At 45.5% G+C, this 266,162-nt stretch overlaps 1 protein-coding gene across 2 annotated transcripts; it reads right to left on the reverse strand.

Annotated features, from left to right (window-relative positions):
* Window positions 1-75,564: 75,564 nt before the first annotated feature.
* Window positions 75,565-243,448, reverse strand: PPP1R12A (protein phosphatase 1 regulatory subunit 12A). Of its 2 annotated transcripts, none has more exons than XM_073541516.1 (25): window positions 242,945-243,448; window positions 200,962-201,092; window positions 198,990-199,108; window positions 191,286-191,445; window positions 191,007-191,151; window positions 175,799-175,873; window positions 175,081-175,160; window positions 170,487-170,644; window positions 169,943-170,052; window positions 159,369-159,584; window positions 153,838-153,932; window positions 148,095-148,211; window positions 145,208-145,366; window positions 142,086-142,244; window positions 141,529-141,619; window positions 134,459-134,635; window positions 133,868-134,042; window positions 132,345-132,463; window positions 130,670-130,735; window positions 121,605-121,621; window positions 119,689-119,821; window positions 119,422-119,526; window positions 108,207-108,254; window positions 90,448-90,498; window positions 75,565-77,765 (listed from the first exon to the last, which is right to left on the reverse strand). In XM_073541516.1, the coding sequence occupies exons 1-25, from the start codon at window positions 243,179-243,181 to the stop codon at window positions 77,679-77,681; spliced, it is 3,030 nt and encodes a 1,009-aa protein (XP_073397617.1). In that variant the 5' UTR covers window positions 243,182-243,448; the 3' UTR covers window positions 75,565-77,678. The 2 variants fall into 2 exon arrangements, with proteins under 2 accessions (XP_073397617.1, XP_073397616.1); XM_073541515.1 differs by having other exon boundaries at window positions 145,208-145,369; window positions 242,945-243,447.
* Window positions 243,449-266,162: the final 22,714 nt, after the last annotated feature.

Raw genomic sequence — 266,162 nt, forward strand, 5'->3', positions numbered from 1 at the left:
CTTTTTTATGTTTGGTGTGGAATTATATCCAGTTTGGCTTTAGGACAATTCTTTTTGTGTTTTTTCATTTAAGACAAATTAAATGAAGATAATAATACCAAAGAATTTGTGTTTGCAATCATTTTCAGGAAGAAACTGAGTATTATCTGACAGAATTGCAGGGGTGTCAATACTTTTGGCCATGACTGTATACAACATTCATACATACTACATATATACTACATTCATACTACATATATACTACATTCATACTACATTCATACTACATATATACTACATTCATACTACATACATACTGTAGGGATGTGACTCACTTAGGTGCAGCGGGAGACAAATATGATACAGGTTCTTCCAAAGTTCATGTGGTTTATTCACGTCATAAACACACAAGGCAGCATAACACCAAAAAGGAACCTTTAGCTCAGGCAAAAAAGCACAAATGTCCGTGGTTGTAGACTCAGACCAGGAGTCTCAGCACCCATGGGAGGCTTAGTCCTCCCCACACATAACTCCTTGGTTCAGGAGCAGGCCACATTATAAGGCTGTAGCCACACCCGCAAACCCAGCAGCTGACTGGTCACATGACTGTGACCTCACCACAGGTCCTTCAAACAACAATATCTGGTATGCTTTACTTATGCCTTACATTATAGAGACAAGCCATTTATGAGACACATATCTCCCATCGATTACACGACCCTTAGCCCTGCCACATACCTCCCCCCTCTGCCTAAAGCCGTGGGGCTTGGCACTTTCACCTACCAGGCAAGGGATTCTGGAGAGGGCATCGGCATTCCCATGTAGCTTCCCGGCCCTATGCTCTACATGGAAGCTGAAGTCTTGTAGGGCTAAGAACCAGCGGGTGACCCTAGCATTCTTGCCCTTTGTTTCCCTCATCCACCTGAGTGGGGCATGGTCGGATATTAACCTAAACTTCCGTCCCACTAGGTAGTACCGTAATGTGCCCACTGGCCATTTTATGGCCAAACACTCCTTCTCTACAACTGAGTAATTTCTCTCACAAGAAGTCAACTTCCTACTCAAGTAGAGAACAGGATGCTCCTCCCCACGTATATCTTGGGAGAGGACTGCTCCTACCCCAACATCTGAGGCATCTGTCTGGAGGACAAATTCACGTTTAAAGTCTGGGGCCACCAAAATGGGTTGCTTACAAAGAGCTCGCTTCATTTCTTGGAAGGCTGACTCTGCTTCTTCGGACCAGCTGACCATCACTGACTTTGTCCCCTTAAGCAGATCAGTTAGAGGTGCAGCCATTGTGGCGAAGTTTGGGATGAACCTCCTGTAATATCCCACAATCCCCAGGAAGGCTTTAACTTGCTTCTTTGACAGAGGTCTCGGACATGTTTGAATTGCCTCCACTTTATTGATTTGGGGTTTGATCTAGCCACGCCCCACTACATATCTGAGGTACTTGGCTTCTTCTCTCCCTAAGGCACACTTCTTCATGTTTATTGTAAACCCCGCCTCTCTTAGAGTGTCAAACACTGCTTGGACCTTTTCCAGGTGAGTCTCCCAGTCCGGGGTAAAGATGACGATATCATCCAGGTATGCGGCAGCATATAGCTTATGAGGCTCAAGGATTCTATCCATCGCTCTCTGGAAGGTTGCCGGAGCTCCCTGTAGGCCAAACGGCATCCAGACATACTGGAAGCACCCGTCTGGTGTGGAGAATGCTGTCTTTTCCTTGGCTTCCTGTGCCATGGGGATCTGCCAATATCCCTTTGTCAGATCCAAAGTGGTTATGTACCTGGCCGGCCGAAGTCTCTCGATGAGCTCATCAACGCGTGGCATGGGATAAGCGTTGAACTTGGAGACCTCATTCAGCTTCCGGTAATCGTTGCAGAACCTCCATTCACCATCAGGTTTTGGGACCAGGACAATCGGGCTCGACAAGCCGCTCTTGGATTCCTCTATGACCCCGAGCTGCATCATACGCTGCACCTCCTTGGAGATTACCTCTCGCCGGGCCTCAGGAATACGATACGGTTTCACGTTCACCCGCACATGTGGCTCGGTCAGAACTTCGTGCTCCACCACCTTCGTGCACCCCGGCACCTCTGAGAACAGGTCCTTGTTTTCCTGGAGTAACTCCCGGCACTGCTGTTTCTGGGCCTTCGATAGCGTCTCCGCTATGGTAACCGCTCCAACCTCCCCTTCTAGGTTGCCCAGCAAGCACGGAGTTACCGCTGGCTCTCTATCTTGCCACGGCTTGATGAGGTTGACATGGTAAACCTGGTATGGCTTCCGTCTTCCGGGTTGGTGGATCTTGTAGTTTACGTCTCCCAGCTTCTCCACCACCTCATATGGCCCTTGCCACTTGGCCAAGAACTTACTCTCCACCGTCGGGATTAGCACAAGAACTCGGTCTCCCGGATTGAACTGCCTCACTCTGGCTGACCGGTTGTAGACCCTGGCCTGAGCCTCTTGTGCCTGGCGGAGATGTTCTTTAACAATGGGCATCACCTTCGCAACCCTCTGCTGCATCAGTGCCACATGCTCAATGACGCTTCTGTGGGGCGTGACTTCGGCTTCCCAGGTTTCCTTGGCTATATCTAGGAGACCTCGCGGATGCAGGCCGTACAGAAGCTCGAAGGGCGAGAACCCCATGGAGGCCTGGGGAACTTCACGGATAGAAAACAGTAAATACGGTAAGAGACTATCCCAGTCTCTACCATCTTCCTCTATGACTTTTCTCAGCATGCTCTTCAGTGTCTTGTTAAACCTCTCAACAAGGCCATCTGACTGCGGATGGTACACTGAAGTCCTTAACTAGGAAATTTGCAAGACTCTGCACAATTTTCTCATCACCCTGCTCATAAAAGGTGTCCCCTGGTCGGTCAGGATCTCCTTCGGCAAACCCGTCCAGGAAAACACATGGACCAGCTCGCGGGCTATACTCTTCGCGGAGGAGTTTCTCAGGGGAATGGCCTCAGGATAGCATGTGGCATAGTCCAGGATGACTAATATAAACTGATGGCCCCAAGCTGATTTAACTAAGGGACCGACCAAGTTCATGGCAATTCTCTCAAATGGCACCTCAGTAATGGGCAGTGGCACAAGAGGGTTCCGAAAATGAGAAGTGGGGGCAGTTAACTGACATGTCGGGCAGGACCTGCAATAGTTTGCTATTTCCCGGTGACACCCAGGCCAATAGAACCTCTGTACAATCTGTTCCTGCGTTTTTTCCACCCCCAGGTGTCCCCCCCAAGACGTGTGAATGGGCCATGTCCAACACTTTCCGTCTATAGGGGCCTGGTACTATTAACTGTTCTACCCCCTCCTCCCTTATTTTCGTGACCCGGTACAACAATTCCCCACTCAACATAAAATAGGGAAACCTTGTGTCTGCTCCCGGCTCTTGTGCAACCCCATTAATGACAGTGACATTGTTAAAGGCTTCCCTTAGCGTGGGGTCCCTATGTTGGGCAGTCCCAAAATTCTCCCCAGCCACCCCTAACTCCGGGATGTCAGGTACAGGGGACCCTTCCTCTTCATTCCCAACAAGGACACATAAAGGAAACCCGTCTGCCTCAGGTGGTGGCGATACCTCAGTGGAGTGGATTGGTTCCCTGCTCTTGCTAGCACACTCAGAACCCATCCCCCACAGATCCCAAAACAGACAGAAATCCCGGCCAATAATTATAGGGTGCAACAAGTCTCGAACAACGCCAACTTCATGCGACTCAGTGCCATGCGCCGTTTCAATATTCACCCTAGCCATAGGGTAGTCCTTTGCATCGCCATGTATGCACCGAACACCAATCTTTTTACCCGGGAGTATGTTGAGAGGAAAACTGGCCCTCACAAGGGTCACCAAGCTCCCGGAGTCCAGAAGCGCCATTACTGCTCGACCGTTCACCTTCACGGGACACGCTTGTGGCCCCTTGTTAGGTAGCGAGTTCACACTGCAAGCTGGATATGCGTAGTATGAATTATGGCGTCCCATGCTGCAGTCCATCTGCTCGGTGGTCTGGGGACAACGGGCAGCTATATGTCCTCGCCTGTGACACTTCCAGCAAATAACATCACCCGAGGGGACCTTGGGCACCGCCTCCCCCGCCCCTTTTGACCTTGGATGCACCACCCCTTTTTGAGACTCCTCCCCCTGCTGGGACCCCCAATATGGAATGGGCTGCTTCCCCAAGGAACCTTCCATCCCCTGGTATCTCTCGACCAGCCCAACCAGATCATCAGCATTTTGGGGATCACCCTGGGCAACCCAAGTCTGTAGTGGTCTCGGCAGAGAATGCACAAACGGATCGATCACAACTCGCTCTACCATCTGTGCAGGGGAAGCCGACTCTGGCTGCAGCCATTTCTGGACCAGGTGCAACAGGTCAAACATTTGGGAGCGCGGGGGTTTGTCCCGGTGATAGGCCCAGCGATGAACTCGCTGTGCCCTGGTAGTCATTGTTACCCCCAAGCGTGCGAGAATTTCCACGTTTAATTTGGGATACTCTCTAGCATCTTGTACGGTCAGGTCAAAGTATGCCTTCTGGGGCTCCCCCGTTAGGTATGGGGCCAGTACCTCCGCCCACCGCTCTGGCTGAAGTTTTTCCCTCTCAGCCACCCTCTCAAACACCGTCAGGAAAGCCTCCACATTATCCTCAGGGGTCATTTTTTGTAATGCGCATCTTACCGCCTTCTCGACGTCGGCATCAGCCCGACCTGGGGTTGGGGTGCTCGTCCTGCCCTCCTGGATGGCGGTTGCCAGAAGCTGCATCTGCTGCCATTGTTCCTGCTGGCTCTGCTGGAACTGCTGCCGCTGCTTCTGCTGGCTTTGCTGGATCTGCTGTAACAACAGCTTGTTGGTTTCCTGTTGCAGTGCCTGGGACTGGAACAGGTGTTTCAACAGGTCCTCCATTATTCCAGGCAGTGCATGTTGCCCCGCTGCAAACTTCACCCAGGACATGCAGCAACTGTCTCAAGTCTCTGCTGGGACTGCTGCCCGCACGTGTACCACCAATTGTAGGTATATGACTCGCTTAGGTGCAGCGGGAGACAAATATGATACAGGTTCTTCCAAAGTTCATGTGGTTTATTCACGTCATAAACACACAAGGCAGCGTAATACCAAAAAGGAACCTTTAGCTCAGGCAAAAAAGCACAAATGTCCGTGGTTGTAGACTCAGACCAGGAGTCTCAGCACCCATGGGAGGCTTAGTCCTCCCCACACACAACTCCTTGGTTCAGGAGCAGGCCACATTATAAGGCTGTAGCCACACCCACGAACCCAGCAGCTGAGTGGTCACATGACTGTGACCTCACCACAGGTCCTTCAAACAACAACAATATCTGGTATGCTTTACTTATGCCTTACATTATAGAGACAAGCCATTTATGAGACACATATCTCCCATCGATTACACGACCCTTAGCCCTGCCACAATACATACATACTACATATATACTACATTCATACAACATACATACTACATACAACATACATACTACATACATACTACATTCATACAACATACATACATACTACATATATACTACATTCATACAACATACATACTACATTCATACTACATACATACTACATTCATACTACATACATGCTACATACATACAACATACATACTACATGCAATACATTCATACAATACATACATATAGACATACAGTACATATAACAGAGTACATTCTCACCATCACTTGTCACTTTGTTCCCCGAAGCCAGTGTGATCTGTAAAAAAATGTTAAAATAACAAACAAGCAATATACTCCCTGATCCGCAGAAATCCACAAGTGTGCCATGACGATCTCTCGTGGAGAACAGCAGCATCAGCTGATGCCACCGCTCTCTACGGGCCCCAGGAATACAATGACGGGAGGTAGGTATCCTTCCGCACTGTATTCCTCCGCCACTGTAAAAAAAAAAACGTCCCTAGTCTCACTTTTGGCATTGCTGTGTGAGAATTCCCACGCAGCTTTTGCCATAAAGTGAGACTAGGGCTACATAATTAAGGTTTGTACTACCGCGTGTGTACGAGGTGTACGGAGCGGAGCCGCGTGTGTACGAGGTGTACGGAGCGGAGCCGCGTGTGTACGAGGTGTGCGGAGCGGAGCCGCGTGTGTACGAGGTGTACAGAGCGGAGCCGCTTGTGTACGAGTTGTATGGAGCGGAGCCTCATGTGTACAAGGTGTACGGAGCGGAGCCACGTGTTTACGAAGTGTATGGAGCGGAGCCGCATGTGTACGAAGTGTACGGAGCGGAGCCGCGTGTGTACGAGGTGTGCGGAGCAGAGCCGCATGTGAACGAGGTGTATGGAGCGGAGCCACAGGTGTACAGAGCGGAGCCACGTGTTTACAAGGTGTGCGGTTCGGAGCCGCGTGTGTACGAGGTGTACAGAGCGGAACTCTGTGTGTACGAGGTGTATGGAGCAAAGCCACATGTGTACAAGGTTTACGGAGTGGAGCCATGTGTACAAGGTGTACAGAGCATGGCTGCGTGTGTACAAGGTGTACGGAGCAGAGCCGCATGTGTATGAGGTCTAAGGAGTGAAGCCATGTGTTTGCAAGGTGTACGGAGCGGAGCCGTGTGTGTACGAGGCATAGAAAGTGGAACCGTGTGTATATGAGGTGTGCGGAGCTATGCATATACAAGGTGTATGGTGGGGAGCATTCATACCTCCCAACGTCTCGATTTTGAGAGAGCGTCCGCCCCGGTCAGGAGCTTACTTTTCCCGCGGACACAGGAGTACACGGCAGAGCCCCGAGGAGCACTTTACAATTCGCATGTGACGTTCCACCGGAAGTGACGTTCTGGAAGCTGACCGGAAAAGAGGTAATTTCGGGAGGAGATTGTGACGAAACCATTGTCTCCTCCGACAGCGCGGACAGCGGGATCGCCTTGGACTCGGGGATGTTGGCCATGTGAGCGGATCATGATATGTCCTGCTCCGGTAGGCTCAGGTGGACACTACAATGGGAGCCGGGCTGGTATAGTATCTTTATAGAATCTTTCTCTCTCTCTCTCTGTTCTTTCTTTATCTCTCTGTTCTTTCTTCCTCTCTCTAATCTTTTTTTCTCTCTCTGTCTGTTCTTTCTTTCTCTCTTCTTTCTTTCTCTCTGTTCTTTCTTTCTTTCCCCTCTTCCTTTCTCTCTCTCTGTTCTTTCTTTCTTTCCCCTCTTTCTTTCTCTCTAATATTTCTTTCTCTCTCTGTTCTTTCTTTCTCTCTCCCTCTCTCTGTTCTTTCTTTCCTCTCTTTCTTTCTTTCCTCTCTTTCTGTTCTTTCTCTCTGTTTTTTTCTCTCTCTGTTCTTTCTTTCTATTAGAATTTTTCTTAACTTTTTTTTCCCTGTAAACACCAATTTCTCGTCAATTGTTAATGTTTTTTTTGTCAGTCCTTAAAGTGGAGTAAAAGTGTGACACCATTGTTCTAAGCAGCAATCTGGGAGTAAGAGATGCTTCGAGGGGGTCATCCCCATGCTATTCTCCTTCCACTCAGCATAGAGGCGTAGCTAGGGTTTTGGTTCAGGGTGAGAGGCTTTAGTCCTGGGGCAAATCCTGCTCTTACAGACATACTTATCCACATCTTTTCGAGAACTCTGCCACCAAAAAGACCTGGAAACAGCTCTTCAGGTGGAAGAGGAACCAGGATGTTCAGACAACATCGAGCCATGTACCTCATTAAGAGGATCAGTGCTAAACAAGGCAGGCACGAAAAACTTGCCAGGTGGCAAGCCCTCTTGTACCCCATCCTGAGCCTCCATAATGAGTTGTCTGAGATCGATAACCAAAGCATCCACCACTAGGAATTTAACTGGATTTTTGTCCCTCAACTCCAGGACAAAACTTGTTGTGAACTCATTTTCTGGTTTACCTCTGGCTTCTGGTGAGGGTGCTGGAGCTGGCTGTATTGACAAAGGAGTCATGAGTTCTTCATCCGGGCTCCCTCTAGCTGTGACAGTAGGTAATGAAGCTGATCTAAATTGCAGAGACCTGCCACCTGAGTAGGAGGACTGTGAGTGGACATCAGGAGTCTCTGACTGGATTTAAGACAGTCGACTCCCTAATTTTGTGCTGGTGATTTTTTCCTGCCCTGAGGTTCTGGTTTCCCGTTCTGCTCCTGCCTTCTCAAGCTAAGTGTGCTCTGCTATTTTTTCACATGAGATTTGGTCTAGTTTACTCAGTTTTTTGTGGTCAGCCAGCCCCTGCTAGGGCTGTGCTGAATTTCCATTCTTATGTCTCTGTTTATGCCAGTTTGCTTTTTGTCCCTGATCAGATTGGTCTCTTTTTACTCTGTCTTCAGAATATACCAGAGTGCTGATATAGGGAATTGAAGTCTAGCGACTTCAGGGTTTTTGTTATCAGAAAGTGTTGGACATTTTTTTGGCAGGGTTTGGTGCGTGATTGCAGGCAACGTCTTTCCTTTCCTGTCCTTTCTAGTTAGTGTGGGCCCCATCGTTTGCTCAGCCTATTTTTCTATCTGTGTTTGTGTTTTCATCTTGTCTCACCGTCAATACATGTTTGGGGGCTGTCTATTGCTTTGGGGTCTGCTCCGGGGCAGTTTAGATTTCCCCTTTTCTTGCTTTAGGCTTATTTAGTTCTCCGGCTGTGTCGTGGCGTCTAGGATCATCGTAGGTATGCTCCGCATCTACTGCTAGTTGTGTGAATAGGATCAGGGGTCTGCAATCCGCTTAGTTACCAACCTCTCTGGTTTTCTGTGGCTTAGCTTGTTTTTGTTTTTCCTCCTCGGTGACTCATTCATAACAGAAACTACTTCATAAGGCATCTGCCTTAACATTCATAGTACCAGAAAGATATGTCACAGAAAAATCAAGATCTGTTTAGTATTCAACCACTTAGCAGCATCAACATACAGTACATTTTTGTAATCAGGAAAGACTGTTACTCTATGCCAACCCACTCTAACCAATGTCTCCATTCCTCTTCAGTAAAAGAATAACACCCATCCCTACAGAAGAGACGTCTACCTGTGACGCGAGTCACGACAGTAAATATTTATACTACTTACTGTAAGTAAAGGGAGGTCAAACAAACCAGGAAGTGGCGCAGTACGACACAGGGAAGTCAGAGACAAAGTCCAATACATCAGCTGATGTCAGGAAAGCCAGAGAGACAAAACAGTTTACAGGGAGCAGGCACAAGCAAGTCAGGTCACAAGCAAAAGGTCTGAGTCCAGGAAGAGAATCAAGTCAAGCTGGGTCTGGCACAGAGTGCAGAGGGATCAATGTTACACAGGCAACAGCAAGTGTACGATTGACACTGAGAGGAGGAACTAGCATGCTTAAGTAGAAGCCTGATTAAGGAAAATGAACACAGGTGATTGCAGCACAGACCAAGCACAGACTGACAGCCCCAACACAAAGTAACGAAAAGACAGAAGCGGAGTGGAAATCATGACAGTACCCCTTCTTCAAGGGGAGGCCACTGGACCCCCAGGTTTCCCAGGAAACCTCCGATGAAAGGCCTGTACCAACCGATCAGCCCTTACAGAATGACCTGGAACCCAGGATTGTTCCTCAGGTCCATACCCCTTCCAATATACCAGGTATTGAAGGAAATTCCGGACCATTCGGAAATCAATGACCCTTTGTACCTTAAATTCCAAGCCTCCCTCAATAGACATCGGAGGAGGCGGGGGCGAAGAAGACAGAACAGGGGGAATAAATTCCTTCAACAATGACTTGTTGAGCACATTAGGAATACGGAAAGACCGAGGGAGCTTTAACCGGAATGCAACTGGATTGACCACCTCCAGAGTTTCATATGGACCAATGAATCTAGGACCCAACTTTAGCGAGGGCAACTTCAACTTAATATTCTTAGAAGAGAGCCATACTTTATTTCCCACTTTGAAGGCGACTCCTGACAAGCGCCCCTTATCGGCCTTCCGCTTCTGCTGATGCTGAGCCACCCCAATGTTTTTTTTAACCTTTCTCAGAACTTCCCCTAGCTCTTGAATGGTGACATCCACCTCAAGACACCCAGAACTTGTCCCGGAAAACTCCCCAAAATGAGGATGAAACCCAGAATTACTTAAAAACGGCGAAGTCCCCGTGGACTGATTAACCCAACTGTTAAAATTCAAACGCAGCCAGCGGAAGAAATGATGACCAATTCTCCTGCTGATTGGTGCCAAAACATCTTAAAATTTGTCCAAAGACTGATTTGTCCTCAATGTCTGACCGTTAGTCTCAGGGTGATAAGCAGAGGACAAGGACAAATCAATCCCCAGTTTTCTACAGAAAGCCCTCCAAAATCTAGAGAATTGTACACCCCTATCAGATATAATATTTAGAGGAATCCCATGCAATTGTACCACATGAATAATAAACTCTTTGGAGAGAGTTTCAGCATTGGGTAACCCAGATAATGCGACAAAGTGAGCTTGTTTGCTGAAGCAATCAACTACCACCCAAATAGCAGTCATCCCCCCCAGACCGTGGTAAATCTGAAATGAAATCCATTGCCAAATGAGTCCATGGTCTTTCCGGAATTGGCAAAGGAGCCAATTCCCCGGCCGGCTGGCAATGCTGTTCTATGGTGTGTGAAAAAGTTTCACAAGCAGACACAAAATCTCTAATATCCTTATGCATAGCGGACCACCAAAAGAGTCTAGTAAGTGCCTTCTGGGTAGCACCCAACACAAACTCATGGAATTCCTGCTAGAGGCTTAATCTGAGATACACAGAGACAAACAGCTTGCATTCATGGGTATTGGAAGGAGCCAAGAACGGAGCATTATGGATCTCAGCTTCCAGCTCAGAGGAAACTATGGCCACAACAACACCCTAAGGAAGAATGGAGGAAGGAGGTTCTGGAGAAGACACAGAATCAAGACTACAAGACAGGGCATCTGCCTTCACGTTCTTAGACCCTGGTCTGAACGTAATAGAAAAATTGAATTGTGAAAAAAATAAAGACCATCGGGCCTGTCTAGGTGTCAACCGCTTGGCAGATTCAATATAAGCAAGATTTTTGTGATCAGTCACCACGGTGACTGGATGAACAGCTCCCTCCAAAAAATGCCTCCACTCTTCAAAGGCCACCTTGACTGCAAGCAACTCCCGATTACCCACATCATATTTTCTCTCAGCAGGAGAAAATGTTTTAGAGAAGAAGGCACATGGTCGCAGGATAATTAAAGTCTTAGGACCTTTAGACAATACATCCCCCACCCTGACCTCAGAGGCCTCTACATCCGCAATAAATGGCCTCCGGAGGTCTGGTTGCACAAGTTGAATCCAGCAGCTACCGGCGATGAGGAAGAGCGAATATGACCTTTTCAGAAACTCTCGCTAATATTCACTTTCATGGCTGACCGCTCAGGGCCTGACAAGTTATACAAGGGTGCCTTGGCTAATTTTGCATTAGGAATGAGATTAATTGCACAGTCATAGGGGCGGTGAGGAGGGTAATATCTCAGACACTTTTTCCAAAAAGAAATCTCCAGTCTTTCAGGTATTCTGGAAGACCCTCCAGACTAACAGAACAAACATGCACAGGTTTAAGACATTTTTCAATACAATAAGGACCCCATTTGACAATATCTCTCCGATTCCAGTCAATAATCGGATTATGCATACACAACCAAGGAATACCCAACACAATTCCAGCAGGTAAATTGTCCAAAACATAACAGGAGATAAATTCCATATGAAGAGACCCCACCTTGAGTGTGATCTCCACCGTAACTAACCGAACCAGATTTTTGAGGAATGGTGTTCTGTTAATGGCCACGATTTGAATATGGCTTTCTAGCTTAACTGTCCCTAATCCTTACTTCAGAACCAGTCCCGCATCTATGAAATTAGCAGCAGATCTGCAATCAATAAAGGCAAATGTGAACAGACACTGATCTTGAAAAAGAAGTTCAGCATTCAACAACACCTTATCAGAGGAGTAAAAGGGTAACTGTAAGTCTGAGTGACCTCCTTGACAATCACCCAGACTTGAGCATTTCCCGGAGGCTTGTTCGCTGCAGGTCGTGCCAAGCAATCCTTTAAGAAATGACCAGCTTGGCCACAATAGAGACAAAATCCAAGTTCCCGACGGTGTCTCCTCTACTTAATCCTTGAGCTGGCAGCACCAACCTCCATAGGATCCACCTCAGGTGCACAAACCGGGCCAGTTTGACAATATGGAGTCTCTTTTTGCACCTTGCGTCTCTCCCACATCCTCCGATCCATGCAGATAGCCTGAGTCATGGCCTCCACCAAACAACCAGGTGGAGTATGTAGAGCCAGAGCGTCCTTAGGCGACTCCGAAAGACCCCTGAGAAATTGGCATCTGAAAGCTGTTTAAGTTTTTAATGATCTTAAAATAATAATTAACGAAACCCAAGAACCTCTGCAAAGCTTTAAGATTAGCAGATTGCACCTAATCAAGGATGGCCTTTACCTTAATGGAATCCATTTGAAAACCTTCAGCAAAAACCAAGTGACCCAAATCTTAATCTGCTGCATCTCCTTAAACTAACACTTCTCTAGATTAGTAAACAAATGATTGTCATGAAGACCCTCAAGCACCTGACACCAAATTCTCAAAGTGACCTTAGGGAGTATTGAAGGCAGTCTTCCACTCATCACCTTGGTGAACATATATAAACTTATATGCCCCCTCTCAGATCCAGTTTAGAAAATTACTTGGCCCTTGCTAGTTGATTAAACAGATCAGGAATAGGAGGTAACGGGTATGGGTTACGTATAGTTATTTTATTAATCTCTCTAAAATCCAAACAAGGACGCCAACCTCCATCTTTTTCTTCAAAATCCCACTGCGACTGGTGAGGTGAGGTGGACAGCCTTATGTGACCCTTGGAGAGACTCTTTTGAATGCACTCTTTCAAGGCATGTCTTTCCAGAAGAGAGAGATTAAACAGATGGGATTTAGTCAATTTAACCCCTGGTAAATTCAATGGCATAATCATATGACCTATGAAGGAGAATAACTTCATATTCAGTCTCAAAAAAGCATCCTCTAAATCCTGAATCAAATCTGGAGGAAGAGATCTCATTGATGAAAGTGATTTAGACAAACAATATGGAAAAAAAATCACCGAAGTCTTAACCTGGCGATTACCAATTGATGGAAGTATTTATTAACTGGGAAACAGAGTCCTGCAAAAACCATAAAGGCAACAGGTTTCTGCTAGTAACCAAGACAATTATATTTCACAATTGGTGCAGAATCCAACCAGAGGAGCAGCACTTTTAGACCTAATACTATCTAATAGACCTGACAGAATAACAAATCTGCAGGTCGACGGGCAACTAGGAAATAGGGACCACAATAATATGCAGTTTCACTTGTCTTTCGCAAGGGGGACTTGTCAGGGAGTCACAATAACACTGAACTTTCGGAAGGCAAAGTGTCATGATCCATGCTATTGTTGCCATGTGTCGGCCTGCATATCTCAGCGGGTGCATTTTCTTCCTGGAAGACAGATAAAGGAGGGATACATAGTGTATCAACTCTGCTGTCTCAGGAGAATATTCACCAACTTTACATCCACACAGATTGGCCGTGGGTGATTGTGCTATAATATTTTCTGTTGGACCAGAGCAATTGTGTTTTGCTCTTTAGTTATCTTAGTTAAGTGAACTATTGGTATTGATCCATATTTGTTTCCATTGTGTAAAAACACATTTTAAGCTCTGTTATGAACACTCTATGAAGAGCTACCATTTGCGTGGTTGATATTATGATATGCCCATTTTCATCATCAAGCCTTGAACATTGTTTGTTTTCTCCCCAGAAGACTGACAGTAAATCCTTTTCTTTGTTGCAATAGTATGTGACTTTGATTTTGATGTAATAGATTCCTCTCTGTTAGTCTAGACACCAACAATTCTGCTGATTTCTTTTGGAGATTTAGCTCTCTAATGAGGTCTTTGAGCTCCGGCTGATTAAAAACTTGTGGCACTGATGAGGTTCCTTCAAAATCAATGTCATCATGATTACTGTTAGTTAAAGAACAGGATTCATCTTCAGGGACCTCTTCTAGCTTATTGAATGATGGGACTGGTATTTCACCTGTCCTTTTCACCTGTCCTTTATTACCGTTTATGTTAACCACACAGAAGTAACAATCAGCACTGTGATTCCTCTGTTCTCTCCAGACTATAGGTATGCTGCATTTCAGATATTTCCTCGTACTATTGGTCTACTGCAGAAGGTGCTCAATAAAAGTTTTACAGACTATGTATTGAGCCCATGTCTTATATTGGTCCCCTAGTTTTACTATGAAATAGCTTTCACAAAATAAGAAATGGATTTTCTTTGTTCCCTCAATATATACTCTCCAAAAACCTAGCAAAGGCAGTTGGGATGATTTAAACAATGTCTTTGTGAGGAGGCCATGTTATCACCTACAAGATTAGACAAAATCATAAATAAACTTAAGAATGGTCTTCTGCTGAATCAGTAAGCAGCGCACCTTTCAATTCTTAAGTATTCAATGAAGGAACATACATCTGTAAATTACCAACCTTTCACTTTGAGAGCCATGAGCACATTGACTCAGCTTGAAGTGAAAAGACATCACGTAAGTTGACAAATACTCTACTGCATCTCTGTGATTGCAATTACACGTTTTGTTATACAAAAAAAAGGCAAGTTGGGCATAATTTCACATAAAATCCCCAAAATTAGCCAGACAAAATTATTGGCACCTTTCCAAAATTGTTGATAAACAACTTTCTTTCAAGCAGATGATGCTTGTTCAAACTCACATGTGGCAAGTAACAGATGTCAGCAATATGAAAATCACACCTGAAACTAGACAAAAAGGTAGCAGTTAACTCAGTCTTTGCATTGTGTGTCTGTGTGTGCGCCACACTGAGCACGGGGAACAGAAAGAGGAGAAGAGAACTGTCTGAGAACCAAATTGTTGAGCAAAATCAACTATCTTAAGGTTACAACTCCATCTCCAAAGATCGCACTTTATTCCACTTATTGTTCAACAGTATGATGATAAAGCATCTTTTTTTCCCCTCATTTTATTTGGTGTTCACTGCAGGGATTAATTGGTGGGACAATTTTATAGGTTGGGTCGATCCAGATGCAGTGGTACCAAATATGTGTACTTTTTTTGTTTGTATTTCTTATAAAAATAGTTATGAGGACAATATATATATTTTTTTTAATTAAGAAAGGACGTGGGACTTTTGACAGGATGGAGGGACATTATCATAAATTTGGGAACATTATTTCATGATCGGGGCCATTACGTGGGACATTACAGGATGGAGTTAAGATTATTACAGGATAGGGGACATTATTACAGATCAGAGGATATTATTACAGGATTGGAGGATTATTACAGAACAGGGACATTACAAGATGAGAGCCAGAATAGCAAACATTACAGGATGAGGGCTAGGACAAGGGATATTATTACAGGATAGGGGCAAGGAAGGGGTACATTATTAAAAGCTAAGGGCAAGGATAGGGGAAATTATTACAGGATATGGACCAAAATGAAGCACATTATTACAGGAGCCCAGACATCACACCAACATGCTGGTGGGGGTCCAGGTGCAAATTTTGAGACTTTCCATGAATCAAATTTCTTATCTAGCTGACAGTTGCAACAATTGTTCTAATTCAAAGAGACTCAATATTATATTTTGCTGCTGTTAATACATGGAATAGCAAACTGGCAGGATGCTTATGCATAGTATGAGGGAGCACATTAATTAAATATGCGAGGACATACAGAGAACATGGAGAATTTAAATGGAACCTGTCTTCTGAAAAAAAAAAAACACTATTAACCAGCAGATATGGGGTTAATCTGCAGGTTAATACCCCTATTAACCTTCCCGGCGCCTGCAAATAGCCAAACGCTGCAGGGAGAAAATTAACATAATTCCCCGGGAGCGTTCTGGTTTCAGTCACAGGGGCGGCACCAGCACAGGTTCTGGGCGGCTGTAACCGCACCCTTGGCCCTGACTGACAATCATTCTGCATTAGGTCCAGCAGTCGGTCGGAGGCGCATGGTGTCTCAGTGATTAGTGCTTCAGCTTTGCAGCACTGGGGTCCTGGGTTCAAATCCTACCAACATTTGCAAGGAGTTTGTATGTTCTCTTCCTGTTTGCGTGGGTTTCCTCTGGGTTCTCCAGTTCCCTCCCACATTCCAAAGACATACTGATAGGGATTCTAGATTGTGAGCCCCATTGGGGACAAGGATGATAATGTATGTAAAGCACTGTAGAATTAATGGCACTATATAAGTAAATAAAGCTTATATTACCAATGCCTAGACATTTCCAATAGATATGTGAGAGCATTCCCACATATCTAGAGCACCACTAACATTGACCTGACATGTAGGGAAAATGTTTATGTAAATGATCTGCTATTTGGTTCTCGTACATCAGTACTTTGAACTGGTTTTCTTTATAAGGTAAGCAGAGTTAGGATTTGACTGTTCAAAAGCAGATAATTTGCCAGAGTCAAGAGGTCACATCTAAAAACCTAAACATAAAAATAAAACATGGGTATAACACAGCCTAGGAATTACATTTCAGCAAATCTTTTATGTGCAGCTTCAGTGTGTTTCCTACATTTATCTTTCTGAAATTCTAAGTAAAGTAAAATTAGCATTGTGTGGTTTGCATAATGATGATAAAAAGTATTTACGAAAGATTCAGAAAACTAAAGTGTGAGTTGCAGTCCTGGCAATGCCAGAGGAAATAAAATCCTCCTTTTAATCCTAACACCAGAGGGGCATTTTTTAGACCGCTGCCTTACAGTGCAATAAGCACACTAGGGGTACAGAAGGAATCTTCTTCCATCAATCATGATACCAAATAAGAGTTATTTTTGGTTTTTTCCTTCATACCACTTAATATGTTTCTTTTAGATATCAAGTTAATGGAAAAAACAAGTGATTAAAAAACTTAACCATGATTGAACTTGGGTGAACTTACATGGACCACTTTACTCTACTTGCCAAATGCCAATGCTGATGAAGGGCAGATTTCATTGAGGGTTCCAATTTTTAGGATAATTTTGCAGATTTTCATGCAGAAAATCCTCAGTGTAATTTGGTTCCAGTTAAGGAAATATAAGATTGACAAATTCTCCTCTACCTGTCATGAAAACTTAACGCATTTGAATTGACCTGTGCGCATTTCAATTTTTTGTGTGAAATTAATTGCAAATTTTACGCTCTGCAAAGTATAGGGTCAAATTCCTTCATAATTCTAATTTCAACTGTGGATACTGTTGCGAAAATTGTTTAGGCAAGTCATGCATCAACCAGGCATTGCAAATCATAAAGTATGCACTGACATCTGCAGGATAAACTGACTTGATGCAGATTTTACATCCATAGCACTGGTCAATTATCTGACAGATCTTTTTTCCAGTTTGTGCACAGGATTACTTAAAGACGACCTTTCACCAGTTTGAGCATGTTAAACTGCCCACATTTTGGAATAGTAACTGCAGCACTGAGTAAAATGTGTTTTTTATATATTTTATTTCTATTTTTCATTGCAAAATATTAGCTTGTAAAGTTTAGGCTATAATTTATGATAAGGCAAAGGAAGCGTTACTTGAAATTTTTCTTTGGGTTCTTGTACTTTTTTTTGTATAGAAAAAAGAAAAAGTAACCAGCTCACCGGTCTGCCACGGGTGCACGGAGCTCCACCAGGACAAAAGTGAATCACATGAAGAAAGGACAAAAGCGCTCCAGCTCCCATAAAATCGTAGATTTTTATTCTTCCATTAAAAACATTGGAAAAATGGCATGCTCATGTGAAGCAGCTCCGGGAACAAGTGACACGATTCGATTAATAAGATCTTTATCACAGCCTGTCTGCAGATGGCAACAATGAACTATTCAAGCTATTGAATAGCCAATAGGTGAATTCATTTACATCACATGACAATTTCAAAGGTCCTATTTAGAGTTGAGCGACTTTGGTCGGATCTAGTTTCATGAAACAAAATTTGTTTCAGATGAAATTGGTCCGACTAGGGCAAAAAAAAGTCGGAGTTTTGTCCGAACCCCGACCCCAATGCAAGTCAATGGAAAATAAAAGTCGGCATTGAGCAGATGACATTCATCCACTCAATGCCGACTTTTAATCCCCATTGACTTGCATTGGGGTCGGGTTTCCGACGAAACTCCGACTTTTTTTGCCCTAGTCGGACCAGTTTCATCTGAAACAAATTTTGTTTCATGAAACCCGATCCGACCAAAGTCACTCAACTCTAGTCCTATTCAGCAAAAATAGATACAATAATAAAAAGCAACGAAACAAAAAGAATAAACTGTGTTTCATAATGGAGCATCAATTCGTTTCTTTTGTTTAATCCATGGGGAAACCTAGAATTTAAATTAAAAATCCAAAAAGCCTCCCGCGTTAGAAGGTGCTGTCTAGAGTCACCCCCACACAAGAATGCAGTAATCTTTTCTATTCCAGAAACACAGAAGTTGTGTGCTGCGGTTATGATGAAAAATGAAATGTTTTGCCGCAGCTGACACATTGCGATTAGAAGCTACACTGTTTATGTCCTGTAAATGCTCAGAGATTCTAATTTTTAGCTTTCTTGTGGTACAGCCAATGTAAAATAAGTTGCATGCAGTACATGCAATTTTGTAGACAACAAAAGTAGAATTGCAACTGTTTAATTGTATGAGTCATAGTACCATTATAATTGTCAAAAGTTTTAGGAACAGACACATTATTGCAAGGTCTGCATTTGTTGTGACTAGAGTTGAGCGATACCGTCCGATACTTCAAAGTATCGTATCGGATGGTATCGGCCGATCTTTAAAAAAAGTATCGGTATCGCCGATTCCGATACCGGAAGTCCCATTCAAGTCTATGGGACTTCCGGTATCGGAATAAGAAAAACCCTTTCCTGCCCTTGTACAGCCTCTCTGGGGTCTGTACGGGCCTTTCGGGGGGCTGTGCCGGCCTGCCAGGGGGTCTGTGCAGGCTCCGGTGGTCTGTGCCGGCCTGCCGGTGGTCTGTGCAGGCTCCGGGGGGCTGTGCCGGCCTGCCGGGGGGCTGTGCCGGCCTGCCGGGGGGCTGTGCCGGCCTGCCGGGGGGCTGTGCCGGCCTGCCGGTGGTCTGTGCAGGCTCCGGGGGTCTGTGCAGGCATCGTCCGATGGGACTACAAGTCCCATCGGGCGATGCCTGCTACCATGACAGTGATTGACACATTAGCCAATGATGGGACAGTAGTAGTCCCATCATCCGGCTAATGTGTAAAAAAAAAAAAAAAAAAATTACATGCTACATACATACAACATGCATACTACATACATGCTACATTCATACTACATACATGCTACATTCATACTACATAAATACTACATGCAACATACATACTACATATATACTACATGCATGCTACATACATACTGCATGCTACATACATACCACATATATACTACATACATACATGCATGCTACATGCATGCTACATGCTACATACATAACACATATATACTACATGCATGCTACATACATACTACATGCTACATACTACATATATACTACATGCATGCTACATACTACATGCTACATACATACTACATATATACTACATGCATGCTACATACATACTGCATGCTACATGCATGCTACATACATACTACATACATGCTACATACATACTACATATATACTACATACATACTACATACATACTACATGCATGCTACATGCATGCTACATACATACCACATATATACTACATGCATGCTACATACATACTACATGCTACATACATACTACATGCTACATACATACTACATGCTACATACATACTACATACATACTACATGCTACATACATACTACATGCTACATACATACTACATATATACTACATGCATGCTACATACATACTACATGCTACATACATACTACATATATACTACATGCATGCTACATACATACTACATGCATGCTACATACATACTACATGCTACATACATACCACATATATACTACATACATACAATACATTCATACAATACATACATAGACATACAGTACATATAACATAGAGTAACATACTTACCAATACTTGTCACATTGTTCCCCGAAGCCATTGTCTTTTCCGGGATAAATATTAACATAACAAACCACAAAAATACTCACCCACGATCCGAAGCAGTCCACGAGTGTGTCCCACGACGATCTTGGGTAGAGAACTGCAGCATCAGATGATGCTGCCGTTCTCTACGGGCTGCAGGAATCCAATGACGGAAGGTAGGTATCCTTCCGCACTGTATTCCTCCGCCACTTAAAAAAAAAAAAGTCCCTAGTCTCACTTTATGCCATTGCTGTGTGGGAAATTCCCACACAGCAATGGCATAAATTGAGACTAGGGACTTTTTTTTTTTAAAGTGGCGGAGGAATACAGTGCGGAAGGATACCTACCTTCCGTCATTGGATTCCTGCAGCCCGTAGAGAACGGCAGCATCATCTGATGCTGCAGTTCTCTACCCAAGATCGTCATGGGACACACTCGTGGACTGCTTCGGATCGTGGGTGAGTATTTTTGTGGTTTGTTATGTTAATATTTATCCCGGAAAAGACAATGGCTTCGGGGAACAATGTGACAAGTATTGGTAAGTATGTTACTCTATGTTATATGTACTGTATGTCTATGTATGTATTGTATGAATGTATTGTATGTAGCATATATGTGGTATGTATGTAGCATGTATGTAGTATGTATGTAGCATGCAGTATGTATGTAGCATGTATGTAGTATGTATGTAGTATATATGTGGTATGTATGTAGCATGTAGTATGTATGTAGCATGCATGTAGTATATATGTAGTATGTATGTAGCATGCATGTAGTATGTATGTAGTATGTATGTAGTATGTATGTAGCATGCAGTATGTATGTAGCATGTATGTAGTATATATGTAGTATGTATGTAGTATGTATGTAGCATGCAGTATGTATGTAGCATGCATGTAGTATATATGTAGTATGTATGTAGCATGCATGTAGTATGTATGTAGTATGTATGTAGTATGTATGTAGCATGCAGTATGTATGTAGCATGTATGTAGTATGTATGTAGTATATATGTAGTATGTATGTAGCATGTAGTATGTATGTAGCATGCATGTAGTATATATGTAGTATGTATGTAGCATGCATGTAGTATGTATGTAGTATGTATGTAGCATGCAGTATGTATGTAGCATGTATGTGGTATGTATGTAGTATATATGTAGTATGTATGTAGCATGCATGTAGTATGTATGTAGTATGTATGTAGTATATATGTAGTATGTATGTAGCATGCATGTAGTATGTATGTAGTATGTATGTAGCATGCAGTATGTATGTAGCATGTATGTAGTATGTATGTAGTATATATGTAGTATGTATGTAGCATGCATGTAGTATGTATGTAGTATGTATGTAGTATGTATGTAGTATATATGTAGTATGTATGTAGCATGCATGTAGTATGTATGTAGTATTTTTTTTTTTTTTTTAACATTTAACACATTAGCCGGATGATGGGACTACTACTGTCCCATCATTGGCTAATGTGTCAATCACTGTCATGGTAGCAGGCATCGCCCGATGGGACTTGTAGTCCCATCGGACGATGCTTGCACAGACCCCCGGACATCAGCACAGCCCCCCGGCAGGCCGGCACAGCCCCCCGGCAGGCCGGTACAGACCCCCACAGGGTGCACAGACCACCGGCAGGCCGGCACAGCCCCCCGGCAGGCCGGTACAGACCCCGGGCAGTCCACACAGCCCCCCGGCAGGCCGGCACAGCCCCCCGGCAGGCCGGCAGAGACCCCCGGAAGGCCCGAAATGACGGCGCATCATGATGCGCACACACCGCGCATCATGATGACGTCAGGCCGTCAATCAACTGAACTTCCGATTCCGATGCCGAATTCCGATATTGAAAAAATATCGGAAGTCGGTATCGGAATTCCGATACAGCAAGTATCGGCCGATACCCGATACTTGCGGTATCGGAATGCTCAACACTAGTTGTGACCGCATTTAAAGAAGACCCTATGATTTAACCAGGATTTTTTATTATTATTGTTCTGAGAAATATAAAAGATGCTTGGAGAAACCTTATTACCAATAGATGGTGCTTTTCTTGAGATTTTTATTATTGTATGTATTTTTGCTGAATAGGACCTTTGAGATTGTCATGTGATGTAAATGAATTCACCATTGTTGCCATCTGCAGACAGGCTGTGATAAAGATCTTATTGATCGAAACGCGTCGCTTGTTCCCTGAGCTGCCTCACATGAGCATGCCATTTGTCCAATGTTTTTAATGGAAGAATAAAAATCTACGATTTTATGGGAGCTGAAGCGCTTTTGTCCTTTCCTCTTGTACTTTTTTCCTTGCATGAGGATCACCAGCTATAGATAAGCAGAAACATCTAGGGTGGTGGTGTTCTGCCCTCTTAATAGGGCAAAGAATGCTTCATTATGTGCTGGGTTGATTATAGCACCATCTAGTGGTGGCTGAATTTATAGCAGTGTCTTCAATAGCATTATAAAGCCTGTGACTTTAACAGAAGCAATGCACTATTGGATTAAAGCAGTGCTCTATGGGAAGGAAGTAATGTATTCTGGGATGAAGAAGGGCCATTTACTTTTTGTGGATCTCATAGGATGCACATGTTATTTTGCCCTCCTGTGTAATCTTTGTTTTTCCTGCAACTTCTCCACTTGAGTCACTAGTCGGCTAAAGCAAATCTGGTGAGAGTCAGTGTTTTCTTGCAATGCAGTGATTTAGAGAGGTGTTATTTACTGTCTAGCAGCCAAGAGATGTCATTAACCCTTTAGTTGCCAGTTCTCAGTAAATGTAATCATAAACTAATGTATTCCTATGTAATGTTGTAATGTTTGCATCTCAATGTACACTTCTGTGATTGTGTTAGCTGTGATCATCTGCCTAATACTTATGCATGTTATTTGTATTCCTTGTAGTTTTACCGCGCATGTTCTATACTCTTCACAAATAAACAAGTTAGACTACAGAGAACAGTCTGCTTATTTTGGAAGACAGAGCTGTGGTTTATACTGTATGCTGGATTGCACATTGTGTCAGTGTGCCTAAAGGCAGAATAGCAAAACAGATGCCAGATGCCTGCAATAGTGAATTTAGGCTGTAAGGGACCGCTATCACTCAGACTGTTCCGCATACGGGTACTACAGCAGCAGCCATACAGCTGCAGAATGCTACCGCAGCCCGCCAAGAAGTGCTACATCTTCCCCGCCATGCGGAAGCTGCCTTACATAGACTGGTTCCCAATATACTAAGCAGTACTCAGCTAAATGCACAATGTCTCGGAAAAGTACATCCTCACTCAAAACAAGGTCACAAGCAAGCTCCAGCAGGTCGTCTTTAGCAGAGTTAGCTGCTGTCGCTCGCACCGAGGCAGAGGCAGCCAAAGCGAGATCCTCCTTCGTCGAACGAGAGATGCATCTAAAGCTGAGACAGGCAGATCAAGATGCAGAAACCGCCCGTTTGCAGGCAGTGAGAGAGACGGAAGCCGCACGTCTGCGAGCCGAAACTGCGTGTTTGCAGGCAGAGAGAGAAGCAGAAACTGCACGTTTGCAAGCAGAGCTAGAAAGACTTGCGGCAGACAAAGAGACAGCAGCTGCAATAGCTAAAACAGAGTATTTGGAAGCTATGAAAGATCCGGATTATGAAAGACGCAGAACATTCTCAAACCAGATCTAGAGCAGCAAGATCCAGCGCAACACATCGCAGAGTACGTCCGTCAACATTCCAGCGTAGACGACAGCCCTGGCGCATCATAACGTTCAGCCCATGCCGATTACCAGCGATCCAAACCTGAGCTTCACTAGCATAGGCGAGGAGATGTCCAGCACAGAGAGGTCGACTACAGCTACTGTTCCACTGAAAAGAAGGTACAGCTCCCATCCTGCCTTAAAGAGACACCTTCTTCACCAACAAGGTACTGCACAGACTATCCGAAGTCACAAGCGTCTTTTAGGTATGGTGATGTACCACACACTAGACATGACTATTACACACCGGCTTGTGCCAGCACTGACGGAGTCATCAAGGACCTTGCAAAGTTCCTTGCCCGCCAAGAACTGGTTACAAAGGGACTTGTAAAGTTCACTGACATACCCGAGAACTATCGGTCATGGCGAGCCTCGTTCCAGAACGCCATTCATGGTCTAGACCTTTCTTGTGGTGAGGAGTTAGATCTCCTGGTAAAGTGGCTTGGAAGTGAGTCAGTCGAGCATGCCAAAAGACTGAGAGACATTAATGTGAAGCATCCTCGCAGAGCCCTACATAAGGTGTGGAAAAGACTCGAATGCTATGGGGCAGTAGAAGTCATAGAGAATGCTTTATATAAAAGAATTGAGTATTTTCCTAAGATAGGACCTAAAGGTTATCTAAAGCTTAGAGACCCGAGAGATTTGTTGAATGAGTTGCAGGTTGCTCAGCAGGAAGACTTGCACGGATTGGCATTCTTAAGGGGGTTTTACACATAGCGATATCGCTAGCAATATCGCTATAACGTCACCGATTTTGTGACGTTATAGCGATCGGGCGAGATCGGCCGGCTCCATTTCTCGTCGGGCGCTTCCTTTGGCGCCGACGAGCGCCGTGTGGACGTCTTCATCGCCGCGTCTGAAAGGTAAGCAACGTCCGCTGTATCGCTGCTGCATCGCTGTGAGATCTGCCTGTGTGGCAGTTCACTAGCGATCATTTAGCGATGCACCAGCGATCCTAACCGGGTCGTATCGTGGTCGGGATCGCTGGTGCATCGCTAAATGTAAAAGGGCCTTTAGATACCACTAGGGGTGTCAATCTGATAGTACAGAAACTTCCTTACAGCCTACAAGAAAAGAGGATTACATGTGGTTCAGAGTCTAAACACAATCATAATGTATCATTTCTTCCTTTCACTGTATTTGTTGATTTTGTCACCAAACAATCTAGGATAAGAAATGACCCTAGTTTTGATTTTACTCTGTCGTGTTACACTGCCACTGGTGTCAAACCGGTAAGACACCCGTGGCAGTCCACAAAACTAACATTGATTCCACAGGCCCTCCTCACAAGGTGAATAAAACCCCTCCAGACGAGAGCAAACCTCGGGATGTCAGTAAATATTGTCCCCTACACAAGAAACCACATTCTCTACTAAAATGCAGAGCCTTTAGGGAGAAGTCTTTAGAGGATCACAAAGGTTTCCTCAAGGAGAACAACATTTGCTTCAAATGTTGTGCCGCAACCTCTCACTTCGCCAGGAACTGTGAAGCTGGCGTGAAATGTGCAGAATGCAGCAGCACGGATCACAATACAGCCTTGCACCCTGGATCACCTCCACGAGTGTTGTCGAAAGCAGAGGAGCATGATGGAAAGCAGAAGGACACTGACAAAGACACCCCGGATGTCAGCTCTAAATGTACTGAGATCTGTAGAGGACTCACAGGAGGAAGGTCCTGTTCAAAAATCTGCCTTGTCCGAGTTTATCCCACAGGCCGCAAGGACAAAGCCTTCAAGATTTATGCAATCCTGGATGATCAAAGTAACAGATCTCTAGCCAGGCCCATCTTCTTTGTCAACTTCAGCATCGTAGGCCCTGGTTCTCCCTACACCCTGAGGTATTGTTCAGGTAACGTTGAGATGGCGGGGAGAAAAGCAATCGGATACAAAGTGGAGTCCATAGATGGCCAGACCTGCCTATCATTACAGACCATCTTGGAGTGCAACCAGATTCCTGACAACAGGTCAGAAATACCTTCACCGGAGGTAGCGACATATCACCCCCATCTAAAGCGTATAGCCCACCTGATACCTGAACTAGTTCCAGGAACCCCAATAGCTCTACTTCTGGGGAGAGATATTCTACAAGTCCACAACTCTAGAGAATGTATAAATGGCTCCAGGAACGCTCCGTACGCACAGAGGCAAGACCTTGGATGGGTCATTATAGGAGACGTCTGCCCAGGAGGAGCCCACAAGCTGGCCTTAGTTGACAGCATGCTTACCAATACTCTTGAAAATGGACGTCCGTCTCTCTTCCAGCCGTGAAAGAGTAGCTTCCTGGTTAGAGTTGCCACACAATGCTCCTCTACCTTGTCCATTAGTTGATCCTTCCTGTGAAGACCACTCATATGACGGTGACCAAGATCACATAGGGTGCACAGTTTTCCACAGAACAAGAGAGGACAACAAGGTAGCAATGTCCATAGAAGACAGATTGTTTTTGGACATCATGGATCGAGAGATGGTAAGAGATGAGTCAAAAAGTTGGACGGCCCCTCTACCATTTAAACCCCAGAGGCAACGCATACCCACCAGTCAGAAGTCTTGTAAGGGTTGGCACCAGTGCAAACACGCATTTACCGCTCCGAGCCTGGAAAATGCCCAAAACACGATAATTCGTACCATACAACGCGAGTGTTACGCCAAAGAAATAGACAACCTCAGCAAATGTCAACCCATTTCTAGAGACAGCTTCTTGAAAAAGCTTGATCCAATAATTGACCAAAACGAGCTGATACGAATTGGAGGTTGTCTTCAGGAAGCCAAGGTGGAATTCGTGGAAAAACACCCTGTAATAATTCCTGGCCATCATCATGTGACTCTGCTCGTACAGCACCATCATGTTTTGGTGAAACATCAGGGCCGATTGTTTACCGAAGGGAAACTACGAACTGCTGGACTATGGATAGTCGGAGCAAAGAGATGTGTGAGTAAACTCATCTTCAACTGTGTGACTTGTCGCAAACTCTGCGGCCCAACTCAAAGCCCAAAGATGGCCAATCTCCCATCAGACAGACTTAGTATGGATCCTTCCTTTACCAACGTTGGACTGGATGTATTTGGGCCGTGGTCTGTGGTTGCATGGCATACTAGAAGAGTCCAAGCCAATGCAAAACGCTGGGCAGTTATGTTTACCTGCATGTCCATCACAGCTGTCCACATCGAAGTGATTGAATCCATGGACACATCAAGTTTCATAAATACACTCCAACGTTTCATTGCCATCAGAGGCACCGTGAAACACATTCGTTCTGACAGAGGCACAAATTTCGTAAGAGCAGTGAAAGAACTCCAAATTCCTTCCAACCTAGACATTACCAGTGTAGAAAGATACCTGAGTGAACAGGGATGTACCTGGACCTTCAATTTACCACACTCTTCTCACGAGAGGTGCTTGGGAGAGGATGATAGGAATAGCACACAGAGTCTTAGACTCTATCTACTTGTAAGAAGGATTAAAAACACATGTGACATGCACAAATGTGAACAAGTCGGTCGGACAGTGTTCACACCACCCACTGACTGAAACACAAAAAGAAAGCACAGAATAACAAAATGTGCAAAAATGCCCTGCAGTAAAAAATATGACAGTAATCAGCAAGTGCTGGTAAAAAGATGACAACAAATACAGGGTATTTAGTCGATACTTTTTTTGCAAAAAAGTGTATACCAAGCCACTCCACCTCGTCAAGGTAACCCTTAATGGAGCAGTCCCTATCTAATGTATTTAAAACCTGAACAAATGAACAGTGTCTAAATGAACAGGATTAAGAGAGGCGCTTCCTAGTATGGGCACATGGTGTAAGGCCGGTTTCACATTAGCGCTTTTTAAGCGCACGCACGGCCGGGGGTAGCTCCGCCCCCGAGCCGGCTCTCTGTCCGGCGTGCCCTCCCCTTGCTTATAGCGCCGCCTCCTAGCGGACAGCGGCGCCTGCGATCGGCGCACCCTATCTTTAGCATAGGGTGCGCAGATCGTGCGCAGGCCGTGCGCTAGTTGCGCTTTGACCTGCGCTGCGCACTTCTGACGGTGCGCCGTGCGCGCCAAAATCCGAAAAGTTCGATTTTGGCGCGCACGGCGCACCGTCAAAAGTGCGCAGCGCAGGTCAAAGCGCAACTAGCGCACGGCCTGCGCACGATCTGCGCACCCTATGCTAAAGATAGGGTGCGCCGATCGCAGGCGCCGCTGTGCGATAGGAGGCGGCGCTACAAGCAAGGGGCGGGCACGCCGGGCAGAGAGCCGGCTCGGGGGCGGAGCTACCCCCGGCCGTGCGTGCGCTTAAAAAGCGCTAATGTGAAACCAGCCTTAGATGGCTCTTTATGTGCATGTCACACAAGAGAGGGGTGGGGTCTCTCAAACCATACAAAAGCAAGGAAAAAATGGATTAAAAACACATGTGACATGCACAAATGTGAACAAGTCGGTCGGACAGTGTTCACACCACCCACTGACTGAAACACAAAAAGAAAGCACAGAATAACAAAATGTGCAAAAATGCCCTGCAGTAAGAAGGTAGCACAAGACTCACACACGAAGGTTTGACTACATTCTTGGCAGAAGTTTCGGCCATCATAAATGCCAGACCATTGACTGCACTCTCCAGTGATGCTGAAGATCCAACCATTCTCACTCCCGCCATGTTACTCAGAAAACCGACATTCGTAGCGCTCCACTGGGAGAATTCAGCAACAAGGACCTCTACAGACGTCAATGGAGACAAGTTCAAAATCTCTCCAATACTTTCTGGGACAGATGGAGAAAGCAATACCTCTCCAACTTACAGCCTAGGAAGAAGTGGTAGATCGACAAGCCGAACATCAAACCCAGTGATATTATGCTCATGAAGGACAGTCAGTCACATCGAAATGAGTGGCCTCTGGGCCTCATCACCAAGGTGTTCCCAAGCAAAGATGAGAAGGTGCGCAAGGTCGAGGTCAAAGTGTGGAAGGCTGGGGAGAGTAAACTATTCCTCAGACCAGTTGCGGAGCTAATTCTATTGCTTTCGCCTAAAGAGCCTGCAAGTGGCATTAGTTAATGCCAAACGAGGAGTTTTCTGCCCTCTTAATAAGGTAAAGAATGTTTCATTATGTGCTGGGTTGATTATAGCACCATCTAGTGGTGGCTGAATTTATAGCAGTGTCTTCAATAACATTGTAAAGCCTGTGACTTTAACAGAAGCAATGCACTATGGGATTAAAGCAGTGCTCTATGGGAAGGAAGCAATGTATTCTGGGATGAAGAAGGGCCATTTTCCTTTTGTGGATCTCATAGGATGCACATGTTATTTTGTCCTCCTGTGTAACCTTTGTTTTTCCTGCAACTTCTCCACTTGAATCACTACCCGGCTAAAGCATATCTGGTGAGAGTCAGTGTTTTCTTGCAATACAGTGATTCAGAGAGGTGTTATTTACTGTCTAGCAGCCAAGAGATGTCATTAACCCTTTAGTTGCCAGTTCTCAGTAAATGTAATCATAAACTAATGTATTCCTATGTAATGTTTGCATCTCAATGTACACTTCTGTGATTGTGTTAGCTGTGATCATCTGCCCAATACTTATACATGTTATTTGTATTCCTTTTATTTTTACCGCGCATGTTCTATACTCTTCACAAATAAACAAGTTAGACTACAGAGAACAGTCTGCTTATTTTGGAAGACAGAGCTGTGGTTTATACTGTATGCTGGATTGCACATCGTGTCAGCGTGCCTGAAGGCAGAATAGGTGGGGAGAAGAACATGACCCACAATAACATTTTTTCCTGTATGAAACATTTAATGAGAGACAGCCTAATCTCCTCACTGATCTTACTGCAGAGCTGTGGATAATTACAAAGTGTTGGTAGTAGAGCAGAGATGAGTGTGGTTACAAACACAATTCAGCTTTCATGTCATGAAAGTAAGTGTGGAGGGAGATACAGTACAGCAGAGCTAACAGCACTGTGAGAGGAGAGTTACAGTTGTGGGGGCGTGTTCTTTTTTTCTTGGTATGTTGCTTCCAGCTTATGATTGGTCAGCCTCATGCAGGGAAAAATTTCACACCAACAGTAAAAACGATCTCTGGAAATTCCCTCTTGGACTTATCATAAATTATAATCAAAATTGTACAAACAAATATCTGTGCAATTTAGTGAAAAATATTACAAAACTAGCTGAATAGCCGGCGTTGCACGGGCATAGTAACTAAATGTGGTGTATTTGTTATAACAAATTCTAATAATTATATTGCACATAAATTGTTGCCCGGGCATAGTAACTAACTGTGGTTAGTTCTAACAAATTATAATGATTATCCTCTATCCCATAATCCAGTGCCCATATACCCATCATATATATTCGACATCCCATAGTCCAGTGCCCATAAACCCATCATACATATCCTCTATCCCATAGTCCGTGCCCATATTCCCATCATACATATCCTCCATCCCATAGTCCAACAAATTATAATGATTATCCTCCATCCCATAGTCCAGTGCTCATATACCCATCATACATATCCTTCATCCCATAGTCCTGTGCCCATATTCCATCATACATGGCAACCTTTATGACATCATCGTCGCTATGGCAACCTATTATGACATCATAGTCACCATGGCAACCATTATGACATCATCATCAACATGGCAATCTATTATGACATCATTGCAGCCATGGCAACCCATTATGACATCATCTTCGCCATGGCAACCATTCTGACATAATTATCGCCATGGCAACCTATTATGACATCATCACCACCATGGCAACCATTATGATACCATAATGCGGGGCTTGATACACACATACACACACACACACACACATACACTCGTTTTTATAGATATAGATATATTCAGCTCCACAACCACTATTCCATGATGTGGTCATTTTATCAAGCTAAAACTGGTGAAAGGTTTTCTTTAACCCATTCCTGCACTGTATCATGGCAGGGGTCTGCAAGTGGGAAGGGGACATGGGAGCTGAGTTCCTACCACATGTGACAGACACCTATGTCTAACAGCCTTCATCCATTTACATGCCATTGTCAATCTCTGATCCCAATGGCTGCCAGTTTGGTACTTCGGTAGAGCTCAGATGCTGCGCTCCAGAGGAAATCATGATTTTTTCCTACATACTGCAAAACTATTGTAATCAATACAACCAATAGAATAATCACATGCTCAAGTCCCCTTAAGGAAATTAAAAAGATTAAAATGTTTTTTGTTTTTTTGTAAATATACAAATTAAATTACTCCTTATTTTCCTTTATTAAAAATAAAAATAAAACAAAAATAAACATTTTACAGAGTACTTAAAATCTGACCTACCAAAATATGAAATAAATTAACCACTATGGTAAAGACAATCAAGAAAAAATTCAGAAGACCAGAATTGTGTTTTGTATTTTTTGGTCACCTCACCTCACAAAAAAAATGTATCGTAATAAAAAGCGATTAAAATGTCATACCCCAAATTGATAAAAAAAAAAAAAGTATCAGATCAGCAAACAAAACTCAAAGTCTCACTCATCTCCTTCAAAAGAAAAAGAAAAACGTTACTTGTCTCACAAAAGGCCAAGCAAAAATTTTTTACTTGTATAATCAATGGTTCCAGGTCATTTTTCCCACAAATTGAACACTGGAAAAAAAAAACAGAACCCCAAAAACAATTACCGTATGTAATTGTATTATTTTTTTTTCATTATATTCAACTTGAAATTTTATCTCTTTTCAGTTCATTATTTAACAAATTGAATAGTATACTTCAAAACTTCAGTTTTTCCCACAAAAAACAAGCCATCATACATATATGTTGGAAAATTAAAAAAGTTATGGCTCTTGGGAGAGAAGAAAAATCCCTTGACATTAGTGGGTTAAAGTAATAATACAATGATTTGTTCATTAATCCTATCACTAGTCCCATAGTGCATATAATTCTGCTTGTATTACTTCTCTTCACTTACATCATATGATCTCATGGTGGCATCCTTGAAACGTCATGGCTGTATATTGTCTGAAGGCGGACACCACCTCTGTCAACAGTATTGCCTGTATCATAAAATTGCATGGATTGTACTGCTGAAGTTCTTCACATGTGGCAGTGGGGCCGGATACTCCCTTTACAGTTATTAATTATTAGACAGCTTGTGCAACACAGGTATAATGTATTCTTAAAAAGAAACTAAATTTTCATTTGTTCTCATTTTTTTCCAGCAGGGAAAGTAGTGAAACTTTGCAAACCCCTTTTAGGGGATTTACCTTCATTCTTGTTAAAAAAAAAAAAAAATGCATGTAAGTGATTTGTGAGGATGGTGATGGATGTGAGTGACAGGACAATGAGGGGGTGGGGAGAGGACAATGAGAGCTTGGGAAAAGGACAATGAGGGGGTGGGGAAAGGACAATGAGGGATATGGGGGATAACAATGAGGGGGTGGGGAAAGGACAATGAGGGGGTGGGGAAAGGACAATAAGGGGGTGGGGAAAGAACAATGAGGGATATGGGGGATGAACAATGAGGGGGTGGGGAAAGGACAGTGAGGGGGTGGGGGAAGAACAATGAAGAATATGGGGGATAACAATGAGGGGATGGGGGAAGAACAATGAGGGATGTGGGTGAACAATGAGTGATGTGGAGAGAGGACAATGAGGAGAGTTGAGATTGGAATGGGAGTAAGGTGGACTAGCAATAGACTTATGAATAGGGGGAGGGGAGGAGAACATTAGATATGGATGTAAAATTAATTGGACGGTGGAGGATGTCCATAATAGCGCCCTCCCCCTTTTCACAATTCATTATAACACTATCTGGGGCTTAAAATTTATTGAGGGTGGGAGAGGGAGGGGTAAAGAGCATAGGATACTTTGTAATTAATTGAAAGGTGAGTGAAGATGCTAACAGGGACTTGTAGTGAATTGAGAGGTGGAGAAGGATGTTAAGTTCCTGATGCCTTCTCCCATGTTCAAATACAATATGATTCTATAAAGGACTTAAAATAAATGGGGCGGACACAGGAGAGTGACTAAGACTATGTGCATGCGTTCACAATTTGCAGTACAAAATTCTACTGCATATCCTAATATGTTCACAGAAAGAAAGCTGCGTAAAATACATTTTTTGTCACGTTTTTGCCATACTTTTGTTGGGTATTTTCCCTCACACATTAGTATGGGTGAAATACGCTGCAAGAAATGATATTATGCAGATTTCAATGTGCTGAAAATCTGCCAGGAAAAAAATAAGCAATTTATGCATTAAACTTCAGGGATCTCATTCACTTTACTTGTACTGTAAAATGTTGTATATTTTCCACCAGAAAAACGTAACACATGCACATAGTCTTAACCCCTTAGTGACGGAGCCAATTTGCAGCTTAATGACCAGGCCAATTTTTACAATTCTGACCACTGTCACCTTATGAGGTTATAACTCTGGAACGCTTTAACAGATCCCGTTGATTGAGATTTTTTTTTTGTGACATATTCCCAGTGCCTTCTGGGATAAGTGAAGAGTCTCCGCGAGCTCAACGATCACTGGATTTTGGCCATTGCAGCTGAAAAGAGGAAATCGGTAAACCAGGGGAAGAGTCATGAGGAGGTAATTTGCATATTCCCAGTGCCTTTTGGGATAAGTGAAGAGTCTCCGCGAGCTCAACGATCACTGGATTTTGGCCGTTGCAGCTGAAAAGAGGAAATCCGTAAACCGCGCACCGAATTTTGGCTCATTTTTCATTGCTTTGAAATCTCTTTAATAATAACAATATGGAAGTGGCCAGGAGCCATTTGGTGAGCTGCACTTCTTGCTACATGTTCACAGACTTACCAGTGGAAAAGCCAAACTTCACATGCCACAAATGCAAGCTTGTGTCCCTGATGGAGGAAAAGTTGCAAAATCTCGAAGAGAGGTTAGCTACATTGAAAATCATTAAGGAAGGTGAAGAGTTCTTAGACAGAGCAGAATTATCTCTTCATGTTACAGAAAGAGAAGAAATTCGAAGTGCACCTGAAGAAACAGAGGAATGGAAACATGTGACCCAGAGAAGCAGGAGGATTGGGAGGCGGTCAGCACCCAGGAACCAGTACCAGGCTCTTACAAAGGAGAACGATGAAGAAATACATCAGGATAAGACTTTGCCCACAAACAGCAACCTTGTACGCCCTCAGAGTCATCCTGGATGGAGAAAGAAAAATGTTGTGAAGAAGAAACTGAGGTGGTGGTCATGGGGGATTCCCTGTTGAGAGGAACAGAGGCTGCTATCTGCCGACCCGATATAACCTCAAGAGAAATGTGCTGTCTTCCAGGTGCAAAAATTAAAGATGTGTCTGACAGGATATGAGGACTCTTCAGACCTACTGATGACTACCCATTCCTGCTAATACATGTGGGGACAAATGACACAGCAAGAAACGACCTGGAAACCATCTGCAGAGACTTTGAAGACTTAGGCAAGAAAGTGAAAGGACTGGGAGCGCAGGTGGTCTTCTCTTCCATCCTTCCAGTGGATGGCCATGGAACAAGGAGGTGGAATAAGATTCTGCAGGTGAACAACTGGCTACGTCGATGGTGCCGTCAGCAAGGATTTGGATTTCTGGATCACGGAGTGAATTACCTATACGATGGACTACTTGCTAGAGATGGGTGCACCTTACGAAGACTGGAAAACATGTATTTGGAAGTCGCCTTGCTATACTTATAAGGAGAGCTTTAAACTAGAACAATGTGGGAAGGGAAGCAAAAGGCCAGAAAAAGCCATACATCTGACAAATGCTATTGAGAACTCTGCTATTAGAAATGGGAGGAAAGAACAAAGATAAAAAATCTAAATAATAAAAATATTGGAGAAAGAAAAACCAATCACAAACTAAAATGTTTCTATACTAATGCACAAAGCATGGGCAACAAACAAGGAAAATTGGAACTACTAACGCAGGAAAAGAAATATGATGAAATTGGAATCACTGAAACTTGGTGGGACAATACACATGATTGGAATACAAGGCTAGAAGGATACAACTTATTTGCAAGAAACAGACTTGATAAACGAGGAGGAGGTGTCGCATTGTATGTTAGAAACACGTATATCTGCACAGAGATTGAAGCTTCAGAGACTGGGAGTTCTGTGGAAACTATTTGGGTAAGAATACAAGGACAGAACAATGGAAAGGACACCATTGTAGGCATTTACTACAGGCCGCCTGTGCAAGCTGACGATATGGATGAACTCTTTATCCATCAAATGGCCGTGTTCTCCAAAAAATATGACATAATTGTCATGGGAGATTTCAACTATCCAGACATTTGTTGGGAATCTCTCTCAGGCAAAACTAACAGGTCAAGGAAATTCTTATCCTCTCTTGCTGACAACTTTATCTTCCAAAAGGTAGGGGAGAAAACATGGGGAGCTGCTACCTTGGATCTAATCCTTATAAACAGGGAGGAAATGGCTGAGGAGTTAAAAGTGGCTGGGACCCTAGGAGTTAGCGACCATGCTATTTTAGAATTTTGGATAACTAGAGGAGGAAGACCTGTGAAGACTCAGACGTCAACTTTAGATTTCAGAAAGGTTGATTTTAAGGGATTCAGAAAGAGAATTGGAGGGATCCAATGGCTGGATATCCTTAAGGACAAAAATGTCCAGGAAGGATGGGAAATCTTGAAAAATGAAATTCTCAAAGCACAATCGTTAACAATTCCGAAAAGAGGGAAGAATAAAGGAAGCATTTGAGGAAACCAGGATGGATGAACACAGAACTTAAGCACATGCTAAAAAGGAAGAAATAAATGTTTATAAAATGGAAAGAGGGAGGCATATCTAAAGAAGAATATAATGCTGTCTGCAGGGCACGAATCAGATTACTAAAGCTGACAATGAATTGAGGCTGCAAGAGACGTCAAAAGCAATAATGAAGGATTTTGGGGATATGTCAAAAGTAAAAGAAAAGTCAAAGATGCTATAGGATTTTTACAGGATGAAAATGATGAAATGGTAAGACAAGATGTTGAGAAGGTCGAACTTTAAATTGCTATTTTGCATCTGTTTTCTCTCAGAAAGGAAATGTAACATCAACTATTCTTCACTATCCTATTAAAGGAATAGAAGAATCCAGGATATCTATTAACAGAAATATAGTGAGGAAACACTTAGCTAACCTAAATGAATTCAAGTCTCCAGGTCCAGATGAATTACACACCAGAGTATTGAAGGAGATAGCAGAAGAAATTTTTGAACCGCTCTCCATAATCTTTGAAAATTCATGGAGAACAGGAGAAGTCCCAGAAGACTGGAGAAGAGCAAATGTTGTTCCTATCTTCAAAAAGGGGAAGGTGGACCCAGGCAACTATAGGCCGGTGAGTCTGACTTCTATACCAGGAAAGATCTTTGAACAAATTATTAAACAACATGTATGTCAGTACCTGGATAAGAATGAAGTGATTAAACAGAGTCACCATGGGTTTGTAACTAATAAGTCATGTCAGACTAACTTAATTTCTTTCTATGACAGAATCACTGATTGGGTGGATCAGGGAAATGCTGTAGATATAGTATACCTTGACTTCAGCAAAGCATTTGACAAAGTATCTCATACAATCCTTATTGAAAAAATGACTAAGTATGGAATGGACAAGGCAACTGTTAGGTGGATTCATAACTGGCTTAGTGATCGGACCCAAAGAGTGGTCGTAAATGGCTGCACATCCAGTTGGAAGAATGTCTCAAGTGGGGTACCACAGGGCTCTGTCCTGGGCCCTGTATTGTTCAACATCTTTATCGACGATTTAGATGAAGGAATTGAGGGTAAACCGATTACATTTGCTGATGACACAAAGCTAGGAGGGATAGCTAATACTAGAGAAGAGAGAGAGAGGATTCAAAAATATATAAATAAACTGGAGAAGTGGGCAGCAACTATCAGAATGGTTTTTAACAGGGAAAAATGCAAAGTACTACATCTGGGCAATAAAAATGAAAAAAGCATATACAGAATGGGAGGAATAGGGCTAAGCAACAGCACATGTGAAAAAGACTTGGGTATACTAATAGATCACAGACTGAATATGAGTCAACAGTGTGATGCAGCAGCAAAAAAGGCAGAAGCATACAGTCTAGATCACGTGAAGTCATTATTGCCCTCTACTCCTCTTTGGTCAGACCTCATCTGGAATATTGTGTCCAGTTTTGGGCACCACATTTTAAAAAAGACATCAACAAACTGGAGCAAGTTCAGAAAAGAGCGACCAGAATGGTGACCGGTCTGCAAACCCTGTCTTATGAGGAAAGGTTGCAGGATTTGGGAATGTTTAGCTTGTAAAAGAGAAGACTGAGCGGAGACTTAATAACTGTCTACAAATATCTCAAGGGCTGTCACATTGCAGAAGGATCATCTTTATTCTCATTTGCACAAGGAAAGACTAGAAGCAATGGCATGACACTGAATGGGAGGAGACACAGATTAGATATTAGAAAAAACTTTTTAACAGAGTGATCAATGAGTGCAACAGGCTGCCACGAGAGGTGGCGAGTTCTCTTTCAATGGAAGTCTTCAAGCAGAGGCTGGACAGATATCTGTCTGGGATGATTTAGCGAATCCTGCTTTGAGCAGGAGGTTGGACCAGATGGCCCAGGAGGTCCCTTCCAACTCTACGAGTCTATGATTCATATTGTACTTCATGTTAGTGGTAAAATTTCTTTGATATGACTTGCGTTTATGAAAAAAAAAATTTAAAATTTTGACATTTTCAAACTTTTAATTTTTATGCCCTTAAATCAGAGATATGTCACACAAAATACTTAATAAATAACATTTCACACATGTCTACTTTAAATCAGCACAATTTTGGAAACAAATTTTTTTTTTGTTAGGAACTTATAAGGGTTAAAAGTTGACCAGCGATTTCTCATTTTTACAACACCGCTGCCACCAATGAGGTAAAAGGGGGATAACTCCACTGACACCTTCCCTGTGAGATGACCCCTCCCTTCGTCATCGGGATAACTCCCCCCCACCATATGCAGATTGGTCTGCACCCGGCATATAAGACGACACCCGTAGTATAAGGTATAAGGGTATGTGCACACGTTGCAGAATCTGCTGGGGATTCGCAGTGGATTTGGCCCTGCGGATCCGCAGCAGTTTCTGCTGTGTTGTACAGTACCTTTATTTTCTATGGAAATTGAAAACCGCAGTGCACATGCTGCGGATTTTTCCACGCGGATTTGCTGCAGTTTTAAATCCACAGCATGTCACTTCTTTATGCAGAATCCGGAGCAGTTTTACACCTGCTCCATTGTACAGGTGTCAAACCACAGGGAAAAAACGCAGGCTAATCCGCAGTTAAAACACAGGTCTTTTGACCTGCGGATTTTGCGAAATCTGCGCGGAAAAATCAGTAGCAGAATCCGCAACGTGTGCACATACCCTAAGACGACCCCCGACTTTTATGAAGATTTTCAGTGGGTAAAAGGTCGTCTTATACGCTGGAAAATACAGTAACTTCAGAACCATTTTTTTTTTGTTTTTACAAGTGTAAAAAGAGAGAATGAACTACAAAATTTGTTGTGCAATTTCTACTGAATACGACAATACCCCATAAGTGGGGAGAAACCACTGTTTTGGCGTACGGCAGGGCTTGGAATGGAAGGAGCGCCTTTTGACTTTTTCAATGCAGAATTGACTGGAATTGAGATTGGACGCTATGTCACGTTTGGAGAGCCCCTGATGTGCCTAAACAGTGAAAACCCCCAACAAGTGATACCATTTTGGGAACTAGACCCCTTAAGGAACTTATCTAGATGTGTGGTGAGCACTTTGAAACTCCAAGTGCTTCACAGAAGTTTATAACGTAGAGCCGTGAAAATAAAAAAATCATATGTTTTCCACAAAAATGATCTTTTCATCCGCAAATTTTTATTTTCACAAGGGTAACAAGAGAAATTAGACTGCCAAAGTTGTTGTGCAGTTTTTCCTGAGTACGCTGATACCCAGGGGTGGATTAAGGGTAGCCAGGGCCCGGGGCAGTTCAGACTCTGTGGGCCCCCCTCGTCACGTGACGGGGGTCACGAATCGTAGAGCCACACTCTACATAGAGAATAATGGGGCCTCCAGCACCGACCTCCACCCGCAGAGACGCACTCCACATAGAGAATAATGGGGCCTCCAGCACCGACCTCCACCCGCAGAGCCGCACTCCACATAGAGAATAATGGAGCCTCCAGCACCGACCTCCACCCGCAGAGCCGCACTCCACATAGAGAATAATGGGGCCTCCAGCACCGACCTCCACCCGCAGAGCCGCACTCCACATAGAGAATAATGGAGCCTCCAGATCCGACCTCCACCCGCAGAGCCGCACTCCACATAGAGAATAATGGGGCTTCCAGCACCGACCTCCACCTGCAGAGCCGCACTCCACACAGAGAATAATGGAGCCTCCAGCACCGACCTCCACCCGCAGAGCCGCACTCCACATAGAGAATAATGGGGCCTCCAGCACCGACCTCCACCCGCAGAGCCGCACTCCACATAGAGAATAATGGGGCCTCCAGCACTGACCTCCACCCGCAGAGCCGCACTCCACATAGAGAATAATGGAGCCTCCAGCACCGACCTCCACCCGCAGAGCCGCACTCCACATAGAGAATAATGGGGCCTCCAGCACCGACCTCCACCCGCAGAGCCGCACTCCACATAGAGAATAATGGAGCCTCCAGCACTGACCTCCACCCACAGAGCCACACTCCACATAGAGAATAATGGGGCCTCCAGCACCGACCTCCACCCGCAGAGCCGCACTCCACATAGAGAATAATGGAGCCTCCAGCACCGACCTCCACCCGCAGAGCCACACTCCACATAGAGAATAATGGGGCCTCCAGCACCGACCTCCACCCGCAGAGCTGCACTCCACATAGAGAATAATGGAGCCTCCGGCACCGACCTCCACCCGCAGAGCCGCACTCCACATAGAGAATAATGGAGCCTCCGGCACCGACCTCCACCCGCAGAGCCGCACTCTACATAGAGAATAATGGAGCCTCCAACACCGTCCTCCACCCGCAGAGCCGCATTCCACATAGAGAATAATGGGGCCTCCGGCACCCACCTCCATCCGCAGAGCCGCACTCCACATAGAGAATAATGGAGCCTCCAGCACTGACCTCCACCCGCAGAGCCGCACTCCACATAGAGAATAATGGAGCCCCCAGCACCGACCTCCACCCGCAGAGCCGCACTCCACATAGAGAATAATGGAGCCTCCAGCACCGACCTCCACCCGCAGAGCCGCACTCCACATAGAGAATAATGGAGCCTCCAGCACCTACCTCCACCCGCAGAGCCGCACTCCACATACATGGCTGCTCTCAGTGCTGTGCGCACAGGACCTGTGATGAGGTCACAGGAGGGGAGGAGACAGGGGTCACATGATCGGGGGCCCTGACACCTTACCTCCTGTGATCTCATCACAAGCCTTTGCACGCTACCAGCAGCATCAGCGTTCAGGCTAGTTGTAGATGCTGCTGGTAGCAGAGCACATAATGCCGACCCCACGGTCACTCACTTTTAGGTGGGGAGAAGATGGAGTGCCATTGCAGCAGCCAGCAGGAATGTGGTGGGGGCCCCCTTAGAAGCTCTTGTGGTGGGGGCCCCGGGGCTGAAGCCCCGCCTGCCCTGCCTATAATCCGGCCCTGCGCGGTGGCAGATTATAATGGGGCAATTTACTGGCCTGGGCTGTGGGCCCCTTAACCCCACTGGGCCCGGGGCAACTGCCCAAATTGACCTCATTATAATCCGCCACTGCTGATACCCCATATGTGGGGGGAAACCACTGTTTGGGCACACGGCAGAGCTCAGAAGGAAAGAAGTGCTGTTTCACTTTTTAAAAGCAGAATTAGCTGGAATTGAGATTAGACACCATGTCGCATTTGGAGAGGCCCTGATGTGCCAAAACAGTGAAAAAACCCACAAGTGACACCATTTTGGAAACTAGACCCCTTAAGGAACTTATCTAGATGTGTGGTGAGCACTTTTAACCCCCAAGTGCTTCACAAAAGTTTATAATGCAGAGCTGTGAAAATAAAAAAATCTTTTTTTTCCTCAAAAATGATTTTTTAGCCTGCTTTTTATTTTCACAAGGGTGTCAGGAGAAATTGGATCCAAAAAGTTGTTGTGCAGTTTGTCCTGAGTACGCTGATGCCCCATATGTGGGGGGACCACTGGTTAGGCGCATGGCAGAGCTCGGAAGTGAAGGAGCACCATTTTGGAATGCAGACTTTGACAGAATGGTCTGCGGGCATCATGTTGCGCTTGCAGAGCCCCTGATGTGCCTAAACAGTAGAAACCTCCCACAAGTGACCCTATTTTGGAAACTAGACCCCCCCAAGGAGTTAATCTAGATGTGTAGTGAGCACTTTGAGCCCCCAAGCACTTCACAGAAGTTATTTAACGCAGAGCCATGAAAATAAAAAATCATTTTTTTCCACAAAAATGATTTTGATTTTTTAGCCCCCAACTTTTTATTTTCCCAAGGGTAACAGGAGAAAGTAGACCCCCAAAGTTGGTGTGCAATTTGTCCTGAGTACCCCATAAGTTGGGGTAAACCATTGGGCACACGTCGGGGCTCAGAAGGGAGGGAGCACCGTTTGACGTTTTGAACGCAAAATTAGCTGGAATCAATGGTGGCGCCTTGTCATGTTTGGAGACCCCCGGATGAGCCTAAATAGGGGAAATCCCTCTATTCTATCTCAACCCTAACTCCAACACACCCATAACCCTAATCCCATCCCTAACCAATAATTAATTTTAAAATAATCTAGTTATTTATATAATTTCTATTGTGAAAACTTCTGATAGATTAAGTTGAAATGAACAGTCTTAGGCCGGGGTCACACTAGCGATTAAATCGGACGAATGCAATGCGATAAAAAAAAAAATCGCATTGCAGCATGACAGGTGACAATCACAGCATGCTGCGATTGTCACCAATTTTCGGATCGGATTCGACAATGCAAGTCTATGGGGGCGAGAAAAAATTGGATTTCAAACGGACCCGATGTGTGAGTTGCGGTAAAATCGCACCAAAAGCCCAATTTTTTAATCAAATACAGTAATATCACAGTGACCGTTAAGTAAAGACACGAATTAATAGATCTAGACACATATATATATATATATATATACACACACACACACACACACACATATATATATATATATATATATATATATATATATATATATATATATATATATATATATATTTTTTATACATGTCATGGAGACACATTTATATATATATTTCTAATTCATACAGTTCTTCATTGCAGAATAGCTGCTGAAACATTTGCCGGCTTTTGTATAATCATTCTTCTGCCCGACATGAAATGACACATGGTTTACATATAGTTAACCATTTCATTTCATGTTTTTTTTTTTTATGTCTATCACTATTAATTATATGAGAGTTTGTGGGTAAAATTTTGGAGTTGTAGGGGTTCATTTAAGGGGTTAATTCGTTGTATTAAATTTCTGGGACTGCCGCTGACGTCACTGAGGCTGCAGGGAGTCCCAGCAATTTAATACAACGAATTAACCCCTTAAATGAACCCCTACAACTCCAAAATTTTACACACAAGCCCTCATATAATTAAGTGATAGACATAAAAAAAAAAACATGAAATGAAATGGTTAACTATATGTAAACCATGTGTCATTTCATGTCGGGCAGAAGAATGATTATACAAAAGCCGGCAAATGTTTCAGCGGCTATTCTGCTATGAAGAACTGTATGAATTAGAAATATATATATAAATGTGTCTCTATGACATGTATAAAATATATATATATATATATATATGAACAACGACAAAGCAAAGTCCAGCAATAACGTGAGCAATCCAGGATGCTGTTAAAAATTTTTTTCTTTTTATTCATAAATCCATTAAAATGCAATGGTCCAAGCAGTTCAAAACAGCAATAACGCAGGAAAGTCGTGCAGATAGGACTACGCGTTTCAGCGGTAGAACCCGCCTTCTTCACGGTCCAGAATCTGGACTTTGCTTTGTCGTTGTTCACATTTGTATGGATGGACTCCTACATCCAGATCCGGGCACAACGGAGTTAACCAGGTCAGCTGAGGTTCCAGGTGGTTCACAGGAGTGAGCTGGTCTACATTGTTGGATTTATATATATATTTAATGTGTCTAGATCTATTAATTCATTTGTGTGCGGAAACCTGTCATTGGGCTCCATTATATGTCCATTTAGCTATCCTGCGAGAAAATCTCACCAGACGGATGTCAAGCGGATCCTTACATGCGATTAAAATCACATCAATGAAGAAAAATCGCATCAAAAACGGATGACTGGTTAAGATACTTTTGTGCGATTTCGGACCGTTAAAATGGGACCGATTTTTTATTCGTTGTGTGTGACTCCAGCCTTACACCTATTTCTGAGTAAGCCTGCCTCTCTATCACCAGCTTGAAAATACCACCATAACTGATCTTTGATGGCAGAGGACAACCTTTACTATGTACATATGCCTTAGTAATGTGTAGCTCATGACACAAACTACAAAAGGTTGGAAATGTATGAATTTAGTAGATGGCTGCACATGTGAATTTTGTGACTTGGAACTATTAATACTATGTGCAGTACTCAGAGACTTTGAAATTCAACACAAATGAATGAAAGAATGTTTTTTAAACCAAAGTACAGTGGAGATGTTAAGAAGACAGTTAAACAGAGCTACTGGATCACATGTCTGACCACAAATTGTAGATAAACTAGCGTTTCCATGGACAATCAGAAGAAAATTAGAAACAGATGTACTTCTAAGAGGAACATAGCTGGTTTAGTTAATAAGTCATGAGATACTCATGAACAAACTGAAAATATATAAATTGCAAGATATAGGGCAAGACGAATCTTAAGTTGCATCTTTTTTATTAATAGGACTAAAATTCATTTTTAGTGCCTTAGACAACTAAAACTTTAGTACTTGTGTTAAAATGACTATGCATCAGATTTCAATTCACTATTGGCAACAAAGATTCAGTAACTATTAATGAAAAATTCTGTAGCACCATCTACTGGATAGAAAGTTAGAAATATCCATTTGAAATGTTCAAAAATAGCTTTACTATTTGTGATGCAATACGGCTATTAAAATACGGTATATTTTCCTTAAAAGGTACAAAGTTCAAAAATATGATGTATGGTTTTATTAATACATTTGCGTAGTATCTGCTGCCATAGAATTGCTAGGTGTAACAAAGTGAAATTAAAAAGCCTACACACCTCCGATAAAATGCCAAGTTTTTGTCATGTAAGAAAAAAAAAAATCATACCAAGAAGAATAATATCAGAACTTTTCCTGCTGTAATGTCCCACATAATTCAATTGTTGGAAAAAATAAATAAATAAGCTACAAAAAGAAGAATAAAGAACCAAAATAACATGGTTGCATAAATATGCTCACCCTTTAACTAATACTTTGTGAAAGTACCCTTTCAATTTTTGATGGCATTCAGACTTTTTGGGTATGAGTCTTTCAGCATGGCACATCTAGAATGGGCAATCTCTGCCCATTCTTCCTTGCCGTAGCACCCCAAATCTTTTAGACTGCAAGGGCATCTCCTGTGTACAGTCCTCTTCATGTTAACCCACTTATTTTCAATTGTATTAAGGTCTGGGCTCTGCCAGGGCCATTCCAAACTTTGAATTTCTCATAGCAAAATCATTCTTTTGTAGATTTAGAAGTATGCTTAGGCTATTGTTGTGCTGAAAGGTAAAATTCCTCTTCATCTTCAGATTTTTGACAGAGGTCTGAAGGTTTTGATGCAAAATTCACTGATACTTGGAAATGTTTCCTCCACTTTGACTAAAGCTCCAGTTCCAGCTTCTAAAGCCAGCCCAAAAGCATAATTCTGCCTTCACCATGCTTCACTGTGGGTGATCAATCTCAGTCTCCTCAAACCATAACACATGTTCCCACATTCTTTCTGCAGACTTGATGTAGGTTTTGGCAAAACACCAAAACATAGCTGGGTTAGATGTTTTTCTTTATAAGAAAAGGCTTCAGTTTTTTCTTCCTCCTCCAAAGGCCAGACATATGAAAATAATGGGAGACTGTCACATGCAATACACAAAAAATAGCTTCTAGAAATTCTTGACAGCTCATTTAAAAAAGCACTCCCATCAAATATTTTATTCTCCTGATATATTGCAACCATCACATTATAAAAAAAAAAACTTTGTACTTACAATTGCTCATTTTGCTTTTCTATCTAATTACTTCCTCTTCTCTGCTCTATGTACAAAAAGGAAGTCTCTTTTCTCTACATGAGCCATCCCCCTATTCTACTAATAACCCAACTACTCTGCCTGACCCAACTGATCTGCTTCTTCCACCTGCAAGGGACTTTTGCAGTGATGACTTAAGCAGGGAAAAGAGACTTCCTGTTTCCACATAGACCTTAGAAGGTTTCAGGCAGTCTGTTTTTAATCATGTGATATCATAGACCAAATGGAAACCCGAAGAATTAATAGGACAGGAAGCAAAATGAGCAATTGTATGTACTGTACACAGTGCTATGTATTATATTTGCATTATATAAGAGGATACAAATTTTGATGGGAGTGCCTCTTTAATGTTTCTGAAGGCCTCTTGGAAGTATCCCAAGATTCTAGGTAATGTCACTGCTGTGCCAAATGAAGGCTTTTTTTTTTTTTTTGCAGCGCTGGAGTGGTGCTACTATTGTAAGGTCTCTGCACCTAATATTATACTCAACAATTGCAGTCTTCAGCTGTTCCCTGCGCAATCTTGTGACCACAACTTGTTGGATCGGAAGTCAGAGGTAACAGTCACCAGCTCTCAATGTAAGTCTATGAGAGCCAGAACGAGGCTCTCATAGACTTACATTGAAAAGTGACCTCTGGCTCTCTCCAGCAAACACTGGAGCAATCTAGCATGTCACAAATTGCTTGATACCTACCAAAGTGGATCAAACATGAAGACTGCGGCTGGTAAGTATAAGACTAGGGGCAGGGACATCATATTATTATCATAGAATCATAGAATGTTAGAGTTGGAAAGGACCTCCAGGGTCATCATGTCCAACCCCCTGTTCAATGCAGGAGTCACTTAAACCATCTCCGACAGATGTCTGTCAAGCCTGTTTGAAGACTTCCATTGAAGGAGAACTCACCACCTCTCATGACAGCCTGTACCAATCATTGACCACCCTCACTGTCAAAAAGTTTTTTCTAATATCTAATCTGTATCTTCTACGTTTCAGTTTTATTCCATTGCTTCTCGTGTTTCCATGTGCAAATGAGAATAAGGATGATCCCTCTACACTGACATCCCTCCAGATATCTGTAGAGAGCGATTAAGTCTCCTCTTAACCTTCTTTTTTTGCAACCTAAACATTCTAAGAAACTTTAACTGTTCCTTGTAGGACATACTTTGCAGTCCGATTACCATTCTGGTTGCTCTTCTCTGAACTTGCTCCAGTTTTTCAATGTCTTTTTTTAAAATGTTGTGCTCAGAACTGGACACAGTATTCCAGATGAGGCCTGACCAAGGAGGAGTAGCGGGGATAATTGCTTCACATGATCTAGACTGCATGCTTCTCTTAATACATCCTAGAACTGTGTTTGCCTTTTTTCCTGTTGCATCACACCGTTGACTCATGTGCAGTCTATGATCTATTACTATCCCCAAGTCTTTTTCATATTGTTTCTTAGTTCAATTCCTCCGACTCTATAGATGTAATTTTGTTTTTCTTGACCAGATGTCTTGCATTTCTTCCTGTTAAATACCATTCTTTAGTCACTTCCCATTACTCAAACTTATCTATATTTTTCTTAATCCTTTTTATGTCTTCTCTAGTGTTATCTATCCCTCCTAGCTTTGCATTGTCTGCAAATTTTATTAGTTTACCCTCAAGAAGCTGTAATGTTACCTCCGGTAATATATAAAAATAGGAAAATTGGAGTGCTTGATTTTTTGGTACAATTATACATAACATATTTAACAAAGATGTAGAGGTAAATAAAGGTGGAATCCACAATAAGTGCCCCGGGAGTAAGAGGTTAGGGTAAGAGACAATTCCTCATTGTACATAAATGTATGATATTAGAAAACAATGTGAACATATGCTCTCACCGTGCAAGTATTAAAGTTGTCACTTTAGTAGGCAAAACCACGTCTATATTAAACATAAAGTGCTTGTGCTGAGAGATATTGCTATTGTTGTATGCCTTGTGTGTGGAAAAGAGGCATAAGATAGGCAAGCATACCTTTGCCTTGGATATTGTGGTTACGTACACTTACCCATAATGTAAGATGCCGGAGCACTGACCAAGAGATTCCCAGGGGATAACCCCAGACGCACGTTTCGCGTAAGCTTTTGCAGTGGGGAATTAAGATTCCTTATACGTTATTATATGAAGTCAGCACTCCAATCTTCCTTTTTTATATCCTTCAGGCGTTTCTTCTATACTTTATCCTCACTTGATTAAGATTTTATTGTGGATTATGTTGGTCACGTTGCTTTTGATTTGTCTTATAATCAGTGTCCCTGTGAATTATTTAATACTCCGGTAATATATGTTGTCCCATATAGCATTGTTAAATACACAACAAAGAAGAAAAAGAATGCCAGGACTAGTATTATAACATTATATGGTGGGTGAGTGTATGTGGTGTATTCATTAAAAATGAAGTTAAGATTTAATTTATTCCAGTAACGAGTATATCATATCTACTCACATAGTAAGTTGCTCTCAATCAGGGTTAAAAGATGTGAGTAGATTAATATGTGCATGAAATTACACAGTAATCCTTAGATATGTTGATAAAGGTGCCAGAAAGTTAAATAGTCCTACTACTAAGCTATACGGAGTTTAGACTAAATATCATTTGTACTTATGGCAGGTTGTAGTCAAAGAAGGTACAAACTGTCATCTTACATGTACATAAAAATAACCCCCAATGTATGAGATAAGTTTCAGTGATGCCTATCTATAATAATAAATGCCCTAACCAGCTTCCGGTTGTAACAACTTCCGTCCAGTTGTAACCGGTGACGTCACCACACACACACGCACATGTTAACCCTCAACACACCACACCGCCTCAACACACACTCCTCTCACCTTTCACCTCCACTCATGTCCACTCACTCTTTCACTCCACATACGTTCCTTTCTCTCACTCCGTTTCTCATACTCTCACCGTCATCGTCGCTGCCCCGACATCTTCCTCCGCCGCCGCGATCCAGGATCCAGACGTTCTCCAGGCCGCCGACATGTTCTTGCGGGACGCCATCTTGGATGTCGTGAAGTCCCGCGAGATTCAAGATGGCGTCGCCGCAACAATATGTCGCCGGCGTGGACGACATCGGGATCCAAAAAGATGGCGTTGGCGAAATCTCGCGAGATTACGCCGACGCCATTTTGGATCCCGATGTCGCCCATGCCAGCGACATGTTGTTGCGGCGACGCCATCTTGAATATCGCGGGACTTCACGACATCCAAGATGGCGTCCCGCAAGAATATGTCGCTGTCGTGGGCGACATCGGGATCCAAAATGGCGTCGGCGTAATCTCGCGAGATTTCGCCGACGCCATCTTTTTGGATCCCGATGTCGTCCACGCCAGCGACATGTTGTTGCGGCGATGCTATCTTGAATATCGCGGGATTTCACGAAATCCAAGATGGCGTCCCGCAAGAACATGTCGGCGGCCTGGAGAACGTCTGGATCCTGGATCGCGGCGGCGGAGGAAGATGTCGGGGCAGCGACGATGACGGTGTGAGTATGAGAAACGGAGTGAGAGAAAGGAACGTATGTGGAGTGAAAGAGTGAGTGGACATGAGTGGAGGTGAAAGGTGAGAGGAGTGTGTGTTGAGGTGGTGTGGTGTGTTGAGGGTTAACATGGCAAGAGGTGTGAGGCTGTGTGCACATGTTGCGGATTTTGCTGCGGTTCCGCAGCGGTTTTGGCCGCTGCGGACCCGCAGCAGTTTTTGCTGCGGTGTACAGTACCATGATTCCCTATGGGAATCAAAAACCGCAGTGCAGACGGTGCGGAATTTTCCGCGCGGATTATCTGCGGTTTTCAATCCGCAGAAAGAATTGACATGTCAATTCTTTCTACGGATTCTCCTGCGGTTTGCCATCTCCTCTATTGAGGAGATGAAAAACCGCAGGGCAAAACCGCAGAGCAATCCGCAGGTAAAACCGCAGGTAAAACCGCAGGTCTTTTGACCTGCGGTTTCACCTGCGGATTTTACAAAATCCGCGCGGATGAATCCGCACCTAATCCGCAGCGTGTGCACACAGCCTTAACGACGTCGGTGAAATCTCGCGAGATTTCGCCGACGCCATCTTGCATTCGTGAAATTGCGTCATTTACCTCACGCCGACTTGCTGTGCGGATGCTTGGCATTGCCTGTACCACCATAACTACTGCTGCCTTGGTCCTATGCCTGTTTACTGCCGGTGTCTAATTACAGGGCCAATTTGCCTCTACTGCCATAACTACTGCTACCTTGCTCCTCTGCCGGTGTCTAATTACAGGGCTAATTTGCCTCTACTGCCATAACTACTGCTGCCTTGCTCCTCTGCCGGTGTCTAATTACAGGGCTAATTTGCCTCTACCGCCATAACTACTGCTGCCTTGCTCCTCTGCCGGTGTCTAATTACAGGGCTAATTTGCCTCTACCGCCATAACTACTGCTGCCTTGCTCCTCTGCCGGTGTCTAATTACAGGGCTAATTTGCCTCTACCGCCATAACTACTGCTGCCTTGCTCCTCTGCCGGTGTCTAATTACAGGGCTAATTTGCCTCTACCGCCATAACTACTGCTGCCTTGCTCCTCTGCCGGTGTCTAATTACAGGGCTAATTTGCCTCTACCGCCATAACTACTGCTGCCTTGCTCCTCTGCCGGTGTCCAATTACAGGGCTAATTTGCCTCTACCGCCATAACTACTGCTGCTTTGCTCCTCTGCCGGTGTCTAATTACAGGGCCAATTTGCATCTACCGCCATAACTACTGCTGCCTTGCTCCTCTGCCGGTGTCTAATTACAGGGCTAATTTGCCTCTACCGCCATAACTACTGCTGCCTTGCTCCTCTGCTGGTGTCTAATTACAGGGCCAATTTGCCAATACCGCCATAACTACTGCTGCCTTGCTCCTCTGCCGGTGTCCAATTACAGGGCTAATTTGCCTCTACCGCCATAACTACTGCTGCATTGCTCCTCTGCCGGTGTCTAATTACAGGGCCAATTTGCCTATACCGCCATAACTACTGCTGCCTTGCTTCTCTGCCGGTGTCTAATTACAGGGCTAATTTGCCTCTACCGCCATAACTACTGCTGCATTGCTCCTCTGCCGGTGTCTAATTACAGGATCAATTTGCCTCTACCGCCATAACTACTGCTGCCTTGCTCCTCTGCTGGTGTCTAATTACAGGGCTAGTTTGCCTCTACCGCCATAACTACTGCTGCCTTGCTCCTCTGCCGGTGTCTAATTACAGGGCCAATTTGCCAATACCGCCATAACTACTGCTGCCTTGCTCCTCTGCTGGTGTCTAATTACAGGGCTAGTTTGCCTCTACCGCCATAACTACTGCTGCCTTGCTCCTCTGCCGGTGTCTAATTACAGGGCTAATTTGCCTATACCGCCATAACTACTGCTGCATTGCTCCTCTGCCGGTGTCTAATTACAGGATCAATTTGCCTCTACCGCCATAACTACTGCTGCATTGCTCCTCTGCTGGTGTCTAATTACAGGGCCAATTTGCCAATACCGCCATAACTACTGCTGCCTTGCTCCTCTGCTGGTGTCTAATTACAGGATCAATTTGCCTCTACCGCCATAACTACTGCTGCCTTGCTCCTCTGCCGGTGTCTAATTACAGGATCAATTTGCCTCTACCGCCATAACTACTGCTGCATTGCTCCTCTGCTGGTGTCTAATTACAGGGCCAATTTGCCTATACCGCCATAACTACTGCTGCATTGCTCCTCTGCCGGTGTCTAATTACAGGGCCAATTTGCCTATACCGCCATAACTACTGCTGCCTTGCTCCTCTGCCAGTGTCTAACTACAGGGCCAATTTGCCACTACCACTTCATAACTACTGCTGGGCAATTACAGGGTCAATTAGTATCTGTTTACTCTACAATACTCCAGGACGCCTTCTTCACTGCCAGATAACTGCCAAATAGACTCCTTTACCTGTGCCAACATGAGTCATAACAAAAAGTATGCCAATGCCAGTGAAAGGAAAGCAGCTTTAGCACTATGACAAAAACAACGCCGTGCTAATGTGACTCCTGAGGAAAAACACCATCGCCTTGAGAAGATTAAGGCTTATAAACGCCGTCGCCTCACACACGAATCCCCTAACTCTAAATCCATAAGATTGGCTGAAGAAGCCTCTGCACGCCGTCACCGCCGACAACAGACGGCCTCTTCCTCATCATTATTATTAGACTCACAACAGGATGCTTCCACATCAGCATGTGGAACAATTTACTGCTACACTTCATCCCATATGCCGTTCACTGACATAACTAATCAGCAATCTGTTTCTGCCCTATCAATACCACCATTCAATACTGATGCACAGTATGCCAATGCCAGTGAAAGGAAAGCAGCTTTAGCACTACGACAAAAACAACGCCGTGCTAATGAGACTCCTGAGGAAAAACAGCATCGACTTGACAAGATTAAGGCTTATAAACGCCGTCGTCTCACACACGAATCCCCTAACTCTAAATCTATTACATTGGCTGAAGAAGCCTCTACACGCCATCACCGCCAACAACAGACGGCTTCTTCCTCATCATCTATAATAATAAATGCCCTAAGCAGCTTCCGGTTGTAACAACTTCCGTCCAGTTGTAACCGGTGACGTCACCACACACACGCACATGTTAACCCTCAGCACACCACACCGCCTCAACACACACTCCTCTCACCTTTCACCTCCACTCACGTCCACTCACTCTTTCACTCCACATACGTTCCTTTCTCTCACTCCGTTTCTCATACTCACACCGTCATCGTCGCTGCCCCGACATCTTCCTCCGCCGCCGCGATCCTGGTTCCAGACGTTCTCCAGGTCGCCGACATGTTCTTGCGGCGACGCCATCTTGGATTTCGTGAAATCCCGCGAGATTCAAGATGGCGTCGCCGCAAGAACATGTCGCTGGCGTGGACGACTCGGGATCCAAAAAGATGGCGTCGGCGAAATCTCGCGAGATTACGCCGACGCCATTTTGGATCCCGATGTTGTCCACGCCGGCGACATGTTCTTGCGGCGACGCCATTTTGGATCGGCGAAATCCCACGATAGTCAAGATGGCGTCGCCGCAAGAACATGTCGCCGGCGTGGACAACGTCTGGATCCAGGATGGCGCCGGCGGAAGATGTCGGGGATCGTGGAGCAGCGGCGATGACGGCGTGAGTATGAGAGACGGAGTGAGAGAAGGGGTCGTATATGGAGTGAAAGAGTGAGTGGAGATGGTGAAAGGTGAGAGGAGTGTGTGTTGAGGAGTGTGTGTGTTGAGGGTTAACATGGCAAGAGGTGTGATGCTATCGCATCCACCCGATGCGATAGCATCGGGCCATAATCTAGTGACATCATATCTCTCTTCCTGTGTTAGCAGCTCCAATTCTCCTTGTTTGTTTCCCGTGCTTTGTGCATTTGTATAGACACATTTTAGTTTGTAGTTGGTTTCTCTTACTCCTCAATTTTCATTTAGAATTTGTTGTTTTTATTTCCACTTCTAATAGCAGGGCTCGCAAGCGGTGTGATAAAACCCCCCACTGGAATGGTGCTGTAAATGATGCCAACTATGTACCAACCACTATTTAACATGAATTTAAATGTGGTTGTCTAATTTTGAACACAATCACATGCCCAAATATAAGATTGCGTTTTCACTTGTGCAACCACATTATTTTTGTTTTATTTTTATTCCCCCCCCCCCTCAAAATGATTTATCTTGGTTTCTCAATGGATTAGTGCAGAATATGTTTGGCTTTAAAGGTGGAAAAAGTTCCAAAATTATTTTTTTTACTTGACAAAAACCTGGCTTTTTAATAGGAGTGTGTAGACTTGTTATTTTTCAGTGAATGTTTAACTTGGAACGTGAACTAAGTTTTCAAATAACACCATAATAAAATAGTAACATACTAAAACAAAATCCAATTTAAATAATTCTATTAGGTCATCAATAAAAAATAGTACATAAAATTAAAATAAACATGTATAAATGAGTGTTCTGCACAAGTAGGGTTATTGAAAATGTAAAGGGCTCATTAAGACGTTTGCTTTTTTTTGTACATGAAAAAAGGTGTGCTGGATCAGATTTTTATTGTTTGGTCAGCGTTTTTTTGCCATCAAGGATTTTGTCGCGTCGCCCCAAAAAATAATAATAAATTGCAAGGTTTCTCCTAACTGTTACAATGTTAAAAACCAATAGCATAGATTGCGTCCGTGCACTGTCTGCGATTTTACAGACCCACAGACTGGTGTGTACGATTTTGATTCTTGATCCAGATAAAAAAAAATGACATGTCTCTGATATGTATCTACAATCATGGGCGTATGAATATTTCTAAAGACTATAATGCGTATGTATTCTTCTCGGGAAAAACACTTGTAGAATAATACATGAAAAGTGCACATTTGAATGAGGCTTAATACAGTAATAAATCTCAAAGAAATAAAAAAGAAAAGCTGACTAAAAAATGTTTTTCAGGTTCAGCATGTTCCCTGGTGTGTATGCGGTATTTCCTGATGTTCATAAGATTGATTAAACTGAAAGGGGGAAAATACAGATTGACAGTGAGGGTTATCGATGAATGGAACATGCTGTCATAAGATGTGGTGACTTTTCCTTGAATGGAAGTCTTTACACAGAGGGGAGACAAACATGTATGAGATGGTTTAATGAATCCTGCATTGAGCAGGATGTTAGACACAATGACCCTGGAGGTTCCTTCCAACTCTAAAGGCCCCGTCACACATATAGATGCACCAGCGATCCCGACAACGATACGACCTTGTCAGGATCGCTGGTGCATCGCTACATGATCACTGGTGAGCTGCCAAACAGGCAGCTTCACCAGCGATCAGCACCAGCGAGGACGCTGGTATCTAAGGTAAATATCGGGTTACTAAGCAGCGCGCGTCACTTAGTTACCCAATGTGTACCTTAGAAACCTGCGTGCTCACGATGGGAGCTGCCAGCACGCAGGTTTCTAAGGTACACATTGGGTAACTAAGTGACGGGCGCCGCTTAGTAACCCGATATTTACCTTAGATACCAGCTCCCAGCGCCTTAGAGCGCTGGGAGCCTCGCTGATCGTTGGCTCCCGCTGCCACATGCATCGATGCGCGCTGGCCAGCGGGAGAGCAACGATGAAAAAATGTCCCAGGACAATGTTGCACGATCAGCGATACCCGGCGGGGGGGCCGGCCACTGATCCCTGTCACACACAGCGATCTCACTGGCGAGATCGCTTTGTGTGACGGGGCCTTAACATTCTACAATTCTGTGATTGATTTTTATTACTATTGGGGCGCCTCTATTAGCTATTGTATTTATATATTTCTCATTTTCTGCATATTTACTTTGGATTTATTGCTTCCTAAGTATTTTTATAACATTATTTGTAGAAGACACATTATTTGTTCAATTTTTATGGGGCAGTGCACATGTCCAAGGAAATAAAAACACAGCATGCACAATTTGGCGCCAAGAATTGGATGGCACGCGCCCATTCAAGTCATTCGATCTCTGAAAAAAAATTGATCTGGACTCAGATGACATCAGATTTAAATTGGATGACATAATACAGAAGGTGAAGAAACTTTTTTTTCTCTCCACCTCTGAGAAAATCGGATCCCACTCTGATCAAACTCTGATGGTCATACCACATGTCTAACTTACATCAGCATATATTTGGATACTTTTGTTGGTAGAAGAGTTAAAGGAGTTGTCTGGTCCAAATTGATAAGCCTGCAGTCACTCTGTGTAACAGCAGCCTTATGAATCCCCACACACTGTGTGTTGTGGGTATTCACCGGTTTCTGAGCCGGATCCGGAGAGAATGTATGTGTTATACATTCTTCCAGCCAGGGACCATTTAGATATAGATACACAGATACACCCTATGTGGTTGGAAATTACTGCTTGGGGTATATCACAGGTCTCGGAGGAGTAGCAGCAGCCCTATTTGATTTTTGGAGCATATATTTGCCTGGAATAGTAGATTATGAAAGTCGTGTCACATTTGCAAAGCCCCGAGTTGCCAAAGCAAACTCCTCACAAGTCACTTCATTTTGGAAACTCCACCCCTCAGGGAATTCATATATGGATGTTTTGACCACTAGTGATGGGCTAACCCGTACAGTAGAGTTCCTAATACTCGCATTCTCGTTTTGAGTATAATGGGAACCAATAAAAAAGCAAAGCCTTTCCGGCAGACCCTACAAAGAGGTCTGGGGGGCAGTGAAAATATGCAAATGAATGGGAAAAGTGCTAAATGGAAGAACAACATGGGGAAGACCACTGGAAGCATCTCTAAGGCTGGAGTCAGACACAACGTACAAAAATACGGTCTGTATTTTACGGTCGTAATACGCAGAAATGTTCCCTGAACAGTGATCCGTATGTCATCTGTTGGCAAGGTGTGGCTGCTTTTTTTGCGCATGTAAGCTTCCGTATGCCAAGATCTTCTCGCCGGCTTCCAAAATGGACATATAATGGATCCCAATGACAAGTTAAAACACAAACGAAAGAATAGATATAGACACATGGAATACATACTATATTATATATATATATATATATATATATATATATATATATATATATATACACACACACACACACATACATATACACTGTAGGGATTTTACTCGCTTAGGTGCGACGGAAAACAACCAGGAGGCACGTTCCTTTTAAAAGTAAACAGGGTTTATTGCTTCATAACCCATAAAGCAGCACATAACACAAGGAATAGCCTTTAGCTCAGGCGAAAGCAAACATATGTGTCTATAAACAGAAAGATAGTGAGGAAACACTTAGCTAACCTAAATGAATTCAAGTCTCCAGGTCCAGATGAATTGCACCCCAGAGTACTGAAGGAGATAGCAGAAGAACTTTTTGAACCCCTCTCCATAATCTTTGAAAATTCTTGGAGAACAGAAGTCCCAGAAGACTGGAGAAGAGCAAATGTTTTTCCTATCTTCAAAAAGGGGAAGAAGGTGGACCCAGGCAACTATAGGCTGGTGAGTCTGACTTCTATACCAGGAAAGATCTTTGAACAAATTATTAAACAACATGTATGTCAGTACCTGCATAAGAATTAAGTGATTAAACAGAGTCAGCATGGGTTTGTAACCAATAAGTCATGTCAGACTAACTTAATTTCCTTCTATGACGGAATCACTGATTGGGTGGATCAAGGAAATGCTGTAGATATAGTATACCTTGACTTCAGCAAAGCATTTGACAAAGTATCTCATACAATCCTTATTGAAAAAATGACTAAGTATGGAATGGACAAGGCAACTGTTAGGTGGATTCATAACTGGCTTAGTGATCGGACCCAAAGAGTGGTCGTAAATGGCTGCACATCCAGTTGGAAGAATGTCTCAAGTGGGGTACCACAGGGCTCTGTCCTGGGCCCTGTATTGTTCAACATCTTTATCGACGATTTAGATGAAGGAATTGAGGGTAAACCGATTACATTTGCTGATGACACAAAGCTAGGAGGGATAGCTAATACTAGAGAAGAGAGAGAGAGGATTCAAAAAGATATAAATAAACTGGAGAAGTGGGCAGCAACTATCAGAATGGTTTTTAACAGGGAAAGATGCAAAGTATTACATCTGGGCAATAAAAATGAAAAAAGCATATACAGAATGGGAGGAATAGGGCTAAGCAACAGCACATGTCAAAGACTTGGGTATACTAATAGATCACAGACTGAATATGAGTCAACAGTGTGATGCAGCAGCAAAAAAGGCAAATGCAATTCTAGGATGTATTAACAGAAGCATACAGTCTAGATCACGTGAAGTCATTATTTCCCTCTACTCCTCTTTGGTCAGACCTCATCTGGAATATTGTGTCCAGTTTTGGGCACCACATTTTAAAAAAGACATCAACAAACTGGAGCAAGTTCAGAAAAAAGCGACCAGAATGGTGACCTGTCTGCAAAACCTGTCTTATAAGGAAAGGTTGCAGGATTTGGGAATGTTTAGTTTGCAAAAGAGAAGACTGAGAGGAGACTTAATAGCTGTCTACAAATATCTAAAGGGCTGTCACATTGTAGAAGGATCAACTTTATTCTCATTTGCACAAGGAAAGACTAGAAGCAATGGGATGAAACTGAATGGGAGAAGACACAGATTAGATATTAGAAAAAACTTTTTGACAGAGTGATCAATGAGTGGAACAAGCTGCCACGAGAAGTGGTGAGTTCTCCTTCAATGGAAGTCTTCAAACAGAGGCTGGACAGACATCTGACTTGGATGATTTAGCGAATCCTGCTTTGAGCAGGGGGTTGGACCAGATGGCCCAGGAGGTCCCTTCCAACTCTGCGATTCTATGATAAGTGTCCATGATTTCAGGCTCAGTCCTGGAACCTCAGCAAAACACAGGAGGCTTATCTGTCCTCACATACAGCCAATATCCACAGGCTTCCCCGGGTCAGCAGCCTCAGCACGTGGTCTTCAGGAAGGTAGCACACCTTCCTCCACATAGGCCTGCCAGGACCTTCCACATGGCCCAATCAGATCCATGCGCTCTCTCCCATGTGACCTACTCTGGTTACCTTATATGGTCTGTAGCCACGCCCCCCGGGTCACATGGCTATGACCTCATCACAGGTCCTTCAAGCATTCATACACATATACTTTATTATGACACTCAAACACACCCCTGGGTGGATTTGTAGATAACTCTCGCTGACACAGTGTAACAACAGCTCAGCAGTGCCTCTGCTGATCAGCACCTAAGCAAGCCTTCATCTCAAGGCCACCTACCTTGAGATACATAACGATCCTTCAGCCTCCTATACCCATTACCACAATGGATATGACTGTAGGCCCGTCCTGGGACACCCACACAGCGCCCCCTAGCGGACATAGTGGTCACTGCACCACATACCTCCCCCCTCTGTTCAAACTTGTGGGGTTGAACACATGACATCACCCAGGGATCTCAAGACCGGGCACCCATGTCACCTTGCCCTACAAGTCGAGAGGACCATCTCTGTCTGTTTCGGTAGTCATACTGCATCATATTTACATTATTCCTCCCCCGCCCCCAGCGGTCAGTATCTCGGCCTTGGGCATTGGCCTTCCCGTCAAAGTCTGTCAGCGTGACCAGACACTCTTTAGTCTCGACCTGTCTGCAGTGCGCTCCGTCACCCGACCTATCTCTCAATGGCTGGCTTTCCCAGTTCGTACGGTCCTGAGTCCCACGTGCAGTTGGGCTAACTGGCTGGTCTGAGTCTGACCCTCTGTCGCTACGTCCGCCACCGGGTCTCGTGCCTATGCTACTAAGATTATAACTGCCACTTGCGGACTCTCGACGTTCTTGTCTTTGACTACTTGTCCTTTCATTATTTGGAGGATCCCTTCGGGTCCTTACACCTTGGGTTGGAGGTGGATGCCACCTGACGTTTCGTGCGGAGACATTTTAGGTGCATCTCCTTCAGGACAGCCACCCTCTTCTCTGTGTCTTTCGTTTCTGCCAGTATCACCAACTGGTCTGTCTCTGGTGCCCAGTTCACACTATAGGCCTTTACTGCCTTTTTAAAGGTATCATGCACACCCTCGCTGGCACATTCTTCTCGCATGTCTTCAGGTACCTCCATCATGCACTTGAAGGTTGTGGACTTGCTCTCATCCTGGACAGACGGCTTTGGGTTTACCACGGACATTTTCCTCAAGACATCTGCCACGACTGGGTGACTGTCTTATGCAGCTCTTGGCTCTCCATCTTCCATAGATTTACAGTCTTCAGGACCCTTTTCCAAGATGGGCTTTGGCAGTTCTGCCTTGTTATCACTTGGGTACGGCCGCTGTACATCTTTGTCCCAGCTCTTCTCCCGCAGAAGACCTTTTACTACTCCTCTGAGTTCTTGGAGAACTTTAACCCGCTCCTCTGCCAGGTAGCGACGCTCATCCTCTCTGGAGAATCTCCTGTTGATGCTTCTCTTGGGCCCCTCTGAGCACCTCCATATCCTCCACTATAGCTTTGTTCATAGTTTGACACGCTGACAGGTGACCTCTGAGCTCAGAGACTTCCTTCTCCAGCTCATCCACTCTGTGCTCAGCTGCTTGCCTTAGGACCCTTTCCCGTTCGAGATGTCCTTCCACTGTCTCCGTTATCAGCTGTATCTCACGATCCTGTTCTCTTTCGGCAAGCACGTGTCTCACAACTACCTCTTTAATTATATCGTTAAAGGGTACCACTGGGTCAGTCCCGTCAGTCTCACCTCCCAGCCCACCATCCGTCATGTCACGAGACGTCAGGTCCGTAAGTTGGGCAGATGTACTTCTTCCGGTCAGTTCTACCTCTGACCTGTCCATGTCAGGAGGCATCACCGTCTCAGTGTCCGCTGGCCCCACAGTCAAAACGTCTTCATCGTCCGACCATACGTCATCAAACATGACAAAATCTCGACCCCTCTTAAAGGTATGCACTAAGTTTGGTGGCATACTACCACCTTGACACTTCCCCTTTGTCATCTCAAATCATAACTCTGTCCACCGTATAATTCACAATGACCCCATGGTCGCAGCGAACCCTGACGTTTTTCTCGGTCAGAGATAAAGCGAGAGGAGTTCCAGTCAGAGTCACCTCTTTGAGTCCAGCATCACGGTACACACCTGTGGCCCATCGTTATCAGGAAAATACATGCCGCACTCCTCAAAACTCATACACACACACACACACACACACTGCGGTTCCCCAGACATACCCACAGAGGCAACCAGTGCTGCCATTTCTTGAACCACCCCAATTTGGGTCGCCGCCCCTCCTGGGACTCCACCCCTTTTTGGGTTACCACCCCAATTTGGGTCACCGTCCCCTTTTGGGACTCCACCCCCTTTTGGGTTACCACTCCAATTTGGGTCACCGCCCCCTTTTGGGTTACCACTCCAATTTGGGTCACCATCTCCTTTTGGGATTTCCCTATGACCATTCTGCAGAACTTCTTATGCCACAGTTCACACAGTACAGTTTATGTCTTTTTGGGCTGATACTGGCCCTTTAAGCACGACACCACACCAGTTCCTTCTGGTGCTGCCACAGCTCCTGCTGTCACAAATCACCGGCACCACCGGTTGCTGTTCACACACAGTTGCTGGTGCCCTCTTCGTATCCCCGCCGAGTTACAGGAATCCGCTTGTCCCCTTCGTAACCCTGCCGAGTTACCGGAAGCCGCTTGTCCCCTTCGTAATCCCGCCGAGTTACAGCAAGCCGCTTGTCACCTTCTTGACTCCCACTGAGCCACCGCAGGCTGAGTTGAGAAAAGAAGAAAAAAAAAACCACAAAAACTCATGTGTCCTGTCTGTGTGCTATCCAGGACGTACCGTCTCCGCCTGAGACCTTCCAACACACAGGGTGCACCGGGTGCTATTCAGGGAGCCGACCCTCCTCCCAGGGTTTCCCAACACACCGGCCTCACCAGGTCCAGGGGCTTAGCGGGTGCTCTCCAGGACATCCGTCTCCGCCTGAGACTGCCCAACACTCACGCCTCACCAGGTCCAAGGTCATACCACATGCTCCAGGGATCCGATTCTTCTCCCAGAACCTCCCAACACTGACCCTCCAGGACCTTTCTCACTGAACCCTCTAGGTACAGTCTCTCATTGACCCGGGTCAGTGCAATACGGATTCCTGTCCGTTACCTGCTGGTGTCAGCCACACAGGTTCCTGGACACCTCTTCTCAGAGGTATCCCACAAATATCAATACAGTCACTATCTCTGACCTCGGTCAGTATTACTCATGATTTTCCAGACCGTCTACTCTCCTGGCTCAGAGCCGCCAGTACGGCAACATGTACTTCTTGGAACAGGTGCCCGCAGTCTGCCACCAATTGTAGGGATTCTACTCGCTTACCTTGCTCAGACTTGTACTGTTCGCTTGGTTACTCCTGGCATTCCAGCCAAGTCTATGTTAACCAGCGATAGGCAGCAGCAAAACAGATCCTCTGGGGTCTACGTCCAGAAATCACCCTACTGAGCATGCTCGTGATGTGGCAACGTCTCATTGGTCATCAGTTGTCAGCTGCTCTGATGATGGACCGGTCAACAAGCAAGGTCCAGTCCAACTGGACATGACCTGAACATATAAAAGGTCCTCTGAGGTGCACGCCAGTGCGCTAGTGTCATTTGTGTGAATGGATATACTACCACTATGTGCACGTGTGCCGTTTCTAGCATGACGATTGAGTGTCTAGGCAGGTAGTGTAGGGTGGGAACTCCCGCTTGGCTTAGCATCTGACTCCGGTCGTGTGTGCGGTTAGCACAGCTGAGTGTCAGAGCAAGCCCTACCACCAGCCTAGACATCCCTGAGGGGTTGCGATAGGGACCCCAACTAGCATCATTGTTGCTCTACTCCTGTGTCATCTAACAGGGTATAGCTCTAAGAGCCCTCTTGTACAGTAACGCTCTGTGGAGTAACAGAGCTAGGTACTTTGTGCTCTGTTCACATTGAGTGACGTTTAACTCCGTGTGTTTAAAGTGCATGCTCGCAGCCTCGCTCCGCCATTGCTCACAAGCTGCGGTTAACCATCTCTGCTCGGTGGACCCCATGTTGCGATCACATTTAATCAATTTATATTTAGTGCAATCCACCAACCCTAACATAGGCCTCACACACCCTGGAAAAATTATGAGCAATGGTCGTATTATGACCTTCTAAAAATTACAAGCGAGGGCTGCCTGTTTACCCTCTAAAAATTATGAGGACCGCATGATGACCCTGTAAAAATTTGTAGCGAGAGCCATAGGATGATCCTGTAAAAATTTGCAGAGAGGGCCACTTGATGACTCTGTAAAAATTTGGAGTGAGCCACAGGATGACCCTTTAAAAATTTGGAGAGAGGGCTGCATAATGACCCTGTTGATTTGGTGGAGGACAAGAAAAAGAAGGAACCATACACCTTTTTTTGCGTGGGAAGGGGTGCACGAGACTACACAAGGGAAATAAAAGGAACATTAGAATTGGTTTATGTTCCGTTGCTGTCATCAGAAGCATTTGTGAAGTCTGGGCCAATCCAGGCCTTATTCATTTTGATAAGTCATCCTGTCAGCATTTTGAGTTGATAGGCAGCTGCACCTATCAGTTATTATGATCTCAGCTGCACTAAAAACCCGATCTGACAAAGTGCAAACAGGGCAGACCAGTCCTCCAAGGCACAGAGGGACAGTTCATGCCACGTGCCTAGCTTGGTTACACAATACTTGTACGGCACAGAGGAATCACGGAGGACACTGGTATAGTCAGCTAGGTACTCCTTCGCTATTTTACAAAACTTTTCCCTCCTTGTCAGACTACCCTGCACATCAGAGTCTGTGTTCTGCGAGGGACTAATGAAACTATCCCAAACTTTTGATAGTGTTCCCCTGCCTCTGATGGACCTGGTGTGTGTCTCCCTGGTCTCTCCTCCTTGGTTGCCCAAAGATCTATGGCCTCTGCTGCCAGCATTGTCAGATGGGAATTTTTGTGCTAATTTTTCCACTAAGGCCTTCTGGCATTGCACCATTTTACTAGCCCTCTCTGCCAAATGAAGGGGAGATGGAAAGTTTTCCTTGTAGCTTTGGTGGAGAAAAGTGAAGAACCAGCAATCAGGGTTGGCCAAAATGAGTATAATGCGAGGGTCACGAGAAAGGTAGACGTACATAAAGTTAGCCATGTGTTCCAGACTCCCAACAGGCAAGACTTCTTTGTCCCCCAGTACTAGGACAACTCTATATCTCCTCCTACTTCTCAGCCCTTCCACACTGATCAAACAAGTTGAAGCTGGTAAGAGTAGTACCTTCTGTAGCACAGGTAACTATCTCCTGGTCCTCCTCCTCAATATCACCAAAGCCACGCTGAGATGAAATGAGGCTGTGTAGTATCACCCTGTATACTTTCTTCCTCTGTCTCCACCTGGTCCACAGGCCAAGCTTCCTCGAGCATTTGAGTAGACAAAGAAGCAGGATGGCTACACTAAGTATGCCGTGATCACCTTTCACCAACTTAGTTGATTCCTCAAAGTTTTATAGAATCTCACAGAAGTCAGACATCCATGCCCACTCATAGGTTATGTGCAGCAGCTGACCGGAACATGAATGGATATATTGTAGCTGGTATTTAGCCACTGCCCTCTGCTGCTCACAAAGCCTTGCAAACACATGTAATGTGGCATCCCAGCACGTAGTCACATCATACACCAGTCGGTGAGCTGGCACTTGCAATCGCTGCAGCAGCACTGCCAAACCAGTGGCAGCTGTAGCGGACTGGCAAATATGGGTGCACACGTGGTGTACCTTCACAAGTAGCTCAGACAAATCTGGATAGATTTTCAGAAACCACTGAGTTGAGCATTTAGGCCAGGCATGATATGCATGTGACCTTGCCAAGCTTCAAAGCCACCACCAGGTTACAACCATTATCACACAGGACCATGCCTAATTGTAGGTTCAGTGGCGAGAGCCACAGTTCTGTCTGGTCTGCTATACCTTACCACAATTCTGCAGCAGTGTGCTGTTTTTCACCTAAATAAGTTAGTTTCAGCATATCCTGTTGCCGCTTCACTAAGGTAGTGCTTACAGCTTGTGACTGATATGGACGACATGTTCAGATATGACAATTCAGAGATGGAGGATGAGGAGGGTGTGCAGGATCTGGAAACCCTGATGGAACTAGGGCCTGCAATCCTCCATGTAGATTGCACATGTGTCGTCCCAGTGTCCGACTGTCCCGGCCTCCACGATCTTCAACAAGTGTGCAGTAAGGAAAATGTAGTCCCTGGTCACAAGCACTTGTTCATGTGTCAGTTAAGTGGTCTTTCCCAGGAACCATTTTGGTCAGGGTACAAGTGAGGTTATGGGACAGATGCTGGCATAAGGCAGAGATGGAACACCAGGAAAAATAGTGGCGGCTTAGGACAAAGGGGACAGCCGCCATGCATTTACGGAAAGCCTCAGTGTTCACAAGTAAGCAAGTCTGGAAATGTCTGGAAAAGTCTGGAAAAGTCTGGAAAAGTCTGGAAACAGCTCAAGTCGTCGTGCTAGAAAGATCCAGATGAGCGGAGAAGTGCAGCTCCGCCTCCACCCACCATAGCCGCATGGTCTGCCTAAGGAACAATATGGAACTGTGAGTGTAATCTCTTTGTTTTCTCCACTTTTATTTTATACCTGTACTGTACATATTTTATGTCTCAATTTTATAGCAACTTTTATCTGTAATCACTGTCCTCTTTCGGAAAATAAATGAAATAATTATTTAGATCTGTCTCTATGCTCTAAGACTCGAACTATACGCCTTTGATAGATAATCGCTACTAATTCAAAGGGTTTGCCACGGACCCTCTTAATTTAACACTGTGAATTAAGTAACCGTGACTGGTGGCAGCGCGTTGTGTACGGCTATTACGGCTTGCTGGCAGTACAGAAGGGTCTTATATTGCTGAATAAGGGTCTGCGGCCACAGCATTGATAATTCCCTTACTGCAGAAGCCTAATTGCCGGTTCACAACAGGCAGCCCGTCCGGCGACCAATTATCCTAGGTGCAGTTCCCTGACTGACCTGAGGGTAAGGGGGGCGCCGGAGAGCTGCGAGTTCCAAGGTGGAACTGAGAAAGTGGGATATACACAAATCCCCGCAGTACTTGGAAGATTGATAGCAGTGGTGGGGCATCCAAATTAAACTCCCCCTGCGGCAAATTGTAGAGCGAGATTAGCTTGCTGGATATTTTTGTCACATGGTGCCAGTGGTGGGATAACTAAGATAAGCCCCACTGCGCCTGTGATAGCCGTGTGCCGGCATTGTGTCACGTCCCTCCGTCCGCTGATACACCGGTGTCAGTGGTGGGATCGTGACATAGTGGTGACACAGGGTCCGCTGTCCGTCGCGTTTTGGTGGCAGCGGGACCCCCGTTAGTCGTCGCCCGTAAGTGGACGAACGGCCGTGGGCTGTTCGTCACATATTCGTCACATCCCACTTCATCCCAAACCTCACCACAGTCTTCATCCCAACCCTAACCCATCTCTTCAACCTATCACTAACAACTGGTGTTTTCCCCTCAAGCTTTAAACATGCCTCCATCACACCTATCCTCAAAAAGCCCTCTCTTGACCCATCCTCTGTATCTAGCTATCGCCCTATATCACTTCTCCCATACGCCTCCAAGCTACTGGAACAACACGTCTACCTTGAACTGTCCTCCCATCTCTCTTCTTGCTCCCTCTTCGACCGCTTACAATCTGGCTTCCGGTCACACCACTCCACTGAAACTGCCCTTACTAAGGTCACCAATGACCTCTTAACTGCCAAGAGCAAGCGACACTACTCTGTCCTCCTCCTCCTGGACCTGTCGGCTGCCTTTGACACAGTGGACCATTCCCTATTATTACAGACCCTCTCATCCCTCGGCATCACAGACTTGGCCCTCTCCTGGATCTCATCATACCTAACAGACCGGACATTCAGCGTCTCCCACTCACACACCACCTCCTCACCTCGCCCCCTATCTGTCGGAGTCCCACAAGGTTCAGTCCTAGGGCCCCTGCTGTTCTCTATTTACACCTTTGGCCTGGGACAGCTCATAGAATCTCATGGCTTTCAGTATCATCTTTATGCTGATGACACACAGATCTACATCTCTGGACCAGATATCACCTCCCTACTAACCAGAATCCCTCAATGTCTGTCCACTATTTCATCCTTCTTCTCCACTAGATATCTGAAACTCAACATGGACAAAACAGAATTCATCATCTTTCCCCCATCTCACGTGACCCCCCCTACGAACCTATCAATTACAGTAAATGACTGCCCACTCTCCCCAGTCCCACATGCTCGCTGCCTCGGAGTAATCCTTGATGCTGATCTCTCCTTCAAACCACATATCCAAACCCTTTCCACTTCCTGCCGACTTCAACTCAAAAATATTTCACGCATCCGTTCATTCCTCACCCAAGAATCTGCAAAAACCCTAGTCCATGCCCTCATCATCTCTCGCCTTGACTACTGCAACCTCATGCTCTGCGGCCTCCCCTCAAACACTCTCGCACCCCTCCAATCTATTCTAAACTCTGCTGCCCGACTAATCCACCTGTCCCCCCGCTATTCCCCAGCTTCTCCCCTCTGTCAATCCCTTCACTGGCTCCCAATTGCCCAGAGACTCCATTACAAAACCCTAACCATGACATACAAAGCCATCCACAACTTGTCTCCTCCATACATCTGTGACCTCGTCTCCCGGTACTTTCCTGCACGCAACCTCCGATCCTCACAAGATCTCCTTCTCTACTCCCCTTTTATCTCCTCTTCCCACAATCGCATACAAGATTTCTCTCGCGCATCACCCCTACTCTGGAACTCTCTACCACAACATATCAGACTCTCACCTACCATCGAAACCTTCAAAAAGAGCCTGAAGACCCACCTCTTCCGACAAGCCTATAACCTGCAGTAACCACCGATCGACCAAACCGCTGCACGACCAGCTCTACCCCCGCCTACTGTATTATCACCCATCCCTTGAAGATTGTGAGCCCTCGCGGGCAGGGTCCTCTCTCCTCCTGTACCAGTTATGACTTGTATTGTTTAAGATTATTGTACTTGTTTTTATGTATACCCCCCTCACATGTAAAGCGCCATGGAATAAATGGCGCTATAACAATAAATAATAATAAATAATAATAATAATAATAAATGTGGTCGTTTAGTGTTTGGGTGGGTATTGCGGTTTGCATTTTAAGGCCTGGTGCAGAGACAGCTGGAAGCTGTGTTTGGATAAAGAATTGGACATGGCTGCGGATGGTGGTTGTGCAACAATTGGTGCAGGGTGGAAGGCATCCATGCCTGCATCCTGGACAGAGGATTGGCAAGTGTGTAGTTCAGGGGAAAAGGCAGTGATTGTGGATTTAGGTGTCCAGCCCACCTAGGCAGGTGCTTCAATGACATATACCTGAGCATGCCGATGCATGGTCAGGCAGCTGCAGATATTGGTTCAGCACAGGTTGCAAATGGCCATTCTTTGATAGTCTGCACCTTCTTTAAAAAATAAAAAAAAGTGGGGAAAACAAAACCCTTGGCCTTGGAACTTGCAGCGTTTCTCAGTGTTTCAGGCAATCAGATTATCTAAAACACTTATGTGTAGCCTACGATAGGAGCTTTAAGCCTAGCAACTAGGGGCAGGTCTGACTGGTGCAATCAATGACATCGATCGCACCAAAGTGCAGAGACGCGCTCTGAACTCTGTGACTGCTCTGCACTTTCTCATTCTGGTTTCCGGACTTGAGGAGAGTGGACACTGAGACTTGTCGTGCTGTGCCTTGTGGCGTAACTGACTTTTTAAAACCTGTGCCATAACTTTTTCTGCTGCTGAAGAAAAGATTTTCCTGATGCCCCCCCTGATCTTTCCTAATACCCCTTCCCCACTCCCTTGTGCCCCTGATCTGCTGACCAGTAATTGAAGTGCCCATTTTTTCTTTTTCACACATCGTACAGCCACCAAGTCTTCATCAGTGATGCAAATCAGTTATCCCTACTCACTTTTTTCCAGGACTTTTTTGTCCCCATTCCCCACCCCCTTCCCTGACCCTTTGCATCCCCTCTGTACGTGGGTCCTACAGCCACCGATGAGATGCACACCACTGATTGGCACCCATGCACCCTGTTAGCAAAACTATTTTTGGCTGGTGTTTAACCCCTTTATACACACTACAGCCGTCGAGTGCCGATGCCCATCACTGATTAGCCTGTTTTTTTTTTAAATTGATTAAAAAATTTAGCTTGATAGGATTACGTTAGGGACAGTAAAAATATACCGCAGTATTCTGTGCCTACTAAATTTTTTTTTTACTGAAATGAGCCAGCGTCAGAGCGCAGAAAAAAAGAATCAGATACGTTCGTGCGGCATACAGCCATTGAGCGCTGATCATTGATACACAGCAGTGATCAACCTCCGGTTGGGGTTTTTGGTATAAAAAAATATTTTATATTAGGGACAGTAAAAATAGACAAAAATTTTTTTACACCAAACAGACCTGAATACACATTCACACAATTGTCCCGCTCATCCCAATCACTATGTAGCAGAGGAGGCATACACCTTCATTGCCTCAGAAACTGACAGAGGGAGAGGATCCCACCTTCCTTTTTCTTCCTCAAGTGATATTGAACCGCCATGCAGAAGCCGCAGGACAGAAAATTAACTATCGCACATTGCTCACACCATATGGACCTTCACCACCCCAACCCCCCAAAGATTACAAGCCACTGATTCCTGATTTTGTGGTGCAATCAGGAATCAAATTTGACACCGCCAGCCTCACAGAAACACTTTTTCAAACTCTTTCTGTGAGGATTTTATTAACCTCATGGTGGCCCTAACAAATTTGTGAGCCCAGCAATTTTTGGCACAAAACCTCACTTCATAATTTTCTAACTGGACCCCTTTAGATGCAGCAGAAATGAATGTTTTGGGGCCTGGTCATTCACATGGGGTTAGTGAAAAAGCCAGAACTTGGACAATATTGGAGTGTTGATGTTTTATACAACACTCCACTATTCCGTATGGCTGTGGCCCAAACTATTTGAGGCAATTCATAAAATGTTTGCATTACTATGATAATGCACAATGTCTTCCCCGAGATGACCCCAACTTTGACAAACTTTCAAAGTTCGGCTGGTCATTGATCACTTCAGCAACAAGTTTGCTGAGGTGTACATACCCCAAAGAGACATCTGTGTGGATGAGTCCTTACTCAATTTCAAGGGAATGCTCAAATTCCAGTAAAAGAGCTAAGTACAGAATTAAGCTCTACCAACTGAGTACCTCAAGGTACACCCACAGGTTTAGCGTTTATGAAGGAAAGGACACCCCAATTCAACCCCCTGATTGTCCCCAGTCTTATGAGTGAGTGGGAAAATTGCATGGGTATTTGGCGCACCCACTGTTGGATCAAGTTTATTACCTTAAAGTACACTACCGTTCAAAAGTTTAGGGTCACTTAGAAATTTCCTTATTTTTGAAAGAGGAGCAGTTTTTTCCAATGAAGCTAACATTAAATGATTCAGAAATACACTCTATAAATTGTTAATGAGGTAAATGACTATTCTAGCTGCAAAGGTCTGGTTTGTAATGCAATATCTTCATAGGTGTATACAGGCCCATTTCCAACAACCATCACTCCAGTGTTCTTATGGTACTTTGTGTTTGCCATCTGTGTAAGAAGGCTAATGGATGGTTAGAATACCTTTGAAAACCCTTGTGCAAGTATGTTAGCACAGCTGAAAACAGTTTGGCTGATTAGAGAAGCTATAAACCTGATCTTCCTTTGAGCAAGTTGAGTATCTGGAGCATTACATTTGATAGTTCCATTAAACTCTCAAATTGACCAGAAAAAAAAAGAACTTTCATGTGAAACTCAACAGTCTATTCTTGTTCTTAGAAATGAAGGCTATTCCATGCGAGAAATTGCCACGAAACTGAAGATTTCCTACAATGGTGTGCACTACTCCCTTCAGAGGAGAACAAACAGGCTCTAACCAGAGTAAAAAGAGAGAAGTGGGAGGCCCCGCTGCACAACTGAGCAGCAAGACAAGTACATTAGAGTCTGTAGTTTGAGAAATTGACGCCTCACAGGTCCTCAACTGGCAGCTTCATTAAACTTTAAACAGTAGACGCAAAACACCAGTGTCAACGTCTACAGTGAAGAGGAGATGCCGGAATGCTGGCTTTCAGGGCAGAGTGGCAAAGAAAAAGCCATATCTTAGACTGGCTAATAAAAGGAAAGATTAATATGGGCAAAAGAACACAGACATTGAACAGAGGAAGATTGGAAAAAAGTGTTATGGACAGATGAATCCAAGTTTGAGGTGTTTGGATCACACAGAAGAACATTTGTGAGACGCAGAACTGTAAAGATGCTGGAAGAGTGCCTGACACCATCTGTCAAGCATGGCGGAGGTAATGTGATGGTCTGGGGTTGTTTTGGTGCTGGTAAAGTGGGAGATTTGTACAAGGTAAAAGGGATTTTGAATAAGGAAGGCTATCACTCCATTTTGCAACGCCATGCCGTACCCTCTGGACAGCGCTTGATTGGAGCCAATTTCATCCTACAACAGGACAATGACCCAAAGCACACCTCCAAATTATGCAAAAACTATTTAGGGAAGAAGCAGGCAGCTGGTATTCTAATCTGTAATGGATTGGCAAGCGCAGCCACCAGATCTCAACACCATTGAGCTGTTGTGGGAGCAGCTTGACCGTATGATACGCAAAAAGTGCCCATCAAGCCAAACCAACTTGTGGGAGGGGCTTCTGGAAGCATGGGGTGAAATTTCTCCAGATTACCTCAGCAAATTAACTGCTAGAATGCCAAAGGTCTGCAATGCTGTAATTGCTGCAAAGGGAGCACTCTTTGATGAAAGCAAAGTTTGAAGGAGAAAATTATTATTTCAAATAAAAATCCTATTTTCGAACCTTGACAATGTCTGGACTAGATTTTAAATTCATTTGGCAACTCATTTGATTAATAAAAGTATGAGTTTTCATGGAAAACACAAAATAGTCTGGATGACACCAAACTTTTGAACAGTAGTGTAGATAACCTTTATACCAACATCCCACTCTCAAAGTCCCTCTCTGCCCGAGCTACAGCAGCCTGAGGTACTGTCCACAAACTCCGAGAGGCCTCCCTAAGATGCTAGTTGGGCAACTGCTCAGAAAGGGTGAAGCAGAGCCCAATGTAGACAAAATGCTAGTGGTCAAGTACAAGATGTACTTTTCTTGACCACCATACATGGCGATGGCAGAGCCTCCACTGCTGTACTAGGTACCTCTGCACAGGTCACCAAATCAGACTGTGTACTGGGGTACAAGAACATGGGGGGATCTGATCTCTCTGATCAAGCCCTCCAGCTGTACAGTGCCATAAGAAAAACCAAAGGTGGAATAAGAAGCTGGCCATGCATATCATACAGATAGATGGCATTGTATAACTTTTTTTGTGCTATCACTATGGGAAGGTCAGACCAGTAGGTATCTTGAGGTCCAGGAGGTAGCAATTAATGCACTAATATTTGGCAGTCAGGAAGCAGCGGACCCCAGTACTTCCAGAACTGAAGGCGCTCGTATCGTACCAGTCCAACATTTCCCAGGGGATGGTCCCTCAAAAGCACAAAGGAAGGTCCCCAAAAAAAAAAAAAAAAAATGCGACACCTGCCCTGTCAAACCTGGCCTGTGCTTCTAAGTGTACTACACATCCATGGACAAAATTCATTACTTACACACCTCACGTATGCCAACCTGATGTACGCAACGCAACTCACGTATGCCACCGCATTGTAAAATTCAAATACCACTTCCAAAATAGGGTAACTTGTCAGGAATTTCCACTGGTTAAGCACACTCAACGCCTAGAGAAGATTCCATCAAAGCCTGCATTTCAAAACGTCACTTCCCTTTCTAGCTCTGCCGTGCGCCCACAAAGTAGTTTTCCTCCACATTTGGGGTATCAGCATACTCAGGAGAAATTGCACAACATTTGGGGTCTATTTTTTTGTGTTAACCATGTGAAAATAAAAAAAAATGGGTCAAAAATAAAATTTGTGAAAAAGTTAAATGTTCATTTTTTTCCTTCCACATTGCTTCAGTTCCTGTGAAGCACCTGAAGGGTTAATAATCTTGACTGATTTTTAGCACCTTGAAGGCTGCAGTTTTTAGAATGGTGTAACTTTCGGATATTTTCTGTAATATATACAGTATAGACCCCTCAGAGTCTCTTCAAATGTAATGTGGTCCCTAAAAAAAGGTTTTGTAAATTTTTTGTTGGAAAAATGAAAAATTTTAAAAATTGTGCTGATGTAAAGTAAACTTGTGGAACATGTTCTTTATTACTAGTGATGGGTGAACCCCTGGCTGTTTGACTGAACCCGCCAGCCCTGTTAAAAAAAAAAAAGTTCAGGTACCAGTACATCATGTCACAGTGATACTTAGCAGCCAGTTGACTGTTCAGTCATGCATAACATGATCTATAGTAATAACTTAATTTGATTTCATAGAAACTATTAATACACTTTTTGATGTCTTCGCCAATCGCTTCTTCCAGTTGCACAGATTCCTTCAAAAATGAACGTTCCTTTGAATTCAAAAGGATTAATTGCTCTTTATAGACTTGCATGGGTGGATAATTTCCCATGTCGCTCAATGAAATATTACAGTATGTCCTGTGATCCATTTCCTGTTATAAAATGAAACCCCTTTTAATGACTTTTAGCCACTATTGTATTGCTAGGGCAGCCATTCATTGGTATGGCCTCCATGTAATATCAGATTTCTGCAGCAGAAATGCCTGCTCGGCCACAACTACTTAATGTATGAAGATATGTTCCCCTGATGTGACAAGGGGAAAGAATAATTTATATACATACACACATGTATTTTATATATTTAAAAAAAAAAAAAAAAAAAAGGGGAAGAAGTTTAGTGTGCTCAATTCTTTAGTACTCACTCAAGAGAATCTGCCATCAAAAGTGTCTGGCAGTGGCATAGTTCTCCACACATTCAAAACTGTCTGCCCTTGGGAAAATGTGAAGGCCAAGTTCACACTGGGTGTTTTTACTGCTTTTATGCTAATTTTCAGCTGCTTTTTACAGTACCAGGTATGTAATTTCAGAAATCTCAAGCAGTTTTTTGTCATCAGTAATTTGTGATTTGCATGTTTTTTGGACAGAGCATGTCACTTTAAGCGTTTTTCACCCATTGAAAGCAATGGGTGATGGAAAAAATGGTGACAAAATGAAAAAAAAAAAAAAAAAAAAGCACATACAGCAGTATATGAAACCCATTTACTTGTGATTTTTCCAAATTTATCATCTTGTCTTGGTCACTGGAGTTGGCAGTTTGCATTGAGTTTAATGAAATCAGTATTAAAAACTGGCCCACAAAGGTGTGAAATTGAAGAATGCCTGTGGCTGACCGAGGTGTGAGATTGCACAATGCGTGAGCAACTCAATGGCTGAGCAAAGTGTGAAAGATAAACAATGTCCTACAAACTGAATGCACTGCCAGTGTCTTGGCTTAATTTCAGACCAATTCACCTCCCCCAGCCAAATTTGTATGTGTATTTTTCCATGACTATAGGTCTTGTATTGGTGACCTGTGTTCATGCTTCGGTGGTGGAAGCACACCTGAGCTTTGACACTGCTTCCTTTCTGTCAAGAGTGCAGGTTTTGCAGCAGAAAAACAGCCTAATACCTCATTTAGATGCTTTTATTTAATGTGAACTGGGGTTTTCAAAGAACCAGAATTACCGAGTGGGGAGCCACTTTCAGTAACAGAGTAAATTAAATAGCTCATCCTAGGGCAAGTTATATGCAATACTTTGCCTTTTGTTCCCTCCTGTAGATGTGGTCTACTATGCTATTTGCTGATGCTAGCCAAACAACTGGGATGTATCCCTTGGCTTCCCAGAAAATGTCAGGTTAGGCTGTCATTTGATAGGTGAACATAAAAGTAGTGACAGCGACCTGATTTTTGTACGGTCTCACTTAGCGTATTAAAACTACAAGAGAAAACAATAAGAAATGCACCAGCATTACAGCTTACAGCGCCTTAAAAAAACACTTATAGCCCAAGAAATTTTCCTTTTTTTAATGTTATACCCACAAACTTAAATGTATTTTATTGGAATTAAACACTGCTCAAAAAATAAAGGGAACACTTAAACAAAATATAACTCCAAGTAAATCAAACTTCTGTGAAATCAAACTGTCCTCTTAGGAAGCAACACTGATTGACAATCAATTTCACATTCTGTTGTGCAAATGGAATAGACGACAGATGGAAATTATTGGAAATCATCAAGACACCCTCAATAAAGGAGTGGTTCTGCAGGTGGGGACCACATCTCAGTACCAATGCTTTCTGGCTGATGTTTTGGTCACTTTTGAATGTTGGTTGTGTGGTAGCATGAGACAGACTCTACAACCCACACAAGTGGCTCAGGTAGTGCCGCTTATCCAGGATGGCACATCAATGTGAGCTGTGGCAAGGTTTGCTGTGTGTCAGCGTAGTGTCCAGAGGCTGGAGGCGATACCAAGAGACAGGCACCAGTACACCAGGAGACATGGAGGGGGCTGTAGGAGGGCAACATCCCAGCAGTAGAACCGCTACCTCTGCCTTTGTGCAAGGAAGAACAGGAGAAGCACTGCCAGAGCCCTGCAAAATGACCTTCAGCAGGCCACAAATGTGCATGTATCTGCACAAACTGTTAGAAAGACTCCATAGGGATGGTCTGAGGGCCAGACATCCACAGATGGGGGTTGAGCTCACAGCCCAACACCGTGCAGGACGCTTGGCATTTGCCACAGAACACCAGGATTGGCAAATTCGCCACTGGCACCCTGTGCTCTTCATAGATGAAAGCAGGTTCACACTGAGCACATGTGACAGACGTGACAGTCTGGAAACTCCGTGGAGAGCAATCTGCTGCCTGCAGCATCCTTCAGCATGACCGGTTTGGCAGTGGGTCACTAACGGCGTGGGGTGGCATTTCATTGGAGGGCCACACAGCCCTCCATGTGCTCGCCAGAGGTAGCGTGACTGCCATTAGGTACCGAGATGAGATTTTCAGACCCCTTGTGAGACCATATGCTGATGCGGTTGGCCCTGGGTTCCTCCTAATGCAGGACAAAGACAGACCTCATGTGGCTGGAGTGTCAGCAGTTCCTGCAAGATGAAGGCATTGAAGCTATGGAATGGCCCGCCCGTTAACCAGACCTTAATCTGATTGAGCACATCTTGGACATCATGTCTCGCTCCATCCACCAACCTCACGTTGCACCACAGACTGACCAGGAGTTGGCAGATGCTTTAGTCCAGGTCTGGGAGATCCCTCAGGAGACCGTCCATTGCCTCATCAGAAGCATGCCCAGGCATTGTACAATAGGGAGGTCATACAGGCATGTGGAGGCCGCACACAATACTGAGCATTTTTTCCTCATCATGAGGCATTTCCACTGAAGTTGGATCAGCCCGTAATTTGATTCTCCACTTTGATTTTGAGTATCATTCCAAATCCAGAACTCCATGGGATATTCATTTTGATTTACATTGATAATTATGTTTTATTGTTATGTTTCATTGTTCTGAACACATTCCACTACGCAATGAATAAACATTTGTAACTGGAATATTTCATTCAGAGATATCTAGGATGTGGTATTTTAGGGTTCCCTTTATTTGTTTTGAGCAGTGTATGTGACATACCAACAAAAGGTATTGATATACATGGTGTTCTAAATATTGTAAAAATGTAAATCTGAAAATTGTGATGTGCATTTGTACTTACCTTGTGTAAACAGCAAACTATTTCATATCTTTACTTGTCCTATAAGGATTTCATGCTAAATTTATAGAAGTGATAGTACAAGCCAGGATTGAGTTGCTATGTCAAGGCTAACATGCATTTGAAAGCTCAGTATTAATAAAGCTAACATGGTGATGCACACAGTTAAAATACTTTAATTCATTTTTATTTGTATATGTCAAAATACACTTTTCTCCAAAAGATTAGGTTTGTTGCTAGTTTCATGCAGATACAGAGCCTGCTCAGTACTACCAATAAAATCAATGTAGCACAGTAGCCAATCTGTTTCAGATAAAGAATAAATAACCTAAATATAAAATACTAAATTAGAAATATATTTCATCATTCTTCACAGACACCCAAGCTTTACCAAGTACAGTCCAAAATAATTACACTTGCATCTCCAGACAGCCATATCAGCTGCACAGATTTGTTTTTGTTTTTTTTTTACTGATCTGCACCCTCAAGATGCAAATCCTTAACGCCCCACATACATATTAAATGAATATAACAAAATCCCACAAACTATCTTTGTACCTTAAAAAGTCAAGAATCCTGAGCTTGGCAGTAAAAAGAGAGGCTAAGTATCTCCATAAAACATAGGAACCAACAGGAGGACATAAAGTTTGGATACCCAAAAGAAAACAAAACCCACAAAATATAGGCAGTAGATCACAATGACCTTTTTTTTGTTTTGCAAATTAAAGGGATACAAATTCACATTTAATATAGTATACATTATAGTCAACATTACAATAGCTGCTGCAAGCTTTACAATTTACAGTTTTGTTTTAATTACCAAGCTTTTTCAGTGGATTAGATTCATGTGCCAGTATTACACTGTTCATGGGTCAGTGAAAATATAAAAGCTAACAAAACAAAAAAACAAAAAAAAAAACAAGAAAGCATCAACTCACTTAGCCGCATACACATACATATTTATAATATTGGTTACTTTCTGCAAAAAGGCCACTGAAATGTAGAAAATGATATGACGGTGGTAGTAAAACGACATGCCTTCTGACATGGCAACAGTGCATTTACACAACAGAGTGCATGTTAGGAGTATAAGCATCGTGACTTCACTCGGGCTAGCACTAATGATATTAACAGTACTCAAGGAAACATGAAATGTAGTGAAATAATAATATGCGTTTAATAAGAATTGTGACTTAAGAAAATAACAATCAGATTTTTCTTTCCTCAACAGCTACAACTGACGTCACGCCTCTGTAAAACAGACAAGATATCATAAAATGACTGAACTTTATTATTAAGATCACCATTCGGGAACATTCTTTGACCTGGAGTAACAGACGTTGCAGAGAGGCCAAGCTAGGCATGCCACACAGTGGTATGGAAAGACAATAAGGATTCTCCATATATACGTATATATAGACATATGGTAGCATATCTATATATAGTTATATACACACACGCACACAAATATATACACACGCACTCAGTACCTGCTAAAATGAGCCAAAGCTACAGTACTGAAAAGCTCATTGAAGCCTTCTTATAAAAAGAATGAGAGCGGGGGGGGACCATACCTAGTTTTCCACTGAGAAAATGGACAAAATGAGAAATTCAACTGCCCCAACTAATATAAGAGTAGTCAAATATATGCAATACAAGAAAAAAAAAAAAAAAAGGTGCCGCAGTTATAGGTGCTGTAAACCAATACATCAATTTTTGGCCTGTCATCTGCTGAAATACATATTTCGCCAAGTCTTGCCAGTACGGTCTTGATAAAGCCACTGGCAGTTTCCGCAATAAAGCAGCCTATAAACAGTGCATGAAGAAAACAGCTGGCAAACGCAGTTAAAACCTCAGTTACACAAAAGTAATAAAAAAAAAAAAAAGAAGCAAAAACGTGAAGGGAAGGCTCTCATCTGTGGCACAACATAAACGGTGTAGTAGCTGTCTTTTGTAATAGCAGAAAGCTTTTGGACTGCAAAAGGCTTATGTACAACTAAGGCTTACTGGTTAAATACCGGAGGCGTCTGGCCTTGAACACTTTCCTTGCACGATGTAACTGTAAACAAGAATTCATAGTCATTTATCTCCCCAGCAGCCACACTTTAATACAAAACAAAGATTTCTGTACAAAAAAAAAAAGAGGGAGTTTGGCAGGATATCTGAAAGTTGCAGTCGCCAAGTAGTTTGCCCCCCACATATCCAGTGACTGCCATGTAATGGTCCACCGGAGTAACTTGTGTGCAATGCCGGTAAATTGCTGCTGCAGTCGGAGCCATTTATTTGGAAAGTTTGCTTATAACTCTGATTAAGGCGCCATTCTCATCCTTTAACCGCTGGTTGTCTGCTTTCAGGTCAGGTAACATCTAAAAGAAAGACAATAAAGACGGTAAAATGTGTGTATTTCAGATTCATACAGAAGCGATACTGAATCGCAAGCCTGTGTCAGTCCTTTGCGATTTTATGGTAGTTTAGCATTCCTTGTAAAAAGCACTGGCTGACCCAGCAGCCTTCCGGATACACCTATTTTAGTCAATACTTGTATGAACCAATTCCAGAGCAACCTTTAGGGAACGCCGTTTTGTGCCATTCTTCCGTTATTTCTCTAAACATATGAAGACATTGACATCTAAGAATTACTTTTTCCTTTTGCAAAAGCGGATACCTCCACAGTCAATGATAGGTCAATATCAGATAGTGAAGGGACATATCCAAAACTTAGTAACACCCATCCAGCTAACAAGCGGAACAAGAGAAGCTATGCACATGAGAATCGTGCTCTGATAAAAGACACGCATACCATAGACTAGATTAATTTCATCTTGGCACCTTTCTGACACAGATAGTACAGTCATGGCTAAAAGTTTTGAGAATGACACAAATATTAATTTTTACAAAGTCTACTGCTTCATTTTTTCTAATGGCAATTTGCATATACTCCAGAATGTTATAAAGAGTGATCAGCTTAACAGCAATTACTTGCAAAGTCAATATTTGCCTAGAAAATGAACTTTATCCCCCAAAACACACTTCAACATCATTGCAGCCCTGCCTTAAAAGGACCAGCTAACATCGTTTCAGTGATTGCTCCATTAACACAGGTGTGGGTGTTGATGAGGACAGGACTGGAGATCAATCTGTCATGATTAAGTAAGAAAAGGGGGAGACAGGGCGCTTCCAATGCGTAGGTCTGTATGGAAAGTAGATGAGTGCACAGCAAGTGTTAGGCTCACCTGATAGGGTTGTGAGAGTCACAACACCTATAATCGCATAAAACAGCTGCAGCAGTCGACACGAGGTCCAAGGACTTGGTACAAAGAGAAGGCTGGTAGTGCAATAAGAGACTGCGCTGCTGTGGTAGAATTCAAGGTATCTTTATTGCCAACGCGTTTCCTGAGCCAGTCCCAGCTCACTTCATCAGGGCATGTACATGCCCTGATGAAGTGAGCTGGGACTGGCTCAGGAAACGCGTTGGCAATAAAGATACCTTGAATTCTACCACAGCAGCGCAGTCTCTTATTGCACTACCAGCCTTCTCTTTATGATTAAGTAAGAATGACACCACTGGACACTTTAAAAGGAGGCTGGTGCTTGGCATCATTGTTTCTCTTCTGTTAACCATGGTTATCTCTAAAGAAACACGTGCAGTCATCATTGCACTGCACAAAAATGGCCTAACAGGGAAGAGTATCGCAGCTAGAAAGATTGCACCTCAGTCAACAATCTATCGCATCATCAAGAACTTCAAGGAGAGAGGTTCCCTTGTTGCCAAAAAGGCTCCAGGGCGCCCAAGAAAGACCAGCAAGCGCCAGGACCGTCTCTTAAAAGTGTTTCAGCTGCGGGATCGGCTACCAGCAGTGCAGAGCTTGCTCAGGAATGGCAGCAGGCAGGTGTGAGTTCATCTGCACGCACTGTGAGGCGGAGACTCTTGGAGCAAGGCCTGGTCTCAAGGAGGGAAGCAAAGAAGCCACTTCTCTCTAGGAAAAACATCATGGACAGACTGATATTCTGCAAGAGGTACAGGGAGTGGACTGCTGAGGACTGGGGTAAAGTCATTTTCTCTGCTGAATCCCCTTTTCGATTGTTTGGGACATCTGGAAAACCGCTTATTCGGAGAAGACCAGGTGAGCGCTACCACCAGTCTTGTCTCATGCCAACTGTCAAGCATCCTGAAACCATTCATGTGTGGGGTTGCTTCTCAGCCAAGGGAATGAGCTCTCTCTCAGCCTTGCCTAAAAACACAGGCATGAATAAAGAATGGTACCAGAATGTCCTCCAAGAGCAACTTCTCCCAACCGTCCAAGAGCAGTTTGGCAATCAACAATGCCTTTTTCAACATGATGGAGCACCTTGCCATAAAGCAAAAGGTGATAACTAAATGGCTCAGGGAACAAAACAGAGATTTTGGGACCATGGCCTGGAAACTCCCCAGATCTTAATCCCATTGAGAACTTGTGGTCAATCAACAAGAGACGGGTGGACAAACAAAAACCTTCAAATTCAGACAAAATAAAAGCATTGATTTTGCAAGAATGGACTGCTATCAGTCAGGATTTGATCCAGAAGTTGATTGAGAGCATGCCAGGGAGAATTGCAGAGGTCCTGAAGAAGAAGGGTCAACACTGCAAATATTGACTTGCTGCATTAACTCATTCTAACTGTCAATATAACCTTTTGTTACTCATAATATGATTGCAATTATATTTCTGTATGTGATAAAAACATCTGACAAACACACATAAAAACCAGAGGCCAGCAGATCATGTGAAAATATATTTGTGTCATTCTCAAAACTTTTGGCCATGACTGTAGACTGTGGGAGAATGAAATAGGTGGGAAACGATCCCTGAACAGTGTTCCAGGTCAGCCTTGTGCTTATCACACGTCTATGACCAGCTTTGCTTTATACAAGACATGTGATTGCCCAGGGGGCCGTACTTAGACAGTGTCATCATTGAGTATTACAGGGAAAGCTAAAGTATCATGAAAAGCAAAGGTTTGGACAAAGCTCAAAATTTGTATTGATTACATTAAAGGAGTAACTCTTTTATATTAACCAATAGTACACTTGAAAAGAAGAAATTTTAATATATTTTAGAGAAATCCACTTTCTCCTCCTGCACGGATTATTCTGTCTCAAAGCTCTAAATTCACAGGTAAAATGTGTCTTCAGGGAATACAAATATTCCCATTACGGAGGAGACAGGAGTAGATAGTTTATGCTCAAAGCTCCATGGAGAAATGTTATTGTGGTTACACAAGAACATGCAGCAGAAGGTTGGCACCTTTCTCCAGCTCCTCCCCATAGAATCTAAAAAGTACCAATTGTCATCGCTCTCAGTAATAGGAAAGTTTGTCTTCGTTAAATACAAATTTAACCCCTGGATTGAAAGAGAAAGAGGCAGATTTTTCTGATGAGATATTACAAAGTAACTTATTATCATGTATACTATTGGTTTAATTAAAATGGTGGTTACCCTTTAACTGTGTAAATTCAGTTCATCAAGCACTGTCACCTACATGTTAATTCACAAAAAAGAAAGCCACAGCCATTATTAAAATGGGCAAGAACATGCTTGAAGCTTTTACAAAAAAATTTTGGGAAAAAAAACCCCAACAACTACTCTTTGGATAATTTAGCTAAACTTTTTATGAAAACCAAAGGCTTTCTAGATATTTGAATCTCATTGAATGTTTTTGTGAAAAATATACATTAATATAACATTCACGTGTGCTTGCAAAATAAAAGTGAAAAACTAGAAATACATAGGTCAAGTTCAAGTAGAGTTTACTCTTAAATCTGCAGCAAGAGCCAAATTGTGTTTGCCACAGATTTCACCCAGTGAACTGCAAAAGGTCAAAGCAGAGGCAAAAAAAAAAAAATTGGGGCATTACTGCAAAAGAATGTGCAGGCTAGATATCAATAAAATTTACACTGAAATTACCCAACTGTTTTTTACTTAGAATACAGTAAATTACTGCACATCGGTTTCCTTCTAACACGTTTCACCATTCAATGCTTGCTTTTCCAGGCAGTAAGGCTAAGTTCACTTTTGCGTACCGGGGCTCTGCCGACGGCTGCGTACTTCCTCCCTGAAGCTCCGCCCACTTCAGCACTTCTTCCGTTTATGTCCGCCTACTTGTGCATGCGCCCTGCGTACCCATCTTTAACATTGGGTACGCAGGACATGCGGATGCGTTGTTTTGACGCGCCCACCGACCGCACGGGAACGCAACAAGTTGCATTTTGTCTCTGTGGTATTTTCCTGAAGTCAGACTTTGAAACGCTTAGAACAAGCCACCTGAGTTTTCTCCAACCATATCTGGACTTGTATTATGGCAGCGTGGATACAATCCACATATCTTCAGTATAACGTCTTTGATAAAGTCGCTAGTCGACTTGTGGATCTACAGCAGCTGATATATACGTGCATTCATTCTACACCATCAGGTGAGCAGTTCTTCGAAATTAATTGGAAATAATCCAGGGGATAAGCCCTATTTGCGCTTTTTCTGTTTCCCAGGTTTTACTATTGTTTGATGGCTTATATCCATCTATCCATCAAGGGTTTGGGCTGGGGAATCTGGATTTCAAACAATAAGCACTGCATGCACAAAGCCACACTAATTTACAAGCAAATCCCCCAGGCACACTTATGCACTAGTAGCAATCCATAGCAAATGCTCAACACAGGGCACCTGCCTGGCTAGCCAAAGGTGAAGAACCTACAAGTCCACAGACTGGAGCTGTCTACAGGACTCAGAGCTTGCCAACAACCCTGGTCAAAGCTCTATTCTCAGCCACCAGCCGCTCATTTAACTGTCTCAAAGACTGTATCTGTTTTACTTGATGCAGGTTCTGCAAGGACCAGACAGGACAGAGGTGAGAATGATTACTGGAAAATATACAAAGATGGAGAAAAAAAAACTTCACGAAGTTGAGTAAATGCGACATTTTAAGTTTCCAACTGAATACGATTTAACTAGTATGCTCCATTTTATGTATGGGATTGTAACCAATCAAAAAGTCATGGCGTTACACTGGAAGTTTTGAGAGGGTCACACACCTTGGACAGCTCTCTCCTGGTGTACTTGGACCTGTCCAACTACAGCACTAGAGGGATGACAGAACACGTACATGAAAAACATGCCTGAATAAGATGTGTTTTTTTACTGACAGAACTAATACTCTGTCTATAGGGAAAGTCGCTATCTTTTATGGGAACAAAGTGTGTGTCTGAAAGTGTGTGTCTGGAAAAAAAAAAAAAAAAAAAAAAGATTTTTGTGTACTCACCGTAAAATCTCTCTCTTAGCCTCTAATTGGGGGACACAAGACCTTGGGTGTTATGCTTTCTGTCCACTAGGAGGCGACACTATGCTTAATCTGAAAAAGATTTGGCTCTGGCTCCTCCACAGTATACACCCCTGGGCGGCATCCGCCTTACCTCAGTTTTTGTACCCAAGCAGTAGGAGGAGATAACAAATCCAACATAACCAAGCCTATAAACAAAGGCTACTATGTACAGCTCAAGGAACAATATGAGTACCCAACATAACAGCCCGCAAGGGCAACAGGGTGGGAGCTGTGTCCCCCAATTAGAGGCTAAGAGAAAGATTTTACGGCGAGTACACAAAAATCTCCTTTACTCTGTCGCCTCATTGGGGGACACAAGACCTTGGGACGTTCCAAAGCAGTCCCTGGGTGGGAAGCAATGGACGAATATTGTGCTGACAGGTCCCTAGACTTGGGACACTGCAGCCTGCAGTAGCCGTCTACCCAGACTCGCTTCCACTGAGGACTGAGTATGCACACTGTATTGTTTTGTAAACGTGTGTAAGATAGTCCAAGTGGCCGCTTTACACACGTGTTGTGCTGAAGCCTGGCGTCGAATGGCCCAGGAGGCTCCTACCGCCCGTGTGGAATGTGCCGTGATACCGGCCGGAATAGGAGAATTGTTTAGGCGGTAGGCGTCATGGATGGTGGACCTGATCCACCTGGCAAGGGTAGCTTTTGAAGCCGGTAAACCCCTGCGAATGCCTTCTGTAATAAGGAAAAAAAGGAATCAGACTTCCGGAAGGGTGGAGTCCTAGACACACACATACGCAATGCCCTGGCAAGGTCAAGCGTATGCAGGGCCCTCTCCACTCTATGAACCGGAGCCGGGCAAAGGGTCGGTAATGAGATGCCCTCATTGAGGTGGAAATCAGACACAACCTTTGGAAGGAAGGATGGAACTGTACGGAGAACCACCTTGTCCTGGTGGAAGAATAGGAAAAGCTGTTTGCAGGAGAGCGCTGACAGCTCAGACACCCTGCGTAGCGAGGTGATTGCCACGAGGAAGACCACCTTTTGTGATAAAACTCGAAGTGGAACTTCCTTAAGAGGTTGAAAAGGAGGTGCCTGTAGAGCAGTTAGGACCAAATTAAAGGTCCCATGTATCCAGTGGACATCTGTAAGGAGGGACCAATCTGGAGACTCCCTGAAGAAACGTCCTGACTTGTGGTTTGTTAGCAATACGCTTCTGAAAGAGCACTGAAAGCGCTGACACCTGACCCTTAAGCGATCCTAAGGATAGGCCGGCGTCCAGACCTGATTGAAGGAAACCACGAACTTCCGGAAGAGAGTAAGGGAACGGAATTCGCCCGCGAGAGTCGCACCAAGTAAAATACGTTTTCCAGGTACGATAATAAACTTTGGCGGAAGCTGGTTTCCGTGCCCTGATCATGGTTCTAATGACGTCTGGAGCAAACCCTGCCTGGGTTAAAACCCAGGTTTCAAGGACCACGCCGTCAAATTGAGAGTCCCTAAATTCTGGTGGTAGAACAGGCCGTGAGACAGGGGATCGGGACGGTCTGGAAGACGCCAAGGGGTGTCTGCTGTAAGCTGAAGGATGTCGGCGTACCATGTACGTCTGGGCCAGTCCGGCGCAATTAGGATGGTCGGAACTCCTTCCTGTTTGATCTTCCTCATGACTCTGGCCATCAGGGGAAGAGGTGGGAAAATGTACAGAAGATGAAACTGAGTCCAGTCCTGAACCAGGGCATCCGCCCCGAGCAACCTCGGACCGCGTGTCCTTGCCATGAAAATGGAGACCTCGGCATTGAGATGAGATGCGATTAGGTCCACGTCCGGAGTCCCCCAGCGATAACAGATCCGACGAAAGATTTTTGGGATGGAGACCACTCCCCCGAGTCCATTTCCTGTCTGATGAGGTAGTCGGCTTCCCAGTTGTCCATACCCGGACTGTGGACCACTGAGTACTAATGTCTTGTTTTCTGCCCAGCGAAGGAGACGCGCCACTTCTCTCATTGCCTGGGCACTGCGAGTCCCACCTTGGTGGTTCACATATGCCACTGCCGTGGCATTGTCCGACTGCAGTCTGATGTGAGAGGCCTTCAGCAGATGGCAAAAAACTTTTAGCGCCAGGAAGATAGCTCGTATCTCCAGAATGTTGATGGGCATGGTCGCTTCTATTGGAGACCACGTGCCCTGTGAAGCAGGTGCACTGCACCCCATCCTGTTAGACTCGCATCGGTGGTCAGGACTTTCCATCGACTGGGAAGAAAGAATTTTCCTTTGGCCAGTACGGGTGGTTTGAGCCACCAGTACAGTGATTTCCTGGTTGACTCCGTCAGTCGGAACTCCCTTTCGAGGGAGAAAGGGTTCCTGTCCCAGGATCTGAGAATGGCTAGTTGAAGAGGTCTGAGGTGGAACTGGTCAAATGGTACCACCTCCATTGCTGCTGCCATCCTGCTAAGAAGTCTCCTGGCAAACCAAAGAGATCGGCAAGGTATGTGGATTAACATGCGAACTGCACAGCGGATAGCTTGTACCTTGTCCTTGGGAAGGTGTACCAGACCCCTGGAGGTATCGAATAGGATCCCTAGGAAGATCAGTGACTGACTCGGGAGTAGTTGACGGCTTCTTAAAGTTGACTAGCCAGCCTAGACGAGTTAGTGTGTTGATCGTGATCGAGACGCTGTCTTCGCAGTCTTTGACAGTAGGTGCCTTGAGTAGATCATCCAGACATGGGACGACCACTATGCCTCTGGAGTGTAGGACATGCAGGGTGGCTGCCATAACCTTGGTGAATGTTCTGGGAGCCGTGGCTAATCCGAAAGGCAAAGCCACGAACTGGTACTGATTCTGCCCTATTGTGAACCTGAGAGATCTTTGACGAGCAGGCGCAATAGGGATGTGCAGGTATGCCACTTGTATGTCTATGGAGGCGAGATATTCTCCCTGTTCCATAGCCGCAATGATGGATCGAAGTGACTCCATGCGAAACTGCCGAACTCTTACAAACTATTTGAGTTGCGTTAGGTCCAGGAATTGGCCGAACGCTGCCTCCCTTTTTGGGAACCACGAATAGGTTGTAGTAGAGTCCTCGGAATCTCTCATTTTCGGGAACCCGTATTATGACTCCTGCTTGAAGGAGAGAGAGGCACTATTTCCTTGACCCACCTGTCCTCTGTAATAGGCAGCCAGACTTGCTGAAAGATTAAAAGTCGACCGCCTACAGGTGGGGTGTCTTCCGTATTTCGTGAGTCATGACGAGGAGAAATTCTGGAATTTCCCTCCTTTTGGCTTTGCCTGGCCTGATGTTGACCGCCAATTCTTGTCCGTCCTCTGTGCTGTCCTTTGGTTGTCCCTGTGAGGGGGAACGGTTGTAATTCTGTGAAGGACGTGAAGCGGCCTAGCCTGAGGAGTTCCGAAAAGACCGAAACCTAGCCTGGTTACGTCACTTAAACATACGTTTAGGTTGCGGTTGGGGAAGAAAGGTACTCTTACCCCCCGTGGTATTGGAAATCATCTTGTCTAATTTTTCCCCGAAAAAAAAAATCTCCCACTGACGTACAGGAGATCCGTAAGAGGCTTGTTTGAAGACGCGTCCGCTTCCCATTCTCACAGCCAGAGGATACGTCTGATTGTAATTACATTCGCTGCTATACCTGCTACGCCTCTTGCAGAATCAAAAGCTGCAAGGCGTATATAATCTGCCACCACCGCTATCTGAACTAGTTGATCGAACATCTGAGGAGCAGACTTTTGGAGGCTCTCCTTCAATCTTATGGCCCATTCCAGAATGGCCGTGGCTGCCCACGTTGAGGTGAACGCGGGAGCCAGGGAGGCTCCTGCAGCCTCAAAAATTGAACGAGCCATGCGCTCAACCTGCCGATCTGCTGTATCCTTCAGGGTTGAGCTATCTGGCAGTGAGTGGAGAGACTGTGCTGCAAGCTTAGAGATAGGGGGATCGATTTCCGGTGGATCTGTCCACTTCTTGGTTTTTTTGAGAAAAAAAGAGTATCTAGCCCTTTTTTACGGTTTTATTTACGGTTGGCGAATTTTTTGGCAGGCTGCAAAAAATGCTTATCAAGGATGTCCTGAAAGCTTGGGTGATCAGAAAAAAACTTTAGGGACTTCAGGGGCCCCTCAAAACAGATCTTATGTTTTGGGGGTTCTTGGGGAGCATCGGATAAAACCAGCACCCGATGAATAGAAGTGATAATGTCCTCAACTAGCGCTGTATTGCTAGGAGGACAAGGAGCCTGAGACTCCTATGTTTCCTTTTCTGATTCGGAGTCACAGATGCCCTCTGAATCCTGCACATCGCTGAGGCGTTGCCTGGAGGGAGATCTGGACCGCCGCTTTTCCATGCCCGAAGATCTCTGTGGAGATCTGCTGCGCCCGTCTCTGGAATGAGACGGTCTAGGAGACCTAGAATTACGGTGTCTCTGCCTAGAGCGGGACGACCGTGAGCCATGGGAGGACGTAGCCGAACGTGACCTATGGGGCCGTTCACTACTAGCATTGCCAGGGACTGCCTGTCCGCTTATAGCTGGGATATGACCCTGCATAGCCTGAAGCAATGTGGAAGTCAGCGTATCTATGGACTGTGACATAGATGCGGCCCATACCGGCATGTCAGTGGAGTTGAAACAGTGACAGGAGCCTCTTGGGGCACTGACCCAGCATTTTGGGAACAACTCTAGCAGTACGGTGCATGTTGCCACTGGGAAGATTGGCTTTGCAGGCTGAACAGACTGCGTAACAGCAGATAAACCTGTTTTGTTTTTTTCTTCTTTTTTCGGACCTGGAGACAGATATAGTGCACTGAGTGCCGGCAGGTTATTCTGACCAAAAACCTTACAGGGGTGGCTATGCAGAGGAGCGCTATAGGGAACCTATAGGGAGTCTGCGTCCACAGCAGGATAATATCCTGCTGTGCCTTACCCCACCGGTGTGCTCCTAGATCCGGCACCAGCAGAAAAACTTCGGTTCTGCGCCCCCTGGAGACTGTGCAGCGTTCTTGAGTAATATAGCAGCGCTGCTGTCTTCCCTGAGGTAAAGAGGTGGGAGGGAGGAGGGGCGGAGAGCAGAAAAAGGGCGCGCAGCCAGGCAAAACCGCGCCTTCCTGGCTCGATCCGCCCCCTGTATGACGCTGTGCGGCGTCATTATCATCCAGGGGGGCAGGCCGGGGGCGGTAACAAGGGCGGCGGCTTCGGCTTAGGCCGAAGCCGTGGTCTAAAGTACAAAATCCTGCCCGGGAAGGGCTCCAGAGCGGCGCGGTAGTCCGGAGGGGGGCGGAAAACGAACCAAACCCCCCCCCCGGATGAGTGCCATATCGCCCGGACGCCCCTATATACGCAGCGCAGCCCTGTGAAGGGTCTTTTTGACCCCTTTAGAGGGCAGCGGCCCAAATATGACAGCCCCCGGCCCCATAGCAGACCACAGCAGTGCTGGGGCTACAATAAAGTTAGCGCTGCGAACGCAGCTCCTACCTGTGGCGTCTCAACCTAACATGCCTAGAGGGGGTTAGGGAGGGCGCTTCACCGCCATCAGGAGGAATTCTTCCTCACCTCAGCCTCAACACAAAAGGCCCAGGGCCTGGGGAAGGATGGGGGTTCTCGACCTCGAACCATGCACCCGAAGGGCTGGGGAGGGAGCGACATGGGGAAGAGCCATCTCTACCTCAACCGGGTACCGCTAAAAAGAGGACCGAGGAGGGTGCCATGCCGGGAGTCTCAGAGAGACCCTCTTTTCTTCATTTGTGTCAAGAAGAATCTTCTTATGGTGTGCCTCCTTGCGACACTAAGCAAAAACTGAGGTAAGGCGGATGCCGCCCAGGGGTGTATACTGTGGAGGAGGAGCCAGAGCCAAATCTTTTTCAGATTAAGCATAGTGTCGCCTCCTAGTGGACAGAAAGCATAACACCCAAGGTCTTGTGTCCCCCAATGAGGCGACAGAGTAAAATTTAAAATCACGGCGGATATATTAATTTTGTACCTAACTCATGAATCAAAATGACCCATACAAGTCTATAGGTCCAAGAAAATCATGGACAGAATAAGGATGGCAATAGCAGGCAAACTGTGTGATGTCAATGTTTAACACTGCAAAGGATAGGAAAAGCTTTGCTTTCAAAATGTGAAAATCACTGAAACTGATGGTAAAACCAGAGACCCTGACTAAGGCTAGTTTCACACTAGCATTTAGGAGGGCTGCGGATGGCAGCCTACTTCCTCCTCCTTTCCTACATGAAGCTTCGGCCACGCTCCATGCGTTTCCGTGCGGTCGCCACACACGTCAAATCGCCGCATGCGGATGCATCCGCTTGCAACGCATGTCCCTGCATACCCAATGTTAAAGATAGGTACATAGGGAAACAGGACACATACAGAAGTAGGCAGAGCATGGGCGGAGCTTCACGGAGGAAGGAAGAAGTAGGCTGCCATCCGCAGCCCTCCAACGCTAGTGTGAAACTAGCCTTAACACTGAATTTCATCAGAATGTTTTTGCACACATGAAGAAGTGCAGACGTCTGAATGAGGCTTGAGTGCTTTAATATACAACGCAGGCTCAGGAGCTTTGCCAAAGTAACCTGCAGCAGGTGTCAGCTGTAATATACAACTCCAGTTTCAGCTGTTCAAAAGAGTACCTACACTTTGTAACAATGCCTGAAATGTTCTGTAAATTAAGGGAGGGATCAGTGTCCATTGATCCAGCCAATCACTCAAAATACTTGTCTCATATATACTGCTCTGGAAGCAAGCACGCAGAGCGGTGAATGAGCTCAGGAAGGAAGAGCCCAGTGGATTTTCTACTGTCGATACATGACAAGTGTTATGAGCAACCAGTAGGGATTTTCAGGATCTGGCCTCCCAACTATCTGCAAGGCATTTTATGAGCCATCAAACAATGCAAACAAAAATAAAAGTGAGTAGGCACCCTTTTAAGGGAATCTGTCAGAAGGTTTTTGCTATGTAATCTGAGGACAGCATGATGTAGGGGTTAACACTAATTATGGGGTGTGTCACTTATCAGACACTGTGCTGTTTACTTACAATGAAGGTATAATCACCAGGACATTATCACTGTGGATAAGGGACTGTTAGACTGACCACGCCCCCTCCTCTGATAAGCAGCTAACCGTCAGTAAACAATGTACACAAAGCTGCGGTGTGGGCTGGTTAGCTTTCTGAACTCTGCTTCATTTACAAATTCTATCACAACTGCTGCAGCTAGTTGGAATCCGGGTCTCTTTTCCTACATTATGTACAAAAAACCTGCCGACATGTGCAGAGAATTAGACCCTGTTAAAGCGACTCGGTATGAACAGTAATCCTGAGCTTACAAAGTACAGGCGCTCGATGCTCCATGGCAGGGCCAATCATTTAACTACACATTCCCACCAGCTTGGTTTCCATCTATCTCCACCCTTTTCTGGCTCTATGAGGCCAGAGCTGGTAACGAGGGGGAGTGGCGATTGATTGAGGGAAAAGCAGTTTGGAAGGTGTATATAAATGACTGGCCCGAACCGTGGAGCACAGAGTGGAGGGTTTGAACAGTCATCCTGTGCCGACAGGGTCCCTTTAAGTATGATCAGCACCCCCACCCCCCTCCCAAGAAAAAGAATGGTTTCATTCTAAACAAAGATATATAAATTGTAGGACATGACAGTTTACCTAAACCCAAATTGAAATAAAAAAAAAGTGTTACTTGAGGCAAAAACGCAGCTTCATTCTTAACTTAAAATGGGTACTTACTTTGAGTTCTTCTTCCATTTCAGATATTCGTCTCTCCAGAGCTCTTCTTTCCTAATGTAAAGTAACGATATTAATTGGATGAGGATAAAAATAAACTGTCACTTATGAACTAGTAGAAATAATGAAGGCATGCATATGTAACACACACAAGTCTTTACAGTGTAGGAACTCAATGTAAACCAATATAAAGAATTTTTCATGGGAAAGAAAAAGGAGGTGGCACTCACCACCTAAAGTCCGTTCATCCTGCTCTCCGAACTTCTCACCAACTCCATGATTTTAAAGATATGAAATAAAAGTCTTTCTACAAGAACGGCGAGTGCCACCTCCTTTTTCTTTCCCATGAACTACCATTGTGTGCCTTTTTCTGGTGAGCACCCCCCATCCTTGTTTTACACAGGTGCAGATCCATTTGATGTGCAGGTGACTTAGATAGCAACAGTTGATGTTGTTCCTCTATCTACACACTATATAAAAGCATATTACATAAAACTAAGGCTAAGATCACATGTCAAGAACCATATATTTCAGACAATATATCGCAATAAACTGTAAGATGCACAAATTTTCATGAAGATAAAATGTAATGCGTCAAATGGTGGTCTGTTTTACATTCTGAATTGAGCTTACCGGCAGGGGGTGCCGATGGAGAGGGGTCATAATAGGAGTGAGGTATGAAGCTGTTGAATGCTGCGAGTCCCATCCCATGCTGGTAGGAGGGGGTATTCAGTGGTGTGGGGGCTCTGCCGACACTTTGTGAAAGCCGCCCCTGCACTTCCATGGATTCAGTGCGGTGGATGCTGGGAAAATAGCTGCTGGAGATGTCAAATGCACAGATCTTGGTGAAGAGATCTCAATTTGCGCATGTGCCGTCTCTGGCAGCCTTTTTCCCCCCCGAGTTCACCACATTGAAACCATGGAAGTACGGGGGACTCTGGGCTTTCACAAAATGTTGGCAGAGTCCCCACATAGCCAACCACCCCCTCTTACCAGCCTGGGACACGGAGCATCACCCCTCCAAACACTCCCCTTCTCTCAGCCTTGGGCCCCGCAGCATCGCCAGACTCATGTTGCCACCGTCCCCTCGGTAAGCTACATTCTGATTATAAGACACACCCTCATAATTTTGAGGGAAAAAGGTGTAGTCTTATAGTCCGAAAAATACGATAATTACCTGTTTAACACTCAAGTCCATGGAAAACCATTAAATAGCCATCCGTTTCTTCTTCCATTTGAAAACGATCCAGTAAGAAACAAAAAACAAAACACGGAACCTCTTTAATTAGAAGATAAACAGATGGCTATTTAACGGATCTATGTTCCACAGACTTCACTGTTTATATAAAAAAAAAAAAAAAAAAGGATCCAGCTGAAATCACTTTTTAGCCGGACAAAAAAGTTGAGCTTGCGCAATTTTTGTCAACGGTTTGCTGCTTGATCCATTCTAACACATGATTACTGGACATGTGAACTTAGCCAAAGATTTACCACCTCGTCTGTCTGGAAGGCTCCTGTGCAGCTACTATACACAAAGAAATGTGCAGACTCGGACACCGACGGTGAGGAAGATCAGTAGAGGGTGGCTTCAGAAATCATTGACCGAAGCCATGCCCCACTCTTAATGCATCACAGTGACGAAGTGTTTGTCACCACTACAAGCAGCTTTATATCTATATCTGGTTAGAAAACTGCATTAAGATTTATTCACTGGTAATTCCCCATTGGGATGAATAGAAGAAAAATGCTACAAGTTATGGAAGAGAAAAGTATACTCAAACAGGTGAAAAATCACTAAACTGAACAATGATTAACCCCCTTCACGCCATGGCCATTTTGGAGTCATAACTTTTTTTTTTTTCCCATCAATGTAGCAGTACGACTACTTGTTTTTTGTGGGACGAGTTTTGACACCATTATTTTAAATCACATAATGCACTAGAAAATGGGGGGAAAAATGCTAAGTGAAATTACAAAAAAAAACAAAACACCAAGGTTACTTACCGGTAGCCGGTTTTTCCAGAGCCCATGACGGCACACGAGAGAGGGGATCTGCCCAGCCAGGACAGGAACTCTACTGAAGATAAAAGGGCGGTACCTCTCCCTCGCTTCAGTTGGTTTACAGAGCATGAGAGGCCCCCCGGGTTAGTACACATGGTAAAACTATCACCACATTATACGTAACTAAAAAAACACCCAAACTATAGTGCACACCAAAGGAGTGATAGGGGGGGGATATACAGGTGCAGTCATGGGCTCCGAAAAAAACGGCTACCGGTAAGTAACCTTGGTGTTTTCCAGTCTCCCATGACGGCACACATGAGACTTTTGTAGAATAAGACACCTTAGGGAGGGACCACCGCTTGCAGCACCCTTCTACCAAAGGTTAGGTCAGTAGAGGAAGATAGATCAAGTCGGTAGTGCTTAAAAAAGGTCGAAGGTGAGGACCACGTAGCGGCTTTACAAATTTGTTCAATTGATACCTCAGCCTTCTCTGCCCAGGAGGTAGCCACGGCTCTGGTGGAGTGAGCCTTGATGCCTTCTGGAACTGGAGCGCCACTTGCAGAGTAGGATAACATAATGGCCTCCCTGATCCATCTGGCAATTGTACTCTTAGCTACCCCATGCCCTTTTCTACTACCCTGAAAGGCTACAAAAAGGGACTGATCTTTCCTCCACTGATTAGTTATTGATATATACTGTAATATGGCCCTCCTTACATCTAATGTATGGAACTTTTGCTCCCCAGGGTTTCTAGGATTATTACAGAAAGATGGCAAGGAGATTTCTTGAGTCCTATGAAACTTCTGGACTACCTTGGGGAGGTAGGTCAGGTCTGGTCTTAGAACCACTCGATCATCCAAGATCTATGTATATGGAGGGCATATAGATAGAGCTTGCAGGTGGCTCACTCTACGGGCTGATGTTAAGGCTACCAGTAACACAGTTTTAAGTGTGAGTAGTTTTGGCGACAGCTCTAATAATGGTTCAAAGGGATCCTTGGTTAAAGTCTCTAAGACTAGATTGAGGTCCCAGGGTGGCATCTTTGGGATAACGACCGGCCTAGACCTGCCACAAGATTTTATGAACCGGGACACCCACCTATTGCCTGCTAGGTTGCAGTTATATAGGGCCCCCAGAGCGGAGACTTGGACTTTGAGGGTGTTAGTGGCTAACCCAAGTTGCAGCCCCGACTGTAGGAATTCTAGAATAGGTCCCACTGGAGCTACATCCCCTAAAGGTTCCCCCAGGAAGTCTAGGAACTTTTTCCATGTTCTACCGTAGATTTGGGATGTTATAGGTTTCCTACTTTTCAACAGAGTGGAGACTAACCCTGGAGAGAATCCCTGGCGACTCAGTAGTGCCCTCTCAAATTCCAGGCTGCTAGATGGAAGCCCTTCACCTGAGAGTGGACCACTGGTCCCTGGGAAAGCAGGTCTGAACCTCCAGTAGTATCCATGGATCTGTCACTGACATGAGTCTCAGAAGGGAGAACCAAAGCCTCTTCGGCCAAAATGGAGCTATAAGAATTATTCTCGCTCGATCCTCCCTGATTTTCCGGACCACTACCGGGATTGTTGTTATCGGGGGGGAATGCATAGGCCAGGATAAACTTCCAGGGTATTTGTAGGGCATCTACTGCGAAGGGGTTTTCTCTTGGATTTAGTGAGCAGAACTTCCTGACCTTTCTGTTGCGTGCGGTGGCAAACAGGTCTATTTCTGGTTTGCCCCAGGCTTGAACTATTTGTTGGAAGACTGGGGGGGTTTAGTGACCATTCCCCCTGTCTTAGGTGCCTGTGACACAGGAAGTCTGCCTGTGTATTTTCTACCCCCTTTATATGCAGTGCTGTGACGGATAACAGATGTTGTTCTGCTAATTGGAAAAGTAGATCTCATATTTCCATGAGGCCCTGAGATCTCGTTCCCCCCTGGTGGTTGATGTAGGCTACCACTGCCTGATTGTCCGTCATGACTCGAGTGTGGCATCCCTGAAGCAAGGGGAGAAAATGTTTCACGGCTTTCTCTACCGCTCAGTTCTTTTACGTTTGAACCGTGATTTTGTTCTAGCGAGGACCAGGTTCCCTGTATTGAGTGGGATCTTAGGTGTGCTCCCCATCCCGTGGCACTTGCATCCGTTGTGATGATGTCGTCGACTGGTTTTTGCCACGGAACACCGCCTGTTAGATGCTTTTCTACAGTCCACCAGAGCAGAAAATCTCTTACAGCCACTGAGACATAGTTTGCCCTCTAAATGCCCTTTCAATTGTTTCTGTGCTAACAGAACCTCCCACTGTAGTTGTCTTAAGTGGTTCTGTGCCCACGCTAACACGGGTATGCATGATGTCAACGAGCCTAAAAGGGACATTGCGTTCCTCAGTGTCATAGCTGGCCTTTGTATTGCTGTGTGAGCTAGACCCCTTATCTTCGCTACTTTGTTCTCTGGCAGGAGGCAGCGTTGTCGCTCGGAGTCCAGTATTAACCATATGAAGGATTGCACCTTTACTGGTGTTAATCTTGACTTGGCGATGTTTACTATCCATCCTAGTCCTACTAAGGTTGATATCACTTCCTTCACTTGGTGTGTGCAGTGGGTCTCTGACCTCCCTACGACAAGAAAGTCATCTAGGTATGGGACGATCACTATGTCCCGGGAACGAAGAAAAGACATTACTTCGGCCATCACTTTGGTGAACACTCTGGGGGCTGTAGACAAGCCGAACGGAAGGGCTGTGTATTGGTAGTGCTTTACCTGACCTTGGACATAGAGCGCTACTCTCAAGTATTTTTGATACTCCCGATGAATTGGGATGTGATAGTAGGCATCTTTTAAGTCTATCACTGCCATGAGGCAGTGCTGGAACAGGATCTTTGTGGCCGTATTGATTGACTCCATTTTGAAGGAGCAATTGTCTACCCACTGATTGAGTCTCCTCAGGTTGACTATGGTTCTCCAAGAGCCGTCTGGTTTTTGTATTAAAAAGAGGGGGGAGTAAAACCCCCTTCCCTCTTCTTGCACTGGGACTTCTTGAAGGACTTGTTTTTGCACTAGTCCCAGGACTTCCGTCTCCAGAGCCAGCTGCTGCTCTTGGGCTCTCCTTCGGGGTGTCATTATAAAGGTATGCCTGGGCGGATGGGTGAATTTTATTTTTAAGCCGTCCTTGATTATGTTTAGGACCCATGTACTGGGGGAGATATTTGCCCAGGCGGAAAGGAAGAGAGAAAGCCTTGCCCCTACCTCCGACCTGATGTCATTGGGGAGATTTTTTTGGAGGAAGTAGAGGGCCCTTTAAACATATGGCCCGATCCTCTCCTTTCTTTAAAGTCCCAATTTTTCTTATCTCCCATGGGATGCCCCCTGTTAAATTTTCTCCTCCGAAAGGGCTGCTTTTTGGGTTCTCCCGGAAATCGGGGAAAGCCTTTCTTCCTATCCCCCGCATGTTCCAAAATTTCCTCTAGCTTTTTTCCGAAGAGGAATTGGCCATCACACGGAATGGAACATAATCTATGTTTCGATGGCAAATCTCCTGGGCACCCTTTAAGCCACAGGGCTCGTCTCGCCGCATTTGACAGGCTGGCTGCTCTGGCTGTCAATCTTGCGGAATCTGCAGAGGTATCCGCTAGGAAAGCCGCTGCTCCATGTATCAGTGTCAGATTAGACAGTATTTCGTTCCTAGGAACTCTATCCTTGATCTGGTCCTTTATATGTTGTAGCCAGACCATGAGGGCACGAGTACAAATACCAGCTATCACTGGTTTTAATCCACCTGCCGAAGCTTCCCAGATATGCTTCAGGAAACCGTCTGCTTTTTTATCAAGCGGGTCTTTCAGCACGCCAGAGTCCTCTAATGGTAAAGATACCTTTTTTGAGGATTTGGCTACGGCACCGTCAATTTTTGGGACTTTTTCCCAGGTCTCTGAATCGTTTTGCTCAAAAGGGTACCTCCTTTTTGATGTAGAAGGCAAGCCCCCTGACCTCTCAGGTTTTTTCCATTCCCTGTCAATTAAGGCCTTTATCTTATTTACGGGGAAGGTGCGTTTTTTCCTTTCCTCCAGTCCTCCAAACATCACATCCTCCAATGATTTAGGAGTCTTTTCCTCCTTAAGGCCCATAGTAGCCCTGATAGCTTTGACCAGCTTTTCCACGTCCTCTGTTGGGAAACATGGACGGCCCCCTATATTGCTGTCCGAGGAGGATTCTGAGGACCGAGACGAGGAAGTGGAGGGGGACAGGGATCTTTCCCGACCTTTCTGCACTAGCGAGGCCTCCGAATCAGAATCCCTTCTACGGCTTTTTTTTTTATCCTTTTTAAGGGCTGCCTTTAGGGAGCCTTTTACCTCCTGTTGTATTAATGCCTTAAGGCTAGTCACCAAATCAGGGGTTTCATCCTGTATGGTTTTGTTTACACAGTCAGCTCAGAGGTCTTTCTGCCACTGATCTGCCAGCGGGTGTTTGCATAGGGCGCACACTCTATTCTTTGTTTTGCCGCTAGACTTCCTCGACCCCTAGTGATCAAACAGAAAAAATGGAACCCTGTTACCATAAGGGTGACATTCACGTAGATCACTCACCACCGCTGTCACTCAGGGGTACCGACCTCGGAGGCTCCTCAGATGTGCTCGTGACGTTTCTTCTGGACGTCTCAGAGTCATGCCGGTCGCGTTTACGACTGCCACTCCCACTGGAGCGGCTGCTCCTGGTATGCTGGTGGCCCAGCCTGGCATTTGGCGAGAGATCTTGCTGCTGCTGACGCTGCTGCTCATCCTGCCCCACTTCCATTGTGAAGCTTTGGGCATGAGTGCGTCTTCTGTAGTCATCCCCCTTATAAGGGGGATCCACTGCACTCTCCGCCTCCTCCGGTTACCCCCACAGCCCCTCCCCCCCGCCATGCCGCCGGGATCTTCCTTTACTGGCCGGCGTTTTCCTGATGGGCGCCGCCATCTTGGATTCCGGCGCCGCCTCCCGAAGTCACGCGGGCACGCCCCTTCCCAGCGTGCCCTGTGTGCGACGTCAGAGGGGCGCGACCCGGAAGCGGCCGCTCCTGTATTCATGGCGGAGGGGGGAGGGCGGCACGGCAGCCACGGCAGAGCCCCAGGACACCGGGCCGTGCTGCTCTTACGCCTGCTCGGACGCTGAGCCCCCGGGGGACCTGCGGACGGCACTTCCCCCTCCCGACGCACAGTGCCCAGGACCCCGCCTGTTCTTCCACGCCGGCATGGGAGACGGGCAGCTAGGTGTGACCGCTGTCTTCAGCACACGGGTCCCTGTCAGGACAGGAAACCCAACTGAAGCGAGGGAGAGGTACCACCCTTTTATCTTCAGTAGGGTTCCTGTCCTGGCTGGGCAGATCCCCTCTCTCATGTGTGCCATCATGGGAGACAGGGGAAAAAAAAAAATTTCACAATAGTTTTTTGGATTTATTATATTCACTATATGGCAAAATTGATTTGTCAATCTGATTCCCCAGATCAGTTGTAGTACGCATATACCAAACAGTCTTTGTTTTAGCTTTTTTTTGTTGTTTAATTTTGTGCTTTTTTTTTGTAGCTTTTGTCGCTATTTTCCAGGGCTTGTAATGTTTTTATTTTTAGGGATACAGGGCTGTTTGATGGTTTATCTTTTACGGCCTGAGCTGACATTTTTACGGATACCATTTTGGGGTATGATGTTTGATTGCCTCTTTTTGCATTTTAAAGCAATGTTGTGGCAGCCCAAAAAATTCTGGTGATTTGATTTTTTTTTTCTGTTACGCTGCTTACCAATCGGATTAATTTATTTTAGATTTTGATGAACCAGACTTTTACAAATGCTGAGATACCAAATGTATGCTATTTTTTTTTTGTTTTATTTTAAATGGGAACCAAAGTGGGATGATTGTGGCTTTTTTTTATATTTTAAAACTTTTTTACTTAACTTTTTTCTGTATTTAAGGGTGTGTGCACACGCTGCGGATTCTGCTACGGATTGATCCACGCGGAGTTAGCAAAATCCGCAGGTAAATCCGCAGGTCAAAAGACCTGCGGCTTATCTGCGGATTAGCCTGTGGTTTGCCCTGCGGTCTATCACCTCTACAATGGAGGAGATGGTAAGCCGCAGCGGAATCCGCAGAAAGAATTGACATGTCAATTCTTTCTGCGGATTAGAAACCGCAACAAATCCGCGCGGAAAAATCTGCACCGTCTGCACTGCGGTTTTCATTTCCCATAGGGTATTATGGTACTGTACATCGCAGTAGAAACTGCTGCCGATCCGCAGGACCAAAACCACTGCGGATCTGCAGCGTGTGCACACCCCCTAACAGTCCGTTTTGGGGACTTAAAACTGATCGTATGATCGCTTGTGCTATACATACCAGTGCATCAGCGCTGTAATTCATAGCATAAATCACAATCTCTTATGACCGCCAGCCATAGGCTGCCTTTCACAGAAGGATTGTAATGACAGGCCTGAGGGGTCTTCATCAGAACCTCAGTTGTCAAGACAACCCATTAGCACGCCGAGATAATATCACGGGCGCACTTATGGGAGCGTGGAATGACGCATATCCCTGTTGGCATGTGTTAAAAGCAGCAGATTTAACAGGTGGACAGGAGCTTCACTCCACCTACGGCTCTTAGAGGCACATGATAGCTTATTAATTCAGCCATCGTGTGCAAGGAAATCTGCAGGCTCATTGTGTGAGCTTGCAAAGTTAGGGCGCCGGAATATGCCGTAAATCATATGTTGTGAAGGGGTTTAAAGGGAAGGTGCCATAAAAAAAAAAAAATTCAGCAATTGTAAAACTGTAAAGAATAAATGTTTAAATTTTCTTAAAAAAATATTATAATTTGTTTATAATTTAGCAAAATATGAAAAATAATTCTAAAAAGCTTGGTATTTCCACTTTTAAACACTAGGGGGAGCAGCTACTGAAATTTGACAAAAACCTAGTGTACTACTAGCTCATATTACTGCCCTGCAGTAAATATGGGCCGAGTCTGCTGACATGGTTGTGAGGTCACTCCTCTCCTCCCCTCCTGGACTAGGTGTTTGCTAAGGGATAAGAGGATGACACTTAGGAACACCGTGAGAAGCCATTTTGTTGGTGACTGCAAAGTTATACTGACAAGTAGACAGTCACAGAGGATGGCAGGCAGCAAGGATTCTGGGAGATATATGGTGGAGGGAGCAAGGTGACAGCAGCACAGAGCATTTCAGGAGAGCAGTGTGCTCGTCTATGGGGGGGGGCAAAGAGGGAGATATATGGGGAAGGAGCAGGGTGACAGCAGCACAGTATTTCAGGAGAACCGTGTGCTGGTCTATGGGGGGCACCCTGTTGGGTGCACGGAGCAGCCAGGGATTGTACATGGAGCACTGTCTTTTATACACATGGATGGACCGTCTGCTTGTCTGCTCCACAGAAATGCAGGAAACATTTCTGCTGATTGACGGCCTGTTCTGATCCAGACTTTGCATGCAAAGACCCCAATCCCCTCCTCAGATCCTGTCTTCTCCATCCTGTCCTGGCGAAGTGTGAAAGCGAGGCGACAGGCGCAGTCCGGGGTGACGCTGAGAAGCAGGCTGGGGGGGGAATGTAGCCGTATCGTAACGATAAAAAAATGAGACCCCTCTCTGCACCTAACTGAAGGTCATGCTGCCCCCTCTATTACCCCAGACCCGTGTGCAGGTGCTCAACCAGAACCACCTTAGATTGGGTCCCCTTTCAGCAGATAATACTGCCATAGTGTTCTCACATAATACTGCCATAGTGTTCTAACATAATACCGTCATATACAATACAGACCAAAAGTTTGGACACCTTCTCATTCAAAGCGTTTTCTTTATTTTCATGACTGTGAAAATTGTAGATTCACTCTGAAGGCATCAAAACTATGAATTAACATGTGGAATTATATAATTAACAAAAGTGTGAAACAACTGAAAATATGTCTTATATTCTAGGTTCTTCAAAGTAGCCAACTTTTGCTTTGATTACTTCTTTGCACACTCTTGGCATTCTCTTGATGAGCTTCAAGAGGTAGTCACCGGAAATGGTTTTCACTTCACAGATGTGCCCTGTCAGGTTTAATAAGTGGGATTTCTTGCCTTATAAATGGGGTTGGGACCATCAGTTGTGTTGTGCAGAAGTCTGGTGGATACACAGCTGATAGCCCTACTGAATAGACTGCTGTTACAATTTGTATTATGGCAAGAAAAAAGCAGCTAAGAAAAACGAGTGGCCATCATTACTTTAAGAAATGAAGGTCAGTAGTCGAAAAAGTTGGGAAAACTTTGAAAGTGTCCCCAAGTGCAGTGGCAAAAACCATCAAGCGCTACAAAGAAACTGGCTCACATGAGGACCGCCCCAGGAAAGGAAGACCAAGAGTCACCTCTGCTACGGACGATAAGTTCATCCGAGTCACCAGTCTCAGAAATCGCAGGTTAACAGGAGCTCAGATTAGAGACCAGGTCAATGCCACACAGAGTTCAAACAGCAGACACATCTCTACAACAACTGTTAAGAGACTTTGTGCAGCAGGCCTTCGTGGTAAAACCACGGAAACCACTGCTAAGGACAGGCAACAAGCAGAAGAGACTTGTTTGGGCTAAAGAACACAAGGATTGGACACTAGACCAGTGGAAATCTGTGCTTTGGTCTGATGAGTCCAAATTTGAGATCTTTGGTTCCAACCACCGTGTCTTTGTGCGACACAGAAAAGGTGAACGGATGGACTCTACATGCCTGGTTCCCACCGTGAATCATGGAGGAGGTGTGATGGGGTGGGGGTGCTTTGCTGGTGACACTGTTGTGGATTTATTCAAAATTGAAGGCATACTGGACCAGTATGGCTACCACAGCATCTTGCAGCGGCATGCTATTCCATCCGGTTTGCGTTTAGTTGGACCATCATTTATTTTTCAACAGGACAATGACCCCAAATACACCTCCAGGCTGTGTAAGGGCTATTTGACCAAAAAGGAGAGTGATGGGGTGCTACGCCAGATGACCTGGCCTCCACAGTCACCAGACCTGAACCCAATCGAGATGGTTTGGGGAGAGCTGGACCGCAGAGTGAAGGCAAAACGGCCAACAAGTGCCAAGCATCTCTGGAAACTCCTTCAAGTCTGTTGGAAGACCATTTCCGGTGACTACCTCTTGAAGCTCATCAAGAGAATGCCAAGAGTATGCAAAGCAGTAATCAAAGCAAAAGGTGGCTAGTTTCAATAATCTACAATATAAGACATACTTTCAGTTGTTTCACAGTTTTTTGTTAATTATATAATTCCACATGTGTTAATTCACAGTTTTGATGCCTTCAGAGTGAATCTACAATTTTCATAGTCATGAAAATAAAGAAAACTCTTTGAATGAGAAGGTGTGTCCAAACTTTTGGTCTGTACTGTAGATCAAACATACCACCGCCATATAGTTCTCACACAATACCGCCATATACAGTTAGGTCCATATATATTTGGACAGAGAACAATTTTCTAATTTTGGTTCTAGACATTACCACTATGAATTTTAAATAAATTCAGATGCATTTGAAGTTCAGACTTTCAGCTTTCATTTGAAGGTATCCACATTAAAATTGGATGCAGGGTTTAGGAGTTTCGGCTCCTTAACATGTGCCACCCTGTTTTTAAAGGGACCAAAAGTAATTGGACAATTGACTCCAAGGCTATTTCATGGACAGGTGTGGGCAATCCCTTCGTTAGGTCATTCTCAATTAAGCAGATAAAAGGCCTGGAGTTGATTAGAGGTGTGGTGCTTGCATTTGGAAGGTTTTGCTGTGAAGGAAATATGCGGTCAAAGGAGCTCTCCATGAGCTGCAAAAACAGAAAAACCCCATCCAAGAAATTGCTACAACAGGAGTGGCAAAATCTACAGTTTGGTACATCCTGAGAAAGAAAGCACTGGTGAACTCATCAATGCAAAAAGACGTAGGCACCCACAGAAGACAACAGTGGTGGATGATCGCAGAAGAGTCTCCATGGTGAAGAGAAACCCCTTCACAACAGCCAACCAAGCAAACACTCTCGAGGAGGTAGGCGTATCAATATCCAAATCTACCATAAAGAGAAGACTGCATGAAAGTAAATACAGAGGGTTCACAGCACGGTGCAAGCCACTCATGAGCATCAAGAATCAAAAGGCTAGACTGGACTTTGCTAAAAAACACCTAAAAAAAGCCAGCACAGTTCTGGAAGAACATTCTTTGGACAGATGAAACCAAGATTAACCTCTACCAGAATGATGGAAAGAGAAAAGTATGGCGAAAGTGTGGTACAGCTCATGATCCAAAGCATACCACATCATCTGTAAAACACAGCGGAGGCAGTGTGACAGCTTGGGCATGCATGGCTGCCAGTGGCACTGGGTCACTAGTATTTATTGATGATGTGACATAGGACAGAAGCAGCCGAATGAATTCTGAGGTACTCAGAGCCATACTGTGTGCTCAGATCCAGCCAAACTGATTGGTTGTCGTTTCATACTACAGATGGACAATGACCCAAAACCTAAACCCAAAGCAACCCAGGAGTTTATTAAAGCAAAGATGTGGAATATTCTTGAATGGCCAAGTCAGTCACCTGATCTCAACCCAATTGAGCATGCACTTCACTTGTTAAAGACTAAACTTCAGACAGAAAGGCCACAAACAAACAGCAACTGAAAACCACCGCAGTGAAGGCCTGGCAGAGCATCAAAAAGGAAGAAACACAGCATCTGGTGATGTTCATGAGTTCAAGACTTCAGGCAGTCATTGCCAACAAAGGGTTTTCAACCAAGTACTAGAAATGAACATTTTATTTACATTTAATCTGTCCAATTACTTTTGGTCCCTTTAAAAACAGGGTGGCACATGTTAAGGAGCTGAAACTCCTAAACCAGTCATCCAATTTTAATGTGGATACCCTCAAATGAAAGCTGAAAGTCTGAACTGAACTGCATCTGAATTGTTTTGTTTAAAATTTGTTGTGGTAATAAGAAAAATTTTGTCTCTGTCCAAATATATATGGACCCAACTGTAGCTCACACACAATACCGCCATATAGATCACACTGTATCGTACAGGATAGGATGAGATACACGGCTCAGCAGACAGTACAGGATAGGATTAGATACACAGCTCAGCAGACAGGATAGGATTAGATACACGGCTCAGCAGACAGTACAGGATTAGATACACGGCTCAGCAGACAGTACAGGATAGGATTAGATACACGGCTCAGCAGACGGGTACAGGATAGGATTAGATACACGGCTCAGCAGACGGGTACAGGATAGGATTAGATACACGGCTCAGCAGACGGGTACAGCATAGGATTAGATACACGGCTCAGCAGACAGGATAGAATTACACAGCTCAGCAGACAATATAGGATAGGATTAGATACACGGACACAGCTCAGCAGACACTAGATACAAAGCTCAGCACGCAGTATAGGATATGATTAGATACACGGCTCAGCATACAGTATCACTCAGGATAGGATTAGATACAGCTCAGCAGACCGTATCACTCAGGAAAGGATTAGATACACAGCTCAGCAGTCAGTGTCACACAGGAGAGGATTAGATATTTATATAGCACCATTGATTCCATGGTGCTGTACATGAGAAGGGGTTACATACGAATTACAGATATCACTTACAGTAAACAAACTAACAATCACAGACTGATATAGAGGGGAGAAAGGACCCTGCCCTTGCGTGGGCTTTCATTCTACAGGATGGTGGGGAAGGAGACAGTAGGTTGAGGGGTTGCATCAGCTCCAGTGATGGTGAGGCGGTAGCTCCAGTAGTGGTGAGGAGGCAGCGGGGATCACTGAAGGCTGTAGGCTTTCCTGAAGAGATGGGTTTTCAGGTTCCGTCTGAAGGATCCAAGTGTGGTTGATAGCTGGAAGTGTTGGGGCAAAGAATTCCAGAGGATGTGGACTATTCGGGAAAAGTCTTGGAGGCGGTTGGATGAGGAGCGAATAAGTGTGGAGGAAAGAAGGTGGTCTTGGAAGGATCAGAGATTAAATAAGGGAAGATATCGGGAGATTAGCTCAGAGATATATTGAGGAGACAGGTTATAGATGGCCTTGTAGGTCAGTATTAGTAATTTGAACTGGATACGCTGAGGGAATGGGAGCCAGTGAAGAGATTTGCAGAGGGGAGAAGCAGAGGAGTAGCGAGAGAGATGAATTAGTCGGACAGCAGAGTTAAGGATGGACTGGAGAGGTGTGAGGGTGTTAGCACTGCAGGGAGGCCACAGAAAAGGATGTTGCAGTAGTCGAGACAGGAGATGAGGGCATGCACAAGCATTTTAGTAGAGTGATGGTTGAGGAAAGGAAGGATTCTGGAAATATTTTTGAGCTGGCGGCCGCAGCAGGTGGAGAGAGCTTGGATGTGCGGTTTGAAGGACAGGGCAGAGTCAAGGGTTACTGCTAGGCAGTGGACCTCCGGCACGGGGGAAAGCGTGATGTTGTCAATTGTTATAGATAGGTCAGGTAAGGAAAATCTGAGATGGGGGAAAGATGATCAGTTCAGATTTGTCCACATTCAGTTTGAGGAAGCGATATGAGAAGGAGGATATGGCTGATAGACACTCCGGGATTTTGGAGAGCAGAGGTGACGTCTGATACTCAGATATACCTCTCTGGCCCATCGGCATAAAGATGGTACTGGAATCCGTGGGACTTTATAAGTTGCCCCAGGCCAAGATTAAGAGTAGGGGTCCTAGAACAGAGCTTTGGGGGACTCCAACAGAGAGGGTGGGATGAGGAGGTAGTATGGGAGTGGGAGACGCTGAATGTGCGGTTGGAGAGGTATGAGAAGATCCAGGATAGGGCAAGGTCTTTGATGCCAAAGGAAGAGAGGATCTGTAGTAGGAGGCAATGGTCAACTGTGTCGAAGGCAGAGGACAGGTCTAGGAGGAGTATAGAGTATTGTCCGTTCACTTTGGCTGTAAGTAGGTCGTTAGTAATTTTGGTTAGGGCTGTCTCGGTGGAGGGAAACCAGATTGTAGATTGTCAAAGAACACGTTAGATGAGAAATGGAAGGAAAGTTCAGTGTGGACATGCTGCTGTATATCACAGAATAGGATTAGATACACAATTCAGCAGAGAGCATCACACATGTTCCCTACTTGTACACACTGCTCTTTGTCTCCTCATTGATGCCTCCCAGCCCCCCAGTCAGGAGAAGCTAAGCAAACAGCAGGGGGGAAAAAAAAAATTGACACCTCACTATACCGGAGCTGGAAAAGATCAAAACACTGGACACTGCCAAGTATGATGGGCTGGATGTTCCCCACCTCTGATTCTACACATTGTATAGATTCTATACAAAGCATAGGAAAAAAAAAAACATGTACTTACCTTCCCTCCTCTAACCAGGAAGTGCTGCATCTTGTTCAGGGAAGAGCAGTATGACGATCTCCCTGCTGTGCTCTGAACAGGTCGGCAGTGAGCAATGATGGCAGCCTGTACTGGAATACCAATTACAGGCTGTAATCACCCTCCCCACTGCAGATACTCACCCCGGACTGGCAGCTTCCCTGCAGCTTCTCGCCGGCAGCTCCCATCATCGCACACACTTAGCTCTGTGTGCAATGACAGGGAAAAATAAAGCCCACAGCATACACTTTGGGGTACAACAAGATGGCTGCGATCTCCTCCCACAGCTGTCATCTGGAAAGCCCGGGGGGCGTGCCCAGGTTACAGCTGAGAGGCAGGAGGAGCGGCCTCAATGTAACAGATGCAGGTCGGAGTCCGACTGCAGTCTCTTATGCCCATGACTGCCATAAAGCGCAAGTGTTGTACACAGACACTTACACCCACACTAAAAAATGGCAGCCTCCAGCGGCAAAAGTAAAAGTTAATAAACTATAAAAGTAGTTCATTTAATTTTCTATTAAAAATTATTGATTATATAATCAGTAATTATTAATACAAAAATTAAAATCACAGCACCTTCCCTTTAAAAGAGGGATTTTTGGTACTCATTGTAAACTTTTTCTTGGAACCTTCATTGGGGGACACAGAACCATGGGTGTATTGTTGCTATCGCTAGGAGGCTGACACTAGGCAAAAAAAGGAAAAAATAGCTCCTCCCCAGCAGTATACACACCCACAAACAGGCACCAAGTACTTCAGTTAGTATTAAAGCAGTAGGAGCAGCAACAAAAAACTCAACATATGTACCAACCCAACAACAAAAGCACGTAGGCCCAAAAGCGGTACACACAGTTAGGCAGGGTGTTGTGTCCTCCAATGAAGGCTCCAAGAAAGATTTTACGGCGAGTACCAAAAATCCCTCTTTTATCGCTTAATTGTGGGACACCGGTAACCATGAGACGTCTCAAAGCAGTCCCAATGGTGGGAGACAAAGAATGCAAAGAAAAACAGACTTAAGTCGGCCGATGCATAACCGCCACCTGCATCACCTTGCTTCCCAGGCCTACATCGGACGAGGCATGGGTATGAACCCAGTAAAATCTCGCAAAAGTCTGCAAACATGACCAGGTTGCAGCTTTACAAATCTGTAAAGCCGAAGCCTGGTGACTAACTGCCCAGGAAGCTCCCACTCCACTGCCCGGGTGGAGTAAACCTTTACCCACCCCCCCACGAGGAGGCAGTTTGTCCTGAACGCGATATGCCTCCAATATTGGACGAACAAATTCAACAAGAAATAGGTGATGTGGAAACCCCGTACGACGACCTTCAGGGTTGACAAATAGGGCATCCGAGAGGCAAAAGGAAGCAATCCTCGAGGTATAGCTCTGACCAGAACCAGCTTGTGGCGGGACTTCTCCAGGGGATGAACCATACGTAGAGGGACATAAGGACAGAGAGGGAAGGGCAATTTCTTCATTAATGTGAAATGAAGAAACCACCTTAGGAAAGAAGGAAGGAACAGGTCTGAGAACTACCTTGTCCTGATGGAGAATCAGGAACAATGCCGCTAACTCCATTTTTCATTATCTCAGGTTGGGTGAGGGCTAATTTTTTGTGCGCCGAGCTTACGTATTTAATTATACCATTTTCGTACAGATAAGATCTTTTGATTGCTGTTATTGCATTTTAATGCAATGTCGCGGCAACTAAAAAAACAATTCTGGCATTTTGACCTTTTTTCTCGCTACACTGTTCAGCGATCAGGTTAATTTTTTTTATATATGTGTATGTTTGATTTTATTTTTATTTTAATTTGAATGGGGCGAAAGGGGGGTGATTTGAACTTTTAAAGTTTTTATATATTTTTAAACTTTGTTTTCACTTTTGGCATGCTTCAATAGTCTCCATAGGAGACTAGAAGTTGCCACAACTCGATCGGCTCTGTTACATAGAGGCGATGATCAGATCGCCTCTATGTAGTAGAATTGCTGACTTGAAATGAGCGCCAACCACTGGGTGGCGCTCACAGCAATCTGGCACTGACAACCATAGAGGTCTCCAGGAGACCTCTGGTTGTCATACCGCAAACCGGTGACCCACGATCACGTGACGCAGGTCACCGGTGAGCTTTTACAACGGCATTTAACTAGCTAATAGCTGCGAGTGGATCGCAATTCCACCCGCGGCTATTGCGGGCACATGTCAGCTGTTCAAAACAGTTGACATGTCCCGGAAAAGATGTGGGCTCACCTCTGGAGCCCACATCAAAGGGAGGGAAGTCCGACATTACCGTAAATGTACGCCCGATGTCATAAAGGGGCTAAAAATTGGGTAATATGAAAGCTTTAATAATATCTGCAAAACAAATCAAAGCGGGAAAAAAAGTCACATTTACCCGTTTTTCGATTTCCAGAAGCGATCTGTCGGCAAATCTTTCTTGCCTCTGTAACATAGAAAACTTGGGTTAATTTACTGATCAAAACTGTAGCCACATTTTCTGGAAACTAGGCGCTAGGTCATTCCAGGAAGCTGCCTACATTGCTTCCAATAGAAAACCAAAAAGAACTACACTGGAGTACATAATTTAAAATATATAGAAATTTTATTATAATGATTAAAATGACAATCACAATAATGACAATTACAATATACTGTAGATCAGGCAATAATGGCTGGGGTCAAATAAAATTAAAGCAATGTTGCCTCAAAATACAAGCACCATATGGGAATTACTATGCTAACACCCCCTCCCAATACAAGTAATTATACACAATAAATAGTAGTCAGAGGTATAAAGCGTAATTTAGACAAAGTGCTTACCCATAAAGAGCTGTATGTGACCAAAAGCTGCCGCAACTGATGCGCGTTTCGACCACTCTTATTCAAGGTGACCGCACCTTGAATAAGAGTGGGCGAAACGCACGTCGGTTGCGGCAGCTTGTGGTCACATACAGCTCTTTATGGGTAAGCACTTTGTCTAAATTACGCTTTATACCTCTGACTACTATTTATCTATTGTGTATAATTACTTGTATTGGGAGGGGGTGTTAGCATAGTAATTCCCATATGGTGCTTGTATTTTGAGGCAACATTGCTTTAATTTTATTATTTGACCCCAGCCATTATTGCCTGATCTACAGTATATTGTAATTCTGTCATTATTGTGATTGTCATTTTAATCATTATAATAAAATTTCTATATATTTTAAATTATGGACTCTTTACTCCAGTGTAGTTCTTTTTGGTTTTCAATTGCATTTAGGAGTGTCCTTTAGGGTGCCTGATTGAATTCCCACTATGATTGTGTTTGTGGGTGGCTTTCCTGCATTTTGGTTGTTGCTCCTTTTGGTTTGTTTTCATTGCTTGCAATAGGCCAACTGTACTCTACAGGCTAACAAAAAACCCAACCAGGAGACCTGGCTTTATGTCAGTTGGCTTTGTGTCATGTTCAAAATGTCTTTTCTTTGGTCTTGGTTGTAAAAGGGTTGTGTCCTCAATAACAAGAGGATGGGACCCGTATTCACCTCTACAAAAGAAGCTTGAATAGTGGCATAGCCACTGTAACTGGAGAGGTGGTAAAGTTCCCTTCATTCACTTGTATAGAAGCCTACAAAACCGCAAAGGGCATTTCCCCTCTCCAGTCAGTGGCCGTGACACCAGTCAAATGGGGAATCATGTAGGCAGAAGATAAATGTTGGTACTTTTAAATGGCCATTTTACTAAAAAATCAAATTAAGTTTCCAACTGTTTAAAATGTCATCTTTGCAGACAGTTTTTTACTTAAAGAATGTACTTTGTGCTAAAAATCAGTCAATCCAACAGCAAAAATTATTTTTAGCCCAAAATATGAGCATTTAAAAGGGCATTTTGTCAATAGGATGAATTCTCCTAAGCCATCTATATGGGCATGTAGGTCATAGAAAGACGACTAAAATGATACCTTGATATCTCAATGGGAGGTCTTACTCCAAAGAAATGTTTTTCTAATCTGTAAATGAACTGTTCAGGGCTATGGGCCGGACACTGATCTGCATGAGGATCTGCCTCCAGAGATTTTATACTAGCTGAAGAGCCCGGCGTTGGCCAGGCATAGTAACTAACTGTGTATTTGTTGTAACAAATTATTATATTGCACATAAATTGTTGCTGTGTGTCATCTACTCCTGTAAATAGTGTATATCTGTGAGTCACCTCCTGTATATACATGGTGGGCCATTTATATGGGTGTCAGGTCCGAGCATTCCTACAAGGAATCTGACCCCCTTAGACTAGCATCTCTTCTGCGGTGTTGCTATCAGTGTGCCAAGAGTGGGAGAAGAGGGTTGCATTGACAATCCAACACAATGGGCAGCACTTTGAACACATAAGTGGTCATAAACTTATAAATTACTCATGAAAGAATACATTTACATTAAAACCAAGCACACCATTGTTTTTCTTGTGACAGTCAATAAGTTTGATGTGTCATGACCCTCTTCCCATTGTAAAAAGTAACGATGGATCCAAAATGGTCAACTTCAAAATGGCCGCCATCATCACCACCCATCTTGAAAAGTTTCCCCCCTCCCATATACTAATGTGCCACAAACAGGAAGTTGATATCACCAACCATTCCCATTTTATATAGGTGCATCCATATAAATAGTACACCCTCTAGTATATACCTGTATGTCTTCTCCCCCTGTATATAGTATATACCTGTATATCATCTCCCCCTGTATATAGTATATACCTGTATGTCATCTCCCCCTGTATATAGTATATACCTGTATGTCATCTCCAGGTTCCCTCCCGTCTGTACACGGTGGAGGCACAGTGTCCCCGCAGCACAGAGCATTTCAGTGTGGTGGCTCTGCCCCCAGAGTGTAATACCATTTAGTTAGAAAATGTAAAGGACTAACTTAGGCTAGTTTCACACTAGCATTTTTTAGCGCTGCGCTTCGTGCGCAATAGAATCGCAAACAAAAAACGCATTATGCGGTTGCTTTTTTTAGGTGCATGCGTTTGTTTTAACCAGTTTCTTGCCATGTTAACTCTTCAAAAGCATGCGATTTTAAACGCAGGCGTGCACATGTCCATGCGCATGCCTGCGTTCCCATAGACTGTAATGTGACTTTTTTTGCGCATTCCGTGCACAAGCGTTTTTTTGAGACAGGTCGGACGGACCAAAAATGCAACAGGAATTCCTAATGAGAAAATGCCTAGGTGAGACAGCTTCAAATAACAATCATCCGAAAAAGGGCAAAGGGAAGCCAAGTCTTAAAAATCTCAAATTTTTATTATGGTATTTAAAAAAATTCTCAGTAAATATGAAAATCAGTTAGTACATAAAACATGAGGACACTGCAACAAGAAATAGTACTGCTGCACCATGACGGTAAATAGCATAAATGACTGAAGAAAATAAACATCTCAATTGATATGAATTGATTTTTACATATAAAGATAAAATATGCCCAAAAATACTGTGCAAAAAGCAGAGGTTTATTTCCACATGTATATCAAAAAATCCTGTGATTTAAATAAAGATACCATGACAGTATTCAACAGTATTCATTGTGTGAGCTTTAAAATATCAAGGCGTAAAAAAAGGTGCCGAGTGCAAGGATATGTAACCAGTAAGTAAATAGAATCAATAATGCTTGCTAGTGCAATGTATAGGGATAATTACCCCCGGGATGCATGCTGAGACCTCAGAGTCGACAAAGAAGGTAAGAGGCCAAAGTGCCATAAGTAGACAGGGTAATGAATGCACATTTACCTCAGTGGTGCAGGCAGGAGAACCCCGAAACGATACCCCTCGAAACATGTAAATGTGCATTCATTACCCTGTCTACTTATGGCACTTTGGCCTCTTACCTTCTTTATCGACTCTGAGGTCTCAGCATGCATCCCGGGGGTAATTATCCCTATACATTGCACTAGCAAGCATTATTGATTCTATTTACTTACTGGTTACATATCCTTGCACTCGGCACCTTTTTTACACCTTGATATTTTAATGCTCACACAATGAATACTGTTGAATACTGTCATGGTATCTTTATTTAAATCACAGGATTTTTTGATATACATGTGGAAATAAACCTCTGCTTTTTGCACAGTATTTTTGGGCATATTTTATCTGTATATGTAAATATCAATTCATATCAATTGGGATGTTTATTTTATTCAGTCATTTATGCTATTTACCGTCATGGTGCAGCAGTACTTTTTCTTGTTGCAGTGTCCTCATGTTTTATGTACGAATTGATTTTCATATTTAATGAGAATTTTTTTTTTTTTTAAATACCATAATAAAAATTTGAGAATTTTTAAGACTTGGCTTCCATTTGCCCTTTTTCGGATGACAAAAATGCAACAGGTTGCGTCCGGTGCGCCTAGGTGCACACTACAAAAAAACGCATGCGCACAAAAACGCATACGAACGCGTGCATACGCTAGGACCACATGCCCCCATGTTAAAGATAGGGGCACAGGACGCATGCGCATGGACGCGCACGAAGTGCAGCGCTAAAAAACGCTAGTGTGAAAGTCTTAGTTACTCACCGGCTAACGGTATTTTTCGGAGTCCATGACAGCACCACCTGAGAGAGGGGATCCGCCCTTCTAAGGAACAGGAAAACCTACAGATACAAAAGGGCGGCACCTCTCCCACGCATCAGTTGGATTACAGAGTATAAAAGAGGACCTCCAAGGTTAATGCATAATTATATGTACAACAATATCAACACTTAAATCTTTATCACCCGTGGATATGTACAAAGGGAAGACGTGCACACCCAAATTAACTAAGGGAAGGGAATCTATGGGTGCTGTCATGGACTCCGAAAAATACCGTTAACCGGTGAGTAACTAAGACTTTATTCGGTCGTCCATGACAGCACCACCTGAGAGAATTACAGAGAGTAATCACTACTTTAGGGGGGGGGGGGGGGAACTACAGCCTGCAGAACCCTGATACCAAAGGAGAGGTCTGCAGAGGCACCCAAGTCTAGTCTATAATGACTATAAAAAGTGCTCGGAGAGGACCAAGTGGCCGCCTTACAAATCTGGTCGATGGAGACTTCCGACCTCTCGGCCCACGAGGTTGCCACGGCTCTGGTGGAATGCGCCTTCAATTTCTCCGGAGCTACTCTACCTTTTGAGGCATAAGCTAACGAGATTGCTTCTCTAATCCACCTGGCTAGAGTACTTTTGGACACCCTAAGACCTTTCCTAGGGCCTTGGTAGGAGACAAAGAGCATTGTCTTTCTTCCAGGGATCGGTGGCTGCTAGATACTCCAAGAGGCATCTCCTAACATCTAAAGTGTGTAGCTTCTCTTTCTCATTAATTGGTTTAGGGAGGAAGGATGGAAGGACTATTTCCTGGGACCTATGAAAGCTGGAGGCTACTTTTGGTAAATACGCTGGGTCGGGTCTAAGTATTACCCTATCCTCCTTTACCTGAAGAAAAGGTGGGCGCCTAGACAATGCCTGAATGTCGCTTACCCTACGGGCTGACGTTATGGCTATTAGGAAAGCTATTTTGAGGGACAGGCTCCTAATAGAGGCCGACGAGATGGGTTCAAATGGCGCTTCTGTCATAGCTGTGAGGACTAGGTTCAAATCCCATGGCGTGAGTCTATTCTTTACTATTGGTCTGGATCTACTCGCTGCTTTGATGAATCTTTTGACCCAATAATTAGCCGCGATGTTGCAGCTAAAGAGGGCCCCCAAGGCGGATACCTGTACTTTAAGGGTACTGGTGGAGAGACCCAAGTCCAGCCCTTTTTGTAAAAATTCCAAGATCTGGCCTATGGGGACGGAATCACCAGTATTTACATCTGAGCTTTCGAGGAACCTTTTCCAAATTCTGACGTAAATCTTAGTTGTCACTACTTTCCTACTTTTTAGTAGAGTGTCAATTAGGTCTGGAGAGAAGCCTTTACTTTCTAGCAGTGACCGCTCAAATTCCACGCCGTGAGATGTAGGCCAGCCACCTGAGGGTGGAAGACCGGGCCCTGGGACAGAAGGTCCGGGATGTCCAGGAGAACCCAAGGATCGTCTACCGACATGATCCTGAGGTTCGAAAACCATGCTCTTCTGGGCCAGAACGGGGCGATGACTATGACCCTTGCCCTGTCTTTCCTGATCTTCCTCAACACTAGAGGAAGTAGAGATAGGGGAGGAAAGGCGTAGGCTAGCCTGAAGTCCCATTTTATCAGAAGCGCATCTACTGCCAGAGGAGTCTCCCTGGGGTTTAGGGAGCAAAACTGTCGTTTTCGAGTTCTCCTTGGTGGCGAATAGATCCACCTCTGGCTGACCCCATCTCTGCACAATCTGAACGAAAATGGAGGTGTTTAAGGCCCACTCTCCTTGTTTTAACAGATTGCGGCTTAGGAAATCTGCCGCGATGTTCTCTTTCCCTCTTATGTGAAGAGCCGTGAGAGATAAAAAATGACGCTCTGCTAGCTGGAACAACTGTCCTGCCACCTTCATCAGAGTTCTGGATCGAGTTCCGCCTTGGTGGTTGATAAAGGCCAGGGCCACTCGATTGTCCGATAGAACTCGTACGTGATGGCCCTGTAGATACATAAGGAGCTCTTTAGCTGCGAGTACTACCGCTGTTAATTCTTTCAAATTAGAAGACATTTGTATCTGATCTCGTTCCCATAGGCCCTGGACCAGAATTTCTTCCATATGTGCCCCCCAACCGGAAGGACTTGCATCCGTGGTGACCACGCGGGTAATGTTATACTCCCAAGGCACCCCTCTAGACAAGTTATTTCTTTCTAGCCACCATTCCAGGGACTCTATTGTGTTTCTAGATAAGGTCAGTCGACCTTCTAAGTTACCCCCAAGAATCCTCTGATACCATAAAACTTCGCCCTGTAGAGTTCTCGTATGAACTTGGGCCCACTGGACTGCGGGAATGCAGGATGAGAGGGAACCCAACAGGGACATGGCTTTCCTGAGGGACATGGAGGGGTTGTTGGAGGCGTTCAGGACCCAGTCATGCAGGTGCAGCAGCTTCTCTGGGGGCAGGCGGCATTCCTGCTTTTTTGAATCTAGGGTTAGGCCTAGAAATTGTTGAATTTTTAATGGCTGCAAACGGGATTTTTTGATATTAAGTAGCCATCCCAACCGCTCTAGAGCCGCCGTTGTTTTCTGTAACTGTTCTAAACACTGCTCGGCTGAACTGCCTATTATAAGGAGGTCATCTAAATAGGGGACGACTAGAATGTTTAGCTCGCGCAGATGGGCCATCACCTCTGCCATCACTTTGGTGAATACTCGAGGCGCAACCGCCACCCCGAAGGGTAGGGCCGCGTACTGGACGTGCTGGATTGACCCATCCAACTGAACCGCCAGTCTAAGGAAAGATTGGTGTGCTAGACCTATGGGTATATGATAGTAAGCGTCTTTCAGATCTAGGACCACCATGAAGCAGTTTTGAAACAGCATCTTTATTGCGGTGTTGATTGTTTCCATTTTAAATGGACGTACAACCAGGAATTTATTGAGGGCTTTGAGGTTAAATATAGCCCTAAATGAGTCGTCCGGTTTACGGACCAAGAACAGGGGGGAATAGAAGCCTTTCCCCCTCTCTTCCTCTGGAACTCTCGTCAGGACTTTTTTGTCCAGCAGCTCGAGGACCTCGGTCTCCAGGGCAGCTTGTTCTAGCGGGGAAGATTTGAGTGGAGTTACCTTGAACCGATCTTGGGGAACGCAGGCGAACTCTAGGTGCAGTCCTGTAGCTATCACCCCCAGTATCCAGCTGCTATTCGAGATTTTGGCCCAGGCCGGGTAGAAGGCAGATAATCTTCCTCCTACCGGAGCCACTAGTCATTGGGGCGGCTTCTTATTATCCCGTGATGGACCTTCTTGGCGCCCCCCTCCACCATACATGAAGCCCGTACCTCTGGTTTTTCTGTTGTCCCATCTGTTCTGATCTCTGGCCTGTCTCCTGCGGGAATACCCTTTCCTAGAAAAGGGACGTCTCCAGGATGTATTCGGCAGACTCGGAAATTTCTTTTTCTCATCCCCGGCCTTTTCTAACAGTTCGTCTAGGACGGGGCCGAACAAGCATTCACCCTCACAGGGGATAGAACAGAGACGGGACCTGGCTTGGATATCTCCCGGCCAGCATTTTAACCAGAGGGCTCTTCGGGCCGAATTAGACAAGCTTGCAGACCTAGCCGCCATTCTTACCGAGTCCGCCGAGGCATCTGCCAGAAAGGCAGCAGCATTCTGGATAATTGGTAGAGACTTACGGATGGAGGCTCGCGAGGTTCCATCCTTTAGCTGAGAGTCCAATTGATCCAGCCAGACCATCATGGATCTGGCTGCGCACGTGGCTGCTATTGCTGGCCTTAGGGCGCCTGCTGACATCTCCCATGTGCCCTTTAAAAAGGAATCTGCCTTTTTATCTAGGGGGTCTTTAAGGGAGGCCATATCGTCGAAGGGTATAGATGACTTTTTTGAGGCTTTAGCTACCGCTGCATCCAGCTTGGGGGCCTTATCCCATCGACTAACTATTGGGTCCTCAAAGGGGTATCTACATTTGAAAGCGGGCGGCATAGAACCCCTTTTTTCCGTTTTTTTCCACTCCCTGTCAATCAGGCTCTGGACTTTTTCGTTTAGTGGAAAAGTCCTTTGTTTTCTGGGGTCTAGACCCCCGAACATAATGTCCTGAGCAGACAGTTCTGTCTTTTTTTTCTTCTACCCCCATGGTTGACCTTATGGTTTTAATTAATTTATCCATTTGGTCCAAGGGAAAGCAGAACCGGCTGGAATCCTCTTCGGAAGAAAAAGAGGAGGCCGAGGACTCTGAGGAGATATCTTCCTTCCTAGGGCCGACTGAAGACTCTGAGCCTGAAACACTAGCTCGTCTTCTTTTAGAAGAACCTTCTTTTGATAGGGCTTTTATTTCAGTCCTGATTAATTGCCTCAGGTCTGTAGCGAAGCTTGGAGCTTCTTCCGCTACCTGTATAAATAGGGAAGAGTGTAAGAGTCTGATACTCCACTCACGTTCTACCCCTCATCTCCGTCCCTACCGTCTGTCTCACGCAAGACTGACACAATCTCTTGGGGTGGCCATCTGGTAAGGGGCAACTACAGAGGGCACATTCCTTGTGCTTCTGCTTCCCTGTGGCCTTCTTCCCCTGAGAATCAAACACATAAGGGGACACTGCATCAGGGTACATTCTCGCAGATCTCTTACCCTTGCAGATGAGGACAGGTACCGGATCATGGGGGGCTGCGGGAGGATCCTTTGACTTAGAGGAACTGCTGTGGCTCCGTCCACTTGAACGTCCCTCCTCCCTCTTAGGTTGGTCACTGGGGCGCTTTGCCACGGGCTGCACCTCCTGTGGGTCCATGGGGGCTTCTGTTGTGTCCATCGCTGGGCCTCCAGAAGCACCTCCGCAGCGATGCCTTCTGCCTTAAGAAGGCTCCCCCTCCGGATTAGCAGGACTCTGTCCGGTGTTCGGGCCCCCCATTGGACCGCTCCCCGCGATCCTCCCCCTCAGGTGCCCGGCCCCCTCAGGCGGCGGGCACGCGTTCACCACGTCACTTCCCCGCGCGGCAAGGGGCTAGAACTGCGCCGCCGGCTCGGAACCGCCGCTCCCCTTGTGGGACACCGCCGGCGGCGCCCGCCCGAACGGACTGCACCCCCGGGGGAAGGAGACACAGGGGGACCCGCTTACCTCACCGGCCCGTGGAGAAGGCGACCGCCGGACCCTGTCTCCGCCTGCTCCTGCCACTGCCGTGGAAATCCTACCCGGACCCACCGTGGCGCATCCAGGGCCCCCAGCGAGACCGAGGTAGGAGAACCCCCCGCTACCTGAGTCGGTCCGCTGGCCTGGGATTCGGTTATCCATGACGGACGATCTGTAGGGAGTTCTGTCCTTGTTAGGAACAGGAAACCAACTGATGCGTGGGAGAGGTGCCGCCCTTTTGTATCTGTAGGTTTTCCTGTTCCTAAGAAGGGCGGATCCCCTCTCTCAGGTGGTGCTATCATGGACGACCGAATAAACCAGCCTTATAGTGCTATTAGTTGTAGCTGTATAAGTTTAAAGTGAACCAGGCATTGTAGTCATGGCAATCATTATGACATCGTCGACATGGCAACCATTATGACATAATCACCACGGCAACTATTATAACATCATCAAGATGGCAACTATTATGACATCATTCCAGCCATTCATCAAGGCAATCATTATGACAAACGTTACCATTGCAACCTATTATGACATCATCATCAACATGGCAACCTATTATGACTTCATTGCAGCCATGCCAACCCATTATGACATTTTCGCCATGGCAAACATTCGGACATCGTCGCCATGGCAACCTATTAAGACATCATCAACATGGCAACCTATTATGACATCACTACAACCATGGCAACCCATTATGACATCGTCGCCATGGCAACCAGTATGACATAACCGTCACCATTGAAAACTATTATGACATCGTTGCCATGGCAACCATTATGACAGTCACCATGGCAACCTTTATGACATCATAGTCACCATGGCCTGATACACACACTTTTATATATATAGATGAAAAAGGATATCACGAGTGTGATGTGTTATGGCAAATCTGCTCTCCTGATCTTACTACAGAGCTGTGTGTGATTATACCCGACATCCGCAGGTTCCATATCACAAGCAGACAGTGTTGCAATAATGCAGAGCTAAGAAAGCTATAGCAAATGTGTTTGTCAGAAGACAAAGTTCAGTTCTACTGTTTTGTGTTTGTTACATGTCTCACATTGATAACGTCCCCCTTTCCTTTATAATCTCTGGAGGCAGATCCTCATGCAGATTAGTGTCCGGCCCATAGCCCTGAACAGCTGATTTACATAGAAGAAAACATGGATTTCTCTGGATTCCACTGGATTGCAGATATCAAAGTATCATTTTATTCAGCTTTCTATTCCCTACATGTACACAGACTGCTTTGCAGGGTTCATCCCACTGACAGACTCCCTTTAAAGGACAGAGGGAAAAAATTAAAACACCACTAGGTGTTTTTGCCTGAAACAAATCCGAGTGGTGGCAGGAAGACGCTGTTCACAATACTTAACCTCCCTTGTTTTTCACTCATTTTAAATGTGTGAAAAGTGGTGCAACACACTGAAAGAAATGACATGCTGCGTCTTGGTAAAAAAAAAAAAGTAATAGGGTTCAAAAGACATGCAAAAAATGTACATGAGCTTTCAAAACTCATGAAAATGTGCAAAAGTTACTGCCCACAGTAATAAGAGCTGCAAGCACAGGCAGTGACTGACAACTCACTCTTCAATGATGCAGGGCAGAGCCAGTTGTCAAATGAGCAGAGTCGGTGCGTGCTTATAGTCACTGCTCTCATGCTGTGAGCGACCAATTACTCTGGGCACATCTGCATGACCCAAAAAAAAAGCCAGCAGCTCCAGGGAGAAAAAGGTCATTTTCTTCTGGGTGCCACGTGCTCCGTACCGTGGCCAGGCACCTTTGTAACACCATTATCCTGCAGACTGACCGCGTTATCGGACCTCGCAGATGCCACAAATACTAAATCACAGTGAAGCGTTCTACACCAAGATGAAAGGTTTAAAGCTTCTAGCAAACCTGGGTGGCTTTTTCAAGTTGTAACTTTAGCTCTGTCAGCTCCAGGTTGGTGTCGTGCAGCTGGGCCTTCAATTTCTCATTTTCTGCCATAATCTGTTCATATAGCTGAAACAGGTAGAAAAATAGATTTCTTAGCTCCAGTCTGAAATTGTGAACGCCAAGTAATCAAGTATGACTCTTACTGGCACACGAGTAAAGGAGAGGCAGCTAAATAAAGCTTCTTCATGAGGTTTCACATTTACAGGCCCGTACAGAAGCCCTTATTACCTTTTTAAAGTCTGTGGAGTCATCTTTATCTAATCTGCTATGGCCAAGTTTAATCCTTTCTAAGTAACTGGAGGAGCCAATATTGGATTCATAGCGGTCAGTTGATAGAACACCCGTGCTCCCGGTGGTATATCTAAGAGCAAATACACAAAGGTAACTATTGGACAAAATATAATACACACCCACCACTCAAGTATATGTCTGTATCTTCAGATTAAGACCGTGCTGACAATTGTGCTAACCAATGGAGATGAAAGAATGCTGCTCAGTGAGCGGTGTACACACTGTGGCGGCATGGAGCTGGCAGATAAAGTAATGCTCCCACCATACATCTTATTCTAGAAGCCACTCGGAATGGCCACCAACTGACACTCAATGCAGGGGAAAGGTCTGACCAGACAAGCTTTATGTATGCCAGGGATGTATGGAGCTGTAATAGCAATCGCTGATCACTGGCTTTTATCTATAAAAGGGACTTTCTCGTGAGAACAGCAAGTAAGAATTCAGGCTATTTTGCACATTGTCATGTATATGAGGCCTTGTTCACATCAAGTTTGAACCTACTATCAGAAGTATCCAGGGGTAAATACAGCTGATGTACAGAACACTATGGTTAAGACTAAAGGCCCCGTCACACATAGCGACTCACCAGCGATCCCGACAATGATACCAAAGTGTCAGGATCGCTGATGAGTCGCTACATGATCGCTGGTGAGCTATCAAACAGGCGGCTTCACCAGCGATCAGCACCAGTGACGCCGAGCTTGCGGCGTCGCTGTGTACTTTAGTTACCAGTGCGCTGATGCAGGGAGCTGGTAATTAAGGTACACATCGGGTTTCTAAGGGACGAGCATCACTTAGAAACCCGATGTGTACCTTAGTTACCAGCTCCCTGCATCAGCGCGCTGGTAACTAAGGTACACAGAGGGTTTCAAAGTGACGCACGTCCCTTAGATACCCGATGTGTACGTTAAGTTACCAGCTGATCGCTGGTCTCCCACCTGTCACACGCAGCGATGCGTGCTGGCTAGCAGGAGACCAGCGATCAAAGAAATGTCCAGGGCTTTCCAAGAGCGATCAGCGATACTAGCAGGGGGGCCGGTCGCTGATCGCTGTCACACACAGCGATCTCGCTGGTGAGATCGCTGTTGTGTCACAAAACTTGTGACTCAGCAGCGATCATGCTAGCGAGATCGCTATGTGTGACTGGGCCCTAAGACATATACTTTTGGCACCTGGCTAGTATATGACCGTCATGTGTCAGGTGAATGAGGCATGATTATAAGCAGTGTAAATATGGCAAACTCAATGTCTTTATAACAAAAAAAACCCACCAGATTATGCTTGATTGTATAACAAGCAAGCACTAGATTGGAGCACTTTGACATTCACATCACCAACACCCTATGACGTTACGTAGCAAGTGTATTATTAGCAAATGCCTCCAATTATAAATGTAGTATAGTTCTTCTGATTTGCCGTCTCTTCCATCATGTGCAGACATTGAAGGACCTTAGATATCATGGTTATGACCACCAGCAACTAGCTGTCACTGTAGGTCCTGCAATGCCTCCACATGAGGGAAGATACATAGCTAATCAGTAGAACTATACTACATTTCTAATTGGAGGTATTTGCTAATATTACATCTACTACATATTGGATTAGGATTTTGGAGATGTGAACCCCCCCCCCTCCACATCAGTCTATAAACATCTCAACTATGGCATCTCTTCTAAGCCATATTGAAGGTCGACTTACTACTGTTAATTATTTTTGTATTAAAAGAAAACAATCATTTTCGAGGGTTTTCATAAAATGGGAAGAAACGGGATGAAAGTAAAGATTTAAGCAAAATACACATGCAAAAGATAAACTAAAATAAATTTGTGTATAAAAAGCAATTTAATACTTACCGTGATGCGTTATCCGTCTATAGAAAGATGAGGGGGAAAAAAAAGAAAAAAATTACACACTGGCATGGTTTAGAGGTAAAGGAGCATAGCCAGGTTTCAGCCGAGAAAATGCTGGTGGGAGTACATAAGGTGCGACCTTTGGTTATTGTTCAAGGAAACACCAATTGCTCTTAAAGCTTACTAGAAATGTATAAAAGGAAATTTAAATCTTACAAATAGGATGTAGGGCGTTTGTATGTCTGGTTACAGTATTTCCAGGTAATGGTGTATATACAACACCTGGCAAAAATTATGGAATCACCGGCCTTGGAGGATGTTCATTCAGTTGTTTTCTTTTGTAGAAAAAAAGCAGGTCACAGACATGGCACAAAACTAAAGTCAATTCAAATGGCAACTTTCTTACTTTAAGAAACACTAAAAGAAATCAAGAACCAAAAAATGTAGTAGTCAGTAATGGTTACTTTTTAAAACCAAGCATAGGGAAAAAATTATGGAATCACTCAATTCTGAGGAAAAGATTATGGAATCACCCTGTAAATTTTCATTCCCAAAACGAACACCTGCATCAAGTTAGATCTGATCGTTAGTCTGCATCTAAAAAGGAGTGAAGGAGTGAGCACACCTTGGAGAGCTGTTGCACCAAGTGGACTGACATGAATCATGGCTCCAAAATGAGGAATGTCAATTGTAACAAAGGAGAGGATTATCAAACTCTTAAAAGAGGGTAAATCATCATGCAATGTTGCAAAAGATGTTGGTTGTTCACAGCCAGCTGTGTCTAAAATTTGGACAAAATACAAACATCATGGGAAGGTTGTTAAAGGCAAATATACTGGGAGACCAAGGAAGACATCAAAGCGACAAGACCGGAAACTCAAAAACTTCTCCAAAATAGGAAATGCACAACAAAACAAATGAGGAACAAATGGGAGGAAACTGGAGTCAACGTCTGTGACCGAACTGTAAGAAACCACCTAAAGGAAATGGGATTTACATACAGAAAAGCTAAATGAAAGCCATCATTAACACCTAAACAAAAAAAAAAAACAAGGTTACAATGGGGCTAAGGAAAAGCAATTGTGGACTGTGGATGACTGGATGAAAGTCATATTCAGTGATGAATAGCAAATCTGCATTAGGCAAGGTGATGATGCTGGAACTTTTGTTTGGTGCCATTCCAAAGAGATTTATAAAGATGATTGCCTGAAGAGAACATGCAAATTTCCACAGTCATTGATGATATGGGGCTGCATGTCAGGTAAAGGCACTGGGGAGATGGCTGTTATTACATCTTCAATAAATGCACAAGTTTATGCTGATATTTTGGACACTTTTCATATCCCATCAATTGAAAGGATGTTTGAGGATGATGAAATCATTTCAAGATAATGCATCCTGCCATAGAGCAAAAACTGGGCAAATATTCCTTGAAAAAATACCTAAGGTCAATGTCATGGCCTGCAAATAGTCAAGATCTCAATCCAATTGATAATCTTTGGTGGAAGTTGAAGAAAATGGTCCATGACAAGGCTCCAACCTGCAAAGATGATCGGGTAACAGCAATCAGAGAAAGTTGGAGCCACATTGATGAAGAGTACTGTTTGACAATCATCAAGTCCATGCCTCCGACTGAAAGCTGTTATAAAAGCCAGAGTTGGTGCAACAAAATACTAGTGATGTCTTGGAGTGTTTTTTTGTTGGTTTGTTTTTCATGATTCCGTAATTTTTTCCTCAGAATTGAGTGATTCCATAATTTTTCCCCTCTGCTTGGTCTAAAAAGATTGATTTTTGGTTCTTACCATAAAATCTCTTTCTTGGAGCCTTCATTGGGGGACACAGATTACCATGGGTGTATGCTGCTGCTAGGAGGCTGACACCATGCAAAAACAAGAAAACTGGCTCCTCCCCGGCAGTATACACCCACCGACAGACACCAAGTACCTCAGTTGGTGTGAAAGCAGTAGAAGCAACGAAAAACTCTAAACATATGTACCAACCCAACAAGGGACTCAAAGACCAAACACGGTACAACTTAAACAGGGAGGGTGCTGTGTCCCCCAATAAGATTTTACGGCAAGAACCAAAAATCCATTTTTCCTTATCGCCTTATTGGGGGACACCGATTACCATGGGACGTTCCAAAGCAGTCCCAAGGGCGGGAACAGCAATAAAGGAACAAAAGAACAGGAAGGGCTTAGGTCGGCCGATGCGCCACCGCCGCCTGCAGAACCATCCTACCAACAACTGCATCAGACTAGGCCTGGGTATGAACCCTTTAGAACCTCGCAAAAGTGTGCAAAGATGACCAGGTTGCGGCCCTGCAAATTTGTAAAGCCGAAGCCTGGTGTCGAACGGCCCACGAAGATGCCACAGCCCGGGTGGAGTGGGCTCTCACTCCCGGGGTTGGCCGTTTTTCCTGAAGTCGGTACGCTTCCAGAATGGTAGAACGAACCTAGCAAGCGATTATGGATTTGGATGCCGGAAGCCCTTTCCAGCAACCTTCAGAGATGACCAGCAAGGAATCGCACTGACGAAGTGAAGCGGTCCTGGCAAGACAGACACGCAAGGCTCTAACTACATCCAGTTTGTGGAGTGACTTCTCAAGAGGGTGAGAAGGAGCAGGACAAAAGGATGGGAGAACAATATCCTCATTAATGTGGAAAGAGGATATCACCTTTGGAAGAAAAAAAGGAACGGGCCTGAGGACAACCTTATCCTGATGGAGGATCAGGCAAGGGGAACGACATGATAATGCCGCCAACTCAAACTCTTCTGATGGATGTAATGGCAATCAAAAAGGTTACCTTCCATGAGAGAAGAGATAAAGGAATGTCCTGGATAGGTTAGAACGGCAGCTTTTGGAGAGCGCTAAGAACGAGATTGAGGTCCCACGGGTCTATCGGCAAATGATGAGGAGCCACATGGGCGACCCCTTGGAGAAAGGTCTTAACCTGCGGTAAGGAAGTGAGCTCTCTTTGGAAAAGGATAGACAGAGCGGAGACCAGGCCCTTGAGGGTACTGAGGGACAGACCCGCATCTAAGCCAGACTGGAGAAAACCAAGTGTAAATGGAATGGCAAATGACATTGGAAAAACTTTTTTATCGTCGCACCAACGGAAAAAAGCCTTCCAGTACCTATGATAAATGCGGGAAGAAACTGGTTTTCTGGCTCTGATCATAGTCTGAATCACCTGGTTGGACAAACCTGATTCTTTCAAGATCGCGGCCTTAACGGCCATGCCGTTGAACTCAGACTGAGAATTCTCGTGGTAAAGAAGGCCTTGCGAGAGAAGATCTGGATTGTCTGGAAGCCTCCAGGGGACGTCCGCGAGCATGTTCACCAGCTCCGCGTACCAAGGCCGTCTTGGCCAGTCTGGAGCCACTAGAATCACTGGGATGCCTTCCGATTTTATCTTCTTGACCACTCTTGGGATCAAGGCAAGAGGCGGAAACAGATAAGGAAGTTGGAACTGAGACCACGGAATTACTAGGGCGTCGCAAGCGACAGCTAGAGGGTCCCTGGACCTGGCTACGAAGCGCGGAACCTTGTGGTTCATGCGGGATGCCATGAGATCGACATCCGGTGAGCCCCAGCGCTGGCATATCTGATTGAAGACTGAGGGATGAAGAGCCTATTCGCCTGATAGTAGGCCTTGACGACTCAGGAAGTCAGCTGCCCATATTTCCACCCCTGGAATGTGAACAGCGGAGATTGCCGAAACGTAACGTTCTGCCCAGCGCAATATCTTTGCCACTTCTGACATTACTTGCCTGCTGCACGTGCCCCCCTGGTGGTTTATGTACGCCACAGCCGTGGCGTTGTCCGATTGAATGCGGACTGTCTTGCCTACAAGGAGAGGCTGCCAGTGGAGAAGGGCAAGGAAGATTGCCCTGATCTCCAGAAAATTGATGGGGAGGAGAGCTTCCAGTGAATTCCAGCGTCCTTGGGCCATTTTCTGATGGATAACTGCTCCCCATCCTAGAAGGCTTGCGTCGGTGGTGATGACTTGCCACTGAAGTGGAAGAAAGGACCTCCCTTGTAGTACTGATGCTGGCATTGCCCACCAAGTCAGGGATTGCCTCACTCAGAGGAAGGAGAATGGGACGGTCCAGAGACAACATGGTCTTGTCTCAGGCTGAAAGAAGGGACATCTGGAGGGGGCGAAGATGAAATTGTGCAAAGGGCACTGCTTCCATGGAGGCTACCATCTTCCCCAGAACCTTCATGCAGGATCAAAGGGGAATGGGCGTTGGCAGTTTGAGGGTTCGGATTCCCTTGGAAAGAGCCGCAAATTTTTCCCTTGGAAGAAACACCCGGGTTAGATTCGTGTCAAATTCCATACTCAGAAAGGTCATATGCTGAGTGGGGCTCAGGATGGACTTCTCTTTGTTGACTATGCATCCGAGGCGGTCGAGAGTATCCAGGGTTATCTGAAAACTCTGAAGGCAGTCTTGACGGGACGAGCCCTTGATCAAGAGATCGTCCAGATAAGGGATTATGAGGATCCCCCCTGGAGAGAAGGATGGCCATGACTGTCGCCATCACCTTCGTGAAAACACGGGGAGCAGAGGCTAGGCCAAAGGGAAGGGCCGTGAACTGGTAGTGATTTTCCTGAATCAAAAAACGAAGATATTTCTGATGTTGCAAACAAACAGGGATGTGAAGCTAGGCATCCCGTATGTCCACAGAGCAGAGAAATTCTCCGGGTTCCATTAAGGCTAACACCGATAGAAGGGACTCCATTTTGAAATGGAGAATCTTCACGTGGCGATGGAGCAATTTGAGGTCCAGGATTGGACGAAGGGAAGAGTCTGTCTTTGGGACTACGAAAAGATTTGAGTAGAACCCTGAAAACCGTTCGTTTGGAGGAACGGGAATGATCACTCTGGCGGAAAGAAGGGAGGAGACGGCCTGAAGGAACCCTGGAATCTGGGACCGCTGTCTTGGAGGTCGAGACAGGAAAAACCGTCTGTTTGGGCGGGAAGCAAATTCGATCTTGTATCCTGATGAGACGATTTCCCTGACCCAAGCGTCGTCGACAACAGACAGCCAAGCGTCCATGAAAAAGGAAAGTCTGCCTCCCACCCTGGAAGAACTTCCAGGTGGGGGTGACCCGTCACTTGGAGGAAAACCTACCGGAACGGGCGCCTGAAGACCTGGGGTATTGTCCTCTAGATCTCCAGCGAGGAGCGGGTCTGTAAGATGTTTTTTTCTGCTCCCGCTCCCTAGAGGCGGAAGGCCGATCTTGCTGGGTAGATCTCTCTGTGGAAGAGAAGGGACGAAAAGGCCTAAACGGCCGAAAACCTTTCGTTAAAAAAGCATTTAGGTCTAGACTGAGGAAGAGAAGTGCTTTTACCACCAGTGGCATTGAAAATTATCTGATCCAGCTTGGCTCCAAAGAGCCTAGAACCATGGAATGGCAGGTTGGTAAGCGACTTTTTAGAAGTGGTATCCGCATTCCATGACTTTAGCCAAAGGACTCGGCGTATGGCTACTACGTTGCTGTTAGCCCTTGCTACGCACCCGGCCGCTTCCAAGGAGGCGGCCAAAAGGTATTTACCCGCATGATTAATTTGATCTGCCAGATCTGTCAACTCGTCCTGAGGAGCTGCCGCTAAGATGCCCCTGCGAAGAATCTTAGCCCAAGCAGATATGACTTTCGCGACACCCAGGCGGATGCGAAAATAGGAAAACAGGACAGAGGGAGGCACCAGATGCCTCAAAGATTGATTTTGCCAGAGATTCTACCTGCCTGTCTGTTGGATCTTTAAGCGATGCCCTGTCTGGGAGGGATAGAACTGTCTTAGAGGCTATGCGAGAAACAGGAGGATCCTTTTCGGGAGCTTTGGTCCATTTTGTGAGCAAATCCATATCAAAGGGGTACAGCACATCTAAGTACCTGTGGCCTGAGAAGCGTTGCTCAGGGTGCTCCCAATGTTTGGATAGTGTAGTATCGAACTCTGTGGTTTGGAAAGGTTCGGGATGGAGGCCTTGCTCGTTTAAATGGGACAGAACATTCCTGAGGAGGGGCCTTGTCTTGCTTAATTTCAAGAGTTTGGAAAATAGCCGAAAGGAGACTATCGACCATGTTCCGTGTTTTAGTTATGTTATCTGCTTCTGAACTAGATCCTGATTGGGAACCGTCGTCTGACCTAAGGTCGTCCTCTGAAGGAGGAGCAGGAAACCTGGGTGAAGCAGAAGAGCCCTGCGAGCTGGAGGACGAGCCAGAAAGAGGCCGCTTCCTAGAACTCCCACCTGGTCTGTCCCTCTGAAGGTCACGGTCAGGTGCGGGTGACTCACCGTGAGAGGCGGTCAGCACACCGGTGGCTGTAGATAGTTGAGGTAATCGTTCTAGGACCTGGACCAGGGACTGAGAGACTTTAGTCAGATCAGAGACCGACAGACATTGCAACGGCCCACTCTGGGGGGGGGGGGGGGGGGAGTGGCCTCCTGCCGGGAATCGGTGTGCTCCTGAGAGGCCGACATAGCTGAAGGGCTGCAGGACGGGCAGAAGGGAGACGACTGACCTGATGCCCACTTTTTACAGCGTGCACAGGCATAGTGAGTAGCGGTGGGTTTAAAACGGAGAGCCCTTGAAGGGTTGAGCATAGGTAGGCTGTGACGTATGGACGCACGAAATAGGGAGGAAACTGTAGGAGAGCTAATTTTGAGCCGCAGAGCAGAGCCTACCGAGAATCTGATGAGCAGCAGGACACTGAAGTGTCCCCAAGCAGCGCAGGAAGTGAAAAAAAAGTTGCAGAGGAAGCTGGCTGACGAACTCGGTGGGAGGAGCTTAGCACCAGAGCGTGGTTGGATAAAAACAGTGGAGGGGCATGGTAAGCAGGGAGACTGACGCCCCTAAAGAGAAAGGCGCCCTGTGATGGGCTAAAAGGAGCGTGAAAAAAAAAAAGCGCGCTCAGATAGTGGAAATGAGCGCGCCTGGAGCGGGGAGGAAGGAGCCTTTGAAAGTGAAAGTAACGCGGTCTCCTCCCTGGCTGAGTTTCTATACTGAGAAGATAAGATGCCCGCGGCGCCAATAAAGGTGATCTTGCGCTTACACCGCTCTGAAAGACCCCCCTGAGTGTGAAATACCACTGATGCGTCCCCCTGCATAGAAAGGTGCGCGGCTGAGAATGAGGTGCGCGAATGAGAATGAGGTGCGCGGCTGGCCGGGGCGGGAGATTCAAAAAGGGGAATGAACTGAAGGTGCTCCCTGAGACATGCGGGGCTGGAGGGATCGTTCAGAGTCTTACCTGACGTCCCTGAAGAGGATGACCACAGGGGCCCATGCATAGGAGGCAGGCCGCTGGGAAAGGTCCTCTTAGGGTACCCTTTACACCTACCGATGCACCAGCGATCCCGACTAGCGATATGACGCGGTCAGGATCGCTGGTGCATCGCTAGGTGGTCGCTAGTGAGCTGCCACTCAGGCAGATCTCACCAGCGACATCGCAGGGGACGGGGATCGCTACTTACCTGTCAGACGCGGCGATCCTGCGTCCTCCCGCCTGGCTCCACGCGTCGCTCGTCGTCACAGCAGGAAGCGCCGCAGGAAGTGACCGACGAGAAATGATCCAGCAGCTTCTCGCGCGATCAGCGATAACCAGAGGGGGAGCCGGTCGGAGGCAAGTATCACATGCAGCGATATCGCTAGCAATATCGCTGCAACGTCACAAAATCGGTGACTTTACAGCGATATTGCTAGCGATATTGCAGTGTGTAACGGGGGCTTTACCCGCATCATGCAGAAGACCGCCGTCTTCCTCTCAGCCCTGTCCCGGGAGAGGGGTGAGGAGGTGTTTTGGCAAGGACCGGCCACCTGTCATCAGCTCATAGCACCATACCTGCCTGCGGTACTGAGAGTTGCGATGTGCGTGTGCCACACTGCTCGCTCAGCCGCCTGATATGGGAAATCAGGGTGTACTTACACCCTGTTTCCCGATGGTGAACCGGAAAAATAAATGAGAAAAGATTAAAAAGTTCGACTAAAAATCCTAAAGGGAAAAAAATCATAACTGCTGATCTGGGAAGATCCCGGTCCGCCTCCTACAGACACTAAGCACAAACTGAGGTACTTGGTGTCTGTCGGTGGGTGTATACTGCCGCGTAGGAGCCAATTTTCTTGTTTTTGCATAATGTCAGCCTCCTAGCAGGAGCAGCATACACCCATGGTAATCTGTGTCCCCCAATAAGGTGATAAAGAAAAGTAACCATTACTGACTACTACATTTTTTTGTTCTTGATTTCTTTTAGTGTTTCTTAGTGTCAGAAAGTTGCCATTTGAATTGACTTTAGTTTTGTGCCATGTCTGTGATCTGCTTTTTTTCTACAAAATTAAACAACTGAATGAACATCCTCCAAGACCGGTGATTCCATAATTTTTGTCAGGGGTTGTATAATAGCCCCACAGCAAGACACAAACAGACTGGGGAAGATCAAAACAGATTTCAATGGTTGCCAAATCTTGTAGTATTAAATCACTTTAACTGGTTTGTCAAGTTCCCATAAAAGTTCTTGGCAATCCAGGTTAGTGTTGGGTTTCTCTTAGATCTCCGTGGCTGACTAGTGACCTCTGCTTGCTAGCATTCTTGAGCTGCTGCCAGAATCAGTGCTATGCTTTACACATCAGCGAGAAGAAACTACTGAGGAACCTGGGAAGTCTAGTAATACTATTCACACAAGACATGGCAGAAAGAAAGACTGTCACAAACCTCTCAAACATCCTGTCCTGTAAGCAGCTTGGCCTATGTTTATGCAAGCTTCATTACAAGCATACACATTAGGAAATGCCTCTTAGCACGCGTCAAGTCAAAAGTGAGGAAAGTACATGTTCAATAAAGCAGATCTAGACTGTGAAAGTACACTGAAAGGCTTTTAAGTTCGGCACATCGCCTATAAAACGATGAAAGCCAAGTTCTGGCGCCTCATAAACATGTTACAAGTTTGTATTGACGAGTGTCCATGAGCTGGGAACCCCACAAACCATAAATTACAGTCATGATCATCATGTATACTAGCAGAGTCATCAGAGCAGCATGAAAAGCCTCCATATGAGAATACTCACCCTACTGTCCCTCCTATTTGTGCTGTCATCTGGATCTGATTGTTGGTCTTGCTCATTTTCATCACTCTGTAGGAATTGACAAAGGGAATATGACTAGGTATATGACCAAGGGACACAGCAAACATTCGGCACAATGATCTTTGGTGCTTCAGAAAAAATATACCAAACTAAACCAAAATACCACGCTCAATTAAAAATCTTTCCAGAAGTTTAATATCACAAATCTAGAATCCAAAGAAATTGAGAATCTGGACTCTTAGGCTGTGTGCCCACGTTCCGTTTTTTATGCGTTTCCACCATATTTTTGCTGCAGCGGAAATGCTTAAAAAACGCATCCCCATGGAATCCTATGGGATTCCGCAGTTGCTGTGCCAATGCTGCGGAATCGCATAGCGGTAAAATCCGCAGCATCTCTTATTTCTGGGGAATCGCAGCGATTCCGCCGCCATAGGATTGCATTGAAACACTCACTTTACGCATGTGGCTAAGCCCACCATGCGTAAAGTAAGCACTTCATGTGCGGATGGTACCCAGGGTCTGGAGGAGAGGAGACTCTCCTCCATGCCCTGGGTACCATATTCTTGTAAAAAATAAATTAAAATAAATCGGGATATACTCACCTTCTGGCGGCCCCTGGAGCCCTCCCACGCCTCAGCCATGAGGCCAGCATCTTCCGTTCCCAGGGATGCATTGCGAGAATCACCTCTGATGACGTAATGGTCTCACGTGATCCTACGTCATCAGAGGTCATTGTCACAAGGCATCCCTGGGAACGGAAGTTGCCAGCAGTTTCGCTGAAAGGTAGGACGACTCCGGGGGCTGACAGAAGGTGAGTATATCCCTATTTTTTATTTTTTGTATTATTTTTAACATCCTCTTTTACTATTGATGCTGCATAGGCTGCATCAATAGTAAAAAGTTTGTCACACTTGTCAAGCACTATGCTTGACAAGTGTGACCAACCTGTCAAGCACTTTTCCAAGCGATGCTTCAAATCACTTGAAAAAGCGCAAGCATTCTGCAAGCTAAAAAACGCTTGTGTTTTGCGGGAAAACGCATGCGAATTCCACATGCGTTTTACCTGTGGCAGGGAGTTGCAGAAATGCTGCGGACATTTCTGCAGCATTTCTGCAACTGGGGCACTTAAGCCTTAAAGTTTTCCAACTTCACAGTCTCAACCAGACCAGAAGGTATGGCGTCATGACCAGTGACCTGACAACAGAGGCAGCTGACTGGCTGCAAGGACAGACAACTGATGGCCAGAACATCATTACTCCAATGTGGGCTTCACATTGGTATGTAGTTTTATCCCATTGTTCAGACCAGCTTTCTCCTGTGAAGTTTAAAAATGTAGAAGAAAATCCCTTTAAAAGTGTATTGTATGCGACATTGGCACTGTTACTGTGTTTTCCTCTGCACCATACTGATCTGGTGAATGTGCATGGCCTAGATGATGTATATTCATGGTAGACATCCTGGTACGCAAACTTTTAACAAGCGTCTCTCCCCTGCTAGTAAAATCCTGAAATAGTGTTGTGGCTAGAGCTATCAAAAGCACATGTCTTCCATAATTACAGTAATTTTTATTTACAGACTAAAAACTGAAGGAATCTGGAGATTGCTACTCACAGGGCCTTTCATTACTACTACTCCTATCTGACGAATATACACTTACATCTTGAGTCCAAAATGATACTCCTGTAGATCGCCTTTTCTCCCTTGGCCGTCGTCTTTCTCTTATTGATTTAGACTGAGATTTGTCCTCCGATTCTTTCTCCTCCTCTTTTTTCTCATCTAGAACAAAAAAAAAAAAATTATTGTTAAGATATTAAAGAGATAATCCCTATCCCTTCTCCAAGATCCTATCCCAATATGTAGTAGGTGCAATCACATATATATCATATACCTCCAAACAGAAATGTAGTATAGTTCTTCTGATTCGCTATGTCATTTACCCCAAGGGCAGGGTATTGCAGTAGCTTAGGTATCCATAGTTACCACTCTGACAGTTAGTTGTTAGTGGCCATACCCATGGCTATCTAAGCTACTGCAATGCCCTGCACATTGGGTAAGCAACATTGCTTATCAGAAGAACTAAACTACATTTCTAATTGGAGGTATTTGTTAATATTACGACTACTACATATTGGGATAGGTTCTTGGAGATGGGAATATTCCTTTAAGTCTATATAACTCATCACTCTCCACTGAATAGGCAATATCTTTTGGATTTGTGCGCTTTCTGCTGCTAGGATCCCCATGAAGATAGAGAGTTGTACTCATGGGGGGGTGGGGGTGAGAAAAAGACTACAACTTATATGACAAATTTCCATTAAGAATTGGACTGCCGTACTAGGTCAGCATTTTATACAATATTTCTATATAATCATTCTTAATGTAATTTTTACTGTTTCAGCCAAAGAATCTTAAGTAGTGGAGTGCCAAGTTATATGAAGGGAAGATAAAGAACTGTACACACGCTTACAGCTGAGACTTCCCATTCTAGGGAAAATAGTTTTCAGAAACAATCCCAGTCTCATGCTGTAGTTCTTTTAAATACAGCAATGGCCTGTTATCTTGGACTCTGCATTTAAACAAATTTAAATTTGTATACAGAGAATGAAAGGGCTAAAATCCCCTGGGGCTTCAAGATCCAGACGAATAAGCAGGTGTTGGCTAACCAACCCTAACCCTAGCTAGTAGACAAGGACCAGAAGACAGCAATGATAATAGATGTGGCTGTGCCAAGTGACAGCAACTTCAGAAAGAAGGAATATAAGAAGCTGGAGAAATACCGGGGCCTCAAAGGAGAACTGGAGAAGATGTGGAAGGTGAAGGCAACAGTGATTCCTGTGGTGATAGGAGCACTTGGAGCAGTGACCCCTAAGTTGGAAGAATGGCTACAACAGATCCCAGGAGCAACATCTGAACTATATCTGTCCAGAAAAGCGCAATACTGGGAACAACTAAGATCCTGCGCAGAACCCTCAAACTCCCAGGCCTCTGGTAGAGGACCCGAGAATGAGGAAGGACAAAAAAAAAAAAAAAAAAAGACAACCCGCGGTAGGGAGTTGCGGAAATGCTGCAGACATTTCCGCAGCATTTCTGCAACGTGGGCACTAAGCCTTAGAGTTCAAACAAAGCCTCCCAACTATTTGCGCAGTTAAACATGGTTTAGAGTAGAAGCTCTGAAATTACCTCTCTCTGGCTCTTTTGAGAAGAACCTTGACAAGTTGGAGTAAGAAGAGGAGAGCCCAGTTAGGCTGCTTGGTCGGTTTAACAAACTTGAAGAATATAAAGAACTGGTGGATGATGACAGTGATGGCGTGGACGACGATACAGCAGCAGTACTTGTCGTTGATGGCCGGTACCTCTGAAAATTAACAAATAAAAGTTGTTTCATGCAAAACTTCCAGAGCTGATGAAAGAATGCCAGATGTACACAACATCACAAACAGGCTACTTTCTACATTTGGAAAGTCAAACATAGAAAAAGGGGAAATCTCTTCATGATTATTGGAAAAATTGCAGAAGTCAGAAGCCTAGGGTCACATATTCTTCTTTTGCTTGTTTCTATTGTGTATTTATAATCTCAGACAATATTTTTAGGGCTGTTTCATCAATACTTGTTTAAACAGTTCATTTATCTTTTTTTTTTTTTTTTTTTTGCAGGAGTCTTTTTGCACAGCCTTTGTCTTTTAAGCCTTGGCTTGTAGGCAGCGTAAATACCATTTTAATCGAGAGGACCTCCTGAATATGCCCACATCCCATTTTACATAAAACATTTACCTCTTCCACATTGCGAGAAAACCTATAGCGGTAATCATCATTTTTAATCTCTGCTTCTTTTTTTTCCTCTTGTTTTTCTTTGTCTTGTTTTTCTTCACTTTCCAGATCTTTTGTTGGAGTAGGACGACTTCTGCCAATTGTTTTCTCTGCTTCCTGGAGGTCTGTTAACGTTACACCCTGCAAAACACGCACTATGAAGTTAAATCAACGGACAAAGTTAAATGTAGTTTCTAAACCCAGTTCGGTCAATTGACATTTCCTGCACTAAAGTGAATCACATTATGTCTAATAAAAAAACCAACAAATATATTTAATATTTTAATAGCTTTTCATTTTAGCTTTTATTCTCTTCCATGCACAATTAAACGGGAGCAGCTATTTAGGTAGATGCTTTACATCAGCCTCATGGACATCGGAAACGTGGTGATGTTCACTGCTTTCAAAGGAAGAGTTTCGAGGCAAGCTCTGATCTGTGCAGGGGTCATAGCTGGAAGCTTGGGGAAGCAAAATGCGACCATGACCTACTGTGAATGGTCCGGAAACACAAATGAACCTTCCCAATGCAGATATGACACTTGAGAAGATAAAGTGAAATTATCCTACTACTTTAATAACATCATCAATCCAATCACTGTGCCTCTGCACGAACACCACAGGCCTAATCTAATCTTCATGGATGACAATACTCCTGCTCATGGAGGTGCATTATTAGGATGGCTGCTGGAGACTGGAGTATCTCCAATGGAGTGGCCTGCACTTTCTCCAGACCTGAATCCCATAGAAAACCTATGGGATCAGCTTAGTCACCGTGTAAATTGCCTGCAACTCTGTACCCCAGAACCTCAGTGACCTGAGGGCCGCCCTTCAAGAAGAGTGGTATGCCATGTCTCAGACGTCGATAACTCAACTTGTGAACGTCATTGTCAAGCGGTTATTGATGCTCAAGACCACATGACACGTTAATGAGACTGATATTTTTTGGAGGTATACACAATCACTGTTGGCTTTTTCTTTAAATCAATTGTTTCAGATGAGGAAATCACCATTGCATGCTCCTAGTGCTAAAAAAAACGGTTATCCATAACTGTGTGAGTAGTGTAAGTGTTAACTCATTACAGTCAGTCAGTCAATTAAGAAATTGTTAAAGAAATGTTTAATTTTATTTAAATAGGCAATTTTCTAATGCCATTCCTTTTTTACTTGCATGTATCAGTAGATTGTCAGGTATCGCACATGCAGTTTTTGTAGCCATTTTCTGGAATGGGTATCAAGGTATCAAAGCAAGAAGAGGTATTCTTTTCCATTTGTTTGGATTTACACCTGGTTGTCACAAAAAAATACATGTGCAATTTCAACTCTATGGAGAAAAGAAAGGATACTTCCCCAAGTATGCAAGACTGCTGCAAATCAACAAAGCAGTTACAACCATCTTCAAAGAATTACATGACCAACCGGAATTGTTGCGAAAAGATCGAAATTGCGTCGGCTGTTGGTTGCGAAACGGCCGAACAGCCTTTTGTTGAGGAAGGAATTTACTTATTCCCCCAGTAGTATCAGAAATGAGCTGGTCCAGTTTCTCTCCAAAAAGACGACCCATTTGAAAGGGGAGAGAAGTCATCGGTCTTTTAGATATGGCATCCGCCCACCAGTCGCGGAGCCATAGGGTTCTTCCAATGGAGATGGCATTAGCGGCAGTTTGAGCAGCGCAATTGGCGGCATCAAAAGAAGCGTCCACTACAAAGTCCGCTGCGTAAATTTGCCTGGCGACAGTGGTTGCCTCCGGAGGAAGATTGGCGCCCCGGAAGTAATCAAGACTTCTGCCCAAGCGGCCATTGCCTTAGTGAACCAAATTGCCACGAAAGATGGAAAAAGCGCTGCTCCTGAAGCTGTCCGGGGCCATCCATGCAGGTCTTCTCATCCTCCTGGGCTGATGTAGCAGAGCTGGAGGAGTTCTTAAAGGGGTATGCTCAATCGATCCTCCCTATGGCAGGGGGCTGGAGAGCTATGGGGCTGATTCAGGGCATTCGGAAGCTCTGTTCCAGTCTTCTCCGTTGCACTCCATGCGCTTGCCCTCGTCTCCGTGGATTACAGTCATCATCGCCAGAGGTGGGGTCTGAAACCAGACTCAAGTGCCTCCTACAGACACTAAACAAGAACTGGAGAAATCTCATTCAGCGAGAGGGTGTATACTGCAGGGGAGGAGTTAACTTTTTTCTGGTTTACTTAGTGTCCTCCTAGTGGTAATATCATGAATATATATCCCCTAAAATTGGTACTTTATTAATAAAAAACCACTAGTGTGGTTATACACCAAAAGAAAACGTGACAAATACACAACAAAAGAAAAAAGTGTTCAAACAGAAAACCCACATTTGGGACAACTAGGAATCCCTGATAATTCTGAGCTTGTACCTGCCTGGCCGCGGAGGTTGGCACCCTAGGGGGGAACACGTTGTGGCGCCCCCGCTCAACGATGGCTATCCCTAGGGGCCCTGGTATACCCTGCAGCCACTAATGACACCCTCTACCCGATAGCTGAGGGGACCCCTAATGCTAGACAAAGATATAACTGCTCTAAAGAGGATCCTGTGTCCCACAGAGATTAAAAACAATGGTAGAACACACTTGGCATCTGGTGGTACATATGGGAATTATCCTGCATAAAACTACTCCACATGAGATTTCAATCAGATAATATAATGCATCGATGGAATGTATATATAATAATAACGAGATTAATCACCAAATCCATGAAGTTCATTCAGTGATACCCCAGCCTCACAAAAAGATACTAATATACTGATGCAGACGGAGATACACCTTCAACATCATCAGCGGCTTAGTTCACTGGCATCTCATTAATTAGCATATCTTTGATGCCCCGTTACAATCTGGCATAACTAATGGAGCATATACTATTCCCATCCATGAGTAATGTACACAAAATTGCAACAGCGATACTCAGCTTGTGTCACCTGCCACCAAATGGTTAACGCCTCAACGCGTTTCGACTGCTTAGGCTCATCAGGAGGCCAGATAGTGCGATATTATGTGTCCCATACAAGGTGCAATATCAAATGATGCTCAGCTCAACTCCTCTTTTTATAACCGCCGCCATAAGGCGTATATGTTACACCCACTCACGTGACATGGCGTCCCCGCGGTCTCAGGATGCCTCTATTAGACATTACCCCTGAACCACCAATCAGATATCTCAAGACAAGCGGTCTCACCGCGCTCTCCAATGGCTGAGGACGACTCCAACTTCCGGGTTTGTCGTGCAGCGCACACACCGCGCATGCTCCCCTCTCCCCCATTGGGATCAGCGCGTCTCATATCAACCTTACGGCATCCCCGCTGTCTCAGGATGCACTACCAATCAGATACCTCCAGACAAACAGTCCCACCGCGCTCTCCAATGGCTGAGGCCGACTAACTTCCGGATTTGTCATGCAGTACACACACCACACATGCTCCCTTCTCGCCCATTGGAATCAGCGCGTCTCACATTAACGCCGTCAGATGTATATGTTAGGTTTGTAACATTATATCCCCACTCTCATTGTGCCACATATAATTCGTGGCCTTCACATTGAAGTCTCTCATTTAAGTGACCAGAGCGTCCACTCCGGTATTGCTCACACTCAGGACCCCCACAGGAGTATCCAATATTGTACCCATAAGCGCATTTCACACCAGATGCGTGATTGAAAATCACAGTAAATAATCGCATCAAAAACTGGCAGTGTGAACATGCGGCCAAGGTTGATAAACCCAAAAATAATACTCAATCTAATAGACACTCTCAAGGACTGTAATTAGTGGGGATACCATGGGGTATAATGAAAATTATTAAATACAGGCAAACGGTAAAGAGGAGGATAATACATATAATATTCCATGACAATACATGGGACTCCCAAATTTTTCCGGAAGCCCAATACAAAACCTAGAAGGCCAATATACTTGAAAAGGGTCACTATAATCAGTTGTGGCTCATAAGAAACAGGCAAATGAAAGTTGTTCATTTAACCCCCTCGGCTCCATAGACTCCATCCTGAATATCCACTCACATTCTCTTCTAAGGATCAATTTGTCCATATTCCCCCCTCTCGTGTTCGTCTTGACAACTTCTATGATATTGAATTTAATATCACCGGGATCACCCTTATGACACAACCAAATGTGGACACAGGATCCTTTTTAGAGCAGTTATATCTTTGTCTAGCATTAGGGGTCCCCTCAGCTATCGGGTAGAGGGTGTCATTAGTGGCTGCAGGGTATACCAGAGCCCCTAGGGATAGCCATCGTTGAGCGGGGGCGCCACAACGTTCCCCCCTAGGGTGCCAACCTCCGCGGCCAGGCAGGTACAAGCTCAGAATTATCAGGGATTCCTAGTTGTCCCAAATGTGGGTTTTCTGTTTGAACACTTTTTTCTTTTGTTGTGTATTTGTCACGTTTTCTTTTGGTGTATAACCACACTAGTGGTTTTTTATTATTAATAAAGTACCAATTTTAGGGGATATATTCATGATAATACTCTAAACCCTTCTTGTATTAGTAATTGAGATTGTTCCTCCTAGTGGTAAGCAGCATAACACCCACTGTCTGTGTCCCCCAATGAGGCGTAGAGAGAAAAAAAATTGCTAGGAAAATGGGTAGTGGAGTCACTGCTTCTGGAGTGCAAAAGATGTGTTCACGTTTTGCTGATAGTTGCAGAATCAAAAATAAGAGTGGAAGAAGAAATAAAAAGGCAACAACTCCAAAAACAGAAAAAAGAATAGTTAGGCTAGCCTTGCAAAACAGAACAGCATCAGCCAAGGAATTCAACCAGTTCTTACACGATGGAGGAGTTTCGGTGTCGGATAGAACAGTATATCGCCAATCACTTGATGCCGGTCTGAAAGCCCAAATACCAAGGAAAAAGCCATTCCTAAATTTTAAACAGAGAAGTAAGAGAATTCCCTGGGCCCAAGAACATCCTTAGCTGGAAAACTGAAGAGTGGAAGAAATTTGGACCGATGAAACGAGAATATCAATTTTTGGCAGTGACTGAGTCCGTTATGTTCGGAGAAGGCCAAAGGAAGACTGTCTTTCAGAATGTATGACAGCTACAATGAAACATCCTGAGAGTTATGATATGGGACTATGTATGTCCTGGCATGGATTTGTGAGAATACAGGTCCTTGAGGGAACTGTAAATGCTTCGAACTATATTCATGATGTCCTTGAACCAAAGCTCATCCCATAAATTCATGACCTTAGCAAGGAACAAATTATTTTTCAACAGGATGGAGCACCATATCACACTGCAAGGCACTGCTTAAAATGGTTTGAAAGCAAATTTCCATGCTTTCATGGCCAGGAAGCAGTCATGATCTGAACCCTATCAAAAATCTGTGGTCAAGATTGAAGTGATTGGTTTCTAGTAAGCGGCCGAGCAACAAACAGGCATTGCTTGCAGCTGTTATCAGTTCCTGGTGCCATGTTATACCCACAGAGAACCTGAGAAGTCTTGTTGAATCAATGCCAAGGAGATGCAAAGCTGTTATTAATGCTAAAAGATACCCTACACGCTACTAAAGACAGAAAAAATAGGCATAGCATGAAATTTACATATTAGGACATGATATTGATTCGACCATTCCGCTGTCCTTAAAGAAATAATGAGATATTTTGTATTATGGTAACCTTTTTTCTATGTAGAGGTGTTCTAATCTACCTTAGGACTACTTGTGGCATTATTGTTATAAACATTTTGTAAGATTGCTTGCTAAAAACTTAAAAAAAACACAAATTTGAAGCGTATCTACAATTTTGGCCACTAGTGTATGTTCATAATACACATGCTGCAGAGAAACACTAGTGGGCCTGACCTCTAACTCTCGCACCTCACCAATCTATCCTAAACTCTGCTGCCCGACCAATCCACCGCTATTCCCTGACCTCTCTCTATCAATCCCTTCACTGACTCCCCATTGCCCAGAGACTCCAGTTGAAAACCCTAACCTTGGCATACAAAGCCATCCACAACCTGTGTCCTCCATACATCTGTGCCCTAGTCTCTTGATCCTTAACCTGCATGCAACCTCTGATCCTCATAGAATCTCCTTCTCTACTTCCCTCTCATTTCCTCTTCCCATAACTGCACAGAAGAATTTTCCGGTGTTTCCCCCTACTCTAGAACACTCTCCCTCAACATATCAGACTCTCACCTATCGTGGAAACCTTCAAAAGTAAAGCCTCTTTCACACTTCAGTTTTTTGCATCAGTCAAAATCCGCCAAAAGGACGGATGCTGGATCCGTTTTAGAACTGATGACAACGGATGCCACCCATCCGTTTTTTTGACGGAACCGCAAAATGAAGAATTTTAAAGGAATCGCAGGAGAGAGAGAGAGAGAGAGAGAGAGAGAGAGAGAGAGAGAGAGAGAGAGAGAGAGAGAGAGAGAGAGAGAAAGAAAGAGGGTTCAGTCTCTGGAGGATCCGCCAGAGGAAAAAACGTTGCAAGCTCCGTTTTAAAATCTTTGAGGATGCTGACGGACAGCAACTTTTGGCGGATCGTCAAAAAAAACGGATGCAACGGACGGCAATCCGTCACAATCCGCCATTAATGGAAGTCAATGGGGAAAAACAACGGATCCACAAAAGAAAATTGAGGATCCGTTTTTTTCAAAACCTGGCGGATTGTGACTGATTGTAAAAAACTGGAGTGTGAAAGAGGCCTAACCTGAATAACCACCTCTCCCAACAAGTTTACAACCTGCAGTAACCACCAAACCGCTGCACGACCAGCTCTACCCTAACCTACTGTATCCTCACCCATCCCTTGCAGACAGTGAGCCCACGTGGGCAGGGTCCTCTCTCCTCATTTTGTTCAAGATAATTGTACTTTTTTTTCGTATATTTTTCTAATGTAAAGTGCCATGTAATAAATGGCACTATAATAAATGCTTTTCTTATTTTCTGATGTAAACGCGGTGTTTGATCTGGTATCTTATTTATATATATGGTGTGTCCTATAGTCTGATGAATAGGGCAACTTCTGATTACAAGACGATTCAGACGTACCTGTGTTGATCTTCTGGACTGCCTTGCTTGTCTTGATCTAGCTTTTCTTTGAGACTCTGACTCTTCATCGCGAACTGGAGTGAGATATGACCTGGAAGTATGACAGCACAAGGAAGGTACAGTAATTACAAAAATAATCACTAACTGGATTAACAAAACAAAAATATCTACACTTAAAAAATAACATCTAACAGTAAAGTTTTGTGTTTTTTTCTGAACTATATAAACCCTTGCCACTTTGCTTAACTCTGTTAAATTCATAGTGCATGCATGACCCATAGCCAGAACAGGTTTAGGGTCTCAATAGTGTGGCTCAATCCCAAATGAAGTGTGGCAATGGGTGTTCCTTTGTCCTATTGTATGAGAGGGTAGATGAAGATAGAAGTTCAAAATTTAAGAGCAAAAGAAAAGTGACAAATGCTACAACTTTATTTTATTATAGACAAGCCTTCAACATTGGCTTTCAGAAGACATCACAGACAATATAATTTACTACTGATGCACAAACAATACGGCAAGGCAAGAGGAGAAAATAGACATGCAAGAAAAGTACACACCTGCGTCTTTCCCTGACCTCCGCTGTGGAAGGAACAGTGCCAGTGGAAGTTGTGGTCATAGATGTGTAAGTGGGATTTACAACTGGAATGGCGACTGCTGTAGGGGCAGAATCCTTGTCTTTTTCAGAGCTATCGTCTGCCCAGAAACGGTTTGAGGTACTAGAACATGGCCAGTAGCAAGACAGAGGAAAGAACAGACACACAATGAAAGCCAATACTATGAAGCACAATTACAGTTAAACAAACCTGCTTATATAAAAGAGCATGGCACAAAGAGGCACAGGGACGGTTACAGGAGAAAGGCTAGGAATTACATGGCGGAAAGCGTTATTGCTTTTTAACCTACAGGATTTCCGCCAAAAAGTAGATTAAAAGGTCAGGATTTTAGCCAGTAATTAGACAGTTTGGTTAAAGAGGACATTTCAGCAAATATAGGGTGCCTATCTGACGCTGACCAATCGTACAAACTGGCAATCTCATTAAAAACACTTCTAATAGCTCTCTTCTCATAGAGCTGTCAGATCTGCCAATCATAGGCAGGCACCCACATACAAGGGAGAAAAAAAAGAACTCCCCCACTACAGTTTAGAACAAACTCTGAGACACGACGGCAGCAATATTCAGTACGGGGAGAGAGCGGCTACTAGAACACTTGTTTTGGCAATGCAAAGGATCTTTACTCGCAGGACTAAATACAGATTTCAATTTGAGAACAGAGCTACTAAGCGTATTTGTAGAGACTGAAGCATTGCCGCTCCCCACACAATGCCAGAGATGAGAGCTGAAACTTATCGGTTAATCACATTCAGGTCTGCTGTGCACCAGCACATCATCACCCAGCAGCGTTATCCTACTATAAGTGTGCTTCTTTCCCCCAGTGTGTTGCTGCCAGCTTATAATTGGTCAGCGTCCGAAAGGAAAAGTCCATGTCCTCAGTGAAATCTCTCAGTGAAAATATCAACTTTGATTTATAAATTAACTCTATAGGTAAATACTTTAATCACTAATATCTATATAACAGAGGCAAATAAAAAACACAAACATTTTACTTGTCTCTGCAGCGCCTATTACATGGTGTATTCAGTTCAACGGGAAACATTTTGTAAAAGGCCCTCTTTTAAAAGCGTTGTCCTTGCTGGACAGTATTTTTGTTAGGAGGTTTCCTCTAATAAATGGATACAAATGCATTTCGAAACCCGCTGAAATCTATAAAAAATACTGGCACAAATGTTCAATTCCCTTTAGGTGCCATTATTACGAGTTTGTTGCCTAGTTGTCATTGAAAAACTACAGAATGTGATCCTGTGATTCACGGAATGGAAAAATATTGGTTTTGTTTTAATAATGAATTAATGATAAAGAAAAAACTACATACGCTTTTTTTTTTTTTCCCCTTTTTAAAAAAAGGAAAAAAACAGTTGCAGACCTTTAGGCTATGTGCACACGTTGAGTAAAAATTCTGATCTGACATGCTGCAGATTATTTTCTGTACCATGACACTTCAGGTCTCATACACTTTCCTGTCATCAGGTTGGCACAAATCCACGCAGGAAAAACAAAAAAAAACAACAAATCTGCAATGCATGCACACACCCCAAGCACCTTGTCTAGAAGCATAGATTAGCATCAATCACTTCAACTGAAATGTGATGCAATACTAGATCGAGCTCCTGGACATGTGGAATGGCTTTTGGCAGGAAACCATATCAACATCCTTTAAACCCTTTGAAAAGTTTAAGGGCTTTTTCATTTGTCACATTTTACAGTGACATCAAAGTGAATGAGATTTCTAAAATCTCATTTTTTCATAAGATTTCCTTGCATTTTTCTGACCTGTAGTGCATTCTTTACAAAAATGGAGCATCTCAATTATTTCTGGGTTTTTAGGCTGTGTGCCCACATTGCATTTAAGAGTTTTTGCCGCAGCGGAAAAGCTTAAAAAAAACGCTATAAAAACGCATCCCCATGCAATCCTATGGGATTCCGCAGTTGTTGTGCCCATGCTACGGATTTTACCACTGCAGAATCGCATAGCGGTAAAACCCGCAGCATGTTCATTATTTCTGCGGAATCCCGGCGATTCCGCCGCCATATGATTGCATTGAAACACTCACATTACGCATGTGGCTATGCCCACCATGCGTAAAGTGAGCGCTTCATGTGCGGATGGTACCCAGGGTCTGGAGGAGAGGAGACTCCTCTGTGCCCTGGGTACCATAATCCTGTAAAATATAGAATAAAAAAAAAAAAAAAACCGCTACATCATCTGAGGTGATTCTCACAATGCATCCCTGGGAATGGAGCTTGCCGGCAACGTCACTGAGGGCCGGGGGCCACCAAAAGGTGAGTATATCCAGATTTTTATTTTTTTTTATTATTATTTTTTACATTCTAACTTTTACTATTGATGCAGCATAGGCAGCATCAATAGTAAAAAGGTGGTCACGCTTGTTAAGCACTATGCTTGACAAGTGTGACCAAACTGTCAATCACCTTTCCATGCGATGCTTCAAATCGCTTGGAAAGCGCAAGCATTCTGCAAGCTGAAAACGCTTGCAAAACGCTTGTCTTTTGTGGGAAAACGCATGCGAATTCCACATGCGTTTTACCCGCGGCAGGGACTTGTAGAAATGCTGCTGACATTTCCGCAGCATTTCTGCAACGTGGGCACATAGCCTTAATGTAGTTTATCCATATCAAGATCAAAATGGTTCACTTGCATTGAAACAAACAAGAAAAACTGTTTGAAATTTATAATCAGCACCAAAAGAGGTGCAAATATTTTTTTTTTGCCCATATTCTGCATTTATCATGCAAAGTTAAGATAAAAAGCTTTGTGTGAGCATATTTTAAACTGCTTCATGGTTTTCCAACAAAATTACTCCTGTGTGCAAAAAAAAAAAAAAAAAGCGCTGTTGTAGTGAGCATCAGCATCCATCACCAATTGGTGACAGTAAGTGGACATTGCAAGCGGGAACTGACCCATCACGCCGTAAGTACTATCAAGATCGCCAAAATTATTCATAGAGCAATCCATATAGCATTCTCTAGACATTTAAACTTTGTTTTAATGTAAAAAAATTGAAAGAGCCAAAAGTGCTTGATGAGGAAATTGTAAATACCTGCTTGATAAGCCTGAAGAGCCTGTAGTACTCCTTGAAGTACTAAAGGTGCTAGACAGGCTCCGTGTTAGCCCAGAAGAGGTAATGGTTGGTGTAGATCCAGATATAGTACTTGGAATACTGGAACTTATGTGATCTTCTTGTCTTCTACCAAAGGAGCTACTAAAAAAAAAAAATATATATATATATATATATCAAAAGTGAAACCATTAGGCTACGTGTCCACATTGCATTTCTTTAAGAGTTTCCGCAGCGTTTGTGCCGGCTCAGACGCTGCAGAAACGCTTAAAAGAAGCTTCAAATTAATTTGCATGCATTTTTGGCTTTTTGTGCCAATGCATGCGTTTTTAACCGCTCAGTAATCGCTTAGCGGCTAAAAACGCAGCATGCACATTAATTTCTGCATTGCTGAGCGTTTTTAGCATTCCCCCAATGTTCCCAGAAACCGCACGTCTTGTGCAAAAAACAAGCAAGAAGCGCGTTTTCTGGGAAGGGGGATCAGTTTCCTGAGCGTTTAAAAACGCTAACGTGGGCACAAAGCCTTATAAACAAAAATACTATCCAAAAAAATAAAGAAAAATGGAATAACTCATAATAGGTTTGAATAAAGGCTTGTGTCAATTTACACAAAAAAGGTTAGCAGCAAAGTGCCTCAGGGCCAATTTAAAGATGAATGGCTGAATGTACATGTTACTTCATCATGAAGAGGCAAATAAGCTGCCAACACAGACTTATGAAGAAATTAACCGAAAAGATACGATCTGAAGATTAAACTGAAAATTGTAGTATACTAGCCAAGGAGCCCGTCGTTGCCTGGGCATAGAAACTAACTACGGTTAGCTATAACAAATTATAATTTTATATTTTATAATATATATCTATAAAGCTCAAGTGTGTGTGTATATCCGGGATTGGCATCTGCACCGTCGTAGCTACAGCCACAAAATCTTGCAGTCACACGTCTGGACCCCGAGAGCGTCATAGGCTATGTTGTGAGGCGAAATTTTAACCCCACGCGTTCCAATTCACCAAACAATTTTGCCCCTATCTACATAATGGGGAAAAAGTGAACGGAAAAGTGTTGGAGGCAAATGGACAGCTGCCAGATGTGAACAAGGGGGACTTAAAGAATGAGAGCGATGGCGCCAAAGAGTATATACAGTACAGTTGCTAAGGTGGGGCCCTGACATGGGATTCTCACCACACACGGGGATATGAACACACACAAAATGCGCCACACACTACCACGTGCTTCAACACATATCCCACCCTCAGCACACATTTCACCACACATACACCAACCTCGCCACATAAAAGTCGAAACACAAAAGTCGCCACTCAAAACTCGCCACGCTGTCCCAGAGCGGTTTAACAGATGAAAAATGAGCTGTGATTGGTTGCTATCAGCAACAGTTTTCTTTGTAGACAGTTGTGGTAACTGAGGCCTATTATTCTTATCATTTCTATGGTGTTATCGTCCTTCTGTAAAGCTGGAAATAACACAATTACCGTGCCAACCCAGACCACCCTCTGACACAGACTGCAGGGGGAGCCCAGTATCACACAGGATAGGATTAGATACACAGCTCAGCAGTCAGTATCACACAGGAGAGGATTAGATACACGGCTCAGCAGTCAGTATCACACAGGATAGGATTAGATACATGGCTCAGCAGTCAGTATCACATAGGATAAGATAGACGGTTCAGCAGTCAGTATCACACGATAGGATTAGATGCACGTCTTTTATGTGCAATATAATCATTATAATTTGTTATAACTAACCACAGTTGGTTACTGTGCCCAGGCAATGCCAGGCTCTTCAGCATGCATGTATATATAATATCTATATATCTATCTATCTATATATTCTAGCCCCACCCACTCTGCATAGCCATATTCCCTATAATATCCCACCAACCAGAGCCACCGGACTACTACCACTAATATCCCACATCATCCTTTCAGAGCCACTGGACTACTAACCCTAATATCCCACATCATCCCGTCAGAGCCACTGGACTACTACCCCCAATATCCCACATCATCCCGTCAGCCAGAGCTACTGGACTACTACCCCTAATATCCCACATCGTCCCGTCAGCCAGAGCTACTGGACTACTACCCCTAATATCCCACATCATCCCACCAGCCTGGGGTCAGAACCAGAGCGCTTAGTGGAACGGTCCTAGCTTCCATACCAATGATCCCTTTAATAGAAGTTTGGGGTCAGAATCAGAGCGCTGAGGGATTTGCCCTAAATTCCATACCGGAGATCCCCTTTAAGAGGGAAGATGTGCCTATGGGATGGAGAATGTGTGATGGGTATATGGGCACGGGAGGGGGTGATTCATTTCTGTCATGTGCTCTCTGCTTCTTTCTGGGGGGGCAGACAATGGCTGGGAGCTTATGTTCCTGGGGATGCTAGATTTCTCCCACCCGGTCAGTGTCTGCTGAGGTGTTGTGGAGTGGGAAAACTGTTGCTAATAGCAACCAAGCACAGCTCAGCTTCTTTTAAACAGCTCTGTTGAAATGAAAGATGCTTGGTGATTGGGTGGGGCCATGTGGAGTGGGTGTGGCTGATAGATATATATCTAATCTGTATCACGTAAAATCTAAATAATCTGTGGCTAACTTTAAAGGGACATAATTACTAACCAAGGACCTGAATCTGGGAAAAAGGCTTTAGTGTATAACAAAATAAAGTAACAAAACTTGGGATCCTGAGTCCTTAGAACATCTAGAAAACTGTACAATATTGAATATTAGAAGGGGTTTCATCTTATAAAGAAACTACATATCTGAGCAGGAGACTACTAGAGCGACGGTTGTCATTTCACCACATGACTTTGTTATGTAGTGTAAAACTAATGAAAACTATTCAGACCTTCCTTGATAGTTGGTATTTAAAATTTCATTAACAGAACTGTTCTTCTTCAGGTCGTCATCCCATCTTCTTCTTGTATAGGAACCACCAAGACGCGATAGCCCAATAGAAGATTCTCTGTGAAAGAACGCAAAACCCAATTTAGTAAAAGGCAAATTAATTCTGCTGCACCGAAAAAAAAAAAAATTCACATACGTGACATGACCACGTTCATAAAAGTACCATCTAAGAAAATCTAAAAGATTAACTCGATCAGTAAGCATCGGAAAAAAAAAAAATTAAAAGCCAGGATTACAAGTTTTTTTGTTGCTGCAACTTCACTAAAAAAATTGCAAGAAGTTATCGTATCTACCCCAAAATAGCATCAGTAAAAAAAATTTCCACCACAAGAAAAAAAAAATGCAAGTTTGGTATAGTTGTACTGACCAGGACTATCATACTTAAGTAATTTTTACTGTAGAACAATCGTTGAAAAAAAAACTAAAAAAAAATTGTAGAACTGCATTTTTTTGGGAAATTTCATTTTCTTCATATTCCTGTTAACCACAGGAGAAAATCTAAAATCAGTCATTCAAAAGTACAACTACTCCCACAAAAAAACAAACCCTCAGAGGTCTGTCAGAGGGAAAATGAAAATAGTTAGTTACAGCTCTTGGAAAAAAGGGAAGCAAAAAACATTGTCCCGACTAGAACTAAAACAAGGTAGGGTCTCTGAAACCATTGAAAGAAACGTAAAAAGTCTGCATGTGAATAAAAGTATAAAAATCACACACGGACCAGTCATGACCAGTGGCGTTAAAGAGCAATTTAACCCCTTAATGACCGGAGCTTTATTCGGTTTTGTGTTTTCGTTTATTGCTCCCCTTCTTCCGAGAGCCATAACTTTTTTATTTTTCCGTGAATATGGCCACGTGAGAGCTTATTTTTTGCGGGACGAGTTGTACTTCTGAAAGACATCATTGGCTATAGCATGTCGTGTACTCGAAAACAGGAAAAAAAATTCCAAGTGCGGTGAAACTGCAAAAAAAAAAAAAAGTGCAATCTCAAGTTTTTTGTTGGGCTTTTTTGCTAGGTTCACTAAATGCTAAAACTGACCTGCCATTATGATTCTCCAGATCATTACAAGTTCATAGATACCAAACATGTCTAGGTTCTGTTTTATCTAAGAGGTGAAAAAAAATTCCAAGGTTTGCTTAAAACAAAACCAAACAAAAACCCACCAAGACCCGTAGCGTCTCCATTTTTCGTGATCTCGGGTTGCGTGAGGGCTTATTTATGCGCCAAGCTGACGTTTTTAAGGATACCATTTATGTGCAGATACGATCTTTTGATCGCCCGTTATTACATTTCAATGCAATGTCACGGCGACCAAAAAAACGTAATTCTGGGGTTTTGATTTTTTCCCCGCTTTTTTTTTTTTATCTTTGGCATGTTTAAATAGCCTCCATGGGAGGCTAGAAGCTGCCACAACTTAAATCGGCTCTGCTACGTATAGGCGATGAGCAGATCGCCTATATTTAGCAGAATTACAGCATTACTATGAGCACCGACACCGGGTGGCACTCATAGCAATCCTGCATCAACAACCATACAGGTCTCTAGGAGACTCTGGTTGTTATGCCAATGCATCGCTGACCCCCGATCACATGCCGGGGGTCGGCGATGTGCATATTTCCGGCCCGGCGGCCGGAAGCACTTGTTAAATGCTGCTGTCAGCGTTTGACAGCAGCATTTAACTAGTTAATAGGTGCGGGTGGATCACGATTCCACCCGCACCTATTGCAGGCACATGTCAGCTGTTCAAAACCGCTGACTGTGGAACAGCTTTGGTCATTATTATACTCGTAATGGGGGCTCTGGTTTCCACTACTGTGAGGGGGGCAGGAGCTGGCTTGCAACCCTCTCTCAGGGCTGAATGTGGCTCTCTAGATCAGAAAGGTTTGGGATCACTGCATTAGAAAATAGCAAGTAAACCATAATCTATAATATAATGCTGTAAGCGTCACTCTGTCCAAAGCCTTTATAGACTGCGCAAGACAGAATGAGGCGGCCAGCGGTGAGGAGTGTGTATGGCGCCAGAGATGGAGGTACTGTACACACTGCATACCGACATCTCCGACGCCATACTTACATACGTACCTGACCGGGAGGAGCGTTGCCGCGGAGCTTCTCTTTGGCAGGAGACCGGGAGTGCGGCCGGAATCGCGCGTGCGCATAGCGCGATCTGGCGCCATTTTACTGAAGACACACTTGCAGTGTCTTTAGCAATATGGCGCCGGACAGCGCTATGGGAATGCGCATACTCCGGCGCCAGACTCCTCCCCTGGCCTCCAGCAGAACGTGGTGACAGCGCTGGAGCACAGGAAAGAAGGGTGAGTATAAACGTGTTTTTTTTTTTGTATGTGTGTAGTCTTAATAGGAGTGAGGGGACCATGCAAACCAGGATAGGAGAGGTGAGGGGACCATGCTTACCAGGACTGGGGGATGAGGGGTACCATGCATACCAGGATGGGGGGGGGTGAGAGGACCACGCATACCAGGATTGGGGCATGAGGGAGTACCACGCATACCAGGATTGAGGGATGAGGGAGTACCACACATACCAGGATTGGGGGGGGTGAGAGGACCATGCATACCAGGATTGGGGGATGAAGGGTACCATGCATACCAGGATTGGGAGATGAAGGGTACCATGCATTACAGGATTGGGGGGTGAGGGGGCCATGCATACCAGGATTGGGGGGTGAGGGGACCATGCATACCAGGATAGGGGGTGAGGGGACCATGCATACCAGGATTGGGGGGTGAGGGGACCATGCATACCAGGATTGGGGGGTGAGGGGACCATGCATACCAGGATGAAGAATGACGTGCCATGCATACCAGGATTGGGAGGGTGAGAGGACCATGCATACCAGGATTGGGGGATGAGGGGTACTATGTATACCAGGATTGGGGGATGAGGGGACCATACATACCAGGATAGGGATGAAGGAGTACCATGCATACCAGGATAGGGGGGTGAGGGGACCATGCATACCAGGATAGGGGGTGAGGGGACCATGCATACCAGGATGAAGAATGGGGTGCCATGCATACCAGGATTGGGGGGTGAGGGGGCCATGCATACCAGGATTGGGGGGTGAGGGGACCATGCATACCAGGATAGGGGGTGAGGGGACCATGCATACCAGGATAGGGGGTGAGGGGGCCATGCATACCAGGATTGGGGGGTGAGGGGGCCATGCATACCAGGATTTGGGGGTGAGGGGGCCATGCATACCAGGATGAAGAATGACGTGCCATGCATACCAGGATTGGGAGGGTGAGAGGACCATGCATACCAGGATTGGGGATGAGGGGTACTATGCATACCAGGATTGGGGGATGAGGGGACCATACATACCAGGATAGGGATGAAGGAGTACCATGCATACCAGGATAGGGGGGTGAGGGGACCATGCATACCAGGATAGGGGGTGAGGGGACCATGCATACCAGGATAGGGGGTGAGGGGACCATGCATACCAGGATAGGGGGTGAGGGGACCATGCATACCAGGATAGGGGGTGAGGGCACCATGCATACCAGGATAGGGGGTGAGGGGACCATGCATACCAGGATAGGGGGTGAGGGGACCATGCATACCAGGATAGGGGGTGAGGGGACCATGCATACCAGGATGAAGAATGGGGTGCCATGCATACCAGGATTGGGGGGTGAGGGGACCATGCATACCAGGATTGGGGAATGAGGGAGTACCACGCTTACCAGGATTGGGGGATGAAGGGTACCATGCATACCAGGATTGGGAGATGAAGGGTACCAAGCATTACAGGATTGGGGGGTGAGGGGGCCATGCATACCAGGATTTGGGGGTGAGGGGACCATGCATACCAGGATAGGGGGTGAGGGGACCATGCATACCAGAATGAAGAATGGGGTGCCATGCATACCAGGATTGGGGGGTGAGGGGGCCATGCATACCAGGATTGGGGGGCGAGGGGACCATGCATACCAGGATTGGGGGGTGAGGGGACCATGCATACCAGGATGAAGACTGACGTGCCATGCATACCAGGATAGGGAGGGTGAGAGGACCATGCATACCAGGATTGGGGGATGAGGGGTACTATGCATACCAGGATTGGGGGATGAGGGGACCATACATACCAGGATAGGGATGAAGGAGTACCATGCATACCAGGATAGGGGGTGAAGGGACCATGCATACCAGGATAAGGATGAGGGAGTACCATGCATACCAGGATTGGGGGATGAGGAAGTACCATGCATACCAGGATTGGGGGATGAAAGGGACCATACATACCAGGATAAGGGGTGAGGGGACCATGCATACCAGGATAAGGGGTGAGGGGACCATGCATACCAGGATAGGGGGTGAGGGGACCATGCATACCAGGATTGGGGGGTGATGGGACCATGCATACCAGGATGAAGAATGACGTGCCATGCATACCAGGATTGGGAGGGTGAGAGGACCATGCATACCAGGATTGGGGGATGAGGGGTACTATGCATACCAGGATTGGGGGATGAGGGGACCATACATACCAGGATAGGGATGAAGGAGTACCATGCATACCAGGATAGGGGGGTGAGGGGACCATGCATACCAGGATAGGGGGTGAGGGGACCATGCATACCAGGATAGGGGGTGAGGGGACCATGCATACCAGGATGAAGAATGGGGTGCCATGCATACCAGGATTGGGGGGTGAGGGGACCATGCATACCAGGATTGGGGAATGAGGGAGTACCACGCTTACCAGGATTGGGGGATGAAGGGTACCATGCATACCAGGATTGGGAGATGAAGGGTACCATGCATTACAGGATTTGGGGGTGAGGGGGCCATGCATACCAGGATTTGGGGGTGAGGGGACCATGCATACCAGGATAGGGGGTGAGGGGACCATGCATACCAGAAAGAATGGGGTGCCATGCATACCAGGATTGGGGGGTGAGGGGGCCATGCATACCAGGATTGGGGGGTGAGGGGACCATGCATACCAGGATAGGGGGTGAGGGGACCATGCATACCAGGATAGGGGGTGAGGGGGCCATGCATACCAGGATAGGGGGGTGAGGGGACCATGCATACCAGGATAGGGGGGTGAGGGGACCATGCATACCAGGATAAGGGGTGAGGGGACCATGCATACCAGGATAAGGGGTGAGGGGACCATGCATACCAGGATAAGGGGTGAGGGGACCATGCATACCAGGATAAGGGGTGAGGGGACCATGCATACCAGGATAAGGGGTGAGGGGACCATGCATACCAGGTTAAGGGGTGAGGGGACCATGCATACCAGGATAAGGATGAGGGAGTACCATGCATACCAGGATTGGGGGGGTGAGAGGACTATGCATACCAGGATTGGGGGGGTGAGGGTACCATGCATACCAGGATAGGAATGAGGGGTGCCATGTGTACCAGGATAGGAGGGTGGCAGCACATACCAGGATGGGAAACCATATAGCAATTAAAAGCCTCGCCACCCGGGCGTAGAACGGGTTCATTGCTAGTTCCATTATAACCATGTAGGGAAAAATTGTAGACAACTTTAAACATATTCCTGTGTTTGTTTCAATTAAAGCCTTTACAACAAAAAGAAAAAAGGGGCATTACCTATTGGCTGGGATCTGACACATCAGACCTTTAAAGCAGGGATTAAAGAGGTTCCAAGTGAGATGGAAAATAGTGGGTATACATTACCTATTCTCCTTTTCTTCTATGTCAGAAGTACTAGCAAGCCGTCTTGGGATTGATGGAGCAACATACGCTAGCCTGGTTGATCTAGCATCTTTCTCCTATAAAAACAGGAAAGAATATACATTACATACGCAATCACAAGTAAAAAACTCCCACTCCTTTAAATCTTCCTACATCCAACAGGAAAAAAACTCAACATAAAAGAAAAATCACTTGGTCTAATTTATTAGGACAGATTTTTTTTTACTGTACTATTGCTTGCATCACTCCAAAGTCACCAGAGATTTCAGATAAGCAGCAATTTTCTGTACATTCAACAGTCTGAAAACTTGATATATGCTGAAACAGATCTTATTTCTACTCTCCTAATAGCAACCACAACAATCACTACCTTAGGCCTGTTTCACACTTTGGCGGATTTACTGACATCAAACAAGTGTAAAAAAAAAAAAAAAAAAACGGATCCGCTTCCGTTTGACAAACAGATGCACCGAATCCGTATTCTTGATGGATCTGCGTCAGCTAAATTTAAAACAATAGGATAGAGAGAGAGATTTGAGACTTGTGCTACCAGAACGGGTCTTGGGGTTAAATTTCATAAAAGGAAATTCTTCCGGGCTTGCTCAGTATAAAAAAAGCGGAATCCGTTGGCGGATTCCGTCAATTAACGGTTTGCAACGGTTCCGTCACCCATAGGCGTCCATTATAACGCATGGCGGACAGCGACGGATCCGTTGCTATCCGCTGTTTTAACGCAGACAAAAAATGTTTCACTGTCCTTCCACTCCAGACAGTGGACACCAAAATTATGACGGATCCGTCAAAAAACAGATGCAACGGATGACCATCCGTCAAAATCCGCCGCTATTGCAAGTCAATGGGATCCGTTTTTTTCTAAAAACAGCGGATTTTGACTGACTTCAAAGAACTGAAGTGTGAAAGAGGCCTTACTCAGGAGACATTTTTCCAAGATGGGGGGAAAAAAAAAAAAAAAAAAAAAAGATTTTCATCTGAGTTTTGGAAATGTAATTTATCATTTTTTGACTTTTTTGTGGGCGCATAAGAAATTTTGAAGTTTCTCCAAACAAATATGACTACTGGACAGTACAAGGCTGCAACTAAAATGGCATTCAAGTGCAGTCTACATTTTCATGGCCCCATAGACTTACGTAGCAAGCTTGAGCAGTATGATGATCAATATCAGACACATCCTTGTGTTTTGGTGTGTCCGTAAAAATACACAGGCATGTTTAAGAGTTACTGTCATTTTGATTTTTATTAAGAAACCCGCTTCTTTCTCTGCCAGAACTAATCAGTCATTATAAAAGTTCTCAATTCTTAGCAGGGCTGTGGATCGGAGTCTATATCCATTTTGGTGGAATCGGAATAAAACGGACCAACACAGACTCCTAAAATATATACTAAACTGGGTACAGTATTTAAATGCAGTATGTGCTAAAAATATTTTTCTTAAGAATTTGGGAATGTTATGAAATATCCTATAAATGTACACTACCATTCCTTATTTTTGAAAGAAATGCAGAGTTTTTTTTTCCAATGAAGCTAACATTAAATGATTCAAAAATACACTCTATACATTGTTAATGTGGTAAATGACTATTCTAGCTGCAAATGTCTGGTTCGTAATGCAATATCTTCATAGGTGTATAGAGGCCCATTTCCAACAACCATCACTCCAGTGTTCTTACGGTACGTTGTGTTTGTTACCTGTGTAAGGGTGTGTGCACACGCTGCAGATTCTGCTGCGGTTCCGCAGCGGATTTGGCCGCTGCGGGTCCGCAGCAGTTTTTGCTGCCGTGTACAGTACCATTATTCCCTATGGGAATACAAAACCGCAGCGGCTTCCTATCTCCACCACTGTGGAGATGGTGAAACCGCAGGGCCAAACCGCAGGATAATCCGCAGATAAACCGCAGGTCTTTTGACCTGCGGATTTACCTGCGGATTTTATAAAATCCGCCCGGTCAAATCCGCACCCCATTCCGCAGCGTGTGCACGTAGCCTAAGAAGGCTAATGGATGGTTAGAATACCCTTTAAAACCCTTGTGCAAGCATGTTAGCACAGCTGAAATCATTTTGGCTGATTAGAGAAGCTATAAACCTGACCTTCCTTTGAGCTAGTTGAGAATCTGGAGCATTACATTTGTTGGTTCCATTAAACTCTCAAAATGGCCAGAAAAAAAAAACTTTCATGTGAAACTCGACAGTCTATTCTTGTTCTTAGAAATGAAGGCTATTCCATGGAAGATTGCCAAGAAACTGAAGATTTCCTACAACAGTGTGTACTACTCCCTTCAGAGGAGAGCACAAACAGGCTATAACTAGAGTAGAAAGAGAATTGGGAGGCCCCGCTGCACAACTGAGCAACAAAACAAGTACATTAGAAAAATGGCAGCTTCATTAAATAGTACGCGCAAAACACCAGTGTCAACGTCTACAGTGAAGAGGCGACGCCGGAATGCTGGCCTTCAGGGCAGAGTGGCAAAGAAAAGGCCATATCTGAGACTGGCTAATAAAAGGAAAAGATTAATATGGGCAAAAGAACACAGACATTGGACAGAGGAAGATTGGAAAAAAGTGTTATGGACAGACAAATTTACATTTGCGTTGCTTGGATCACACAAAACAACATTTGTGAGCACAGAACAACTGAAAACATAGTAACAGTTATTAAAGTTGAAGGAATACTAAGTCCATCTAGTTTCAACCCATATCCTTATCCTAACTTGCTTTAACATGTTGATCCAGAGGAAGGCAAAAAAACCTTATGTGGCAAACCGTAAGCTTCACATTGGGGCAAAAAATTCCTTCCCGACGCCACATACGGCAATCAGACTAGCTCCCTGGATCAACGCAATATCAAGGAAACTAGTGCATATAACCTGTAATATTATACTTTTCAAGAAAGTTATCCATGTCCTTAAATTTTAGTAGGGAATCACTCATTACAACATCATATGGCAGAGAGTTCCATAGTCTCACTACTCTCACTGTTAAGAATCCGCATCTGTGATTATGCTTAAACCTGCCCCCTTGTCCCCGTCACAGGTCTAAAGGCCCCATCACACACAGCGAGATCATTAGCAAGATCGCTGATTTTGTGATGCATCAGCGATCTCGCTGTGTGTGACACGCATCAGCGACCGGCCCCCCCACCGGGTATCGCTGATCATGCACGAATGTCCTGGGCCGTTTTTTGATTAGCCTCTCGCTGGCCAGCACGCATCGCTGCGTGTGGCAGCGGGAGAGCAACGATCAGTAAGCTCCCAGGGCTGTAAGCAGACGCTGGGAGCTGGTATCTAAGGTAAATATCGGGCATCTAAGCGCGCGCCGTCACTTAGTTACCCGCTGTGTACCTTCGATACCTGTGTGCTTGCGCAGGGAGCTGGTAACCAAGGTACACAACTGGTAACTAAGTGACGCGCGCTTAGTTACCCACTGTGTACCTTAGATACCGTTTGCAAGCCGAAGGGCAGCTGTCTGAATACTCAATGCTCTGCACACCAGGACTGTGTGTGCGCAAAGCAGTGAGTATTCATTACTCTCTAGCGTGCAGAGTGTCAGCCGGAACCTTCCTGCGGCTGCCACATGTGCTGATAGAGAAATGAATATTCAGTGGAATGGAGCGAATATTCATTTCTCTTAAGTATCGGCACACGTGTCTGCCCACAGCAGCAAGAAGGCTCCAGCTGACTGTGCTCGCTAGAGAGCAATGAATACTCACTGCTTTGCACGAGCACAGACCCGTGCAGAGCATCGAGTATTCCGACAGCTGCCCTTCGGCTTGCAAACGGTATCTAAGGTACACAGTGGGTAACTAAGCGCGTGCATGATGTGCTTGCGTCTTTTAGTTGTTTTTATTATGTATACCCCTTTTCACATGTAAAGTGCCATGGAATAATAATAATAATAATAATAACAACAACAACACTTCATTCACACAGCCATATACCAAATATTCTTGAGTGCAATGAGCTTTAGGCCAAAAATTGCATTGGATTTGGTTTAGGGAAGTGGAGAAACCTTTTATAAAAGGAAATGTTTAGGATATTCTATTTCCAAAAGTTAATTCTTTCGGGCACAAGGCAATAAGCAAGTGAAATGAAGCAGATATAGAGTCATGAGAATAAAGGCTTTTTCAGTGAATATATTATCCCTGCAAGTATGAGCCTCTTTAATAGCGCCAAAAATGTTATTGGAAAAGTGGAAAGGTGTTTTTTCATTCCTTCAATATTATTGATGTCATAGGCCAATACGTAGGCTTTGCTCACATGCGAGCTGTGGTTTTTGTTACAAATGGAAACCACAGCATAGAATCCATACCTTGACTAATACCAATGAATAATGGGGGTGAGATTGTTTAGGACCATGTGTTTATTTTAGATACTAAAACACTTGATGCATTATTTTGTCCATTAGTTATAAAGGAGTCTGCTGCTAATAGAGCCTTTACAAGACGTAAAATGAGTGAACAAGGCCTTACTGCCTCATTATTAGCATAGTATGCGGCCTCCATTGAACACTGTGAAGAACAAGAAACACAAGTGCGCAGGACCATTCTCTGTTTAGGTACGGTCACACTTAGCGATGCACCAGCGATGCACCAGCGATCCCGACCAGCGATATGACGTGGTCAGGATCGCTGGTGCATCGCTAAGTGGTCGCTAGTGAGCTGTCACACAGGCAGATCTCACCAGCGACATAGCAGGGGTCGCTACTTACCTGTCAGACGAGGCGATCCTGACGTCCTGACGTCCGCGTCCACGCGTCGCTTGTCGGCGCCACAGGAAGCCCAGCAGGAAGCTGACGACGAGAAACGGTCCAGGACGTTCTCGCGCGATCAGTGATAACCAGCGGGGGAGACGGTCGGAGGCAAGTGTCAGACACAGCGATATCACTAGCAATATCGCTGCTGCGTCACAAAACCAGTGATGTTATAGCGATATGGCTAGCGATAACGCTTAGTGTGACAGGCCCTTTAATGGGCTGATGGATGGATTTGCTCACATGCCCCCTCAAACAGCTGTCATGCTACTGATTAGAAGTGAGCTGCCAATGACACTAAGTGCCACATAATGCTGTTCACGGCACAGTTGGGGACACAAATAACTAGAACGTTAACAAGCCTTTCAAAAGTGAACCTCACCAGGTTTTTGACATCCTGGCAACAGCCTAATATAAGGCCTTGATTCCATTGAGGTGTCACTTACTGGCTTGCTTGCTGCAGTTTCCATAAAAACTCTGATTTAACTGTTGCAGATCTATCAGTTCTCTTACTGCAGAGCTCCATATATCCCTACCCACACCAGTGATTGGCAGCTTTGTGTACACTGTGTATTGGCTGAAAATCGCCAAACAGTGGTGGTGAGGGGGTTATACAAAGCTCATAACTAGGAAAGAAAAAAAATTTGAAAATATGCTGGCTGACTTTACGCTTTCAAATTACATCCAAGGCCTGATCCTTTTGTTTTCAGGGGAACACAAGTGTCTGGAAGTATCTGACTGTTGATTACCTTTTCTTTATTATCTAGAGAGGAGGAAAGTCTAGGACTTGAAGCCGATCGCATGACACCAGTGAAGTCCCTTTCCTTTTGACCTTCTTTGGATGCAGTAATCTCAGATAATGCACCATAGCTTCCAGTCTTGCGGAGTCCTAGACGCCAGGAGGCTGGAGATTCGTCCTTCCTTTCTTCTTCCTTAGGAGAGATTTTGGTTGCAGGAGTAGGGAACTGTAACCAGAAATATTGAAGCAATGATTTACTCTCAAAAATCTTGGGTCTCAAAAAATCCCAACACCAAAAGCAATCATCCTTGAAATTTCCAAAAGGCATTTGATCAAGTAATGAAAGTCGAGCCATAACAATAGAAGAATTTTATGTCATTGTCATGAGGAAGAAGGGGGACTTTTGATTAAGTAACCCAAGTGTGAATCTCAATGGGGTTAAATATCACTAAAAAAAAAAAAAAAAAAAAAAAAAACAACGCACACAGGAAAACTGTTAATAGTAATAAAAACAATGGAAAAATGCCCACTGTCAAAACCAAATAGATTGCCATTGAATGTTAGACAAGGCATTGAATATAGCATATAATGCAGATACAAGATTAACATTTGTAAGTGTCAGACCATGCACAGTGATGTCAATCTGATTAAAGTACAGCCTGTAACCACAGCCAAATGTGCACACTAGTTCCTCACCAGAGATTGGTCACCTTTACTTGGCACAAGGACAATGCCAGTTCTGCGCAAGCCCTGTCTCCATGAATTAGGTTGTGCGGATTCCACCACTGGCATGAAAGGTGCAATGAAATCATACTGAACCCAAGAAGAGCAAGACAGAATAAGAAGGAAAGCATAGCATGAGAAAACGAAAAACTGAACTGTTCTGATTCACAAGGCTACTGAAATAGATGTCCAAGGCTTTGTAGCTTTTTTGTATTAGCCAAGGAAAAAAGTAGTTGCATCATAACCAAGCCTTAAATTTTCAATATTCAAAAAAGCGCAACGAGAGGAGCAGAAAAATGTAGATCTGGCACCAACTTTAGGCTCGGTAAGCTCTTGACCTAACTGGTGACATTTACTAACCATTCCGTAGTCATGACAAGTCAACAGAAAATAGCTTATTAGTTTGATGAAAGCGCTAGAGATTCGCCTTTTCGTGAATAGATTTGTCACTTCCCAGCTGGAATATTACACTAACTTCATATGTATGAGTTCCGCTTTTGTAGAATCAAAGAAACAATTCAAGTCAGACTTGTAGAAATGAACTACTCTCCATTTACTCCATAAAAATATAAGGCTGGAGTTGGGGCCCAAGAGCCCTACACACCATAAGAGGCATAACAGACACCTCTCTCTGCACTGGGGCATAACCACCATGGACAGCTGGCCAGGTATTAGCAGGTCTCCTGCACTTGCCCAATTAACCCCTTCACCCCAAGGGCCATTATCCATTTTTTCTCTTTTTATAGATTTCTGTTAATATAGCAATATGAGGGCTTGTTTTTTGCAATACAAGTTGTACTTTTCAATGGCACCATTGATTTTACCATATAGTGTACGGGAAAAGAATTCCAAGTGAAGTGAAAAAAGCAAAAATGTGCAATTCCACAATTGTTTGATTTTTTTATTTCTTTTTTTTATTTACCATGTTAAATGTTTAAACTGCCCTGGCTATGTGATTCTCCAGATTAGTAGGAGAAAGCAGATACCAAATTCCTATAGTTTTGTTTTTTATTTAAGTGGTGAAAAAAAATTCTGAATTTTGTACGGAAAACATGGATTTTTGTGAGTACTCACCGTAAAATCCTTTTCTCCGAGACGCTCATTGGGGGACACAGAGACTGTGGGTGTGTGCTACTGCCGTCTGGAGGCTGACACTAGGCATACAAAAAACAAGTTAGCTCCTCCTCCGCCGCATACACCCTCGCCCCGATAGCAGGCGGAAACCAATTTAGTGCAAAAGCAGTAGGAGAACATCCAAAAATTAGCCTTAACGCAGAAAATCATGTGTCTGAAAAAGGACCACCCTACATTAAATAAGGAATTATACTAATTAAATAAACAAGAGCCAACTGGCTATCAGGGTGGGTGCTGTGTCCCCCAATGAGCGTCTCGGAGAAAAGGATTTTACGGTGAGTACTCACAAAAATCCATGTTTCTCCTTCGTCTCATTGGGGACACAGACTGTGGGACGTCCTAAAGCAGTCCCTGGGTGGGAGGACAACTCACCGATCCAAGCCGCATGCCCTCCTGTCTAAAGGTGTGCCACTGCTGCTTGGAGAATTTACCTACCCAGACTCGCATCCGACGAGGCCTGAGTATGCACATTGTAATGCTTACAAAAAGAGTGCAGGCTGGACCAGGTTGCTGCTTTGCATACCTGCTCTGCCGACGCCTGGTGCCGAAGCGCCCAAGAGGCGCCCACTGCCCGAGTAGAGTGCGCCCCTATCCCTGTTGGAATCGGTGCGCCTCTAATACGGTAAGCCTCCTGAATAGTTAGGCGAATCCATCTGGCTATGGTTGATCGTGAGGCTGCGAGACCCTTCCTGCTCCCTTCCGGAATCACAAACAACGAGTCCGTCTGGCGAAAAGGTGCTGTCCTTGACACGTACCTCCTGAGAGCTCTTACCAGATCTAAAGAGTGGAGCACCCTTTCCTGTGTACTGGCGCTGGACAAAACGAAGGCAGAACAATGTCCTCATTAATATGGAAAGAGGACACGACCTTCGGCAGAAAAGGCGGCGGTGGCCTAAGGACTACTTTATCCTTAAAAAAGGTAAGAAAAGGAGCTCTGCAGGATAATGCTCCTAACTCCGAGACCCACCTAATGGAAGTTATGGCTACCAAGAATACCACCTTCCTGGAGAGATATGACAATGAAATTTCCTGTAATGGTTCAAACGGGGCTTCCTGTAGGACACCCAGGACCAGGTTAAGGTCCCAGGCGTCTATAGGTGCTCTATAGGGGGGCACCAAATGAGAAACCCCCTGAATGAACGTCCTGACCTGCATATTGGTAGCGATCTTTCGCTGAAAAAGGACCGACAAGGCCGAAATCTGCCTCCTAAGGGAACTTGGCGCCAACCCTGCGTCCAGGCCGGACTGCAGAAAAGCCAGGATGTTGGGGACCGAAAAGGATTATGGCGCAACCCCATGTTCTCGACACCAATGAAAGAAAACCTTCCAAGAGTTATGATAAATTTTCGCCGAGGCCGGCTTCCGGGCGCTAACCATTGTCGCAACCACTTCACGCCCAAATCCCGCCTGGGTCAGAATCCAAGATTCAACGGCCATGCCGTCAAACACAGGGCCCCTAAGTTCGGGTGGCAGATCGGCCCCTGAGACAGTAAGTCTGGCCGTTCCAGTAGACGCCAAGGCACATCTGCGAGGAGCTGCACTAGATCCGCATACCATACTCGATGGGGCCAGTCCGGGGCCAGCAGAATTGCTGGGACCCCCTCTGTCTTGATCTTTCTGATGACCCTTGTGAGAAGCGGCAGTGGGGGAAACAGGTATGGGAGCCGAAACTGGCTCCACGGTAGGACCAACGCATCCACCGCGATCGCTCGCGGGTCCTGAGACCGAGCGACAAACGTGCTCACCTTGGCGTTCTCCCTGGACGCCATCAAATCCACGTCTGGAGTCCCCCACCGTTGGCAAATCTGCTGGAAGACCTCGGGGTGAAGGGACCATTCCCCGGCCGCAGCGCCCTGTCAGCTTAGGAAATCTGCTGCCCAATTTTCCACACCTGGTATGTGAACTGCTGAGATTACCGAGTGGTGCCTCTCGGCCCAACGGAGCACATGCTCTCTCTCGCGCATGGTTGCCCTGCTGCGCGTGCCTCCCTGGTGATTCACGTACGCCACTGCCGTGGCGTTGTCTGACTGACCTCGGACTGGACGTCCTGCTAGCAAGTGCTGAAAACGCTGCAGCGCCAACCGCACCGCTCGAATCTCCAACAGGTTGACCGGAAGACAAGCCTCCTGAGGCGACCATTGCCCCTGGGCCCTGTGATGCCGGAAGATTGCCCCCCAGCCGAAAAGACTTGCATCGGTCGTGATCACCAACCAATGATCTGGGGGAAAAGGCTTCCCCTGACGAAGAGAGGGGTCGTGTGTCCACCACTGAAGCGCCCGTCGAACCTGAGAGGGCAGCCTGCACTGATGATCGAGGGAGAACGGACTCCCGTCCCAAGCCGCTAAGAGAGCATGCTGCAGGGGACGGAGATGAAATTGAGCAAACGGAATTGCTTCCATCGCCGCCACCATCCTTCCTAGAACCCTCATCCCGAACCGGATAGTGTGAGGGCCCGGTTGTTGAAGACTTCGGACTCCCTGCCGGAGCGCCCGAGCCTTGTCCTGAGGGAGAATTACCAACCCTCGGGAAGTGTCGAAAATCATCCCCAGGAATAAAATCCTCTGAGCTGGGGTAAGGGAAGATTTCTTCCCGTTGATCAACCATCCTAGGCGAGAAAGGGTATCCAGTGTGATGCTCACATTCTCCTTGCATGCCCGAAAGGACGGCCCCTTTACTAAGAGGTCGTCTAAGTACGGCAAAACCACTATGCCCCGAGAATGTAGAATGGCCATGACGACCGCCATCACTTTCGTGAATATCCTGGGTGCCGTGGCCAACCCGAAAGGTAGGGCCACAAACTGAAAATGCCGGCCCTCGATTGCAAACCGAAGGAACCTTTGATGCAGGGAAAAAATAGGGATGTGCAGGTAGGCATCCTGGACATCGATCGAGGCCAAATATTCTCCGTGCTCCATGGACGATAAGACCGACCGGAGAGATTCCATGCGAAAACGCCTGACCCTGATGAACATGTTCAGGAGCTTTAAGTCCAGAACCGGCCTTACTGTTCCGTCCTTCTTGGGGACTGCGAACAGACTGGAATAAAATCCTTGGGTCTTCTCGCACTCTGGTACAGGGACAATGACCCCTTTGCGCCGCAACACCTCGATGGCCCCTAGCAATGCCTCTGCCCGGGATTCCGTTTTGGGAAGCCGGGAAAGAAAAAATCGTCTTGGCGGATCTTTGACAAACTCTATTTTGTACCCGGAACACACTAATTCTGCCACCCATGTGTCGAGCACCACCGCGACCCAGATGCGGCAGAACCTGCGCAGACGTCCGCCTACTCTGCTGTCCTCGGGTACTGGATGGCTCGAGTCATTTCGCTGAGGGCTTCTGGGATCTGGCCCCCCTAGATCTGGGCGGGCGGCTCCGCATCCTACCCAGCGGGTTGGTTCTATACGTGACCTGACGCTCCTTGTCTTGGTTATAGCAAGCTGGGGTGGAGGTACTGGCCGCTGCCATCCACCCGGGGGTGCGAAATGCTCGAAAGCGCGCCTGAGGTTGACGAAAAGGCGGCCTAATCTTTTGCTGTGGAAGGAAGCTGCTTTTTCCCCCTGTAGCATCTGAAATGAGCTTGTCTAATTTCTCCCCAAATAGCCGATTACCCTGAAAAGGCAGGGAAGTCAAAGACTTCTTAGAAATAGAATCAGCCCGCCATAACCTTAACCACAAGGCTCTCCTAATGGCGATTGCATTTGCTGCCGCTACAGCCGCGCCATTAGCCACATCCAAGGATGCATTAAATAGTCACCCGCCATCGCGATCTGACTTGCTATCTCCGCCACTTCTGTCGGCAAATCTCGGGATCAGCGACCTTGTTTAAAGAATCTGACCATGACATCATGGCTTTGGCTACCCATGTTGCCGCAAAAGAAGGAAAGAGCGCTGATCCCGATGCTTCATACACCGAGCGAGCTAAACCTTCTATGAGTCGATCCGTGGGGTCCTTAATGGAAGAACCGCTAGGTACTGACAACTAGGACCTTGAAGCTAGGCGTGACACTGGGGGATCCACTACCGGAGATTCCGCCCATTTTTTACAAAATTCCGATGCGAACGGATATCTCGTTTCCAGCGTTTTTTGTCCTGAAAAACGTTTGTCTGGACGTTCCCTATGCCGCTGCACTATATCCTCGAACTCAGGATGAGTGCTAAATACTCTATGTGGTCTCCTGGTCTTCTTAAAGGATACCTTATGACCTGCGGTTAGGGAGACATCGTCAATACCCAGAGTCTGATTGACTGCTTCAATAAGACTGTCTACCGTCTCCCGGTACCCCGGGGTATCCAGGTCCAAGGACTCTTCCCAGTCATCACCTGAACTCTGTTCGCTCCCAGAAAATGGTGACGGTGAGCGAGATGCCGCACTCAAGGATGCTGAGGCACCGGAGGGGCCAGGAGACGCAGTACGGGCTCTTTTCCTGTGCGTCTGCCTAGAGAGTGTGCGGCCCCTGCAGGCCGGAGGCTCTTGTGAGGTGGATGACCCCCCCCCCAAACAGGCGAGCCGTCATCTCTACCCCTATCAGGGGCCTGAAGGGTCTCAATCGCCTTCGTGAGCAAAACCATGGACCGAGAGAGTGATAACGCCCATTCTGGGGGATCCAGACCCCTGGGCTCTGTCGCAGGGGAGGGCTCCTGGGCGCGTTCGGAGTCGCAGGCTTCACATAACTTAAGAGTTTGCGCTCGTGTGAACATCACCCCACAGTAAACGCATGCGGCATAAAGGAACGTGTGCGTTTTTCCTTTCCCAGACATACTGCTGGCGTCGGCCCACACACAAAAAATCCCTTAAAGGCTTGGGGGGGGGGGGGGGGGCGGTAGGCGGAGGGGGAGGAGGGTACTGTGTAGTGCCTTAGTGTGGCTCCGGGATGGGGGTCGCACTTACCCGCTCCTGCGCGTCTCTCCCCGTGCTTCAGTTCGCGCCTCACTTCCTGGTAAGCTGCGATTCCTCTGTGATCGCTGCCTACCCTGCCTTGCCGCCGGGGCCTCAATTTAATCCGGCGCCCGCCCTGGAGATGGGGGGGCGATGCTGGAAATGACATCACGCGCAGGGCGGCGCTTCCGCCCGCGGCCCAGGCTGAAGCCGCGGGCTAAATTTAGAAGCGGTCCGCCCGACCGCTACCCCGGCCGCCCGCCTCCCCATGCCCGGCTGACGACGGGGGGGCGGCACCGGAAAGGACGTGCGCCCAGGGCGGCGCTTCCGCCCGCGGCCCAGGCCGAAGCCGCGGGCTAAATTTAGAAGCGGTCCGCCCGACCGCTACCTCGGCCGCCCGCCTCCCCATGCCCGGCTGATGACGGGAAAGGATACGCAGAGGCGATACTCAACGCGTGCTCGCCCGTTGTTGGTTTGGGGAGATCGGACCCTTTCTATAGGATCCGTCGCCCCTGTCTCATCTTCATGGTAAACTAGAAAAAAATAGTCTGGAGAGATCCAGACTGCGTGTGCCTCCATAAGACACTAAGCAAAAACTGGTTTCCGCCCGCTATCGGGGCGAGGGTGTATGCGGCGGCGGAGGTGCTAACTTGTTTTTTGTATGCCTAGTGTCAGCCTCCAGACGGCAGTAGCACACACCCACAGTCTCTGTGTCCCCCAATGAGACGAAGGAGAAAAAAGTCTTTGGTTATGACGCCATTTACCAGGATCTGGGGCAGGGCGATTGCTTATTTTTTGCACAGTGAGCTGACATTTTTAGCAATACCATTTTGGGGTAGATACAATATTCTTATTGCCCATTTTTGCACCTTTGTTGCAATTAATAGATGAGCGAATTTGTTTGGATTCGGTTCCGAATACGATTGGACTCTAATATTGGCTTTGCAATATTCGTTTAACACAGCCGAGCGTCATTAGAGTCAATGGGAGTAAAAAATGCCAAATATGTTCGGAACCGATCGTAAGACATACATTCGGCACAAATAGTGTTCGAATATGGCCCGAATGTGTCAAAATCAGATTCGGGGAAAATAAGAACAAATTCGCTCATCTACAGTTGCAATGTTGCTGCGAGAGAAAAAAACAATGTAATTCTGGGGTTTTTAATTTTTTTCTCATTACGTCATTTGCTGATCGGATTAATATATTTTACATTTTCATAGATCGGACATTTCTGAATGCAGCGATCCCAAATATTTGTATTTAATTGCTTTAATTTTCAATGGGGCAAAAGGGGGCTGATTTGAACTTGTTTATTTTCTTCATATTTTATAAAAAAAAAAAAAAATGTTTTTACACTTTAATAGTACCCCTTAGGAGATATGAAGCTGCGATCATCCCATTGCCTGTGCTATATACCAGTGCTTCAGCCCTGTGAAGTGTAGCAGAAATGATGATCTATGAACACAGTCCACAAGCCCTACATTCACCAGAGTGTCGGAATGACAGGCAGGGGGGTCTTCAGCAGACCCTTTGCTATCATGATAACCGATTGGTGCCCACTATCACGTCACAGGTGCACCGGTGGAAGCGTGGAATGACGTGCGTCCCCGCCAGCATATTGACAATGGTATTTAACAGGTTAACAGCCACGGGTGGAGCAACGCTCCACCAGTGGCTCTTTAAAGGCAAATAACAGCTGATTAAATCAGCTGTCATGAGCAGGGAAAGATGCGGACTCAGAGTCCAGAGCCCACATCAAAGTCAGGAACACGACATGATGTAAAGCTATGTCATGTCTTGAAGGGGTTAATTAGTATAGGACCAATAACTATCAGCTGGTCATAAATTAGACTTTGAAATCCCCCATCAAATGCAATATCAGAAGAGCAATGCAACGTCTCAGTAGTAAATCTTTCTTCATAATGTCAAAGCAAAAGTAGTCAGATAACAGTTTTAAGAATGGGTGGTCAGGTCTACCTTACAAGCCACTATAATTAAAACATTTTCTGTCCATATATTAAAGGGGATCTGTCACCCCATTTTTGGCCTATCAGCTGCCGGCACCGCCATCAGAGGCTTATCTACAGCATTCTGTAGAGCACAGTGCTTGCCCATCTATGGCAGTCTGTTAATGAATGGAGAAGTGATATGCATGCGCCATTCAGACTTGAATTTATAGAGTCCCTTCTCAGGATCACTGGGATTGCCACAGATTGGGCCCCTAACAATCAAGCTAGCCCTTATCCTATCCATGATCACTGGGATTGCCACAGATTGGGCCCCTAACAATCAAGCTAGCCCTTATCCTATCCATGATCACTGGGATTGCCACAGATTGGGCCCCTAACAATCAAGCTAGCCCTTATCCTATCCATACTTATCAATAGGAGATAACCTAAAAAGATGAAATAAATGATACATGTAAAAGGTGAAAACTAAACCCAAGAATATGAGAATGTAGTGACAAACCGAATCTGGGTTTAAGGAGGCAAATGTAACTCAAAGCAATAATGCATTTGTTTTCAATGCGATTGCGATTCAACCAAGCACCATGAACAAATTTAAGCCATCCAGGCAAATCAAAACGCATACTGATGAATGCAGCAACATAGGAAAACTGCAAAACGTCTGCCATGTAACCTCGGCCAAAGGCTGGAGTATGACAACCCATCACTCAAGTGCTGTTCAAGGTCAGTTAATTTATACGCCACAGGAGTTTAACCTCTTACTGACTGGCAAGTCATATGATAGCTCCCTGACATTGATGCAGGCATGCAAACAAAACCAGCATTTTACCCGGCAAATGATGGCTGTGTTATTCAGCCATCATCTGCCTTTAACTTTTAATCTGTTTTTTTTTCTTACTTTCTAGTACATCACGATACAATGGATCAAAAAAAATTGCCCGGTTGGGAAGAGGTTAAAGTGTTTGTTGCCTGGGAGAATATGCTTTAAAAAAAAAAAAAAAAAAAAAACCTCTATCATGTGGTGTCTAACCTAAAATGGACATGTGCACAATACCTTTCGATTCCACATCTGTCCCAGCAGTTATCAAACATGGAATGCTTCTATCAGACAGACAAAGGTCAGTGGTTTTAAATTATTTTATGGCTAGGTTTCAAGGAGACCTCCCAAGTCTCACAAAAGGTATGGAAGACAAGCAAACAATTGAATTTCAAACACCTGATCATTTTATTCTCAGGTGAGATAAGTAGCCTCCAAGAAAGGCGACTGCCAGTAACTTAGTCCATGCTCTTCAATGAAAACAGACGCTCATCCGAGCTGAGTGTGCACGTGTGTATATAGGCGAGACAGAAATAACTCATGAGAATTTGTCCACTCTCCATCTGAAATGGTTTGACCTTGTGTCCCTATGTCAAGAGATTTCCAAATAGGGCTTCATTTATACAGCTGCTCAATATTCATTGTGAATTTCAGAAGAAATCAGAGACAGACATTACGATTTCTGCCGTGGATTGTCAGCAGATGCGTTTCTGTACATGTATTAGTTCAGTACAATAATTAGCCCAGGGGAGGGTTAATCATCTGTGTCTCCATCTGAAATAAGTAGCATTCTACCCATTTTCATGGTAAAAATCTGCGCAGAAATCTGTTGCTTGCAAGCAAGTTGCAGTATCCCCATTTACATGCATGGAATGCAGATTGTTGTCAGATTAGACCCAGATAATGGCACATATTCCACAATGAGATCAGTATCAAATGATTCTAGGTCAAACGTAAAAGTCTATGTAAACGTGACAATTAAAGAGATGGCCAGAGTAATGCAAGTAGGCCCAACTACTAATATGCCCTACAATACATGCTTTACTTGTGAGAAGATACTCTACCTTCTTTATTGGTGAAGTAGGTGTGACTTGCCCAGATGGTACAGTTGAAGACGGGGCAATTACATTGGTCACTTGAGATCTATTGTTCGGAGCAGATTGTTTAGCTTTATCTACAATGTTAAGAAAAAAGGCAAAAGCATCAGACATGCATGATATAATCAGGTCCTATGTCTTTGTTGCCCTCAAAGTAACCCTCTGCCAGAAGTGAATAGGAGCAGCTAATTCTCCCTTTACTATTGAAAAAAATATTCAAAAAATATGGTCCAGAGAGTATGGTTACCACACCACATTTTAGGTCAGTGCTGCTAGGTAGAAAGGAGATTCACCCACACAAGAAAAATGCTAAATATACCAGTAACACGTTGAAATATCCTTAGAATTTTATAGCGACATGTAGAATTTCCTACGTCTGCAAGTTTCACTATCCATTCTAGCAATGCAGAAATTTTCCTAAATTTATAAGTGATTTCATGGCTATCTAAAAAAGTGGATATAGCAGCAGAAGTTTGTACAGATGTTGGAAGTACGGTCCCCATTTTGTTACCGGTTTCTGCTTCAGATTCAGAGTCCTCCTCCTCCTCTTCCTCACTGGAACAACTAGATTCATCCTTCTTTCCTTCATCCTCCTCATCTGCCTTTTCTTGCTCAAGTGACTCAATGCTGGAAATGGTCTTCTCATGCTCAATAATTAAGGTCTCTTTGCTAGAAGAAAACACGTTTGTACTTTAGTAGACCTGTTTCTTTTATCCTGAATGCATTTAGGCACTAGAATTAAGGATAGTGTGGTAGAACATTGGGCTATTTAACCCCATTGCCTGCCAAGTGAAGGCCATGAAAGCCTCTTCAGCTCCTTCAACCATATGAAAAAGTTTAAAAGGGATCGGTCAACACAAAATAGTTCAAACCGAGTCCTGCGTAAAAGCCAACCAGATCAGTGCACACTCCCATCCATCTCTGCACTTCTCTGGCTCCAATCACAAAAACAGGAGGGTTGAGTAAGATGAAAAGTTAGTGGGAAGGTGCACGGAATTGTTTCTGCACGTCAAGGGCTTGGATAGTTTTGTGATGAAAGTTCCCTTTAATAGGAAGATCTTATTTATCCATTGCGGTGCGGGTAATAATTTATAACACTACATGGTGGAATCTACACAATTTCGCAAATGCACATCCCAAAAGAACGTATTGTTTGTATATTAAGGGACTATTCCAAATCTACAAGTGCATTACATCAATGGCAGGCTTTATTTGCTGAAAGCAGCCAGCCTTTAGATGACAGTGTGTAATGTAATAAACACCTTACATTTTCTACCGTTTCTTTGCTCAAAGTAAAGCCTAAAGTAGATTTTTGATCTTGCTGCAATAATTGTATAAAGCTATTAAAGGGAATCTGTCAGGTGATTTTTGTGTAGTAAACTAAATAGTACCCTAAAAAAGGTCTCTGGCAGCCCTTTCAGTATATGCAATTAATTTCTCTATGTGGCCCCGTTGTGTTCCTGTAAGCCCTGGACAAATGTACTGTTGTGCGCCGCCAATTCAAGCATTTATAAATTGAAAATATTCACCCTTTCTCCCTCCCATAATACCACCCACCCACCGGTCGGCACTGATTCAGTCAGACTGCTGTATGCCCGGGGATTACATTGCAATTCTGCTCTCCTGACCAGAGAGGGGCAGCTGCATAGACATACAGTTGCGCTCAAACGTTTACATGCCCCAGCAGAATTTTTGCTTTCTTGGCCTATTTTCAGACAATGTGAATGATAACACCAAAACTTTTTCTCCATTCATGGTTAGTGGTTGGGTGACGCCATTTATTGTAAACTGGCAAACTACTGTGTTCTCTCTTTTTAAAATCATAATGACAGCCCAAAACATCCAAATGACCCTGATCAAAGGGTTCACATACCCCATTTCTTAATTCCGTGTATTTCCCCCTCTTGTGGATGACGTTGTTTATTTTCTCAGATGGTAAAGCTGCCCGCTTTTCTTGGCAAAACGTCTCCCGTTCCTGTAAATTCCTGACTTGCCCTTGTTTTTTGGATCGGTCATGTTGGAACGTTTAAGTACGTCCTATGCGCAACTTCTGGGCTGATTATTGCAAATTTGCCTCCAGTATTTTCTGATAACGTGCTGCATTCATCTTTCCTTCAACTTTGACCAAGTTTCCTGTGCCTTTGTAGCTCACAAATCGCCAAAACATCAGCGATCCACCTCCGTGCTTTACAGTAGGAATGGTATTCCTTTCATCATTAGCCTTGTTGACCTGTCTCCAAATGTAACATTTAAGCTAGGTACCCACGTTGCAGAAATGCTGCTGAAATTTCCGCAACATTAACGCACTCCCGCCTCGGGTAAAACGCATGCGAATTCACATGTGTTTTTCCCCGCTGAAAACAAGCGTTTTGCAAGCGTTTTTCGCTTGCGGAATTCTTGCGCCTTCCAAGCGATTAGCATAGCTTGGAATGTGATAGGTAGGGTGTTAAAATATAAAAAATATTGTTATTCTCACCTTCCAACGGCCCCCGATCTCCTCTGCGGCGCTCCCGGCATCTTCCGGTCCCAGTAATGCTTTGTGCGAAGGACCTGAGATGACGTCACGCTTGCGAGAGCGCAATGTCATCACGGTCATTCGTGCAAAGCATTACTGGGACCGGAAGATGACGGGAGCGTGGTGAGAGGCGGGAAGGACTCAGAGGGCCGTTGGAGGGGGATTATACCACCATTTTGTATTTTTCTTCTATTTTGTACAGGATTATGGTACCCAGGGCCTGGAGGAGAGTCATCTCTTCCAGGCCCTGGGTATCATCCGCACATGATCTGCTTACTTTGCGCATGGTGGGCATAGCCACATACAGAAAGTAAGCAGATCAATGCATTCCTATGGGTGCGGAATCACCGCGATTCCGCAAAAAGAATGGGCATGCTGCGGATTTTTCCGCTATGTGATTCTGCAGCAGAAACATCCGCAGCATTAGCACAGCATTGCGGAATCCCATAGGATTGCGTTTCTTTGCGTTTTCACGGTGATTCTGCAGCGGAAAAACAGCGTGAAAACGCAAAAAAACGCAACGTGTCCACACAGCCTTATGGTTGTGGCCAAAAAGTTCCATTTTGATCTCATCACTCCAAATTACCTTGCTCAAAAGTTTTGAGGCTTGTCTCTGTTCTGTTTTGCATATTGGAGTCCAGATACTTTATGGCATTTGAGCAGTAATGGCTTTCTTCCGGCAACTTGACCATGCAGCCCATTTTTCCCTCAAGTGCCTCCTTACTGTACATCTTGAAACAGCCACACCGCTAGTTTTCAGATAGTACTGTATTTCTGCTGATGTTATTTGCGAGTTTTTCTTTGCATCTCGAACAATTTTTCTGGCAGTTGTGGAAGAAATTTTTGTTGGTCTACCTGACCGTGGTTTTGTTTTTACAGAGCCCCCCCCGATTTCCCATTTGTTTTTCACAGTTTGAACGCTGCCGACTGTCATTATCAATTCCTTGGATATCTTTTTGTATACCTTTCCTGTTTTATACAGTTCATCTTCCTTTTCCGTAGATCCATTGACAATTCTTTTGCTTCCCCATGACTCACAATCCAGAAACGTCAGCGGCTGGGTGAAAGATGCAAGAGTCTGCCTGGATCCCAGAAACTCTCTCAGCTTTTAAGCACACACACTGATTACAAGCAAACAGGTCACAGGTGAGGATGCTACCTTTAGTAGCCAGTCAAACCCATTTGTGTCAACTTCTGTGCATGTTATTCAGGCCAAAATCACCAGGGTATGTAAACTTTTGATCAGGGTCATTTCGGGTGTTTTGGGTTGTCATTATGATTTAAAAAGAGAAAACACAGTAGTTTGACAATAAATGGCTTCACCCAACCACTAACCATGAGTAGGGAAAAAGTTTTGGTATTATTCATATTCTCTGAAAAAAAGGCTAAGAAAGCAAAAATTCTGCCGGGGTATGTAAATTTTTCAGCAATACTGTACATGCTCTTACGCTCATGTCAGGAGAGCAGACGAGGAGTGGGATGTGATCCCCGAGCGAGTAATATAGCAGTCTGACTGCACCCAACCAGTCATGCTGTCCAGGAGGGGTGAATATTAATTTCACATTTACATGCATATGTAAATGCAAAAATTAATATTCACCCCTTACCCGACCCACCCCAACATCACCGATTCAGGTCAGACCGTCTTATTACTCGCCCGAGGATGGCATCGCAATCTTCAGGCTGGCAGTCTGCTCTCCTGACCCGAGTAATGACTACATAGAAATACATGCTGTCACGCTCATGTCAGGAGAGCAGACAGCTAGTGGGAGGATTACAATGTGATCCTCGAGCAAACGGCAGTCTGCATCCGTGACGCAAATGCAGAGGGGTGGGCGGGATTATGGACAGGAGAAGGGATGAATATTACAGTAATTTGCCATATACATATGCTTAACTTGCCAGCACGCAATAATAAACTTGTCCACAGCTTACAGGAACACAACGGGGCAGCGTAGAGAAATAAAAGTTACATATCCTGAAAGGGCTGCCCTAGCTCCATTTCACGATACTATTCGTATACTACACCAAAATGATCTGACAGATTACCTTTAAAATGAAGTTTGTAAAAAATACAAGTTATAGTCATAGAAATAAGACAAGTTTTGGGGCTGACTACAGCTGCCACTTATACAACCTTCATATTATTCATAAGTTATTATGAGAGGACTATCAGTTTACAAAACAGAATTCAAAAGAAAGGAAAAGTTCTGATCATTAAATGATTGAACCACATATTGGCAGAAAAATGGTCAACTCCTAAATATACATGGCATCTTATAAAATAAATTATCTTTTTCTTCGGGAGTCATAGCACCCCAGCCTCCTGACTTCTTGCTTGCCAGGGGCAGTGCACTTCTGAATTGACAGATTGAACTGCTGGACCGAACGGAGCGCTCTGCTATTCTGCTAGAAGAGGCTTTGGAGCGCAGAAGGGGGCAGAAGCTGAAGCTGGTCGGATCCATAGATCTGGCTCACGTAATGGCAGCACTTGTAGGCTTTGAAGGCATAAAGCCTAGGAAACTGGCCCCTCAGACTGTAGAGGAGTGGTACATTGGAATTGGAACTGTAAATTCGATAAAATACTTACTTCAGAGATTTCAGTGACTGGTTGTTTTCTGTAGTTGAGGACTCAATTAAAGGAGATTTCTCTTGTTTTTCACTAAGAAGCTGTAAGACAATAGGGTAAAATAAGCTATTAGATTAAATCTTTATTGTTCTTTAAACAACCTGTGGTTCTTCAGGATTTACAAGACATTAAATCCAAAGGTTTACAAATGCAGACCAATCACATTAGAGAATCAGGTTTATACCAATCTATCCAAAGTATTCTGTTGCAAATCACTGGCATCAATAACGGGCTGCCCTCATTGTGGGCTATTGTGAGGACCATCGCTTCTTGGCATTCAGGAGAGGTATGTTCATAATGCAGGAGCAGTCACTGGTCATTTATTTCCCATGACTATAATCCCTTAAAATCAAATTGTTTTAGCCTGTAATGTAACATAACTAAAGCAACATACCCAAATTAGGCAAAGATGCACCAAAAATAAAACCTTTGTTTTAAAAATAAGACACTTGTGACTCAAGTGACAGTCATTCCTAGGAGAACAAAACCATTCTATCTGCCCAGATAAGCACAGTATACAAACAATACCTTTCACACTATGGGTCACAAATCTGCATCTCAATAGTAGGACCAATAATTAACAGAACCACTGCCATTACAAAAGTTTGTAGAGACAGAGGGGGAAAGAGGTGGGAAATCAAAATCTTAAAATAATGATATCAGAAAGTGCTGCACCAACCAGATTTTGTTTCTTCTGAAGTTCTTCCAAGTATCCTAAAATATCTTCATCTGCAACATCGCACGCTGTTTGACCCTGCAAGAAAATATTTCATACAGTAACAGCAAGGCCGAAAAAAGACATTTGTCCATCCAGTTCAGCCTATATTCCATCAGAATAAATCCCCAGATCTACGTCCTTCTAAGGAACCCAATAACTATACGATACAATATTGTTATGCTCCAGGAAGACATCCAGGCCTCTTGAACCCCTCGACTAAGTTCGCCATCGCCACCTCCTCAGGCAAAGAATTCCAGATTCTCACTGCCCTAACAGTAAAGAATCCTCTTCTATGTTGGTGGAAAAACCTTCTCTCCTCCAGTCGCAGAGAATGCCCCCATTTTGACCGTCACCTTCCTTGGTATAAAAAGATCCTCGGAGAGATATTTGTATTGTCCCCTTATGTACTTATAAATGGTTATTAGAGCGCGCCTCAGTCTTTTTTCTAGACTAAATAATGATAATTTTGCTAATCTCTAAGGGTATTGTAGTTCCCCCATCCCCTGTATTAATTTTGTTGCCCACCTTTGTACTCGCTCTAGTTGCATTATATCCTTCCTGAGCACCGGTGCCCAAAACTGTACACAGGACTCCATGTGCAGTCTAACCAGCGATTTCTACAGAGGCAGTATAATGCTCTCATCATGTGTATCCAGAAATCTTTTATGCACCCCATGATCCTGTTTGACTGGGCAGCCAATGACTTGCACTGGCTGCTCCAGGTAAGTATCATTGACTAAGATCCCCAAGTCCTTCTCCATGTCAGATTTACCCAGTGGTTTCCCATTCAGTGTGTAATTGTGATATTGATTCCTTCTTCCCATGTGTATAACCTTTCAATTATCATTGTTAAATCGCATCTGCCACCTTTCAGCCCAAGTTTCCAACTTATCCAGACGCATCTGGAACCTAGAAGCAGGTGTTTATACGTAGATCAAAGAATTTCTAGAATACCTAATCTGATGCAGCCAAACCTAATCTGCTTCAGCTACTGAAGTCAATATTGGTGACATGCAGCCCTCATTAAGGGCTCATTCATACATCAGTTTTTCACACAAGTGCTATCAATTTATTTTTTTTTTTTTAAATGCCACTCATACTGTTCATGTTTGATTTTGAGGACCGAGTGGTACATGCAAAATTGCAGAGATGTCCGATACTGATTTGAGTGTTGAATCAAACTCTGCAATGAAAGTTTTTGGGCCCATAAAAAAAAAAAATCATCACTTAGATGCAATCCATGTGCTGTCAGTCTTCCACTGACTGATGAGAAAAAAAAAAAAAAAAAAAGGGGGGGGGGGGGATTTTTGGTACTTAACGTAAAATCTTTCTTGGAGCCTTCCTTGGGGGACACAGGTTACCATGGGTGTATGCTGCTGTCGCTAGGAGGCTGACACTATGCAAATAAGAAAAAAGTTAGCTCCTCCACAGCAGTATACACCTACCAACAGGCCCAAATTACCTCAGTTGGTGCCAAAGCAGTATAAGGAGCTACTATAAGAAACTCAACCATAAAGAACTCAACCAATGTACCAACCAAACAAAGGCCCATTGGCCAACACGATAAAACATTAAGGGAGGGTGCCGTGTCCCCCAATGAAGGTTCCAAGAAAGATTTTACGGTAAGTACCAAAAATCCCTCTCTTTCTCGGTTCATTGGGGGGACACAGGTTACCATGGGACGTCCAAAAGCAGTCCCAAGAGAAAAATGCTGAGAGAAGGGAACTTAGGTCGGCCGGTGTGAGACCGCCGCCTGCAGTATCTTCCTGCCCAAGCCTGCATCAGCAGAGGCGTGAGTATCTACCTTGTAGAACCTCACGAAGGTATGGAGTGACGACCAGGTAGCAGCCTTGCAAACTTGTAAAGCCGAACGGCCCAGAAAGCTCCTACGGCCAGGGTAAAGTGAGCCCTCACCCCCAGAGGAGGCAGTTTGTCCTGGACACGGTATGCCTCCAGAACCACTGAACGAATCCAATGAGCAATGGTGGATTTGGAGGCTGGGAACCCTTTCAGGCGACAAACAGAAAATCGGACTGACGGAAGGGAGCAGTCCTAGCAAGGTAGATTCGAATTGCCCTGACCAAGTCCAGCTTGTGCAGGGATCTCTCCAAGGGATGAGTTGGAGAGGGACACAGAGGGAAGGACGATGTCCTCATTGATGTGAAAGGCAGAGACTACCTTAGGCAGAAAAGCAGGAACCGGCCTAAGCACTACCTTATCCTGGTGCAAAACCAGGAAAGGGGAACGGCTGGACAATGCCGCCAACTCTGAGACCCTCCTAATAGAGGTGATGGCGATCAGGAAGGCAACCTTACACGAGGAGAAAAAAAATATCCTGAATCGGCTAGAAAGGCGCACGCTGGAGGGCGCTCAAAACAAGATTCAAATCCCATGGGTCAACAGAAGACTGGTAAGGAGGCACTATGAGTGACGCCCTGAAGAAAAGTCTTCACCTTGGGAAGCGAAGCCAGGTCTCTTTGGAAGAGGATAGCTAGAGCGGACACCTTACCCTTTAAGGTACTGAGGGAAAGGCCGGAGTAGAGACCAGTCTGCAGAAAACCCAGAACGGAGGGAAGGGAAAAAGTCATAGGAAACACACTGTTGTCCTCACACCACCAAAAAAAAGGCTTTCCAACATCTGTGATAGATGCGTGATGACGCCGGCTTCCTTGCCATAATCACGGTCTGGATGACTTTGTGGGAAAAACCTGCGTCTCTCAGGACCGCGGCCTCAACGGCCATGCCATTAAATTCAGAGACTGAGAATTTGGGTGGAAGAGGGGCCCTTGCGATAGAAGATCCGGACGGTCTGGAAGCCTTCAGGGGACGTCCGAGAGCATGTTTACTAGCTCCGCATACCAGGCCCTTCGTGGCCAATCTGGAGCTATTAGAACGGGAACCCCTTCTGCCTTTATTTCACAATTCTTGGGATCAGGGGAAGAGGTGGGAACAGATAAGGCATGCGAAACTGGGACCACGGGAACACAAGAGTGTCGCAACTGATGGCCATAGGATCCCGAGACCTGGCTACGAACTGGGGAACCTTGTGGTTTGTTCGAGATGCCATGAGGTCGACATCCGAAACGCCCCACCTCAGAAAAATTTGGTGGAAGACGTCGGGGTTGAGACACCACTCGCCTGACACGAGCCCCTGACTGCTCAGGAAAATGGCTTCCCAGTTGTCCACTCCTGGAATCCTGGAATGTGTACGGCTGACATGGCGGGAACATGGCTTTCTGCCCATCGCAGAATCTCCAGAATCTCACGGCCGTGGCGTTGTCCGACTGGATGCGGACCGGCTTCCCCGCGAGGATGGACTGTCAGCGGATGAGGGCAAGAAAGATTGCCCTGATCTCCAAAAGATTGATTGGTAGGAGAGCTTCCTGAGCATCCCAGCGGCCCTGCGCCGTGAGGTGGAGAAAAAACGCTCCCCAACCCAGGAGACTGGCATCGGTGGTGATGACCTGCCATCGAATGGGAGGGAAGGATCTCCCACGTAGGACCGAGGTGGGAAGCGTCCACCAGGTTAAGGATTGCTTCACCTTGAGAGGCAGAAGCACTGGACGGTCCAGGGAGAATGTTGTCTTGTCCCAAGCAGACAGGAGGTCCAGCTGGAGAGGGCGGGAGTGAAACTGGGCATACGGCACTGCTTCGAAGGAAGCAATCATCTTCCCTAGGACTCTCATGCAGAGCCGAATAGGAAGAAGGACCGGGCGCTTTAGGGCTTTGATCTACTGTCGGAAAGAAGAAATTTTCTTCTTTGGAAGGAAGACTCGAGACTGACTGGTGTCGAATTCCATGCCCAGGAATACGGCACGCTGAGTTGGAATCAGGGTCGACTTCTCTTTGTTGACTATCCAGCCGAGGGCGATGTAGCATGTCCAGAGTGATCTGGAGGCTGTGATCGCAGTCTCTGCGAGATGGACCCTTGATCAGGAGATCGTCGAGATAAGGGATTATAAGAATCCCCTTTGAACGAAGGATGGCCATGACCGCCGCCATGATCTTCGTGAAGATTCTGGGGGCGGACGCCAGACCGAATGGGAGAGCTGTGAACTGGTAATGGCACTCCTATATGGCAAATCTGAGGAACTTCTGATGCTGCACACAAACAGGAACGTGCAAGTAAGCATCCTGAATGTTCACAGAGCAAAGGTATTCCCCCGGTTCCATGGAGGCGATCACCGAGCGCAAGGAATCCATTCGAAAGTGGTGAACCCGAAGGTGACGATTCAACTGCTTGAGGTCCAAGATCGGTCGAAGGGAGCCGTCCTTTTTTGGGACTACGAACAGGTTTGAGTAAAACCCAGAAAAACGTTCATGCCAAGGAACGGGTATGATCACTCCTGAATTTAGGAGAGAAGAGATAGCCTGGAAAAGCCCTGGGGCATGAGAGGGCTGTTTTGGTGGGCGAGAAAGGAAGAAACGTCCTTTTGGGGCGAAGAAAATTCTATTTTGTAGCCTGATGTGACAACCTTCCTGACCCAGGCTTCGACCGCCGCCAACCAAGATTCCTTGAAAAGAAGAAGCCTGCCTCCCACCCTGGAAAGATTCCCAGGTGGGGGTGACCTGTCAATTTGGAGAAAAACCTGTGGCCGCGAGAACCGGAGGGCTTAGAGGGGCGGCTCCTAGACCTCCAGCGAGGGGCAGGTTTGAAGAAAGGTTTCCTTCTTTCTCCCTGAGCGGAGGGACGGTCCTGTTGAGAGGATCCGCCTGAGGAAGAGAAAGGCCGAAAGGGCCGAAAAGGCTGAGGGCCCTTTCTGTTGAAGGTGCGTCTTGGCCTGGATTGGGGCAGAGAAGTACTTTTGCCTCCGGTGGCATCCGAAATGATCTGGTCTAGCTTGGCCCCAAAGAGTCTGGCGCCCTGGAAAGGTAGGCCAGTGAGATTTTTTGGAAGCCGGATCTGCATTCCACGCCTTCAACCAAAGGATGCGGCGAATAGTAAAAATGTTGCTGTTTGCTGTTGCTGAGCAAGCAGCAGCATCCAGGGAGGCATTCAACTAGTATTTACCAGCTTGGGCAATTTGATCTGCTCAATCTGCTAGCTCCTCTTGGGGAGCTGCTGACACAATGCCTCGAAGTATCTTGGCCCAGGCAGATATTGCTTTCGCCACCCATGAGGCGGCAAAGTTAGGGCAAAAGGAAGTGCCTGATGCCTCAAAGGCTGATTTGGCTAAAGCCTCAATCTTTCTGTCCGTAGCGTCCTTGAGGGATGCCGCATCGGGAATGGACAGGACTGTGTGAGATGCTAATCGGGTCCACCTTAGGAGATTCTGACCATTTGCTGACAAGGTCAGGACTAAAAGGGGTAAAGGATGTCCAGACATTTTCTTCACGGGAAGCGTTTCCCAGGGTTTTCCCAGTGTCTTAAAAGGTAGTGATGTCAAACTTGTTGTGATTAGGAAAAAGCTTAGAAGGACGTTTTACCCGCTTGAATGAAATGGATTGGTCCTGAGCAGTAGCATTTTCCTCCTTTATTTCGAGCGTTCGCACAATAGCCGAAATAAGGCTACCTACCATGTCCTGCGTTCTAGAGGTGTGATCTGCGTTAGAGTCAGACTCTGACAGAGAGGCTACATCTGACCCGACATCTGCCTCCGAGGAGGGGGAACGGGCAGAGAGGGGCACCCTTGGTGCTGCCGAATCTGAGGAGGAGCTAGACAGAGTCCGCTTCCTAGTTCTTTCTCCTGATCTGTCCCTGGGAAGGTCATGGTCATGTGAGTGCGAATCACCCTGAGAGGTGTTCGGAGCACTGGTGGCGGCAGAAAGATGTGGCATACTTTCCAGGACCTGTACCAGGGACTGTGAAATTTTGGTGAGGTCTGAAACCGACTGAGACATAGCAACGGTCAGACCTGAACCCGACTGGGACATGGCAACGGCCCACTCAGGAGGTGGGGGAGTGCTCTCATCCCGGGTGTTAGAGGAGTCCTGAGGCGCCGACATGGTGGAAGGACTGCAGGACGAAGCCTACCAGACACCCAGCGATGCAGCAGCAGTAGCGCAGCCGAGACCCCCACCGGAACACAGATGAGGAGGCTGGTATCTGAGGTCCCAGAGAGAGAAAAGACGCTGCAGGAGCACAAGATGGAGGCTGTGCACTCAGCCACGAGACACGCAGGACGGAGGGCGGGGTGATCAACCTAGGCACCCCCTGTAAATGGCCAGTCAGGCCGAGAGCACCAAAAAGGAAGGGGGCGTGTCCGGCCGAAGAAACTGAAAGCGGCATCCTGATAGGCTGGCCCACCTGTGGGGGCGTGACCAGTCTGCTATGAACGTATTGTCAGAGTCGGGACCTAGGAAAGGCAGGGGGCATGCCCGGCGCTGGAGAATGAATGGAAGGCGCCGATTGGCTGACGCGGGCAAGGAGGCGTGCCAGAGCAGGGGAGAAGAGGCTGTTGATAGGGGAATGCCGGAGGGGGCATGGCCTAAGCAGAGAACAGCCCGGAGGAAGAAGGCTGTAAGAAAAAAAATGTCGGACAGCGTGCGCCACGTGAAAAAAAAAAGGCGCGGAATTTGAATCTGAGTAGAGGAGAAGCAGGAGCTGCAGTGGCATACCGATGGGTGCTCCAGGGGCTTAGCGGTGTGGGGAGGGAGGGGGGACCTACTACCTGTTTCTTGAATCCGGCTCCTCTTCATAGCTGAGGTTGACATCAGGAGCCCTCGGGAGGGAGAGGGTCCTGGGAATAAAAATCCTCCTTCCCACACCCTGTCCTGATGGCGCAGAAGACGGTGTCACCCTTAGGAATAAGGGTGACCAGTCTTCCTCTCAGCACTCTCCAAGGAAAGGGGTGAGGAGGGGAATAGGCAAGGACTGGCCACCAAGAGTCACCCTGAAAACACCCCGACGGGGGACAGGGGACAAAGTCCTGCCAGCGGGCCCGAGAGTGGGCAATGTGGGTGACACCACACTGCTCTCTCGGTCGCTTAAATGTGGGAAAACAGGGTGAGAAATCTGCACCCTGTTACCTGACGAGCTGTATCTGAAAAATAAAGGTGAAAAGGTTAATAAACACACAAAATCTGTAAAGAAAAAATACTGCGGATCTGGTGTTAGATCCAGGTCCGCCTCCTTCAGACACTAAGCAAAAACTGAGGTAATTTGGGCCTGTTGGTAGGTGTATACTGCTGGGGAGCAGCTAACTTTCTTATTTGCATAGTGTCAGCCTCCTAGCGACAGCATACACCCATGGTAACCTGTGTCCCCCAATGAAGCGAGAAAGAAAAAGGTTTCTCCACTTTCTCCTAGTTAAAAATAACTGATGACACAAATTAATATCACTGATGAAACAGTCCGTTTTTATTGTGTGTAAAAAAAAGAACTAAATGAGGCCCAAGGAGAAATATCCTTATCTCACAGATAAGTGATATTACACGCAAAGTTCCAAATATATTTAAGACCACTAGACATGGACAACCACTTCCCGTATGTGTACTTAGCCCAGGTATCGGACCATTTCAGAATACAATAAAACAGAATAATGTGCAATGCCCTTAGTCTGGTGTATAGGCTGGAAATAGGGCTCCACTCACCATACCGCAGGGCAGGATATATAAGCATATCTGGAAAGCACAGCACACCGTGTTATGCTATAAAACTAGACATTACCAATAAGTTAAAGAAGCACGCCCATGAAGTTATTTTTTTCATTACATCAGTGTATATGTCCAAGTACTGAAGAGTGTATTATTTTTATCTACTGGTGACTTATTCAGGATCCATCGCCGTTCTTTTTTCTCAGTGACATCACAGCTGTTACACAACTCTCTGGGTCAGGCTGCGCTCTGGGAGCTGGAAGTGGCTTTTGCAATGTAAGGCTATGTTTATACATGGAGTTTTTTTTGTTTTTTTTTTTGCTGCAGCAAAACAGGCTCTCTCAGCAGTAAGAAACTTGCTGCAAAAATAGAATTAGACTTACTGGTAATTCGGTTTCTAGAAACCTTCCACGCCAGCATAGGAGGTTGTCTCCACGCCCTAATGGGGGACAGGAAGCACAAAGAGGTTAAAAGGTCCTTCCCACCAGTGACTTATAACTGGACACTGTAGCACCTTACGATTCTCAGATTTTGTCCAAGGGAGGAAAATAGTGCTGTCGTGGAAGGTTTCTAGAAACCGAATTACCGGTAAGTCTAATTCTATTTTCTCTAGCAACCTTCCACGACAGCATAGGAGGCATAACCTATACTGCACTTGGGGGGGGGGGGGGGGGAGACAGCGGCCTGAAGAACTTTTCGGCCAAAGACAATCCCTGTTGGACACAAGGTCCAACCGATAATGCTTAGTAAAGGTATGTAACGAGGACCAAGTTGCCGCTTTGCAGATCTGCTCTGAGGATGCGCCTGCCCTCTCAGCCCATGATGCAGAGGTCGTGTTGAATGAGCCCTGATCCCAGTAATGGCGTGATGTTCTGCGCTAGATATGCTTCAGAGATGGCTTTCTTGATCCAGTTGGCAATGGTGTTCTTTGCCACCTTCTTTCCTTGGTTTGCACCCAACGAATGGATAAACAGATTGTGGTCGATTCTGTAGGATTTAGTAAAACTCAGGTAGTGAAGGACTATGCGCCTTACATCAAGTGTATGAAATACCTCCTCTTTAGGATTTGTTGGGTTCTGGCAAAACGAGGGAAGAATTATCGCCTGTGACCTATGAAAGTCAGACAATCTTTGGGAGAAAGGATGGATCAAGAGAGAGGGCTATGGAATCATCTCTAATGGTTAGGTAGGGCTCTCTGATTGAAAGAGCCTGCAGCTCTCCTATACGTCTTGCCGAGGTTATTGCTACAAGGAAAGCTACTTTACAGGCGAGAAGTTGAGAAGTACAGGACGATAGGGGCTCAAAGGGGATTGAGTGAGCCCCTTAAGCACCACATTCAAGTCCCATGAAGGAACGACAATTTGTTTTTTTGGGTGTAGCCTAGTAGCTGATGTCATGAATCTTCTTATCCGGCGGTGGCTGGCTAAGTCGCAGTCGAACATTGATCTTAAGGCTGAGACCTGTACCTTCAGGGTGCTAGGCTTTAGGCCTAACTCGAGCCCCTTCTGCAAGAAATCTGGTATACGGGAGATGTTAGGATTTGCTGGGTCAGGAGGATTCTGCAGACACCATGATGAAAATTTCTTCCATACTTTGTTGTATATGGCATTGGTGACTGGCTTTCTTGCCTTCTAAAGGGTCGCGACTACCACCTCTGATAGACCCTTGGCCCTCAAGATTTGGGCCTGATTAACCATGCCGCTAACGTCATCCCCGCAGGTTTTGGTGGAGTAGGGGGCCCTGCAGGAGGAGGTAGTCTTCCAGGGGTAGGAGGAGCGGCCCATCTACCTAGAGCTCCGTGATTAAAATATTAATATTCGTCCAGAAAGGCTTTGTAGGCTGTTCGACCTCGTGCCACCCTGGTGCCTGAGGTGTGCCACTGTCGTTATGTTGTCGGAGTAGACCTTGATATGATGACCCTGGACCAGGTGTCTTGCAGCAAGGAGAGCTTCTTCCACTGCCTTGAGCTCTCTGAAATTTGAAGATCTCGTACTCATTTCTTGACTCCATAACCCCAGGAATGGCAGCTGGGATACTACAGCTCCCCAGCCTTTTTTGCTGGCATCTGATGTTACCATGATCAAGGGGACCTGGGACCAGCTGACCCCTTTGCGCCGGTTTTGGCGGTCAAGCCACTAGGCTAGTGAAGCCTTTACCACCTGGACCCGTAGAAGCGAGTAATCGCGAAACGGCCGTTGTCCGGCACCTGCCTCCCCTAGCATTCCTCTAACGTCCTGCATGTCCACACATTTGATGGAATTCATGTGAAATAAAGACGCACAGTTTTTCAGCCATATCTGTGAGTGCTGCATATTTCTTTTTTTCGCTTCACATTGAAGCCTTTACCTTTCCTGGGGTCAGGATTCTTGTTCAGGCAACTGAGGTCTCTGTTTCAATTTCTTAAAATATGAGACTGGAGGATTCTGGAATGGGCCTGCGCCCACGGTACTGACTGGATACAGGACGTCATTGACCCCAGTATTGACCTCTGTTTTCTGAAACTCAAGATCTTTGATTCTATAGCCACCTGAAGATCCTCCGGCAGGAAGGACATCTGTCTTCTTGAGTCTAAGAGGACTCCCAAAAATCTTATTTCCTGAGAGGGCTGGATCTGCAATTTTTTTATTTTCGGGATCCACCCCAGGGATCAGCGAATGTCCAGAGTTTGAGTCACCTGATTTTCCAGGGTCTGGTAGGAGGTTCCTATTATCAATAGGTCGTCCAGATAGGGCACCACACATATACCTCGACTTCTGATGCGAGACACAGCTTCCGCCATAACCTTTGAAAACACTCGTGGGGCAGAGGATATCCGAATGGGACGCACGTTCATAGAATCGTAGAGTTGGAAGGGACCTCCTGGGCCATCTGGTCCAACCCCCTGCTCAAAGCAGGAGTCGCTAAATCATCCCAGTCAGATGTCTGTCCAGCCTCTGTTTGAAGACTTCCATTGAAGGAGAAGTCACCACTTCTCGTGGCAGCCTGTTCCACTCATTGATCACTCTGTCAAAAAGTTTTCTAATATCTAATCTGTCTCCTCCCATTCAGTTTCATCCCATTGCTTCTAGTCTTTCCTTGTGCAAATGAGAATAAAGTTGATCCTTCTACAATGTGACAGCCCTTTAGATATTTGTAGACAGCTATTAAGTCTTCTCTCAGTCTTCTCTTTTGCAAACTAAATATTCCCAAATCCTGCAACCTTTCCTCATAAGACAGGGTTTGCAGACCGGTCACCATTCTGATCGCTCTTTTCTGAACTTGCTCCAGTTTGTTGATGTCTTTTTTAAAATGTGGTGCCCAAAACTGGACACAATATTCCAGATGAGGTCTGACCAAAGAGGAGTAAAGGGAAATAATGACTTCACGAGATCTAGACTGTATGCTTCTGTTAATACATCCTAGAATTGCATTAGCCTTTTTTGCTGCTGCATCACACTGTTGACTCATATTCAGTCTGTGATCTATTAGTATACCCAAGTCTTTTTCACATGTGCTGTCGCTTAGCCCTATTCCTCCCATTCTGTATATGCTTTTTTCATTTTTATTGCCCAGATGTAGTACTTTGCATTTCTCCCTGTTAAAAACCATTCTGTTAGTTGCTGCCCACTTCTCCAATTTATTTATATCTTTTTGAATCCTCTCTCTCTCTTCTCTAGTATTAGCCATCCCTCCTAGCTTTGTGTCATCAACAAATTTAATCAGTTTACCCTCAATTCCTTCATCTAAATCGTTGATAAAGATGTTGAACAATACAGGGCCCAGGACAGAGCCCTGTGGTACCCCACTTGAAGCATTCTTCCAACTGGATGTGCAGCCATTTACGACCACTCTTTGGGTCCGATCACTAAGCCAGTTATGAATCCACCTAACAGTTGCCTTGTCCATTCCATACTTAGTCATTTTTTCTATAAGGATTGTATGAGAGACTTTGTCAAATGCTTTGCTGAAGTCAAGATATACTATATCTACAGCATTTCCTTGATCCACCCAATCAGTGATTCCATCATAGAAGGAAATTAAGTTAGTCTGACATGACTTATTAGTTACAAACCCATGCTGACTCTGTTTAATCACTTCATTCTTATCCAGGTACTGACATACATGTTGTTTAATAATTTGTTCAAAGATCTTTCCTGGTATTTAAGTCAGACTCACCGGCCTATAGTTGCCTGGGTCCACCTTCTTCCCCTTTTTGAAGATAGGAACAACATTTGCTCTTCTCCAGTCTTCTGGCACTTCTCCTGTTCTCCAAGAATTTTCAAAGATTATGGAGAGGGGTTCAAAAATTTCTTCTGCTATCTCCTTCAGTACTCTGGGGTGTAATTCATCTGGACCTGGAGACTTGAATTCATTTAGGTTAGCTAAGTGTTTCCTCACTATCTTTCTGTTTATAGATATCCTGGATTCTTCTATTCCCTTAATAGTACTGATAGTGCCTGATCTCTGGACCCTGACGGATCGCGAACCTTAGATATTTCCTGGGAGCAGGATGTATAGGGATGTGAAAATAGGCATTCTTCAGATCTATGGTTGCCATGAAGGAAAAAGGCCCTATTAAGGGGATGGCAGTCCTTATCGACTCCATTCTGAATTTGCGGTATGCAATGTGGCGGTTGAGATTTTTCAAGTTTATTATTATTCCCGCCTCTCCTGTGGGCTTTTTTTTTTTTTTACTAAGAACAGCCTGGAATAACGGCCCCTTCCTTGCTCTCCCACAGGGACTCGAGAAATGGCACCTGATTGCAGAAGGAGCTGAACGCCAGACTCCAGCGTTGCCAAGGCCCCCCGAGATGGTAGGGAGGTGACACTCAGGCACCGTGGGGGGGGGGGGGGGGAGGGGAATTTGAATTCTAGAACAAGACCCTCCTTGATCACACTGGGGACCCAGGGGCTGTTGATCTCCAAAAAAATTCAAAAGCCTTCCCCCCCCCAACGGGGCCGAGTCATTGTTTTTCCTGCTGCTGGGGGACCAAGGTGTTCTTGCCTCTCCCCTTTACATAGCTCCATCTTCCTGTCTTTCCCTTCCCTTTCGGCTGGGATGACCGGTTCTGGGGGGCTCGAAAAAAACTGCCTTCTTGGGGCCTTCTGCTCAGGGAGCGCTTTCTTTCTATCTGTGGCCTTCTCAAGGATTTCATCCAAGGCTGGGTCAAAGACGTGTTCACCCTTGAAGGGGATAGATCAGAGCTTAACCTTAGAGGTAACATCCCCGCTCCATGTTTTAAGTGACAGGGCTCTTCTGGCAGAATTAGATTGTACCATAGACCTGGCAGAGGTGCGGATCATATCCATGGATGCGTCCGCCAAGAAGCCTGTAGCTCTGTAGTATGGGGAGGGAGTCAAGAAGTTCGCCCCTTGAGGTCCCCCGAGCAAGAAGATTCTCTAGCTCCTCTATCCACTGGAAGAGTGATCTAGAAACGCATGTGGAAGCAATTCCTGACTAAGGCAAAAGCAGAGGTTTCCCAGGACTTTCTTAGGAGGCGTTCTGCTTTGCGGTCCATTGGATCCCTAAGCTGGGATACATCGTCAAATGGAAGGACTGTTTTCTTCACTACTCTTGCTACCTGGACATCAACTTTTGGTTTGCATCTCCCTCCAGGGGGAATCTATGCCTGAGCTCCGAAGGAGCCGAGAAGCGTTTCTATGGGTATTCCCATTCTTGGGAGATCATATCCCTTATGCTCCTATGTACTGGAAACCCTGCCAGACTGGGCCCTTCGAACCCTCCAAACATGGTCTTGTGCCGACTGAGGGACTGGTTCGTCCTCTAGTCCCATGGTGACACGCACCGCACTGACCAGCTCCTCCATATATTCCGAGGAAAAGAGGCATCTTCTGGCCTCAGCTGATTTAGAGGTTCTTGGTTCCTCCCATTTTTCAGATCCTGAAGCATAGGAATGCTCTGACTCGGAGTCTGAGTCCTCTAGTTGCAGCCTTCGCTTTTTTGTGGGAGGTGAACCCACAGCTGGTGGAAGTGGAGGAGGTGGAGACAAGGCGGCTAGGGATGTCTGAACCTGTTGTGTGACCAAGCTGCGGATTTCCTCAATCAATGAGGGGTGCTCAGACCTGACCACTCCGTCCGTGCATGTCTGACATAATTTTTTCCTCCAGTTTGAAGGCAGCTTTGTATTACATATGGCACATTTAGCTGGTTTACTGGTGGTATTGGTGCTTTTATGGGCAGACTTTTCTCCCTACAAGAAAGGAGAGAAGCATTTTGATGATACCTACCCAGAATTGCACCACTAGGACCCACCCCAATAACACACTCACTGTGGCTGGGGCAGCGCTGGGCTCTGCAGATGCAAGGCAGGAAGAACCGTCCATGCTGGCCAGGGGATTTGTCTTACCTGTCGGCTTCTTCCGGCGGGTTAATGAAGGGTTAACTCCGCCCTCAGCGCTTTGCTCACACTCACTTTCCCCCTCCCAGGATCCGAGCAGGTACGGATCCAACCGGCGTGCTCCCAGCTGCCCGGGGGCCGCCATAGGTCCCGACGTTTCGTCTGAGCTCCCTGAAGGAACGCGTACCCCGGAAGTGACCCGCACGCGTGACGTCACTTCCGGGTCGCCGGCAGCCGCGCGACATGAGGAGAGACCGGAGAGCTGCGGGAGGCCTCCGGTCAGGGATCACTGGCCCACTTTACTCCCAGGGGGAGCGTGGGTGGGCCAGGAAGGTCCCGAATTCAAGAGAAGACGGGAGCAGCACGGAGAAGGGAAGGCAGAGCCACCGACCACCACTGCCCGGCCTTAAAATCCACAGATACAATGCAGCAGCTGGCCACGCAGCATACCCAAAACCTCACACTGGTGAGAGGGATGTGGGAGGGACCTTTTAACCTTTGTGCTTCCTGTCCCCCATTAGGGCGTGGAGACAACCTCATATGCGGTCGTGGAAGTTTGCTAGAGAAAAAGCTGGTTTTGCTTGTTTTTTTTTGTTACATTTCTTGCTTAGTTTTTGTCATGCTACATGTATCTCTTTGTGCATGCTTGATAGTTAAGTGCAAAAAAAAAAAAAAAAAAAATGTAAAAATCTGATTCTACTTCATCAGGTTTAAGAACAAAAAAAAAAAAAAAAAACAGCAAAACCTCATACCTGCTTTTTCTTAGTCTTTTCTTCACCACCAATAACGTTTAAAAACGCTGAAAAGAAATTACATGTTCTATTCTGCAAGGTCAAAGGTTTTGCACTAAATACTGACAAAAAAAAAAAGGTGTGCATCAGATTTCTGAAATATCAGACATAGCTGGTACTGCAAAACTAGAGCTAAAACTAGCATAAAAAAGCTGGCAAAAAGAAAAAAGAAAACACACCAAACACACATGAACATACCCTAAATAAACCTAGGGAGCGTCTGAAGAGCGGTGATGTCACTAAGAAAAAAAGAGCGAAGCAGCTCTGGATCTCAGAGAAGGTGGCAGTGAGTATATCATCAAACCACATGCCCATCACACAAATAAAAAAAAACTAACAGGAGGGCTTCTATAAAGAGCAGCATATGCCAATGTATGACTATATAGTTGCAAAGGTCGGAGGGATAAATCTGGAATTCTTTCAACCAACAAAAAGCTCAAAAAGGCATGTACAAGTGGAAGCAGTGACATGACTCTGGAGCTCCGGATCACATGAATCACCTACCACTTTGTTGACAGCATCCATATCACACAGATTTTCCACAAGGATCCTAGAAGCCTCTTCTTTACCCCAGTGAGCTGCAGCATGAAGTGGCGTCCAGCCATCATAATCCTTAACATTAATATCATAACCGGCTTGAATTAAAAGCCTGCAAACAAAGAAGTGATTCATTTTTAATAATCTGAATGTGGTCAATAAGTCTCAGCGTATGAGCTGTGAAAAAAGTAAAATCCAACACTAAAAGTATGGTGTATTACGACATCCAATGCTATAAATACTTACTTTAAAACTTCAGTGTAACCTTTAGCAGCTGCTACATGCAGAGCCGTACCACCAGACTTTGTATGCCGCGTATCATTGATCTGCCCACTGTTCAGCCATTGTCTCGCATCTCGAAGCATGATCCGCTCTTCCTCTTTCCTAGCAGCTTCAACATCAATACCTGCTCAATACACAAAGTGTTACATTCTATTTAGTACACTGCAAACCTGCTGTAACAAACAGAAGAGTGGATATATTTATTCTGTGTATATAACTGGTAAAATGAAGGCTGGAGTCAGTGTGAACACATACTTCAGCTAGTTGTATCTACAGTCAAGCTGGACAATTGAATACATATTAAAAAAAAAAAAAAAGGGCATTTTAAATCTTCCTTGCAGCGAAAAAAAAAAAAATTATATTACACTTTAAATCCTCTCATTTTCCCATTCGTATTGCTTTCCAACTTGTTGGGCCCATAAAAAAAGGTCAATGCTTCCAATAATCACGTAGGTTCAGGTTTTCATTTTACGAAGTCTAGGTTTAAAAGACTGAGAATATATTGGGTCTGGCCGTTCCGGCAAAACACCTGCCCACGTCACTTCCAGTCACGTGCACTCACTGGAGACCTGGAAGTCACAAGCAATCATCGGGGAAACACATGCTGAATACACACCACATGTAGACACCGGTAAGCCTGGCACGATTTTTTTTTATCCCATTCTACATACAGCGAAACACACAAGGCCTTTTCCTACGTGTGGTGCTGTACTACGTGCAGGTCATTAACCCCTTACTGCCACGTGACGTACTATTCGTCCATGTGCCCTGGGACTTAATTCCGTGGTGAACGACGCTGATCGTGGCCGGGTGTCAGATGATTATCACAGCTGACACCCGGCACAATGTGGCAGGGGCTGTCACGGACCGCCCTCCCGACACGTTAACCCCTTGCACACCGCGATCAAACGTGATCGCGGTGTACCGGGGGTTAAAGGGAAGCATCGGCAGGGAGGAGGCTCCCTCCGTGCTTCCCTGAGCCCCCCACAGCAGCGCAATGTGCAAAACTGCTGCGGGGGGGCTCCATCCCTGCAGGTCCCCGAATCCAAGATGGCGACGGGGACCTTCGGGGGCCTGCAGGGAGCTGGCTTCCTCATGCCTGCAAAGCGCAGGCAAGGAGGAAGCCTGTGTAGTGCCTGTGACAGATTGCTGATCTGTCACAGTGATCTGTGATGTGACAGATCAGCGATCTGTCACAGGACAGTGATGTCCCACCTGGGACAATGTAATAAAGTTAAAAAAGTGTAAAAATAATTTTAAAAAAAAATCGCTAAATTCAAAAAAAAAAAAAAAAATATTCCCTAATAAATTCATTTTGAAAATAAAAAAAAAAAATAAAAAAGTACACATATTTGGTATCACCACGTCCTTAACGACCCACCCTATAAAACTGTCCCATTAGTTAACCCCTTTAACGAATCCCTTAAAAAATAAAAAAAACGAAGCAAAAAATAATGATTTATCATACCGCCGAACAAAAAGTGCTATAACGCGCGATCAAAGAGACGCATATACCTATCCATGGTACTGCAGAAAACGTCATCTTGTCCCGCAAAAAACGAGCTGCCACACAGCATCGTCAGCAAAAAAATAAAAAAAAGTTATAGCTCGCAGAATAAAGCGATGTAAAAAAATATTAAATATAAAATTGTTTTCATTGCATAAAAGCGCAAAAAAACAGACATAAATGAGGTATCGTTGTAACCATACTGACCCGAAGAATAAAACCGCTTTATCAATTTTACCGCACGTGGAACGGTGTAAATGCACCCCCCAAAAGAAATTCATGAAACGCTGGTTTTTGTTCATTATGCGTCCCAAAAATCGGAATAAAGAGCGATGAAAAAATGTCACGTGCCCGAAAATGGTACCAATAAAAACGTCAACTCGTCCCGCAAAAAATAAGACCTCACATGACTCGGTGGGTCAAACTACGGAAAAATTATAGCTCTCAATATGTGGTGATGCAAAAACTATTTTTTACAATAAAAAGCGTCTTTTAGCATGTGACAGCTGCCAATAATAAAAACCGCCATAAATAGTAAATCAAACCCCCCCGTTATCACACCCTTAGTTAGGGAAAAATAATAAAATTAAAAGAAAATGTATTTATTTCCATTTTCCCATTAGGGCCAGGGCTGAGATTAGGGTTAGGGGTGTGTTGGGGTTAGGGTTGGAGTTATAATTGGGGGGTTTCCACTGTTTGGGCACATTAGGTGCTCTCCAAATGCAACATGGCGTCTGATCTCAATTCCAGTCAATTCTGCGTTGAAAAAGTCAAAAGGTGCTCCTTCCCTTCCAAGCTCTGCCATGCGCCCAAACAGTGTTTTACCCCCACATATAGGGTATCAGCCTACTCAGGACAAATTGCAAAACAACTTTTGGGGTCCAATTTCTCCTGTTACCTTTAGGAAAATAAAAAATTGGGGGCAAAAATATTTGTGGAAAAAAAATGATTTTTTTATTTTCACGCCCGGGCGTTATAAACTTCTGTGAAGCACTTGGGGGTTCAAAGTGCTCACCACACATCTAGATAAGTTACTTAGGGGGTCTAGTTTCCAAAATGGGGTCACTTGTGGGGGGTTTCCACTGTTTAGGTACATCAGGGGCTCTCCAAACGTGACATGGCATCCGATCTGAATTCCAGTCAATTTTGCATTGAAAAAGTCAAACGGCGCTCCTACCCTTCTGAGTTCTGTCATGCGCCGAAACAGTGGTTCCCCCCACATATCAGGTATCAGCGTGCTCAGGACAAATTGCACAATAACTTTTCCAGTCCAATTTCTCCTTTTACACTTGGTAAAATAAAAAAAATTGAACCTGAAGTATTTTTTTTGTGAAAAAAAGTTAAATGTTCATTTTTTTTAAAAAATATTCAAAAAATTCCTGTGAAGCACCTGAAGGGTTAATAAACTTCTTGAATGTGGTTTTGAGCACCTTAAGGGGTGCAGTTTTTAGAATGGTGTCACTTTTGGGTATTTTCTATCATATAGACCCCTCAAAGTGGCTTCAAATGTGATGTGGTCCGTAAAAATAAAATGGTTTTGCAAAAATGAGAAATCGCTGGTCAACTTTTAACCCTTAAAACTTCCTAACAAAAAAAAAATTTTGGTTCCAAAATTGTGCTGATGTAAAGTAAACCTGTGAGAAATGATACTTAAGTTTTTTTGTGTGCCGTATCTCTGTGATTTAAGGGCATAAAAATTCAAAGTTGGAAAATTGCAAAATTTTCGCCAAATTTCCGTTGTTTTCACAAATAAACGCAAGTTATATGAATGAAATTTTACCACTAACATGAAGTACAATATGTCACGAGAAAACAATGTCAGAATCACCAGGATCCATGGAAGCGTTCCAGAGTTATTACCTCATAAAGGGACAGTGGTCAGAATTGTAAAAATTGGCCCGGTCATGAACGTGCAAACCACCCTTGGGGGTTAAGGGGTTAAATAGCCCCTAACATTGACAGGGACTTTATGGTTTATCTTTTACATTGGCCTTACACAAGAGTCTCGGTGTATTTCTTTAATAATGGTCTAATACTACAGCTGAATAATGATTGATTATATTTCAGTTACTATATTTCTGATCCTACATATGACTCCTTTATCAATTATGTATTTTATGTAATGAGTTTAAATATAATTTAGGGTATGTGCACACTTTGCGGTTTCTGCTGCGTTTCCGCAGCGTTTTTGGCTCTGCAGAAACGCAGCAGATTCTGCTATGGAAATAAAAAAAAGCTGTGCACATGCTGCGTTTTTTTCCGCACGGTTTTGCTGCGGTTTTCAAAACGCAGCATGTCAATTGTTTGGTGCAGAAACGCTGCAGTTTTACACCTCATCCATTATGAGGTGTAAAACCGCAGGGCAAAACCGCAGAAAAAACGCAGATAATCCGCAGATAAACCGCAGCACTTTGTCCTGCGGATTTCCTGCGGTTTTCTCTACAAAATCCGCAGAGACAAAAAACTGTGTGCACATACCCTTAAAATCTCCAGGATCATCGTGTCCCAAAAACCTTTGAGTTAACATATTTTGCTCAGCCCTGCACATTTACGCATTATTAGGATATATTGCGATTATATCTGATCCTCCCCTTGTCTTACGATACATACGGGTCTTTGAACATGCTACCTAGTAACTTTTTCATCACCTTGTATATACATTAAAACTTAAAGAAAAATATATATTTTTTTAACAATTTAGGCTATATCTCGTAAAGGTTTTGAAGATATTGCATTTGTTAAGATACATTACAGATACTGATCACACCTAGTGCATTGCAGGAGGCGCGACACACATCACATCTAAATCGCTGTAACAATGGGGGTGAAACGAAACTAGGGCCTATATAGGTCCAAACTGCATTTCCAACAAGTCCCTTTGAAAATCAACCTCAGATGTCCACGTGTCACATACGTGTTCAGCCACAGCTAGAACACGTACCTCCTTACAGCACAATGCAGATAAAATATAAGATGCTCCAACTGAAATCAAGTGTAAAAAGGAGAACATAAAAGGGATTGAGGGCGAGGGTCACATTACTGTTTCAAGCTCTGCTTCAGGCTTTTTTCCCTTCGCTCTAAAGGAAATGTGCTCAGTATGCTGCACATTATGTCATTTTATTTTATGGCCTTGCAAAAGATGTTCCAGAAATAAAAAACATTAGGTTTACTCTGATGTAAACTGCACATCCCTTGGGATTTACCGTACTTGCTGTTGAGCAATCCATGACTTAAGAGAGCAAAGGGGTCAAATAATATGACGTCTACTATAAAGAAACAGAAAAATGTAGAAGATTTTTTTTCAGTGCTGATGAACTGGACAATCGATAATGGAGAATTTTGCAGTCTCCTGCATAACCACAAACTGCCGAGAATTCAGGCATGACGCTTTCTGTGTGGATGAGGAGGGAAGACAAACACACTGATTGCTTACAGCTCGGTGCATAGACCCGAGTTAAATTAGGATCCTTATATTAGAGCTATTTATAAAACTGAATGTTTGTGTGTGTATCACCAACCAATCACAAAGCATCTTTCATTTCACCAGAGCTGTTTCTGATCCCAGGGTTCTATTAAAGGGATCATTGGTATGCAAGTCAGGGAAAATCCACTCAGCGCTCTGGTTCTGACCCAAGGCCCCTCTTAAAGGGATAATTAGTATGGAAGTTAGGGCAAATCCACTCTGCGCTTTGGTACTGACCCCAGGCCTCTCAAAGGGATCTCTGGTATGGAAGTTATGGTAAATCCCTCAGCGCTCTGATTCTCACCCCAGGCTTCTATTGAAGGAATCATTGGTATGGAAGTCAGGGTAAATCCACTCAGCGCTCTGGTTCTGACGTCAGGCCTCTCTTAAAGGGATCCCCAGTAAGAAAGTTAGGACCGTTCTACTTAGCGCTCTGGTTCTGACCCCAGGCTGATGGGATGATGTGGGATATTAGGGGTAGTAGTAGTCTGGTGGCTCTGGTTGACGAGATGTGGGATATTAGGGGTAGAAGTAGTCGTCCGGTGGCTCTGGCTGACGGGATGATGTGGGATATTAGGGGTAGTAGTCCAGTAGCTCTGGCTAACAGGATATGGGATATTATAGTGAATATATATTCATTACAATTTGTTATAACTAACCGTAGTTAGTTACTATGCCCGGGCAGCGCCGGGCTCTTCAGCTAGTGCCATAATAAAGCTATGCTTGTGGAGCCAACTGTCGTAACAGAGTGGTCTCACCTACAGATGGCCACCATGAAGGTTCATGTTATAGCTGGCTTCAAACGGTATGGACCACGCGCATCGCCTTGATGACTGGTAGAGGGATTGCAGGGAGACTATCACCTCATTTTCTCCCTGTAGCCGCTTTTCCATCCCTACATGGGATTAAACGCCATTTACACCATGTTCCATATTATTATGCAAATTATATTTGTCTGATTTTTCTAAATGGTAAGTGCAAATGACAGTCTAAAAAGTCATCACCCGTTAGAGTATACAAATTTTATTGAAGAAACCTCCCAATGATAACAGTATAATCTCCCAAATGAATACAAACTCACAATGCACTGTTCCAAATTATTAAGCATAGTAGAATTTCTAAACATTTGATATGTTTTAAAGAACTGAAAATGCTCATTTGTGGAATTTGCAGCATTAGGAGGTCACATTCACTGAACAAGAAGAGCAATTTAACTCCAAAACATCCTAACAGGCCCAGTTACATGTTAACATAGGAACCCTTCTTTGCTATCACCTTCACAATTCTTGCATCCATTGAACTTGTGACTTTTTGGAGAGTTTCTGCTTGGATTTCTTTGCATGAAGTCAGAATAGCCTCCCAGAGCTGCTGTTTTGATGTTAACTGCCTCCCACCCTCATACATCTTTTGCTTGATGATACTCCAAAGGTTCTCTATAGGGTTGAGGTCAGGGGAAGATGGTGGCCACACCATGAGTTTATCTCCTTTTATGCCCATTGCAGCCAATGACTCAGGTATTCTTTGCAGCATGAGATGGGGCATTGTCATGCAAGATGATTTTGCTCCTGAAGGCACGTTTCTGCTTTTTATACCATGGAAGAAGGTTGTCAGTCAGAAACTCTATATACTTTGCAGAGGTCATTTTCACACCTTCAGGAACCTTAAAGGGCCCTACCAGCTGTTTCCCCATGATTCCGGCCCAAAACATGACTCCTCCACCTCCCTGCTGACATTGCAGCCTTGTTGGGACATGGTGGCCATCCACTACTCCATCCATCTGGACCATCCAGGGTTGCTCAACACTTATCAGTAAACAAGACTGTTTGAAAATTAGTCTTTATGTATGTCTGGGCCCACTGCAACCTTTTCTGCTTGTAAGCACTGTTTAAGGGTGGCCGAATAGTAGGTTTATGCACCACAGCAAGCCTTTGAAGGATCCTAATCCTTGAGGTTCGAGGGACTCCAGAGGCACCAGCAGCTTCACAAATCTGTTTGCTGGTTTGTAATGGCTTTTTAGCAGCTGCTCTTAATCCGATGAACTTGCCTGGCAGAAACCTTCCTCATTCTACCTTTATCTGCACGAACAAGTCTGTGCTCAGAATCAGCCACAAATCTCTTAACAATACGATGATCACACTTAAGTTTTCAGGAAATATGTAATGTTTCCATCCCTTGACCAAGGCATTGCACTATTTGATGCTTTTGGCAGCAGAGAGATCCTTTTTCTTTCCCATGTTACTTGAAAACTGTGGCCTGCTTAATAGTGTGGAACATCCAGTTTTCCTTTTATTGGGCTCACATGGCAAACTAATTATCACATGTATCGGAGATTGATTTCAGTGGTCCAAAGAACCCCGAGACACAATACCATGATCAATGGGCTTCATTAAAAAAAAAAATATGACACTTAAAACCAATTTGCATAATAATTTGGAACATGGGGTACCTGCAGATTATGATATATTTAGCTAAAAAGTGATTCTGGATAGGACAGGTTCCTAGTAATCATCCAAAAAGTTGCAAAACTTCAGGGAATCCCCAAGTTTGCAAAAAAATAAAAAAACCTGTACTTAAGATATTGTTCCAGAGTGTTTTGTGTCTGAGGGTTTTGAATAAGATGTACATTACACATCATTAAGTCTGTACACGGTCAACATTGATAGTCTAGATATTTTGCCTAGAAACATGATACTGGTACCTTGACGATTAACTTCATTCTGAAGCAGTTCTTCCATTGCCTCTTCTTCAGCAATGTCTAATGGAGTGTCACCTTCACTATTCACTGCTCCTACATTTGCGCCTTGGCTAATTAAATATCTGCAAGACAGAAGGATTTATTAGACATTTAACAAACCCAAGATATTGTTGCCAATATCTCTCAATATCTGTCCTGATTGGGAGCAATTTCAAAGTACAAATGTGAAAACAAAAACCAGAAAGGTTAAAATTATACATTTATTAAGGCCTCATTCACTATATAGCTAAGCATGCATCTTTGGGGTAGAGCTGCAGTTCTGGCAATGGCAGGAGCAAGTGATAAGGAAAGGTCATCTATATCAATAGCCCGGACAACCGCTTTAATCCCTTGGCGTTGCAGCCAGTTTTAGCCTTTAAACCAGGCCATTTTTCTTTCCACTTATCTACAGTTGCATTCCAGGAGGAACAACATTTCTTGGAGACATAAGGGCTTTTTATTTTTCAGAATGAGCTGCATTTCTCAGTGGCATCATCTTGGGGCTCATAGAAATGGAGATTTAGTAACTTTATGGGAAGAACTTACAAAAAAAATAAAATAACTTCCGCTGTTCTTTATATTTTAAATGTTACGCAAATAGTCATGCGACAGTGTAAACTTTATTCTGCGTGTCAAGTATAAACATGGCGTTAACAAAATTATATAGATTTATCTTTTATTGCTCTAACAATTAACACTGAAAAAAATCCCATGGTTTTGATTTTCCATCATTGCAGCTGTGAGGGCTTATGTTATGCAGGACAAGCTGTAGTTTATTGGGGACATCTTGTGAAGCATGTCTTTTCATCACTCTTTAACTCAGAGGGGGCGTTACCTTTTGTTCATTAATTATATTAAACACTAATCACCATTCAGTATCATTGCCATGCAAGTCCATATCACACCAATATTACATTTATAGAGGTTTCTTCAGGTTTTGCCAGTTTTCCACAAGAAAATACTTAAAAAAAATTTGTTGGAAGCCATCATATTCTGACAGCCATAAGTCTACTTTTCCATCGATGGAGCTGTAGGAGGCCTGGTTTCTAGCAGTACAAGCTGCAGATCTAGCACCACAAATGTGACATCTGGAGTGGATTGTAAATTTAACCTAGTAGCCAATTTTCATTTCTGCCGCTTTTTCACTGACAGAGAATAAGGGGTTTATCGACTTTAAAATAAAAAAAATAGATTCTTGCTTGGCTACTCAAATGATTTAAGTTTTTTCTTACGTTTATGTTTTTTGTTGCCGATATTTTGGGAAAACAAACGCATGTTTATTTTTCCTATCTTTAACGTTTACTTTTTTTGAACGACAGTACAGCTGAAAAACTGCATTTAGTTTCCATACGTATTTATATATTGGGCTTTTTTTCCCACTTGACAATCTTTGGCGGGAATTTGAACAAAATACATTATTTTGATTTCAGATGTACCCTGCAACTGGTACGGCTTTATAAGCCCCAGTTACAGGAATAATTCACATTCCAGGCTACATAGCAAAGCTGACTGGGCCACCTAGGACCCAGCAGACCCTAGTTCCTCCCTACACCCAGAGATGGCATGACTGCTTGACCAGGAGAGGGAAGCCTGACAGTGCTTCCTAATCTGTAGAAATAAGGCTTGTGTACACACGGATCACGAAGGGAAGCAAGGTAAGAAACCATATTTCTCTGGGGAGTCTGGCTGTGTCTGACATCCAGCTTCCCATATGGATACAATCTTTTACAAGCTACTTACCATGAAGCAACTCTTTCAAATATTAGTGCAATGCAAAGTGTATACTGCCCGGCCGTTTAAAGTCTTTGGGCAGACCAGAAGTCAAAGGGTATGCCAGTTTTTGAACAAAATAGATTACTAAACGACAATGCAGGTGTGAACGAAGGTTTATTAAAATATTGTCCTTCACATTTTAATTTTAGGGTGCATAACTTACTCTGCTATGTCAAGGTATCCACAGGAAGAAGCAGCATGCAGTGGTATCCAGCCTTCATTATCTGGTTGATTAATACTGGCTCCATTCTCCACAAGAAATTTGACCATCTCAAGGTTATCATCAATGCAAGCCTGTAGTTAGAAAAAAAGAAAAATACATCTGTAGCCATTTCTCAGCAATGCAGAGAGGAAACAAAATGTTTTCTTTGTTCTCAACCAGAATATAAAACTAGAAAGTGTGAGAAGTATCTAACCATAAGCCAAATTAATAACACAGAATATTCTAAGAAAGAATAGCCTTTTTGGCGATTTTGTATAGTAGCCTCTTAAAGGCTAGTTTCATTTAGAGCCCCATTGGGGACAGCGATGCTAATGTGTGAAAACTGTAAAGCGCTGCGGAATGTTAGCGCTATATAAAAATAAAGATTATTTTTATTAGTTTCACTTGATGGGCTACCCAACAACAACCCTTAGTCAACCATGAGGCCTATAATAGAAATCAGTGCTCCAAAAACATGGCCGCCTTTCACTCTAACAGCCAATTTGATAAAGTAGAGCCACTATCTTAAATTGTCATTAGGGTCCCTTACTTATCCAATCCTAATGCATCATTGAGCTGGACAGAAAGTGGTCATGTCCTGAAACCTACAGACAGAGGTGGTCCCTTACTAGTGCCTTCTTCAATCGTGGGGGAGGAGGACACTAGAGGAGAGTTACCTACTAGAGCCTACAGACAACAGATTGCAGTCAGCTACTAGATTTACTCTAGAAATGGACTTTCCTCAGTCATTTATAGAATGACCCTGGACCTCCTAATGAAAGGCCAACACCATGTTAAATTCCTTAGCAGATAAGGTGTTACAGTGCCTTGCGAAAATATTCGTCCCCCTGGAACTTTTAAACCTTTTCCCACATATCATGCTTCAAACAAAGATACCAAATGTAAATTTTTGGTGAAGAATCAACAAGTGGGACACAATTGTGATGTTGAACGAAATTTATTGGTTATTTTAAATTTTTGTGGAAATTCAAAAACTGAAAAGTGGAGCGTACAATATTATTCGGCCCCTTTAACTTAATACTTTGTTGCGCCACCTTTTGCTGCAATTACAGCTGCAAGTCCCTTGGGGTGTTTCTCTATCAGTTTTATACATCGAGAGACTGAAATTCTTGCCCATTCTTCCATGGCAAACAGCTCGAACTCAGTCAGGTTGGATGGAGATCGTTTGTGAACAACAGTTTTCAGCTCTTTCCACAGATTCTCGATTGGATTCAGGTCTGGCCTTTGACTTGGCCATTCTAACATCTGGATACGTTTATTTGTGAACCATTCCATTGTAGATTTTGCTTTATGTTTGGGATCATTGTCTTGTTGGCAGACAAATCTCCGTCCCAGTCTCAGGTCTTTTGCAGACTCCAACAGGTTTTCTTCAAGAATGGTCCTGTATTTGGCTCCATCCATCTTCCCATCAATTTTAACCATCTTCCTTGTCCCTGCTGAAGAAAAGCAGGCCCAAAACATAATGCTGCCACCACGTTTGACAGTGGGGATGACGCGTGTTCAGGGTGATGAGCTGTGTTGCCTTTACACCAAGCATATCGTTTGGCATTGTTGCCAAAAAGTTAGATTTTGGTTTCATCTGACCAGAGCACTTTCTTCCACATGTTTGGTGTCTCTCCCAGGTGGCTTGTTGCAAACTTTAAACACTTTTTATGGATATCTTTGAGAAATGGCTTTCTTCTTGCCACTCTTCCATAAATGCCAGATTTGTGCAGTGTACGACTGATTGTTGTCCTATGGACAGACTGTCCCACCTCAGCTGTAGATCTCTGCAGTTCATCCAGAGTGATCATGGGACTCTTGGCTGCATCTCTGATCAGTCTTCTCCTTGTTTGAGATGAAAGTTTAGAGGGACGGCCGGGTCTTGGTAGATTTGCAGTGGTATGATACTCCTTCCATTTCAATATGATCGCTTGCACAGTGCTCCTTGGGATGTTAAGAGTATGTGCACACGCTGCGGAATGCTCTGTGGATTTGGCCATGCGGATTTTGTCAAATCCGCAGGTAAAAAGACCTGCGGTTTTACCTGTGGATTAGCCTGCGGTTTTTCATCTCCACAATGGAGGAGGAGATGGCAAACTGCAGCGGAATCCGCAGAAAGAATTGACATGTTTTTGCCTAGTAATTAAATGGTTAAAATTAAAATAACTTTAAAAAAAATCTACTGTGAGTACATTTGTTTTGTTCTTAAGTTTTATTTGTGATTTACCTTTTAATGGCTAACGGAAAAGATGGTAAGACATTGCAAGCTTTCCAGACTACTCCGGTCTCTTCATCATCTGAAGAATCACATTTATACACAAGACAGCACTGTCCTGTGAATAAATGTGACTCTTCAGATGTTGTATTAGTCAATGCCTGATGAAGAGACCTGAGTAGCTTCGAAAGCTTGCAATGTGTTACCATCTTTCAGTTAGCCATTAAAAGGTATCAACCACTGAGGACTCTCAATTCTTCTATCTACTGGCTAACACAGTATAAAGAGATATATATATATATATATATATATATATATATATATATACATATACATACATACACACACTCACTGGCCACTTTATTAGGTACACCATGCTAGTAAGGGGTTGGACCCCCTTTTGCCTTCAGAACTGCCTCAATTCTTCGTGGCAGAGATTCAACAAGGTGCTGGAAGCATTCCTCAGAGATTTTGGACCATATTGACATGATGGCATCACACAGTTGGCGCAGATTTGTCGGCTGCACATCCCTGATGCGAATCTCCCGTTCCACCACATCCCAAAGATGCTCTATTGGATTGAGATCTGGTGACTGAGGAGGCCATTTGAGTACAGTAAACTCATTGTCATGTTCAAGAAACCAATCTGAGATGATTCGAGCTTTATGACATGGCGCATAATCCTGCTGAAAGTAGCCATCAGATGTTGGGTACATTGTGGTCATAAAGGGATGGACATGGTCAGCAACAATACTCAGGTAGGCTGTGGCGTTGCAACGATGCTCAATTGGTACCAAGGGGCCCAAAGAGTGCCCAGAAAAAATTCCCCACACCATGACACCACCACCACCAGCCTGAACCGTTGATACAAGGCTGGATGGATCCATGCTTTCATGTTGTTTACGCCAAATTCTGACCCTACCATCCGAATGTCGCAGCAGAAATCGAGACTCATCAGACCAGGCAACGTTTTTCCAATCTTCTACTGTCCAATTTCGATGAGCTTGTGCAAATTGTAGCCTCAGTTTCCTGTTCTTAGCTGAGAGGAGTGGTACCCAGTGTGGTCTTCTGCTGCTGTAGCCCATCTGCCTCAAAGTTCGACGCACTGTGCGTTCAGAGATGCTCTTCTGCCTACCTTGGTTGTAACGGGTGGCAATTTGAGTCACTGTTGCCTTTCTATCAGCTCGAACCAGTCTGCCCATTCTCCTCTGACCTCTGGCATCAACATGGCATTTCCGGCCACAGAACTGCCGCTCACTGGATTTTTTTTCTTTTTCGGACCATTCTCTGTAAACCCTAGAGATGGTTGTGCGTGAAAATCCCAGTAGATCAGCAGTTTCTGAAATTCTCAGACCAGCCCTTCTGGCACCAACAATCATGCCACGTTCAAAAGGCACTCAAATCACCTTTCTTCCCCATACTGATGCTCGGTTTGAACTGCAGGAGATTGTCTTGACCATGTCTACATGCCTAAATGCACTGAGTTGCCGCCATGTGATTGGCTGATTAGAAATTAAGTCTTAACACACAGTTGGACAGGTGTACCTAATAAAGTGGCCAGTGAGTGTATGTATATATGTGTGTATATATATATATATATATATATATATATATATATATATATCTATCTATCTATCTCTTTCCTGATTTACAGTAGTCATTTTGACATTTTTGCAAACAAAAAGTGTCAAGTATGCTATTGTAAGCAGGAAAATACCTTGAATTAAGGTCCAACGCAAGGAAAAAGGTGAAGAGGTTACTGGATGTTTAGTGTCTAATCATATGAGCACTTCCCTGCACGCATGCCAATGGGAGGGGGCCTAACATGACGTGACCTTTGAATATTACACCAACTAGAAAGTAACGATGAGGTCGTACAACAACTGGGTACCCAGCCCCCCCCCCCCCCAACACATTCTGAACATTCTCCGGGTATTTCTAAGCATTTCTCCCATTTTGTGATGTCATCTAGAGGGGCACAGCACCTGATCCGCAGCGCCATCTTGATTTCTGTGCCATTCCAGAGAAGTAACTTTTTTCTTCCTTCGTTCTATACAACAGATCATGTAAAGAGCTTTGATCACAAGATTTTTGCTACTTGAAGAGTAAGGCTTTGTGCCCACGTTGCAGAAATGCTACAGAATTGTCCGCAGCATTTCCACAACTTCCCGCCGCGGGTAAAAGGCATGCGGAATTCGCATGCGTTTTCCAGAAAGACAAGCGGTTTCAGCTTGCAGAATGCTAGCGCTTTTCCAAGCAAATTGAAGCATCGCTTGGAAAAGTGATTTGACAGGCTGCAGCATCAATAGTAAAAGATAGAACGTTAAAAATAAAAAAAAAAACACGACGTCAGGGGTCATTCGTGCAATGCATCCCTGGGAACGGTACTTGCTGGCAGCGCTGCTGAGGGTCGGGAGGACTCCAGGGGCCGACAGAGGGTAATTATATCCCTTGTTTTTGTTTTAATTCTATTTTTAACAGGAATATGGTACCCAGGGCATAGAGGAGAGAGTCTCCTCTTCTCCAGACCCTGGGTACCATCCACACATGAAACGATCACTTCACGCATGGTGGGCATAGCCACATGCGTAAAGTGAGTGTTTCAATGCAATCCTATGGCTGCGGATTCGCCGCAATTCCGCAAAATCAATGGACATGTTGCGGATTTGTCCGCAATGCGATTCCTCAGCAGATGCATGGGCACAGCAATTGCGGATTGAATTGAAAATCAATGTGATGCGCTTTGTTAGCTTTTTTTAAGCTTTTCCGCAGCGGCAAAAAACGCTTCGGAAACATTGAAAAAACGCAACATGGGCACACAGTCTAACATTGAAACCCTCAACTCACTTCCTGAATCCGCTGTATCACTGATTAAAGCACCACTCCAGCGTGATTTAGTGATTTGGCGCTAGAATGGTGCTACTAACCTAAAGTTCACGTCACATGCAGCAATCTCGCTAGCGAGATCGCTGCTGAGTCACAAGTTTTGTGACACAACAGCGATGTCACCAGCGAGATCGCTGCTTGTGACACTTATCAGCGACTGGCCCCCCTGCCGGGTATCGCTGATCATGCTCGAATGGCCTGGACATTTTTTTGATCACTGGTCTCCCGCTGGCCAGAACGCATCGCTGCGTGGGGCAGGCGGGAGACCAGTGATCTGGTAACCAAAGGTAAACATGGGGTTTCTAAGCGCCACGCAGCGCTTAGAAACCCCATGTTTACCCTGGTTAGCAGCGCGCTGGTATCTTAACGTACACTGCGGGTAACTAAGCAACGTGCGTCACTTGTTACTCGCGTGTCGCTGTCCTGATCGCTGCTGAAATCTGCCTGTTTGGCAGCTCACCAGCGATCATGTAGCGACACACCAGCGATCCTGACAAATTCATATCATAGCGAGTCACTATGTGTGACGGGGCCCTAAGTTTCCTGACCCCAGTACTCTACTCACCACCCGCTATCTTCAGCTCTTCCCAGCATTGCTCAAATCCCACGTCATCATGCGACAGCAACTTCTGACTGGCCGTAAGTCAGAGGCAACGGTCACAAGCTCTCAATTTAGGTCTATGAGGACCTCATTCTGGCTCTTCTAGATATGCATTGCATTGTAATCTCCTGCTCACTCCAGATAACACTGCATCGATATGGCAGATCACAGCCTGCATAAGATGCCGGAGTAGAGGTGATAAAAGATGAAGACGGTGACTGGTAAGTATAAGATATGCGGCAGGGAACTTAGTGGCACCACTCCAGCACTGCAATAAAAATACTAGAGTGGTGATTTAAACTCAGTTCCCAGGTAGCATTAAAAACAATGTTTGGTTTAGGAGATCTATTTCTTCTAATGAAATTTGAAGTTAAAGGGATTTTGTCACAAGGTTCTTGCTATCCCATCTAAAAGCAGCATGATGTAGGGACAGAGATGCTGATTACAGCAATGTACCACTTACTGGGCTCCTTGCTGTAGTTTTGGTAAAACCCTTGTATTAACTGCTGCAGGTCTACCAGTTTTCTGTAGAACTCTGCCCCCACCGATGACTGATCCCTTTGTGTACACTGTGCATAGGCAAAAAGCTGCCCATCAGTAGTGGGGATGGGGTTTATATAGAGCTCACGACAGACAGAATAATGATAGCAGGTTTACTAGTACTCTAGTGATACTGTCCTGCTAATAAAATAAGTGATAATAGCAAAACTACAGCCAGCCACCCAGTAACACACTGGAATCAGGGTCTCTGTCTACATTATGCTGCTTTCAGCTTAGATAGAAACCTGCTGAAAGATTTGTAGTTTGATCACAAAAACACAAAGCTTAAATGAGTGCGCCTGGATGGATGTCTCCTACAGAAATGCACGACCACATCCTGCGGCACTGTACTCCAGATGAAGAGCGTAGACCACCGACTGGAGGAAGTTCTTGCTGCCTAATATTTACAGCTGCATACACCTTGCTACAAGCGACTCCTCTGCATAAAGGCCAAAAGTTACACACGTCAGTGTCATACAGCGTTTCAAATTACCGTAAGTGGTTCTCCCCCTCCCCAATGAGAAATCGCTAGAATCGATTGTAAGCCATAGGCACGCTGCTTCTGTATACATATACCATCACACTGACACTCAGGGCAATCATTACTGCATGAGATAGTCAGCCATACGGGAAGCGCAGGACATACTCTGCAGGCCTCATCATATAGTAATGGCTAGAAGAATGTGACTAGGCAGCATTCCAGTAATCATACACAACTTCACCTAAAGCAAACGAGGTGAACTGTACCTCTACATAAGCGAGGATGTCACACTGAAGAACAGTGCTTGGCAGCAGAGAAATCACCAATACTAAGGGCTGTAGGTGGGCCATCTAGGCGCCACAATAGCCAGACACCACCTGTTCTGTAGAGTTCACTTTTCAGCAGTCATCTCGTTATCACAGACAGGACAATGGAAAGTGCCACCTACATTTAGAATACGGCCGCCCACAATTCATAAGAAGGGATTGTCACAGCTCTCCTCCGCCTCCTTACTGCACAGGTCAGGTCCTGCCCACAATAGCAAACCTAGGCTTCCTATGCGCCATCAGGGTGTCTGAAAGCAGCTCTTAACAGCGCAGGAGCTCAGACAAGACGGCTGCCCCATAATCATGTGGAGACGTGTACATTGGGAAAATGAAATCACAAGTCACAGTTTTCAGAATTTCCAATCCTTAATACCACAGGAGAAACTCTGAAAAATGCTTCTACTCCTGGGGAATCACCAATACCGTTCCTGCACCAAGGCGGCTTGGCATAGCAGAAGGTAAAAGGCTGCAATCATTTTTGCCCGCTTTAGGCTACTTTCACACTTGCTTTTTACCGTGCGCATGCATCATGCGTTTCTGTGCGCGTTTTTTTTTTTTTTAAAAACCACATGCGTTTTTTCGCTCTGACGTGCGCATTACCATGTGATGGCAACATCCGGCTCACAAACAGAACGTCAATACTTTGGATCCACTCCTGGTTTTGTCTGATCAGAATAAAGACCAGCCCCCAAAAAATAAACATAGGATAGAGATGATCAGTAAGCCAGTAGGGAAATGCTACAGTGGGGTTTGTTATTTTGGCATTTCTTCCCCAGAATACTGAAATGTTTTTGGTATGGCTTCCTCTAGTGTCTCCCATGGGCTGCTCTCATATACAAGAAAGTGGCTTAAAGGGAATCTGTCACCCCCGGGATGTATATGATCAATTAGTATGGGCATACAGGGTAACAAATGTTACACTAGGCCTACCTGTATGCCTCATTAGCGGTCTTCTGCGCAGGCAAATCACTATGACTTCCGGTGTGCACACCAATAAGATGCTCTCCCCACTTCCTCCCTGCACAGTCATTCCTAGGAACTGTGTTACATGGCAATGACTACGGAGGGAGGAAGTGGGGAGAGCACCGTATCAGCGCACACCAGAAGTAACAGGAGCGGAGTCGCCGATGTAGAAGATCCCTGAATGCGGCGCCCACAGAAGGGAGGAAAAGGTATGTATAGTGGAGGGAGTGCAGGGCGCAGGATTCTGGGGCCATAACTGACATGCATGGGAGGGGGCAAATATTACATTGAAGACAGACGCATGCCCTGGTGTCTGGAAGAAATCATTAGCATACAGAAAGAATATAACATTTCTCAGCAACAAGACCATTAATATGAGGCAGACAGGTAGGACTAGTGTAACATTTCTATTACCTGTATGCCCATATTAAAAGGTCATGTACGTCCCAGGTGGGTTGACCAATTCCCTTTAAAAACACATGGACAAACACAAGAAAAAAAAAACTTGTAAAACGAAAAAACAGTTTAGAGAAGATTTGCAGGACCCTAAATTAATGGCCGCCGAATAGGTCTGTAAATCGCACATTCCCAGGCTCAAGTAGTAGGACCTACAAGGCACTGTGGATCGCAGGTCTTTGATCTGGCAACGATGGACTACCAACATGGTCGCTGGCCCAATTCCCTGAGAATCTGTTGGTTCAACTCTAAGGCTGTGTTCCCACGTAAGCGTTTTTGAAGCGTTTGTCCCGGTCAAAACGCTTCAAAAATGCATAGAAGCATCCCATTCATTTTAAATGAATTCCGCACTTTTTGTGCACATTGATGCGTTTTTTTCCTGCGCAAAAAACGCTTAGCGGTAAAAAACGCAGCATGCTCATTAATTGTGGAAAAGTCCACGTTTTTTGCTATTTTCTATGAGTCAGAAGACGCGCGGAAAAAACGCATCAAAAAAAGCGTTTTTCCGCAAAAATGCGTGCAAAATGCGCAAACACCGCACGAAAATAAAATGAGCGTTTTCTGGGAAGGAGTCCAGTTTTGAAGCAGAAATTTTCTGCATACGTGGGCACATAGCCTAAAAGAATATGCATTAAAGCTCATGGCATGGAAACCTAAGCAGAGGAACTTTCATGTGGCAGAATAACTTCAAAGGCAGCCAAAATAGTGATCAGGAATACACAGTCATTTCTACATGACTCAATAGTTCAAGGGAAAAGAAGAACTTTGTAACATATCCCATCAGAGAAATTTTCTCTCCTCCTGGACCGAATATTCATTTTCATAATTCTCAATTCACAGATAAATTGTGTCTTCTGTGAATACTGATCTTCTCATTACTGAGAAAGGAGATGGAAGTTGATGTTCAAATTTGTATGGACTATCCTTACAGAACAGGCAGCAGAATGCGTGCCCCACATTCCTCCTCCTCTCTCTCCATAGAAGTTTAAAAGCACCAACTTCCATCTAAGTACTGTGATTTAGAAAATAAAAAAAATAAGTTACCGTAATCTTTCATCAGCACATTTCATTCTACAGTGCAAACGCTGGTATTCACAGCAAGGGACAACTTCTGCTGGAGATATTTTATGCAAACACATGGGCCATGCACAAGTGAACAAGTCTGGTTGATACTTTTTTTGCACAATACATCAATTAGGGACTGCTCTGATATGGATATACCTTGACGTTTGGTAGAGCGGCTTAGTATACATTTTTTGCAAAATCGTATCAACCAAACACCCTGTTTTTATCATCTTTTTACTTGCACTTGCTGTTTGCTACTTTTTTACAACAGTATTTTTACACTTGTGTTTTTCTGTGCTTCAGTCTTTTGGTGGCGTGAACACTGCCCTACAGACTAGTTCACTGTGTGCATGGCCCATGTGTTTGCATTTAATTGGTTTCTTGTTTTTACAGGATTAGGGAGGTTTACACCCCTTACTTGTGGGCCATGCACATAAAGGCAGCCCTCTGCAGCGTGTCCACATCGAACATTACCTGTCTGAATCCTGCTCATATAGGTACTACACACATGATCAGGTTTTTAAATACCGTATATACTGGTGTATAAGCTGAGATTTTCAGCCCATTTTGGGGGGGCTGAAAGTCCCCCCTCTCGGCTTATATGCGAGTCATATACTGGGGGTGGGCGGGGGTGTCAGATTATACTCCCCTCTCCTGGCACTTCTCTGAAGCCTGCTTCCTGCATTCAGCGGTCATGTGGTACCGTTCATTAAACTCATGAATATGTGCATATTTATGAGCTTAATGAGGGGCACCACGTGACCATCTCAAGGCAGGAAGCAGAAGGCAGAGGAGAAGCAGGGGCTGCAGAGAAGTGCCAGGAGAGGTGAGTATGACGGTGGCAGAGTAATATTCACCTGTGCCCGTTCCAAGCCGTGCACCGCTGTGTCTCCGGGTCCTCCTGCTTTGAGGGCAGAGGGCTCGATGACGTAGTCAGTGTGCGCCCTCTGCTGTCACTGCAGAGAGCCGGGAGACAGAGCGGTGGATAGCAGGGGAACAGGGACAGGTGAATATCACCGATGCCGGGGGCTCAGGACACCGACACCTGGCCCCCCAGCGACGGAGAGGTGAGTATGTCATTTTTTTTTTTTATTTATTGCCGCAGCAGCAAATAAGGGGTATATATGGAGCATCTTATGAGGCATTAACCCTTGTGCAGCAGCAAATGGGGAGTATTTATGGAGCATCTTATGGGGCAGCACTAACCCTAGTGCAGCAGCATATGGGGGGGGGGTTATCTATGGAGCATCTTCTTGGACCACCATTTATCCCTAGGCTTATACACGAGTCAATACGTTTTTCCAGTTTTTTGTGGCAAAATTGGGGGGGGGGTCGGCTCATACACAAGTATATATGGTACATCAGTTACGGACTGCTCTGATATGGGTTACCTTGACTGTTGTGAACGCATTTTCTGGTTTACCTCTGGCTTCAAGTGAGGGTTCTGGAACTGGCTGTGTTGACAGTGGAGTCGTGAGTTCTCCATCCGGGCTCCCTCTGGTGGTAACAGTAGGTAATGAAGCTGATCTAAATGGCAGAGACCTGCCACCTGAGGACTGTGATTGGACATCAGGAGTCTCTGACTGGATTTAAGACAGCCGACTCCCTAATTCTTTGCTGGTGATTTCCTGCCCTGTGGTTCTGGTTTCCAGTTCTGTTCCTGCCTTCTCAAGCTAAGTGTGCTCTGCTATTTTTTCTCATGAGATTTGGTCTGTTTACTAAGTTTTTGTGGTCAGCCAGCCCCTGCTGGGACTGTGCTGAATTTCCATTCTTATGTCTGTTTATGACAGCTTGCTTTTGTCCCTGATCAGATTGGTCTCTTTTTGCTCTGTCTTCAGAATATACCAGAGTGCTGATATAGGGAATTGAAGTCTAGCGACTTCAGGGTTTTTGTTATCAGAAAGTGTTGGACATTTTTTTGGCAGGGTTTTGTGTATGATTGCAGACAGTATCTTTCCTGTCCTTTCTAGTTAGTGTGGGCCCCATCGTTTGCTCAGCCTATTTTTCTATCTGTGTTTGTGTTTTCATCTTGTCTCACTGTCAATACATGTTTGGGAACTGTCTTTTGCTTTGGGGTCTGCTCTGGGGCAGTTTAGATTTCCCCTTTTCTTGCTTTAGGCTTATTTAGTTCTCCGGCTGTGACGAGGCGTCTAGGATCATCGTAGGCACGCTCCATGGCTGCTGCTAGTTGTGTGGATAGGATCAGGGGTCTGCAATCCGCATAGTTACCAACCTCTCTGGTTTTCTGTGGCTTAGCTTGATTTTGTTTTTTCCTCCTCGGTGACTCATTCATAACACTTGACGTTTGGTAGAGCGGCTTAGGACAGATTTTTTGCAAAAAACTATCAACCAAATACTCTATTTTACCATCTTTTTACTAGCACTTGCTGTTTGTTACTTTTTACAACAGTATTTTTTTTACACTTTTTTGTGTTTTCCTGTGTTTCAGTCTTCTGGAGATAATTTACGCAGGGTCTGCACAAGCTGTGCTGTGACTGGAAGATCTGGGTGACAGACCTTTTTTCCTATACAGTTGACTTTAATCATCCTTATGGGAAATACTGAAATAATTTTTTGAACTTTTCACTGAAAAATCAATACGCCCCCAAAAACTACATTGTAAACAATATAATAAAGCAAAGCCCATGATTAAAGGGGGTTTTCTGCGTGGAGAAGAAAAAAAAAAAAAAAGGATGCAATGACCATCACTGCAGACTGCTGGATGGTGACCGTATGCGAGCATTGAGAGATGCAAAGGAGAATCTAGTGCATATGACTGAACACCCACACAAGGTACAGGTGAATTTGGCATGTGCAGCGACTGCAGACTTCTGGTTCTGAAACACCCCTTTAAATATTTATATAGCGTTAAGCCCAATATGTATAAACCGATAAAAACATTCACCCTGATTGAGATGGAAAGTTACTCCCATTAGGTATTATGGAGGAAGTCTGACGCTGCAACATTCACTGTGTAATCAAAAAGCATCGTAAATGGCCTGAAAACTAGCGAAGTGCAGACACTTGGCCACATAAGGAATTCCATCATTGGCGCGCACTGGAGCCCGGGTGTTACAGACAAGAGGCAACGTCGGCAGGCTGGGTGACATCACTGCTGAGACTTCGCTATGACTATAGAAGGCCTGGACGTCCCCATGGCCATGGGAAGAGTTCACAAATAGTGACCCATCAGAAGAGTGCCCGATGTTCTCACATAATGGAAATTTCTGCTGCATGAACGGCCTGAAAGGCAAGCAGTGAAACAAGTCCTTCAGTGAGCTCAAGTAGGTTTATTTTTTAGATACATTCTCTTCTACAGAGAGGCCAAGGTATAAAGAAAGATGTTAGCATGCACCTAGCCATTGTTCTCACGGATACAGGGTTGCTGGGCAGACATTTCTTTACTACAGTGGATAAAAGTGGAGAAACAGGAGATACAGGTTTCACATGCTCAATTGCTTGATGCTAATGTCCTACCAAGCAGTATTATGTACTAGACTGGAGTGAAGAAGACACTGTAGAAACTAAAAATAGAGCCAGCCAGGAGACATTTGGCACAAGTCTCCACACCATAGCACCATGTGTGAATGGCAATTATATTGCACAGAAACAGTGCCTATGACCAAACCCAAGAACTGTATACCACAGTAGAAAAAACAGCAGCACACATTTGTCCATCGTGTCAATTACATGTGGCAATTAAGAGGACTCCTGAAGTTGCACCAAGTTTATCAACATGATCTAAGTGGCATAATGCACCTGGCATCTCATGGCTGGCACACTATACTTACATTTCTTCATTTTCAATGAAAACATTACCAGCTAAAACTCTGGCACTGCGTTTAAAAAAAAACCCCACACAGTAAAGTGACTAATATACCCATTCTAACTCCAAATTATACAAGCAAAAGTTTTTTCCCCCATTCATAAGAAACTGCTAAACTGCCTGAGAACCAACACAGCCATGGTCAATCTCATGCCACAGGTACTGTCCGCTAGCAGCATGGCAAGTACAGGCAGATTACAGAGTCTCTGAATGTTCTTCTCAGAGCAAAACTTGCCCCCTCCCACTGTCCTTTCCTTCTGTGGAATTGACCATGAAGAGGAAATCAGATGAGCTGCAGCCCAGACTTCCTCTACATCACACATGTCAAACTGACTTGTGCGCCAAATCTGGCCCTCAGGGTGAATCAGAACCACCACCCCTATGTGGGCCCATTATCCTGTACGGAGGACTGTGTGGGGCCCATTATCCTGTACGGAGGACTGTGTGGGGCCCATTATCCTGTACGGAGGACTGTGTGGGGCCCATTATCCTGTACGGAGGACTGTGTGGGGCCCATTATCCTGTACGGAGGACTGTGTGGGGCCCATTATCCTGTACGGAGGACTGTGTGGGGCCCATTATCCTGTACGGAGGACTGTGTGGGGCCCATTATCCTGTACGGAGGACTGTGTGGGGCCCATTATCCTGTACGGAGGACTGTGTGGGGCCCATTATCCTGTATGGAGGACTGTGTGGGGCCCATTATCCTGTATGGAGGACTGTGTGGGGCCCATTATCCTGTATGGAGGACTGTGTGGGGCCCATTATCCTGTATGGAGGACTGTGTGGGGCCCATTATCCTGTATGGAGGACTGTGTGGGGCCCATTACCCTGTATGAAAAGCTATGTTGGACATTTATACTGTTTGGAGCCCAACAAACAGGCTCGCCATGCATGTGTTGTGACTGACACAGCCGTGGCACATGCAGCTGCAGAGCTGAACAGATGATCGGGAGCACTCCAGGTATCCGGGTTCCCGATGCAGCTTATTCGATAACCGCTATAACTTGCTGAATAAGCCCTGACCCGATCAAATTTGCTCAACTTTAACTGTTCACTTGATTGCTATCCCCACTCAAAGGTTAGCAGACATCAAGTGAACAGCGGCATGACTGGAAGAACAGTGGGGACTGCTCAGTGCTGCTCCAATCTAAGAAGCCTATACGCATTAGTCCCTCATTAGCCATTTATCCTGTTTTCTTCCACAAATATTCATGCTCTGGACGGCTGTGTTCTCAAAAGGAACAGGAAATAAGGTGCTACAAAGCTTAAGGGCCTGTCACACTAAGTGTTATCGCTAGCCATATCGCTATAACGTCACTGATTTTGTGACGTAGCAGCGATATTGCTAGAGATATCGCTATGTGTGATACTTACCTCCGACCGCTCCCCCGCTGGTTATCGCTGATCGCGCGAGAAGCTGCTGGACCGTTTCTAGTCGTCAGCTACCTGCTGGGCTTCCTGCTGTGACGACGAGCGACGTGTGGGCGCGGGCGGGAGGACGTCAGGATCACCACGTCTGACAGGTAAGTAGCGACCCCTGTCATGTCGCTGGTGAGATCTGCCTGTGTGGCAGCTCACTAGCGACCACTTAGCGATGCACCAGCGATCCTGACCGCGTCATATCGTGGCTGGGATTGCTGGTGCATTGCTAAGTGTGACAGTACCCTTAGAGATGGGAAATTCTTAAATCAAAACTAAACTGAGCTCAAAGCATTGACCGCCCAGTTAGTGGTGATCCCAGCTCACAGACCCTCATTGATGACAAAGTTGAGACTTCACAAAAGGTGAAAATAATTAGTGCACGTAGCCCTAGTGACCCCCCATAGATAGAATAAAGTTGGCTGGATCCGGTTAATGTGTATGGTACAGCTTGCGGAATTTCAGTGGCTGATCCTTTTGACACCCCCCCAGGAGAGAAGCTGCTGCCTTTTAATTCTGGCAGCCACTCTCAGAGAACACAGACACGTTCACGTGTGTCTGTGTATGGGAGGTGGCCAGGAGAGACTGAGGTCCGGGTGACATCCAGTGAGTTTACATGTGACAGTCAAGTATAAAGAGGAGGATGGAGGGCTTCTATAAACACTACTTTTACCAAGTAGGGGCATGGGCACCATTTTCTTTCTGGTTATACAACACATTCAAAAGATGAGGGGAAAAAAAAAAAAAAAAAAAAGCTAGCGATGGCTGCACCAAATTTATTATAGAATTTCACTATTCTCGATGCACAACACAGCTGAATGTTGTCCCATATTCATGCGTCTAGTCTCCCAATGTGAAGTGTCACACAATACTGACCCCAATTTACAGACTTGCTAGTTATGCAGCCATCAGATGAGCACGTGTGAACTGATGCCGAAACTGTCAGACACTATTTGCACAAATTTACACAAGGGAGCAGAAGACAATTTCAAGAAGTACCGAACCACAAACTTATGAAATACGGCTAAGGTTACGTTTTCCCTTCAGTTTTGTCGACACCAACTGCAATATTCCTATATAAAAAAGGACATCGAAGAAAACCTTTGATAAGCAATATGAAAATCCCAGTGTTGCTAAAATACCCCCCAAAATAAAGAAACGTTGCCCCAATGAGCTTCACGAGGAGTTGTGTACGTCAATGGTGTGCACAGAGGTTCTGCAGCGCCAATGCACGGTAGCGTAGCCGGCAGGCGTGGGACTATTGGCATTTGTTTAGTGCTGGCAACATACTGCAAATCTCAGTTTAACCCCTTAGTGAGAGCCAATTTTTCACCTTAATGACCAAGCCAAATTTTACAATTCGGACCAGTGTCACTTTATGAGGTTATAGCTCTGGAACACCAACGGATTCCTCTGATTCAGAGGTTGTTTTTTTCATGACATATTGTACTTCATGTTAGTGGTAAAATATCTTCAATATGACTTGCGTTTATTTATGAAAAAAATGGAAATTTGGCAAAAAATTTTTTTAAATTTTTCAATTTTTAAAGCTTTTAAATTTTTGTGCCCTTAAAGCAGAGAGATGTGTCACACAAAATAGTTAATATACAACATTTCCTACATGTCTACTTTACATCAGCACAATTTTGGAAACATTTTTTTTGGTTAGGATGTTCTAAGAGTTAAAAGTTGACTAGCAATTTCTCGTTTTTCCAACAAAATTGACAAAACCATTTTTTAGGGACCACACCACATTTGAAGTCACTTTGGGGGGTCAATATGACAGAAAATACCCAAAAGTGACACCATTCTAAAAACTGCACCCCTCAAATTGCTCAAAACCACATTCAAGAAGTTTATTATCCCTTCAGGTGCGTCACAAGAACTAAAGCAACGTGGAAGGAAAAAAATGAACATTTAACTTTATCACAAAAAAAAAAAAAAAAAATTTTTTTACTTAGACCAGGGGTCTCAAACTCAATTTACCTGGGGGCCGCTGGAGGTAGAATCTGGGTGAGGCCGCATCAGGTTTTCCACAAGAAAAGCTCTTACAAAAACATTCCAATGTTATCAAATGTCTATTTTTTCATCTTATTTTGGGTTAAAAAATAAATTAACAATATCATAAGAAAAAAATAAATCAATCAGTAATAAAATGAAAATGATAGTACAGCAGATATAGAAGACTGAAGAAACCACATAGTTGCTGACTAGAGAAATGTAATAATTATTATTCAGATGTCTGTATTAACAGTTCTTTAACATTTAACTTTCTGAACATGAATGGAACATTGAACAAACTGTTTTGAACATGACTTCTTCTGCCTACTCCTTGCTGCTAGAGATCTGGCAGCGCTTACTCTCGCATGGCACAAGTTCGCAATAAGGGTATGTTCACGCGCTGCGGTTTTGCTGCGGTTTTGGCCCTGCAGAACTGCAGCAGTTCCGCAGACATAGTACTTTACCATGTTAGCCTATGGGTTTTCAAAACCGCAATGCTCACGCTGCGGTTTTTTACCTGCGGAAAAGCTGCTGTTTTTTTTCCGCAGCATGTCAATTGTTTCTGCGGATTCTGCTGCAGTTTCACACCTTTAACATAGTAGAGGTGTGAAACCGCAGGGCAAAACCGCAGGCCAAACCGCAGGTCACTTTACCTGCGGTTTTACCTGCGTTTCCGCGGGAAAAAACCCGCAGCAGAATCCGCAGCGTGTGCACTCACCCTAAGGCCGGCTGATGTCCCGCCTCCGAGAGCAATATACCGCACCGCCCCACCGCTCATTCTGAACCCGGCGCACCTGAGTCTGTGATGCGGTCCGGTCCCTGCTCGGCTGCTCCTGCTGCATGTGTTGTGAGTGTGACTCGTACGCCTTGCATGCTGACAGCAGGCTGCTGTGACTGTCTAGCCATCATCATACCTCCTCCTGCTGCAGCTCCGATGGTCCAGCGCCAACATCTTCCTGTATGATCGCGCGGTCACACGGTACGGGGTACCGCTCATTGAGCTCATGAATATGGGCGCCACGCCTATGAGTGGAGTGGAGTCCATATTCATGACCTTAATGAGCGGTGATACGTGTGACTGGGATTTCACATGCGAGACTCGGCCGTGTTTCTCGCATGTGTGATCCCGGCCGAGGTGAGGGCGGCAAACTATTGTCCAGAGGGCCCATGAGGTGAGGGCCGCAGTTGGCCTGCGAGTTTGAGACCCCTGCTTTAGACCCAAACTATTTTCACAAGAGTATCAGTAGAACATGGACCACAAAATTTGTTGTGCAATTTCTCCGGAGTACGCAGATACCCAGTAAGTGGGGGAAAGCTACTGTTTGGGCATATGGCAGGGCTCAGAAGGGAGCACCTTTTGACGGCAAAATTGGCTGGAATCAATGGCGGGCACTGTCACGTTTTGAGACCCTTTGATGTGTCTAAGCAGTGGAAACCCCCCAATTCTAACTCCAACCCATCCCCAATCCCACCCTACCCAACCTTAGCCCCAATCGCAAAGAATGAAATAAAACACATTTTTTTTTATGTTTATTTTATTATTTTTACCTAACTAAGGGGGTGACAAAGGGGGGGGGGGTAGAGTTACTATTTTTATTTATCTTGATAACTAATAGGGTCTATCACAGTGATCAAAATGAACCAATTCAAAAAAATCTATTGATGCCAGGTACCGGTCAGCAGATCTCGGCTGGCGTACTGTGCATGCGCCCACCATTTTCTACCATGAAGATGACACAGGAGCAGGAGGGTCTGGGGATGGCAGATGTACCGGGGTGGCTCGGGGGGACCCAAATTCTCTCTCCTCTGGTATGCTAGATCATATCAGAGGAAAGAAATTAATTGAAAATCTGAATTTGTTTTTTTTTTTTTTTTGCAATTGCTGTTATTTGGTGAATAACAGCGATCACGAGACAGAGGATGGTAAAAACCAACCCAAATCATGTTCTCCGGGTTCTCAGCTACCCCTGGGCAGCTAAAACCCTGGAGATTTTCCAACGCTGGGGGAAGCTATACACTTAATTCTCTGCGCCATTAAAAAGCAGCGCTGAGGATTAAGGTCCCTTAACTGCAGCCATTAAAAGGCATGTCGGCGGTCGTTAAGGGGTTAATGACTGCCTTCCAAAAAGAGTATACACCATAAAAGTCCAGAGATTGTGACAGAATCCACCAACAATCCACTGCATCTAGAAGGGGGACATAACTATTGCCTGCCCTTGGTCAATTTTCAAAAGTTCCCAGAAGACCCCTTTATCCCGTTTTGGCTAAAGATGGCTGACATTTAACTCCTGTTCTTCAGTTTGGTTTTTGACTGTAAGAGCAGTGAAGCATGCTGTACTGTTCTCTCCAGATAAATCAATAAAAAACAGATTGGTATAAGAGACCATAAAGTCAGCATGGTTCCATAATACATTACAGAACACACACCAATTTATTCTGGTACACAAGTGGCTCACTTTGCACAGGTTCGGCCTTGTTATAAACTACAAATTGACCTCTAGCTGGAGCCTACAGCTGTCACTGACAGCTGAGCTTCCCTCCACCTGCTCTAGCAAGGTGGACTGTTAATTGGTCAAGCAATGCAAATTTGTGGACGGTAACTATCTGCCGCCCTGGCATACCAATAGGTACACAATCATACAGGAGATTCAGGGCAAGTAGCCAAATTCCTGACATTCTTCAAATAGTAAAGCTAGAGCAGCTGTCTTAGCCTAGCCTTATATATGGTGTCATCTCAACTGTATCCCATCCAATTTTCCAGAACAAAACAAAGAAAACTGTGAATGAATAAAAAGGGATCATGCACACAGTAGGCCAAAGAGATCTGCCTCTATATCCACTGAAGTGACCAACTCAGACTTCATTTCATGGTTGAGACCTACTGGAGCCACAGGATTAATGGTGTCCAACTCTACATTCACACGTATGGTTCTGTTTTCACATTCATCAAAACGGACTGATTCTCTTTGGTCATCCATTTTGCTCAAATCCTCTTTTACAAACTGAAGGTAAACACCTCAGAGCCTGAACTTTTATTTATATTGAATGACTTTGATAAGTTAAAAACTGATGAAACAGGTGGAAAACTGGAGTAAAATGTATGTCTCCCTTATTTAAATGAACTTCAACAGACTTTAACGTCAGATCTGTAAATTGGATGAGAATAGGACATGCTCAGAGTCTCATGGACCAGACACAAACACGTTTCTAAAAATGGATGTGTGAATAGATGAATGAAGCCCTATAATTCTCCAAGCCGTCCATGTAAAATACAGCCAACACATGGATGTGTACAATGATGTGATTGAAGCCTCGGGCCAGACAGCCTTTTTTCACAGACTGTAAGACCTGGACCAACCGCAGGTCTCCCTACCTACACTCAGCCTCATAGGTATGGGTTCAGGTATTGGTGCCAATATTGCGGTCCATATATGGATTGTGAGATAAGACCGGCTTCAGCCAGCTTTAAGTCAGGAACCGGAAGGTGAAGAACATCAAGTTCTCTTCACCTATAGAAACGAAAATAGCGATGCTCACATTAAATTTCACAGATCTGAAACCCACCCCCCACCCCAAAAACAAAAACTGATTTGGGAAGAATCCCCCAACAGCCATTTGCTTTTGGCAGACGGAGTCACTATGCATTCTGTCTGGCCTCTGTTCCATTTACTGTGCTTTTGTACCCACCTAAAAAAAAAAAAAAATAAGGCATTCACACAAAGCGCAAAGAGGCCGCTTCATTGTGAATGGCTCTGTAGTGGTTTTAGCTCAAATCCATTATTGGGGGCTGTAACATTCCACATTGTCCATGGACAGGGGTTACTCACTTTGCAGGTCTTGGAGGTAAACACTGGCACACGCAGGGTTAAAATAAGTCCATTCGGTTTATTTTCTCCATAAACCATTGAAGCATGAACAAAAGGCAAACAGTCTTACAGCAACACAAAAACAGTCCTTAGCTGAGCTTGGTTCCCTCAGGTCCTGTGCACACTCAGGCCAGGGCAATGTCCATAGCAGAGCTCTATCTGCAGCCACAGACACAGGGAGGCTTCTCCTTCTGTACAACACAGACCACTCTGCAGTGTCCCACCTGGACACATGGAAGTCTGTCCACATTCTCATGTGACCTACTCTGGTCACCTTATATGGTCTGTAGCCACGCCCACCGGATCACTTGGCTATGACCTCATCGCAGGTCCTAACCCAGCCATACACATACGCCCCTGGGTGGGTTTGTAGGAGACTGGTCCCACCCGTCTCACCAGCCACCTGGAGGCTCTCCCTGACACTAACAAAACCTCTGCAGTACCTCTGCTGATTAGCACATGATCAAGCCTCCATCCCAGGGCCACCCCCTCTGGGATACATAACGGTCATTTACCATCCTGGCATTCATCCTATATCCATTATCACAATGGATATGCCTGTGTGCATGACCCATACAGCGCCCCCTAGCTGTCACAGCGGTCACTGCACCACAGGGTCTTAGAATGCAGGCTTGCAATACCAAACGTATGACCCCTGCTTGAAGACGTAAAACATTTCTTTACAGTACATTAATATCATAATCCCAGCAGGCACCCAATATTAAACCAATCACCTCCATGCAGAACAAGCTGCCGCTGCACAAAACTCCGTGAGGCATGGGCAATGCAGCACATTAGCAGTTGCTGGCTGCGGCACTCACATGGGACAGCACAGTATTGCAATTGTCCGAAAACACGGCACCAACATCACTGCAACAGCAGCAGCATTTTTTTTTTCACACAGGTGAATACCGCATTTTAAAGGGAGCAATCCCGAAAATAAACTTCGACACTCTATACAGAGATATCATGGACTTAGTCCCCCAAAAATCATAGTGGCACAGTGCCTGAGAAAAATACTTTTAATTAGCATACAAATGAGGGGACTTCGGAACACCCTTGTCATGGTCAAGAGTTCAGTGCAGTACAACATCCCCTCATTCTGCACTTTGAGGCAGGGCTGTGGAGTCGGTAAGCCACAGTTGCGACTCAGACTCCTGGATTTTATCAGGCTCTGACTCCTTCATAAATGGCCAATTCATAACAACAAATTTACTGTTGTAAAATATTAAACATCGTGCTTATTCAGTTTCTCACCATCATATAAGTAATCAGACCACTTAGAGCAAAAACTACATTTATTAGAATACAATTAGAATATAGCAAATAACTTTTATAAACTTTTCTAAACTGTAAGTAAATATGCAATAAACACTTTTATGCAGTTAATAAGAAGAAATCTATAAATTTGTCCTCAGAAAAAGTATTGCCTCTGTCAGATCCTCCTTCATGGATGCCCTCAAATCTGATCTAATTATTTTCAGAGCAGAGAACAACCTCTCTACACTAACTTGTGTTGGTGGCAAAGCAGTAACCACTCGGGCAACATCTGACAATGTCAGGATACAGAGGAATCGCTTGTTGCACTGTTATTTTTGATGAACGGTCAAATTTCTCAATTTCTTTTAGTGCACATGAAAAATTCTGCTAAAATGTACTGGCTGTGTTCCTTGATGGGGATGACTCCTCTTCTATGCGGGAACGCTTTGCACGGTCCTTGTGATCCAAATATTTTTCTAAATTAAATTCTTCATCAGTTGATGAGGGTGAAGATGTGGCAGGACGACCAAATTCTTCTTGTTCCTCCTGACTGTTCTGCAACCCTTTCATCCTTACTGCTATTTCAAACAGAGCTTCTTTTCCTTTACTTAGCTGTTGATCATCTAGAAGAATCCGATGCATTGGGTCTACATAAACAGCTGCCAAAAGAATGTTATTTTGTAATAGTAGCTCCTCTCTCCGTTTCATTGATGTAGCAATGCCACTTGCAATTAACCCTCCTCTTTGGGACAGGCGAAAGATCAGGTTCTTCCACTCCTTTAAGAAAATACCTGGAGTTAAGTCCTCTGCTTGTAATTTTTTAGTCACTGTAAATGGGTGCTCTAGCAATTTTTCCAGCTCAGTCACCTGATTCCACTGACTTTCATTTAGCGTCAGTTGAGGGTTAGCCATGTCTACAAGAAAGGTTTTCAGTTCAACCAAGCGCTGAATCATTAAGTAAGTACTGCCCCATCGTGTGGCTTGATCAATAATTGCCCCTTTTCCAGCACGTCTCTTCAAAATTGAGTCAACTTTAGGGGTTCTGGCAACAGTAGCCAATTTTCTCACCTTGCCAATCAGTGCAGCAGCATGTCCTTCTTGCAGACTGTCTCTTATAGCCAGCTGTAGCGTATGCACAACACCGCACATGTGATGAATGAAAGAACATATTGACACAGTTTCAACAAGATCATCTAAACTATCATGTTGCTGTTCATCTGAAGCAACTTCAGTTTGCTCCTCAGTTACAATACTGTGTTCCTCTATTTCAAACATTTCTGTGTCTGTGGACCCAGAATGTTCTTCTAGCTGCTGGTCACCATCATTACTCTCATTCATTAGCTTAATAGTACTTATCATATTTGAAGCATTGTCAGTTACGACAGAAAGAACTTGCTCTTTTTTAAGTTCATAGTCTTGCAGAACCTTTTCCACCAAGACCTGGAGAAACTCACTGGTGTGATGAGCTATGGTGTCTTTTACTGCCAATGTCTTGGTAACTATTTCATTTTTGTCACAAACAAATCGGACATTGATGGCAAAATAGTTCACTCTGTGACGTGTGCAGGCATCCATTTTAAGAAACAGAAAGCGTCCCTTGAGAGTTTTTTTAAGTTCTTCCTTTTGTTTAAAAGCTTCTTCGATTACTAATTTTCTAATACTCTCTCTCTCCAGAGAAACACCAAGCTTGCGGGCCATTTCCCCATTCAGACACATAAAAGCTGGTCGTGAAAATAATGAAATAGGCACACTATCCTTTACAACAAGCTCTATGATCTGTTTTTTAAATGTATCTACTGTCATTGTCACAGTAACTTTGTCACTGACAAAATATCTTGCAACTGATGGCTGCAAAGTTCTCTGCTCCTTTGTTTGGCTGGAAGAGCTGGGCACTGGTTCATTGGTTTGGATGCAGTCTCTCTCATCCACTGCTTTCAGTACTTCTGGATGAAAGCGCTGTAAATGTCTCTTTAGATTAGAAGCTCTGGTAGGAGCATTTTTATCTTTGCCTGAATATGCACTCATCTTGGCTTCACAGCATTTGTTTTCGTCTGGATCATTTGTCATACACTGACAGACATAATGTTTTCCATCTTGAGTGATGGTGAAATGTTCAAATACAGCTGATTTAATGTGATGCTTCTTTGACTCTCAGGTTTTTAATTCTGCATTCACAATCCAAATGACAATTGTTTTTCCTAAAAACAATTGTACAAAATTATTGCCAGGTCGTACAACTGATATAGTGGTCAGTAATACTGTTATTATTCCTCATGTACTCACAGTTAACTGATGCAAAGTTTGTTGAAAGGATAATACTTCTTAGTGTCTTCCTCTTCTGAGTAGCAGGCAGCTGTGAGATGCTTGGAAGACGCACACCTAGTATGATCTAGTCTAGAGGAGGAGCTTTACTACTAAGAATTTGCAACACATTTTCACTTTCAGTTTCATACATTGTAAGTAGGGGGGTTGGGGCAGCATGAGGTTAACCAAGTATAAGATTAGATAAGGGCAGTGGAGAACAGTGACACACAAGTAGTAAGAAATGTCTATCTCCAGCAGAACTGCTTATCACTGTTCATAGTTTGATAGAACATATATTTGAGTAACATTTATAAAATTCATATGAAAGTTCAATTATGAAATATTAATACATTTTTTTTTTAAAGCTGGAGTCGGAGTCGGTACATTTCTACCGACTCCAGCCAAAACTAACTCCGACTCCGACTCCACAGCCCTGCTTTGAGGGCCTCATCTCTTCTGATAGACCGGGCTTGCTTCCTAGAGTGAGAACTGCCTGGCATCAGCCCACCTGGCTGCACACGCACACCAACACTGCCCGTGCCTGGGTGCCTTTCTCCCTGGCTCCTCTGCAGATGTCACACACTGCACTAATACCCAAGAAGTATCATTTCTCCTTGCGGAGACACTGAAAAGTGTAGCAAGTGGAGTCTGCGGTGTAAAGCCAGGGAATACGCGCCGGCCCGAGTTTAGAGAGTGCCCTGTGCACAGATAGAGGCAGAGTTCCAATAGTTGGGAAAGGCCCTCAACATGGAAAATGAGAGGGCAAAACAGTGCACTGAGCTTTTGGCCACGCCAAGGGTGCACTGAGGCCCCCTCATTTACATGCACATTAAAATTATTTTTCTCAGGCATTGTACCACTAACCGGTATAGTGAGGGAAATATTTTAATAGGGGCCAAGACCCTCAAATCACTGTACAGATAGTTTAATAATGTATTGCTGATTGAAAAGTCAATTTAACAGGGGTCAGGCCATCTTAGCTCACCTTTAACAGATGTGCTGAGGACAGGAGTTTGTGGCACTATTATACCAGTATGACAGGTTCTCCTGCTGCTTTCCTCAAAGCTCTCTGGTCATTACAATGGCTGCTGGTGGGGGAGCAGTGACCAGACCTGTCCATCAGCCTCCTCCAATAGAAAGGCAACCGTCCCATGTGAGGTGTTTATGAACTGAATGCAGCTGGCGGACAGGTCTGGTCACATGCTCCTCCATCAGTGGCCATTTTATGGCAGCAGTCTGTGAGGAAAGTGCAAGAGAAGAACCCTTCATATAATAGTAAGGACCCCAGTCATTTCCCCAGCTTATCGCTTATAATGAAGCCAACCTCTAACATGTGGCACTGATGTGATGATACAATAGGTGTGCACTTACGTGGAGATTGGGCAACACTTACAAAAATTCTGTCCCTATTAGACCTGACTGAGTGAGAAGTATGGTCTGTGGCTTATGCGAGTTATAGTCTAATCTGGGCCCCTGCTACATCCAGTGACTTTACAGAAACTAAGGAACTATCTGCTAATGCTGAGCTTAGCAGTCAAGGGGGTGGTCCTAGTCAGCAACATAGCCATCAATCCTGGATTGAGACTGCCCACTGGACAGATATGCCTGAAAGAGCAGATATTTCAATGAATACACAAGTTATACTGAAAGTTCCCTCATCACACACGAGATGCGAGTCGTCAGGGCTGACCGATTATCTCATCAAGGATTTACCACACTGGATTTTAAAGGGAACCGGTCACCTCATTTTTCCGATATGAAATTCGGCCACCAACATTAGGGGCTTATCTACAGCATTCTGTAAGGCCGGTTTCACATTCGCGCTTTTGAGCGCAGCGACGGCCTGCGCACGGCCGCCGCTAAGCCCCGCCACCTGCCCCGCCTCCACCAGTATCTCCGCCTCCGGGCGCATGACGTTGCATGCGTCATGCGTCCCCTATCTTCATCACAGAGGGCGCAGGCCGTGCGCAGTCTGCGCACAGTCTGCGTTTGGCGGCGCATGCGTCCTTTTGACGGTGCGCCGAGCACAACCAAAATGCAACAGGTTGCGTTTGGCGCTGCTCGGCGCACCGTCAAAAGGACGCATGCGCCGCCAAACGCAGACTGTGCGCAGACTGCGCACGGCCTGCGCCCTCTGTGATGAAGATAGGGGACGCATGACGCATGCAATGTCATGCGCCCGGAGGCGGAGATACTGGTGGAGGCGGGGCAGGGGGCGGGGCTTAGCAGCGGCCGTGCGCAGGCCGTCGCTGCGCTCAAAAGCGCGAATGTGAAACCGGCCTAATGCTGTAGATAAGCCCCGATGTAACCTGAAAGATAAGAAAAACAAGTTATATTATACTCTCCCAGGGGCGGTCCAATGGGTGTCACGGGTTCGGGTTCAGTGCCTCCCATCTTCATGCGATGATGTCCTCCTCCTTGCTTCATGTCGCTGATCCTGTGCAGGAAAACTTTCTGCCCTGTTGAGGGCAGAGCCAAGTACTGCAGTGCGCAGGCCCAGTCGCGACAGAAGCAAGGAAGAGGACGTCATCGCATGAAGTTGGTTGGCGCCGGACCCGGACCTGCGACACCCATCGGAACGGACCCCTGGGTGACACTAATATAACTCGTTTTTCTTATCTTTCAGGTTACATCGGGGGCTTATAGAATGCTGAGATAAGCCCCTAATGGCGGTGGCCGCAGCTTATATGCGAAAAATGAGGTGACAGATTGCCTTTAATACGTCTGATCTAATACTTTTACTGATTATTACATACTGAAATAAACAAGTATGCAAGTTAAATAAAAGGAACCTGTCACCCCACCAGGGCATTTTTAAGTAAAAGAGCCACCTTCAGCAGCACTAAGGCTGCATTCTGTGAAAGTGGCTCTTCTGTTTCTGACCCCTAGTAACGCCAAAATACTGACTTTTATAACTAGGTCCTCATACCTGTAATGTGTCCCATAGGTATAATGTGTCCCCCTGTATCAGCCGCCTCCCAGCGGTCCATCATGCCCCTGTCTTGCATCTGGGCTCCGCCTCCAAGCAATCCATCATGCCCGTCTTGCGTCTGGGCGCCACCTCCAAGCCGTCCTTCATGCCCGTCTTGTGTCTGGGCGCTGCCTCCCATCCGTCCATCATGCCCCTGTGCTCCCCCGCCGCCTGCGCTGTGACAACAGTTCTCGGGCATGCGCAGTGCGCACTGCCCGGGAACTGACATCAGGCCATCAAGCCTGCGTGTTTTGGAGTCACCAGATTCCCAGCTGGGAATCGGGGGACTCCAACAAAACACGCAGGCTTGATGGCCTGATGTCAGTTCCCAGGCAGCACGCACTGCGCATGCCCGAGAACTGTTGTCACAGCGCAGGCATACAACACAGAAGGAGGCGGTGGCATACAGGGGCATGATGGACGGATGGGAGGTGGCGTCCAGACGCAAGACCAGGGCATGATGGATGGTTTGGAGGCGGCGCCCAGATGCAAGGCAGGGGCATGATGGATGGCTTGGAGGCGGCACCCAGATGCAAGACAGGGGCATCATGGACGGCTGGGAGGCGGCTGATACAGGGGGACACACCATACCTATGGGACGCATTACAGGTATGAGGACCTAGTTATAAAAGTCAATATTTCGGCGTTACTAGGGGTCAGAAACAGAAAAGCCATCTTCACAGAATGCAGCCTTAGTGCTGCTGAAGGTGGGTCTTTTACTTAAACGCCCTGGGGGGGGGGGGGGGCGGGTGACAGGTTTCCTTTAAACTGAGCGGGAGGTTTATAGTGAATCCAGCAGAAATAGGTCTTGGACATATGCCAGCTACTCGGCTGTTTAAAGGGAACCAGTCACGTGAAAAATGCTATTAACCTGCAGATATGGGATTGATCTGTTGGGTAATAGCATTATTAACCTGTGCGGCGCCTGCACTTAGACCCCCTCTCCGGGAGGAAATGAATTTTATTCCTCCCAGTACGTAGCATTCCGGATTCAGCCACAGGGGTGGTGCGGGTTCACTCACGGCTCTGTGTATAGAGATCAGTGGCTGTAGCCATGCCCCCGGCCCTGACTGACAGCCAGCCCCAAACGTTATCTGCTGGCGGTGCAGATACAGATAATGCTCTCTATATAAAGTGGTGACTGTAACCATGCCAGCACCACCCCCGTAACTGAATCCCCCAAACGCTTCCAAGAGGAATAAAGTTAATTTCTTCCCGGCAGCAGAGGTCTAAATGCGAGTACTGGGCAGGTTCAGAACACTATGAACCTGCAGAGTAACGCTATCTGTAGGTTACTAGTGTCTTCACGTCACAGGGTCCCTTTAAACACACATAGGATTGCCCAGTATGAATGATACAGAAAACTTCAGAGTGGTCTCTTCAAAAATAAAAGCCCAGTCAGATGTTAAAGGGGTTCCCCAGGCTCCAGTAACATTTCGTGAATTGTGATGCGTGCAAGGTGCATATCATCAGGATGTCCCTCCATTCCCAATGCGAGTGGGCGGTCAGGTAACCGAAGCATGCGATCTGCTGTTATGTGCATTCTTCACTGCTCTCACATTCTACTCTGCAACCTGACTGCAGACATTTCACTGGAGCCTGGACAACCTCAAACTGCAACGTGGACGAGCCGTGCACCAGGATCCATGGTACCAACAGATAGAAAGTGAAAAAATGGCCAAGATACAGTACAGAAAGAATGTGCAAAAAGTCAAAACTATTTCCACAAACTATCAGGCTCAGCCAAAACGTGCAGCTATGCAAGCCTAGATCTTATTGTATAGCGATGCTCACAAGAAAGGAAATTTACACATGAGCATGTTCTGGAAAAACAGACAAGGACAAAAATACATTTTCACTAGAGTTTCCTAAAAGCAAATGCACACATTAAATACATGGCCAGCAAAAAACACTGGCTCAAGCTCCGAGCCACATCTCCACCCAGGGCTCCAACTATAAACAGTAGTAACCCTATGATAAAACAGCAGGGCATGTAGTTACTAGCAGAAGGATCTGACATCTTCCTGCAGTAACAAGCTACAGCATCCATTTTTAGAAAACTTTCTGTAGAGTTGGGCTGGATAAATCCTCAAGTACAGGCTGCCTGGCAACCAAGTGCCAGCATCTGAAGACAAGAAGCTGAAGCAGCCCCATCATTCCTGAGCAGCCAGCTGTCTGCACGCCACATGGCCCTCTCCTTATGCCAAGCTGAGCCACGGAGTGCCCCGCTGAGAAGAAGGCCATTTCTTCACGAGTAGATCCAGGATACCAGCAAGAAAGCCAAGCGTGAGAACACAGTCCTGCAACATCCTACAACACAAAACACGTCTGAGGGCAAATGCTACATAATAATCTGGTGGACATGGCAGCGGTATTATCAGTGTTTTCAGTATACATTAGGCTTACGATTGAGATTACACAGGTATACGTCACACATAGGCTACGATCTTCCCAAAAGCTATACTATGGAATCTTATTTTTTTTTCAATACTTATAGAAAAGCTGCATATTTAACCCCTTCACCCCCAAGGGTGGTTTGCACGTTCATGACTGGGCCAATTTTTACAACTCTGACCACTGTACCCTTATGAGGTCATAACTCTGCAACACTTCCATGGATCCCGGTGATTCTGACATTGTTTTCTCGTGACATATTGTACTTCATGTTAGTGGTAAAATTTCATTCAAATAACTTGCGTTTGTGAGAAAAACGGAAATTTCGCAATTTTCCAACTTTGAATTTTTATGCCCTTAAATCACAGAGATACGGCACACAAAAAACTTGATAACTAACATTTCCCACATGTTTACTTTACATCAGCACAATTTTGGAACCAAAATTTTTTTTTTGTTAGGAAGTTATAAGGGTTAAAAGTTGACCAGCGATTTCTCATTTTTACAACACCATTTTATTTTTAGGACCACATCACATTTGAGGTCACTTTGAGGGGTCTATATGATAGAAAATACCCAAAAGTGACACCATTCTAAAAACTACACCCCTTAAGGTGCTCAAAACCACATTCAAGAAGTTTATTAACCCTTTAGGTGCGTCACATGAATTTTTTTGATTATTTAAAAAAAAAAAAAAAAAAAATGAACATTAACTTTTTTTCACAAAAAAAATACTTCAGGTTAAATATTTTTTATTTTACCAAGGGTAACAGGAGAAATTGGACTGCAAAAGTTATTGTGCAATTTGTACTGAGTACGCTGACTCCTGATATGTGGGGGGGAACGACTGTTTCGGCGCATGGCAGAGCTCAGAATGGAAGGAGCGCCGTTTGACTTTTTCGATGCAAAATTGGCTGGAATTCAGATCGGACGTCATGTCACGTTTGGAAAGTCCCTGATGTACCTAAACAGTGGAAACCCCCTACAAGTGACCCCATTTTGGAAACTAGACCCCCCAAGGAACTTATCTAGATATGTGGTGAGAACTTTGAACCCACAAGGGATTTACAGAAGTTTATAACGTACAGCGGTACAATTAAAAAATCATTTTTTCCACAAAAATGATCTTTTCACCCCAATTTTTATTTTCCCAAGGGTAACAGGACCCTAAAAGTTATTGTGCAATTTGTCCTGAGTACGCTGATACCCCACATGTGGGGGTAAACCACTATTTGGGCACATGGCAGAGCTCGGAAGGGAAGCAGCGCCATTTGACGTTTTTGGCTGGAATTGAGATCGGACATCATGTCGCGATTGGAAAACCCCTGATGTACCAAAACAGTGGAAACCTCCCACAAATGACACCATTTTGGAAACTAGACCCCCTAAGGAACTTATCTAGATGTGAGGTGAGCACTTTGAACCCCCAAAGGCTTCACAGAAGTTTATAATGCCAGGGCATGAAAATAAAAAAAATCGTATTTTTTCCACAAACATGATCAATTAGTCGCCAATTTTTTTATTTTCCCGAGGGTAACAGGAGAAATTGAACCCCAAAAGTTGTTGTCCAATTTGTCCTGAGTATGCTGATACCCCATATGTGGGAGAAAACTACTGTATGGACACATGTCAGGGCTCGGAAGGGAAGTAGTGACATTTTGGAATGCAGACTTTGATGGAATGGTCTGCGGGTGTCATGTTACCTTTGGAGAGCCCCTAATGAACCTAAACAGTGGAAACCCCCCACAAATGACCCCATTTTGGAAACGAGACCCCCTAAGGAACTTATCTAGATGTGTGGTGAGCACTTTTAACCCCCAAGGGCTTCACAGAAGTTTATAATGCCCGGGCATGAAAATAAAAAAATCGTATTTTTTCCACAAACATGATCAATTAGTCCCCAATTTTTTTATTTTCCCAAGGGTAACAGGAGAAATTGGACCCCAAAAGTTGTTGTCCAATTTGTCATGAGTACGCTGATACCCCATATGTGGGAGAAAACTACTGTATGGACACACGTCGGGGCTCGGAAGGGAAGCAGTGACATTTTGGAATGCAGACTTTGATGGAATGGTCTGCGGGTGTCATGTGCTTTTGGAGAGCCCCTGATGTACCTAAACTATTGAAACTCCCCACAAGTGACCCCATTTTCGACACTAGGCCCCCCACGGAACTTATCTAGATGTGTGGTGAGCACTTTGAACTCCCAAGTGCTTCACAGAAGTTTATAACGCTCAGGCGTGAAAATAAAAAAATCATTTTTTTTCCACAAAAATGATATTTTTGCCCCCAATTTTTTATTTTCCTAAGGGTAACAGGAGAAATTGGACCCCAAAAATTGTTTTGCAATTTGACCTGAGTAGGCTGATACCCTACATGTGGGGGTAAAACACTGTTTGGGCGCATGGCAGAGCTTGGAAGGGAAGGAGCACCATTTGACTTTTTCAACTCAGAATTGGCTGGAATTGAGATCAGACGCCATGTTGCATTTGGAGAGCCCCTGATGTGCCCAAACAGTGGAAACCCCCAATTCTAACTCCAACCCGAACCCCAACACACCCCTAACCCTAACCGTAATGGAAAAATGGAAATAAATACTTTATTTTTCCCTAACTAAGGGGGTGATAACGGGGGGTTTGATTTACTATTTATGGCAGTTTTTATGTTTGGCGGCTGTCAGACGCTAAAAGACGCTTTTTATTGTAAAAATAGTTTTTGCATCACCACATATTGAGAGCTCTAATTTTTCCGTATTTTGACCCACCGAGTCATGTGAGGTCTTATTTTTTGCGGGACGAGTTGACATTTTTATTGGTACCATTTTCGGGCACGTGACATTTTTTGATCGCTTTTTATTCCGATTTTTGGGACGCAGAATGAACAAAAACCAGCGTTTCATGAATTTCTTTTGGGGGGGTGCGTTTACACCGTTCCGCGTGCGATAAAATTGATAAAGCGGTTTTATTCTTCGGGTCAGTACGCTTACAGAGATACCTTATTTAGGTCTTTTTTTATGTTTTGTCGGTTTTATGCAATGAAAACTATTTTATATAAAAAATAATTATTTTTGCATCGCTTTATTCTGCGAGCTATAACTTTTTTATTTTTTTACAGATGATGCTGTGTGGCGGCTCGTTTTTTGCGGGACAAGATGACGTTTTCAGAGGTACCATGGATATTTATATGCGTCTTTTTGATCGCGCGTTATTACACTTTTTGTTTGGCGGTATGATAATAAATCATTATTTTTTGCTTCGTTTTTTATTTTTATTTTTTAAGGGGTTGGCTAAAGGGGTTAACTAATGGGACAGTTTTATAGGGCGGGTCGTTACGGACGCGGCGATACCTAATGTGTACTTTCATTGTTTGTTTGTTTTTTATTTCTAAAAAATGGATTTATTTGGGGGAATATTTTTTTTTTCTAATTTATTTGGCGATTTTTTTTTTTAATTTATTTTAACACTTTTTTTAATTTTTTTTTTTTTTTACTTTATTAAATAGTCCCAGGTGGGACATCACTGTCCTGTGACAGATCGCTGATCTGTCACATCACTGTGACAGATCAGCGATCTGTCACAGGCAGTGCAGAAGGCTTCCTCATGCCTGCACTTTGCAGTCACTGAGGAAGCCAGCTTCCTCCAGGCCCCCGTCGCCATCTTGGATTCGGGGGCCTGCAGGATAGGAGCCCCCGGCAGCAGCGCTGCACATTGCGCTGCCGTGGGGGGCTCAGGGAAGCACGGAGGGAGCCCCCTCCCTGCCGATGCTTCCCTTTAACTCCCGGTACACCGCGATCATGTTTGATCGCGGTGTGCAAGGGGTTAACGTGTAGGGGGCGGTCCGTGACTGCCCCTGATACATTGTGCCGGGTGTCAGCTGTGATAATCAGCTGACACCCGGCCGCGATCAGCGGCGCTCACCACGTGGGCGCCGCTGATCGCGGTAGACGTACTATCCCGTCCATGGGCATAGGGGCCCGGGTCCCATGGACGGGATAGTACGTCTCATGTCAGGAAGGGGTTAAAGGGTTTGTCCACTACTGGATCACCTCACTGAGTAGATTCAGAAGCCCAATTACAATAAAGACAAAGGACAGTCAGCCCACAGACAGGGACATGGCTAGCACCTGCAGTACCTGAAGTGGTATTTCCAAGATCCTATCCCAATATGTAGGAGGAGTAATATTAGCAATTACCTCCAATTAGAAATGCAGTATAGTTCTTCTGAAGCTATGTCACTTGCCCCACACGTGCGGGGCATTGCAGTAGTTTAGATATCCATGGTTACGACCACTCAGTGGAGGTTAGGTGACCACTAGCAACTACGCTACTGCAATGCCCCGCACATGAAGTATTACTACAACCACTACATATTGGGATAGGATCATAGAGATGGGAAAACCCTTTAACTATTCCATCAAACAGGATGCTGCTCTGTTGGAATATTGATGAACTGCAGCCAAAGATTGGCTGCAGCCTGCACATGACAAGTCACTTCACTCTCCAGGAGGTGACTATCCATTGTCTTTATAATTTGGGTCCTGAATGGATGAAGCTCAAGTTGTATGTTAGTTGAAAAACCCTTTAAAGAGGGCTTGTCACTAGGTCAAAAATCAAAAAAGCTGTTACAATTACTTCCGTGAGTATTGCAGTTCTTTCTCGTTTGTTTTTCTATGTAGGGGCTGTCTACTATTCAGACAACCCCTTCTGAATCCCTAGGTTTCCCCCTTGTAAACAACAACACTTATACTCCCCTCAGATGCAGTTACAGCAGTGGCTCTCCCGGAGCTCGCGCGACATTATTATGTCACGCAGTCCCAGCAGCCAATCAGCGCTGGCTTCACTCTCCTCTCCTACGGACATAATTGACATCCAGAGGAAGCGAGAGCAGCAGCAGCTCTCACTTCCTCCAAATGTCTTGATTTGTATGCAAGAGTGAAATGTGAATCCAGCGCTGACTGGCCACAGGGACTGCGTGACTGTCACCGGGGCCCCGGGAGAGCCACTGCTGAAATCGCTGGAATGGCGCCGGCACTGGAGGAAAGTGTTATTTTAATGGGGGAAAACATAGGTATTCAGAAAGTTGTCCGAGTAGCGGACAACCCCTTTAAGTCTGCAATATGGTTCCAGATATATGGGCTATTTATTTAGCACTAAAAAAGTGAAAAAAGAAATTAAAAAAAAAAAAAAGACAGAATGAATGAAAAAAAAAAAAAAAACAACTGATCACTTTGATTTAGTGCTTGGACCTCTATCTGTTACATATGATAAAGCAATACTTATTAACAATAAATACATGGAGATTCAGGTGGAACTCAAGCATATTTAAAACAGTGGAGAGGAACAAGGAAGCAAAATAAGCTGTGCACTATAATCCAGCACAATGGAAAGCCAAGTCGATACGAGTCTGACGTTTAGTGCTGTCGAGTCGGTAAGCGAAATCACCGACAATTTCCACTGACTCCATAGCCCTGGTCACTACTGAGCATGTATATAAAGCGCAGCAAAGATTCATCTCTGCTACATCTCCACAGCACTGGTCACTACTGAGCATGTACATACAGTGCAGCACAGATTCATCTCATCTACATCTCCACAGCACTGGTCACTACTGAGCATGTATATAAAGTGCAGCAAAGATTCATCTCTGCTACATCTCCACAGCACTGGTCACTACGGAGCATGTACATAAAGTGCAGCACAGATTCATCTCATCTACATCTCCACAGCACTGGTCACTACTGAGCATGTATATAAAGTGCAGCACAGATTCATCTCATCTACATCTCCACAGCACTGGTCACTACTGAGCATGTACATAAAGTGCAGCACAGATTCATCTCCGCTACATCTCCACAGCACTTGTCACTACTGAGCATGTACATAAAGTGCAGCACAGATTCATCTCATCTACATCTCCACAGCACTGGTCACTACTGAGCATGTACATAAAGTGCAGCACAGATTCATCTCCGCTACATCTCCACAGCACTTGTCACTACTGAGCATGTACATAAAGTGCAGCACAGATTCATCTCATCTACATCTCCACAGCACTGGTCACTACTGAGCATGTACATAAAGTGCAGCACAGATTCATCTCCGCTACATCTCCACAGCACTTGTCACTACTGAGCATGTACATAAAGTGCAGCACAGATTCATCTCATCTACATCTCCACAGCACTGGTCACTACTGAGCATGTACATAAAGTGCAGCACAGATTCATCTCCGCTACATCTCCACAGCACTTGTCACTACTGAGCATGTACATAAAGTGCAGCACAGATTCATCTCATCTACATCTCCACAGCACTGGTCACTACTGAGCATGTATATAAAGCACAGCACACATTCATCTCATCTACATCTCCACAGCACTGGTCACTACTGAGCATGAACATAAAGTGCAGCACAGATTCATCTCATCTACATCTCCACAGCACTGGTCACTACTGAGCATGTACATAAAGTGCAGCACAGATTCATCTCCTCTACATCTCCACAGCACTGTTCACTACTGAGCATGTACATAAAGTGCAGCACAGATTCATCTCATCTACATCTCCACAGCACTGGTCACTACTGAGCATGTATATAAAGCGCAGCACACATTCATCTCATCTACATCTCCACAGCACTGGTCACTACTGAGCATGTATATAAAGTGCAGCACAGATTCATCTCATCTACATCTCCACAGCACTGGTCACTACTGAGCATGAACATACAGTGCAGCACAGATTCATCTCATCTACATCTCCACAGCACTGGTCACTACTGAGCATGTATATAAAGTGCAGCACAGATTCATCTCATCTACATCTCCACAGCACTGGTCACTACTGAGCATGTACATAAAGTGCAGCACAGACTCATCTCATCTACATCTCCACAGCACTGGTCACTACTGAGCATGTATATAAAGCGCAGCACAGATTCATCTCATCTATGACTCCACAGCACTCGTCACTACTGAGCATGTATATAAAGCGCAGCACACATTCATCTCCTCTACATCTCCACAGCACTGGTCACTACTGAGCATGTATATAAAGTGCAGCACAGATTCATCTCATCTACATCTCCACAGCACTGGTCACTACTGAGCATGTACATACAGTGCAGCACAGATTCATCTCATCTACATCTCCACAGCACTGGTCACTACTGAGCATGTACATAAAGTGCAGCACAGATTCATCTACGCTACATCTCCACAGCACTGGTCACTACTGAGCATGTACATAAAGTGCAGCACAGATTCATCTCATCTACATCTCCACAGCACTGGTCACTACTGAGCATGTACATAAAGTGCAGCACAGATTCATCTCATCTACATCTCCACAGCACTGGTCACTACTGAGCATGTACATAAAGTGCAGCACAGATTCATCTCCGCTACATCTCCACAGCACTGGTCACTACTGAGCATGTATATAAAGCGCAGCACACATTCATCTCATCTACATCTCCACAGCACTGGTCACTACTGAGCATGTACATACAGTGCAGCACAGATTCATCTCATCTATGACTCCACAGCACCGGTCACTACTGAGCATGTACATAAAGTGCAGCACAGACTCATCTCATCTACATCTCCACAGCACTGGTCACTACTGAGCATGTATATAAAGCGCAGCACAGATTCATCTCATCTATGACTCCACAGCACTAGTCACTACTGAGCATGTATATAAAGCGCAGCACACATTCATCTCATCTACATCTCCACAGCACTGGTCACTACTGAGCATGTATATAAAGTGCAGCACAGATTCATCTCATCTACATCTCCACAGCACTGGTCACTACTGAGCATGAACATAAAGTGCAGCACAGATTCATCTCATCTACATCTCCACAGCACTGGTCACTACTGAGCATGTACATAAAGGGCAGCACAGATTCATCTCATCTACATCTCCACAGCACTGGTCACTACTGAGCATGTACATAAAGTGCAGCACAGATTCATCTCATCTACAACTCCACAGCACTGGTCACTACTGAGCATGTACATAAAGTGCAGCACAGATTCATCTCATCTACATCTCCACAGCACTGGTCACTACTGAGCATGTACATAAAGTGCAGCACAGATTCATCTCCACTAAAAGCCCAGATCCTCAGATCAGGGACAGATCAGACATTTATACAACATTTCATAACTTTCCCAAATTCTCCTGAACACTTACAGCACATTCTGCATTGAACTACTGCACCTAATATATATTTTACGAGTCGGAGACGGTCCATTTTATACCGACTCCACAGCCCTGCGTGTAAGTACTTAGTTGTGTATTTATTGATTACTACAGCAAATAGAACCATCTAGAAAGGGTAGCTCAAATTCTCCAGGCTCTACACTGTTAAAGGGAGTATGACTACAGAGCTGAAGAAGCCAAAAGTCCATGTGGCTATCTGCTCCACATTTAGATGCACAGTAAAACTCTATATTGACCTTGACCGAAATCTCGGATTCCTTATGTTTGTGCCAGTCCAATCCTAGCTAAGCAGCTGTACACAAAGCCCCGTAGTGCAACCCGAGCTCGGCACCTCGTGCATTATCTCCCTTTGCTAACCTGCCCTTATTTGGCCAACACAGAGATTCCAATGTGAGGGCCACAAGCATACACAGTCCTCATACTGAGGAAGCCCAGCCACCAGCTCTGTAGCAGCGGCTGGCGGGCATAGGTGGCTGTCATTGTGGCAACCTACCCACTGCTCCATTACAAGCGCACTTCCTATTGCGATGTTCCGTGAAGCCATAAGACGCTGCTTCTATGCAATGGCTGATTCTTTTCTATCGCTTACTTGTGTTAGTTTCTTCCTTTTTTCTTATAAAATCGCTGGCCGTCAGCAATACCCCTGAATATGTAGGGTCACAGAGGGGATCAGGACGTCACTAGGAAAGGCTACCATTAAAGCCATAGGAAAGCTGGATAAGCCGATGTCTTCCCAGAAACATACCAAACATCAGCATGGAAGACCGGCAGTGAATGGAAGTGTTCCTACTCTCCAAGGATATGAAGGAATTTTAGATTTTATTCATATATATTGGACTTTTATAAAGTGTGCCCATGGACACTCCCCTCCCACCAAGCGTACAGCTACACTCCAATGGTCCAGGAAATATGCACAGAAGTTGCTGTCACTTTACAACACCGAGTACCTGACAGAGCCTCCCCACACCCTCCAGGGGGTGACTGCCCATATTCTGCATTGTACCCCAGCCCTAAGGCTGTGTTCACACACAGCGTTTTTTTAGTGGTTTTTACCGCGGTTTTCACTATAAAACCGCTAAAAATAAGGTGCACAGTCATTTCTATGCATTTTGCACTTTTTGTGCACATTGATGCGTTTTTTTACCACGAAAAAACCGCATCGCGGTAAAAACCGCACCGCAGCATGCACATTAATTTTGCGGTTTTTCCGCGGTTTTGGCTTCTCCCATGCGTTTAGAAACCGCTGCGGTAAAAAACGCATCAAAAACGCATCAAAACCGGGCAAAAACCGCCGCGGGAAAAATAGGTGCGGTTTCTGGGAAGGGATTCAGGTTTTTGTGCAGAAATTTTCTGCAACATGTGCACTTAGCCTAAATAAATTCTATTAGATGGTGAGCCGCAAAGCCCACCTGTATTTGGACATTAAGAACAACAAACCTAGAATTAGAATTTCTTGGCCAATCCTGACATGTGATGGGGATATGGCACGGTGATCTCACAGCAGCAATGGTACTGGTGGAAAGATGTGCAACTGTGGGGCATATGGTTTCCTTCTATGGATCGCTGAGTGACACATGGGCAGTGACTAGCCACAAAGGATGGTGACATACGGAGCGTTGGCACAGTATCAATGACTGGCCTGTACCGAGGAAGGGAGGACGGTATCAATACGTGGCCAACATCCAGGTACAGATGCCACAGTATAAATGCGTGTCCTGTACCCCAAGTATAGATGGCGCAGCAGGATTGCATGGCACAGTACGACTGCCCGGCCTGCATCCTCAGGCATGGAGTAGGTTGGCACAATATCACTGATGGCATGTCTCCCCCCCCCCCCCCCCCCCCGGTATGGAACAGTACAATTGCCCGGACTACCCTCCGTAGTAAAGGAGGGCACAATACAACTGACTGGACTGCCACCTATAAGATGGCACAGTACGATTGCCTGCACTGCCACCTACAGGATGGCAGAGTACCATTCCCAAACTACACCTACACCCCCCCCCCCCCCCAAGGTATAGGATGGCACAGTAAGATTGCCCGAACTACCCCACAAGGTAAGGGATGAAATAGTACAAAAGACCGGACTGCCTCACAGGTTTGGAACAGTACGATTGCCTGCACTGCCACCTATAGGATGGCACAGAACAATTGCCCGGCTTGCCCCCCCCCACAGGGATGGGATGGCTCAGTATGATTCCCCCCCCCCCCCACAGGTATGGGATGGCTCAGCGTGACTGCCCCCCCCCACACCCCTCAGGGATGGCTCAGCGTGACTGCCCCCCCCCCCACACCCCTCAGGGATGGCTCAGCGTGACTGCCCCCCCCCCCACACCCCTCAGGGATGGCTCAGCGTGACTGCCCCCCCCCCCACACCCCTCAGGGATGGCTCAGCGTGACTGCCCCCCCCCCACACCCCTCAGGGATGGCTCAGCGTGACTGCCCCCCCCCCCACACCCCTCAGGGATGGCTCAGCGTGACTGCCCCCCCCCCACACCCCTCAGGGATGGCTCAGCGTGACTGCCCCCCCCCCCAGGGATGGCTCAGCGTGACTGCCCCCCCCCCACACCCCTCAGGGATGGCTCAGCGTGACTGCCCCCCCCCCCACACCCCTCAGGGATGGCTCAGCGTGACTGCCCCCCCCCCCACACCCCTCAGGGATGGCTCAGCGTGACTGCCCCCCCCACACCCCTCAGGGATGGCTCAGCGTGACTGCCCCCCCCCACACCCCTCAGGGATGGCACAGTGTGACTGCCCCCCTCCCCCCCAGATATGGGATGGCACAGTATGACTGCCCCCCTCCCCCCCCAGATATGGGATGGCACAGTATGACTGCCCACCCCCCCAGATATGGGATGGCACAGTATGACTGCCCACCCCCCCAGATATGGGATGGCACAGTATGACTGCCCACCCCCCCAGATATGGGATGGCACAGTATGACTGCCCACCCCCCCAGATATGGGATGGCACAGTATGACTGCCCACCCCCCCAGATATGGGATGGCACAGTATGACTGCCCACCCCCCCAGATATGGGATGGCACAGTATGACTGCCCACCCCCCCAGATATGGGATGGCACAGTATGACTGCCCACCCCCCCAGATATGGGATGGCACAGTATGACTGCCCACCCCCCCAGATATGGGATGGCACAGTATGACTGCCCACCCCCCCAGATATGGGATGGCACAGTATGACTGCCCACCCCCCCAGATATGGGATGGCACAGTATGACTGCCCACCCCCCCAGATATGGGATGGCACAGTATGACTGCCCACCCCCCCAGATATGGGATGGCACAGTATGACTGCCCACCCCCCCAGATATGGGATGGCACAGTATGACTGCCCACCCCCCCAGATATGGGATGGCACAGTATGACTGCCCACCCCCCCAGATATGGGATGGCACAGTATGACTGCCCACCCCCCCAGATATGGGATGGCACAGTATGACTGCCCACCCCCCCCAGATATGGGATGGCACAGTATGACTGCCCACCCCCCCCAGATATGGGATGGCACAGTATGACTGCCCACCCCCCCCAGATATGGGATGGCACACAATGACTGCCCCCCCCCCCCCGATATGGGATGGCACACAATGACTGCCCCCCCGCCCCCCGATATGGGATGGCACACAATGACTGCCCCCCCGCCCCCCGATATGGGATGGCACACAATGACTGCCCCCCGCCCCCCGATATGGGATGGCACACAATGACTGCCCCCCCGCCCCCCGATATGGGATGGCACACACTGACTGCCCCCCCCCCCCCGATATGGGATGGCACACATTGACTGCCCCCGCCAGATATGGGATGGCACACAATGACTGCCCCCACCCCCCCGATATGGGATGGCACACAATGACTGCCCCCCCGCCCCCCGATATGGGATGGCACACACTGACTGCCCCCCCCCCCCGATATGGGATGGCACACACTGACTGCCCCCGCCAGATATGGGATGGCACACATTGACTGCCCCCCCCCGCAGATATGGGATGGCACAGTATGACTTACCCCCCCAGACATGGGATGGCACACTCTGACTGCCCCCCCCAGAGCTCACAGGAAGGCCCAGCAGAGGACCCTGTGCCAGGCTGGAGTCGGGCGGTGCGGGTACCTGGTGCAGAGCCGTGAGCCCGTCCACATTGGCGTAGTTGATGTCAGCCCCCCGGTCCAGTAACTTGAGCACCTCGTCGCTGTCTCCGCTGGAGCAGGCAGCCAGGAACACGGCGCCATCGTCGAACTTCACCTTGGTCTTCTTCCGCTTGATGACGTGCGGCTCCAGGTCAGTCTCTGAGCCGATCCAGCGCTTGAGCTGCTCGTTCCTCTTCTGTTTAGCGTCCGCCATCTTCATTCCCTCCCCCTCCCAGCCCCGGGTCCTTCCCTTCCTGCCGCTGTCTTCCTCTACTCTGCTGCGAGGTCTCCGACAAGTGGCCGCTGTGCACCGCAGCCTCCGCCGACTCCGGGGCCCACACCCAACTGCTCAGTGACACACAGACGTCTGCAGGCCCCAACCGGCTGCGCACACACAACGCGCGCCCTCGACGCTCATCTGCATATTCTCGCGAGAGACGGCGACGTCAGGACATGTAGCTCGGGCAGAAGTGCTCACCGCCACCGCCTTCCGTGAGAGGAGGGGCTAGAGGGATAGACAGCGCGTGTGATTGGCTGCAGCAGTGCTGACGTCATATCTGCCTTGTTTGGCTGAGGATGAGTTGTTGTAACTTGTACTAAAGCAGTGGCTGGCTGTGGCTACTCCGGTGACTGGGCTGTGCCACTGTCTGCACGGGCGGCCGGTGACTGGGACGCTCACTGTATGCAGACACCGCGTAGAGGGTATTTCCCTTATCTGTGCTGAATGGGGGGTTGCATTCTTCCACAGCTAAAACTACATTTCCCAGTAGCACTTGCGCCTCCCCCTCCCCATGTGACCAGCTCACTGACCTCTCAGCACCCCATGCTCCTGTGCAGCTCCCTGCCTACTCATTAGGTATGCGCACACGCTGCGGATTGGGGTGCGGATTCTTATCTGCGGATCCGCAGCAGTTCCGCAGAGTGTACAGTACCATGTTAGCCAATGGGATTTAAAATCCGCTGTGCAGACGGTGCGGATTTTTCTGTGCGGATTTGCTGCGGTTTTAAATCCGCAGCATGTCAATTCTTTCTGCTGATTCCACAGCGGTTTGCCACCTGTTCCATTGTCCAGGTGTCAAACCGTAGGGGAAAACCGCTGGCCAATCCGCAGGAAAACCGCAGGTCACTTTACCTGCGGATCCGCACGGAAAAATCTGCAGCGTGTGCACATACCCTACGGTCTCCCATGTACCTCAGGCTGGCTGCAGTTCCACCATTTGGCTATGTGCACACGCTGCGGTTTTTGCTGCGGATCCGCTGCGAATCTGCAGCAGTTCTGCAGACAGTGTACAGTAGCATGTTATCCTATGGTATTTACATTCTGCTGTGCACATGCTGCAGATTTTTAACTGCGAAAAAGCTGCGGTTTTGAATCCGCAGAAAGAAATGACATGTCACTTCTTTTCTGCGGATTCCGTTGCAGTTTACCATCTCCTCCATTGTAGAGGGGATAAACCGCAGGTAAAGCCACAGGTCATTTTACCTGCAGTTCCACAGATACAAATCCGCAGACCAATCCACAGCGTGTGCACATAGCCTAAGGTGGTCTCTGGCAGAGCTCAGCTCCCCTGCGCTCCTCCACTAGGAGCTTAGCCTTACTGAGCCTGCAGACCTGTGTTTGCGCTGAGAGAGTAGTGATATGAAAATGCAAATGGCGCATTATTAGTCCTCCTGATGGCTGAACTCTGCTCCGCTGTATACAGCGCGGTCTTCTGCATGAAACCTATGACCTCCTCTCAGCCCCTCTGTATACAGCGTGGTCTTCTGCATGAAACCTATGACCTCCTCTCAGCCCCTCTGTATACAACGTGGTCTTCTGCATGAAACCTATGACCTCCTCTCAGCCCCTCTGTATACAGCGTGGTCTTCTGCATGAAACCTATGACCTCCTCTCAGCCCCTCTGTATACAGCGCGGTCTTCTGCATGAAACCTATGACCTCCTCTCAGCCCCTCTGTATACAGCGTGGTCTTCTGCATGAAACCTATGACCTCCTCTCAGCCCCTCTGTATACAACGTGGTCTTCTGCATGAAACCTATGACCTCCTCTCAGCCCCTCTGTATACAGCGTGGTCTTCTGCATGAAACCTATGACCCCCTCTCAGCCCCTCTGTATACAACGTGGTCTTCTGCATGAAACCTATGACCTCCTCTCTGCCCCTCTGTATACAGTGTGGTCTTCTGCATGAAACCTATGACCTCCTCTCAGCCCCTCTGTATACAGCGCGGTCTTCTGCATGAAACCTATGACCTCCTCTCAGCCCCTCTGTATACAACGTGGTCTTCTGCATGAAACCTATGACCTCCTCTCAGCCCCTCTGTATACAACGTGGTCTTCTGCATGAAACCTATGACCTCCTCTCAGCCCCTCTGTATACAGCGCGGTCTTCTGCATGAAACCTATGACCTCCTCTCAGCCCCTCTGTATACAGCGTGGTCTTCTGCATGAAACCTATGACCTCCTCTCAGCCCCTCTGTATACAGCGCGGTCTTCTGCATGAAACCTATGACCTCCTCTCAGCCCCTCTGTATACAACGTGGTCTTCTGCATGAAACCTATGACCTCCTCTCAGCCCCTCTGTATACAGCGCGGTCTTCTGCATGAAACCTATGACCTCCTCTCAGCCCCTCTGTATACAACGTGGTCTTCTGCATGAAACCTATGACCTCCTCTCAGCCCCTCTGTATACAGCGTGGTCTTCTGCATGAAACCTATGACCTCCTCTCAGCCCCTCTGTATACAGCGCGGTCTTCTGCATGAAACCTATGACCTCCTCTCAGCCCCTCTGTATACAACGTGGTCTTCTGCATGAAACCTATGACCTCCTCTCAGCCCCTCTGTATACAGCGCGGTCTTCTGCATGAAACCTATGACCTCCTCTCAGCCCCTCTGTATACAACATGGTCTTCTGCATGAAACCTATGACCTCCTCTCAGCCCCTCTGTATACAGCGTGGTCTTCTGCATGAAACCTATGACCTCCTCTCAGCCCCTCTGTATACAGCGTGGTCTTCTGCATGAAACCTATGACCTCCTCTCAGCCCCTCTGTATACAACGTGGTCTTCTGCATGAAACCTATGACCTCCTCTCAGCCCCTCTGTATACAGCGTGGTCTTCTGCATGAAACCTATGACCTCCTCTCAGCCCCTCTGTATACAGCGTGGTCTTCTGCATGAAACCTATGACCTCCTCTCAGCCCCTCTGTATACAACGTGGTCTTCTGCATGAAACCTATGACCTCCTCTCAGCCCCTCTGTATACAGCGCGGTCTTCTGCATGAAACCTATGACCTCCTCTCAGCCCCTCTGTATACAACGTGGTCTTCTGCATGAAACCTATGACCTCCTCTCTGCCCCTCTGTATACAGTGTGGTCTTCTGCATGAAACCTATGACCTCCTCTCAGCCCCTCTGTATACAGCGCGGTCTTCTGCATGAAACCTATGACCTCCTCTCAGCCCCTCTGTATACAACGTGGTCTTCTGCATGAAACCTATGACCTCTCAGCCCCTCTGTATACAACGCGGTCTTCTGCATGAAACCTATGACCTCCTCTCAGCCCCTCTGTATACAGCGCGGTCTTCTGCATGAAACCTATGACCTCCTCTCAGCCCCTCTGTATACAGCGTGGTCTTCTGCATGAAACCTATGACTTCCTCTCAGCCCCTCTGTATACAGCGCGGTCTTCTGCATGAAACCTATGACCTCCTCTCAGCCCCTCTGTATACAACGTGGTCTTCTGCATGAAACCTATGACCTCCTCTCAGCCCCTCTGTATACAACGTGGTCTTCTGCATGAAACCTATGACCTCCTCTCAGCCCCTCTGTATACAGCGCGGTCTTCTGCATGAAACCTATGACCTCCTCTCAGCCCCTCTGTATACAACGTGGTCTTCTGCATGAAACCTATGACCTCCTCTCAGCCCCTCTGTATACAGCGTGGTCTTCTGCATGAAACCTATGACCTCCTCTCAGCCCCTCTGTATACAGCGCGGTCTTCTGCATGAAACCTATGACCTCCTCTCAGCCCCTCTGTATACAACGTGGTCTTTTGCATGAAACCTATGACCTCCTCTCAGCCCCTCTGTATACAGCGCGGTCTTCTGCATGAAACCTATGACCTCCTCTCAGCCCCTCTGTATACAACATGGTCTTCTGCATGAAACCTATGACCTCCTCTCAGCCCCTCTGTACACAGCGTGGTCTTCTGCATGAAACCTATGACCTCCTCTCAGCCCCTCTGTATACAACGTGGTCTTCTGCATGAAACCTATGACCTCCTCTCAGCCCCTCTGTATACAGCGTGGTCTTCTGCATGAAACCTATGACCTCCTCTCAGCCCCTCTGTGTACAGCGTGGTCTTCTGCATGAAACCTATGACCTCCTCTCAGCCCCTCTGTATACAACGTGGTCTTCTGCATGAAACCTATGACCTCCTCTCAGCCCCTCTGTATACAGCGTGGTCTTCTGCATGAAACCTATGACCTCCTCTCAGCCCCTCTGTATACAACGTGGTCTTCTGCATGAAACCTATGACCTCCTCTCAGCCCCTCTGTATACAGCGTGGTCTTCTGCATGAAACCTATGACCTCCTCTCTGCCCCTCTGTATACAGCGCGGTCTTCTGCATGAAACCTATGACCTCCTCTCAGCCCCTCTGTATACAATGTGGTCTTCTGCATGAAACCTATGACCTCCTCTCAGCCCCTCTGTATACAGCACGGTCTTCTGCATGAAACCTATGACCTCCTCTCAGCCCCTCTGTATACAACGTGGTCTTCTGCATGAAACCTATGACCTCCTCTCAGCCCCTCTGTATACAGCGTGGTCTTCTGCATGAAACCTATGACCTCCTCTCAGCCCCTCTGTATACAGCGTGGTCTTCTGCATGAAACCTATGACCTCCACTCAGCCCCTCTGTATACAGCGTGGTCTTCTGCATGAAACCTATGACCTCCTCTCAGCCCCTCTGTATACAACGTGGTCTTCTGCATGAAACCTATGACCTCTCAGCCCCTCTGTATACAGCGTGGTCTTCTGCATGAAACCTATGACCTCCTCTCAGCCCCTCTGTATACAACGTGGTCTTCTGCATGAAACCTATGACCTCCTCTCAGCCCCTCTGTATACAGCGTGGTCTTCTGCATGAAACCTATGACCTCCTCTCAGCCCCTCTGTATACAGCGTGGTCTTCTGCATGAAACCTATGACCTCCTCTCAGCCCCTCTGTATACAGCGTGGTCTTCTGCATGAAACCTATGACCTCCTCTCAGCCCCTCTGTATACAGCGTGGTCTTCTGCATGAAACCTATGACCTCCTCTCAGCCCCTCTGTGTACAGCGTGGTCTTCTGCATTAAACCTATGACCTCCTCTCAGCCCCTCTGTATACAACGTGGTCTTCTGCATGAAACCTATGACCTCTCAGCCCCTCTGTATACAGCGTGGTCTTCTGCATGAAACCTATGACCTCCTCTCAGCCCCTCTGTATACAACATGGTCTTCTGCATGAAACCTATGACCTCCTCTCAGCCCCTCTGTATACAGCGTGGTCTTCTGCATGAAACCTATGACCTCCTCTCAGCCCCTCTGTATACAGCGTGGTCTTCTGTAGGAAACCTATGACCTCCTCTCAGCCCCTCTGTATACAGCGTGGTCTTCTGCATGAAACCTATGACCTCCTCTCAGCCCCTCTGTATACAGCGTGGTCTTCTGCATGAAACCTATGACCTCCTCTCAGCCCCTCTGTATACAGCGTGGTCTTCTGCATGAAACCTATGACCTCCTCTCAGCCCCTCTGTGTACAGCGTGGTCTTCTGCATGAAACCTATGACCTCCTCTCAGCCCCTCTGTATACAACGTGGTCTTCTGCATGAAACCTATGACCTCCTCTCAGCCCCTCTGTATACAGCGTGGTCTTCTGCATGAAACCTATGACCTCCTCTCAGCCCCTCTGTATACAACGTGGTCTTCTGCATGAAACCTATGACCTCCTCTCAGCCCCTCTGTATACAGCGTGGTCTTCTGCATGAAACCTATGACCTCCTCTCTGCCCCTCTGTATACAGCTCGGTCTTCTGCATGAAACCTATGACCTCCTCTCAGCCCCTCTGTATACAATGTGGTCTTCTGCATGAAACCTATGACCTCCTCTCAGCCCCTCTGTATACAGCACGGTCTTCTGCATGAAACCTATGACCTCCTCTCAGCCCCTCTGTATACAACGTGGTCTTCTGCATGAAACCTATGACCTCCTCTCAGCCCCTCTGTATACAGCGTGGTCTTCTGCATGAAACCTATGACCTCCTCTCAGCCCCTCTGTATACAGCGTGGTCTTCTGCATGAAACCTATGACCTCCTCTCAGCCCCTCTGTATACAGCGTGGTCTTCTGCATGAAACCTATGACCTCCTCTCAGCCCCTCTGTATACAACGTGGTCTTCTGCATGAAACCTATGACCTCTCAGCCCCTCTGTATACAGCGTGGTCTTCTGCATGAAACCTATGACCTCCTCTCAGCCCCTCTGTATACAACGTGGTCTTCTGCATGAAACCTATGACCTCCTCTCAGCCCCTCTGTATACAGAGTGGTCTTCTGCATGAAACCTATGACCTCCTCTCAGCCCCTCTGTATACAACGTGGTCTTCTGCATGAAACCTATGACCTCCTCTCAGCCCCTCTGTATACAACGTGGTCTTCTGCATGAAACCTATGACCTCCTCTCAGCCCCTCTGTATACAACGTGGTCTTCTGCATGAAACCTATGACCTCCTCTCAGCCCCTCTGTATACAACGTGGTCTTCTGCATGAAACCTATGACTTCCTCTCAGCCCCTCTGTATACAGCGTGGTCTTCTGCATGAAACCTATGACCTCCTCTCAGCCCCTCTGTATACAGCGTGGTCTTCTGCATGAAACCTATGACCTCCTCTCAGCCCCTCTGTATACAACGTGGTCTTCTGCATGAAACCTATGACCTCCTCTCAGCCCCTCTGTATACAACATGGTCTTCTGTGTGTTTGTGCCCTATTTTTTGGTATATAAGAAGCGGCCACCGCCATCAGGGGCTTATCTACAGCATTACAGGCGCTGGACCTATTCCGGCGCCTGTGCACTGCAGTACTCTGCTCTGCCTTTCAACAGGGCAGAGCAGTGCGCCTGCGCCGGAGCTGTGATGGGAAGCAAAGAAGAGGACGTCATCGCTAGAAGATGGGAGGCGCTGGACCGCGACATCCTCCGGACCACCCCTGGGCGAGTATAATATAACTCATTTTTCTTCTCTTTCAGGTTACATCGGGGGCTTATCTACAGCATTCTGTAATGCTGTAGATAAGCCCCTCATGGCGTTGGCCGCATCTTATATACCAAAAAATAGATGACAGATTCCAGGGCCAGATTTAAGAGGTGGGTGGCCCGGGGCCCATTTTGGAGGGAGGCCCATTTTTCAAGGTGTTGCAATATGTAATGTAAAAACATAAAATGAAACAAACGCAAGTTTATTTACAAAAATCATTTACACAGGGTAATTCAGGTAAAATCATTCATTTTTTACAATCCAGGCACTTTCCTTGACTTTCGTGCTGCAAAATCACTAATAATGTCAATAAAGTCCAACTCACGCAGTATATCTGACTCAATGCTCATGATATCCAAATTTACAAGTCGTTCCTGCTTCATGGATGTCCTTAATAGGTTTTCAACTAATTTGAGTTTTGAGAAGGAGCGCTCACCACTGCAGTTTGTTACCATCAAAATTAGATATATCCTTAGAGCTTTCTCAATATTTGGGAAAATGTCCTTCACACCCTTTTCCATGAGGAGCTTGTACTTGAAAAGTTCAGTGCTGATATTTTTTGGCTCCTCGTCTGTGAATAAATTGGCAAATGTTACAAACTGACACAGTTCATCGATAAATGTAATGTCGAAGTCATCTGAATTAGACCTGACGAGTTGCTCTGCTGTGGCCTTAAGCTCGTCTGAAGACAGTTCTTTCAGATGGCTAAAAAACCTAATATATAAAGCTCAATGTGGGTGTGTGTATGTATGTATGTATTTATGTATGTGTGTATGTATGTATATGTGTATGTCCGGGATTGGCATCCGCACCGTCGCAGCTACAGCCACAAAATTTGGCACAGTAACACGTCTGGACCCCGAGAGCGTCATAGGCTATGTTGTGAGGCAAAATTTTAACCCCGCGCATTCCAATTCACCAAACAATTTTGCCCCTATCTACATAATGGGGAAAAAGTGTATGTATTGGCATCTGCACCGTCGCAGCTACAGCCACAAAATTTTGCAAAGTCACACGTCTAGACCCCAAGAGCGTCATAGGCTATGTTGTTAGGCGAAATTTTAACCCCGCGCGTTCCAATTCACTAAACAATTTTGCCCCTATCTACATAATGGGGAAAAAGTGAAAGGAAAAGTGTTGGAGGCAAATTGACAGCTGCCAGATGTGAACAAGGGGGACTTAAAGAATGAGAGCGATGGCGCCAAACAGTATATACCGTACAGTTGCTAAGGTGGGGCCCTGACATGGGATAGTCACCACACACGGGGATATAAACACACACACAAAATGCACCACACACTACCACGTGCTTCAACACATATACCACCCTCAGCACACATTTCACCACACATACACCAACCTCGCCACATAAAAGTCGAAACACAAAAGTCGCCACTCAAAACTCGCCACGCTGTCCCAGAGCTGTTTAAAAGATGAAAAATGAGCTGTGATTGGTTGCTATCAGCAACAGTTTTCTTTGTAGACAGTTGTGGTAACTGAGGCCTATTATTCTTATCATTTCTATGGTGTTATCGTCCTTCTGTAAAGCTTGAAATAACACTATTTATTACCGTGCCTGTGTAGGGAAGGTGACCTGACGGAAGGACTGACTGGTCAGGTTTCAAAGGGGTTTGCACTTGTCAGGCAGGATGTCAGTTATGACAGAAGGGAAAACAGCTAGGAAAGTGTAGGTGACGTGCAGTACCTGGAATTGACATTAGAGGGCAGGGAGGAATGTGAGCATAGGACTTGACATCAGCTTAGGGCTAAGAAACCATTGGTCATGGGGGGCGGAGTTACAGGGAACCGGGAAAGCTATACATTTGACAGGAGGGTTCCAGAAGATTCCAGTCCCCAAGGGGAGCTCAAGTGGCAAGAAGACTGTGACAGTTGATGCACTGTGAGGAAAACCTAACCAGGGGACTGAGGAGAAAGAAAGACCAGGGGGGTGGTCCTGACACGAAGTACCGCAGTATAGACGAGGCTCCGGGTGTCGGACACCGTATTGGAACAACGTTTGACCGGTAAAATTACTGTTGGTGTATAGGCCTAAGGCAGCCACAGTGACGGAGCTGTCAGAGCGTCACTGAGTGTAAAGGGGACGGTACGTATATATACGTCCCTGGAGAAAGTACAGTGTCACAATGTCTTCTGTAACTGGAGAGCTGTGAAGAAAAGTGCGGTGTGCTGTGAGGCCGTCTGGCGGACGGCGAGAGAAAGAATAAACTTGGACCTGTTGCGCCCGAAACTTGCCTCCAGCTTGTGTCTGTACGTTACTGCGCGGTATACAGAGGGACCACCCCCCAGCCTGGCCCACCGACCCTACACTTGGCGTAGTCGGCAGGATCAACGCCGCTAATACAATATCTTCTACAGCAGGCCTGTCTCTGAGGAATGGAAACGGACTTGGACTGTACTGTTTGGATTATAAACACCTGGGGATTACAAATTACCAACCTGTGGAATACAAATTGGGAGTGCTGTGGCGTAACTATGTTGTTAGCCGAAGATCCGGGGTGGTACCAGGTTCAGAGCAAGATGGCGGTGCTGTTTCAGCACAGAGGAGAGATCCAGGTGTTTGCCGTTGTTCCCAATGGGCTGGGACCCCCTCCTACGTACCCCTGGGGACAACAATATGTACCAGGAGGCCGACGCTCCCACATACTGGACCCTGACAGGTGGGTGGAAAGGCCTGCCGTTGCCCCACCCAGCAGAGGGAGTGGCACAGAGGAAAAGATTGTCTGCGGCTGTTTGGCGCCATTCGATTGCTGCCCACTAGACGGGATGCAACGCTGTGGTTGTCGAGGCATCGGCCCCCTGGAGTGGCGATGACGGTGGGAGGACGAGCTTTGCCAGAAGATCCATACCTCGGAGTCACGAACAGCCAGTCCAATCTCGGGTGGAGGAGCGGAGCCATGGCGGATCCCATGGGAGCGGCCGCCAAAGATACCAGCAGAGAGCTCCGCGGAACCTCTGTGCCTGGAGGCCAGCCCCACCGGACGGTGGAGTGAAGAGCAGGAACTGCGGGAGCAGCCGCGGAAGGAGGATGTGACGGAGACCGCGACGCTGGGGAAGGTGAGAGTTCCCCCGGCTCTCCCAGCGGCTCCGCAAGCGGCCCCCACCACTCAGCCGCAGGAAGCGGCTGTCACGTTTCCGCCAGACTTAGGGCCTGCTGTTCCGGTCGCGGCCACTAGGAGGCGCCGTACCGCCACTTTATCGTCAGACTCAGGGACGGCTGTTCCTGCCTCGGCCACTGGAAGGGGCCGTGGTTCTGTCACGTCAGGCTCAGAGCCTACTGTCCCGCCTTTAGCCTCTAGGAGGCGCCGGTCTGTCACGTCGCCGTTAAATTCTGGGTCTGCTGCTCCTGTCGTGGTCACTAGGAGGCGCTATGGCTCGCCCGGGAGTTATGGTGCTGACAGAGTAAGGGCACCTGCGCAGGCATCTGGTGGACGCAGGCTCCGCCCCTCTGTCAGTCATCAAGAGGTTACTGCATCTCCATCTGGCCTGGTCCTGGGGGCGGTACTGATGACATCATCAGTTCAGGAACCTATGAGGGGTGACCTGATCCCTGAAATACCTTGGGACTGGACTTGCAAGCCGCCGGATATATTCTTGGTTCCCCCCGTGTGTTACTGTGTGAATTACTTTCTGACTGACTCTGACTTTGACCTGGACTTCTGACTCTCCTTCTGCCTAACGATTCTGTACCTCTGCTACTCTTCTGGTTTATGACTTTCGGCCTGAATCTGACTCTGCCTCTGCCTAACGATTCTGTACCTCTGCTACTCTCCTGGTTTATGACTCTCGGCCTGAATCTGACTCTGCTTCTGTCTACCGTTTTTGTACCATTGCTGCCCAACTGGTTTAGACTCGCATATCTCCACGTTTGTGTCCCGTATTGGAACACCTTTCTGGCGACCGTCCTGCTCTGGTCACTGCTCCTACTCAGACAGCGCCTCCTGGGCTCTGCTATAAATCCAGATCCCTGTATAGGGGTAAAGGGTATCAGTGTTTCTCGGGGTGTTGCCTGGCTGCAGCCCAGACCCGCAGGCAGACGTCACAGCGGCCTCCTGTGAACCCGAAAGGCTGACCAAGGAAGACCCCACTGTCTATGCGGAGCTGAGTGGGCAATCCACTCCCTGCCCCAAGCCACCCCGCCGGGTGACGCCACACCCGGTGTCGCCGTTGCGGAGCCTGTTTCCAGAAGACGCTGTTGTGTCCCCCCTGCAAGTGATGACATCCTCCCCGAAACAAACTGTTACTCGGGTTGTGACGGCTCCGGCTGAAGCTCCGGATGCAGTCCAACCTACGGCCGCGGCTATGCTGGCGTTGGAAATTACTGCGGCATATTTGTCAGGCCCTGTGGCCCAACCTCCGGAAAACCTGTCTGCCCCTATCCGCCACCCGGCCCCAGCGGCTGCTGGGCCGCTGACATCATCCGCCGCCTCTGCCCTGTCTTCAACCCCGGCTAAGTCCCGCCCACCGGACCCCCGGGCTCACACCGGACCCTCCGTTTGGGTCGCAGAAGTGGTGAAAAAGAAGAAAGCCAGGGACCAGGAGGTATGGAACCTACTCCATGCAAAGGGGGAGGCTGGCATGGCGGCTACACGATCTTTGGGACGGCTCGTGTACACGAATATACCCAAGGGGAATGGGTTCATACGCGATCTGGCTACCGGCCAGAAGGTTTATATTAATGTGGCCTCTATTTGCCACGGCCGGGCTCTACACGAGGGGGACTTGGTGTCCTACTATAAGGAGTACTGCCCCCGCGGCTATTATGCGGTAGCCGTGCTCACCGAGCCAGAGGACCGCGAGCCCCCGTAGCAAAGACGCATAGGACACTCCTTACATCCCGGGAACTCCACGACTGTGGGACCCCTCGCTGCCGGCCACTGGGAAGTGGCTTGAACTTTCGAGACTCTGTTGCACCATTGTGCAGATCACAAGGACAGTTTGTATCCAAGTTAATGAAAAAAAAGTTTAATGTAAAAATTGAAGTTTTTTTGTGTGTTAAGCCTGACAAAGCGGGGATGTAAGGAGAGAGGAATTGTCCATGTTAAAGGAAGGGGGAGAAGGAGAAAAATCCGTTTTGTTTTATTGTTTTTTGTTGTGTAATGGCTTTAAAGCAATAGGAAAGGGAAAAAAAAGATAAAAAAGAGGTACTCATGCTGGTATAAAGTTGTTTTGAACTATACTAGGCATGAGAAAATGCAACAGGTCCAGGTAAGGGAAGGTCTGTGTGACTGAAGGAAACGTGAGACCGAAGGGGTCTATGAGTTGAGAAGGTCTGGGAGACTGAGATGACGACCATGACTGGTAACCAAGAGAGAGAGACAGAGAGATGTAAGATGTGAAGCAGACAGTAGTCCCAGGTCAGGTCCCCGACACCACGGACACCCCAGAAAGAGGAAGGAGGTTGCTGGCAATGATCTGGTATGGAAGATGATTGTCGGGGATGACAATAGACAAAGGAAGGGAGAGTGTAGGGAAGATGACCTGACGGACGGACTGACTGGTCAGGTTTCAAAGGGGTTTGCACTTGTCAGGCAAGTTGTCAGTTATGACAGAAGGGAAAACAGCTAGTAAAGTGTAGGTGACGTGCAGTACCTGGAATTGACATTAGAGGGCAGGGAGGAGTGTGAGCATAGGACTTGACATCAGCTTAGGGCTAAGAAACCGTTGGTCATGGGGGCGGAGTTACAGGGAACCGGGAAAGCTATAAATTTGACAGGAGGGTTCCAGAAGATTCCAGTCCCCAGGGGGAGCTCAAGTGGCAAGAAGACTGTGACAGTTGGTGCACTGTGAGGAAAACCTAACCAGGGGACTGAGGAGAAAGAAAGACCAGGGGGGTGGTCCTGACACGAAGTACCGCAGTATAGACGAGGCTCCAGGTGTGGGACACCGTATTGGAATGACATTTGACCGGTAAAATTACTGTTGGTGTATAGGCCTAAGGCAGCCACAGTGACGGAGCTGTTAGAGCGTCACTGAGTGTAAAGGGGACGGTATGTATATATACGTCCCTGGAGAAAGTACGGTGTCACAATGTGTTCTGTAACCGGAGAGCTGTGAAGAAAAGTGCGGTGTGCTGTGAGGCCGTCTGGCGGACGGCGAGAGAAAGAATAAACTTGGACCTGTTGCACCCGAAATTTGCCTCCAGCTTGTGTCTGTACGTTACTGCGTGGTATACAGAGGGACCACCCCCCAGCCCGGCCCACCGACCCTACACCAACACAGACCACCCTCTGACACAGACTGCAGGAGGAGCCCAGTATCACACAGGATAGGATTAGATACACGGCTCAGCAGTCAGTATCACACAGGATAGGATTAGATACGCAGCTCAGCAGTCAGTATCACACAGGATAGGATTAGATACGCAGCTCAGCACACAGTATCACACAGAATAGTATTAGATACACGGCTCAGCAGACAGTATCACACAGAATAGGATTAGACACACGGCTCAGCAGTCAGTATCACACAGGATAAGATTAGATGCAGTTTTGATGTGCAATATAATCATAATAATTTGTTATAACTAACCACAGTTGGTTACTATGCCCAGGCAACGCCGGGCTCTTCAGCTAGTATCTTTATATGCTTGAAGACGTTGGTTAAGAGAAGCGATAAACAGATCAATGATAGGCAAGAAAGTTTATTTTCTGTATTTTTCAGAAGGGCTGAGTTGTGCTTCTTCCGTATGGCCATAATCCAATGGATTGAGACACACGTTTCGGCGCCTATGTCGAGTTATTGTCTAAACATACTCAGATGAACCAGACAGCTCTTCGCCTTGCTTCTCATAAATTTTGAAGAAGTCACTCTTTGATGCAACATAGTTTTTTAAGCTGGTCAGTGACGCCACAGCAGTGTTTAGATCGAGTTTTGCGTGTTGCAGATTTTTACTAGTAGCATCTGTTCTTTGCAGGAGGTGGTGTTAATACCAATTTCAAGCTGATTCATTTGTCTTAACAGTCCTTCTGCTTCACACCGTGCACAGCTTTTTTCTTCAAAGTCATCAGCAATCTGTTTAAGTACATCTTTAATCTGCTGATAGTCATGCTTAAGGGCCTTAGTAGCATTTGCTCTGCAGGACCAACGCGTTGTTGTGACACGATTGAGAGTCAATGCTGTTGCTGAGTCAATATTTTTCAAAGCCTCAGTCAGGAGATGATGCCGATGCGTTGAAACTGTGAAGAAGAGGAACAGCTTTTCAAGGAAGTAAAAAAAATGTACAGTACTCAAGCAACTTTCTACAGCATTTTTAGCAACTGGATTTAAAGAGAGTGTGCCGTACAAGGAATCCAGGATGCAAGATTGTTCTTCTCTCTCACTTTGGCTTGCAGGCCGTTGTATTTGCCACTCATTGCAGATGCATTGTCATAACTTTGACCCCGGCAATTTCTCAGGTCTAGGTCATGTCTCTTCAAAAATTCCAACAAGGCATTGAACATGTCTTGAGCCTTTGTTTGCCATGAATGTTACAAGAGTTCCACAGGGCAATCTTTCTCCATATACCTCAATACAAGGGTTAGTTGGTCAGCGTGAGCTGCATCGGGTGTGGAGTCCAAAGAGATGGAGTAGTATTTTGATTTGTTAACTCAAGAAATAATTTCTCTGACGACTTGTTCGCCCATTACATTGATCATTTCTTCCATAATTGTAAATAACAGGTAGTTTATATGACCCTTGCTGCGACTGGCTTGAGTTTTGATATGCTGTGCAAAAAAGTTGTCGTACTGGGTGATGAGTTCAAGAATGCCCAGAAAGTTTCCATTTCTAGGTGATCCAACCAATTCGTTATCTCCTCTAAATGCTAAGCCACGCTCGGCAATATACTAAATAACATTTACTACTCGTTTCAATACTGACCTGACCTCCAATAATGCTCCTGAGCCTCGACCTGTTGTGTTAGCTCCGTATCAATTCGCCCAATCGCTTTTAACCTCATATTGAAAGCAATTGTAGAGTTCAGATGTTCTGCTGACTGCTCATGACTTTTTACATTATATGTTCTTGTGAATATTTCCAATTACAGAATCCATTAGACGAAAGCTGAGGAGACTCAGATGCTGTAATAAAGCACATCAATCTGCACGTGAAGCAGTAAATGTGTCCTTTAGAGCAGTGGTCCCCAACCTTTTTTGCACCAGGGACCGGTTTCAAGCAAGACCATTCTTCCATGGCCCAGCAGGGCGGGGATGGAGGTGTGGCAGGGGCGGGGCTTTGGTCATAAGGGGGCGGGGCTATGGACACTGTTGTAGTTTAGCAGTGCATACTTATAATTAAATAACATTTATAATGTGACTCAACTCACCATAGGTTTTGAATGAGTGCTCCATCACCCCCTTCTCCCCATCATTGCCTTCACCCCATCACTCCCTTCTCCCCATCATTGCCTTCACCCCATCACTCCCTTCTCCCCATCATTGCCTTCACCCCATCACTCCCCTCTCCCCATCACTGCCGTCTCCCCATCGTTGCCTTCACCCCATCACTCCCCTCTCCCCATCATTGCCTTCACCCCATCACTCCCCTCTCCCCATCACTGCCGTCTCCCCATCATTGCCTTCTCCCCATCACTCCCCTCTCCCCATCATTGCCTTCACCCCATCACTGCTGTCTCTCCATCATTGCCTTCACCCCATCACTGCTGTCTCTCCATCATTGCCTTCACCCCATCACTCCCCTCATGGCCTTCTCCTCATGTCCCCATCTCCTCCAGGGCCAGGCTACACAAACACAGACGAAGACACACACACACACACATACACACACCCATCTCCTCCAGGGCCAGGCTACACACACACACACACACACACACACACACAGACATACATGTACACAGACAGACATACATACACACACACACCACCTCTCTCCTCTCACCTGTCGCAGCATCGCCCGCGCTTCCTCGCTCTGACACAGCAGCGGCCGCGCTCCTCTCTGTGTCAGTCAGAGACAGGAAGCGCGGGCGGCGGGCAGGAAGCTGGACGCAGTGGACGGGTCCTTGCAGCTCCGCTCCTGCTATTCCCTCTTGCAGGCAGCGGAGCTGCTTGATCGCTCCCTGGCCGCCGCTAAGAACTGCTGCGCGCCGCCCCAGCCCCCGCTACGCCACTGACCGCCCCTGGCTCCCCTTGTGTCCGCGGACCGGCAAGGGCACTGCAGCGGCCCGGTGCTGGGCCGCGGACCGGCGGTTGGGGACCCCTGCTTTAGAGGGAGAGAAGGATAACCAATTCCTCATTATGACATCTCCTTTATGATTTTGATGACGGAAAAGCCCAAGTGTGCACATCCTTGGAACTGTAACAACCCTGCTGGCATCATGGCATGGCCTCCCATCCCCCACGCACCAGCTTACTTTCTCCTTCAAACCATGCTGTGAAATCTGTCTGTTGCCAGCCCGGAGCTCCATGTGCTATGCCTCTTGTTTTCCTGCTTGCTCTCCATGTTTCCTGACTGTGTGTATAGGGGGGCGGCGCCTGAACTCTCTGGTTCTTATGCAGTCTGGGTGCACCTGGGTAATCTGTCCCTGACCAACCACCTGGAGCCCTTGACTATTTAGTTTCGCCACTCCCACTGAAACATTGCCTGAGCAATGTCTACACTCAGTTAGTATTCCGCTGCTGAGGAAGCCAGGCCCTGTTCTGTCTGTCTCCTTCTTTGGAGGATTACGCTAGTCTTGCTTTGTACCCTGTCTGCCTGCCGGGAGGCTGAATATCCTGGCCCTTGAGTCTTGTTCCCTGTACCTTGTCCATACTCTGTCTGCCTGCCAGGAGGCCGAATATCCTGGTCCTTGTGTCTTTGTCCCTGTGCCGCTGTCTGAACTCAGTCTTACCTCTGTCTGTCAGTCTCCTTGTTTGTGGTTCCTTCCCTGCCGTGTCTTTCCTTGTGTCCTCTTTATCTGTGCATCTGCACGCTCGCAGCTCTGTCTGCACGGCTCCCTAGCCGCTCTGCCTGCTCCGCACTCTTGCGGCTCTGCCTTCTCCACACTCCTGTGGCTCTGCCTGTTCCGCACTCCTGCGGCTCTGCCTGCTCCGCACTCCTGTGGCTCTGCCTGCTCCGCACTCCTGCGGCTCTGCCTACCTGCACCTCCTGTGTGAACAGGCCCAAACCTGTTCCTTCATATTCCATTCCTTCCTGCCTAGATCCATACCTGTACCTCCTGTGTGAACAGGTCCAGATCCTGTTCCAGCATACACCACTCCCTCCTGCCTACACCTCCTGTGAGAACAGGTCCAGATCCTGTTCCAGCATACACCACTCCCTCCTGCCTACAACTGCTGTGTGAACAGGTCCCTACCTGCTCCTTTTCATACCACGCCAATCTGTCCTGTGTCTCCAAGCCGTGCCCGCCTGTCCGGTGTCTCCAAGCCGTGCCCGCCTGTCCGGTGTCTCCAAGCCGTGCCCGCCTGTCCTGTGTCTCCAAGCCGTGCCCGCCTGCCCTGTGTCTCAGCCGTGCCTGTCGTATCCACCTGCCTGCCTGCCTATAGCCTCTGTCAAGGTGTCCTGTTCCCGAGTGGGATCAGCAGCCACAGCCAGACACCACCCTGGAGTGGCACCCGGCAGCTACCTGCCACACAAGCCTGACCTCACCATCAGAGGCTCCAGTGAAGACCAAGGAAGCTGCCGTAGTTACGCCCCTTCCAGGGTAGTCTGGTTTGTGGCACAGTGGGGCCACAACCCCCTGGCTCGCGCCATTCAGCCAAGGCGCGAGCGTGACAGGAACATTGCGGTCCTTTCTAGGTTGCTGAACTGAGTGTGCAATGAATAAACTTTCATCACAGTGCTGGATTGTTGATACACCCCTTTTCAGCCAGTAATCTCGCTTCTGTTCCGAAATAATGGATGGCCAAAGTCCAATGTCATCGCCCCCTGGTGGGCCCTCAACTTCACCTTCTTCATAAGATGTGCCACTAGCAGTCTCCTTTCCTTTGTGTTCTTCAGTTGTACACATTACTACTTCAACCATTTCTTTGCCAGGATCAACAACCATTTCCACTGAAGCATTGTCAGGTTGATCAGATTCTATAAGGTCATTACTCCTTTCCGACACTTGCTTTGAATGAACAGTGAAGAACTTGTCCAATTTTATTGTCTTCGCTATCTCTTCTGTTGATTTCATTGTTGCTTCTTTTGCCTGACGTCTTTTAGAACCCCCAGACTCCCAAATTCTTGTCGATGTCTGTGCCTATCTCCTTCACGATTGTCCATGATGGTAATCTAAAAGTAAGAAAATGACCTTGTCAACCCTTGAAGTCCTTGTGCGATGTCTGTGCCTATCTCCTTCACGATTGTCCATGATGGTAATCTAAAAGTAACAAAATGACCTTGTCAACCCTTGAAGTCCTGAAAGGGAATTAAAGATTAAAATATGTACATATGTATGAATGTATATTGTAGAAATTTGGGCTGTCTATGTCAAAGACTACTGTGGGGCTCTATATGTCAGAGGCTGCTGCTGGGCTGTATATGTATGAGAGGCTTTTGCTGGGCTGTATATGTATGAGAGGCTTCTGCTGGGCTGTATATATATATGGGGCTGCTGCTGGGCTGTATATATTAGAAGCTGATGCTGGGCTAGTGGGCTTACATATATATGAGGGGCTGCTGCCAGGCTGTATAAAGTGTATACACAGCACTATACTGTAAACAGGTCCACACTATATACATACAGTATACACAGACACTGTAATGCAGGATATAGTGTGGACCTGTATATACAGTATGGTACTGTGTAGTACAGGAGCTGCAAGAAAGATACACAGACAGACACACACACAGACAGAGATCATACTCACCCACCGTGACACTGTGAAGACTGACCTACTTCACTCTGGATCTTCAGTGACTGAAGATCCAGAGTGAAGTCCTGCCGCGCTCCGCTGTGGAGAATCCTCTTCTCCGCCTCCTTCCTCGAAGGTATCAGGAACACCGCACTACACCTGCTCACTGAGTCAGTATGCGTGTCCTGAGTACAAAACTGTGCACAAAGATACCTGTGGAATGGGGCAGCAGTGGTGATGATGCATGCTCCAGGCTCACTGGACCTGAAGCATGTGACTGCTGATGGCGTGATCTAAACTCCAGAGAGCTAGGAGCTGAGGAAAACTCCTAGAAAGGTAACTACAGAACAATGTTACCAAGGGGCATAGACAGAGACACAAACCAGATCAAGCCAGGGTCAAAGCACAAGATAGTACGACAGTACCAAAGGGTTAGGCAGAATGGATAGTCAGGACGTAGCAATAGATCAGAAAACCAGAACGGGCAATAGATGGTACAATAGGGACAAACTGTAACGGAGTAACGATAGCCAAGCCAGGAGGTCAGAACTGGAAAAGACAATAATACCAAAACGAGAGACGGAGTACAGAGTGACGGGGACAGACCGGGTAATACACGGGAAGCAAACAAGCAATGCAGTGCACACACACACCAGGGGGGTCAGACACACAATCAGAACAACAGTATAGCTGACAGAGAACCCTGGTAAAGAGTGAGTATAAATACCGCTCCCAGATCCAAAAAGAGGCCACGTACACTTAACCCTGTGAGTGCAGGGCAAGAACACTGTCCAAACCATGACAGAAGGTAGCTGAACTGAACAAACTCTCATCTGATCTAATCCGAGAGAGCGATATAGGTGAATAGGTAGCGTGGTGCGCCTAGAAGCTTCTGTTGGGATTGGAGAAGGATGCTGCATGCCATAAGCTAAGCATTAGTTACAGGTACTAAGGAAGTCTGGCTAGCCAGGTCAGTGGATGCTGATGCAGGTGCCATGACTCTGCCATTCTGAATCCAGCCACTGAGATGTAGGACCGTAGCCAGGTCCCAACACTTTCAATAGTTTCTCTTTTGTTTCTTATCTTTAGAAATGGTTCATAGCAAAGAGAGACGTGTATTTTACATGTTTTGAGATATTTATCTCTATGTTGGTGGGAGGCCCCCCACTTGGTGGGTGGCCCAGGGCCCGGGCCCCTTGGGCCCCCCCCTAAATCCGGCCCTGACAGATTCCCTTTAAGAGAGCAGCTGCTAAAAAGCCATTACAAACCAGCAAACAGATATTTGAAGCTGCTGGTGCCTCTGGAGTTCCTCGAACCTCAAGGTGTAGGATCCTTCAAAGGCTTGCTGTGCACAAACCTACTATTCGGCCACCCCTAAACAGTGCTCAGAAGCAGTGGGCCCAGACATACCTGAAGACTAATTTTCAAACAGTCTTGTTTACTGATGAGTGTTGATCAACTCTGGATGGTCCAGATGGATGGAGTAGTGGATGGTTGGTGGATGGCCACCATGTCCCAACAAGGCTGCGACGTCAGCAAGGAGGTGGAGGAGTCATGTTTTGGGCCAGAATCATGGGGAAACAGCTGGTAGGGCCCGTTAAGGTTCCTGAAGGTGTGAAAATGACCTCTGCAAAATATATAGAGTTTTTGACTGACAACTTTCTTCCATGGTATAAAAAGCAGAAATGTGCCTTCAGGACCAAAATCATCTTCATGCATGACAATGCACCATCTCATGCTGCAAAGAATACCAGAGTCATTGGCTGCAATGGTCATAAAAGGAGATAAACTCATGGTGTGGCCACCATCTTCCCCTGACCTCAACCCTATTGAGAACCTTTGGAGTATCATCAAGCAAAAGATGTATGAGGGTGGGAGGCAGTTCACATCAAAACAGCAGCTCTGGGAGGCTATTCTGACTTCATGCAAAGAAATCCAAGCAGAAACTCTCCAAAAACTCACAAGTTCAATGGATGCAAGAATTGTGAAGGTGATATCAAAGAAGGGTTCCTCTGTTAACATGTAACTGGGCCTGTTAGGATGTTTTGGAGTTTAATAGCTTTTCTTGTTCAGTGAATGTGACCTCCTAATGCTGCAAATTCCACAAATGAGCATTTTCAGTTCTTTAAAACATATCAAATATTTAGAAATTCTACTGTGCCTAATAATTTGGAACAGTGCATTGTGAGTTTGTATTCATTTTGGAGATTATACTGTTATCATTGGGAGGTTTCTTCAATAAAATTTGATGCATACTCTAACGGGTGATGACTTTTATTAGACTGACTGTCATTTGCACCGACCACTTAGGAAAATCAGAGAAACATATCATTTGCATAATAATTTGGAACATAGTGTATAACCACATAAAGTGACACTAGTCAGAATTGTAAAAATTAGCCTGGTCATTAATGTGCAAACCACCTTGGGGATAAAGGGGTTAGGCTGGTTTCACATTTGCGTTTTTTAGCGCTGGAAAAAAACGCATATGTGCGCATGCGTTTTTTCCTCTATATTTAACATGGGTGCGCATACCTGCGCGCTTGTAAGCGCATGTATGCGATTTTCATGCGCTGCGTTTTTTTGGGGTGTGCGTTTGTATTTTCCAGACGCAGCATGTTGCATTTTTTGGCCCTGCAAAAAAGCGCATGCGCACATATGCGCACGTTTTGCGCTAAAAATGGCCATTATAGCCTATGGATGCGCATATGTGCACACTGGCATGCTCATGTATGCGTTTTTTTGCATATGCGTTTTTTTTTTTTAACCATGGAATTTAGGGGTTTGGGTTAGAGTTAGGGTTAGTTAAGGGGGTTTAGGGTTAGGGTTAGGGTCAGGGTCAGGGTTAGGGTTGGGGTTTGGGTCAGGGTTAGGGTTAAGTATGGTTTGGTTAAGGGTTAGGGTCAGGGTTAGGGTCAGGATTAGGGTTAAGTATGGTTTTGTTAAGGGTTAGGGTCAGGGTTAGGGTTAGGGTTAGGGTCAGGGTTAGGGTTAGGGTCAGGGTTAGGGTTAGGGTCAGGGTTAGGGTTAAGTATGGTTTTGTTAAGGATTAGGGTCAGGGTTAGGGTCAGGATTAGGGTTAAGTATGGTTTGGTTAAGGGTTAGGGTCAGGGTTAGGGTTAGGGTTAGGGTTAGGGTCAGGGTTAGGGTTAGGGTTAGGGTCAGGGTTAGGGTTAGGGTCAGGGTTAGGGTTAAGTATGGTTTTGTTAAGGGTTAGGGTCAGGGTTAGGGTTAGGGTCAGGGTTAGAGTTAGGGTCAGGGTTAGGGTTAGGGTCATGGTTAGGGTTAGGGTCAGGGTTAGGGTTAAGTATGGTTTTGTTAAGGATTAGGGTCAGGGTTAGGGTCAGGATTAGGGTTAAGTATGGTTTGGTTAAGGGTTAGGGTCAGGGTTAGGGTTAGGGTCAGGGTTAGGGTCAGGGTTAGGGTTAGGGTCAGGGTTAGGGTTAAGTATGGTTTTGTTAAGGGTTAGGGTCAGGGTTAGGGTCAGGATTAGGGTTAAGTATGGTTTTGTTAAGGGTTAGGGTCAGGGTTAGGGTTAGGGTTAGGGTCAGGGTTAGGGTCAGGATTAGGGTTAAGTATGGTTTGGTTAAGGGTTAGGGTCAGGGTTAGGGTTAGGGTTAGGGTCAGGGTTAGGGTTAAGTATGGTTTTGTTAAGGGTTAGGGTCAGGGTTAGGGTTAGGGTCAGGGTTAGGGTTAGGGTTAGGGTCAGGGTTAGGGTTAGGGTTAGGGTTAGTTAGGGTTTAGGGTTTGGGTTAGGGTTAAGTATGATTTGGTTAAGGGTTAGGGTCAGGGTTAGGGTTAGGGTCAGGGTTAGGGTTAGGGTTAGGGTCAGGGTTAGGGTTAGGGTTAGGGTCAGGGTTAGGGTTAGGCTAGTTTCACATTAGCGTTTTTTTGCGCAGCGCATCGTGCGCATAAAAAACGCAAAGAAAAACGCAAAACAAATGTGCGTTTTTTTTTCTTCATGCGCACGCTGATGCGTCAAAATAACGCAGTGTTACTTGCGTTTTACATGCGTTTTTGCATGCGGTTGCGTTTTTTATGCGCATGCGTTTTTAGGTGTGACATTTCACAATAGCAAAATCTTTGACCACCAATGGGTCACCAGTGGGCGTGTTTCATTGG

The sequence above is a fragment of the Dendrobates tinctorius genome, unplaced genomic scaffold (assembly GCF_039654945.1).
Source record: "Dendrobates tinctorius isolate UK_male_01 unplaced genomic scaffold, ASM3965494v1 ptg000122l, whole genome shotgun sequence".
Taxonomy (NCBI): Eukaryota; Metazoa; Chordata; class Amphibia; order Anura; family Dendrobatidae; genus Dendrobates; species Dendrobates tinctorius.

Excerpts from the sequence above, each read along its gene's own strand:
- PPP1R12A (XM_073541515.1), bottom strand. The coding sequence starts at position 243,181 with ATGAAGATGGCGGACGCTAAACAGAAGAGGAACGAGCAGCTCAAGCGC. Across the intron at positions 119,527-119,688 it reads ACTCCACAGACTTTAAAAAG|CTATATGAACAGATTATGGC; the intron begins GTAATAAGGGCT and ends TACCTGTTTCAG. Across the intron at positions 90,499-108,206 it reads TTCTGGAAATCGAAAAACGG|GAAAGAAGAGCTCTGGAGAG; the intron begins GTAAATGTGACT and ends ACTTTACATTAG.